This window comes from Vigna unguiculata, chromosome 3 (assembly GCF_004118075.2).
Source record: "Vigna unguiculata cultivar IT97K-499-35 chromosome 3, ASM411807v1, whole genome shotgun sequence".
In the NCBI taxonomy this organism is placed as follows: domain Eukaryota; kingdom Viridiplantae; phylum Streptophyta; class Magnoliopsida; order Fabales; family Fabaceae; genus Vigna; species Vigna unguiculata.
In genome coordinates, this window is record NC_040281.1 from 50,418,217 (window position 1) to 50,706,574 (window position 288,358).

At 30.2% G+C, this 288,358-nt stretch overlaps 25 protein-coding genes and 2 non-coding genes across 43 annotated transcripts in view; 13 read left to right on the plus strand and 14 right to left on the minus strand.

Annotated features, from left to right (window-relative positions):
• The first annotated feature begins 2,069 nt into the window (after positions 1-2,069).
• LOC114177051 (protein DETOXIFICATION 49-like) lies at positions 2,070-4,171 on the plus strand. Its single transcript, XM_028062279.1, has one exon. The coding sequence runs from the start codon at positions 2,324-2,326 to the stop codon at positions 3,959-3,961; it is 1,638 nt and encodes a 545-aa protein (XP_027918080.1). The 5' UTR covers positions 2,070-2,323; the 3' UTR covers positions 3,962-4,171.
• Positions 4,172-19,150: 14,979 nt separating this feature from the next.
• On the minus strand, positions 19,151-20,972 carry LOC114177249 (BAG family molecular chaperone regulator 1-like). The gene is made up of 5 exons (XM_028062523.1): positions 20,799-20,972; positions 20,348-20,586; positions 19,890-20,146; positions 19,633-19,779; positions 19,151-19,493 (listed from the first exon to the last, which is right to left on the minus strand). Exons 2-5 carry the CDS (start codon positions 20,550-20,552, stop codon positions 19,284-19,286), a joined length of 819 nt encoding a protein of 272 aa, XP_027918324.1. The 5' UTR covers positions 20,553-20,586; positions 20,799-20,972; the 3' UTR covers positions 19,151-19,283.
• Positions 20,973-22,964: 1,992 nt separating this feature from the next.
• LOC114178143 (lysophospholipid acyltransferase 1-like) lies at positions 22,965-27,080 on the minus strand. Its single transcript, XM_028063878.1, has 8 exons — positions 26,599-27,080; positions 26,460-26,515; positions 26,083-26,303; positions 25,323-25,731; positions 24,391-24,476; positions 23,961-24,024; positions 23,765-23,883; positions 22,965-23,627 (listed from the first exon to the last, which is right to left on the minus strand). Exons 1-8 carry the CDS (start codon positions 26,892-26,894, stop codon positions 23,487-23,489), a joined length of 1,392 nt encoding a protein of 463 aa, XP_027919679.1. The 5' UTR covers positions 26,895-27,080; the 3' UTR covers positions 22,965-23,486.
• A 12,209-nt stretch (positions 27,081-39,289) lies between these two features.
• Positions 39,290-42,160, minus strand: LOC114178902 (F-box protein PP2-A12-like). Its single transcript, XM_028065051.1, has 3 exons — positions 41,602-42,160; positions 41,337-41,455; positions 39,290-40,039 (listed from the first exon to the last, which is right to left on the minus strand). Exons 1-3 carry the CDS (start codon positions 41,902-41,904, stop codon positions 39,610-39,612), a joined length of 852 nt encoding a protein of 283 aa, XP_027920852.1. The 5' UTR covers positions 41,905-42,160; the 3' UTR covers positions 39,290-39,609.
• A 15,960-nt stretch (positions 42,161-58,120) lies between these two features.
• Positions 58,121-61,389, minus strand: LOC114178621 (scarecrow-like protein 28). 3 transcript variants are annotated; one of them, XM_028064630.1, is made up of 2 exons: positions 61,098-61,389; positions 58,121-60,903 (listed from the first exon to the last, which is right to left on the minus strand). In XM_028064630.1, the coding sequence occupies exon 2, from the start codon at positions 60,425-60,427 to the stop codon at positions 58,487-58,489; it is 1,941 nt and encodes a 646-aa protein (XP_027920431.1). In that variant the 5' UTR covers positions 60,428-60,903; positions 61,098-61,389; the 3' UTR covers positions 58,121-58,486. The 3 variants fall into 3 exon arrangements, with proteins under 3 accessions (XP_027920431.1, XP_027920430.1, XP_027920432.1); XM_028064629.1 differs by having other exon boundaries at positions 61,080-61,389; XM_028064631.1 differs by lacking the exon at positions 61,098-61,389 and adding an exon at positions 60,994-61,056.
• Positions 61,390-67,868: 6,479 nt separating this feature from the next.
• LOC114178876 (plant UBX domain-containing protein 8-like) lies at positions 67,869-72,400 on the minus strand. Its single transcript, XM_028065011.1, has 11 exons — positions 72,100-72,400; positions 71,035-71,105; positions 70,327-70,900; positions 70,162-70,245; positions 69,947-70,059; positions 69,606-69,813; positions 69,281-69,490; positions 69,066-69,197; positions 68,463-68,606; positions 68,320-68,376; positions 67,869-68,207 (listed from the first exon to the last, which is right to left on the minus strand). The coding sequence occupies exons 1-11, from the start codon at positions 72,181-72,183 to the stop codon at positions 68,100-68,102; spliced, it is 1,785 nt and encodes a 594-aa protein (XP_027920812.1). The 5' UTR covers positions 72,184-72,400; the 3' UTR covers positions 67,869-68,099.
• A 7,471-nt stretch (positions 72,401-79,871) lies between these two features.
• Positions 79,872-87,238, plus strand: LOC114179440 (phosphatidylinositol glycan anchor biosynthesis class U protein). Of its 2 annotated transcripts, XR_003603468.1 has the most exons (15): positions 79,872-80,137; positions 80,223-80,270; positions 80,362-80,422; positions 80,539-80,571; positions 80,810-80,934; positions 81,567-81,701; positions 82,587-82,663; positions 82,777-83,039; positions 83,745-83,801; positions 83,909-84,077; positions 84,655-84,712; positions 84,792-84,877; positions 84,960-85,016; positions 86,654-86,827; positions 86,909-87,238. XR_003603468.1 is itself a non-coding variant. In XM_028065783.1 (14 exons), exons 1-14 carry the CDS (start codon positions 79,993-79,995, stop codon positions 86,753-86,755), a joined length of 1,416 nt encoding a protein of 471 aa, XP_027921584.1. In that variant the 5' UTR covers positions 79,872-79,992; the 3' UTR covers positions 86,756-87,238. The 2 variants fall into 2 exon arrangements, 1 of the variants encoding a protein (XP_027921584.1); XM_028065783.1 differs by having other exon boundaries at positions 86,654-87,238.
• A 10,535-nt stretch (positions 87,239-97,773) lies between these two features.
• LOC114176825 (protein IQ-DOMAIN 14-like) lies at positions 97,774-100,768 on the plus strand. 3 transcript variants are annotated; one of them, XM_028062005.1, is made up of 5 exons: positions 97,774-97,788; positions 97,925-98,322; positions 99,367-99,558; positions 99,685-99,762; positions 99,840-100,768. In XM_028062005.1, the coding sequence occupies exons 2-5, from the start codon at positions 97,963-97,965 to the stop codon at positions 100,545-100,547; spliced, it is 1,338 nt and encodes a 445-aa protein (XP_027917806.1). In that variant the 5' UTR covers positions 97,774-97,788; positions 97,925-97,962; the 3' UTR covers positions 100,548-100,768. The 3 variants fall into 3 exon arrangements, with proteins under 3 accessions (XP_027917806.1, XP_027917805.1, XP_027917804.1); XM_028062004.1 differs by having other exon boundaries at positions 97,775-97,849; XM_028062003.1 differs by lacking the exon at positions 97,774-97,788 and having other exon boundaries at positions 97,795-98,322.
• Positions 100,769-101,231: 463 nt separating this feature from the next.
• Positions 101,232-101,305, plus strand: TRNAV-AAC. Its single transcript has one exon. It is a non-coding gene; the product is annotated as a tRNA-Val (tRNA).
• Positions 101,306-102,698: 1,393 nt separating this feature from the next.
• On the minus strand, positions 102,699-106,069 carry LOC114176356 (replication factor C subunit 2). The gene is made up of 7 exons (XM_028061383.1): positions 105,751-106,069; positions 105,553-105,659; positions 105,359-105,460; positions 104,548-104,743; positions 103,416-103,544; positions 103,149-103,343; positions 102,699-103,064 (listed from the first exon to the last, which is right to left on the minus strand). The coding sequence occupies exons 1-7, from the start codon at positions 105,901-105,903 to the stop codon at positions 102,954-102,956; spliced, it is 993 nt and encodes a 330-aa protein (XP_027917184.1). The 5' UTR covers positions 105,904-106,069; the 3' UTR covers positions 102,699-102,953.
• Positions 106,070-110,041: 3,972 nt separating this feature from the next.
• LOC114178391 (E3 ubiquitin-protein ligase At1g12760-like) lies at positions 110,042-114,659 on the plus strand. The gene is made up of 5 exons (XM_028064256.1): positions 110,042-110,810; positions 111,634-111,753; positions 111,934-112,066; positions 113,287-113,451; positions 113,819-114,659. The coding sequence occupies exons 1-5, from the start codon at positions 110,266-110,268 to the stop codon at positions 113,990-113,992; spliced, it is 1,137 nt and encodes a 378-aa protein (XP_027920057.1). The 5' UTR covers positions 110,042-110,265; the 3' UTR covers positions 113,993-114,659.
• Positions 114,660-119,520: 4,861 nt separating this feature from the next.
• LOC114176671 lies at positions 119,521-121,505 on the minus strand. 3 transcript variants are annotated; one of them, XM_028061780.1, is made up of 4 exons: positions 121,291-121,505; positions 120,970-121,019; positions 120,772-120,888; positions 119,521-120,683 (listed from the first exon to the last, which is right to left on the minus strand). In XM_028061780.1, exons 1-4 carry the CDS (start codon positions 121,346-121,348, stop codon positions 119,757-119,759), a joined length of 1,152 nt encoding a protein of 383 aa, XP_027917581.1. In that variant the 5' UTR covers positions 121,349-121,505; the 3' UTR covers positions 119,521-119,756. The 3 variants fall into 3 exon arrangements, with proteins under 3 accessions (XP_027917581.1, XP_027917583.1, XP_027917582.1); XM_028061782.1 differs by having other exon boundaries at positions 121,198-121,504; XM_028061781.1 differs by having other exon boundaries at positions 121,116-121,504.
• Positions 121,506-124,767: 3,262 nt separating this feature from the next.
• LOC114175515 (glucuronoxylan 4-O-methyltransferase 2) lies at positions 124,768-125,727 on the plus strand. Its single transcript, XM_028060271.1, has one exon. The coding sequence runs from the start codon at positions 124,768-124,770 to the stop codon at positions 125,725-125,727; it is 960 nt and encodes a 319-aa protein (XP_027916072.1).
• Positions 125,728-133,118: 7,391 nt separating this feature from the next.
• Positions 133,119-134,073, minus strand: LOC114177471 (zinc finger protein SHOOT GRAVITROPISM 5). The gene has a single exon (XM_028062840.1). It carries the CDS (start codon positions 134,002-134,004, stop codon positions 133,558-133,560), a length of 447 nt encoding a protein of 148 aa, XP_027918641.1. The 5' UTR covers positions 134,005-134,073; the 3' UTR covers positions 133,119-133,557.
• Positions 134,074-153,400: 19,327 nt separating this feature from the next.
• Positions 153,401-153,481, minus strand: TRNAL-AAG. The gene has a single exon. It is a non-coding gene; the product is annotated as a tRNA-Leu (tRNA).
• Positions 153,482-156,807: 3,326 nt separating this feature from the next.
• Positions 156,808-160,570, plus strand: LOC114177295 (deoxycytidylate deaminase). The gene is made up of 9 exons (XM_028062576.1): positions 156,808-157,120; positions 157,207-157,282; positions 157,397-157,436; positions 157,515-157,573; positions 157,657-157,694; positions 157,875-157,938; positions 158,340-158,393; positions 159,887-159,988; positions 160,184-160,570. The coding sequence occupies exons 1-9, from the start codon at positions 156,954-156,956 to the stop codon at positions 160,238-160,240; spliced, it is 657 nt and encodes a 218-aa protein (XP_027918377.1). The 5' UTR covers positions 156,808-156,953; the 3' UTR covers positions 160,241-160,570.
• A 1,370-nt stretch (positions 160,571-161,940) lies between these two features.
• On the minus strand, positions 161,941-167,471 carry LOC114179889 (ubiquitin-like modifier-activating enzyme 5). The gene is made up of 14 exons (XM_028066379.1): positions 167,138-167,471; positions 166,924-166,992; positions 166,700-166,813; positions 165,747-165,875; positions 165,390-165,458; positions 165,090-165,242; positions 164,955-164,991; positions 164,321-164,403; positions 163,964-164,038; positions 163,675-163,749; positions 163,380-163,466; positions 163,140-163,255; positions 162,900-162,946; positions 161,941-162,208 (listed from the first exon to the last, which is right to left on the minus strand). The coding sequence occupies exons 1-14, from the start codon at positions 167,225-167,227 to the stop codon at positions 162,072-162,074; spliced, it is 1,281 nt and encodes a 426-aa protein (XP_027922180.1). The 5' UTR covers positions 167,228-167,471; the 3' UTR covers positions 161,941-162,071.
• An 8,067-nt stretch (positions 167,472-175,538) lies between these two features.
• On the plus strand, positions 175,539-176,560 carry LOC114175888 (ATP synthase delta chain, chloroplastic). The gene has a single exon (XM_028060730.1). It carries the CDS (start codon positions 175,658-175,660, stop codon positions 176,399-176,401), a length of 744 nt encoding a protein of 247 aa, XP_027916531.1. The 5' UTR covers positions 175,539-175,657; the 3' UTR covers positions 176,402-176,560.
• Positions 176,561-177,070: 510 nt separating this feature from the next.
• On the minus strand, positions 177,071-189,863 carry LOC114175516. Its single transcript, XM_028060272.1, has 22 exons — positions 189,783-189,863; positions 189,518-189,627; positions 189,333-189,430; positions 189,085-189,246; positions 188,585-188,687; positions 187,974-188,502; positions 187,784-187,881; positions 187,462-187,707; positions 187,255-187,369; positions 186,960-187,167; positions 186,346-186,875; positions 186,225-186,290; positions 182,620-182,729; positions 182,435-182,532; positions 182,187-182,348; positions 179,553-179,667; positions 178,799-179,339; positions 178,552-178,649; positions 178,234-178,482; positions 178,035-178,149; positions 177,742-177,955; positions 177,071-177,643 (listed from the first exon to the last, which is right to left on the minus strand). Exons 1-22 carry the CDS (start codon positions 189,861-189,863, stop codon positions 177,090-177,092), a joined length of 4,602 nt encoding a protein of 1,533 aa, XP_027916073.1. The 3' UTR covers positions 177,071-177,089.
• Positions 189,864-195,112: 5,249 nt separating this feature from the next.
• On the plus strand, positions 195,113-200,599 carry LOC114179200 (probable inactive purple acid phosphatase 27). Of its 2 annotated transcripts, XM_028065449.1 has the most exons (13): positions 195,113-195,221; positions 195,910-196,126; positions 196,351-196,442; positions 196,583-196,652; positions 196,748-196,870; positions 197,058-197,150; positions 197,407-197,536; positions 198,257-198,338; positions 198,431-198,563; positions 198,875-199,080; positions 199,171-199,296; positions 199,610-199,919; positions 200,121-200,599. In XM_028065449.1, exons 2-13 carry the CDS (start codon positions 195,920-195,922, stop codon positions 200,424-200,426), a joined length of 1,878 nt encoding a protein of 625 aa, XP_027921250.1. In that variant the 5' UTR covers positions 195,113-195,221; positions 195,910-195,919; the 3' UTR covers positions 200,427-200,599. The 2 variants fall into 2 exon arrangements, with proteins under 2 accessions (XP_027921250.1, XP_027921249.1); XM_028065448.1 differs by lacking the exon at positions 195,113-195,221 and having other exon boundaries at positions 195,706-196,126.
• A 10,284-nt stretch (positions 200,600-210,883) lies between these two features.
• Positions 210,884-213,373, plus strand: LOC114177707 (exocyst complex component EXO70B1). Its single transcript, XM_028063183.1, has one exon. It carries the CDS (start codon positions 211,076-211,078, stop codon positions 213,065-213,067), a length of 1,992 nt encoding a protein of 663 aa, XP_027918984.1. The 5' UTR covers positions 210,884-211,075; the 3' UTR covers positions 213,068-213,373.
• A 1,533-nt stretch (positions 213,374-214,906) lies between these two features.
• Positions 214,907-217,782, minus strand: LOC114179358 (SNF1-related protein kinase regulatory subunit gamma-1). Its single transcript, XM_028065680.1, has 6 exons — positions 217,534-217,782; positions 217,079-217,251; positions 216,256-216,435; positions 215,856-216,131; positions 215,572-215,735; positions 214,907-215,479 (listed from the first exon to the last, which is right to left on the minus strand). Exons 1-6 carry the CDS (start codon positions 217,703-217,705, stop codon positions 215,182-215,184), a joined length of 1,263 nt encoding a protein of 420 aa, XP_027921481.1. The 5' UTR covers positions 217,706-217,782; the 3' UTR covers positions 214,907-215,181.
• A 7,152-nt stretch (positions 217,783-224,934) lies between these two features.
• LOC114178934 (SWI/SNF complex component SNF12 homolog) lies at positions 224,935-228,686 on the plus strand. Of its 7 annotated transcripts, XR_003603401.1 has the most exons (5): positions 224,937-225,088; positions 225,181-226,657; positions 227,765-227,896; positions 227,997-228,097; positions 228,186-228,686. XR_003603401.1 is itself a non-coding variant. In XM_028065085.1 (3 exons), the coding sequence occupies exons 2-3, from the start codon at positions 225,192-225,194 to the stop codon at positions 227,832-227,834; spliced, it is 1,536 nt and encodes a 511-aa protein (XP_027920886.1). In that variant the 5' UTR covers positions 224,937-225,088; positions 225,181-225,191; the 3' UTR covers positions 227,835-228,552. The 7 variants fall into 7 exon arrangements, 2 of the variants coding, with proteins under 2 accessions (XP_027920887.1, XP_027920886.1); XR_003603402.1 differs by lacking the exon at positions 227,997-228,097 and having other exon boundaries at positions 224,936-225,088; positions 228,186-228,552; XR_003603403.1 differs by lacking the exon at positions 227,997-228,097 and having other exon boundaries at positions 224,936-225,088; positions 228,464-228,552.
• A 3,318-nt stretch (positions 228,687-232,004) lies between these two features.
• LOC114179025 lies at positions 232,005-236,085 on the minus strand. Of its 2 annotated transcripts, XM_028065214.1 has the most exons (7): positions 235,832-236,085; positions 234,849-234,894; positions 234,176-234,287; positions 233,905-233,972; positions 232,523-232,626; positions 232,263-232,315; positions 232,005-232,164 (listed from the first exon to the last, which is right to left on the minus strand). In XM_028065214.1, exons 1-6 carry the CDS (start codon positions 235,934-235,936, stop codon positions 232,277-232,279), a joined length of 474 nt encoding a protein of 157 aa, XP_027921015.1. In that variant the 5' UTR covers positions 235,937-236,085; the 3' UTR covers positions 232,005-232,164; positions 232,263-232,276. The 2 variants fall into 2 exon arrangements, with proteins under 2 accessions (XP_027921015.1, XP_027921014.1); XM_028065213.1 differs by having other exon boundaries at positions 232,016-232,315.
• A 21,074-nt stretch (positions 236,086-257,159) lies between these two features.
• On the plus strand, positions 257,160-268,713 carry LOC114177392. Of its 2 annotated transcripts, XM_028062715.1 has the most exons (28): positions 257,160-257,344; positions 257,507-257,729; positions 257,859-257,950; positions 258,107-258,223; positions 258,436-258,582; positions 258,724-259,083; positions 259,183-259,337; positions 259,699-259,820; positions 259,904-259,995; positions 260,086-260,329; positions 260,836-260,893; positions 261,113-261,261; positions 261,368-261,438; positions 261,534-261,704; positions 264,391-264,462; positions 264,629-264,730; positions 264,804-264,893; positions 265,710-265,785; positions 265,860-265,953; positions 266,039-266,108; positions 266,205-266,384; positions 266,895-267,017; positions 267,120-267,203; positions 267,276-267,460; positions 267,558-267,696; positions 267,904-267,963; positions 268,111-268,215; positions 268,300-268,713. In XM_028062715.1, exons 1-28 carry the CDS (start codon positions 257,249-257,251, stop codon positions 268,411-268,413), a joined length of 3,591 nt encoding a protein of 1,196 aa, XP_027918516.1. In that variant the 5' UTR covers positions 257,160-257,248; the 3' UTR covers positions 268,414-268,713. The 2 variants fall into 2 exon arrangements, with proteins under 2 accessions (XP_027918516.1, XP_027918515.1); XM_028062714.1 differs by having other exon boundaries at positions 258,724-259,337.
• Positions 268,714-272,641: 3,928 nt separating this feature from the next.
• Positions 272,642-283,218, plus strand: LOC114177906 (conserved oligomeric Golgi complex subunit 2). The gene is made up of 12 exons (XM_028063502.1): positions 272,642-273,210; positions 273,904-274,110; positions 279,953-280,289; positions 280,573-280,734; positions 280,931-281,030; positions 281,122-281,337; positions 281,422-281,530; positions 281,832-282,032; positions 282,192-282,296; positions 282,429-282,554; positions 282,651-282,785; positions 282,950-283,218. The coding sequence occupies exons 1-12, from the start codon at positions 272,755-272,757 to the stop codon at positions 283,061-283,063; spliced, it is 2,268 nt and encodes a 755-aa protein (XP_027919303.1). The 5' UTR covers positions 272,642-272,754; the 3' UTR covers positions 283,064-283,218.
• An 874-nt stretch (positions 283,219-284,092) lies between these two features.
• The window catches only part of LOC114177152 (uridine kinase-like protein 1, chloroplastic), a 5,449-nt gene continuing 1,183 nt past the window's right edge, over positions 284,093-288,358 (minus strand). Inside the window, exons 5-14 of the mRNA XM_028062408.1 lie at positions 287,907-288,003; positions 287,128-287,207; positions 286,277-286,471; positions 286,078-286,161; positions 285,940-286,000; positions 285,708-285,768; positions 285,272-285,362; positions 285,102-285,174; positions 284,671-284,753; positions 284,093-284,591 (exon numbers count right to left, since the gene is read on the minus strand). Coding sequence (XP_027918209.1) covers positions 284,442-284,591; positions 284,671-284,753; positions 285,102-285,174; positions 285,272-285,362; positions 285,708-285,768; positions 285,940-286,000; positions 286,078-286,161; positions 286,277-286,471; positions 287,128-287,207; positions 287,907-288,003 — 975 coding nt within the window. The 3' untranslated portion in view covers positions 284,093-284,441. The remainder of the gene's footprint in view (positions 284,592-284,670; positions 284,754-285,101; positions 285,175-285,271; positions 285,363-285,707; positions 285,769-285,939; positions 286,001-286,077; positions 286,162-286,276; positions 286,472-287,127; positions 287,208-287,906; positions 288,004-288,358) is intronic.

Consider the following 288,358-nt stretch of genomic DNA (forward strand, 5'->3'; position numbering starts at 1 on the left):
GACGGATATGGATACAGGTACGGGACGAATATTTATCGAGTAGGTAGGATATGAGGGAACTATTATCCGTATCCTACCCGCCTGTTGACATCTATACTTGAGAGTATATATTTGAGATATTACATTAATTATAAAAGTCAATTTATATTATATAAATGATGTAAATTAGACGCAATTTTTAATGGTAAGAAATGCAACTTGTATGCAGTATACCTGAATTTGTAGACATTGTTTAAGAAGTTCCTACGTGCTTGGTCTTGAGTGCATGGTTCAAGCATGTCGCGGTGTAAACTCTGGGTAGTAAAGCAGATATTGCACTATATATTTTGAAACTAGTGTGCGTAATGAAATAAAAAGTATCTATAATAATAGTGTAAAAAGTGTTATAAAAGTAATATTTATGAATTTAGAATATATATAAAAGTGTCATGTCAGCGTAAAAATGAGTAATTATTAAACTTGTTTAATGCGGGCCTGAATGGACGTTAGGCGGAAAAGAACCTTAGGCCACTTCTAGCGTCAGAGAATCGTGGTTCCGTGTGAAACCCAATTTGGACTCAGTATCATCCTTTCCGCCGGATTTCTTTGATAATGTTACAAGACGCAGCTCAACAACTAAATCATACTTCATCTTAGCTTAAAATCAATGTTAAAAGAATTATCTTTTAAAAAGTATCTTAATAAACTGACATGTTTTCTATAAATAAAATTAAAATAAATAATTTGTATTTTTTAATAAAAATGAAATAATAAAATAGTCATCCTTAATTTAAATAAATAATTTGTCTAAATTTATTATAAAAAACTTTGTTAAATTATATTTTTTATATTTAAATTATTAATAATATTATCTGCGAGTTTGATTTTACGTATCATTACAACATATAAAATCGGGAGAGTAATCGAACAAAATGATAAAACTATGTAAATTTCTTTTTCTGTACCACATGTTTAATTACTTAGGTGAATGTATAAAATTCAAGAAAATCTAAACCTAATTAAAATTTAATACAATTAAAAAGTCATTGTTATATACATATATATTATCAATATTTTTACAATAACCTAGTTAAAACTTATTTTATTGGTATTATTAACTGCAAGATCACCCTAAATTTACCTTTTTGAATGAATTTTAATTAAGATTGATAAATAAGATTTTAATTCAAAAAAAAAAGTAAATCTAATTAAAAATATTCTTTTATGTTACACCCCTTAAAACTCTTATTATTAGAATTGTAAGGAAATTCTTTTCTGTTACATCTCTTAAAACTCTTATTATTAAAATGGTAAAGAATTCATAAAGTAATTAATTTTGTAAAGTTTAAATTCGATAAAATATTGACAGAAAAAATAATTTCATTTTAATAATTTATTATTTTTGTTGTAAAAAGTAAAGTTTACTAATTTTATGAATCTCTTAATTAGGATCTTAACCATGACCTCTATTTCAACTATATCCATTGTGAATGCAATCACTGCTGTGAAACATGTCTCCATTTCCATAAAAGGAATGCCGAAAGTAACTGAACCCACAATTTATACGGCTGGGATTTCGCCCAGGTGGGTTTAAATTCAATCCCTACTTATAAATGCCGACATGCAATTCAGTCACATGAGTATCGTTTTCTAAAACCTAAGCATTTAATTAAAAATCAAATGTAGCTACCATTTATTGAGCATGGGGTCTCTACCAAAAATAATACAATTTCTTGTTTCCATTGTCAGAAAACATTCTCCTGATATCTAGCTCAGTAATCTTCATGATCAATGTAACGCAACGGTTAATCAATAACATGAAGAACAAAAAAAGAAGAAAAAGTTACATTCACCCGTTTAAATCATTTTACTCATTTGTACTGGTCTGACCCATTATTCGGCAAAATTGATCGATTGAGTGTTTTATTTTTACATTTGGTGAGAGTTGAGTGCGGTTCGGCGGCCTCCGCGTCTCACCCCTCATTGTGTTAGCAGCAGGCCAAATAGTGATATACTCTCATCTCATATACGCTATTGGTCGGTCATAAAAGGTGGCTTGAAATTGAAAAACCAGAAAAGAAAAATATTTCAGAGAGTTTGAGTTGGTAAATAAATGTATATTCTGTAGCACTAGCATTAGTGTGTGTCGACCCTACGTGTGGCCGTGTGTCATACTCTTTCATTTCAATTTGAATGGAACATTCCAAAAATTCATTGCTCAAACCCTTCCTTATAAACCCCTCTGTTACACTCTTGCAAAGTGCAAAAGTTCGCCACCAGCGAAACCTCTATTGTAAACTCTCTTTCGTTGCTTTGTCTCTTGTGAGAAACCGTCAAAGAAACGATGCGCCAGTTATCACCCACCTCAACTTTCTGTGAAAGGAATGAGGGCCACCCAAACGTATCCAATCCCCAATTACAGGATGAGACCAACATGTGCACCACTTTGATCCCCAAATCCCCAACATGTCAACACCATCATCACCAAACACAAAATCCCAACAAAACCCATTTGTCCCTGGCCCTCATCGAAGCCAAGTGTATTTCCAACATATCATTCTCCATGATCCTAACCGGTCTATTACTCTACTCTCGCTCCATGATTTCCATGGTTTTCCTCGGCCACCTCGGAGAACTCGCTCTCGCAGGTGGCTCCTTAGCCATCGGATTCGCCAACATCACCGGCTACTCTGTTCTCTCTGGCCTCGCCATGGGGATGGAACCCATCTGCGGTCAGGCCTTCGGAGCCAAAAGGTTCAAACTCCTCGGCCTCACCATGCAGAGAACCGTGCTCCTTCTTCTCCTCACTTCACTTTTCATCTCATTCTTCTGGCTCAACATCAAGAAACTACTACTCCTATGTGGCCAGGAAGAAGACATAGCCAATGAGGCGCAATTCTATATATATTACTCTCTCCCGGATCTTATATTACAATCGCTGCTGCACCCTCTAAGAATCTATCTCCGGAGCCAATCAATAACCCTTCCTCTCACGTGCTGCGCCGCTCTCTCCATTATCCTCCACGTGCCCATCAACTACCTCTTTGTCTCCGTCCTCAACCTCGGAATCGGAGGCATCGCGTTAAGCGCTGTGGTCACGAACTTCAACCTCGTCGCGTCGTTGGTTATTTACGTTGTGGTATCAGGCACGCACAAGAAAACGTGGCCGGGTATTTCCCGGTCCTGCTTCAAGGGGTGGAAAAGGCTCTTGAATCTCGCGATTCCGAGTTGCGTTTCGGTTTGTCTGGAATGGTGGTGGTACGAGATAATGATTTTACTGTGCGGGTTGTTAGTGAACCCTCATGCAAGTGTGGCCTCCATGGGGGTTTTGATTCAAACCACGGCTTTGATATACATTTTTCCGTCGTCTCTAAGTTTTGGAGTGTCGACGCGTGTTGGAAACGAGTTGGGTGCGGGGAATCCTGCGAGGGCGAAAATTGCGGCGCTCGTGGGCCTCTGTTTCAGTTTCGTGTTGGGGTTCTCTGCTTTGGCGTTCGCGATTTCGGTGAGGAAGGTCTGGGCCACGATGTTCACGGGGGATGGAGAAATCCTTGCTTTGACGTCGATGGTGTTGCCCATCATTGGGCTTTGCGAGCTCGGAAACTGTCCCCAGACGACGGTTTGCGGCGTTCTGAGGGGGACGGCGAGGCCGAAATTGGGGGCGAACATAAACCTGGGTTGCTTCTACCTTGTGGGCATGCCCGTTGCGGTGTGGTTGGGGTTCTTTGCAGGGTTTGACTTCAAAGGGTTGTGGTTGGGGATGTTGGCGGCGCAGGGATCTTGTATGATAACAATGATGTTCGTGTTGGCGCGGACCAATTGGGAGGGTCAAGCTTTGAGAGCTAAGGAACTCACTTCATGTGATTCCAACGAGGAGAAAAAACTGGTGCAGGAGGAAGAAGAAGAAGAAGAAGAGAAAGAGGTTGAGGAAGGTTTTTTGGGATCATGTGCCACCAAAGAAGCCTCTGAGTTAGTTGTTTGATTGGTAATGAGTAACAACAACAACTCATCACAACATTATCGCAGGGATTAATGGTTTATTATATTCAAGATTCATGATATATAGATAGAAAGATCATTCTTCTATACAGTTGATTATTCTTTTGTTGGAAAAGCAAAATCAAGGACAGGATCTATGAATTGAATTTAAATGTATAATACTCTTTCTTCAAAATTGTTTCGATTAACAACACATTTTTGGTTTAGCTTTGAACAAGGGAAAAACCAAAAACATCGTCAAACTTACTCCATCTTTGTCCTTTCTATATACTCAATTTTGTTGCTTCTGGTTGAATTGATTTGGGTGCATGTATTTTCTACTTTCTGTGAACGCCTAACCAGCTCCATGTCACGATCTTATCACGTTTTCCATTCAAGCGTGAATAGCCATTTTATAATGCTTAAATTTGCAGGGAATGAATTCCCGTGTTTTATTTTATTCGCTTTCTGATCTATCCCTAACTAATACACCAAGATTTCATCAAAGAAATAAAAATACTGAAAGTGTGTTGCTATTTGAAACTGTTTTTTTCTTTTTCTTATTAGATACAATTATTTTTCAAGTGGTGAGATAAGTGAAAATAGGTTATACGATTTTAACTTACAAAACTATTTATTATTCTTTTTTTATCTTGACTATTTTTAGAGAATAGTTATCTTTCTACCTAAATATCATAAATTTGTTATTATCTTTTTTTCATTGAACATTAGTTATTTTGTTATAAAAAAGAATAAAGTCTAATAATTCACTTATATATTTAAAAGAATTATATTTTAACTCTTATTTTTTGGTTATTATCTTTTATTTTTTTATATGATTTAATATGAGTCATTAATTTTTAAAAACAATAAAACAGAAATCATAATATCATTATACGTATATTTATAATACATTTATCAACTTTCAACAGCTTCATACCTTTTAGTCCTATCATAACCTCTCCAAAGTTTATTGGAGAGATATCAATTTTCTTATCAACAACTTTTCACAGATATTGGATATAGATTATTACTTACATAAGATCGTCACTGATCTAACAAGAACTTGATAATGAAGCGACCAATATCTATCTTCTTCTTTTTTATTATTATTTTACTATATGTTTATACTTATTAACTTACTACGGCTCTTTTTTTCCTATTAAAGAAAATAAAACAAAATGAATAACCGTTTAACAATTTGATAAGCCAGACTTTCATGTATATTTCTATCATCTTGATCTTTAGTCAACCATGCATAAAATCTAATATTAAGTAATTCATGGACTAACTTACATAGTCTATCATATGGTATCCACCAATATGACATTCACACTTTTACACCTGACCTGAATATTATATTCAAGTATCCATAAAACTCTTAAACGTAAATAATAAACTCTAGGTTAGCAGCTACGCTTACCGAATCACGCCTATATTATAATCATCTGAGAATATATTTTAAAAATAGGTGATGCATGCTAATTTTCTTTAAAACTTTATTTTTGAGTTTTGTGCGCAATGTTTTCAAATAAATGTAATAAATGATAACAAAAAAAATACTTTCTTCTACTATGTCTTTTTTTTAATTAATTAATTTGTGATCTCTTATGTAAAGCGTAGTCAATTCACGAAAACTAATCTTCATGTAAGTCTAAGTTTCCAAAGGTTAGAAATCGAGCTCTAATCTCTTAGTTAAGTGATATGAGTTTCTCACCACTTCCGTCAGCTCAAGTTTGTACCGAAGGTCTATTTTATCTTAACCACAATTATTTTATTTTATTATTTTTATAAGTGTGTGCATGTAACACATTTAGTGTGTTTTCATCCCCAAAACAATTATCTACGATTAAAATACCTATGGAAAACAAAAGCAATTAAGAGATTTTGAAGTCGAAATAGAAAAAGTAATATATAATGCAAAATTTGACAATTTTTTTTTAATATTGTAGCACGTAGGTTATATATTCTTTATTTAGAGTAAGCTGAAGGATGTTGATAATAACCATTTTACATTGTTTAAAAACTTGTTGACGATATTTTATTTGTTTTGAAAACTATAGGAGCCTTCTGAAGGTTTTAAAATTGTAGCACCTCCATTTTACTTCTCTTAAAAATAAATAAAAAATTACTTTTGTTAGAAAACTCACGCATGTTGGTTTTGATTTTGATTCATTTTTATATCATTCTAGCTTGGACGTCATTGTTCTTACTAAATTATGTTATTTTTCAAATAATTATTTCCACTCATATGTTTAAATATATAGAAACACTTCATTTAACAATAATAAAACAATGTTTTGGAGTAATACTAAGTCATACGTAAAAGCCTGTAGAATCAAAGTTGGAATAAAACAAGCATTTACCTTCCCTGATCTGGTTGAGGTCTAATGTCGGGTTATTGGCAACAAAAATTGACCAGCCGCAATCTGACCAGTATTCTTATGTCGATTATTATTATTATTTATTATTTTTCGAACTAAAAGTCTCAAAATGTTAATTTGAAGGAAGAGAATTACTTATAATATTGCTAACTAGTACATGTGATGAACTCCACATGTATCAGATATAAGTTCTGTCATCTTTTTCATCTCAGTCAAATCCAATTTGTTCTCTTTCAATGTAAACTTGTGTTCTTTGAACAAGTATTTTTAACAGTCAAAAAAAGGAATACATTGCATTAATTACGTAACCTGGCATTAAAAAAAAAAAAAACTAACTAGGTCATTTCATAAAACAAACGCATTGTACTTGATTAATATTTGGTCGATGAGTAAATTTTGCAGCATAGCCTTGACGTACATTCTGCAGGAACACTAGCTTGGATTTTCTTTTTCACCAACAATACTGCATGTTGACCTTTTGAATCGTTAGTTGTTAGGATCGAAGCTTATCATAAAATTCACGTGCAATAATACTATATTCCAAGGAGATGAAAAGTAGATAAACATGTAAATAACCGATCTTTGAATGTGTCAGAAAGGAGTGTTCACACTTAGCGTCATCATAATCATGTAAGAAATCAAATAGCTGGGTCATGAAATTCCAAAGGACGAAATTATTGAAGGAAAAACCTGAGAAGAAAAAGAATATATATATATATATATATATATATATATATATATATATATATATATATATATATATGCACACAGCACACACGTGGGATTTTGGATTAACAAACCAAGATAAAATGAGCTTGAAATAGTAAATTAATCTAACATTTAATTGCTGTAGAATCTCGAATAATATGTATTTTGAAGTTAAGATAAATACAAAGAATTCAGATGTGGTCGAGCTCCAAAATATTAGAGGAGAAATTTATCTAAAAAACTCTCAAATATTTGGTATTGATTTTGGACATTGACCTTAGATGAAGTAGGAACATTATCAAAAGTGAAGAGGTTGTGTTTTTCTGCATCCCATTCCTAACCAATCTAAGAGCCGTACTCATGCCTCAACTTTCTAACTATTCAACTTTGGGTGTTGTTGAAGTTTTTCTCTTTCAATACGGTAGCTTCAGCTAAGAACATCTGTTTTTCGTTTTCCGTTGCCGCAAGACGTGTCGGATGGACGCAAGTTCCTTGTGGTAGTTGTTTGAAAATCTTTGCTCTGTTTTTCCAATCATATTTTTCAAATGTTTATGTGTAAATATTGGGGGCTTTGAAAAATATTGATAACTGAACTTTGCTGCAGGAAAATTCTAACTTCTTTGCCCTTGTCCTGGAATCGTTTTCAGATGAAAACGGTTGTCCATGTCCCCGATTTTGTTCACACACTATAGTTTAATCACTTCAAATTTATACTATCACAAGCTTCTTTCAAAACTATGTTTATTGTGCAGTGAGAAGAAAGAAGAAAGAAGAAAACAACTAAACTAACTCCTGTAATGTAATGCAGTGCGTTTGGCATAATTAAATTAAGTATGAAACCTTATATGAACAGTTTATAATTTATTATAAATGGATTAGTAATTTAGTATAAATAACCTTTTAATATATATATAGACAGAGATATATATTATATATACACATTTTTTAATAGAATAATAATATGGATTGTCGAACTCTTTTAACGAAATTATGACTGTAAAAAAAATATCAAATTAAAATTTAAAGTAATTAATTTATTTCTTACTATATTCGTAACGTAAATTTATTATTTAAATATGATTATATAATATTTAATTTTACTCTGTTAACTTGTAACACTCGGTTTAAGTTAAGTATACATAATTATATTAAAAGGTAAGACACAATAAGTAACTATACAGACATTCATATATAATGTTGAAAGAAAAAAGAATGTCACATAATTATTCTAAAATTCTAAGTATATATTTATATTTTTTTTATTTAAATTATATATGTAAATTAATAATATTAAAAGTGTTAATTGAATAATTAAAGTTAATATATATATATATATATATATATATGTAAATTTTAAAGTCTGTATTAATTCAAACTTTTTAAATAACGATTTTTTAATATAATATACTATACATATTAGCTTAAAAGTACATATATTATATTTATTAAATTAACAAAAAAAACTTACATGCCTGTTGCAGTAATATACTCTAAGTAAGATATATTCGGTGGCCGATTTTTGACCAATATTTTGAGAGTGTTTAATTTTTTGTTGAATTACTCTTTTGATTTATTTTTTCGTTCAAAAAATCAAGTTAGTCATCTAGTATTTTTTTTGTCAATTTGGTTTTTATTTTTTAAAAATTCATGTATTTTGATTTTTTTCGTTTTTAAAGTGGAGCAATAATTTTTCGTCAAAATTGATACTAGGATTATGTCAATTACACCAACAAAGCAAACCATCCTTATTCACAACTTCAATTTTGATGAAAAAACTTTGGTCCGATTCAAAAAATTTAATGAAAAAAATGAAAAAATTACATCATTTTTTAAAAAATCGAAACCAAATTGAGACTAAAAAAGATTGGAGGACCACATTGTTATTTTTGAACGAAAATAAGAACCAAAGAGTAATTCCAAAATTTTTATATAAACTAGTAAAAACATTGTATTTAATTTTTTTATGATAATAAAAATAATAAAATTATAATTAACTTTATTATAATTATAAATTTAAATATAAAAAGATTTTTATTTTCTTGTAATTAATTTTCGTTTATAACGATGAGTTTAAATAATAATCAAATAAAAAATGGTTAAATTAGACGGATAATCACTTAAAAAATAATATAAATTAAATAATTATTTTTATTTAAAAGGTAAAATTAAAAAATAAATGTGGGAAAAAAAAGACTTTTCCTCATCAATAAATATAAATATATAAAAATTTATTACAATATCAAATATATATTATACATTAAAATATTAATTTTAAAAAAAATGTATATGAAATTATATAAATATAAAAACAAAATGGAGGGGTCATGGCTAGAGATGGTGAATAAATTGGTTTTTTGGGTATTGTTCGAACTCGTCCCCATTTTGACAAAGACTCCCCGCATTGATTAGGTATGGATATGGGTATGGAAAATCCTCGACTTTTTTCAATTGGATATGGGGATGGGGAGATCTACATATCTCTGTCATAATACTTGTCCCTACCATATCTCTATTTTTATTTCTACTAATGATTTGGTTTGTCATGAAAGTCATTCGCATTTCCATTATATTTTTCATCTTATTATAACCTTTGTAATTATGTTAAAATGATATATGTCAATTAAAAAAAATATCTCTCACATTTTAATATTTATATTATTTTTTAATATTTTTATTTATATATTTTCCTTTCAAATGATAATATTTAATACTCTCAATTTAAATGTTTAATAACATAAATATTTCGTTTACTAGGTAATATAAAAAATATTCTTTACTTATTATTATTAATTTTTGTTTCATTTGAATAACTCTTTTGTTTCGCTAAAACAATTAATTTTTGTTATTTATCAACCATTGAGTATATATATTGATATTTGAAAAATTTTCTTATATCTCTTAGGTATTTTTCATATTATCATACCATTAATTATACATTTGTTTTTTCTTTGTGCGATTTCTTTCAATAGTCTCTAATTATTTATAAGACATACATTTGTTAATTTTTTAATATTTTTATTTGTTATTTTTTTATCATGTATAATACTATTTTGATATAATTTATCTATTTATTTTTTATTTTTTAACTCATTATCAATCATACTATATTTTTTTTCAGTATAATTGTATAAATAACTTTTATTTACTACAATATAAAAATCTGATGTAATTGACATGAATATTTTTTTATCACCCTTCAACATATATTGGAGTTCAAAATATATAAGATTTATGTTAAAATTTTATTATTATGTTTATTATTTATTTTTTGTGTCATTTTGATGAAATGATGTATTATAACTTTTATTAGTGTATAAAAAATAAATTCATTAGAATTTAAAAAATTGAATTAAACAAACATTTAAAATATATTTTAATTTAAATATTATTTTTCTTTTATATTTTTTTGAAAATATTTTTTAATTTTATCAATTAGGTTTCATTAATATTTGCAAATTTAATAATATTTTGGTTCTCATGAAATTTTATTTGGTATTCTAATCTAAAATGTAAACAATTATAATTTATTTCAAAGTATTTTATATAGAAGAAAAATTATCCTCCTAATATTGAATATTTGATTATATTATGTTTCCTTTACCGTAATTTGTTATTATTTTATAAAAATTAATTAAAATTAATATTGAAATAGTATGAAAATGAGTACGGGTATGGGTATAAGATTATACCCGTTACTTGTTAAGGATGGAGATGCGACAAAAGTTTGATACCCGTTGAGTTTGAGTATGAGAATGAATTTTTTCTACGAAAATAGACATGAGATAGTGAAACTCCTCCCCATCCCGTCCTCTTGTTATCCCTAATCATGGTCCTCTTTGTCCATACTAAGATATGTCGTTGGATATATCTATTTCTTATCATGTAAATTTGTGTGATATTAGCTTTTCGTAGTATTTTATATCCATACTTTATATCTTAAAAAAAATTTCAACTAATGAATTTTTCAAAGTTACATATGGAAACGCATATTATATTTATTAAATTTATTAAATATACTAAATTAAATGCATATCATAGTTAATATATATATATAAGGTATATTTTTATTTATTTATTAAATATGATAAATTATAATTTGTAGTAAAAGTATTAAATATACAAAATGAGAGAAAATTAGTAAGTATTAATTATTATTTGTATATGTAAATTTTAAATTTTGTAAACTAATTCAAATTGCATATAGAGGGAGAGAGGGTATAGAATGTTAACCAAAAAATATTTTTTTATTTTAATTTTATTTATTTAAATATTTTGATTGTCCCTTTGTTAGAGAAGAAAAAACTGGTCATCAAAAAGTAATTATTTAGAAACTTATTTTTGTCACTAATTAGTGCGAGAAATAATATTCCTTATTGATTAAGAGGGTAAATATTATGTTGATGGAAATACCGAACTTGCTCTTCTGACTTTATTTTGTTATAAAACGTGTCATTAATTTTGCTAGTTAAGAAATTTTAAATTTTGGGGGCAATGAATTTTTACTCTTAATAAATTTAGTTTTTAATAATAATAAAGTATATCTAGAGTGTGTTAAAACATGTTAATAACATTTCTCATACCCTACATCACCACACATTGTCCAGATACACTTGAGATGTGATTAAAATATATATATTTGCAATACATTATTCCTTAATTATCCAAAGTCAATATTTGTACAACGATAAATTAAGCAACCAAATGGATGGTGACAATTTTTCTTTATGAAATTTATTTGGATAAGTTTGACTATTCATTATTAATTTCATCAATATATAATATTCGTACAATACGGATATTTTTGTCATAACACTTGTTTCTAGCAATCAAATCATCCTAGTAACATTCCAAAATACATATATAATAAATAAAACATAGTAAATTGCATACTATTTTTTCAATGTCATATTTAGCCTGCTTCAAAAGTACACATCGAAATATATGAGATAAAATTGATATAATGTCAGCGAGGTGTTAAGAGAAATATTTTTTCAATATATTCTTTACCAAAATTCAACATGAGCATCAAAATATCATTTGTGTCATTGAAACATTTGAATGACTAAACTATAAAAAAAATAGAATTGTTACAACATCTATTTGGCTTGAGTGATTAACTATGATACAATTATGACATGAGTCACAAAAATTCAAGAGAGAAAGAAACGATATGACTTCTCGTTCAATTGAGTTATCATCCAAAACTTAAACAATGAATCTTCTCACTTAACTAATGTCAAATCTCACATGATTTTTATTCTAACTTAACTAAAACAACTAAAAAATTTAAAATAGTTTTATATATATATATATATATATATATATATATATATATATAATATAAAATCATACTTATTTCAATTCAATGACATTCAAAGCAAACAATCTCATAAAACAAAAGATCCGATAACAAAAAACATACATCACACAAAATCAAAAATATATCAAAATAACATTCATTAACTCAATTCAAATTAATGCAAACAATGTCTGCCAGTAATATACTTTTTTATTTTATCATCAAAATCGAATTATGATCTCACATTTTTCAATAAAACACAATTAAATCCACAAGTGTTTTTCATAGGTCTTCAAGGTTCTACTCACAGCATTATCTTCCAAACTTGTAAATCAATCTACTATCTCTTGCCTAAATTTCTCCCAATTTAAATTTGTAAATAAATTTGCTATCTCTTACCTTAATTTTGTGTTCTTAAAAAAATTGATACAAAAGTATAGAAAAGATTTGCATTACCACACGAAACCTCGTTCACAGAATAAATATATCAATACGAATCTAATCTAGCAAAAAATCATTCATCTTACTCGGTCATAGCATATCAACGAACAAATCTACAAATAAGACACTTAAGATTTAGGGAAAATATTACTTTTATATGTTATATAATATTATGTGTATAACTATTAAAATAATAAAAATATATGTTTTTCATTTAATTTATATTTTCGCCTTTAAACCTATAAAATTGTTCCTAAAAATACTTCATCTTTATGTTATAAATTTATATGGACCTCAGCTAGCCGTTTAATTTGAAACTGAAACACATCTTGTTGATATTGAGTTTATTTTAGGGGGAGGAGATTTAACACCATCAAGAGTACACTCATATAAAAAAATCAAAAGATCATTTCTAATCCAAAAAATAAATTTGTGAATAACGCAGAATAACATAAAAGTTGGTCAGTAATTACGGGAAAAGTATATAGTTGCTTAAAACTAGTACACAATGTTTCAAAGAGAAATCAGTATCCATGAGAGATTTTTAACATGAAAGAGAAGAGTACAAAATCTAAAACATATCTGTTGTATGAACAATTCAAATTTTGGGAATTCCATCAAAACAAAGTTGAACCTGATAGTTGTTCTGTCCCGTTGTCTTCTATTTCCTTAGCATCTATCTATGATAGGACCTTTTAATCATTCTCTTCCATTCATTCCTTTCTATCCAAATACAAGTATACACAACTTAGATTTTTTGTATATTCTCATCCTAAACATAACAAGTTTTTTTATTGTAAAAAGCATGTTTTTATCTACCGCCACTGTGAGAAAAGACAGCCATGTATATTATAAAATAGAGAAACAAGATTTATGGCCGTTACCAAAGTACAATTGTATATTTACGCGTTAATTTTGTCTATTATTGTCCAAGCAAATCATTTACATGTGTTTACAGCTCAGGATGAACTTGACGAGAGCAACTTTGGCCTTAATATTTTTTTTATATATATATAAAATTTTGAATGAAAATTACTTTAACTATCCGTCTACAAGTAATGCCGGCAAATTTGACAGAAATGAATTTGAGTATAATAGATTAAGCCAATAAGAAAAGGTTTATTGTTGCTCAAGTTATTGTAATCCACCCAATCAGGTTTCTGCTCATCTTCATTCTAGAAGCGGGGAATTCAATTTTAACCTTTTCTCAAAAACTTATTACCGGAAAAAAATTTAAGTTTTTTTAGATTTCTTTTACTTTTTATTTTCTAAAATGAGTTATTGTTGTGTAGTTTATGGTTAGTATTATCAGGATAGATATATTTGTAGTATGCAAAATTAGAATTCGTTCATGTTTAAAATATTGATATATTTCAGATTTAAATTTTAAAAATAAATAAAAATGGTCATTTTAATTCAATTATATTAATTTTTAATGTGTCAAACATGTTTCATATTAATATTTGACTTATTTATAACGTTTGCCATATTTTCACTATAACTAAAAAATGTGTTTTATATATAAAAAGTTGGTTTAATTATGTCTTTGTTGCCCATTTTCATAGCAAAATATCAATTTGGTCCCTTTATTTTTTCTTATCTTAATTTGGTCCTTGTTTTGGAAGATTTAATGCAATCAAATCCTTTCCGTTAATGGTACACTAACCGCGTTCAAGGGGATGTCACGTGTCAGTTTATGGATCTTTTGAATTTAAAAAATACAAAATTGTCACGTGTCACGTTGAGGTCATGTCATGTGGCAGTGATAGTGCCATGCGTGGCTATTATGTCAAGTATTATTTTCTCATTCTCAATTTGATCTCTATATTTTAATTTTTATCTCAATTTACTCCCAATTTTGTAAAAATGAAGCAATTTTGTCTCTCTCCAAATTGAAACTAAATTTAATTTCTATATAAATGTACACAAGTATTTCTATACAAAATTGATATTTCAAGTAACTATTTTTAGCAAAATTAAGTTTATTTAAATTTATATTTTACATTAAACTTTATTTAAAATTGTTTTAAAGGTCTTAATAGAAAATAATGCTAATAGAAAAAAAATCATAAATTATATTGATATTTTATTACATCTTACATTAATATTATTTTTTTTATTTGAATTTATATTTCAAATAATTGTATATTTTTAAAATGTGTAAAGTTCAATAATTTTTATCTAGTTTGAGTTGGTGTAAAAATAACAATTATAAAAATTTTAAAAATAATTTTAACTAGTTTACGTAATAATCGAAAATAAATAAATATAAAAATTAAAAACAAATTTAAGTAAATTTGAATGTGAAACACAAATTTAAACAAACTTAGTTATGTTAAAAATATATAATAAAAATATCAATTTGAATAAAAATATAAAATTCGATAAAAATATTTGTATAACATTTATATAAAAATTAATTTTTGTTTCAATTTGGAGATAGACGAAATTGCATATTTTTTACAAAAATTAGGACTAAATTGAGACAAAAATTAAAATACAGGGACCAAATCGAGAAGGAGGAAATGACACTTGGCTTAATAATGACACATGATTTGTCATTACCATATCACTCTGTAACTGTCACGTGGTATGATGTCAACGTGACATGTGAAAAATTTTTACTTTTTAAAAAAAAAATCAAAAAATCTAGAAATTGACACGTGCCACCCCTTTAATGTTGTTATAGTATCACTAACGGAAAGACTTTATTGCATTAAATTTCCTAAACATATGACCAAATTGAGAGAAGAAAAAATAGTGGAACCAAATCAATATTTTGCTACAAAAATAGAAAAAAATATAATTAAACCTAAATTTTTTAATATAATTAAAGTTAAAAAAGTTATATTTAATGAATTTTAAAATTTGAATACCAAAATGTATTAAATTTTTATTCGATATTTAGAGAATCAAAACATATATCGTATTACGATGAGATTCGATGGTAATAATAATAATAATTTGGTTTTCAATTATAGGGTATTAGTATTAGCCAATAAAATATTTATAGTATATTTACTTCATATTTTTGTACGCAACAGTCTAATGTTGAAGAAGAACAAAAGTAAATTAAATATTTTTTATTTAACATATAATGTAACATGTGAAAAATCTATTAACTTTTAATTATCACTTTTTTAAAAATATTTTTGATTTAAAAATTAAAAAAAGAAAGTCAATTTTTAATGAGCATTTTTAGAATTGGAAAATTAAAAACCATAAAAAAATGGTTTTATTTAATTCAGATGTTATTTTATCTTCAAATTGAACCGTTATGTAATTTGAACATGCTATAATGTGTATATTGGTTAAAGAAAAAGAAAAGGAAAAATGTCAAAATAATTACAAATAATAAATAGTGTAATTTGATTAAAGAATATTTGTTTTGGAGGAGATGCACACAAGACAATGAGTAAGAAACTATTGCAAATAGTAAGAATTACACATCTCCAAGATATTAGTAAAACATTAGTAAATACATAGGAAAGTATAGAAATATTGTATTATCTTATAGATCAATTTTGTAAATTCAAATTAGGTTTAAAGTTTATTCTTTTTAATACAACATTAAAGTTATTAAAATGTATATAATATATATTGTAAATTTTTACTTTGAATGATGTAAAGAAAACTTCCTTTTTGTGAGGAACATTTTTTTAAAAAAAAAAAAATGCATACTTTCAACTTCAAGGTTTGAATAGCAAGAAGGAGGTTTGAATAGCAAAGTTTAAGATCCAATGGAGAAATAAAAGTTTAATAACCCATTCATGCTCGTTATTGATGTGAGATGGATAAAAAAAAGGGTTTCGGTTATAATCCAGAAACAATTTGGATATATATTTTACAGAAACCTGAAATTAAAGTTGGAGATAAAATAGTCAGGAGATATAGAAATAAAGGTATTTTTCTAAAATTTTGTAAAGAGAGGATATGCCTTATTAATAAGACAGAAGACCCCTTGATATGGTCTTCAATCCACTGGGACTACCTTCATGAATGAATGTAGGATAAATAAAGTTAGAGTACAGTATATATTTATTGATGATTTTTTTTTATAAATTAAAAATAAAAATCTAAATAATAGTATGTAATGTGTTTCATACATTGTTTATAATTGATATTATATTTTAAAATATATGTCTATTTTTTTCTAATTAAGTCATTATTTTTTATTTTATACTACAAAAATCTCAAAAATGTAACTTTAAGGGGTGTTTATTTATATAAGTTAAAATGCAGATAGATATATAAACATGTAATTATCTTAATCAGTGTCGGTTTAAAAATGAAACGGATAAAACACTTGGTTTTTTTATTAAATTAATTATAAAATTATATTTAAAAAAATAATCTTAAAAAGTTTTGTTAATATTAATATGATTTTATTAAATTAATTATAAAATAATGTTTATGAAAAAATATAAAATATATTTTATTACTAATATATATTTATTAAATTAATTATAATTTTGTGTTTGAGAAAAAAATTAATTTAATTATTATCGGTGTACGTTATTTTCTATTAGTATTAAAAATAATATTTAATAAATTAAAACTACCTTCAATAAATTATAATTTTATTTAGAAAAGAAATTATTAATTATTATGTTCTTTTTAAAATCAATTTTGATTTATATTTCTTCTCTTATCTTTATGCCATTTTCTATATAACTCTTTTTTCTTTAATATTTTCCAGTGTTCTTGTTTTGAGAAGTTTTTTTTAATTTCATGCTATTTTGTATGTAGCAATCATTTTATCTTTAATTATTGTTAATATTTTTTTTTATAGTTGTATTACTTTTATTTTCATTTTACTTGTTGAATTTATATTAAGATTAAAAATATATTATTTTTGTCCGATTTTGTTTTTTTTTTAATTTATGAATTTCAAAAAAAAAATTATATATATTTTGAATGAAATCTTACATTTTTATTCTAAAAAAATTATTAACTAGTATTTAAAATAGATAATAAAAGTAAAATCTTTAATGAAATAAATAATCAATTCAAGTTGGAATTAAAAAACAGTGGAAAAAAATAAAATTAATTACAAAAATTTAATAATAATTTTATATAAAAAATACTTAAAAATAAATTTTAACTAAAAGATCTCAAATATTTTTTTAATTTGTTTTTATGTCTTGAAAACTCTTAAACCGTCCTGATATTAACTTTGTGTAAATACCATTACAAGTTTGTGCATTTCTTTTATTAACTATTTTATAAATAAAAATTATTAGGTTTTACTCTTAATTTAAATGACTTGAATTATAATTTAATAAAATAATCAATAAGAGATACCGTGTTAAAATTGTATTAAAGAATGTATTGTTTGTATTCCCCTGTAAAAAAATTTAATTAACAAAAGATAATGTGTTATATATTAGAAGTTATATTGATTTTATTCATCTGTATTGTGAAATTAAAAATATATGATAATGTAAAAACATTAAAAATAGAAAATCTCAGTTCTCCCTACATTACACAAGATGTTAATTCCTAACAAGATAAACATAATCAATTTTCATAATTTATCATAACTTCAAAAGCATTTAACCATTAAAAAATATATATTTTGCAAACATGTACCATATTCTCTTTAATACACGGGATCTCATAGTACATTCTTCATAAATTTAATCATTGATTAAAAATTATAAATTTTTAAAATATTAAATAAATTTCACATATTTAAAAGATCAAACATTGAAACTTGGAATTTGAGCAAATAAACAGATACAAAAAATTATTTTGTTTAATATTTCTTCAGTCCTAAATATAAGTAAATCTTAACCTAAAAACAAATGTCAAAAAAGTAATTTACTTTATTAAAATTTTAAAATAACATTACTAGTATATCAAATTTGTTTTATTATTAATGATTATTACAAAATATGATTTATTATAAAAAACATATATTATATTTTATTATAAAAAAATATATTTATAATATTTAATTTGAATAAATAAAAAACAAATCAATACTTCATTAAAACATCTTACAAAAATAAAATATAAAAATGAGAAGTAAACTATGTATCGAAGAAGAAAAAAACAAGAGAAAGGATATCAGGATAATAAAGACACAAGAACATGCATGAATTAGAAAGAAAGAACAAATAATATTTTTTTCCCGGATCAGTTAAGGTGATTGGCAAAAGAACAGAAAAAGAATATTTTGATTTTTGAATCCAGTAAGAATAATGATTTATTTCAAATTCATACCAATGGTTACTTATATGGTCCCTACCTACCTGTATCAGAAGGAAAAAAAAAAAAAATAGTCACAGCTAAGCACAAACATATAGTCAGAGCAAAAATATTTTGGAGGCATAGATTGTCCAACAGAGTCAGCAAGTTCCAAAGAGTAAAACAAAGTTCCTTTCTACCAAAAATTTATAACTATATGTTTTTTCATGATAAATAAATAATACATTCTTAATGTGACTCACTAATGTGAGTGAAACATTCTGGTCATAAATCTAAAAACCTTAATCAAAAGTTTCCCATTTTGTCGTCACCACAACAGAGTCAGAATGTTGCATTGGTTGCTGCTGCTTAGGATTTCCCTGTCTCTTCTTTTCAAACTCATCACCATATTGCACCTTCTTCATGTTTTCATCTCTTTTAAGGGTGATTGATTTTTGCCTTGTCATCCTCAGCATATCTAGAGTCTCAATGTGTTTCTGAACTCTCCCAACCTTCATATTTTTTTTCACAATGTTAGTAACAAATAATTTTTAATATCAATTGATATATATATATATATATATATATATATATATATATATATATATATATATATTTCAGCTGTTTTGAAGATGAAGGAAGAGTTAGTACCTGTTCTCTTCTCTGCAGTTTGAGTTCACCATCACCATAAATTTCATCCAATGCAATCAATGTTCTCATCAAATTTTCAGTCAAAGTCTCCACATCTAACTCTGTTATAATCCCACCTCTGGAAGCATCAGCCTCCAAAGCTGCAACCTGTCAAATTTCAATTAATCAAACACATTAATTAGTCCGAGAAACAGGTTTCAGTTCACACCACAGAAATTAATAGTGGAATTGCTCATATAATTTGTGAAACTTAGTACCTTCTTGCATAGTTTGTCAACCTCCAACTTTATTTCTGTCAAAGATTTTGAAGTTTTTTCCTTCTTTATAATTCTTAACTTCTCAAGTATCCTTCTTTCTCTGCTCTCAATGTCCACAAGAAGCACCAATTTTGACCCATCTTTTACTCTCTCAACATCAAGATATGACTTTGAATCTCTCTCCTTGTTCTTGTAAATCAACTTCTGATCCTGAACATGCAGTCCAGTAGGTTCTGTTAACATTTTCTTCAATTCTCCTGCACCCCTCAAAAACCACATTCAATAATCCATCAACTTGTACAATAATTTGTGAAAAAAAAAAATAGATAAAGCAAGGAGTACACGCAGTATAAAATTATACTAATTGATGATTCCCAATAGTACTAATTAATTGTCAATGAATGAAATTAAACTCTGAAACAAGAAAAAAAGAGGGAAATTTCTAAAAATGAATTTACCAAAGCTTGCATGAGAACTGATTTGAATTTGGTGATAGGATGATCCATATTTCACTCTGACTTTGATAGTGGATTTAGATGTGAAATTTTGATTCGCATCTGAGTTGCGTTTCTGGACCACCATGCCTCCTGGTCTTAATTCCCACTCAGACATGTCTGTGTTGCAATGACCAACAATGTCACCTCTTCTGCTGCTAGAAAACATGTTCTGTAACTTTGACCAAAACCAAGTTTTATGGCTGCAAAAAGAAGAGATTGACCTTGTGTTTTGTCTGAGGAAAAAACGGACATCTAAAAAAGAGGTTCCTCCCTTGGAAGGAAGGAAACCAAGGAGAGAAGAAAGAACTTGACTGTGGAAAATAAAATGGAAGGAAGAGTAGAAAAACAAAAGGAAAAGAAAGTTCAGAGAATTAAGATTAGAATAATTTAAAAGGAAGAGAAAGGTACAAACCTTGAGTTTGGTGAAGTTAGGGGAAACTACAAGTCGGTGGAAGCAAAAACAGAGAGAATGGAGATGAGAAAAGAAACCGACTGAGAAATACTATGATAATGGGATAAGTGAAAGAAAATATATAAAAAAAGAAAAGAAAATGAGAAGCAGCTGCAGAAAGTGTCAGAATCGTGAAGGGAGAATATAAGGAAAAACAATCAAATTTGGTAACGCGCTGGAAGAGAATTAATTAATGAAAATTTTGAACCATAAATTGTGTGTTGTTGCTTTTCTGTTTCACATATTCTACCTCAAATTATATCAATCTTCACTTACTTTTCACAAGTTAATGTCCAATCAAATATGATACATCAACTTAAAAGAAAATTAAGAACTTACCAAAAGCAAATTCATGAGAAATGAAGTATGTTCATTCTTACAATGTATATCTTAAAAATCATATTTATTTATGATCTTTTATTGGTTGAAAAAATGTCAATTTTCTTTTTCTTTTTTTATTTACACAAAAAAACAATACTTCCCAACTTATCTTTCGTGTTATAAAGTAAAATAAGAGGAAAGGTATATATATGGTGAGTTAATTCTATTGTTTGTATACAATTAACAGCATGTTATATATATATATATATATATATATATATATATATATATATATATATATATATATATATATATATATATATATATATATATATATATATATATATATATATATATATTTAGCTTCTCGTTTTCTGATTATCTTGTCTATATGTTGAAAAAGAGAACTGTAGAATGTTTCAACAAGAAATACTAATTTCTTCAGCATAATGTTAAGGTAAAAGCAACTGAACACAGGAAAAACTGAAAAGTACAGCGAAAAAATGAAAGCAGAGGGTTGGCTAATCTTAAAACAACTCAGTGCACAATGTTTAATACCGTGTAAGAGCATATCACCAAAGTCAGAGCAACAATTTAAGCCATGGTTTCAGTCAGAGCACACTGTTTAATACCCATGGTTTCTCACAATTTCACTACTGTCAGTTTGTTACTGCAATAAATGTCATATTTATTAATGATTTGTTACGAAATTTAAAATACTTAGTCATGACTTTTTAATTACGTATTCAGTTATATTATGTTGAAGAAGACGAAAAATATATATTTTATGTTAATTATATCAAATATTTTTATTTTATAAGTATATTAGAAAATTAGTTTTAACTTACTCAGAATGGGAACCGCTCCAATGGACTACACCCCTGAGATTTTTTCTTTTAATTAACAGATTGAAGTTGCAATGATTTCAAAAATTGGCTACCATTTGATAAATTTAAGACATTAAGTTAATTGCCAAAAAGAATTTACAGATCTTAAAATAAACACAAGGAGTTGAATCCCTCAGCTTACGAATTAAAAGATCAATTTGATATCAAAGGTAAAATTCTTCATTAAATAAATAATTAGCTTAAAAAATCACGTTATTTTACATAGAAGTTTAAAAGGCAATTTTTTTGAACACAAAACCTAAACAGCCAAATAAATAAAATAAAATAAAATAAAAAACCTACACTAACTTGTCAAAGAAAAGATAAAAGAGGAGGTTTGTCCTCACAAAGCAGGGGAAAGCGAAAGATGATCCCCCATGTTAGCTGAAGAGCATCTTTATATTGATGCTGTAAATATGGTGGCATGAAATCTATGTGCTGTTCAATGTATAAGTAACAGAAAATCCTTCAAGAGGAGACTGCAAATAACTGAACGGTAATAAAAGGAAAACATGCAAGTGGTCCACACAAGCGTTTGCTTCCTTGAACATGATGCTGTCTCTATCTATCCTATGACAGTATGAGATCTTCCGCAGGATTTGACTAATGGACATATCATTATATATATGCATATTATATGACAAGGTAAAAAAACAAGAAAGATGTCTTTGTTCATTTAAAAGCATGGTGTCATTTTAAGAGCATAAACTCTTGAGAAACCAGATGACAGGCCAGTCGCCAGGAATAGATTAAGATGAAAAATGGTTGAATTGATGGATTAAATAATCTCAATTTGTCTTCAAATAAATTTAATAATCTCGATTCTTCTTTAAACTTTTCGCTCTCCCTCTCTGTTCCTTTCTTCTAATAATACTAGCTCATATTATAATGTATCTCCATCCAGTCTCAAGGTAGGATATTTTAAGGTAAAGCACTAAGCCAGACATGAAATTCATAGACCTGTGTGATAGGCAGGTCATATACAAAAGTTGTACTTTCTGGGCGACAAAGCATGCATCACTCTGTACAAAATGACAACAAATGATGGGGTGGGTTGAAAACTAAATAGCACAGTTGGCTACCATACTTCAGAGTATCTGCATGTTTGTCTACAGTTAAGATTTGAAAAATATAGCCTCTAGCAGTAATTGTCACGAGATCTGAAAGTAGAGAGAAATCACAGAAATACAAATGTTCCTAAAATCTCGTCGGTAACTGCTTTTATAAAACCTGCCAACAGGATGTTTTCTTATCACAGAAATACAACTCAATGCTAAAGCCAGGAATATGAAAGAGCCCAGCCATTTTTTCAAGACCAAAGCAGCTGTTACAAGAGGTTGAAAACCAGGGGCAGAAAAGTTGTGGAAGCTGGAAACCCGTTGTCCCACATTATCCTAATCCAATTTCAAAAATTCCAACAAGAATAAACAGCATTGTCTACTCACTGTTCCTTCTCAGCTTTGGATCTAGCAGGCCTTCCAGGTTTGATTACTTTACCAAGAAGAATCGTAACAACAGGAACAATGGTCCCAACGTAATACACACTTCCATATGAGGCAAGAGTTTCATTCAGACTTAACACCTATTCAAATATAATTAAACAATAGAAACATGTAAAAACCTTGAAATCCATATTAGCATGTTTAAGGCTGAAAATAGAAGTTGTAAATGTGGGCGTTAGTGTTTTTGCGGGTTACGAGGGAGAGAAAGAGGACGAACCATGAAACCAACGCAGGAGTAATTTAGAACCAAAAGCGTATACGCAAAATTCATAATCACAAGGACATTCTTAGCCAGAGCCTTTGTCGGAGGCACAGCTTGCTGCCATCTATAAATGACTGTTTCAATAGAAACACAGCAACTCAAGTTAACTAACCGAATAAAAGATAACAAATGTGCAAAAATCAGCATATACCTCTGGAACCAGCAATCATCAATGCTGATTGAACAAAGAATATTATGTATCCAGGGTACAGGCCCTACAACGATAAAGTCAAATTGTTAGAAAAAAACTGTCACAAATCCTTACATAGAGCATAGGTAGACCATATTAAAACCAGCACACAAAGTTGTTTCACGCAGCAGTTTCTTTTTCGCTGTCCAAAATGGATCATATGTCCCAAATAACGTAGTAGAAAAAATTAATAGATATATTTGTACATCACCTCATCTATCTCATACTGCTTATTAATAAGTGTAATGATTATTTGTCTAAGAATTAGTTTTTCCTAAAAAACTATACATACATTTGCAAATATAGTAAGCCTGAAGCAATAATAATGCAAATATCAATGTACAGTACAATAGAAACAATTAATGTAAAATGCTGCTAAAATTTTACTCACATGCCAAACAGCACTAACGGTCTGGGTGGCAAGTAGCTGAAAGAAACCTGGTTTCTTCCCACTCTGAATAAGCCTCTCATAAACATCTACCAAAACCCAAACAATAGCAACATTAATATTTTATATTTCATTGTCAACCTTTACGAATGACATATAAATAGGTAATTTACATCAACTTTAATTTTGTATCTAGCAAAGCCTACAAGATGAACAAAAAAATGAAAATCAATTGGTCGAGGGTTGATAGCTTGATCATGCTATAATTTGCTGTGAACAAAAGCCATGTTCTAATTCACGAAGAGGGATTATTAATCTGACCCAAGTAATCCATGATACAAAGTTCCAACTAAGTCCCTCTTTTGATAAACATCTTAATAAATAAAGTTATACGAGAAGAATGTAATAAAGTTAAAATTAATTAAGCTTTCTTCATCAATCAAAATCATCTTATGTAACTCTCTATAAGTTCTTTCATTTAACATCTTCAAAACTGACTTTTAACTCAAGAAGAGATATTATTAATATGACCCAACTAATGCATGATACAAAGTTCACTTAAGGCCATGTTTTGATAAACACCTTAATAATTACTTGAAGGGAAACTATTTATGTTTCCTTCATAAATCAAAATCAACTTATGTACTTCAACTTTATAGAAGTTCTTTCATTCAACATCTTCAAAACTGATAATAAGCTCACAGGAAAAACATAATGCATTTTACCTTTTCTTTATTTTCTTATTGGAAAGTTTATCCAAATTCAGAAGTAAACACAAAATATAATATAGCCAAATTGTAACCAAAACTTAAAAATGATGCAGCTAGGACCATTAACTAAACTTTGTGCCTAAACCTGAACAGTGTCTATATCCTACTGAGATAACTAATCAAACCCCGCAATAAAAGCATTCAATCTCATGGCAAGAAACTCACAGTGACGAAGCCAGGTGCTGACTTGAATATTCCAAACAGTTGGTATTGTAACTGCACTCTTTGCAAACTCAACACCTATTATATCTACATTTTTGGCCCGGTCCCATCGTGGTTTTGGTGGGGACGAATCAGTCCAGCCACTGAAACCCAAGCCAGAGATAATTATAGAAGCTTCTGATATTGACCAAATGAAATAATACTTCCAGCGTGCAGTGAAGCCAGACATATACTGGTAACTTAATTTTTTCCAGAAACACCATTCATGGTAGGTAGGATCAGTAAACTTGGACAGAGGAAAATGCGGCACGAGGTTTAAATACATGGCCATACAAAACCCAGCTTGGAGGAGAGCCCGGATGGTTGCCCCATAAGGTGATGGCGATGGCCCTTTTGCTTCAGGGCTCCAAATCTGGGATTACAACAATAATAAATACTAGGGTTGAAATAACAAATAGGAGAACAGTAATTCATAACGTATCAGCATAGAAAATGAGAAACTGCCCCTGAATTTTTATTTAAATTTCAGGAGAATTGGGCATTCAATGCTAATGTACTATTTATTTTTACAGCAGGGTATGACCACTAATCCCTGATTACAGGCCTAGATATGAGATATCCTGAAAAAAAAAATTCCATACACACGGGTTTAGAAATCAAAGCCTGACTACATTAGGAGCAAGCAAGGTTATCCACTAACATAATACACCATGCCTCAGTTTAATCATCATTATCCAAAATCAAAATGAACAATAAAAAATACCCCTTTTTCTTCTGTCCAATCAAGATAATCCTTCATTTCGTAAACCGGACCAGCAAAGTGACTGCCACAGCAGAGACAATAACCAATGTACTCAAGAAGCGAAGGCAACTTCACCAAACGGTATTTCTTCTGAGCCTCGCGCAAGCCTTCCTCTTTCAACAAACCATCGTTGTAATTAACCGCGCAGGATATAACCTTGAGCGTCAAAACCATCAAGGCCCCTATTTCCAAACCAACCACACAATTAATGATCAAACCAACCAACCATCACCAGAAATAACGTTACTACCACAGTAATAATAACAGTCAGTTAAACCCCTCATTCCTGAATCCAAAAATTAAATAAACAAAATAAGAAATCATAAATTTGCGCTCACCAGTGGCATCGATGCCACCTTCCTTCCATGCATCGCCGCTCATGTAATAAACGTGGCTGCAGAAGAGACAGTCAGAAATGCGGTGCTAGGTCAAAGAGAGGAACAATTGAATCGCAATGAGAAAATAGATCGATCATACCAGCCAATGAGGTAACCAAATCCGAGGAAGAAAGTGAGGATGCCGCATCGGGGGCGAAAGAGGAGCATGGAGGCGTAGCCAAGGAACATAGGTACGAGGAAGTGAAGGTTGGAGGAGACGCCGAAGGAGAGGTAGGAGAGGACGACGCCAACGGCGGCGGAGTAAAGGTGCTTGGGTAGGCCGCGGGGTAGGAAGCGGCAGATAAAACTAAGGGGAACGGTAGCGGCAAAGCAAAGGAGGAAGCGGAGCACCGGTACGGAGACTCCGATGGAAGCGGCCATGGAATCCATGGCCATGGCTTTGAATGGAAATAGAAGAATAGTTGGTGGAAGTGATATTTGGCTTCTTGTTGTACTCCTCTTCTCTTCTATCTTCAACAAACACAATCTTGGAGATTGAACTTCTTAATCGATCAGAATATTCGTGAAATGACATGTGTACCCCTCACAACACAACACCTTCCAAGTACCACACGCTCTACACATGACGCCAGCCCCTTTGCGTGACCGCAATTTCGCACAGATCTTCGTTCTTCTATGTTCTTAGGAAACTCCGTCAATGTTTTTTTTTTTACTCACGTTTATGTTTTCCTCAGTAAAACAAAACAATAAATATAATTCAATTATTACTTTTTCTTGGTGAAACCAAACAACCTCGATTCAATTTATCCTGCTATAATATTTTATCCTCGTATTATACAATACGTATATACTGTGAGGTTATGAGCATCTACTGTATCAATCTGTTTACCTTCTTCATTCGTGAAAAACATTTAATAACATTTAATATCGTTTTAAAAATTTGCTCTTTTAAAACTTTATTTTATATATAAACGAATTTTCCATTTAATCTGTTATTTTAATAAATTTCCACTTTTCGTGTTAGATCTTTTTATTTTATTTTTCTTATAAATATATTTTGAAAAATATTATTAACATTGTTATTCAACGATAAATATTACATTTATATATTATTATGAATTAAACTTTATAACGATTATATTAATATTAATGAAAACACATGTATATACTTAATTTTATAATTTTGTTGTAAATAGGTTTTATTTATTGTATAAATAGTTTTATAATTAAAAAATTGTTAACTTAAGGAAAACAGTTAAATTAGAAAAATATAAAATTGATAATATAATTATTTTAATTTAAAAATATGTTTAATGATTTTGGAAAACAAAATCTAGACAGTAAAAAAGAAATCTCTTTTATTACAGGTATAAATATTAGTAATAATTTTTATTATGTTTATATGATTCTATAATTATTATATATATAACAGATTGGTGATAGATATTGTTTTGTTATAAGAAAACGCGCAAAATTATTTCCTTTGTATCCTCTACCAAATTGTAGGTATAGTACTAATAAATAATTATTTTACATTAAAGAAGTAAGAATAATTAATTGGTAACTGCCCATATTTAGAGAGTTTATTTATTATGTACTTGATAACTACTTTAATTATATCCGTGTTATTTGTTGTTGATAGTACCTATGACTAAGGAAAATTATTTGCATTCAGAAGTTCTTTCATTTATATTAATCTTCTTGACACCGGGGCAGTTTTCGTATATTATATTTAATTTTAGAGATAAATTTTATCTTTTTCATATTTGAATTTAATAAATATCAAAATTTTATTTTGTTTTCATTTCCATTAGAATAGTTACGTACTCGCAATCGTACCTGTACTATTTTCTTTTACGGTTTTAACATTAGTTAATTAATTTTTATGAAATAATACAAAATCATAAAAAATGAAATATAATATCAAATATTTAAAATTAAAATGATGTTTGTTTCTTAATATTAAATATTTATAAATAAATTATAATTGTATATATTTTACATTATAATTTTATGAATACAAACATTTATTAAATTTAAAAATATTAATAAATATATTTAATAAAATTTAAAAATATTTTTAAAAAAGTATAAAAAGAAAAAAAAATCAAATTAAAAAAATATTATAAATGTTTGTTTACTTCAACTTTTTAAATTCTAATGAAATCACTCTTTTACATACTAATAAAAGTTATAATGCACTCGATTAAAATTATACAAAGAAAAAAAAAACTAATAATAATATAATGTTAACATAGGTCTTTTATCTTTTGAACTTTAATATTTATAACAATATATAAAGAGAATTTTCTCTTTTGAACTTCAATATCTATAATCTATAAATATATATAAAGAGAATTTTCTCTTTTGTGTACACATTTCATAATGTCAATTATACCCTTTATAATATAATTATTTATTAAATATTTTAAAATTAATGGTTATTTTAAAATTAATACCAGTTCTACCTCTTTTATGTTTTTCTTTATTTCTTAAAACAATATATAAAGAGGATTCCCTTTTGTGTGTCCACATTTCATAAGATCAATTATACCCTTTACAATATAATTATTTATTAAATATTTAAAATTAATGGTTATTTTAAAAGTAATACCAATTCTACCTCTTTTGTGTTTTTTTTATTCATCAACAATTAATTTCTCTATTTATTTCCCTTTATTTTTAATAAATATAAATTTTTTTATATATTAACTTAATAACATTACACTATTATCACCTACCAACATACTATCATTCATAATTAAAAAATGCGTACACACAGACGCAATATATTGAATGATGATAAAAAAAATCAATGACAATAACATTAAATTATTATATATAGTAAACAAAATTTATTTATATAATTAGAGTGATAAAATTATGTGTAAGATAATGAGTTAAAAATAAAAATAATTACATAAAATATAAAAATAATATTCTACATGATAAAAAAAATATTTTAAAAAAATGATCAAATGTGTCTTAAAATCAATTTGAGAGACCATTAGATGAAATCGCACAAAGAAAAACAAATGTATAGTTAAAGATATGATAAAATAAAAAATACTTTAGATATTTAAGAAAAGTTTTCAAATATCAGCCTAGTCGATTTTTTTAATGAAAATTGTTTTAGCAAAAAAAAAATAATTCTTCAGATAAAACAAAAATTAATAATGATATAATAAAAAAGAAAATTATATAACCTAGGAAATGAAAAGTTTGTGTTATTAAACACTTAAATTAAAAGTATTAAACATTTTCATGTATAAAAAAATATACGATAAGTGAAAATATTAAAAAAAGAGTTAAAATGTTCAAATGTGAAATATAAAAAAATATTTAATTAACTTATTTGAACATAATTGCATGAAGATTGTGATAAGATCAAAACTATTTTGAAGATACAAATAAATTTTATTACAAACCAACAATTTAAAAAAATAAAAAATAAAAAGTGTGTATTCTTTCTTTTATTCATTATTAGTTGATTTTCCTTCCTAATTTTGACACAATAAGAAGGAAGTTCTGATACTCACTCTCTCATTTCATAAGAACCCACCTAGATACAAATGGAGAATTTTCGGTAACCTCTATTATAACATTTTGGTTGATTATTTAAATTTAAGTTAAATAAAGTATATACTTATGTTTAGTATGTCTATCCTCTCCACGTGTCAAATAAATTAAATGTCATTTTACGATCATATCAAATTTAATTATTAAATATAGAAAACTTGTACTATTATTAAGAGGGTGTAATCAAAACCTATCATTAACACGTTGGATTAGGTCAATAGATTTTTTTTTATATGTATATGTCAATAACGTATTCAAAAATCTTATCTTGACTGATCAACACGTGCCAGCCAGCTATACATTTTTGAATAAAATATAATTTTAGTACTGTATCAACTTTAAGATTACTATTAGGGATGGTAAAAATATTTGTGCCCGCAGATATCTGCGGATAAAATTCATGACGAATAGTTACTATCCGCGGATATTTATTATTTGTGGGTAGCGGGTAATGGGTATTTTAATACTCATAAATGGGTCGGGTACGTGTATCATACTATCCGTACCCGCGGGTACTTGTTACCCGGAAAAAATTAAAATTAAAATTTAATTTATATTTTATTAAGTTAAATTTAATTAAAATTAAAATTAACAGTATATTTTATTATGTCAAATTTAATTATAATTATAATTTTATTTTATTTATATTTTATTTTTATAATTTTATATTAAAAAATTTATAAAATATATTTTTTTTAAATATTTGTGGATATCAGGCATCCACGGGTACTCGCGAATTTTAAAATTATCCATAAATATTTTTTAAGCGGATACCCAACAGATAAATAGACGGATAGCGGACAAATTTTTTTTTTGCAAATCAGGTTACGAGTAGGCACTATCCATGCCCGACCCGACCTGACCCGTTGCCATCCTACCGCATATGGCTATGAAAGTAATATATGTATTTATTTGTACACAATCTAAAAGAATAAAATAAGACCATTAATGATATCAAGGGAGAAATAAAGGTAAAATTTTAAAAAGGTAAAATTAAAAAAGTTAATGATGTGAGTGGGCGGTGAAAGCATTGAATGCAATGTCAATTTGTTGAAAATAATTATCCATCTCTATATGATAGAAGGTCTTGTTTTGTTTTAGATAATTAGTTTTATTAATAAATTATATGTTCTTCAATAAAAACATTTTTTTTTATTAAACTCTTATCTTTCTTGTGGCAACTCCAAGATTATTTAGATGGGTGTCTTAAGTTCCAAATGATTTAACATCTCATAAAACTTATATACTCTTTTTAAAATTATTTACAATAGATTGATAATTTCAAAAAATTTAAAATATTTAAATAAATTAAATTTGACTTGATCTAATTTGAAATTATTTTATTTTTTAAATATTTTACTTAATAAGTTAATTCAAATTTACTATTTTTTGGATCAATTTCAATCACATTTTCGTATATATCCATCCCTTTTATATCCCATTCCAATAATTGTATCGAGTATCGTTTTATTTATTTGTTGTATTTTATTTTGGGGAATGGTTTATTGAAACACCTCAGGCAGAAGAAGATGGAACAGTAAATGGGCCGAAGCCCAAACCTGTCACTCATCTCGATTCAACAATACGGGCCAACATATTATGGTAATGGTACCATTATATTGTGCACTTCCGTGTTTTATCGTTTAATTGGGTTGGGATTTAGATATAGCTCTTTAGGTGTTTTTTTTGTGGTTGTTCTTATTCTCTACCTGAGATCAGAGTTTTGCTTGTAAAACTTAATTAAGGATCTTTAAGATTTATGATTCTCACTCGATAAAACATAATAGAGCACTAATGAGAGATCCTGTGAATATGCGTTCTTCAAATTTATAATCTTGTGTGCTCTTCAACCACCTTTTCCCAATCTATCTCTTTGCCTTTCTTTCTCTTCTCACACGTACTTGATGGGTTACAGTGAAAAGAACCTTATGGCCAGAGACAGAACCCCAATTCCTTTTATAAACCAACGTCCATCAAGTTGGTTTTTATTTTATCTTTATCTTTATTTTATTATCACTTCCCATAATAATAACCAATAAGTCTTTATATTTTATTAAATCACAATTGGGCCCATCATAATATTTCAAATGAGTCACTAATAGAATTAATTCGTCAATTAATTCTAACATTCTCCCACTTGACTCATATGATATCATAACATTATGTGATTTAATACATAAACATAATGCGCAATAAAAGACCTTGCATAAATTGGTTCCATCATTATTCATAATTAAAGATACAGACATAATAAGAGTCATGGCGGTCACACATCATTTGATCGACATGATCCCTTCCATGTACTACTATATCATCCCTTTCTCCTTAATATGATCTTAAAAACGAGAAGTCAATAATGGGTTCAAACATAATGTCATTTTACAAAGCAATAACATAATATAATTTGTTTTCTTCATCATAATTTGCATGCATAAACATAAAGAAGAAAACACAGATTTCAGAAATTTATACATTAGGGAGCTCAAAGTGTCACATAAACATTCAAAACATTAACATTCAACATTTAACATTCACTAGTAGACATAATGCCCATATTCTTTACATGACCAGCATACAATTTGGGCGGTAACCCTTTTGTTAAAGGGTCAGCAATCATAAGATCTGTGCTAATATGTTCTATTGACACTTTATGTTTCTGAACTTCTTCTTTAACGGCAAAGTATTTCAACTCCATATGTTTAGCACCTTTAGAATACTTGTCGTTTTTAGAAAAGAAGACTGCTGCGGAATTATCACAATAAATTTTCAGCGGCTTGGAAATACTGTCGACTACTCCAAGTCCTGAAATAAAGTTCCGCAACCAATTAGCCTGAACTGTGGCCTCAAAGCATGCCACAAATTCAGCTTCCATGGTGGATGCAGCAATGACAGACTGCTTCGCACTTTTCCATGAAATCGCTCCTCCGGCTAAAAGATACACATAACCAAATGTAGACTTTCTTGTATCCACACAGCCGGCAAAATCTGAATCTGTATAACCTATCACCTCAAGGTGATCAGTTTTTCTATAAGTAAGCATGTGATTCTTTGTTCCTTGTAGGTATCTTAAAACTTTCTTTGCAGCTTTCCAATGCTCCAGACCTGGATTACTTTGGTATCTACCAAGCATACCAACTGCAAAGCTAATATCTGGCCTCGTACAGGTTTGAGCATACATCAAACTCCCAACAACAGATGCATAAGGGATATTTTCCATCTGTTTCCGTTCCAAATCATTCTTTGGACATTGCATGAGACTAAACTTGTCTCCTTTCTGTATTGGAACAGGAGATGTTGAACATTTATCCATTCTGAATCTCTCTAAAACTTTATTAATATATGCATTCTGAGACAAACCTAACAATCCTTGTGATCTGTCACGGAATATTTCTATTCCTATCACATAGTATGCCTCACCCATATCTTTCATTTCAAAGTTATTAGAGAGAAACCTCTTAGTCTCACTTAATAGACCAAGATCATTAGTCGCAAGCAAGATATCATCAACATACAGAATCAGAAATATAAACTTACTCCCACTGACCTTCAGATATATACACCGATCAACGGTGTTTTCCTTAAATCCAAAGGACACAATAGTATCATTGAACTTAAGATACCATTGCCGAGAAGCTTGTTTAAGTCCATATATCGATCTCTTAAGTTTACACACCATGTGCTCCTTTCCTTCTTCAGCGAACCCCACCGGTTGGTCCATATAGACATCCTCTTCTAAATCCCCATTCAGAAAAGCAGTTTTAACATCCATTTGATGCAACTCAAGATCATAATGAGCTACTAATGCCATGATAATTCTAAAAGAATCTTTCTTAGAAACAGGCGAAAATGTTTCCTTATAGTCAATGCCATCTTTCTGAGTAAAACCTTTGGCAACAAGACGGGCCTTGTAACGTTCAATATTGCCTTGAGAGTCACGCTTAGTCTTAAAGACCCATTTACACCCAACTCTCTTGCATCCTTCTGGCAATTCCACAAGGTCCCATACGTCATTATGTGCCATTGATTTAAGCTCATCTTTCATGGCATCTAACCACTTATCAGAATTATCACCATTAATGGCTTCTGAAAAAGAAATTGGATCATTATCAATACTTAAGTCATTTTCTGACTCTTGTAGATAAACCACATAATCATTCGAAATAGCAGACTTTCTATCTCTGTGAGATCTTCTTAATACAGTGTAAGGCTTGGTTCGAAAAGAAAGGTGAGCATAATGCTTATGTATGTTTTGAATCAAACTTAACTGAAGTTCCCCATAATACGTGGTGGATTGATTCTGGATGTACGACTCATGTTTCTAATGTGATGCAGGGATTTCTTACAACCCGAACCATAAACCCAAATGAGAAGTTTGTCTTCATGGGCAATAAAGAGAAAGTTCCAGTGGAAGCGGTCGGGACTTATCGTCTAATCCTCGACACTGGATATCACTTAGACCTTATGGATACTTTTTATGTACCTAGTATCACTAGAAATTTAATTTCTTTGTCTAAGCTAGATATTGCTGGATATTCTTTTAAGTTTGGGAATGGTTGTTTCAGTTTGTTTAAGCGTACTTTTATGATTGGATCTGGTACACTTTATGATGGTTTATATAAATTGAATTTGGATAATTTATATGCTGAAACTCTTATGACTTTGCATCACAATGTTGGCACTAAACGTAGTTTAGTGGATGAACGATCTGCTTTCTTGTGGCATAAACGTTTGGGACATATTTCCAAAGAAAGAATGCAAAGATTAGTAAAGAATGAATTTCTTCCGGATTTAGATTTTACTGATCTGAATGTGTGTGGATTGTATTAAAGGCAAACAAACTAAACACACAAAGAAAGGAGCCACAAGAAGCACTCAGCTTCTTGAAATCATACACACCGATATATGTGGTCCGTTTGATGTAAATTCTTTCAATAAAGAGAAGTATTTCATCACCTTTATTGATGATTTTTCGCGTTATGGACATGTCTATCTACTGCATGAGAAATCTCAGTCAGTAAATGCCTTGGAAGTTTATATAAATGAAGTGGAAAGGCAATTAGACAGAAAGGTGAAAATCGTAAGGTCTGATAGAGGTGGTGAGTATTATGGAAGATATGATGAAAGTGGACAACACCCTGGTCCGTTCGCTAAGTTCCTTGAGAAACGTGATATTTGTGCTCAATACACAATGCCAGGCACACCACAACAAAATGGTGTATCAGAAAGGCGTAATCGAACCTTAATGGATATGGTTAGGAGTATGTTAAGTAATTCATGTTTACCCGTATCATTGTGGATGTATGCTTTAAAGACTGCCATATATTTGTTGAACAGGGTTCCTAGTAAAGCTGTTCAAAAGACTCCTTTTGAGTTATGGACGAATAGGAAACCCAGTTTGAGACACCTGCATGTTTGGGGTTGTCAGGCAGAAGTAAGGATATACAGTCCGCAAGAAAAGAAACTGGATGAAAGAACAATCAGTGGATTTTTCATTGGTTATCCAGAAAAATCAAAGGGGTACATGTTTTACTGTCCTACCCATGGTACTAGAATCGTTGAAACTGGAAATGCTCGGTTCATTGAAAATGGCGAAACCAGTGGGAGTGAAGCTTCACGAAATGTGGAGATTAAGGAAGTTAGAGTACAAGTTCCTATAACTAGTACTTCTTTATCAAGAGTTGTTCCACATGTTGTAGAAACTCACAACAATCAAGAAGAACAACAAATTAATGATCCCGAGGTTAACAATGAACCGATAATAGAACAACCACAAGAAATAGTATTAAGAACAACCACAAGAAAGTTTGATTCAAAACATACATAAGCATTATGCTCACCTTTCTTTTCGAACCAAGCCTTATGCTTTATGCAGTCCTTCTGGAAATGTCCAGACTTCCCGCAGAAATGATATTTGTCATTTTTCTTCTGGATTTTGGTTGAGGACTCGTCAATCTTCAGTGGTCCTTTACCCTTTCCATGTTTCTTAGCAACTTTCTTTCCAACAGCTCCTTGATTCTTCACATATTGAATAGAGTGGCTTCCTAAGTTCTTCAGTCGGGTCTCCTCCTGAACTAGCATACTGTGCAATTCATGCACATTCCACTTGTCTTTCATGGTGTTGTAGTTCATCTGGAACGGACCATACTCAGACGGTAATGAGTTCAGAATGAACTGCACGAGAAAACCTTCATCCACTACCATTCCTAAAGACTTAAGTCTTGCTGCGATATTTGTCATCTCGATCACATGCTCATGCATAGTACGCGAACCGTCAAACTTCATAGTGGTCAACGTACTCATCAGTGTCCCAGCGAGAGACTTATCAGCAGTTTGGGAGCGCTCTTCCACAAATTTCATAAATTCTTTTGCGTCATCAGTTTTGGGAAGAGCTGACTTTATATTACTTGCTATGCTCATTCTCATAAACATTAAGCTAAGTCTGTTTGATCTTACCCAGGCTTTATAATGGGTTTTCTCTTCATTGCTACTAGTATCCGTGATAGCAGCCGGCTTTTCAACTAGAAGAGCTAGATCAAGATCCAACACACCTAAGTGAAATTGGACTTGCTCACTCCAGTCAGGGAAATTCAACCCATTAAAGACTGGAACAGACGAAGCAAGCGCGTGTAAAGATACCGGAATAGAGACTGCAATTAACACATGCCTAACATTAATGCTTTGAGTCATAAAACTAAACGTAAAAACAGATTCAGATATAAACAATCATTCTATGCATACTAATGTTCTCCTTTGGGAGATCCACTAATACACAAACATAAGCATAATGATGCTAATCATATTATAACATTATTGATAATTAAAATATGCATCAACTAGAATCACCTACTACCTTTGGGTATATAAATAAAACTAGTGACGCATACAAAATTATCTACAATCATGTTCATTAATTATGAGAACAATTAATCAACCTTTGGGCGATCCTTAAATGTCTTATAATTAATGAATTTTAATTAACCCATAAATTTAATTATTCATAATTTAGCATCCATACTATGGGTAATTAAAATAAAAAAGATTAATAATTTGAAATTATATAAACATTAAAATTTTGGCCACTTTGGTGACTAACAAAATTTATCATACTTAATTTCAAATAAATAAATACACATTTAATTGCTATAAACTTTATATAGCATCCTTATTAATTTTAATTTAACAATATTAAACATAAATATTATTACAAATTAAAATAAAATTATTAATTATTTATATAAATAAAATAATTAATATTATTTATATAAATAAAATAATTAAAACGTAAACCAATAAAAAAAATTACTCATCTTAATTTAAGCACAATGCACGTTCAGCAGTTTTTAAACTTTCATTTAGGCACGTTCACAGGATGGCAGCACACGTTCACACATTAACAATATGCCATTCACTTTGCTTCATTTCAAACAGTAACGGTTTTTTTTATTTTCAATCAATGCCATATTACTTGCACAGGTAACAGTTCTTAACTTTCATTCATTCCTTTATTCCAATTAAAAACAAAACTCCATTACAGTAAAGCACGCGCACGCATAAATCCTAATTAATGGCATTTTAATGGCAGCAGCGGATGCACTTGATCCATAGCATCATCATTCATAAAATTAAATTAGGGCTTATAACATTAGAGAAAAACATAATAAGGGAGAAACATCACATAATAGGAGAATCATAAATCCTACAATCTTGCTCTGATACCACATGTAAAACTTAATTAAGGATCTTTAAGATTTATGATTCTCACCCGATAAAACATAATAGAGCACTAACCTTGATCCATGAGAGATCCTGTGAATATGCGTTCTTCAAATTTATAATCTTGTGTGCTCTTCAACCACCTTTTCCCAATCTATCTCTTTGCCTTTCTTTCTCTTCTCACACGTACTTGATGGGTTACAGTAAAAAGAACCTTATGGCCAGAGACAGAACCCCAATTCCTTTTATAAACCAACGTCCATCAAGTTGGTTTTTATTTTATCTTTATCTTTATTTTATTATCACTTCCCATAATAATAACCAATAAGTCTTTATATTTTATTAAATCACAATTGGGCCCATCATAATATTTCAAATGAGTCACTAATAGAATTAATTCGTCAATTAATTCTAACATTGCTTTCATAACTCCAAAAATAAATTTAAAGTTCTCATTGAAACTGAAGAGAAGTTTCAATTTTGTTTGGAAAGCAATACAAAAAATTCCTAAAAGTTTGTACCTACCTTTTGTCTATAGAGAACCATATTTAGATATGTATTATTTTAGATGTTTTTTTTATGTTGCCGAACTAAAGTTAAATTCCACCTTTAAGATATTTACGTCTAAAATCGATGTTAAATACCAAGGTGATTGCTCCAAAAACACTTAGAAATTGTGCCACAGAATCGTCCCACAGTAAAAGACATTATTTAATTGTTTTTTTTCAGATTCTCAAATTAAAAATAGATCATCACCTCAATTACTCGTGATTTAAAGGACATCATTTAAGTTAGCAATGAGTACCAAATTGAAGCTCCAATTTTAGCACCAACATGGATTCTTTTTAAACCTTAGTTAAATTGTTGTCAATTGATAGTCTCATTCACTTAATGCAAAAAAGTGTTTATGTTTAGAACTTAATTTAAACCCTTGAAATAAATTTCAGAAGAACATAACCGATCGTTAACTTTTGTTATAGCTCTCCTTACTTTCAATTGCTTACATTATATCTTCAATATTTTTATCACAATTAACTCGGTCAGCATTCTAATAACAATCCGTGATTGAATTAGATTCAATTATTTTCTATAGTGATTTTCAAATTTACTGTAGAATCAGTTATGGCACTGATACGAAATCAAAAGGGACAGTAATAGAATATCATTTTCACGCCACTGAATTATCGTGCAAGCTCTAGATCAACCAAGCAATATCGAAGATAAGTTAAAGCAAAGGAGACCAGTTTGAAATATGCTAAATCTATATTGAATTAATGTTTACAGACTTAATATGGGATGAGTTTTATTTTGCTACCCGAGTTTTCAAAAATAACCTTTTTTTCTTTTTCATCTTAAACTAAATTCTACTTTTTTAATAAGATCCGGTTGAATACCAAACAAGAGATTTTTCAGTTATATTTCCGTGAACATACGTTGAGGTTCTGGTAACAGAAAACCAAGCATGGCCTAAAACGTAGGGCGGGGAACAAGTAGAAAGGAATACCAAATTTCAAGTAAACTATAAACTATGATCAACGTTAGCCCATAGACTAAAAAAGTAGTCCACTTTTTTTCGTTTACTTCAAGCATGATCAACATTTCATTGACATCAAATGGTCACTTTTGTTCCATCTGCAAAAAAAATATAAAATATTCTGCACCATACAAGGTTGCGATAGAATGTTCGAGACAGACTTCCAGACTAAATAACCAGACATTTATCGGTATATACATCAACTCCTGGCTTCTACAAAAATTCTAAATTAAACCTTAAAGAACCATACTAAAAACTCGATTCTCTATTCCTCCTGACGCGGCCTACGCTCTAGTATACAATTATATATACTTATCGCCAAGGTTAAGAGCTATTTAAAAAAGCTTTAACCTTTCTGAATTCACTTGGATATATGAGCACAGAATCTAAACAGAGCCCTCCTTTTGTATGTGTACAATCAATTTGAGTCATAGAGAATTTAACTTTTGTTGATGCATTACCATTCTCGACAACAAAATCGCCTGCATGGTAAAAGGCCCATTTACCTGGTCCGTTCAGAAAACACTGGGATGTAACATATTGGCCATCTGAAGTCCATAGCTGGAAACGAACAGGCTTTACATCCCACCCATGAACATGCTCTGTGTTGCAAACTCGCCGGCCAAATCTTTTGGAGGCTCGTCCTAGATGTATTCTGTAGAATACGCTGTATCTCCCAGCAGGAAACGGGAACTCAACATCTCCATCCACTTCAAACCACCAGATTTGCTGGAGATATGCAACACTGTTGAATCTGTAAAATCAAGGAGATAATATTGGTTATTCCAAGGCTCTATTAAACCAAATCAACATTTAAACTTTACTGATTTTGCAAATAAACTACTTGACACAGAGATTGCAACTTGCATCATCAACCATAATAGCAATAGCAAAAGAAGCATATCCTTCACAACATCACAAGTCAGAGAACATCTTTCAGCCACCACCAATCAATACCAAAAGCTACAATACATACCAGTGCTAGAAGACTTCTGACATGAACATGGAAAATATATACACACAACCACCAAATTTTCTAGGTGATAAATTATAAAACATGACCACATTATTGATTCAGTAGTCATGAATTTAGATTGTGATCTGAACTATAACTGCAACCACAGTACCAAGTTCTAAGGTTTTAGTTTTCTGCAACAGAAAAGACTCGTAAGATTTACATGTCTGCAATATCCCACAACATTACAGTTTTTAGATTGCGGCAACAACAGTAATTAAAAATCTTATACAATCTTACACAATCCCAGTTAGCCCACCTTATTTTCTTGTTCACACAAAAAAAATAAATCTGGATTTAATGATCTCAATGACCACAAAAGTGTAAAGAGAAGAGTGTATATGTATATCACAGAATAAGAATGGCTTTTAGAAAAAAATAGAGTCACTTTGAATAGTGTGGGTGTATATACATATAAATCCATAACATAGGGGGAAACACAAATATATCATTCAACTGTAGTTATAAACTAAAAAGTTAGCAAAGTAAAGAATCACAATAAAGGATGAAGAATGGAACACGAATAACAACATAAATACGGATATTACTCATATCAGCACTTAGGTGTATGATATAACATACTGAGAATTGAATTGATTATAATTTTGGAAACTTTTATATATATTCCCGATTCCCAGGGTTCTCAAATTTAACACTAACGATTATTAGGGGTTTCCCCAAGAATTGCTATGTCACGAGTTCCGAGAATCTAGGGTTCGCCTGATTGAGCAGGTGAAATGAAGATTGTAAGGTGGAAATAATTCAGGATGATAATGACTATGAAGAAAACTAGCAATCCAGAGTGAAAATGGGTTGACATTTGATTTTCCCCCTTTCCACGATCCAGTAGGACCAAACAGACCCCAACCCAATTCTATTTTCCCTCTCCAATTCCCCGTTTTCTTCTCTATCTTCCCATCACCAGTTTTTCTCATTCAAACAGGACTGCATAATTTGGAAGGCCATATAAATCGATAATTAAAAAATAAAAAGGGAGAAGTATTCCAATGGGTATAACTAGGAGAAGAAAAGTGACCTAGATTCCTCAGTGGGGATATGGTTCCAGTATCTCCTATCATCAATCCCGGTTATGGACAATCCCTTGGCCGAAACGCACAAACACAGCTTACCCGTGCTCCGATCCAGCCACACTTTCTGCACAAAAACACAACTATCTGAACTCCACTTCCTCTCACATCAAACCACAAACCAATAGCAATAATAACAAAATCAACACGGATTACAATTATTAATTAATTAATTAATTAATTAATTAATTAATTAATCAATTGATCCATTACCTTGGTGCCGTCATCAAGAGAATTGAGTCTACAAAGCCTGGCGTAAATCCCCCTCTTCCCCAAATGAGAAGGGAAATCATCGAAGATGCGGCGGAGGAGGACGGGGTAATTGGACGGCAGCTTTGACTCCCAGACGAAATCCGCGGAGGAAGCACCGCGGAAGGCGCGATTGAGCGTAGCGAGCTTGCAAATCTCGGGAGGGTTCATGTAGGTCATGATCTCAGCCACGCAGCTCTCGGGCAACTCGCCCAAACCGCACTTCGGCGCCGATTCCGACGGCTGAGACGAAAATCGCAAACCCATCAATCAACGGTGAAGAGAAGAAGAAGGAGAATGGAAGTAATGGTACCGAGTGGGTTGGTCTTAGGGTGTTGTTGGTTTTCTCACGGAGATGTCTCCGAGTTGGTGTTGTAATTGCAATTGCAATCGCAATTGTAATTTGTAATTTGTAGATGACTCGGTTCTGTGGGTTTGTTTGTTTATGCGAGACAGCGTGATCTGACTAGGACTTGACGAGAATCACTTCACAGTTATCCACCTTCGCCTTCCTCTTCACCCCGCAAATCCCTAACAATTACCCTAATCCCACCAAAACTTCTTAATTTTCGGATAATAAGACTTTTTTATTTATTTATTTTTCATTTCATTTAAATCAACTTTAATGTTTTGAGGTTTTGTTTGGTCAATTTTGCAGTAATTAATTTGCAATTGTCAACCGCGTCAATACTATGTTATCCTTAATCACTACTTATTTATTGAAATTAAAATACTTTAATGTCTTCAAGTTTTAGGACCTTCTAGAAAAATAAATGGAAATCCAACTATCGCTTTAAATTTTTTGGCTACATTTGTTTTTCTTTTCCCATGTATAACAACAGAAATCAATAAAATTATTATATATCAGTGATAAGAAAGGTAAGAAAAAACTGAACCAATAAAATATTTCAAAATGTTAAATTCTCATGTTAAAGGATAATGTGAAAAATATTATTAACTGAATTAATTACTTTTTTAATTCTCAAGGATGCGTTTATTGTATTTAATAACAAATAGAGAAGTAGTTAATATAGAAATTAAAAAGAATGAGCGTGTAATACTTATTTTAACAAAAACAATATTATAAAATTTATATTAAAAATATTTTCCGTTAACTGACAACATATTTTGTTGGTACGATTCATATTTATCAAACTCAAATATTAAGAAAGAAAAAATATTTTTGAATTGATATATCGTAAATGTGAATTGTCTACCAACCTCAAGAGTGGCCGATATTAAATTTGAGAGTGTTTAATCGGATTCGGTATGATATTGGTATCATTTTTGTAAAGAAATTTTACTTTTTAATATAGAATGTGTGGATCGAGAGAAGTTATTTGGTTGGATTACGTGTCACCAGCGAAAATTTATATATATATATATATATATATATATATATATATATATATATATATATATATATATATATATATATATATATATATATATATATATTCATTTGTTTATTGATTTAGAGATAAAAAAAAGTGATTTTATGTTTTATGTGTTCTGTGTGTGGTGATGATGTTAAATATTTCTCTTATTTATTTTTTTATTGTTCTATCTATGACTATGGGAATGGTTGAAGAAAATTTTTGAGGATTTACAGTTGTCTTCTTTGGATTTTATTGTTTATTGATGTAGGATCGTCTTAGATTTGGGATGAAATTGGAAAAAAAATGAAAGACATCAATTGGGAGTTTTGCGAAACGGGAGAAAATCACGTTATTTGGAGAAGGTTCCAAGACAAGTGAGGAAGATTCGCCACTTTGAATGGAAGATTCAAATATAAGGATCGGTGGTTCGAAGGAGAACCTGGAGACTTGAGAGTAAAAGTCATTGTTTCATAACACTCAAATCTGATTATAAAGTGTTTCACAAGGACATATATACTATGGGCTAAAACACCAAAAGACCCAATAAAACTAAAGGTCCGATAAAGTCCAAACAAAAACATTACAAAAATTATAAAGAGTTCATATTCTACGATCCGAAGCTTGTTGGAGATCTCTTTGAAGGTCCTAGGCATGATTCCATCAATTGTTTTGAAATCCTTGTGATGGTCCTGAACCACACCTCCATCGTTTACGAAGTTCTCTTTGTAGTAATTTGTTTTAATTGATTAAAGTGATTGACATTACTACAATTATTTGGATGATTCGGAGATTTAAGGATCCAATTAGGTTTCTTTATGCTATTTTTCAAATTAAAGAGTTAGTGCATATGGCTGAAAATAAATTTAAGAAGCACATGAGAAATATTGATTTTTGGTGCTGAAAATTTTCAACATTCAAATTAGGAAATGTATGGTGGTTTTATTTATGGACATAATATAATGAGTTACATTTGCTAATTGCCTCAAGGTGAGTATTGATGGTGAAATTAGGGGTTGTTCTAGTTTGACTGCATGTGCTGATATGTTTAGAGGAAATCACAATAAATATGTGTGATACTTTTTAGTTTTGTGAGGAGTGCCAAATTGTATTTATGCTGATTTTATGGGGGACCATTTATGCTTTAGAGCATGCTTTGAGGGATTTCAGAGGTTTTGGATCAAGAGCGATTCTTGTTCAGTTTTCATGTTTTTTTTTTATCAACGAGTGGTTTCTTAGAGTCTTGGTGGGAGATGGTGTCAATCAATACTTGCATTTTTGTAAGTATATACAATTTAGAGTTTTTCATGTTCTTTGTGAAGGAAATAATTGTGATGATAAGTTAACTAATTTAGCTTTGATTCATAGAGAACAATATAAGTGATTCAATATTTTACCACCATGTTATTTAGATATTTTAATTTGGCATAATAGATATAATTTGTTTATCATGGATTTGGTGTGGTTTCCATGCTTTGTATTTTTTTTTTCATGTGTTGACAAATAATTGATGAACTTTGAGATCTCAACATATTTGAAATGTCAAAATTCATAATAATGTCAAACATGATCTTATTTGAAAATTTCTCTTCTTCTTTTTATTAACATATTAGAGGTGTTAAGTATTCACGAACGTACCATCTTATTATAGAATAGTTTTGTTTGATACAAGAACATTGTGAAATGAAAAAATTGAAAATTACCTAGAATTTGAGTATAGTTGGAAGTGTAATCTTAGATATTTCCTCAGTATGAGATGATTTTGTGTAATTTTGTTGGTAATGGTATATATTATATATATTTTATAAACTTAAAATAGTTTAACTTTCTTTAACACAAGTATATATATAATTTTTTTAATATATATAGTTAAATATGTTTTTAGTCAAAAAAATTTGGATACGAAATTAAAATTCGTCTCTAACTCAAACTTTGATACATTTTTATCCTCAAAGATTAAAGATCAATAAATATAGTTCTTCTAACCAATTACGTAAAAAAAATTGAGTTTAATTTTTTGAGTACCAAACTATATCAAAGTTTAAGAGAAAGAGACTTCTAATTTTGCATCCAAATTTAGAGATTAAAAACATATTTAACCTGTGTGTGTTTTTAAATTAATTATTTACTAATAAAGGGAGAGAATAACAAAACATTTTAGGTTGAGATAAAATAAAATAAATTCATTAAACACTAAAAGGAATTGGTACAATGGAACAAAGAACTTGATTGAGAAAAAGTATCAAATAAAATCTTCACTGAGATTGGGTTTCATGATCCAATTCAAAAGTAAAAACACCAAACAATACCCTTCTAATTCCTACTTTAGCATTCACACCTTATGTAACAAGTTTGAATGTCTTAGCGACAAGTCTAAGTGTCTTAGACCTTATTAAGAGTTCGCATTAATGATCAAAATTATGATGTTATGAATGACGAATGATGTACTCTATGTCTAGACGCACAATTAATTAGTTGCTTATTCTACTATAGGTTATAATATCATGTTGATCAATGAAATTCACTGCGAATTAATAATGCATTGCACCCAACACTGTGAATGAGGGAGTTAGGGAGTTAGCAACTTCTAGACATATTACTAAATATTATACTGATGTTGAAATTGAATGTCTCCATCTTTCAGAATGTCATTCTACCTTCAAATATAGAGATATCAAATTTCTTTTTCTCCAAGTATGTGTTTGGCCTATGTCAGACCCTCAATTCATAGACTTTCATAATTGGACTAAGCCTAAAATTAAGATTTGATTCGGTACTTGAATAAACTGTAAGAGATAATTCTTGATATAGATTTTTTAATCTTTGGAGACTCCCTATCTTTGAATTATTCTTCAATTATTATGACTTGTAATTTTAGTAACCAACATTGTGGATATCTAATACTCTTTATAATAATTGAATATTCAATATTCCATTCATTTTCTTTATAATCTTCCGAAATATCTGAGATTCCCTTTATTTGCATATTATAATCCCCACATTTATCTTTTTCACTTTTATTTAATAAAATCTAAAATATTAAATAAAATCCAAAAATAAAATAATAATAATAATAAAAATAAAAACATGATAAAGTCAATTTATATATATATATATATATATATATATATATATATATGTTGCGGGCAAAAGCAGACCTATGTTGTAATAGGGGATCAACGACTCCTCCAATGTTTTTTTATATATATTTTAAAAAAATATTTTTATATTATTATGTTATTTATATGAATTTAATTAAAAAAACATTTTAAAATTTAAAAATCAAGTTTTGCCTCTCTGTTGTAATTTTTTTTATTTCTTTATTCGATTTCTCTTTCTTTCGTACCTCCATCTCTCACTCTCTCCCCTTTTATGTCAATTTTCATCATCAATCTTTTATTATTTTCAAAAACAAATTGCACCATGATAATTAGAACTAAAATTTGTTGCAATATCTCTTTCAATATAGATAACCATAGTGCTTGTTAAAAGTTCACTCCATGTCTTATATAAAAAAGATAAAATTATGAATACCCCAGATTAAATCTAAAAATCAAGACTAAATATTTTAAGAAAATTAAGAACTTCTAAATGATTAGCTTTCTTTATCTTAAAATATATTTTTAATATTGTTCTTCCCCTACCTAACTTCAAAGTCTAAAATAACCCTATTTATAACAAAAAAAAAAGAGTTTGATAAATAATCAGAGCATGATTTTATAATCTTTAACAAATAGATATATGCCTAGAGCATAGAAAAGTCACATACAAAAGTAAAACATATTGTTTCAAAAAACAAAAGAACATACATGAACACTCTAACTAAAGGGAGTAAAACATGAACTTACTCAAAAGAAAAAATTATTTAGTCTAAAATTTTTATTGAAGATTTTAAGGTATTGAAAGAGCATACATGAGCACTCTAACTAAAGGCACATTTTGCTTTTTTTAATATATTATTGTTGATGATAAACTTTATGTTACACTTTCATCTATATATTATTGTCATATTTTTTGAATTATACTATCATGTGTGCTTGTTTTGAATAGAGAAAATGATGTCAGGAAATGAAAATTTTTTTAATTAGAAAAAATAATTTATATATAAAAGAATAAAATTTGGCCTCCCTAATTTTTTTTTCAAAGTTCCGCAACTGGTTACAGGTTGCACAATTGTCCCGAGACGGAGGTCAGGTGGGCCAAGTCGCAAAGTGTGATTTCTAGTAGGACAATCGTTGAGGGAGAGATTGTTGCAGGTGACATCAATTGTCTCGTGACAGAGGCCAATTGAGCAGTCACAATCGAATCTTAACACTGACTGTTACACTCTTAAGTAAAAAAAATTAAGAATTGTGTCATGACTAGTGACTATATCTTTTGGCATAGTGATAGTGGGGCTTGATCCTAATAATTGGTATTAAAATCAAGGTCACGAATTTAATTCTCGGTGAAAATTTTTAAAAAAGAGATTCTTGTGATTTACACAATTATTTTTTTATGGAAGTTAAATGGATAAAATTACAGTCTTCTTTTATATCGTGAGTATTACATTTTTTTACTATTTTTTTTTCAACTTTATCTAAAATTTGACTTCATGTTAATTCAAGAATATTTAAAATAATTTCCGTAACTTTATGGACAGAAAAGGTAAATTTATTATAATTTACAACAACATGTGTATTACAGTAATTGATTCTAATTATTTTTCATTATTCTCATTTATTTTTCATTTTTCCATTCATTTCACATTCCTCTTACATCCAAAATTCATTATATGTTTTACTTAAGTTCATTTACTATGTTTTCTTAAGAAAAAAACTATTGGCAGTATTTATCATATACATATATATATATAATTTATTTTTTCGGTCAAACATACCCTTAATTTCCTCTGCTTTATACATTTTTCATTCTGTCAAACACATCCATCATATCATATAGCTTTCTATATTTTATTCTGTTGAACTCCTGCTGTGCCCCTACTACAGTTTAACACAGTGATGAGTCATAATGTATGTGTATTAAAAAAATCTTGTTTTTAAACATCTTAAAAGCAAACACACTGATATATATAAAAACATTTCGAAAATAAACACATTTTTCTTTGGGTAGACGGGTGAGTAAGTCATGCAATATATTTTATATGCTAATAATAATACAATAATGGTGTCATTCTTGGGAGATCTCGTTCTCATTCCTTTTTATGTTATTTTAATTCTGAATTCCACCACCCCTTTTGTCATTTTCAAATTATTATCGTTCGAAAAATCTGAATATGCACCGTCCTCTTCCACATTTTCATTATATAACAACTCCAACAGCTCACAACTACAGCATATACTCATATCATCACGATAATATATTATAATATATCAAGAGAAAAAAACAATTTCCAATACCAACAAGGGTAAAAGTTATGGCTCCAGTGATGGCTACGGAAGCAAAACAGAACAAAAACATAAGTCATGTTCACAAGACCACAACCTACGTTGGATGGACTTGGTAGCTTACGTGCAGGTGTCGATAGACTCGGAAGCAAGCTTGTCCATTCATGAAAAGAGTGGCTAATAGTTAAAACTCTCTAAATATATGGTAGCAGTTTCAACTTACTATTTCGAAAAATACTTATTTAAATACATAATTCGGTAATTTACAAAAATTTAAACTTTTTACGTTAAAAATTGAACTTTAAACTATGTCAAACTTATAAACAAAGCTGGCTTGTAAGGACATACTTCTCTTATATGTCTAGAAAACTAAACATAGGTGGTTACCATAACTCTGATATCATGCTAAAGTAAATTTTGAACATGATTCAACATTATAAAATCAGTTTGTAAGATGAGATTTGCACTCATATACTATAAGATCGTTTTATCCTTAATCGATGTAGCACTTTTAATCACTTATTAAATTTGTTTTTGTTGAAATAATATACGATTTTATTTTCTATTTACATGGAAAAAACTCATCTATATAGAGATTGAGAATGATTAGAAATTTAATGTCAACATTTTGAATTCTTTTTGATAATTTCTTCTTCTATTCTTCATCATACATGGTCATACAAGTTGAGATTTAAGAATTTGATAAAAGTTCTCATCATAGAAAACGAAAATATTATTGATGTTGTTTTTGTTAAGAAATGGACTTTAAACATAATTCAATCTTACAAAATCAACTTGTAGAGATGAGGTTTGTATCCATTTGTATATTATTAACTTATAAATTGACCTTATCACCTGTCAACGTAAGACTTTCAATACATCTCTTCTTACCGAGACATATATATTTCGAGCATGAGACTAAACATTGATGAGTGATTTGATAACAGGTGGAACAATAACTCCAACAAACAACAAATCCCCTAATAGTGGTTAGCACAATAAACCTAAAAGCAACAAACCTCACTATGATAGAGTCTGACTCATGACTCTATACCATGTTAAGACTCTAGACTCTATACCATATTAAGAAGTAGAGAGAGATCTAAGACCCTAAGTCAGTGAGGACTAGTCAAATAATGTATTTGTACCCTTTCCACTACACACATGTCTATCATAGAGCAACTGTTAACAAATTTAAATCTATAAGATTAGAAAAGACAAAATAAATTTTTTCTTATACTTAGTAGTAACTTTCTTATATTTAGTAGTAACTTTAATAAAATCAGGGATGCATCTACGCATCCCATATACACATAGGTCTATTATCATTCAAAATTAAACTTTAAATTTAATCCAACTATTAAAAAATAATTTATAAAGTTAAATTTGTATACAATTATATATTATAAACTCACGTTATCACCGATCATGGTGAGACTTTCGTCGGAAGACTTTCCACTGCAGTTGCACGGTGAAACTGATTCGACGTCAATAGTAAACTTTGAAAAACAAAATATCTGAGTCTCTAAGATGAATGACAGGCCCTGATCTTATAATTCTCACCACCATAGCAGAAGAAAAACTGTGCGATGGGGAACTTGTGGTGACAAAAAAAGGGAAGATAAAAGATGACATAAGTATGTGTAACTTGTCCAGCTCAAAAATATTGACGCAGACATCAACGATGCATCTTAGAATTTTATGACTTTATGTTTGCAGAGTGCTGGGTAGGTCACTTTCGGTGGGTTGTCTTGTATTTCCTATAATATATTCTTGTCACCTATTTTTTTATTTTATTTTGCGGCATATATTTTTAAACCTTTTGTTGTTGTTGTATTGTTACATCTATCAATTAATTCTTTCAAATAAAAAATTATCACAATTCATCGTCAATTTAGTTTTTCTTTTTCTTATATTTTTGTTAGAATAAGATGCTTTTACTCAAGTAAAAACAAGGAAACATAAGTTTTTTTTAAGCACAACTTTAGTTGTTTAAATAAAAATTATATTGAAAATATTTTTAATCATGTGAAAGTTTATTATTTTAAGTAAAATTATTGTTCGTTCCACGAAAGTTTTGATTGTCAAGCAAAAGAAAACTAAGTTTTATTATATAATTGATGTGTTTTGGAATTAAGATATATGTGATTCGAGAGATATACTTATCAAGAGATATGATGCGTGTGATAGATATTAAACTTTTCAATAGACATTCTCTTTATTCATTGTTTTTCAACTTATTTCACTAGAGAAAATCCAATAAAAGGACTTATAAAATGCCAACCACCCGAGCAATAAACATATAAAGCAAAGCAAAAACATGTTTTGGGAGAATCTAGAAGCCTCTAAAAAATGACAATAATAATTTGATTATATCAAAATAGTTACATTGTAAGATATATCGTGTTAGTGATATGTATTAATCTCTCCCAACTTAATATTAAAATCTTTTAAAAATAATCCACCAATTAATTTATACTAATTACTACTTTTTTTATATTTGATATTATGAGTTTACTATGATTATATCTTGATACAAAAGAACAAATAATTCAATAAGTATTGGATTAAAAAGAAAGTGAAAAATATTTTTTTATCTTTTAATAACTATACTTAAATACTTAAGTCTAAGGAGGGAGGAGTTTCACTAGGGAGACCTGAGTCCAACTACATAAAGCATTTTTCAACCATAAATACTCATTTTTTGCCTTTTCTATACCGTCGCACTCGTATAAGCCGATTTTAACCATCGACTCTGATATTGTTGGGTTTAAGGAGGGAGGAGGTTCACTGGAAAGATAAACACCAATCAAACATGAGCTCAACCACACGAGGCATCAATATCACTTTCAACCCAAAATCTTATAAAATGATGGGTTTATGGATCTTCATCCTTATATAATATATAGTGTTCAACTTTCTAATTTCTAATCAATATGAGATTTAGACTCACACTTGAATTCCTAACAAAATATAAATATATTTACATATCTATCATATTTTATACATAGCGTTAAGAATATATAATTCGACCTAGGTGACTAAACGTTATTCATTATTTTATTTTAAATTTAAAAATTCAAATGTGTCACGTGAATGTTAATTGGAATTATAAAATAATTCAGAATCATTTAAAAATTATTAGACGTAAGGTAGATTTTAAAATAATCAACTTTCAATAGAAAAAATAATATTTTGTCTTTATAATAATTACTAGTTTTTATAAATATAGTATACCTGCATATGAAATTGTCTTAAGAATTTTTATAGAATACCAGGTTGACGTCTTTTCGAAATAATAAATAAATTTAAACGGTAAATAAGTCGTTCTAGAACTTCAAAGGAAAAATCCTTTTATCTTGAGTTGGAAAGGTAAATTAAACTTAAAATCCCAAAATTTAGTACTTAGTACATTAATCGTAAATTCTTCATTGCACGTTTCAAAGTAAAACTTATACCTTAATCATTAGTTTTCAATCAAAATATCTTGTATAACAGAAGAAAAGAAGAATTTACGACCATAAAAGCCAAGGGTCATCAACATAATAATTCCCACTCTTGATTCTCTTCACTTTATTAAGAAAGAAAAAAATATATTCTTTATTTGGAATGAACGGCGACAACAAAAAGACGTGAAAGGCAACAAATTATTAGCAGATACTAGAGTTGACACATGATGTTTGTCCGACCATTGGGAAATTATTAGCAGTTTGATTTAAAGAATATACAAGAGAATTACTAGTTATATTCTTTTCCATCATTTTCATAATTTGTCAAACCATAGTCGACCTTAACTCCTTCACAATATATTCAAAGATTTTTATTATTATAATTTTATTTTGTTGAAACCAAATGGCATATTGATTTATTAGAGGTGACGTAAGAAAATAAGTCATGTATAACTGAAATTTTAATTTGGTGTTTTTTCTTATAAAAGGAACATGTTATATCTCTTAGTAGGAGAAAATATTTTTTTTCTTCTTAAGTGTTTTAGTGTTTAAAAAGAAAAATTAAGAAAGAACAAATAACTTCTTTTTTTTTTTTTAAGATTTTTCTACTATTTCCCTTCTTTTATAACAAAAGAACAATGTTCTGCTTTTAATTCTGAGAATGGTAATAATATCTTATGAGAGTTGCAGTCAAGTCACAATTATATAATTATTTCCTAATAAATACACAATTTAAAAATAAACTTCAATTGTATCAAATTTAATGGTTTATCTTAGTGACTCACTTATTGTTGTAACAACAACAATAACAATAACAAAATAGTAGTATAAATAAATGTCATTGTACACACTTGAGAGAAAACATATCATAAAAAAAAAACTTACTCGTGAAGAAAGATGGTTGAAAATAATGAAAGTGTGAATTTAAGTTTTACATTGAATAGAAATGACAAAATAATGACAAAGTTAAATGTTATGTAAGAAAATAGACCATAAACTCAATGTCTTTATATTTTTGGTTAAAAATAATGTGAATCTTTTGTATGGGTTGGACTTAAGTCACGTTTATTCAATCCTTCATTACTGAATACACCTTTTAAAAATAAACCCATCAAAGTTAGATAGAAAATATTGCTATTAATTTTTTTTAGTAAAGTTATACTATTGTTTAGTAACAATTTTATTTTATTTTTACTTTTTATTTTAGTTGTCAGATTATTGATCACATCTCGTTGTTATTGATGGTAGATTATCTTAGTATGTTATGTCATTTTAGTTAGTTTGATCTTTTATATTAGAAAATAATTATATATATATATATATATATATATATATATATATATATATATAAAGGTTGAAAGTACATATTTAGGAAATTATGATAATGGAATGACATGTATTTAAGTGTGTCCATTAATTGTGATATTTTACATTCGAAAATAGTTATTGGTGTTATTAGATATAAAGTGTGGAAGTATGAAAGTACATGTTTAGGAACATTTTGGTAATGGAATGACATGGTATTAGGTGTGTCAATTAGTAACACATTTTTTTTCTATGAATTCACCTTATTACTGGTTCGCAATCTATTATTGTTATTCCACTGGACAATACTCTTCACCGTGAAAGTGTATAAAGAAATCAATTGTTAAAGTCATGACAACAAAATATAAGATAAATCGAAGATAAAAAAGCTTTTTAGAAAAGACAAATGTATAGATGGAATTCAAGAAAGACCAGTGACATCATAAATCAAAGGTAAAAATAAATTACAAACAATGTTATCACAAATTTGTGCTTAGTAATGACAAATGAAGTTTTATCCATCATTGTATAAAAGGCTTATGTGAAAGAGGTACAAGACACTTTTATCAAATTGTATAAGGTTAATTCACTTCACACCAAAGTATTCTTGAAGAAAAAACTCTATATACTCTTCAAATAAGTGAGTCAACATCACACCAACAATATGAGTATGTTATTTGTCTAACATTTCAATTACCAAAGTCAACATAGTTAATTGTGATATTTTACCTTAGAAAATAATTATGGTTGTTACTCGATATAAAGTGTGGAAGTGTGAAAGTACATGTTTAGGAATATTTTGGTAATGGAATGACCTGGTATTTAGGTGTGTCAATCAGTGACACATTCTCTTTTCTATAAATTCACCTAATTACTGGTTCACAATCTATTATTGTTGTTCCATTGGACAATACTCTTCATCGTGAAAGTGTATAAAGAAGTCTATTGTTAAAGTCATGCAATAAAATATAAGATATATGAGTTTAGTGAGAATAATTTTTCATCTTAAAAATCGAAGATAAAAAAGCCTTTTAGAAAAGACAAATGTATAGATGGAATGCAAGAAAGACTAGTAACATCACAAATCAAAGGTAAAAATAAATTAGAAACAACTGTTATCACAAATTTGTGCTTAGTAATGGCAAATGAAGTTTTGTTCATCATTGTATAAAAGGCTTCTGCGAAAGAGGTACAAGACACTCTTATCAAATTGTATGAGGTTAATTCACTTCACACAAAAGTAGTATTCTTGAAGAAAAAACTCTATATACTCTTCAAATAAGTGAGTCAACATATTGTCCAACTTTCAATTACCAAAGTCAACATAGTTAAAATTGAAAATTTTTTGGTTCTTAATTTCATAACTTACTTTTAAGACACACATTTGGTTATTTTTACTTTTTTTGCCTACAATTATTTTACCTTTATTCAATTGTTATTTGATATTTATTTTTTTATTCACAAAAATAATCTATACTTGAAAAATATTAAGAATTTTCCTAAAATATTAAAATAAAGTTAGTTAAACAAAGTTCAAGCATCACCTTAGAGAGACATTTCTAAACTCTAAACTCGTGCTTCCAAAATACTAGTAGATTGAATGGACTCGTTAGACTCTACATCTGTCATATTGACCCTCCTCTCCTCCTTCTATACAACAATAACTCAAGTGGATATCATATATATCTCATCCAGTACTGACATGGTTGACTTCACTAGTTCCTTAAGTATGTTCCTCTTTCATATCATATTGTTTGATATGTGAAACCACCTTCAACTCTCACCACCGAGTTATCATCTCACCACCAAAGTCTCCTTCAATACATTTGACCTCATCCTAGATTAGCATTTCTCCTCGGACGAAAATAACTAATGTGACAACCATAACACACTAAACTTTCACAATTAATCTTTCGTTCAAGGGATATTAGCTAAATTTTGTAATATGACTCTACAATAGATACACTACTTATAGTTCAAACTTCTTATTTTTTTTTCTAAGTAAACAAAAATATTCATTATTCCTAGTCTTCACATGCTATATAGATAATTGTACAAAAAATCTAAATATATAAAAATAAATTTTTGTACAATTAAGATTTGCAATTTTGTACTATTCAGATTTGCAATTTTGTACGAAATTTATTTCTATCATTATTTTCAACACATAACATCATACAATAATAAATATAATTTGTGATAGACAAAGAAAATCATTTGCCAATATAAAAACACATCTACTATAAACAAAATGTCACATGGTTACCACTCCAATGGCAAGGCTATAAACAAAATAGTTTTTTTTCTGGAAATTTAGAGTTTCCATCACTTCATATTTTTCTCATTCCTATCCTTAATTTACATCATTTACACACATACAACATTGTAATAAGCAACCCAATATGCCACGTTCATCATTATGACATGTTTTAACCGTAGGAAAAATTACACTTCAGTCATGTTCTCAAACCAACCACTCACCAATTGAACAGGTTTCAAATTATATATTTTAACTGAAAATTTCCTAAACCACACTATGATACTCATAAATCCACATTTCCACAATTTCACATAATTAAAAGTCTCAATCAACTTCACATCTAGAATCAAACTAAGATTAATTTCATATTTTTCTCCTATTTAGGTCAACATGCAATTACAGATTCATACTTCAATATATTTAAATTCAACAATATAACTTTAAAATTTGAAAATAATTTAGTTCTCCCTTACCTTATAGAATACATTTTTCATTTCCTATACGACTTCACAACTCAAGATTGTTATAGCTACATAACTTGAACTTATCTTAAGATGAAATCCGATTATATGGTAGAATCTTTCATACTAACCAATTCTATGACATTGGATCTTCAAATAAACGAGGAAGAAGGTCAATTTTTGAAGAAGAATGAAGAAGAATGCGAGAATCTGACTTATGAGAATTACAATGGTTTTCAGGAAGGGTTTTTGAAATAACCTCTTAAACCATTTAACTTTTTAGTATAAAAAAAATTATATACATAAAATTTTAAATAATTAATTAATTTTTTTAAGGTTCTTATAAACATAACATTCAATTAAAGCAAATTTGTATTAATTTCGTTTAAAAGTTATACTAAATCAATTTTAAATTTAATATGTTAAAGACTTAATATATTTTATATTTTTAATATAATGATATATATTTTTATTATGTGTTCAGGAAAATTCACTTTTTTATTTTATTTAAAAAATATTAAATAAGATATAATTTAATTTATTAAAATTATACATTAAATTTTTAAAATATAAATAAATTTTGAATGATTTGATTATGATAAAATCATATCAATCATTCCTGATATTCTTTTAAAATGGTATTCAAACTTCTCTTATTTTAAAATAGATTTTGCATCGCTTATGTCATAACCAATAAAACTTATATTTCATATTTTATTTATAGTCATGCTTATTTTTTTTAAATATTTATATTTATGTTGAAATTATATTTAAATGTAATGATAACTTAATAAATTTATGCATTCATTTAATAAATATTTAATTATTTTATATTAGTTTTCTAAAATATAATTTTTTTTACATTTTTACGAGACAAATTTTTTTATTTTTATTTATATTGAAATTATATTTAAATATAATAACAATTTAATAAATTTATTCATTCATTTAAAAAAATATTTTATAATAAATTTCTTAAAAAATATATTTTTATGAAACAATCTTTATTAAGGAGCAATATTACATTTTATAGAAATGGTTAATATATATAACACTTAAGTTTTTTATTTAGATAGAGGATGTTTAATTATTTTAAATTTTCTTTTTTTTTTCAAAATTTTTGTTTAAATTTTATTAAATATATTCCTTTTAAATAAGACAAGATATATAAATATCATTATATTTTATGAAACGTAGAAGATAAATGCTTTTAGAAACTATAAAAGTGTAATTATTTAGTTAAAAATTTAAGAGAATAAATATCTATTTAAAAGTGTTAACAAAAATACTGCAGTTTTATCTTTATTAAAGATGTTTTTTTTTCTTAAAAAAAGAATAAATATCTATTCTAAAATTGTAAAGAAAAATGTAAATTCCATTTAATAGAATTGTTATGTAATTTTTACTTTTCCATACAGACATTCTCTTTATTCATTATTTTTCAACTATTTCAGTAGATAAAATTCAATAAAAGGACATAGAAAATGCCACCCACCCGAGCAATAAGAGGAAGAAGCAAAGCAAAGCATGTTTTGGGAGAATTTAGAAGCTTCTAAAAAATGACAATAATAATTTGATTTGATAATAAATTCTGGTTACCTAACATTAGTTACAAATGTATAGACAACAATGGTAAAAGAGGGCGCCACGTTGACAACTCTAAATTTACTATTTTTATTGATATATTATTCAATAATTTAATTCATATTTGAATTAAATAACTTTATTTAATATTTTATTATTATTCAAAGTTGTTAACATAATATTTTTTTCACAATAAAAATAACTCATTTATTAGAAACCCATTTCATTTCGATGCATTCAAAGTCTTTTTTTAGAAAATGTAAAAAATCCTTAAACAGACCTAAACAATTGTATAGTTAAGATAGTTCGTAAACAAAGCTAGTTTACCCATCAAACTTGATTGGACCCAATCCAACATGAAAGAGTGTGGCCAAATCAAAGTTCTTTTTGTCCATTTCCACAAAAAAGAGAATGTAAATTCAATTTATGTCAAGTAAAACCTTGGATTATAAAATTTTAGAACAAACTAGTTCCTCCCTACTCAATTTCTGTACCAATTTAAACTCATCAATTGAATCATTCTCAGTATCAAGGGAAGACAAGGGAAGACAGAAGAAAAAAAAAAAATCCTTGCAGCCTGTTTCAAGGCAAAGTTCTTGCAGTGAGAAACAGAAGAAATAAAACATAGCAAATAGGAATCGGAATTGCATAGAGACCAGAGGGAAAAAATAACTGAATTAATTTCATTTCAATCTGAATGACTCGTGGAACTAAAGAATTTGGACTTACATAACAAAGAATGAAACAATGATCTGAAAATGACCCTATGCTCTGTAGACATGATCATGACTAAAAAGAAAAACAAATAACAGAAGGCAGTATTGCTCTGTATGTATTGATACAAATTGCACCAACTAAATTTTGGGCTACCAAATCTTATCTGCAACAAAGAATGAAAGAATAATAATGATGATAATAACGACGGTGATGAAGATTTCCCTACCTACAAAGAATACTTCTTTTACGTGTGTCTCTCTCTGTGTGTATAACTTGACTGTGAAGAAATGAATGAAGAAAGAAAATGAAATCAAGTAGGGTGAGAAAAAGAGGAGGAGGTACCCGCAACATCAACAGGAACCCAAGCTGAAACAGTGTACAGAGGTTGGTCAACCCAACTAAGAGTAACCCCTGTTGCTCCTTCAATCTCCACCTTCTTTACACTGTAACTCTCACAACAATACATCTTCAACAGCAACTCGCTCTGACTCAGTTCCCTCTCAGAAACCCCCAAACATCTCAACCCTCCTTGCTCCACCAGCATCCTCCTCCACTTCCCGAAACCCTCGTGCCTCTCCAACCTCTCCCTCCCCTCACACGCCACCATGTTTTTTATCTCCCTGCCGTACATCTCCTCTATCTTCACCCTCACTGCACTCTCCTGCGCCACCCCACTCTCCTCGATGCAGTCAAACAACGCTGAGTAATACTTCAACGACTTGCACACCCTTCCTTCCAACCTTGCCTCGTTGTGTTCTGCTTCTTGTTCACCCACAACAACCACGCTGGGATTGGTGCTGCGGATCAGCCCCAAGAAGTCCCTCAGAGCTCCCCCGCTTCCGTCGTAAAGCGTCTTGTGCAGCTGCAAAACGCAGTTCACGGCCACCGTTTCCTGCTCCTTCACGTGGAGCATCCACAGCCTCACGTCTTCGAGTCTGTCCACAACCGGGTGGAACTCGAAGGGGAGGTTCAGTGCCTCCGCGAACCCCGCCAGTCTGTCTCCGGTTTCGTTTAGCTCCTGCTTTGACTCTCCTATCCCCGTGATTCTCACGTGACTCGGAGGGTGTGTTCGCGACGCTAGGCTCTGGAACAAGCCTGGCCATTGAAGACCTTGCTTGATGTCGAAGTCTATTATGTGAACTCTGTCTTTCCCTTCAAACGCCCTCAGCAGCATCTCGTTTGATGTGAAATGGAGAAACTTGGGAATTGGGGTCACCTGGTTCAGAAGCCTCAGTGCAGTTCCGGTTTCGTCATCCTCCACCATGTCTCGGGAATTGGTGGTGATGTGAAAAACATGCGGCCAGAGCCTTGTGACTCTGATGGCCAAGGCTTCTGTGAAATAAGCGCATATGCGGCTTATGGGGGTTCCCCTTGGCGACGCCAGATCACCCAGTTTCGCGATGAACTGGTTTATAGCAGCGACGTTTCTTGATCCAATGGCATCCACGCAGCCAGTGAGCAAGCTAACGAGTTCCAACCCGTGATGATCATCTTCTTCCCCTGTCTCCACCTCGTGGTGATGGTAAGGATTTCCTGAACCGTTCCCCACTTCATGTTCTGACGCGTTCTCGTTTAGCCTCAGGCTTTGGCTCTCTGAAGAAGCGTTGGAGACCGACCCTTCGGTTGCATGGTCGTTGTGATGCTGGCGAGGACGGTGGCTACCCTCACCGAAGTTGGTGATCTTTGTTACACATGATTCCAGCCATGGGTTTAAGGGGAAAGGTGCAGAATGAGACACCACTTCAGAAGGAACAAAACAAACCGTCTCTTCCTCTGGGGAGAAAGCAAGTGAAGTGTTGTTAAGCCCTCCTAAAGTGTTACCCTCAACGCTTGGCTGAAACCAGAAGTTATCACCGGAATTGTCACACTCGGTGATACCCTTTTTCCTCTTGGCTACGTTGGTGAAGGACTCATCGTGCTCCGCGAGCCTTTTCAAACTCTTGTCCTTGATGGACTCTTCCACCAATGGTGTTGCTGCTGTGATGGCCAAAGGTGGGAGTCGAATGTTGTGCTTGAGAGAACATGTGCTGGTCTTGGCTTCTATGGGTTTCTCCACCGAAAGCCCCACTGGCCTGAGGGGCTGCGAGCGTGAAGAGCTGTCTTTGCGAGTGAAGGTAGAACATGGCAAATCCAACCTCTGCGTGCTCATGGAAGGTCGCGGAAAATGGCAGGCTTGAAACTGTGCTGGTGCTTCGCTCCTCAATCTGTGGCTCGGTGACAACAATGTCGAACTAGAACACCCAGCCAACATCGTCTATGGTTTTTGGAAGGCCTGTTGTTTCACTAACCCCAATGCTGCTGCTTCTCTTTCCCTTCCCTTTCTCTTTATCTAGTAATAACTTTGATCAACTATGCAAAAATATGTATTTATCTATTGTTTTCCTCTAAAATGCAGTGTGAGAATCTATGTGAGTGTGTGGAGATTTTGTAAAGAATTTGTTTAATGTGAAAAACAAAGGAATCCGATGAATTTAAGAAAGTGTGGTTTTATGTTTAGAAATCCCAAGTGTTCCTATATGAATTGAATCTGTAAAAAGAATAAGAAGTTATTGGTATATGCAGGAAAGAATGAAAGAATTGAAGAGTGTAAGGAAAAAGTGCTAGCTAGACATGAATGCAATCATCGGATTCCAGAATCGTTCAAAGAAGGGACATTAGGAAGTGTGGTTCAGAAAGAAGGGATGAGAAACAGAAACATACACCTTGGAATTGGCGGCAGAAGAAGTCCTGAGAAATAGTGAAAGGCATATTAGCAGTGGAAACGTTGAACAAGTCCATCATTGCAGCAGCGGGTGAAGCAAAAGCCAGAAACCCAACCTCTGAATGCACTTTAAACATGCATTTGCTTGAATGAAGTAGTAGAACAAGAGAAGACTAAACCCCCCCACCCCCCTCTCACTTACCCAAAAGATAACACAAACCTTTACCAGTGCTTTTATATATATCACAAACTACGTACGATCTCCCTCCACCACCATGTTGCGTTATACCCTTCTTCTTCTTCTTCTTCTTCTTCTACTTCTACTTCTTCTTCTTCTTCACCACTCCATCATAGTAGGTAGTTGTAGTTCCCCTCTTCTCTTCTCTTCTCTTCTGGGCCTACGAGTGCTTTCATCTACCAGCATGGGAGCAAAAGTAAGGAATATGATGATGACAACATGCTTCGGAAAGGGACGGAAACACTTTGTTCCTGCACCGTCCGATTCAGATCCAACGGTCCACAGCTGGGGAGTTACATTACCGTTGAGGCATGTCGGTGAAATATGACCGTTGCTAAGGGGGAGTTGGTGTACGGACACTTCATCCCACTCAGACTTTTCACGTGCCACGTTGCACGTATTGTCCCCTGATATCCGTTCACTTGACCGTTACCTTTACACCTTATAATTACACCACTTATTATTCCTTTTCTTAAATACTTTTTTATTTTCTTTTCTAATTAAATTATCTGGTTTTGTATTTTTTTTCCCATCTCTTCTTTCATGGTTTTCCATTAAATAAACAACTTTTCATATTTTTTAAGTACAGTTTGCAGAGCATATTTTATTTTCATGATGATGTCTGGTGAGACACGTGGCACACGAGTGGAGAAGGTCCCAGACTTGGATGCTCCTCCTGGTCTTGACCATTGATGATGACTTGACTGCTCTAGTTATTTTGGTGTTTAGAAAGTGAGAAGAATAATTTCCTTTATCCTATGCTAATCATGCTAACATTAATTTCAGTTTATGTTTAATGTATTTTTCACTTAAAAAACGGTATACTTCACCAAAATTTAATCTTAGTATAAAAATTGTCAAAAAGAAATTCATAACGACATATCTTATACTTTATCAGCATAACAAAGTTATTTTGCACAACTCAAACTTACACTCCAAAAATGAATTTTCTTTTAGAAAAAAGTGAATGTAAATAAGTTAATAGCCCGAGAGTGACATTACATTCTTCTTTTCTTTTTCTATAGATTTTAAACCATGCAGATTCATGTAAATTATATTATATATATATATATATATATATATATATATATATATATAGAGAGAGAGAGAGAGAGAGAGAAGATTTTACACATTTTTTATGTTACTTTTAGTAACGGTTACTTTAAATTAAAATAATTATATTTTCATTTTTATGTCATGAATAATGGTTCATTTAATTTTAATATTTTTAAGATTAAAATAGTTATTTTATTATTTGATCCTTTAAATGATTATTTATTTAAATTTAATTACTTATAATATAACATTTGTTTAAAAATATGGAAGAAAGAGAGAGATGTATTAAAAAAATACATGTAGCATAATTTATTATTATTTTCTATAAATATATTTCAAAATATCTCATTCAAAATAAATAAAAGAAAACATAAATACTAATTTAAGGTTAAACATTATTATTATGAATTTAAATGCTATATATATCCAAAGTGTTTAAAATTTGAATTTGAATAAAAGTAAACTATAATATAATATGTATTGATATTTGATAATTTTTTTATTTAATTAATTCGCGATTATTAAGTTAAGGCAATTTGTATAATAAAAAAGTATTAATTACTAATTAAATATAAATTAATACAAATTATAAAAACATACATAGTCAGCGTTTATTTAAGTAATTTAATACTTCGTCAAATACTATTAAGAGTATTAAATTTAATTAAATCCAGATGTTACAATAAATTTGAAATTTTGATCAATGGCCGCTGAAGTTGAAGTCCTCTCTACAACATATAAACATATAGATATTTAATTACTAATTTAAATACATATATATATATATATATATGTAAAATCATTATTTAATATACTATTCTCTAAAATATACATTTAAACATCTAATTATAAAATAAAAAATTTGACATAAGTATTGGTATAATATTCGTCGCTATTGCTATAGTATTTAATTTTTAAATACCTATAAAATAATTAATATTTAAATAAACTAAAATTATAATTAAATATATTTTTGTTTGAAAATTGTGAGAACCTAGATATAAAATAATAATAATAATAATAAATAAATAAATAAAAATTAAAAGTATATATTATTTTCATAATGATATATTTTTCCTGGTTGTTAATTTATATGTAATAAAAAAGTTAAAAAATTAAGAAGTTTCCTTTAAAAGCAGCTTCTGACATCTTTTTCATTTTCAATCCCGAGAAGCCAGGTTCTCTCATCTTCTTCCTACTCTCTCAAACAAAATTCGACCTCCTTCTTCCTTCTCTTGAGGATTCAAAGTCATGGGAGTGGGTAGTGTGAATGGTTCTACCATATAACTTGACTTCAGATTTTCAGATTTCGGATTTCATCTTAAGGTAAGTTCAAGATTCTATCATTTCTATAAAACAAGGTGTTCTTCTTATACATTAAGTTTTTCTTTGGATTGCATGTAATTTGTTTGTTTCTTATATGAAACTCCATCTTATTGTGATTCTAAAATCATGTCCTGATCATTGATCGGGCTTTTTTTGTTGTGTAGTTACAGCAATCTTAAGTGTTGGAGCTATGGGAAGAAAAGTGATGAGTGGATTATATAAGGTTAGAGGAGATAAATTCTTTTCAATTTTAAAGTCATATTGTTGAATTTAATTATTGGGGTATGAATGTTGTAGTTGCATTTTAACTTAAATATGAGAAAGTTAAGAAATTATTGTGAAAAGTATTCTAGTTCAAGATATGAAGTTCATTGAGACTTTTAATGTTGTGAAATAGTGGATTTTCTTAGTGTAATTGTGATTTTTGAAGTTTTCCCTTAAAATTTATGATTGGGAACATACATGAGTTGTATGAAAACATGGCTGAAGTATTAATTCCTGAAACTTGTAAGAATAGGGAAGGGAGAATCAAATTTAATATCATAAATGTCATAGTTATGAATGTGGTATATAGGATTGCTTATTAGAATTTTGTATGTGTAAATGTTGTAAATTGAAGATATGATATGAAATGATGAGAAAGTCCTCATCAATTTGTAGAAAAACTGTCTTATATGTGGCTTTGTTGTTGGGCGGTAACCCTGTGACATTTTTTCATACTAGGAGTGGTTTATATCTTGGTAAATGATTTTCTTTGCCAAATATATGAATAAATTATGTACAATAATATTTTGTTAAAAAAAGCTAAATTATAATAGAGTATTTATTATATAGTTCATTTTACAAACTCAACTATCTTTCTAGAATGTAGGATTACTTGTAAAAGTTAAATGTGTTATGGTTCTTAGTTATTTTCTGAGAAAATGCTAATTAGGATGAAGTCAAATATAGTGGATGAGACTTGTAATGTGGGACTATCATGTCTCTACTAGTATCAAACTCATGTAGAGGATAGGATGCTATAAGATGCGAGAATCAAAGGAGGCTTCACAGAGCAGACCATATGATACAAGAGAGGATCATAGAGAGCTCGTCAAGTTAACCCTTTCAGTATTGGATGAGATATATGAGATATGTGATGTTCCACTTGAATTATCCTTGTATAGAAGGAGCATATGAGGATCAGAGACATAGTCTCACGAGTTTATTCAATATACTAGCCTTCTGGAAGCAAGAGTCTAGAAATTTTTCTGTAGTTTGATGTTTGGACTTTAGATAACTGACCTTAATTTAAGATTTTGGTCAAAATTATGATATCTTTCCACTAGAACTTATTTTTGTTTCTCCTACTCTTACGATGATAATATATTATGTATATATGAGAGCAAGTTAGGAGAGCATATTTAGGAGAGCAGAGTTAGGATTGATGGGGATAGTAGCAATAGAGCAAAAACTAGCCACTAAATGAATAGTATAAAAATGAGTTAGAGGATATATGTTAGTCTCTTCAGAGATTGTATTTGTATCAAGCTTTTAGTTTCTATCTTGAAGTACACATGATATTTCACTTATTGAGTTTAAGAACAAAATTGTAACTCAATATAATTATAATTATTGATGTTATTATTGAGTTACGATCTTAATTACAATTGAGAATGATTAAACAATAGGATTGTTACATAAATAAACTATTTTAGTACATGATTATATTTCTTATGTTAATAATTATTTTTTTTACTAGTATAAACATGAAAGTATTTAATATGTGAATAAAAATTAATTAATAATTAATATAATAATTTACCATTTTATTTTTATTTTTAATATTTTTAAAAATTGTTATAAGCATTATTTTATTACTTAAATGAACATTTTTAAAAACATTATTAAATACAAAAAAATAACTTCGAAAGTTTAATTTTTTTATTTAATATAATTACTTGTTTATATAGAAAATTTTACCATTTCTAATATATTCGAATATATTGAACTTAAATTGTCTCATTTAAAATTGTTTAATTTTTCAATTGTTTTACATTTGATAAGACAAATTAAATTTATTAAAATTTAATTTTATTATTTAAACGAAGTATTGTAATTATTATTAAATATTAAAAAATAGTTAAATGTTAAAGTTAATTTAAATTTATTATTATTAATAAAATATATTTTTAGTAGATATTATTTTTTTGGTCAAATGATGAGATTTTTTAATTGGTATTAATAAAGTTTATTTACATTTATTGAGAATGTTTTTAGCTAATGTCAATTGTAACATTCTACTTAACATCATACTACTAATTTAATCATTACTTAAACACTGAGAGACAAGAAATTTTCTTCAACTCTCATCACTATAAATCATCTTAATTGAGTTTGATACTATTAAAGTCAAGAAAGTGTCCATAAAGAATTCATACACCACCTATCATCATATCACATTAAAGTAATACTCCCTCCCTAGGAACTATTATATACACTTCATTCACACAAAACTCATGTTATACATCTATTATTCCAAATTAATTTAAAACACACCAAAAAATAAAAATAACACTCTCAAACACCCATTCTCACCGAGTGAAAATATCACAAGAGCTTATTGGAACTAAAATTCAAGGTCGCACCTATCCGTGGTTGATTGGCACCCAGCGCTATAGTCCCTGAAGCTCTTTGTACTTCATTTTTTGAATAGCACCCAACACTATTTAGCTAAATGCCCGACACTCCAAACCCCTAAAACTATCTAGAATTCATTTTTAAAGTGGCTTCCAATGGTTTCGTGGTTCAGCCTAGTGTTATTGCAAAAATATAAAAGTTTTAATGTGTATAAAAATGGTCCATTAACTATATCTCAGTTATTTAAGGACTTCCTTATGTCATATAAACTTATTCTTTTTAGAAAAAAAAAAGCCTCAAATACATCAATGCACAAATTTGAACACACCAAACACGATCCACTCATTTTATCCATACTCAATAGTCATTTTACCCATACTCAATAGTCATGCCATCAAAGTTTAATTGCTCACCACTTTCACAATTTACCTCATCACCATCCTCACAAAATTAAAAGAGATCAAATAACTCGTACTAAGCTAAGAATAATTATAATTCATCATATTATTTAAAAAACACACTAAAAAAACATTAAAGTTTAATTCTCCACCTCTTTCACAACTCATCTCATCATCATCACAAAATGAAAATATAATTCATATTATTTAAAAAAAACACACACACTAGAATGAATATATATATATATATATATATATATATATATATATATATATATATATATAAATTTCAATTAAAGTATGATACATAAATTTTATTTCAACTTTTATATGTATTATGAATGTTAAGACCGAGATTTAATTTAATTTTAATTATATATTTTAAAATCCTAAAATAATTTCGTTGATGTCCGTTCATTGACCAGTAGGATTTTAAAACATTGATTGAAACTAATCGACTTTAGTTTTATATTCATTGTATATATTTGCACTAAATATTGGTTTGCTTAAAAAAAATTAGATTTTGAACAAATTTTGTATCTGTATTTTGATTTGATACATGTAAAATGAGATGAATCAAATCAAGCTACCTAATTTTCGTTGGTTTGGTTTATGATCAGCTAAGAAAATTATGGACGGAGTACAATCCACTCTGATTCGTTTGGATATATTGGTTAAAGGAAATGAATCTATATTGATACATATAAAATGAGATTAACCAAATCAAGCTACCTAATTATTCCTTAGTTTATAGTTCATGTTTAACTAAAGAATCTTATGAACAGAACATGTGTAGCTAAAATAAAATTATGAACAAAATACTACCAATTTTTACTGATCGAATATATATATATATATATATATATATATATATATAGATATATAGATATATTAGTTAAAAGAAATTATTTGAATTAAGCAGTACGAATCCCTTATCCATTTATTTATCAATGGAAAAATATTATAAATGTTATTAACAAAACCAAGCTACCTAATTCTTGATTGAATTAGTTTGTTCTAGATTTAGCCAAAAATAAAAGTAAAATGAATGCTTTCTATTTAGGTATTTTTCCCTTAGTTGAACCAAAACAAAATTATGGAGACACCTCTAAGAGCTGACCTTTAAAGAATAACCTATAATTAAAAGTCTATTAAGTATTAGGTGCTTTGTACAATAATTCATTATATCTCTTAAGTGATCTTATGGTACAAGTAAGCTTGACTTTTTTTTTTATATGTACTAAAAATATGAATAGAGCACAAGTAGCCTTTAAATTGGAGTTAGAATTCTTTGAAAAAGAAGGTGGGCACATAATGGAACATCTGCAATTTCATTAATCATGAATTATTTCAATCTTACCGCAAAACATACAAATAATGGAAATAAGGATTTAGTAATCACAAGTAAAACTGACAGTACTGTATTTCATGTAGATCTGTAAATTTATAAATTGCATCACCCGGACAGTACAAACCCAGATTAAACTAAAATGTCACATCCGTCTGTGAATTGTGGGGTTCATATTTTAGTTTTAATAAACTAAAAACTCAAATAGTTTGTTTTGTAGCAAATTCCAACAATGCATCAGATTAACTCCAAAAACAAAGCTTCTTGCTTGTTGGTTAGGCCAAGTTCAGCCAGGGTTGCAGCACTTTCTTCATCACTAAAAGCACGCCTAGGATATGGTCTCACCTGTCCCAACAATAACATCCAAGACAATCACATTAAAATTACAGTACACATCAACCATCTCCCAGAAAAATTAGTATCAATAATAATACTGAAAGGTAATGGTATTTCTTACCAGTCTGTAACTTCCCGGTTTCACCACCCTACCAATGTCTATGAAGTCGAACAGAGACTGAAAATTTCCGGAAGGAAAGCAAGATTAGAACAATTGTGCACAAAAAAAAAGGGGGAGAACGAAACTTCCTAACAGAACATCACCTGTAGCCTATTAGATCTTAGGAATCGGCGTCCACGACGGTTGCCATCTGGCATTTTTACCAGCAAATTAACAGCGTTATCATCATCTGATGATGGTTCTGGGGGCAGGGAAACTTCTTTGGCGGCTAATTGAGTTTCCAATTCCTGACAATTTATGCAAAATGCAATAGTAAGCAATTTGAAAATGTTTGTTTTCTTTTTACCTAAGACAGAATCAATTTATAGCAAGGAACTGCCCAAGGCTACACATCCAGGATACAGAACAAGTACATAATACGAAATACAGATTTTTTTCTGGGACCAAGTATGGACCGATTCTTAACTGAGATATTTATACCAGAATTTTTATTTTTGAATACTAGTTAAAGAGTCTCTAAGTTCTGTTAACATTCACTCCTTCAATTAAGTGGAGATAACCCATTCTATAGGCGATACAATATTGGAAAATATGCCTCAAAATCGATATTGTAACTCTAGCAAGTTAGCTATAAAGGCCATTTCTAGTGAGTGTGAAGACTAAAACCAGACTCCAATCAGCAACCGGGTAGGAGGATTGAAGCATGGGGCAAGAGAAAAAAGTGCTATCAGTTATAATTGCACTACCTGCTCTTCCTGCAATTTCCTGCGAGTTTCTTCTGCTCTCCGCCTTTCCTCTTCAAGAGCAGCCTCAGCTTCTTCTCTGGCCTTCAATTCTTTTTCTCTGTCTGCTCGTAATGATGCAAGATATTCATCATCCTGCATGAACAAACAGACAGCAAGAGCTACAATTAGACCATCAACAACCAACAACTCCAAACTATTTGAGAAACAAGACATACCTGTTGTTCCCTTATCAAACGCTGTGCTGCCAGTGTTGGAGAAGGTGGGCGATATGAGGGATATGAGGGACGAGGATTAGAACCCCTACCGTGCATAAACTCATGTGGTGCATAAGCATACTGGTATCCAGTACCTTCCGGGATTCCACCAAACATTGCAGCTTCAAGCATTACTGCTTCATCATGCTCCTCTGAAGATATGCCACCCCACTGCAATCTCATTGTAGTCAGACATTGGAAATTGAGAGGCAGGGACAAGTTGAAATGCCGTGGCAAGTAATAACATAGTAATTCTTTTTGAAAAGGAAAATTTTAAAGGCTATACCTCATCAGAGGGGAAGGAATTTCTGTTATGAGGAGGATTACTGGTCTCCTGTGGCTCTGTGCTTGGTAGTGTGCTAGCCTCCGCAAATTCAACATCTTTGACTGATCCTGTGGATCCTGAAGATATATGCCTAGATCTGTTCCTAACGAGTGGCTGCTCCTCTACATCTTCAGCTTCATCATGAAAGGACAAGCTTCCTGCCTGCAACCTAGAATGACCACAATTGCCCATTTCAAATTTGACAATCTAAGAGAATATACCTTGAAGGAAATACTTAGTTTATTGCAGCAGTGTGCAACAGCTACAGGTGCACAGCAAGCATAGTAGAAGAGATAACATACCTTCCATTAGATGCCACTTCCCCTAGTCCAGCCTCTGATGACTTAGATGGCCCGGCTGGTGGAGATTCAGAATCTCCTCCCTGTACACGCCATGCTTTTTCTTGCTCAGCTGTCTGAAAACTCATTTGTTAGAAGCAATCCAGGTTTGAAATTTCTAATGATAAAAAAAATTCAAAACTCTGTTATGATGTAGAAAATACAAATTAGAGGGATACCTTCAGAGACAATGAAACTGCATGGGCAAGCTCGGGATCCTCCAAATACGATTGCCTAGACTGTGATCCTGATTCAGTTGAGTCCTGCACCAAGAGAAGAATAAATACCAACACAGACATCATGTTTACCAAAGCATAAGAAAATCCATCAAGAAAAACACATACAGTTTGTCTGCCTAGTTTGTGACTTCTGTAATTTTCCTCAGCCTCCCGTTTAGAAGCCTCAATGGCTGCTCGAAGCATTTCTTCTTCTATCTCATTGTTATAATCTGGTAAATTCTCAGATTCAGGAGCACTAGGTCTAGCACTGCTATTGAGTGAGGTATCAGCCAAGATCTTATGGTTTTGCTCATCTCGATGTGCACTCTGGGCAGGTGGAGTGTCATCATCGTCATTGTCAATTATGACAGTCCCATGGATATCCGGACCATCGGCATCAACTGTTCCAGTGACATCTTCAATGGATGGATGACCAGATTGAGTAGAGGATTGGTTACCATCCTTAACCTCTATAGGAATCTCCCTCACCTCTCTAGGATGTGTAACAAAGGGTGCCTGGACAGTTGAATCAAGAGGAGTACCAAATATACCTCTCCCAATTGTAGGATCAAGAAGAGAAAACGGATTGAGATTTGCTGCTAAAGCTGGAAGTGATGGAATTCTCTGAACATCCGCATCGTGTTGATCATCTATATCCATGAAATCATCTTGAGGAAATGCAGCAGAGCTGTTGTGAGAGCTGGCCACGAAGGAATTAAAAAAATATCAAACTCCAAAAATAAAGAATTAAAATGCAACCATTAAACAGTAATACCAGTAAAATGGGTTATATTCTCAATGATCACTTGCTTACTAATGGAAAAGAGAGTATACCCAGTCGTTAAATTTCTGTCTCCTTCACTAAAATGTGCATTGACTGCTTCATTGAGATTACCTCCATGCTCCTGACATAAAATAATATTTAAACAATGAAGAGGATATATACAAAAATAACCACTTGAGCCCACTGAAAATATATTCAGTCTTTAGTTACATAAAGTAAAGATAACTTGTTCAGTCTTTAGTTACATAAAGTAAACATAACTTGTTAACTACAAATAAACCGGTCACTCGATCCTTTTATAGGATAACAATCAGATCATCTGTGTAGAGCAATGAAAAGAAAAAGCTCACAGAAGAGTAATTGATCACTTATGAAAAAATAAATTATTGCAATAAGAAGATTTCAATCTCATGTATAAGCATCTAATAGAAATAAAATCATCTGAGGTCAGACAAATGGCTAAAATAGATCAGTTCGGTCATTGGGGTCATTGGTCCTCATTGTTCGTTTACCAGAACTCGCTACTCTAAAGCAGATTTCTAACATTTTCATTAGTGATGAAACATGTCGTCCTAGTACTTAAGTTTTTTCTGCACACTGAACCCCACTTTTAACTTCATATAATGATAAAAAAAAACAAATGAAAATAACAAAAGAAAACATATTTCCTATATTTCTAGAATAATGCTTGCACCCTATTCACAAGAGGACTTATGTGTTCATTCACTAAAGTTCTAAAGTTACACCTCTATGCCGATATCCATGAACTGGATATAAGGAGGACTCCAAAAAGTATCAGACATTAGACAATCCATCTATATATTTGAGCTAGAGAGAAAAAAAAAACAAAAAACCGAATAACAGCAGATTTCACCTAAAAAACACATAGATATGCAAACGAGTCCCATTGACATAATTTGAAAGCAAAAAGTAATAAACATTGATAAACAATTAAAAAATAACTAAAGTGATCAAGCAATGCCCAAAACCCTAACTTTAATCAATTAAACAACTATTACAAATTATGTCAAAATTTGTGCTTTTGGATCCCAATCAAAACCTATTAAGCACTTTCACAATTGGAAGAAAAAAAAAACAGAGAGAGGAGAAAATACCTCGAGTTTTTGCAACGCTACTGCCTCAGGCAAGCCAGTGATGCTGACGAAAGTCTCAACCGCCTCTTGATTAGGCCGTGCCATTGCAATCGAAATTGTATGAAACAGAAGACAATCCAAAATTCAGAGCTTTTATTCCTTGTCTTGTTTTTGAATAAAAGAAAAAAGAAAAAGAAATTAGGTGCTGTGAGAGATAGAGAGAGAGAGAGTGAGAAGGGGTGGGTGGGCCTCTAGAGTGAGAGTTTCCTCTGGAGTGCGTAATAGGGTGAAAGTGTTTGGAATTGCTTTGCTTTCGCTATTTCTATCTCTTTGCAACTCTTCTCTTGTTCGACAAGTATGCTCTCAAAATGCCTCCACGCATCCAATTTATTACTTTGTAACTACGTTTCAATAAAATAAAATAAAAAAATCAAATATAGTTACCACATTTTTCAAGATTTTAATTTGCCTAATTATTATCAATTCAAACATTACTAAATTATTATCTTTGTACTAATTATTTTTTATTTGTTAAACCGTACTTTTTCATTATTTGATAACATGCAAATCTCTATATTAATCAATCAATGAATTAAATTCGATTTATAATAGAGCTTGATTTGTTTTTTGTTTGTTATCTATTTTTTTTCCTGTTTTTTATCTTTTGATTTTATTGTTTGAAATTTGTTTTTTATTTGTTTTCTGTTTCTTGTATTCAGTTGAGATAAATCTGTTTTATTTTTGTGTTTTATGTTTGGATATACTATTCTATTATTCTTTTATCTCAATCTTTGTTGTAGAGGCAAACCGTTATTATATTCTAATCTTCTGTTACTAAAGTTTAATCAATTATTTTGAAAACTATCCATTTTAGTATGTGTTTAAATTTATTTTTTTAATCATAAATCACTCTTTCAAACCATTCTTAAAACTACCTAATAATAAATCACTCTTTTAAATTACTATTTTATATACTTTTTTTAATTTATAAATTAACAAAAACTCATATTTTTAAATCATTTTTAAAACTGTAATTTATTTAATATATATATATATATATATATATATATATAGAGAGAGAGAGAGAGAGAGAGATTAAATTACAACAGATGCCTAAGACTTGCCTATAATATATATATGATCATTCAAGAAAAATGATATACTGGCACTATATTGTAATATAAATTATTAATATATTATTATATTATTATCATAAGTTATAAATTGAATGTATTTTATTTTACATGGTATTGAAATATAAAAGAAATATGATTAAAATATTAATATATTGGTTATTTGAAGATATGTCAATTTATCACCTAATTCTAGTATTTTTCTTGTGTTTCTAAATCATATATTTTTTAAATTTTTAATTATTCGGTTTTTAATCAACTATTTTATAATTTATTTATTAATTTATTTAAAAAATATTTCAATGTATCAAATAAAATGACTTATTCTATTTTCTATCATGGATTCTGTATGATTAAAACTAGTTTTGTAATCAATAGTTTAGGAAAGATATCTATGCAACGGATTCCTGTTATTTGTAATCGAAATCTATCTGTAAATCCTATTTAATATTTTACTAATTAGGTTAACTTGTATTCATCGTGTATTACATCTAAATATACCTATATATAAAAAAAATTTCTGATTGATGTCTATATTTTATTTCTAATTTTATCTTTTAAATAAATTTTTTTAAATTAAAATTATTATTTTTATCAATTTTACTCTTCAAATAATAATTTCTTTAATTTAATTGTTTTTATCAATTTGACATTTTATTTAATTTTATAATTTTTAAATAAACATTTTTCAACAAAATAAATTAAACTCTTTATAATTAAATTATAATAATAAAAATATTATTATTAATTTTATTATTTTTTACAAGAATGCACGCAAGTATTTTTAATATATATATATATATATATATATATATATATATATATATATATATAATTTATAGCTTTATTTTTATCTAATCATTAATTTTAAAATCAAAAGATGTACTTTTTAAGTTTAATAAATAAATAGATCTACTATTTTCGACCTACGGGGTTAAATTTTTCTTAGATATTACACAATTTAAATACTAGTTTTTAAATACTAGTTTGAAACATTATTTAACAAATAATTTTTAAAATTTAAAAATCACACATAAACTAAAACCATTTTCAATACTTAAAAATATTCATTTTTAACACTTAAAAATATTATTTTTATAACAGTATACAAATAAAACTAATCCATATTATATATATATATATATAGTTATTTTATCTTTAGTTATATTTTAAAATTAAAAAGATGAGTTATCCAAATATTGAGAACAATTACAGACACATTTCAAACGATAAAACATACTATAAAGCATACTCTAAAGCACTCGTATTTGAACAACGTAATATAATTTTAGTAGATTACCTTATTTTATTTTTGTAAAGAAAAACAAAAAATACCTCTTTCCTTACTTAATAATATATATATATATATATATATATATATATATTTATTTATTTGTTATTTTATCTTTAATTATATTTTAAAATTAAAAAGATGAGTTATACCTCTTTGGTTACTGTAATTTTTAAGTAATTTGTGATAACGTCATCACAATAATTAATTCTAACTAAAATGAATTTTTTATTTTTTCATAAATTTCAATTCTTCTTTTCTTTTGTGTTGGTTGCATATGAAAGTTTTCTTGACATTTAATTCCATGGAAGAATTTTATGTATAGATCAGTTGAGATTTAAATGTTAGGTTCTATGAACATTTTATAATTATGTTGTTTGAGGTGGTACAGTTGTGTGTTGGAGAACACTAAAATTCTAAGGTAAATTATGTTTGAAGAAATAAGTTTTTTTAAAAAAAAAAAAAACAGTTCTTAAAACTTGAAATATTGTGCAGAGATCAAATTGATGTGTTTAATTTAATATATATTTTTTGTTGTTATTGTAACACAATTATGTTCAAGGTTTAATAGAATATTTAATTACTAGATTTGTGTATAAATATTGTTCGTACAAGATCAAATATATCATGTAAAGATCTTAGTAGAAAATTCTTCAAATGTATCATAATCTCTAACTTTATGTTTAGGTAGAGAATAGGGATGTCAAAAAAATCCATACCTGCGGGTATCCGCTGATAAAACCTACAACGGGTAGGAAATGAATATTAAAAATAGATATCCGCGAGTACGGATATTTTTGATACCCGCATGTTAACGGGGCGGGTACGGGTATCATAGTATCCGTATTCGTGGATACCCGTACCCGTTAAACTTTAATTCAGAAAAATACCCGTTATATATATATATATATATATATGTATATGTATATATATATATATATATATATATATATATATTAGTAGAAAATATTATGAGTCTTTATTCAATAATGGTGGTCAGATTCTTACCCCACAACAGAATAAATTACTTCCAGATACTGTGGAGGCATTGATGTGTCTCCAATATCTGTTATGGACCAACATGGAACGTAATGAAATTAACACGTTTACTTAGATATTTTAATTAAGTGATTGTTAGAAATTTTTACTGAACTTCTTATGTAACTTCTTATGTTTTAAGGCTCTTCTAGATTAAAATTGGACAACATGAAACTTTATACAATGTTGCAAGAGGTGGAAATTGGTAAGTTAGTAATTTCTTTAATATTTTATTCAAAAATAAACTACAATATAAATTGGTAGTTGATTTTTTATTTGTTTGTTTTTCAAGAATCAATCGGAGAAAGGGGACTTGTTAATCCAAACACTAATTATGGTTAAATATTTATTTTTTTAAATATTATTGTAAATACCCGCGGGTACCCGTGGATACCCACGGATATGAAAAAATAGACGGGTACCCGCATAACGGATACCCGACGGATATGGGTACGGGTACGGGGCGAATATTTATCCAGCGGGTAGGGTACGGGGGAGCTACTACCCGTACCCTACCCGCCCCGTTGACATCCCTAGTAGAGATGTTTTAGGTCCACGTGTCCTTAGGATTGAAAGGAGTCTGTGTGTTAGGGTTGGCCGACCCAGTTTATTTAGGCTTGTTCTGCGTTGAAAATTCGGCTGAAAAGTCTGGTTCATCTGCATAAGTTTTGACCTGCAAACTAACCTTTTTTTTAAATTCTTATGATAAAATGTTTAATGTTCAACAAATTTGAAAACTTTAACAAGTTCACAAAGTTAAGCAAAGACTTTTGGGAGTTGAATGACAAAATGATAATTCAACATTTTCATCATATTCATATTTGTATTTTGACATACACGATGTATTCTTCAAATTTTTAGCACATTTAAACATACATAACACTTTTCCACTCATGCAAAAATTGGGAAAGTTCATGCAAAAGTCTCGAAGGAAAGTAATCAATATACATAAGTACAAGTTATTTTTTTAATACAGGTCGTAGGCCAGTCTGCACGGACTACGAGTTATGCGGATTAGACTTTTGGGGACCATTGAGCTTAATGTCTAAACTTGTCCCGCATTTTTTTTTGCGGGTCGACCCACCAGACCAAACCCACATTATCACCACTAATGCTTGCAAAAGACACTCAATGGCTTAAGTCAACTAAGTGCATCATATGATAGTAAATGTAATAATAAAACATAATTAATTGACCGTGTGTGTTATTTATATTGTGTTTATAGACTTTTACATAGATGGGTATGGTCTACATGATTAATCACTTTAATTAACTTAATATCATGCTAATGTGTTTTAATCATGATCTTAATTTAATTGGTTATCGCTTATGTTACGTCTTGGTCAACATGGTATCATGTTGTTCGAGCAAATGTGAGTCAACATTACCTCAGGTTGGATGACTAAAATTATATCTTCTTTGTAGAGCATAGATACAATTAGGAAATTGATGACCATTTTGTGAGTATCAGTGAGATTTGAGTGGTGGAAGGATAAATTTTAGTTTGTGAATTGATTTTAGAAAATTATGAAAAATTGTAAGTTTTGCACAATGTAAAACTCTGTTGTTTAATAATATTATATTATATTGATCGAAAAGTGTTATAACGTGTGACAAATGAATATGAATAACTTATCTCTTAATTTAGCTTAATTTATGTAAATTGTTATTTTCTTTATTGTAAGTGATACCATTTTTTTCTTTATTTAAACTATTTGAATATTTCTGTAGTTGTTGTTATTTCTTTTTCAATATTAGTTAGGATTTTTGAAGCCAATGTTGGGAAAAATATTTTTTAGTGAATATGAATTATATATATATATATATATATATATATATATATATATATGTGTGTGTATGTGTATGTGTGTGTGTTTGTCGGGGTTATTTTTTAATCATCACACCAATATTATTATTTGTGAATAGATTATTAAGATTTATTTTGTTGTCTAATGTTATTTGTTGGTATGAACTATGATTACTTTTATTTAATGTCAATTGAGAACTATGTAATGTTGTGCCTGTGTGTACGCATCTAAATATGCGTGATTATAATGTACTATTTTTAAGTTAATATATAAAATTAAATTATATTTATTAAAAATAAAGTGAAATATATCAGAAAATATGAAAGAATAATTGATAAATAGAGAAAAAGAGAAGAATCAGAGATAGACGATTGTGTAAAAAAACTTGTAAAAGTAACTGTCAATTCTCAATAATGTAATAAATAATTATATGTTAAAGAGTAAAATTGGTATTTTGAAATGTGGACACAAAACAATGAATCATCTTTATGTATTGTTATAGATACTGAGGGAACCTATTTAAGTTTTTGATACTAAAATGAGTAACAATATTCTAACCTTTATATTTTGGTGGATATGTTTTTACTAAGTTTAATTACTTAAATGGTCTCTACTTTGACAAAGGTGTTTCAATTTGGTCCTGCTTTTAAAAAAGTTTCAATTACACCACAATTTTTTTAAAAATGTCTCAATTAAGTCCACTTTAAGAAAAAAGTTACCAACATGTTAACAACACGCCACGTGTCATGTGTGGGTTTTTAATTTGTTTTAAAATTTTTTAATTATATATATATATATATATATATATATATATATATATTTACAAAAAAATTGTTGCCACGTGTTAGGGCAATGTCACGTGTAAGTGTCAGTGTCTTGATTTCAGTTTTGTGTCTATATATGTCTATTTGATATAATTTAATCTCTACTTATGTTTCTTTGATTCAATTTTATTGCAGTTTTTTTTAATAATCGAATTTTTTTTTAATCCAGGTTTTGTTAACAGATTAAAACTAATTAAGTATAAATATTTGAACAAAATTAAGTATTGTTTTTCATATTAAATTTTAGTGGTTAAAGAAATGATTAATCAAAATATGAGTTTATAATATACAATAATATAATATGTTAAAAATTCATTTTTAATAAAAAATATTAGTATAATATTCATACAAATAATATATTTGGTCTGTCTCTTTTAATTCAATTTTTTACAGTTTTTTTTATAATCGAAATTTGTTTTTTTATAAAATTAAAATTAATTAAGTATAAATATTTTTACAAAATTAAGTAGTGATTTTCAAATTAAAATTTAGTAGTAAAATAAATTATTAACAAAATATGAGTTAATAATATACAATAATGTAATATGTTAAAAAGTCATTTTTAATAAAAATTATTAGTATAATATTCATACATATAATATATTTGGTCTCAAATTTGAGAAAGATAATATTGTTCTATTTTGAAAAAAAAAATCAATAATAAACAAAACATGAGTTAATAATATGCAATAATATAATATGTTAATTTTTTTTTAGTAAAATATATTAGTATAATATTTATATAAATAATAAACTTGGTCTAAAGAGGAACAATATTACTATATTTTGAAGAAAAAAAAAATTGGATCAAAGAGACGATAGTAGGAGCCTAAATCTTAAATTGAATGGAAGAAAACATATATAAAGACTAAATTGAAAGCAATACAATGACATATGGTTAGGGATGTCAAAAAAATATGTATCCACGGATCAAATCCGCAACGAGTAAAAAATGAATATTGTAAATGGATACCAGCGGATAACGAGTACGATTATTTGTAATATCCGCATGTTAATAGAGTGTGTACGAGTATCATATTATTCGTACCCATGATACCTGTACCCGTTATATTTTAATTTTAATTAAAAAACATTAACACATTGAAGTTGAATGGGTTATTTTTTATCATTTGGTTTTAAAAAAATTCATTTTTTTTGTAAATTGTAATTCAACACTATTTAAATGTGTTATTTGCACTTTGTTTGAAATTTATAAATATTTTACATTGTATTTTTATTTGAATTTATGGTTAAAATATATTGTTAAATATTAAATTTTTCTTTTGTAAATCTTTGCGGATACCCGTGTATATTAAAACATTATGTGGATATCTGCATAACAAATATTCGTACGGATCTAGGTACAGGTACGAGATATGATATATATTTATCTCGGTAGAATATGAGAGAACTATTACCCATACCGTACCCACTTTTTTATATCCCTATACATGATAATGAAGTAACATCAAATCGTGTTATGTGTCACACAGATACCTTACATGTGATAATAATTAAAAAAAATAAAAAAAATACAAATTAACACATAAAATATCTTAATAATATATTTTTTTAAAGGATCATAATTGAAACATATTTCCAAAAATTCCAAAGACATTCAATTTTTTTTTAAAACTAAACCAAATTGATATACTCCTGTCAAAATATCATCCTAGAGTAATTAAGCCTAAATAAAAAAGCGTAACGACAGCGGTAAAAGTCGTTTTGGTTGAATACCTCCTCCGAAAAAGCCAGAGGCAAGGGGAAGAAGCAGTTGCAAAGTTCCGATCTGAAGACGCAGCACGTAAAGGTAGACGAAGATGACGAAGAAGAAGAAGGTTCCATGGTTCTGGACTTGGGTCATAGGTTCCGTCGTGTTCAGGCTTATTCTCCTTTACTTTCCCAAAAACCTCAACCTCTCTTCTCGCCCTGAAGTCTCCACCCCCCTCACCAGCATCCGCCGTCGTATGTTTTTCTTCTTCTTCTTCCTGAACTACCTTTAATTCCTATATCCATGCTTTCTTATCAACTTCAACTTCTCTTTTCGCAGTGGCTGAGGGTTACTGGTTGAAGCAGTCGTCAGTTTCACCCTATGCTGGTATTTCCATTTCCAGATTCGTTCATTGGATCAATTTATATTATTGTTTAGTGCTGTGTAAAAAATCTTAGACTCTTTTTCGTGTTTCCAGGATCAATGTACCATGGTTCCCCTTTGTTATTGACACTTCTCGGCCCGCTTACAGTTAAAAGGTACCTGTTCTCAATTGTGTCAGATTTTGTTCCGTTGCTTTATTTAAATGGACTGACTTACTAAGTTTGAAATTCCTATGTTGTAATGACTTCGACTTACCTTATTGATGCTTCAGAATTGAAGGACAGCCTGATCATCTTTTATGCGGGTAACTTTCTCCGCCTTTTACTGATGAGTATTAGTAGTATCTATTCAGTTGTTTATTTCTATTTTCAACAGCTCATGAATCATACTTGTTGTGACCTTCGGTGCTCAATAATTCGTATCTATAATTGTAATGCTGTTTGCCTTTGAATCTTGTATATGCAGTTCTTTACCCCTGTGTTCACTTATCTTTGCTGCAGTCTTTGTTAAACAGTAAATAATCAACTCATTTCCGGATATAGTTTGGTTTTTGTTATTGCAGATGTGGTTAGTGCAATGCTTATTTGTGCTGCTGGTGAAAAACTCCAGGTGGCATACAGTTCAAGCTTACAATTACTTGGCCTTCGTGATTTGTCAGAAAATTCAGGTTGTTAGCATGTGCTTCTAGTATGATCCTTCTGTTCAAATTTCATATGATTATGGTTGTATGTGCTTCTCCCATTTTTATTTGTTATTTTAAAGTGATATATAAAACTAGTGTATAAGTTTGAAGATCCTTTTCAGATAAAGATATATTGTGCAATCAAAGAGAGAAATTTTATTCTGTGCATGCTGCATTATAAGAAAATTGTAACATGGTACTTGATGAAGATTACTGGTACTATTAATTAGATATGCAAGGAGTGCCCCTTTTGACTCTTGGCTTGCTTTTCTTTCCTCTTTTGGGATATTATGTTGAATGTGAAAAAATAAAGGTAGGAAATGAAACACCTTGTTGATCATCACACGTCTGTGTGGTTTCTGTGAACAAACTGATGGTGAGGTCTGTGTCTGTCTAGTGTTTGTATCATAACAAACACTATGCTTCCCTTTCCAGGAAAAAGATAATGTGTTTTACTGAATGAGAATAAAACAGGGTATTTGCAACTATTGTTGTGAAGGGCAGGTGATGGTCATATTTTAAAATTTAATGTTAAAATTTTCCCTTCTGGTTGTGGATCTTTTTGAAACTATGCAAATTCTTTTCATCCCTTTTGATTGTATCTTTACTGTTTCCAGAGCGTCTTCCTTCAGGAGATTTTGCTGCTCTTGTATACTTATGGAATCCTTTCACAATAGTTGCATGCGTTGGTCTATCCACATCTGCAATTGAGAATTTGATGGTTGTGTTATCTCTTTATGGAGCATGTTCGCGTAAGTAGCTAATAACCTATGGTTATAATTTCTGAACTTTTAGATTCTACTGACTCACTCCTACCATGTTTAATTGGTATTTGTTAGTTGTTTTCTGGTTAAGATTTATTTGCTTTCTAATATTGAAACATGAATTTTGCTTGGCGTTGTTGTGTGATGAAAAGTACTCGTAGTTCTAGCTTCTTGGGGAAGTTCTTGTGGGAAGTACAGTGGGAAATCTCAATTTTTAGCTGAAAGGTTACTTTTATGCAAAAGGACTTTGATAAACGGTTTTCCATTTATTTTTATTATATTTCTGTTTTCCTGAAATGTTTCTTGGTCTTATTTTTGTGTTGAATAGAAAGGAATATATATGTGTGTGTGTGTGTGTATATATATTCTTATTTGAGCAATTAAACCAATAAAACATGGCTACTACTAAAGGCGGTTGAACTTGGGTACATATAATAGTTTAGTAATTACTAAGACTGAATGCCCCAAGCCAATTTGAGGAATAATTTTTCTTTAGGTAGCATTGCTTTTGTGTTTTCTATCAAATTTTATGTCTGGTATACCTTTTTCTGTAAGTTTGCTGACTATTGAGCCCTGACTATCAATTTTTATGTCCAATATTCGTCTTCTTTAACCTTTTTTTTTTTCATATTTTCTTTCAGATACAAGGGCAATATTTCGTTTGTTATTATTACCATTGAATTTACATGTCTTTGTCCATTTGATATCCACTTCTGTGTAGAGGTTCCCTATTGCTATATTCAGCTAGCTTATTAGATTTTGGAAGTAGTTGTGAGAACTGAGGAAGAAAGATCATTATCACCTTATATATGTGGTCTTGTGATCTTCATTTAATATTTTGTGTAATGTTGAAACTGTACTGATGTACAACAGGACTAGCTCCATTAGCAGCTTTCGGATGGGTCATGGCTACACACTTGTCTCTGTACCCTGCTATCCTTATTATCCCAGTATGACGTTGCTTGAACTCGTTGTATAACATTTTCAGCATAATCTGCAAATCTTTGTTCTCTGTAATTTGCATTTATTTATCTGTAGATACTAATATTATCCTCTTTTCCAGGTGATATTGTTATTGGGATATGGTCCTGATGCTCCTCCTAGGAAATTATTCTGCCAAAAGAATAGGCTTGAAGTTGGCAATTCCTCCTCAAGTGATAGTTATTCAGAAGAGAAAGCAAAGAATCAGCTAAAGGTTGCAAATGTATTCTCATGGAGGCCAGTTGTGTCTTTTCTATTATGGACTTTGCTTTGGTCATCCTACATCTTAGTCCTTTGTAGTATTTATGTCCAGCAGTATGGCGGTCTACAGGAGTTATTCAAGAGGTTTTGCTTAAATACTTTTACCATTATTCATTTCTGAAAACAATTTTGCAAGCAACGAAATAAATATGCATATTTGTTCATTATTATAGTAATTGCAAGAATTCGGGCTTAGTTGTTACCGGGTCAACTAAAGAGTCCATGAAAAATCCAAAATATCAAGTGAAAACACCATTATGATAACTCCAAAATAATTACAGAAGTACTGGGTTTGTAACTGCTGCCATTATGGACTTTTGGAGTCACCACATAAGCAACCTTGAAGCCTCGTAAGATTTAGAAAATTTTAGGTCCATATTACTGTTGTTTGTTCATGTCATACTGTATTACTGTTGGTGTGAAACTCTGAAGTAAAACCCTTTGGGAACTCAAATAACTCATTTCCCACTCAAATAATCAAATAATTGCTTTTTATTCTATTATAAAAGAAACTATGCACATTTTTCAACATCATTGTTTAAAAAGTAAATGAACTTAGTGTGGGGACAATTAATATGTTTACCATGTGTTGAGGGAGGTAGATTTTACTGTATTATCTCTGTTGAAGAACACTGTTTGTGATTATGAAATTTATATTATTTTTTTTTATTCTCTTTTGTTATTATCTTTATCAAGAACTGTTGAAAGTCAACTGTCACAATTTCTTTTTTCATGGGAATGACAAGTTTTTCTATATCTTGTAAATAAACTTCTAGGTTGTTTGTGCAGAACCTATGGCTTCATTCTTACAATACAAGATCTGTCTCCAAACATTGGTGTTTTGTGGTATGTGCTATAGGAAGGGAAACTACCACTTTTAGTGTAGACTTGAATATTTTATTCCTCTCATGAACTTTGGCACTTATTTTGTTCTGGTGGTATTTGCATTACAGGTACTTCTTTGCAGAAGTTTTTGATTTTTTCAGAAATTTCTTCCTGATAGTATTTCATGGGAATATTCTGTTGATGCTAGCACCATTAGCCTTGCGGCTTAATCACCGGCCATGCTTTCTAGCTTTTGTATACATTGCAATATCTTCTATGTTGAAATCTTATCCTTCAGTAAGTTGTTTTTTTTTTCACCAGTTCCTATTTTTACCAAATTAGCTCTTAGAATTTAAGCATGATGGTCCATCTGGGTGTTGCTGAAAATATTTTTATAATTTAGAATGAAAGAGACGCTGTATCCTGTTAAATGTTAAATGCATGATATTGTATGATTACATCGTCCAAAATAGAAATTATGCAAATAAGTATGTTCACACTTAGCACATTCACATATACACGCTTAGAAGGGAAAATATTATCAGTGCAGTTGTAAATATTGAGCAACGAACTTAAACATAGATGTCCAGCACTGATATTTGTGGTGAATTTTCATCATGCTGGTATCTGATTGATCTGTCATTCATCTATGCATCTATCTCCAATCTACTTTGAGAAGTCCATATGTATTGTGTTTTGTGTGAATTTGCATCAGGTTGCAATGTGATTGATCTATATACCATTTTGTCTTATCTAACTTGTCAGTACTCAGACATTAAATAAATCCATCACTGATGTGTTAATTTTTTGTGAATTTGTGTCATGTTTCAAACTGGATTAATCCCTGTAACCATTTTGTTTTCATTATGACTAGGTTGGTGATTCAGCTCTGTATTTGGGTTTACTTGGGTTATTTGCTTATGAACTCAAAGGTTATTTCTCTTTCTTTTTTAACCTTTTATAATACTGCGCATAATCTCCTTTTGAATAATCAACTTCCTTGATTTTCAGATATGCAGTTTTCTTTCTTCCTATTATCTGGTTATGTTGGGGTTTCACTTCTTAGCCCTGTGATGCACAATTTATGGATATGGAGGGTATGGAGTTGTGTTTACCTTCAATTTCAAATAGATTTTTGTGTCTATCTGCAGTTCCTCATCTTTGTAATAAAATGGGCAGGGTACTGGTAATGCAAATTTTTACTTTGCGACTGCAATTACTTATGCGTGCTTTCAGGTGCGTTATCTCTACTCATTCTGATATTCGGTTCTCCTCACCTAGTCATTGTTGCTGTATCTCTTTTCTTCACAACTTTTTCTAGCTATTAAGTTTATATACAAATGGAGATCTTCGTCAATTTACATCTACCAACCATTTTATCATGATCAGAATTGCATTTAATTTATTGACATTCTTTTTTAGACAATGTTTATCAAATAATGCTAGTTGAAGTTATTTGTATTTTCTTGTATATTTATCACATTGTGAGGCCAAAGATTGATGCTAACTCATCAACACATGCCCCAGCCTCTGTCTAGGACAAGGGTCCCGTAGTAAAATCTTGACCCTTTTCACTTTCCTCAATGTCCACACTTCAAAACCAACTTAGTTAGATTCTGGTGGTGTACTTCATTGCTATTGAAAATGAATGTCTTAAAAAATTGAGTCAATTGATTTGAGATCGGCAAGTTGTATCAAAATTATACCTATGAATTTAACCCGAGGACAACCTCAGCTCACTTTTAAAATAAATCCCTTTTTATACCTACCTTCCAAAGACCCTATAAGGGGTTAAGGTCAAGCTCAAAGTGAGTTTGAGCAATTACAACATTACAGTAAAATTTTAAGAAAAAGATTAAGAAATAATGAACTATTATTACTCTTTGCTTATCAAAATCTCATTAATTTGTATATTATAACTAAGAGCATATAATGCAAAATGATTTGAGTTAAATTTATAATAAATTTTCATTTCTTTTTTATTTGATGTGAAGCAAATTATTTTCTTTTTCTTTATTTATATTTGTATGCTACGTAATAACTAAAATAAAAAAGAATTGGTGTAAAATAAATATGGTTTGAAAAATACTAGAGTAATCTTTTTATTATTATATATTTTTATACTATTTCATGTTTTTTATAATTATGAAATTTTATATATATATATATATATATATATATATATATATATATATATATATATATTGTATAAGTATAACTTACAAAAATTGTAAATTTAGTTAGTAAGCAAATTAAGCTTTCTCAATTTAAATCAACCACTATTATCATTTATAAGTTGATTTTGTAGTGTATATTTCATTCTTTTTATTCAGTTATCAATTACTTTTTTGCAAAATTTAAAATATCTTAGTATTTTTTTTTTAAATATCTCAGAAGACAAAATAATAAAATTTACAAATATAACAGTAAAAGTTGGCGTGGACATCTTTAAAAGTTCAAATTATTGTTTTTTGCTTCCTTTGTAATGAATAATTTTGATCTTTATAAAATAAATTATCTCACCTTTTAAAATTGATATAATTTGTAATTTCAAATATTCTTTTTTATCATAAATATTATTTATTTTTGAAATTTTAAACAATCTTGGAATTTATATTAATTTTAAGCAAATTAATGTTTTTATTTGTGTATGAGACTCTTTCGAAACAAATAAAAATTGAAACTTTCATTCTTAAAGGAGTTTGTTTTTTTTTTTTTTTAAATATATGAACCCATGGATGGTTCTTGTTGTCCATAGGTCTTTTGTGAACACTTTGGCTCTTATATGAACTGTGCTATAATAAGTTTTCTAATAAAAAATTAAACTTTTTGTATGTTATCCTGTAAACTTATGCATGCTTCTTACTTCTCAGATCATTCTGGTGGTTGAGAGTGTCAGTGCCATGCTAAATCATGACAGAACGCTGACAAAGACAAAGCTATGTACTGCAGCTTTTCAAAACGTCAAATCTTGAGAACTTTGAAGTATGATTCTATGCATCCATGGTAATCATGAGCTTTTCACGTGAATTAGTTCTCGGTTCCAGGTACCATTTTGGTGCTGCCCCTTCAATTACTTATCAAATAGCTGCATTTATTTTGATGTAAGCATTTTTCACCCTGATTAGTATCTGGATGCAAGACTCTGCAATGTTGATGCTGAATGCCGGTTAAAAAGGAAAAAAAAGTTCATGGTTATGTGTTATGGTTCTTAGAGCTCTTTTGTTCTTGGTGTACCATTCAGTATGTTTCAATTGCTTTGTTCTTCAAATGCAACTAGAATGCGGCACATGTTTGTTTTATTTTGTTATAAACTCATGTTACTATAATGAATGCACTTGTTGGTCGGAATATCTGGAATATCTGGAGCGTGTCTATAGGAATGGACCATATGTAATGACACCAACATCTGGAGCATATCTCACATTATTATCGTCTATCTAGTGTGATTATTACAATTCTGCAACACCCCTTTATCGATGCTTTTCCTCCGTTTGAGTCCATTGTCATTGCTGACAATTGCTTGATTCATACGTTGTTTGGGCTGTTATACGCACACTCCACCTACTCTAATCACTTCACCCATCAACTTGCGCAGTGCATTTCACATGCTACTTTGACTCATTCCATGCCTTTCTTTTAACATTCTTACATGTGAAACAAATATAGATATGCATAAAGCAATTAGGCTTGTCGTATGCAAGAACAAACACCCGTAAAATGCGCCTTCTCCCTGCAACATGTAAGGCTTTTCACATGCACAATTTAAAGATAGGTGTTAGACAACAACGGTCAACGATGTTTCTGTCGTACTTACCTTTTGGTCTGCATCGAGTGAAAAACAAGAACTTCGATGTGAAGTGAAACCAAAGAATGTGCTTTCCGCCTTGGCATAAATGGAATTTAAATTACACGACATGCTTCCAAATGTGATGTAATGTTTGCCAGGCAAACCAGTGTGATGTCATTACAAAGAAGACAGCTCCATGTGACACCTTACAGATAGATGAGTTTACCTGGTTAGTGATAGATTGAACTCTAAAATACGAACCAAGAACTTTTTCTGATCAAGATATATTTAAAGGATTTTCTTTTAAAAGTATAGCATCTACTGTATGTCAGCATTACTTATTAAATTGAATGAAATAACAACACATGGTTTGTCAAGGAGTGCATTTCATGACCATGACCTTTCATGCCTTGTGCTTCTTTTTTCATTTTTCTTAAACCTTTTGGTATCTAAATATTACTCCTTTAAAGAATTAAAACTCCACAGTATTTCTTCTTTGTTATGTTTAAAGTATAAAGTGTTTCTTTTTTCACTTATTTTGAAAGAAAAAAAAAACAAGAATTTTGTCTTGGAAAAATTAACAGCTTAAAAACCCTTAGTTTGGGGTTTAGTTGGGAATCTTTCTTCTTAACGAGGAGTTTTGGTGCAACTCTTATCTATAAAGAGTTCACTATGTTTGTCTTCACTGAAAGGATATTTATGCGGATGAAAAAAGCAGAGATTTGAGAGATATGGTAGATGGTGCATAGAGGTTCTTCGGTAGAATGAGAAAATGAATGGATGAAAACAAGCATAAGCCTTGACAATGAAAGGATCAATTTTCAATAAATAAATAAATAAATAAATATATATATATATATATATATATATATATATATATATATATATATATATATATATATTTTATCATGAAAAACATCACTTAAGATATCAAATAATTTTTTTTCCATTGTGTCACTTTTTTGTCTTCTTCTGGTTTCCTCAAATCGACTGTTCTATTGTTTGTTACGGTAATATATATTTTTCTAAATATAACCAGATAAAACTAATTAAATATTTAACTTGTCCCATTTTCCATTGTCAACCACAACTTTGTAAATAAGTATGATAATATTATTGTAATAGTAATATGTACGACAAAACAAAAAGAAACGTTATTTAAGGTTGTTTTTTCTTCTTCCTTCAACGAAAAAAAAAAATCTGGAGATATTACACTGAATCTTTTATCGCAAGATTGGAGATCCTCATATTCTTAATAGCATCCCAATAATCATATATATATATATATATATATATATATATATATATATATATATATATATATATATATATATATATATATATATATAACAACCCTGTTTAGCAAGTTTGGTATAAGAAACTAATTTGGGTACATAAAAATAATAAATGTAAAAATATTGAAATTAAAAATTAAGATTTATATGAATGTTTGTTGTCCCTTCATCTTCCTTACTTCATATATTTATAATATAGTTATGGGTTGTAATGAGGTTTAAAGAAGTTGTTATTTTTTACTCTTTTATAAAGCTAAAAGACATCTGTATCATGTATCTTTCTATTATTATTCAGAGATAAAAAATTCTTAAACTGTCCCGTGAACATATGTCACATTGACCGAGCCACGTAAATTTTTGTGTGTCTTTTTTTTCTCTGTTTTTTTTTTTTCATCTTGTCATAACAATACGTTTGAATAATAAAAGATATTAGTGTCCTGGTAATCTAAGATAAATTTTAATTTCTTTTATCACATTAAATAAACTTTTATCTTAACATAAGAAACTTAAATTTTCAACTTCTCATGAAAATATCTTGTAGGGAAGATAGCTAAAATACATTTTGGAAAACTTATTTCCAGTTGTTATTACTTTCCCAGGATTTGTATTAATCTAAAACTTTTTATTGTAACAAATGCTCCTATAAATAAAATTGGTATGATTGTTATTCAAAAAAACATCAGAAGCTCAACTACGACACTCATCAATGAACAGTGAACGACAACTACTGACAGAACTGACCATTATAAATCTCTTTTATTATTTTATCTTGTACAATTCCCATTTAAAATACTATTTTTGTTAATAAGAAAAAATTATAAAAGATTTTCATTTTAAATGAAAGACGATGTTATTTTCTTGAAACTGCAAGCAATGTTCCCTTTATTTTGCTTGTGATTCAGTTGACTTTGAAGAAAATGAAACTTCTTTTAATAAGAAGTAAATCCAAAACTGTTTTAATAGTCCATATTATTTATAATATCGGTGGGTTATAACTATTTACTATTTCTGTTCATAATTTTATTTTTTTTAAATGTTATAATATTGATCAATAATATTTAAATATTTTAAATACTTAATTAATTTCTTTATCAAATTATAAATTATATATGTTAATACTTTAATTTTTAACTGTTATTTTTATAATAATATTTTAAAAATTAAATGAACATTTTAATTTTATTATTATAAAAAATAAATTAAATTAATTTATTCTCATTACAATACAATAAATATATAAAATAAATTATAAAAAAATATTAATCAACTTACTAGTCCACTAACTCATCATAATAAAGTGAGATTATATAATTTTTAACTTAATCCATGTGAATCAAATTTACTCACCCCAGACGCCGTAAATTTACTCCATGGGCGTGTTGGTTTTGCAGTACTTAAATGCGTATGGTACTTTTGTGTACCTATCTCAATCAAACAAATTATTTTATATAATTTTTTGGACATTGTGTATATAGTTAAAGGTGAAAAACTGATTAAGTGGTGTAGGGAGATGTAGTCCCCCACCCTTGCCCGTCTATATATGCCTAATGCCTACCAATAGTGATATGACCTAGATGTGTACCATAATTTTATTTTACTTTTATATTTTTATTAGTAAAAATATGTGTGTTTACTTTATTTTATAATTATAAAATAAATATAAATAATTTTTACAATTTATTATAGATTTTCAGTTTAATTTAAAAATAATTATTTAAAAAATATTAATTTTAAAAAACAGTCATTTAGTAAAATTGACAAACTAATCATTTTAATTTAGAAAAACAATAATTTAAAGAATAAGAATGGAAAACAACCAAAATAGAAAATCTTAAGTATAAATTATATTTTTTATATTAGAAGATTGATCGGTCATATATGTAAAGATAAAAAATATCATGAAGTAAATTATTTATATTTCTCAATGTGGAAATTAATAAATGTATAATGGAATTTAAATGGTGATTGGTGTGGGTTAATTATTTATAGATATTAAAGATTATGTAGTGAGAATTAGTGAATTAATATGGAAGTTAGATACTCTTATCTAATCTATTTTACAGAAACTTAGTATCTTATAATATAATGGTATAATGAGAGGATACAAGAATTCTAAAAAGAAAATCGATTCTTTTAAAACTTGAGCTCAAATTTAATCTTTTTTTTTTTTACAGGTTTCAGGTTTCACTAACTGAATATTAGAAATGATATATATAGTAATGACGTAGGTATTTAAGCAGCATGTAAGAAAGAAATCCGTGTTACAGATCTTGCAGTTTATTATTTAGAATATATAAAAGTAATTTTTGATTAGCATAAGTGAGATGTTAAGAAAGTTGAAGACACGTGAAGAAACAGCGTGGAATGGAGCATTGTTTTGTTGTTCAGAAGTGGTGAGGCTATTTCACCAATAACAGGAACTGGTTTATATATAATGTCAGTCACGTGATCTACCATACCACTCTCTTCTCTATCTTCCTGCCTACCTACCATCTACACTGCTACACTGCTTCCTTCATACACTACCAATCAATAACCTTATTCTCCTTTTTTCTGTGTCTATCATCTTTAACCACTAACCCTAACCCTAACCCTAACCCTAACCCTATCTTTTCTTTCCTTTTCTCTAAAACCAATATTATGATGCCTGTTTCTTAATATCAAACAAAATTTTATCATCAATCCATCCTCCCTCTACTGTTCCAACAACTGCACCAGCAACGACCATCTTCACCATTCTCTTGCTCCAATGACAATCAATACCAAATCATCTCTTTTGTTTCCTTCTAAATGGAAATATTACCAACCAAGCATGGGTAGTCAAGCAAGAAAGGAAGAAAAAAGAATGTTCCAGAATGAAAAATTTTATGTTTCTTTCGTTCAAATATATTGCAGGTAATTTCTCTTTTTTATGTTTAATTTTAATTTAATGTAATTTCGCTTTTTCTTCCTCTCTCTTTCCTATTAAACTAAACATTATAAAAGAATAATCCCATTTTTTTCTTCTTTTTCTTCTTTTTCTTCTTAATCAGACATAATTTCTTTTTGGTTTAATTAATCGTAAGGTACCCAGTTTGGTACTAGTGTGTCAAATTAATACCCGCTTTTAAAAAAGTGTCAATTGCATCCCAACTTTTGAAAATTGCTTCAATTAGGTCCCTTTCAGATTGACTAACGCCGTTAGTCAACGTGCCACGTGTCAATCTGTGGATTTTTTTATTTCTTTTTAAAAAAAATTTTAATTTTTTTTTTAATTTTAATTTTTTTTTAAAATTTTTAAAAAATAAAAAATAAAAATGCCACGTGTGACACGTGGCATTGTCAGTGCCACGTGGCATTGTAATGCCACGTGTCAGTGTCACTATTAGATGTCATTGTGTTGATTTCGATTTAGTCCCCACATATTTCTTTTTGTTTCAATTTAGTACCTAAGTAGGTGTATATGATTCAATTTTGTCCCAATTGTTTTTTAATAATTAAAATATTTTTGTAATCCATTTTTTATAAGATTAAAAATAATTAAGTATAAATATTTTTACAAAATTAAGTACTAATATTTATAATGTTTCTCTCAATCTCAGACCAAATTTATTATTTGTATAAATGTTATGCTATTTTTTTTTATTAAAAATGACTTAATAAAATGACTTTTACCACTAAATTTTAATATAAATATCAAATACTTAATTTTTTTAAAACTTTTATACTTAATTACTTTTAATTTTATTAAAAAAAATTTTAATTATTAAAAATTATTAGGTCAAAATTGAATCAAATACACATAAGTAGGTACTAAATTGAAACGAAAAAACATAAATGGGGACTAAATCGAAATCATCACAATGGCATCTAATAGTGACACTGACACATGACATTACAATGCCACGTGGCACTGACAATGTCACGTGTCACACACCAGGACTTGACACGTGGCATTTATAATTTTTTTTTAAATTAAAAAAATTTTTAAAAATAAAAAAAATTAAATATTTTTTTAAAAAAATCAAAAAAATCACAGATTGACACGTGGCACATTGACTAACGGCGTTAGTCAACTCTGTCTGAAAGGTACCTAATTGAAGCAATTTTCAAAAGTTGGGATACAATAGACACTTTTTTAAAAGCGGATACCAATTTGACACAATAGTACCAAACTGGGTACCTTACGACTAATTAAACCTTTCTTTTTTATGTTATAAAATTCACTTAAACTCATTTTCACGTTTCTGCGGTGCGTATATGAGATGGAAAAGATTTGGAACTACGGTTGTTGTCCCATTCGATGGTTGTGTCAGGGAACGAAACTAGCTTAGGGTGGGCCTGGCCTGGGTTCGTTAGGGTGAAAACACATACGTGCGATAGTCTGATAGTGTTTGTCTATATAAATTTTTTAAATTGATAGTATATTAATACCGATAATAATGTGATATTATTAAATTAATTTATAAAATAAATTTATTTTTATTAAAAATAAAGTAAAATTAATAGAGAAATTAATTGTTGATGAATAAAAATAAATAAACAGTTTTATAGAACATATGTAAAAATAATAATTAATTTTAAAAAATTTAATAAATAATTATATTATAAAGGATAGAATTGATATTATAAAATATAGATACATAAAGAATTTTCTTTATATATTAAATAACAGAATTGATATTATAAAATATGAACACAAGATAATTTTCTTTATATATTATTATAGATAAAAATTAAAATTAAAATAAAATAAACAATTATCTAAAATAGTAAATATAAATTAATTATTTTAATCTAAAAATAATTAGATCTAAATTAATTGTGATTTAAAGATTAAGTATATATATATATATATATATATATATATATATATATATAATATTTTTAATTTAAAATAATGATTATTTAGATTATACAATTGGAAAGGAAATATGTATATTCTTTTTTATTGTACATAAAATTAAAAAAAAAAAGATAAATTTAAATAAATAGTGGACAATTATAATTTTTTATTTATAATAGTGACTATTTTAATAAACAATAAATTTTTACTTTGTAAATTGGTATCTAAATTAATCACTAACTAACAATTTTTAATCACTAAAATTAGTTACTAATAGAATATTTTCTTGTAATACTTATTGATTTATTTCAATAAAATAACCTATATATTATTATGAACGATATATAACAACGTTCGAAATACATTAACAACTATATTTATTTTTTTCAAATTCTTATACTTTTGTTTTTTCTTAATTGTTTTACGTTGTTATGAGAATCTAACATTGGTCTAGATAATTGAAATGTAAACTTAGAAAAAGAAGTAGTATACTGAGTTGTAAAGACTTGTTAATTTGATTTCATTGCATGACTATTGTCGTAACATATATAATCTAAAACATATTTTTCAGTAAATAGTAAAATTTATTTTTTTATTACATAATAAGATATGACCAATGTGTATGAATACATGTAACTCGTTGTCAACATGCATGATTTTAAATTAAAAAATATATAATTTGTGGTGTTTCGTAAGAAGGAAGCAGAGGATAAATAATTTTAAGAAAATTGTGAACGCTTCTATACTGTTTACCATTAGTATGTACTTATCTTTCAATTTTTATCTTAATCTCTTTTCTACTTTTCTTGAATCAAATTCTTATTTTATTTTTATAACTATTTATGAAGTGACACGTAAATAAATTTTGTCTTCATTACACATTATTAGAAGGATCAAAGAATAACTACCAGACGAAATTCCTTTACGTGAGATCCACCACTTATATGACAAATAATAAATATTGATTTTTTATTATTAAAATTACAATTATAAGACCTGTATTTGTAGATATAAATTTTAACGAGTAAAATGAAAATTTTATAAACATATTGTAATAAATTCTTTTTTTTTTTTAATTTTGTAAGAATGTAATTTATTTAAAATTCTCTCTCCTTATACTCCTTTTAGGCTGAGTTTAAAAGTTTCATGCTCTTTAAATAAATGATATATCTAATAAAATAGTTATTGATCAATTAAGATGGTAAGATGGTCGAAACACGTTATTGGTCACAATAAACACATTATTAATGATAATAAGGGCTCATTTATCTTTCACTAATTCGATCTATTCTTATATTTTTCAACGACATTGATAAAAAATGTGATAGTGATATGAATAAGGAAAAATATTCATAAAGTAGATTTAAACATTTTCCGTAATTTAATTTGGACCTTTGTGATATTTTAAAAGTGGTTCAAATAAGGAGAGTTGATAAAGTTGCATATATTCAATTTATTATTGATGGCTTAAGGCTGGAGTAAGGAAGAGATATAGACAATTTTCTCTTCATTTGTACTTTCATCACTTAAGTAATCAAACATTAAGATGTGATGATGATACATGGTATTTCTTTATTAGACCATGTAACGAGTAGTCTTGTTCAATTGATAAATGGTTGCTTAAGAGTTAGTAAAAATGTGGTATATGATGTTTATGAAATTTGTCAAATCATACAATAAGTCTTTTTTACTTCAACGTTATGATTAAGTGATACAAGAGAAATAATGATTGCTCAAACGATGATAGGACACTTGAGTGAGTGAAATATCAAACCAATCTTCTTTCTTCTAAGAGTAACAAGCTCCATCATTATTAAGAAAGAAAAATTTTCTTTGAAAAGAAAAAGTTTGTTTAAGCAACATGAATTCGTTAAAACAATTTTTGGATGCATCTTATATAGGTGATAGTCTAATATACATAATGTTGTATATTGTATGTTTATATTTGTGTCATTATATGACCTAAAGTAGTTGAACATATTAATACCTATTGTTGTATCGTGATTTTTGTACGAGTGTGTAATGAGAAATATTTGGATGATATTGTGATTCTAACTAACACTCGTAGTATAAAGTACATGAACCTAATACAAAAATGAGATATCCATACTCTAGTGATGATCTACATCACATAGATTAAAACATTGTGTGGTAAGAAGTTGAAGGAGATTTGTATTTATTGTTGAAAAATACATAATAAAAAATATACCTTCTAACAAAAACACATAACAAAAAACAAATAAAAACACACAGTCAAATTTAACGTTTGACACATCAAATCCTATATCTAGAAGCGGCCACCAAAATTTTATTATAGCACTACATACTTATTTTCTTTCAAGGAAAAGTTTACAAACTCTCTCAACTCAACATTCAACTTTTACAAGAAAAAATTACCTTATCTATCAAGACACACAACTATAGTCATTTTCCACAAAAAGAAAAACAAATTTAAAAACGAGTGAGTTTCGTTTGTTTCATGATTTGAAAAGAAAAATGAGAACAAATTTGTATTAAGATGTTCGAAAAGGCAATCCACTGAAATGAGGAGAAAGAGAAAAAGCCACCTCATAATATGCAAGTTACTCTATTTTTTTTTTTAAGAGAATCGATTCTCATGTATGTCTCTTAAGCAAAATCAATCCTAATTTTTTCCAGAATCAATTCTCGTCTCAATTTTGCACAATTTTGTACAATTTTCACTATTATTCTTGTATCCATTTGATGTCATTTTCACGGTGTTGCTAGTGACATGATCAGGTGGTATCATCAGTGTCGTGGTATTCCTGCATTAGTGATCTTGTGACAGAAATGATGTGATGAAGAGGAACAACTCCTGAGAAAAAAGAGTTATAAAATAATAATAATAATAATTACATTTAAATTCAAATTTTATTTATCCTCAACAATAAAATCATAATCATTTCACTTTATTAATTAAAATATTTTTTAATCTACCAAATTAAACTATATAAATTTTCGCCTCAAATTCGTTCGTCACGATCTACTTTTCTTTAATCCAAACATTATTATATTATCACTTTCATTTTTATTGAAATTCACCTAAATTTATTCTCTGGTATGTGCGGGAGGTACTGCTATATAGTGGTCTCAGAGCACGTTTCATCCATCCTTGGTGGGATCGCGAGCTCCGGTTATGACGAAATTTTATTATTATCTTACTCTTCTTCTGCCATTTCACTCTGCATCTCCTCAAGATACGTCTTTTCCACTTTCCTTCTTTGCTTCTCCTCGATTTCCGAATCAAATCAAATTATCTCTCCACCACCATTCACCATCATCAATTATCAAATTTCCTCACACTTTTAATATATTTACTTTCCTGCATCTTTTATTGCTTTCATTCACTTCCCTGCTTCAACCTCAGTTTACTCATTTTTCTTCTCTTTCACCTTTAAAACTAGTATCAAAATTTTAAAGTAGAATGAAAAATACTTCATAGCTAAAACATTTCTAATTTTAGAGTTAGGTCATTTAGGCTCTTATTTCCTTTTTCTCTTTTACTTATTTTCATATATATCGAAACAAACACAGTAAACTGACATATAAATTATTTTATACCATACTTATGAGTGATAATAGCCCGGCAAATAATAGAATCAAACAAACACAAACCAAAATTTTCAAAGTGTGGAGTTAGAAGTCAAAAGAATCTTCATCAAAGTTAGAACGCGAGAAGAAATAAGAGTACGCCATGCAAAAAACAAGTATTGAAGAAGTTTATTTTAAGGTCACACACACATTTCACGCTTCATTAAAAATATAACACAATAGCTTAAATAGTCGCCACCACTCACTTTATTTTGTCTTTCACCCATTTTATTTGCAAAAACTGTTTTTTCTATTAAAATTTAGCACTTAATTAAAAAAAAAAAAAGTAGAAAATGTGTTTTAATTGAAGTTCTCATCTTATAAAGAATGGATATAAACCTGAGATTGGAATAATAAATGTAAATTATCCTAATACAATATAATTAACACATGAGACACAGAACATATAATGAACACGTATTTTAAGTCTGGAATGATTAAAAAAAGAGGGTAAAAGTTGGTTTGGCTTAAAGTCACGTCACAAAGGTGCACAAAAGTTTCTTCCTTTCACTCAAAAAACCCACACCTCCTCTTCCTTTGGTCACTAGTAAGCTCTGTTTTTTTCTTCTTCCTCTTTTCTTCCTCTCTCCCTCGTAACTGTTGCTATTTTTTTTTACGCAAGTTTTGTTCTTTCTCGAAACCCAAAACTTGTGATAAGCAATGGGCAAGGCGTCAAAGTGGTTTCGCGGGCTTCTGGGTCTCAAAAAAACAGAGCGTAGCACCTCACCTGCGAAGCCACCCAAAGAGAAACGCCGATGGAGCTTCGTTAAATCAAACACAGAAAAGGACAACAACACTGCTGCCACGTGTCCACCACAAGGAAACGACGGCAGCAAGCACGCCATGGCAGTGGCAGCAGCCACTGCTGCGGTGGCGGAAGCGGCGGTGGCTGCCGCCGAAGCTGCTGCCGTTGTTGTCAGACTAACAAGCAGCAGCGGCAGATGCACCGACGTGGGGCCCACAAGGATTCGCCAGCACTGGGCCGCCGTTAAGATCCAAGCCGCTTTTCGGGGCTGTCTGGTTCGTATCCTTCTCTATTATTATTCTCACCATTTTTAACAACATTATTTTTTTTGTTTCTCTGCCATCATTCTTTAATCTTCTGTTTTTTTTTCTTTTGTTGTTGTTGAGGTGATTCTTCGTAGTTAGTTCGTTGTGTTACCGAGCTGTTCTGTTTTGTCCTTTTGCTCCAAACTAGCTGCCTGAAATTTTTTATCTCCAAAATGCATTTGTGAAATCTTCTTTTCTTAGTAGTACCGGCATTATTGTAGTTCCTTTTCACAGTTAAATGGTTCACTGATTTTGGGAACCATCTTTAGTGGAGAATCTCAATCATTTCTTGTTTTGTAAAAGCTCAAAACTGAAATATTACTTGAAAAATTAAAGCCTTTGTTTCATACTTAATGGTATTAAATAATACTACTACTAATAACGATAATCATTTGGAAGGAATTAGTTAATAGTTAAAACATGTGATGGGTGATTCACATGGTTTGTTTCGGGTAGAAAGTATTTACAAATCTAGGGGTGATGGCTTCGCATTGTACCTAGGTTTGATGTATAAGGACACGAGTAGTGGCGCATTGCATGAGTTGGTGGTTTTTACCCTTTTTCAATGTTTGATTTCCCACTAGCGGCCAAATTGTGTCCACACGGTTCAGTTCTTCTGCCATGGCCCATAAAGATACTGTCTTTTTGGTGAAACAATGTCTTTGGCCTTTTGGTCTTTTGGTTATGTGGGGACAGACTTGTGTCTTCAGATTGAGGAGACGTAATACACTTGAATTTTATATGCTTTTATCATTTTTCCAAGACAAATTGCAACCCTGTTCTTCCTTCCTTCTTCTTCACCATAATTAATGCGAGCTTTTTGGTTAGTGACTATGGACATATAATAGTGTTAAAAATTATGAAAGAGATAAATTCTATATTAAAATAAAAAGTCGTTCATTTTTTGTTTCGTATGTGATTCAAATATTTGTCGTTGTTCACTGAAGTTTTCCATTGCCTGCTATAACTTGGAATGTAACCTTCTTGTGGTGATGTACTTGTTGCAATGTTTAGGCAAGGAGAGCACTGAGAGCATTAAAAGGGTTGGTGAAGCTGCAAGCATTAGTGAGAGGTCACATTGAGAGGAAGCGTACAGCACAATGGCTGAAAAGAGTGCAAGCACTCTTGCATACACAGGCACAAGTCTCTGCAGGCTTGGTTCTGCATGCCTCACCTTCAAGCTCAAAGTTTTCTACCCACCTCCATGTTAGTATTACTAAATTCCTATCCTTTTATTGGAGATTCAAAACCATTTTTATCTTTTATTGGTTTGCACCTCATTCTCTTGTTAATCTTGATATGATCATGTGGTTTTCAAATTACCATCTGCAGGGTCCAGAAACACCAGAAAAATTTGAGAGCCCTATCAGCTCTAAAAGCATGAAATATGAGCAATCACCTATATTCAAGGTACTTTAATTTCAGCCAGAATTTACCCTGAATTTATGAAGTTGTAAATTCTTATAGAAGCATCTGTGCCATTGCAGAGAAATGGCTCCAAATCCTGTGTTCAGATCAATGGCTATCAAGAGATATGTGGTAGCAGATTGGAGAATCAAGTAACTGATCAACCATGGAGCTCAGCAAGATCATTGATAAGAACATACAGTTCCAATGATGAAAGAAATGACAGGGTTCTTGAAGTTGATTCTGGAAAACCACACTTTACAAAGCGTAGAAACCTCTCTTACTCCACGGTTTCTGATCATTACAGCAAGAGTTTGAACAGCACAAAGGAGTCAACATCTCTTCAATCTGGTCAAAGTCCATGTGGTGAAGTTCAGTCATACAGTTGCAGCTCACAAAAAGTCAACGAGATAGAGGAGAGTCCGTTCTGCACTGCTGACAACAGTCCACAATTCTTATCAGCCACTTCCAAAGACGATGGCTTCAATAGAAGCCCTTTTACCCCCGCAAGGAGTGATGGGTCTAGAAGCTACATTCGTGGTTATGCTGACTACCCAAGTTACATGGCATGCACTGAGTCTTCGAAAGCAAAGGTGAGATCTTTGAGTGCCCCAAAACAAAGGCCAAATTCTGAGAGACCTGGTTCATCAAATAGATACTCTCTTAATGGATTTGACATGTCAAGATTGGCCACACAAAGGGCAATGCATGCAAGCTTCACCAACAAGGCATATCCCGGTTCTGGTCGTTTGGACAAGCTTGGTATGCCTGTCGGGTACAGATTCTGAGTTGTGTTAATGTTTAAGATTATGTGTCTTCTTTTTTATAGTCTTAGCATCTGATTTTGCTAACTTCTTCTACTTTAGGCTTCCATTGCAGTTTTAAGTGTTAGCATTAGAAATCTATTTCGAAATTTCAGTGCATGCTGCTGCTAAGTGTCAAGTCATTTTCTGACTTGGATGGACTGTTCAAAGGAATTATTATCTTAGCTTTTCAGTTTTACCTTGCACGCTTGATCTATTCATAGTGGTTTCTTTTACTAGAGATGGGGCTAACATTGTTAAATGAATCATTAAATTAATATGGAATCAAATGCACTCAATTTCGCTAAATTTGAATTGAGATGGTTTAATATGCAACTGAACAAAACACGTTTTAAATACAATCAAACTATTTTCTAAATCTTTGTTTTATTCTAAAATATACTAAAAAGTGTCATGAAATGCTTGGATTTGGGGGCTGAGTGTGAACTAATTTTTAGCATGTTAAGATTTTGGTTTGATAACAAATAATATTCAAGAAAGCTTCTATTGCAGTCTTAAAAGGATTTATAAATTAACTCAATTACTCTTAATATGACATTATATAATTCAATATTTGAAGTGCTCAGTATATTCACATAATTTTCATAAATAACACTACTAAGAAAATGCAATGAATAAATTCTAATATTAATAGTTGACGAACATGAGGGTGTCGTGGTGTAGTTGGTTATCACGTCAGTCTAACACACTGAAGGTCTCCGGTTCAAGTCCGGGCGACGCCAATGATAAAACTTTTTTTTTCATTCTTTTAGGTACTTTTTTGCGTTACTATTTTAGGAAGAAGATTTACCTATTTAATAAAAAAAAATACTGAGGACATGTAGATTGGTGTAGCACACACTCCAACGACGAAAAAATTGCAGCTAAAACAAGATTAATATTTTAGTTTATTCCTTTCATTTTACTATAAGAGTGTATTGTTATTGTGTAACAACAATGATATACGTTGTTCTTGTTTGCTGTGACTTGTTTCCGCATTGATGTCTTGTTATTTATGTTTAATTTGCATATTTATGTGTCGACTTCTCGCTTACGATGTTGGACAAGATAATGATGGTAATGTTTTCGATATGTTATTTGAATTGAGGAGTAGAAATTAGAGAATGAAAAAAAATGACAAGAAAAATGTGATTGTTTGGATTAAATGAAAAAAAAGAGTGAAAAATATGAAGAAATGAGAAAATTAGAATTTGACTTCTTTAAATTTATTTTATGTTAAAATTTTCTGCCTCCAAATTAGGTTAATTTTAATGTTTTAATGTTTTAAAATATTTTAATATATTTTAAGATATTAAAATTAGTGTAATTCACCCATTAAAGAAACAACACAATAAGAAAATTAGAGAATTCAAAGTTATTTTACAATTTTATTTTATTGTTAATATTATTGTAGTTATTATTATTATTAATTTATTCTCATTATTATTTTAATATTTTATTATGTTTATTACTGTTCTTATTAGTTTATTTTTATTATATTTACCCTGGACTCGATGTAATTGAAGTCTAGTTTACTTACTACTTATGTTTACTCACAATTGTAGGTGTACAAAAATCAACTCCAACGGATACAAACCAATACGATTGGTGCTTTTCTTTCCATGGGAACAAAAATACAAATATAAAACTACTATTTTTACTATGGACATTCCTTATTCAGCATTTTGTATGCAATGTGCTTTCCCTAAACTACCAACTGATGAGATAAACATGCTCTGTGAAAAATAAGAAAGGGAATGTTGGGTTGGATTGCGATATATGTGGATGTAGAAAAATCTTACCATTTGTTAAAATGGGATTTTGTTGTGGACACCCCTCATGATATTGGTCTTCCAGTTTCTTTTATATATTTGGTGGAGTATTGTATTTCTACATATAACTTTCAGGTCCTTTGGATTAGGGAGACTCCAGTGTCTCTTTCAGATGTGATGAACAAGCCATGTTGATGAAAGTGGGAGGGAAATTTATGTGTCAAACCTAAACATTTGTAGGTACTAGTTATTAGATCTAAGTATAGATGTGGCATAGCATAAAGCTTTGAATTAATCTAACAGTACAGATTTATTGACTGCAACAAACGCTGTTCCTTCTTTTTCCCTTCCCACAAACCCATTGTTAAAAGTAACTAACCCCCACATTCTTTTACCATTGATGTCATAAATAAGAACTCTATACAGATAAAACATGTTCAAAGGTAACACAGTTCATCCAAGCTAAAAACATTTTATCAATGTATCAATTGATACATCAATTGATACATTGATGTATCAATTGGCATCTGAACATAAGAAAATATGGGTACATCATTAGAACATTTTACACTATCGGAAATATGAAAACCGTGACAACTCAGTTGCACTCGAGACAAGCTCATACAGCTTTAGCCGTCTCTCGAACTAGGGAAAGCTTAGCCAATAAACCACACAATTGAAGATAAGATCCAACACCATCACAAATTCTCATATGAGCAAACCCAGTTTCCTGCAATTTGAAGACTGTGTCAGTCAGATACTTTATGCACGTGTGAGTGTGTGTGTGTGTATAAGCGAATAGATTAGTAGCTACCTTCATGAATTCCAATTTCAGATACTCAGCCATATCATAGCTTTTTATGATACGAAAAAGGGTCGTGATGATATCAGTGGGAGAATATCCTAAATCATATAGTTGCTTGAGGCCCGAACAAGCCTCATCAAAGTTCCCTTCAATCACATTACGCACCATATTCTTCACATGCAGTGGATGTGGCTGGTCACAAACCTGAAACCAACCATAGATTTCAACAAAACCAATGACAAACTGTGGAAAATACAAATCATAGTTGATTCTAACCTTAAAAACATTTGCTTGGTTAACAAATTGGAACCCACTGTATGTTGCTTGCAAGTTATTCAATGCCTGCCTCATATCACCATCGGCAGTGAAAATGATGGCTTCAAGTCCTTCAGGAACGTAGGGAACCTTCAACAAGAGCACGACTCAGTTATACATTTCATCAATACTATCGAAGCCAAAATAGATGGCAACCAGTATTATCAAATAGCAGCCATGGTGATGCACAATGTTATGGCATGGTACTGATCTCATGGTGGCTCATGGCAGCTATGACGAAACACTCTAACAGGTCTCATTAGTGAGACTAATAATAAATTTAGAAATAAAAGAAAACAATGAAATATAACAACAGTAGTTACTAAAACGTATATGTATTATTCTTGTCATTGCAACCCTGCTTAAGCTATATATTATGCGATGCCCGTCAACCATCAATAATTGTGGCAAATAACAACAGTTTTATAATCAAAATGGTGGAAGCGTAGTATATTAGGCCGCCTTATAAAAAAACTAAGAATGCATGCACATGTCCCTATAAGATTTAGTTGCCATAAATTTTTTGCAACCCTTTCACTACTATATCACATAACGACAGCAAAAGCAAGTGATCAAATATTTAAGATCATCGTTCTTAGTTAACAGTGTGCAGCAAATACATACAATAATCCTAATCAACAAAGCTTCCAAATTCTTTTCTTTTCACTTTCTTCCCAACTATGCATCAATAATCATTATACAATACAGGATGAAAATTTCCCAGAAAGGAAGGAATGCAAATCAATAGTTGAGAAACACTAAACAGGTCAAAGAATCAAAGTTAAAACGATGGATACATATACAAACAATCAAAAGACAAGATAGACTTGTGCAAAAAAAAAGCTTAACTTAGAAAAGAAAACAAGCAAAGAGAAACAAAACAGAAAAGAAATTTCTTCTAAATCAAGAACCCCGCTTTTGACACCAAAAAATAATTATAAAGAAACAGAAGATGACAGTGGTGATTGTATTATTATTCATAAACTGTGACATTTCCAATAATGACAGATAGTCAAACCTATGCTCCTGTCACAAGTAGGAATACTACAAGCATGTCTTATGATAGTTGAAGGCAGAATGAATTTTGAGGTACCTTCTCGGCTTGAACCACAATCATGAGTCGACCAAGTATCTCTTGATCAGACAATCGTGAAAACCGCACTATGGCACATCTACTCTGAATGGGCTCAATAATCTTAGCCGAGGTATTGCAAGCAAGAGCAAAACGAGTAGAGTTAGAATATATCTCCATCGTCCTCCTCAATGCTTGTTGTGCCCCTGTGGTCATACTGAATTGAAAAAATGAACAAAATTAGAGGGCAAACAGAATAAGAGCAGACAAATTTCTTCATTATCATGTTACAAATGCAAAAATGTCCACCGCCCTTTCCCATAACCAATTTCTATTAAAAAACCTAACTGATTATTATTAGTGTAATCTGTAATCTTCCCCCACATTTTCATTTTTTATAATCAAATTTGTGTATTAAAACAATAGATCTGTTGGTCTCTTGTCACACTTGACTCCAACAATCTCTCTTACTTGTACAATTGCTTACCAAAATGGGATATGTCTGTCGATACAAAGGTCCATAATTCAAAATTATTCGCCTACTTTATATTATACTCATATAAGTCAGTCCATATGATGATGAACCAATGGCTCCGATACCACTTATTGAACTGTTTCATGCATGGAAAATGGAGAGATTTGACACTAAAAAATTAAGACACCAACTCACAACTTTTCTTATCCATTTACAATCAATGCAGGACTCCAACAAACTCACACCTCCGTTCAAGCAATCCCGGGTAAGTTTCACAAGGGCGAACATAGTGTTGGTGTTGAAACATGCAAAAATTGGTATCAATTGGACTTAAATTAGACTATCATCAAAACTCACCTATCAGCTTCATCCAGTATTACAATCTTGTGCCTCCCAGGGGGGAGGGTCACTTTCTTCTGAGCAAACATCTTGATCTTGTTCCTCACAACATCAATTCCTCTGCAACAAGAAGGAAAAGGATAATTTGAAAAAGAAAAAAAGATAAAACGTGTTGCAATCAGGGAAGCGAAATGTGAAATCACTAAACAAACCTATCATCAGAAGCATTAAGTTCAAGAACACCTTCCTTGCAATTTGGCCCGATAAGCTCGTTAGCGAGGGCTAGTATGCTAGTGGTTTTTCCGGTCCCAGGAGGACCCTAAGATGAGACATAGAATGAAAGAGCGAGAAAGGGAAAGCGTCAATGTAAGAAGTCAGTTCAAGAAGCGTAATGAAAGAAAAAAACTCACTGATAAGATGAGATTGGGCATGTTGCCATCGCGAGCAATGACTTGCAATCTGGAGACAGCGTCCTCGTTGCCGACGATATCAGCGATCTTGCTGGGACGATACTTCTCTACCCATGGCATGTCATAGATGTTGCTTGAGGAAGACGATGACATGCTTCGCCACCAATAAACAAGGATTTCAGTTTACGGTTGCAAATGAGAAGAGAAAACCCTCAAAACCCTATATCCCAAACCCCTTCAAACTTTGAAGAAATGTGTCCCAGTTTTAGAGGGAAAATCCCATGCCAGGGATTGATTTGTGTGAGGGAAAATCCCAAAGGAATATTTTTTTTCTAAAAACATAGCTTACATGTTTATTTTTTTATATACTTATACAAAATTATAATTTACTTCTTTGCTTTAAAATTATTTGTTTTAGTATTTATGTATTCAGTTTTGCTTTCTTTTTGTCCATATATAATGTTTTCTATATTTAATTTTTCATCATAAAAACTTTATAAATTAAAATTTACAATAATAAAGATAATAATTATAATAGATTCCTTGCAAACGTAAGACTTAAAATACGGATCTAAAGAATTTTACAATATTATTTAATTAAAAAATGTTAAATATATTTTTAATTATGAATTTTAATATAAATTTTTTTTTAATATAATTTGATTTCTAAAATTTTAATGAATATATATAACTTTCATAACTCAAATGTGTTTGTCTAGTTCTGACTCAAATAACAATATAAATCTTCAATATTGTTTAATAAACCTAAAAGATTAAAGTTGTTGAATTATACAAATTATATCTATTTTGAATTAAACTATATGAAATTTTAGAATATAAATGAACTTCACCACAAAATTTAAAATCTAAAAATATATTTTTAAAAAAGATTTAAAAGTTGCTTTTTAAGGTTATATTTGAAATAGTTAATAGAATTATTATACATGATTGTTTTAGCGGTGCAAAATGAGTATCATCGATGATACGTTGCAATTGTAAAAGTGGTGTTGCAGAAGGAGAGTAACATAAAGAAAAAATATCGGTGATGTAAGTTGTGCACTATTTTATTTGATAGCAGAGTAACAGGTGTACTTTATCGACATAAAGATTTACATAAATACATAAAAATGAAATATGACACAATTTGGTTGAAATAGGAGCTTAATGATAAGGTTAAAAGAACAAAGATATTATTATGTCACTTTAAGCACAATATAAATGTAGAGTGACTGAGTAAAAAGTTGTTGACGAAGAGTGATAAAGACACTGTTTGCAATTTAGTGTGATGGATTCAAGAAAAAATATAATAAATAACAATAGAATATTAATGTAAAAGGAAAAGGAATAAAGTATGTTTTATTTAAGAATATATTATATAGGATGATGATCCTTTTAATACTAAATTTTGATAATTTTTTTATAATTTATAAATAAATTCAAAATATTAAAAATAAAATAAAAAATTACTTAAAAAATAACACCTAAAATTATAATAAAAAATTATCAAAATTTAATAATAAAAAGTCATTTTATTATTATATACCGTGTCCATTCCACTTGCAAACTACATTTTCATTACTGTGATAGAATTAATAACAAGGGAATTTTGAACATTTTATCTTTATTTTTTAGTGAAAATTTAATTTTTTCTTTATTTTTATTTTTATATTCAACTAAAATAATATTTTATTTTATTTTCATTTAAAAAAAAGTGTGTTCGTATCAACCTATGTATTGTTCTTTTACTATTATAAATATTAACAAAATAATATTTTTTACAAAAAACTATATTAAAAAGATATTACATCATCAAATATTTAATATAAGAAAATATATGATTTTCTTTAATATCAAATATGAAAATAAATTATAATTATAAAATATTAAATAACAATTTGATAAAATTAAAAGTAATGATATAAAATGATAAAAATAATGAAATGTATATATAAAATTGAGTTATTAAATTCAAATTAAATAAAAATAAACACATAACTGATGAACATGATAATGAGATGTACAAGAAGATTGAAATGAGACAAATATGCATGTATTTATTCTGGTCTTATACCCAAGTTAAAAAGTGAAGCATTACCTATTTCAAGTCACAAATTTTCCTTCAAAATTATTTTGGATGCAAATAATATCAACAGCTATGAAATCATTAGTCATCCATATCCATAAGTGCTCACTCAGTGATGTATGTGAGATGAGTGTATGATAAGTTGTTATTGTCTATGTTAAAATAGTACTATTTTATTAGGTCAGACTAATTGGATTTTATAAAATTACTTAATTGTGAATTAATGTATAGTTAAATTGGATAGTTAGAAAATTAGTGTCCATAATCCATACTTTAATTGTTTAATTTGAAATTAATTAATTTGCTGTTTAATTACTTTGATTCTGCAAAACAAATTAGCTAATTGAAAAATAATCTCCATATTAATAATTCTAATCCAAAATATATAATTTGTCCCATCAAAATTAATATATAATTTTATTAGTTATGAAAAGTGATATCCAAAATAATCACCAAAAAAGAGATTAAGTTAACATATAAATTAGTTTCTATTAATAATCATTACACAATAGAGTTTAATATCCAAGGTACACCTCATTCAAATTTATTCTCGATGTTAAGACCCGGTTTACATTCATGTAAGAAAACATATTATCCACTGATTATTAGCTTCCAGAATAACTAAACACTACTTTATTAATCTTTGTCGAATAATAATCTTTTGCTCAAATTCTTCATAATAGGTGTCATTAATCATCATGGCCATACTTTTCTGGATTAAACACTCCCAAGTTATTTTATGAGACAAATGTATAAGTTTGACTACTTGTATTTCTTTTTCATTGTTAGTAGTTTTATTTATTATGAATCAAAATAATGATTTTTTATAAAAAAAATGTTGTTAAAAGTTTTATGTTGGTTAAAAATAAGACGATTTTATACTATATATATGGATGCTAACTTTATTTTACAAGTCAGATTTATAGGATTAAGTTATGTTTAAAGTTCATTTCTTAACATAATATCAGAACTATGAGTTATCTTGATAAGATTTATTTGTCTGATCTATTGTATTACTTGCTATTAAAAATTTATTGTTTTTTGAACATTTGTTTTTATTCCACTGTTGTTACTTTGACTTAAAATTTACCTCTTAACAATAGTAATATTGATATTTAGATTCATGATTTTTTTTTTCATATTCTTTTATATTTTTAATCAAATATTTTCATCAATAATAAAAAATTAGTATTAATTACCACTTCCACTTAATAAGGGTTAACAATAGTAATGATTGATATTTAGATTAATGATATTTTTTTTTCATATTCTTTTATATTTTTAATAAAATATTTTCATCAATAATAAAAAATTAGTATTAATTACCACTTCCACTTAATAAGGGTTGTCAACATTTTCAAAATACTACAACAATAACGTTTAAGGATACATATTATATATATTGTTTGCTGTACAATGATAGTTTTATTTTCTTGACTTCAAACAATATCAACTTGAAGTCTTGAAGTTATTCTAAGACCATGTTATGAGTAAACAATATAAGAATTCATGCTTTTAAATATCAAATTTCATATGAAAGTGTACTGAATGACTCGAAACAAATATTACATATTAATTTATAACATCGAAGTATTCTTAATTTATCATATTTTAATAAGATTTACCATGAAATATTTTAAAATCTATAATGATTGTACATTAAATATAATTTATACCATTATGTTTAAATTATTTTTTTATGGATACAACACGGCATCAATCCAGTACATAGATAAAAGCAGAAACTATGAAAGATTTATAATAAGAAAAAAAGAATAAATGCGAAACTGGAAAGTAGTAACAAATATGAGTGTGAATACTTTATGATAACAAATTTTATAAAAAAGGAATGAAAGTGTAACTTTAGTCATAAAGAAAGATGACGAGTTTTATAGAAAAGTATGTGGATTTTATCAAGTATTTTCATGATAATTACATGGAAACAGAGAAGTTTATAAAACAAAACTGTCAAACTTACTCCTATAGAAAATAAAATCCTAAAAGAAATAAATTTCATAAAATAGATTTTTCTATTATTAAATATCTTTATTTATTTATTTTTCTTCTATTTTCACTCTTCTCTTCTACCAAACAACTGCCATATTTATCTATTAATTAAACAAAACGACGCCGACATTTGAGACTTGAGAAGTTTCAAGAAATTCCCTCGTAAAAAAAGAAATAAAAGCCGAATTTGTTATGTTTCAGCGGGTAAAAGACGAATGCGCGTGACGAAGATCAAAACGGCACCGTTGTGATATCTCCTCATTGAACTCAGAGAAAAATAATGATGATTTAATTTCCGATTTCAGATAATAGGTATTTCCATATTCACCCCCGTTGAATCGTTGATTTCTGGAATCCCTTGTTCTTCTGACACTGTCCCAGCAATCCCAGCAAGATTCAGATTCAGATGTCCTAAAGCGCCTCACATGGCCACCACAAGGTCACCTAACCATTCTTCCGAGGAAGGCGCCGATCCCACGCCGTTCCTCGGCGCTTCTTCCGACGACTCTAACTCCGGCCGCCGTCTCCTCCGCCGCCCCAGCCTACGCGAGGCGGCACGCTTCCTGAGGCAGGCGAGCGGCCGCCGATTGATGCGCGAGCCGTCGATGGTCGTGCGGGAGGCGGCGGCGGAGCAATTGGAAGAAAGACAGAGCGATTGGGCCTATTCGAAGCCCGTTGTAGTCTTGGATATTCTCTGGAACTTCGCGTTCGTCGCCGCGGCCGCCACCGTCTTGATTCTTAGTCGCGACGAGAATCCGAATATGCCCCTGAGGTTGTGGATAGTAGGCTACGCTATGCAGTGCGTTCTTCACGTCGCGTGTGTGTGCTTTGAGTACCGGAGGCGGCAGCGCCGCCGTGAACAGTCCAGCGCCGCCGTTGCTGTTGGCGGCAGCGGGGATTTGAGTTCGGCTTCGATGGAAGGCTCTGGACACTACGTGTCGTTGCCGCAGCTCGAGGACGATGGTATAAGGTAAATTTCTTATCAGTAACCAAGGTTGCGCTTTGAATTTATGAGTACTTTTCCCTTCTTTTTACATCTCATATGCATTTATTACTATAGCGCTGGACTATAATGAATTGAGTTTGCCAAATGAATTTAAGGAACCAGCATGCTTTTAAGTGTTTGCTATGATGTAACTGAAAGTCGTTTAACTAATTTAAATTTCAGAGATACGTGGTTTAATTGAAAACTCTGCCAAACCTTCACTTCATGCTTCAGAGAAACCGCGGGGAGATTTTGGGTTTCTCGATGCTTAGTTAAAAAAAGAATTTTGTCAGTTCAAAATATATCAAATGCTCTGATTTTCCAACTTTTGTAATACTCTGGGATCTCTAAAATCTCTCTCAAATTGCTTTGAGCGAGTGAAACGGATGATGTAACTTTGTAGGAATAGGTGATATAAAAGGCTCTCTCATCTAATAATTGGCTGAATTGTTAGATAGTAAAGTTATTTTCTATTCACTCTCTTAAAACAGGGGTGTAAATGTGTATGTTTTAAGTATAGACAAATTAGTAACACATGATTTTTTAGCACAGTAGTATGGTGGCTAAGTCTGGAAATCTTAATGATGGATGATTAGGGAAAAATTCTCTATTCGCCTGATATAATTTCCAACAAAGTTATATGTGGGTCAGTTTGTTGCATTTTTTTTTCCATTTTCTGTGCATATGTTTCATCTCTTCAAAATAATCAGAAGCTAAGGGTTGGAAAAGTAATACAATGTCCAATATTTATTTAGATCGGGAAATAGTACGATCAATTATTGATTCATTCATCATTTTACCCAAACAGTATGGCCAAGCATTTGGAATCAGCCAACACAATGTTTTCTTTCATTTGGTGGGTTGTTGGATTCTACTGGATATCAGCTGACAGTGAAGCTTTGGTCCAACATTCTCCTCTGCTTTACTGGTTTGTTTCTCTCTCTCTCTCTCTCTCTCTCTCTCTCTCTCTCTTGTCCTGTATCTGACTCGTGCTTGTGCAACTTGCTCATACTTCTGTAACTGTATTTATGTGTAATTTATTTTCCTTTTTGGAAAACCTACAGTTATTTTACTTGATTACCGTTGACAAATTCTACTTGCTTTGCAGGTTATGTATAGCCTTCCTGGGTTTTGATGTTTTCTTTGTCGTTTTCTGCATTGCACTAGCATGCATCATTGGTATAGCTGTTTGCTGTTGTCTACCATGTATCATTGCACTCCTGTATGCAGTTGCAGACCAGGTACATTATGGTGTCATTACTGGTTCTTGTATGAGTTAGTATGGATGTATGAATCTAGCGCCTCAAGTGTTCGTGTCCTTAAATTTCCCTCTACTTATCCACATTTATCTGCCGAGTCTTTAAAGAAAATTGGTGATATTTGTGGCTCCAAATGTTTGAGTTTTTGAATTTATTGAAGCTAAATGAAATGGAGGGATGCACTCAGAATAAATATAGACTTGCCATTTGGTAGAAAGAGACACATATGTTAGCTTGTAGGATCTATTTTTTGTGGATCAAACCGTGTTGGATGTGAAGGAAAAGCTGTCTTGTGCGGGCAAAATATGTGAAATTTTTAATTTTCATTATTGTTGCTAGTTGTGGTGCGACTTTAATAGGACTTGTAGTGTATAAGATTCTTAGCAGAAATTTGGAATGGAATATGATTGGGATGGATAAAGATTGATCTATTATACCTTGTATTCAGCGAGTCCCATGAATTGTTACAAAGGAAGTATTTTGTTTGTTCTACTGTTTAAGGTGAATAACCTAGGCTAACCCAGAGTATTTTTAGGTTGATAATGCTATTTGACTCAGTTGTGTCTCTTACCTGATCTTCTAGACACTAATTTTTGTCTCTTTTACTTACTACGTTTTGCCTTTCTGAATAAAATAAAACAGTCTTGTGAATACATATACGATGAAAGGAAATGTTTTTCTATCATAATAAATACACTGGGTAACCATTGAAGGAATCAATGTTTAGTACAAGTACGAGAAATATTGCGATAAACTCTGAAGCTTGTCACGCAAAAGTGACTTTTGATGAGGTGGAACTAATTTTTGATACTTGCATATGTATGATATGAAAGTTGGTTTTACCAACTGTGATGAGTAAATGGAGACTGTTAAATGAATGTCCCTGAGACTTTTTAGTGTTGAAGATGAAGTGAATTATAACATCATATACTCACAACAAAATGGCACGTCCTGTATATATATTTTTTTTAGATAACATTTTATCCTGTGATTTGTGTGCTTCATTCAGGTTGACATTGTTGGCCTTTTAGGATTTGTGAGGAGTGAAATTTGTCATATGATTACTTTCCTACAACTTGGTGCATTGTGAATATATTATTGATTCTTGAGTATTTAATTGTGATAATTGTTGTAATCTAGTAATTGTACTGTTCCTTGTCTAATCTCTTTTTTCTCATTTGTTCGGGATTACGAAAAAGCAGGAAGGGGCATCAAAAGAAGATATTGAGCAATTGTCAAAATTCAAGTTCCAGAGAACTGAAACTAATGAGAAACTTGATGGGAATACACAAGGAACTGCTGGAGGAATAATGACTGAATGCGATACTGATTCTCCCATTGAACATGTTCTTTCTGACGAGGATGCGGTATGCTGTTCTTTTTTGTTATTCGTTGGCTTGGCCTTTTTCTCCCTTTCCCTTGTATTCTTTTTGTTCTGTCTGTCTTTTTCAATATATTTCAAAGGGAAATCCATGTTTGTTCCAAAACAATGGCCTTGTTATAAGCCATAGCACAGTTGTTTTGTGAACACATTCCCAGATCGGAGAATCCGTTATGTATTTATTCCGCCTTCCATCTCTTCCGTTTTGGCCTTGCTTTTCAATCTAATTTTTCGACAAAGTGGTTCCAGAAAATGGGAGATAATTTTGATGAGATTAATAGTTTGCGTTAGAAAAACTGATTACACCCTCTGTTGTGCGGCTAATCTGAAAAATTTTGGTTTGCAAACTGTAGGAATGTTGCATCTGTCTTTCTGCTTATGATGATGGGGTTGAACTTAGGCAACTTCCTTGTGGCCACCATTTTCACTGTTCCTGTGTGGACAAATGGCTGCATATCAATGCTACTTGCCCCCTCTGCAAGTACAATATCTTGAAAAGTACCAGTCATGGTCAAGACGAAGTTTAGTCAGAAAAGTTCTAGCAGCCTGCTGGGGAAATTGCATATCTTTTGGTTCACAGTATATTAGGCACAACTTGTTTATATAATCCAATACAAGCCTTTATTGTAGTTGCTGCTGATGCATACTCTCGTAGTGATAGTTGTTTTGATTATTCTTCGTTTTGAGTGGCTTCTTTCTGGTTATGTATATCTGCTCATTGTATACCGTAAATAATCATCTCAAGGCAGTTTGGTTCATTTTTTAAATATTTTTTATCATCACTGTTCTTGAGAGTACACTGTCTTTTATAAACATAAGTATGTCTGGTGTACCATTTGATAACGGTCGGTTCAACCTACCACTTTCTTAGTCACTGATTTTCTGAATTCAAATTGAGGCTGTTGCAAGTGTTGGGTTATTTACCACGATCTCGATTGGTTGTTGATTCTATTGCTGAAGAACAAGACCAAAATAATGTGTGGCTACAAGCTGAATTGGAGGAAGAACTTTTGGTCTTTGAAAATTTGCAGCTCCTGTTTTTGCTGAATCACATGACAGTTCAGAAGTTCCAATTATGGTTTTGCTTTCATCTGATATTGGTGGCGTGGTTGTAGTTTTACACATTCCAAATGTAGTTCATAATGTCTCTTGGCACAAATATTATGGGAGAAATTCGAAGAGTTTAGGCTTTGACATCAGTTTTTATTACTGATAATGATGAGTGGTTATATGTCTATTACGAGTTTCTGAATATGTACATGTTTGGTTTATTTTATGTTTGTGAAGAAAATATTAAATGTAGTGTTCCGTAAGAAAACGAAATTTTAGTCAACCATAGGGCGAGTAGATTTATTATTTTATGATTTAAATAAAAAAGTTTTATGAATTCACTTTAGGTTAAGAAACAAATCACTTTAGGTTAAAAAAAAGGTTTCAAAAAGAATTTTACTAGTTTTAAGTAAATAGAGAAGCTTCAATAAGAAAAAATCTCAAAATAATATGTTTCTATTAAATTAATTATAAAATTATATTTAAAATAAATATTTTTAAAAAAGTATTTTATTATTAGTTTTATTAAATTTTTATAAGTTTATTTTTAAGAATAAAATTTAATTAAATTATTATCTATAAATTTTTTATTGGTAATAAAAATGATAATTAATGATTTAACATATTTTTTAATAAGTTATGATTTTGTTTAAGGTTTAGGGTTTGAGAATGATTAATTATTTTTGTTTTCTTATAATTCAGTTAAATTTTATTTTCTTTTTTTATTTTTATATGAATTTTCTTGTCTCTTAACTTTCTTCTCTTTTAATAGTTTTTTTCAGGGTTTTGATATATTATATTCTTTAAATTGTGTATATCAATTTTTTCATCTCATTTTTTTAGTATGTATTTTCTTTATATTTGTATTATTATTTTTATTCTATTTTGGATTTATATTAGAATTAGAAATGTATGTCTTTTGTCTAATTTTGTTTTTTTGGTACTTTCCAATTTTCGGATTGAGTTTTTCTTTCCATATTTTGATGAGGAAGTGAATTTTTCTACAAACTATTAATTAGATTATGGTTTAATCTTTTGGTGGATAGTAGATTAATTGGAGCATAATTCAAAGTTGAATTTTTTGTAGAAAGATAATTCAAGTTTATGGAAAAAAGATTTATTACCAGTAATAATTATTTTTATTAATGATTAATCTTAAAATAAATAAATCTGCAAGTTTGTGAAAAAGTTGAGACTTGAGAACGAAAAAGAGACTTAAAATTTTAAGATACTATAAGTCTACTATCAACAACTAGAATCAGGTTTTATCGTTTTAATTTATTCATTTTATATATTTATCTTTAGTAGTGTTTTATATATTATAATTTTTTATTCTATATAAAAATATCTAGATATGTCAAGTACAAATTTTGAATCAAGTTATTCAAAAATTTAAAAGAAGAGAAGAATTGAGGCTTTAATTGCATCACAAAAATGAAGTATGAATAAATTTGAACAATTTAAAATATATGAAGATATTTTTAATTTTTTAATTAGTGTTTAAAAAATTAAAGCCACTAGATTATACATTTTTTAAAGAAAAATGCTTAAACCTTGAAAAATCTTTAAAACATGATAATTTGTTAAATATTCATGGATTTAATTTATTTTCAAAATTAAATATCTTAAGAGGAATTTTAAGTTTGGAAAATGATAAATCAATTGACATTCTTAATTATATAAAATAATAAATACTTTTTCAAATGCATATATATCTTGTAGAATAATTTTAACAACAATTGTTCTTGTACCTTTCACAATATGACACATGAATTAGTTTTAACAATGATGTTCTTATACCTTTCACAATAAGTTATTCTCCATTCACAATACTTACTTTTAAAATATCTGATTTATTGAGCTATTTGAAAAATGCTCCATCATGAGTCATGGTTTGTATAACCACTATTTATAATCCAACATTTTGTAGATTTGTTAGCGGTAACATTGTCAGGTGGGTCACCAATTTATTAGGTCCACACTGATTTAATTAAGAAAAATAGAAGGAGATATTGTTTGATGGACTCTCGACTTATTATGCAATTTAAATATGCAACCCTTGCGTCAAGTTTGAGATGAGAGAAAAATAGAGTGAGATAGAGAGAAAGAAGTTGTGATTGTCTCTAGTGAGAAGCCATCAGAGAGAGTCAAGAAGAAGAAAAGAGCAACCAGTTTATTCTGTGTAAGTCTGTGCAGAGAAGCTACCTTGGAGAAATTTTTTTTATTTCTTTTCTCATATATTGGGGCTCACTCTATTGTTTATCTAAAATAACCATTGGGATTTGTTATCCATCTTGTCGGTGAAGAGAATAATGCTATGTTGATCCTTAGAATCTCCAAGAGAACTTGTGGTGTACCCATTGATTTTTATTAGTGGAAGTTTTGACTGGACAAGGTCCCGTAAGTTCTTCCTCCCAATTGAGATTTTTCTACGTCAAAAGTTTTGGTGTTTGTTGGTTCCTCCCTTTTCTATTTTATGCATTTTATTATTTTGCATATTATTTATTTAGAGAAGATTTGATCTGGTTTTGCTTCCGCGCTTGGTTACTGTTATTTTTTTGAGATCTTTCCAACAAACATATGATGTTGTAAGAAGTACTTCATCCTTTAATTCATCATCTACAATCACTACTAAAAAATAAATATTTCTTGTCAATTTTATTTTGATTTTTTTTGTAGAAAATACTTACAAATCTTTTAATGATATTTGCAACAAATTGCTATCAATGTTTTTGCAAAATATTTTGTACAAAACATTTTTCACATAAATTTTTGTAGGAAATACTTGCAAATTTTATAATTTTGTAAGAAATAATTATGAATGAATGAATTACCTACCAATTAGAACTTTTAGAAAAATGAAAAAAATTCTTTTCTTGCAAAATTTTATAACAAATTTGCAAGAAAAATTCCATGAAATATGAAAAATTAGTAATAAATCTTGATATCTTTTTGAGGATCTTGGTATTTGCATATCTTTTCTAACAAAAGAATACAGTAGACATTCATTTAAGTCCGCACTTATTTAAGTCTGCATTTCATCTAAATCCGCATTTGGAAAAGAAAAATTCTTGGATCAATAATATTGTGGCTTTATGTTAAAAAAAATCACGTAAAGTCATTTGATGACTATTTTCCATTGACCATTTTGTGAAATACGACAAAGGATGAAAAACGCACCCTTAGCTTGATTTAACTAACTCGATGATAAATAAGGTACTTGCTCATATCGACATCAAGGTTCATAATACCTTCTAATGACTTGAAGATAACATTATGTTAGTCAACTTCAACTTCGTCCAGACCAATTTCAACTTTACTATCATTGGAAAAAAACAGACCCATGTAAGACGACCTCATTCATGACTTGCTCGATCTCTTTTAATGACTTTCATTCTTTGAGTAATACTTGGTCTGGACTACGTTTTGAATTGCTCCAACAAAGCAATAATCTCCAAGCATTGACAATCATTTAGACTTAAGTATTGGTTGTCACATTTGGTGCCTATGCTCATCTTTTGCATTAAAGCAAATTATTTTTTCAGTTGCTTTTGTAGAAAATAAAGGGTTTATTATATAATCCATTCTTGAGAATATTTACTTAATATATTTTTTATTTAAATTAGTTTTTAGCAAATATTTATGCTTTTAAAAATATATTTTAATTTTATAAATTAGTTATTATTTTAGAATTAGCACATCAATATTGAGATGTTGTAAATATTTTATATTCTGTTAGATTTTGTTGTATATATAGAATATATGAATAAAATAACAAGTTCCGCGATATAACATATCTGTTATATTTATCATATATCTCATGTCTCTCACAATTTTATAACCCATAAAATTTTTAACATCCATAATATTCCATACTATAATTATGTGGCCCTCATATTTCATATTATAATTATATGACTCTTAAAATTCCATAAGTTTGCATCCTAATTAAGTTTGGATCATATATGTAGATGGTTTATATTTCTCCGACATTTGTCACTAGAATTTTCACATTTTGAATTTCCTTTTCCAACAATTTTATCTTGAAAGCAATACCCAACCATTTTTTTGAGCATCCCTTAATGGTCTCATACTATTTCATCTTTTATAGTTCAAACTCCAAGTTTAATCATTTCATACATTGAATCTTCTAGTTCCCTTCATATTTTTCTTCCAAATTTCTTTAGGTGACTTTAGGATCATGATCTTGATTAGGATCATTTGTGAAACACATGCAAACAAGCACGACTTTGCCTTTGCCTTCTTTGTCATTTCTTCCTTTTGCATTTTGAATTGGATCATGGTGGAATTTTCAAACAATCATTATCTTCCTCCATAACTTTCCATAAATCTAATTCCTCTAGACAAGTTTGCATTTTTCCTATTCATATATCATAGTTTTCACTATTAAAATGTGGAATAACGACTTGTGAGAAATTTTCTTTCATCCTAGAAGCCTAATAAATTGAACATATATAAAAAAATATGAGGTATGTTGTATGGAAAAACTTTTTATTTTATTTTATTAATGTATTCTATATATAGAGAACAAAATGTAATAAAATATTAAATATTTACAATATATCAATCATAATTTCCTAAATCTAAATAATAATTAAATATATTTTTATATTTATATTAAAATATTTATAAAGCTGAATTTTCGTAGAAGTAGTTGAAATAAAAATAGATATTATAAATTAAATCATACGCATTTTAAATTATATAATATAGGGAGATTTCTTTGTTCTCATGTTTTAATGTTTGACATAGCACGATCACACATTCCTGCATTTTCCACAAAAATCTTGGATGTGATGTCAAAGGTAATTGCATCTCCATTTTTTTAAGTTACTAGATCTTCGAGCTGGTAATCAAATCAGTCTTTACTCAGTTTCATAAGATTTGATTTGACCACCAGAATACTTTCCCACAAGCTAAAATAGTAGCCACCAAAATTCTTTGAAACAGATTAACTATTACAAAAGAAAATGGTTCGGCCACAAAAACCAAGCATGGATCACAATTTCACCTTCTAGTAAAATATAAACCGCCCAAACGATCAGGAATCAATCACAAACACAAATACCGAATTACATCTGAACCAATCATAGTGGGTTTTCTCTGTATGTGTCAAAAGTTTTATTGAATCTACAGAATACTCCATGAAAATTTACTGTTAAACCGAGTTCATGATACAAGTTAAGACAATGCAGTTCAACTATTACTGATTCTGACCCATCAATTGGCCTGAGAAGAAGCATTGGAGGTGTCAAAAGATTTCTTTCTCACCAAGAGGCAAGTGATTCTTGAAGGATTGGAATGAGTGTTATCAAGACAACACACTAAGAAATCAGGCCTATGAAGGCCAAGGCAAAACCTATCCTTTCCCAGCACCAATGCAGAGGCATCAAGCAGAACATGCCAGTAGTTCCTATGAGCCTCTGAGACCCAATGATTTGTCCCATTCACATCTGCTTCATAAGCAAACAACCCTTTCAGGCTAACCTTACACTTCCTCCTGAAATTTTGGCTCAGCTGTGACCCTCTTATCCTCAAATCCAACCAAGTTTTGGGTGCCAGAATCACCTTGGATTCCTTAAAAGAAGCAAATTCTCTGATATAGTCTTCCTCTTCCCTAAGAATTGTCATGTAGTAGTTTCCCCTGACAAAAGGGTAGCTCTCCCCCACCAACATCATTGCATCCTTGTAACTTGGAGTGAAGAGAACCAGGTACTCATGATCAGGCAACCCACAATGCTTCAAAACCTTGTTTTGGGCTTGGATTTCTGGGATTGAGATGAAACTCCCTGGAAAGGAGGATTTTTTGGTGAGAATATCCAGTAATCTTGATGCCTCCAACTGGGTCCTATCCATTTCAGGGAGATTACTACCAAACAAAGGTTCTCTAAAGGTCCCTCTTGGTGACTTTTTCCTGTCATCTGACATGCCTTCTGAAGGCTCCTCATTGATGATAAAGCTAGACAAGTCTATGCCATTCCCTTCTCCTTCTATTAGGCCAGCATATTCAGGGTACTTTGCCAACACATACTGTTCAACATATTCCATTTCTTTCTGTGTTATTGGACCTGACCATCTAATGTCAATATCACGGATCCTTGATATTGCTTCTGCTATTATATGAGGAGGAATCACCACATGTGGTTTCTGTTTTGGTACCAATGGTTAATTTTCCATGGAATATATATATATATGTCTGTACAAGAAACAAGTAAAGTGAGAATTTGCTACTTACTTTAATAACCATACTGTTTGACTTGGGATTCTCTGCTATTAATTTGTGTATAGGTCCTACAGAAACATTCTGAATGTCCTTGGCTTCATCTTCTTCTGCCATTTCCTGATAAGTTACCTGACATAAGGTGTGGGATTATTCAAGCTTCTGCAATTGAAATAAAATCAACAACAAATTAACAAGAAACAAAAACTTTACCCCAGATCCTCCATGCTCCTCCCTGTTTGTTCCCATGGCAATATTCACTCCTTAAAGAAGCAAAAGGGAGTAGTTAGTTTTTAATTTCTTCTCCTAGCAAACATAAACCCATAAACAGAAGTTTTGAAGTTAAACTAATTGAAAACCTGTTTAAGGGTAGTGACTAGTGAGTCCTAATATGAAGAAAAAAGCGTATTTGAAAGGAGGACCTGGTCCAGCCAAACTCACTGATATGACATTTCTTGTTGAAGATGTGAATCTAATGATCGAATATTAAAGAAGCTAAAAGAAAATGATTAAGCCGACAAGGACAATAGCAACCCTCTAGGATAGTAGGTGATGATGAACTGGTGGTGGCATCTTCTATTGCTGTAGGCATGGTTTGCAAAGTATTCTCCGTTATAATACTTTTTTATTAGGGTTTTCAGACTAGGCCTTAATTAAAATTTCAACCTTGCTTTGATTCTTAGCTCCATCAATTGAGGTAAAGAAGACGTTATGAGTGAGAGTTTTTTGGTGAGGCTTTCCAATGGCAACGGCATCACCACCATTTGTGTTTATTGGTAGAGCAACGTCACAATGGGAATTTTATATTTTGGATGGAAAATGACCTTTTGACAATAATGGGGGAATTTCATTTCATGTCATGTGTGATTCCAAGGGAACTGTGTGAATCAATCTTTCTGCTAAGCATTATATCAGAGTTACTGTTATAATTTTCCTTAATTACTGGGAAAATTTGTTAACTGTTAACTACTTGAAAGAGACTCTTTAGTAACTTTCTGATAGACATTAAGATGAAATCCCGGCAAAAAAACCTGAACGGAAAAGATTCTAGAGATTATGGTAAACAGTAAAACCATTATCACTTTTTCAACGGTTGTTCAAAATTGATTCTTGAGATGAAACTAACACCTTTGAAAATTGTGCTACTCTGTCTGCATGGTTTGCTAGGAACGAAAGAGCCATTTGACGAGTTGCAAGGAAAAAAAAAAAAACAAAAGAAAATCATATGAAAATGTGTTGTTTTGGGCAATAAGACAATTTTTGGCAATAATTTATAACCTAGTCTTGAAAGAGAAATCTCAAATTTCTGTTTGCATTTCACATTAAAATATTGCTTTCACATGAAATTCAAGATTTTTTATGCGAGTATATTATAATGGATTTGGAAACATGTAAGAAACTACTCAACGGGATTTAACTAATACATGTTTTTTGTGAACATGCCTTCAATAAACTTTAATCATTAACATATAAGCAAACACGTATTTAATTCATGACTAGTTTCAAAATAACATAGTCGAACTCAATAAAATAAGAGGGCTATAACAATGTAGTTTTGATTTTTTTTTTTTTAACTTTTTGTGAGTGAAACTAGGATTGAAATACGCTTTTTTTTTCTTAATTTCATTAAAACAACCATTATTTAATTTGATGAGTTTGATTAAATCATTTTATTTTTCCTCCTCCAGATAAAAATATCATTTTGATGATTATAATTTTTGTTCTCAACCTACCAAACAGATACTCAAGTAATAGCAGACATTTGTTGCTTCTCTCGAAACAATGTTTTAATATTAATAAAGTCATATATTTTCGATGAATGATGATATTTTGATATATTTATTTTGTATATAATTACTTTATTACTTGATAGAATAATTATATGACAATATAAATGTTTAAATTAGAAAGATACTTTTTAAATATTATATTATTATACTATTATCACAGGGTTATCAAGTAATTATATCTAAAAACAAAGAGTGTAAAAAATATCATTTTTCATCTTCAAACATGCTATTATTTTATGTAGGTTCAAATAATATTTTTGAATGGACTAGGTAGAGTTTTACATTTCAACCAACTTATATAATATGAACTATTAACTCGATGTGGGTTGGATTGAATTAGTATTTGTTCCCAAACTCTTTAATCTATCAATTTTTTTTATTTATTTTTTCTTAAACTACATTTAATATTTCTGTCATTCGTGATATCTCTTAAATACTTACTAGTTTTATAATTTTTTTCTCTTTTATTAATTGCGTCTTATTATAATTTAGAAAAACGTTATGGCAAGTAAAATTATTAAATACACTTTTATAAAAAATTTAGTAGGCAAACAAACCTAACCTAACCTAACTCAATTAAAAAAAGAGTAGAGTTAGGATTTTCGTTCCAACAAAAAAAAGTCTTCAACCCATCTTATTTCATAGGAATGAGTTGGGTTAACGTATTTAACACTTTTAAATTAGAAAAAATATATATTAGTTTTACTTGAACCATCATATTAAGTAATATCTTTATAAATTTAAATTATACACTCTTTTTATAATCACAAATATGCATTCTAAAATTCTACCTAACTTAATAATAGAACCAGGGTGGGAAACATACTAATATATAAGACTATAATCTGATAGTTATTTAGAATCTTCATCAAAGGAAAGCCAATAGAGTTATGATAGTGATATGAAAAAAAAAAAAAAACTTTTACAAGAGAGGTGTATAATATTGAATTGAAAATTGAAAGGGAAAATTATTAAAGTATTCCTGGTCTCGCGCTAAATGTTGCGCGCACAATCCACAAAGAACACTATTTTTCTTTTCCGGCAAAGTAATATGTTACTGTTAGGGGCAATTTCGTCTTCATCGAGTTTCTCGCTTCAGAATATACCAATGATAATCTTTCTAAATTATTAAGAAAACATAAAAATTTCAAACCCAATATATAAATATTTATGATCTTTATAAAGTCAGACAGAGGTGATTTGGCCGTTTATATATATAGATGCCAACTCCTATGTTTAATAAAAATATAACTAAAGACATAAACAAGAAACAAGTGAGTGAATTATTGTGTGTAAGTACATAATTCAATGAATCTGAAGGAAATGTTGAGGCTCCAGATGGGGCTCTTCTATTATCAACTTTTTACTTTTTTTTTTCTTTTTTTGATAAAGTTTGACAATATTTCTTTAGGATATATAGTTTATTTGGATTAAAGTGAAGGAAATAAAATATATAATTGAAATCTGAAGTAAAATTACACATTTTTTAAAATCTAAATAGTTTGCTTTGGATTAGTAGCTTCAAACATTTGTGTTGTATCCAGAAAGAATTTAAAGAAGGTTATAATTCATGTTGGAGGATAGAAATTACAAAATCTTGGTGCTATATTATATCAGTCTACAGTGCTATAGTTTTTGGTTTGGGATTTTCCACGAAGTTCACCTTGATTGTTCCAAAGTTCACATGCATTGAGTCTGTAAGTGAAAAATCTTAAACCAGGGAAGGGTAAATAATAATCAATCATTGCTCCACATCACAAACCTCAAATAATTTCATATGAAATGAGAAAAACTCCTTAGTCACAAGTGCTGAAATTTCAACAGAGACCCCTCACCAACCCGCTAGCCATCTTAAAGCTTACTCAAGATCACCAAACAAGCATCCAAAAAGAAAACATTACCACAAACCAAACATAAAGGACGCATGTCAGCACCCTAACAAATGATTGAAATGAACTTTCTTTCTAAATGAGACATGTAGCTAAATTTCTAGAGCTTAACGCTTAACCTGCAACCACAACAATTAGGTAGCTAGCAGCAGCTGGATGAAAAGAAAAAAGGACACTTATAGCAGAAGCAAAGTCATCCCTTCCTCCCTACTCAACAAGATGAAAAGGACCACCATAAGAACAGTTATCATCACCAAAATCTCGCAACGCTATGAGAAGGATGTAATGTAACAGCAGTTTTTTCAAAGGAGAAGCATCAGAAAAAAATTAAGATGCCCCCTGATGTACTTCATTTTCGTCCTCTCCTATCACCTCTAGTTCATTTTTCTCCCTCACTCACATCTCGAGCACAAGAAAATCACACTTGTTGTGTTCACAAATATTGGCAAGGAAGGAAAGGCATGAATCTCACCAAAAAGAAACTCATCCCCATCCTTGTTTTGATCCTTTCTATCATATCAATCCTCAGACTTCTGAGCCTCAATGTCAAGACTTCACCCTTTTCAACTGGGTTATCTGCTTTGTTTCCAGCTCCTCAGCACAATTGTTCTTCTTCACCTTTGTCCACCTGCAACAAAATCGCATCACACACTCCCAACACCACAACCACCCTGACAGAAAAAGAATTCAGAGTTCTTTCAGATCTCATTGCTCTTAAATCCCCATGCAACCTTCTTATATTTGGATTTCAACCCCAGTACCTCACCCTCTCAAACATGAATGCTGCTGGTAGCACCATCTTTCTCGATGATGACCCTGATAAAATAAGCAAGGCAAGAATAAACTCCAACAACACTCAAATATACAGATTTGAGTATAACATGCCAACAAAAGCAGGTTACAAACTGCTGAAGCACGCAAGGCAGAACCCAGCTGCGTGTGTACCAGATCCTAGATTCCTTCAAAAATCAAAATGCAAGCTTGCATTGGGAAACTTACCATTACAGGTGTATGAGAAGAAGTGGGATGTTATGGTGGTGGATGGACCCAGTGGGGATTCACCAGAATCACCAGGCAGAATGGGGTCCATTTACACTACTAGTGTACTAGCAAGAGCAGGGAATGCTTCAGATGTAATAGTACATGATGTAGATCGTATCATAGAGAAATGGTTTTCATGGGAGTTCTTGTGTGATGAGAATTTGTTGTATTCTAAAGGGAAGTTATGGCATTTCAGAATCAGAGGTCTCTCAAATTCCACAACATTCTGCCCTGTTCAGGCAGGGATATAGTATTCAATTTCATTTTATTTCTCTGTTACAAATATGAATATACTAAACTCACTAATCTATTAGCTTTTTTCACCCTAAACGTGCCACCGGAGAAACTCTGTTTCAATTTCAACTCCCTGACTATCTATCATAAACATATACAATTAGTGCCTCAAATGATGATAAATGTGAGGCAAATACAGGTTATATTGCTATAGGAATGAAAGCAAAAACAAAAAGCAAAAGAGACAAGGGAAGAGGGGTAATTGATGACGGAAAATTGAGAGTAATTTCACAGACCTAGTTTTAAAAGCTTAGGGTCAAAACGTAGTGTCAAACCCACAATTGGATCTGTTGTTTGAACTCGTTGATCTTGATTTTCTTGAGGAATTAGGTTTTCACTTCTATTCTCAAAGTAGTCGTGCGATTCCCAGCAAATAAAACTCGTGTGTTTAGCAATGAAGGAGACGTAATCATAATGGAATAGGCAAATTGGATCACCCTAATCCTATTCTGCTTGATTGTAGTTAGATCTAAACATTATTAATCAGTTGCTATTCAATATATCTACAATTAAAGATAAAGCTGAATAACTGGTAACTGTGTTGGCATTCTACCATCTCAGATTTGATAGACATAATAGAAGAAAACAGAAAACATCAAAGGAAGTAAAAACAGATATAAAAGTACAAACATACATTTCAAGAAGAAAACTACAATCCTTGATCATGAAAGACGTGCAATTAGATACCTAAAATTTAGGCAAAACTTCAGATCCATTGATCTTGCAACCAGAGCAATGATTCAGGTGACATAACATAAAAAATTAACAAAAAGACACACAGGAAAAGGACCATATGAAGTTACCCACCAAGGAGTGCAGAAACTCGTGTATTCATATTCCGATGATTAACAGATATATACCTACCCACTATCACAAACACAAACAAAAAAAGACAAAGGATCTCACCGCTTTATTAGTGGGAGTAAGTGGTAACCTTGGCACCATCGAGAGAATGACTTCCATTGTCAATTGAAAACACACTGAACATAAGTGCCGGTTCAGGAATCTTCCATTGTTACCCGATCGATATCTATATTCATACATACGTACAAGGGGAATCCCACAATTACACCAAATCATGTTTTCAAAGTGTTTTATAGTGTGTATATCAATGAAGGAGCTGATTTTGCAAAATGATAATAAACACTTGTGAATTAATCAATATTGGCATGGTTGAGAATGAACTGATTATGCACATCAGTGCAACCAAATAGTTCAAAAACAGTTTTTTTCTTTCTTTCTTTTTGAGTACGTTTCATTTAAGGAAAAGATAATAACACCCAGAATTATATTGGTTCAACATCTGAAGATACTTATATCCTGTTGCTTAATCATCTCCATTAAATCAATCCATTAATTTCAAATTTCTACAAACATCATACAAAAAAGAAAAATAAGAAATACAGCACATCATAAAATTTAACTCTACAAGATCACTTACAATCTCTCGTGTGAAACTCTCTTAACAACCCTATTCAAGAACAATAAAACTTAAAGGAAAAAGAAAATTATGCAGCAAGATTACCTGGATAAATTTCAGCTGAAACCAGTAAGAAAAGAAATACCGATTGATCTATGATCTTGATTCCATGATTATTATAGAAAAACTCCAATAAGATGTTTCTTAGAATGCAAAACTAAAAATATTTTGAAAGATTTCGTAGATGTTAAACTTTTAGTTAATTTATATTTATAAAGAATATGAAACATAACGTTGTAGGTATTACAGTTTTAACCTATTAAAGTTACATTTTAACCGGTTACAATAGCGAGAACTCGTCCTTTAAAATGTAAGTGATTTTAATAAACTACGATAAAGATTTAAACCGCAATATATGGATTGGGCTCATGTTCATTGGTATTGTATCTTCCCAGTGAAATCTCCTTCTCTGTAAACCTAACAAGTGGTATCAGAACCGATGGTTAAAACCAGTTCAGACGAGTGTCGTATGATCCTTGTATCAAAAGTCTTCTTGACAAGAATTCTAGGTAAGCGTGTCCCGTTAAAAACGACAATACAAAAAAAGGCAAAAAAAAGTACTCGTGGTTGAGAATGCTTCTATTGCAGGAAGAGTGTACCAATGTGGTTGAAGGGACTGACCCTTGAGAGGGAGATGGTTAAGAATCTAAGTATGAGTCTAAATCTCACATTGGCTATAAATGAGAAAGTAGAGCACTATATAAGAATAAAGACTCATAAACCTATTGTGTTAAGATTTTGGGGTGAGAGTGATGTCAATGCCTTATGTGGTTGGACTCAAGTCTCATTGGTGTTGTATCTCCTCCGTGAAACCCTCTCTATAGACCCATCAATATCTTGTAGAACTTTCACTCTCTGAAGTTTTTCCATGTGAGCTTAAATTATACTTTCGATGAGAGTTTTTTTCTTTAAATTTGAGATTGAGACCTAAGACGGTTTAAATTACCCTTCATCCTTTCACCCTTTGAGACACATTTTAAGAACAAAACCATGAGAAAACCATACTCCAAAGCAGACAATATCTCAGATGCATGGTGATTAACCCTAACAATGTCACTCAGCGGACTTGGACTTGAAATCGTTAGGCTGATATCTAAGGACAATACATCAAATGCAAGGTGATTGACCCTAAACCCAATAGTTGACTACTTTTGTACTTAATTTGTGATTGACAATAGATGATCCAGTTTAGCTTTGCGCAAAAATAGTCTACAGCTCTATTAAATTCTTCCTTCTAGAGTTGGTTGTTTTATTAAAATAGTTAAAGGGAAGATAAAACTTGAAAATAAGATAACTAAACAATGTAACAAATACGTAGTGAAATTTAATGTAGTGCAAGATATAAAATATAATCAAACTAAATAAGAAACTCGTCAAACATTTAACCTAAAAGAAAGTAAACCTTATTTTCAAAAGCCTTCAAATTTAAAATTTGTATAAAGAATCTTCTCTAAGGTCTAGACCAAAATTCTTCCTTCTCTTTCTAAGTGAATGAAGAAGTGGTGGTAAAAACACAAACCAATAAAAATCAAGATGAGGAAGCAAAGTAAATTAAGGAGTGGTATTAAATTCTTTAATAAAGAAAAAAACATAAATAAAAAATAACCAATTTTCAACTATTGAGATTTTTGTTAATTAAAAAGTCAATATGTCATTTTTAGTAAATCAAAATCAAGGTAGTTAATTAAGCAATGTGAAAAAAATATTTTAGTTTGCTTCCGAGTTCATTTTAGCCAATTCAAATAGCTTTTAGTCAACTAAAATCACTAAAGCCTCCATTTTAAATTATTAAAATTTGCAACATGATCAAAGCAAGAAAATGAACTTAGATCATAAACTTTAAAACACATCCAATTAAAACTATAATTAAATATGTTTTTAGTTTATAAACTTGACATGAAATTAGAATTCCTCATTGTCCCAAACTTTGATACATGTTAGTCCACAAATTTTAAAAATAAATAGATATACTTTTTTTTAACCTAATTGCGTTAAATTTTGTTAACGTGTTAAACACGTTTCAAGATTACGTTTAAGTTGCTTACACCATTTTAACATGTTTAAGCTCAAATGTCAACCTGAAATATTGTTTAATATGTCAAAAAAAAAATCAATAATGTTGGGTTAAAATGACTATATTCATTTATCTTGAAAGTTTAGAAACAAAAATATATCAAAATTTGAGACAAAGACGAATTCTAATTTCGCATCCAAGTACAGGGAATAAAAACATATTTCACCTTTAAATTAAAACACAAGTCAAAACACAAAAAAAGTAGAATATGTCATTATCAAAGTTTGATATAATATCTCAAACAAAATCAAAATAATACTCAAAAAAAAAAAAAAAACACAAGTATACAAAGAGAGATTGATGACCTTTACTATTTTCTCTAGACTTGAATAAGCCTTGAATAACCAAGAGAGATTGATGAGCCTCGAATAACCATCGTCAAAATATCACATTCATTTTCAAAATACCTATTTTTATGTTTAATTAAAAGTGATCAAATAAGTATTAAATTATTATAAAGGTTACATATACAATCGAAGAGGAAGATTATTGAATCCTTAATTAATTTAACATTGATCTTATATATATATATATATATATATATATATATATATATATATGTAAAGAAAAATAAAATCTATGATTAGTAGACGCCAAGGACAGATTCGCCCCCATGTAAGGTAATAGTTAGGGTGACATTATTTATCTAATAAAAATTAACGATTCTTAATAATCATGTTACATGGGTGAAAATATTTACAATCTTTATGAATGAGTAATTAGTATGATATATTTGTTCTAATAAACTTTTTGATTCATCTAATCAATATAATCAAATTATGGCTGCTCAACTTAAAATCTCAGCCACCCAACATTGGAATTGGACATTCTGGGCAGAAGAAGGAATTGTGAAACTCAGATGATATACATAGTATGTACCTGATATCTGATAACCGACGGGGAAAACTATACTCTATATATATATATATAATTAAATTTTAGGTATGATTAATAGGGCAAAGTGAAGGCGATGCTTTTAGTTGTTTATCATGTTCTTCTGCCCCATGATCCTATTCTGTATGATGAATTGTATAAGAAAAATGAAGTCACGACAACATGTGTACGTGGGCGTAACAAGAACTTGAGTTGATCTCTTTCCTGATGAATTTGGTAATCAAGCATCTGTAGAGCAGATACTCGCAAAGTCCAATAATGGAATATTAAAGGGTGCTCCACAATAATCTCACATGGTGTGACTCTACAAGCGTTTTAGTTTAGCAGGATCAGAACTTTCCTATACTTTCCAAAACTAGCTTCCTTTTTTACCTGATTGGTTAAATGATTGATTCAACAATCTTCCTCATTCCATTCCATTTTTTTCCTTTTCTTCTTCCTGCCTAGATAGACATGGAAAACGGTTCCCTCATTTTTGGAAATATTTCTCCTTTATGTCAGGAACAACTTTATATCAACTTTGCTCAACCTCAATCTTCACATGACAACATCAACATTCACTATTTTCTTTTTTTATTTTTATATTATTATCATTTTCCTCTCCTCTTCAAAGTAATTGACAAGCTTGGATTGTAGCTACATATTTTTCTCAACTTCCTAGCTAGTAGTTAAAGTAGTTCTGAATAATTAAACCAAATTATTAGTTGATTGAACTCAAATGTCATATATACTTATATTCATTATTAACCTGGTTTCCTTTATTTGCACCTCAATCCACACCAAAACGGGGGTGGATGAATCTCACAGTCTACGAAAAATTCACTAATCATAAGTACGGGTTGTTGTGTACTGTGCACTGCATATCCCTGCAATGCCGATGTAGATTTGGTTGTCCCAGATATTAACAATGAAATAATAAAAGGAGATATCTTGTGTGTATGATGGTTCATGCATGTGTAACCATCGTGTATATGCACACATAATTTTCCCCAATCCAAGCAAAACAGTATCGCTTGACAATTATATGCGGACAACCTGAAAAGACAAATGTTAAGGTTTTGTCATGATGACTAGTTTGATGGATCGGAAAACATGTCCTACATCTTTACCGTGCTATCGACTTTCTGAACGAAATTGATTGATTGTTCTAGCATTTCTATGATTGTAACCAAATAAAATATATAAGACAATGCAACTGTGATTCAGCTGGACATATGTCGGAGTACGGTTTGATCATCATTCATCACCGAGCTCATCAATGTTTTATCTAAGTTTGGATTCAAAAATTAAGCATTATTGTTTTTCTGTGGTTCGTATTGTAGTTTTTGCCCCCGTTCCGAATTTCAAAAACAACCTAGAAGGACCCAACTTTTCCTCGTGGACGAGGAGACTATAATTATTTTGTTTCAGAAACCCTTTTGATTATATATATCCCATCATTCTCCGATCATTTTGAATTTTCAAAGGAAAAATATACTCATAATTGAGGCTGTTGCGCAACTATCTGCAAACAAAACAAACATCTCATTTTGATGAAAATAGTTTACGGGTGATACTGATCCTAAAATATGGAATTAAACAATGCTGATTTCAGTACCCTAGAGCAAAAAAGAAGCCATTTTGTTTGTTAAATCAAACATCCATAAAGAGGCAGAACAATTAAGGTTGGGACATAATATCAAAATATAGGATGTATGTTTAATATTTTTATTATTTTGAAAAAAAAATGACCTGAAAATAGCATTGTTGTTTTAGAAAAGGGACACGGAGGCAGTAACTTACTTTTGAAGCTTGTCGTGCAATAGTTGGTAACAAAGACCCCTAGTAGTTAGTAAGGCAATTCATGAACCCATAATATCTAGATTATTACTGAATAAAATAAAATCATATGGGAATAAATGGAAGACTAGATACAAATTTGACTTATCAGGATTGCGACTTCATGCCTTCCCTAACGTTTCTCAAACGTACTTTTCGCAAAGTCTATGATTTGCGCCCACTGGATACTTTTTCAGTTCATAATAGAATCAAAGTGGCTACTGTATTATTGTGTGACACCCTTGACCCTTTTCACTGTACGTATCTGAGTGTTATATTATTCAGATCAGAGGTTGCTTCACAATTGCAGACTACGATAATTCACTCTCTTGCTTTATTACTTGTTGCAAAGTTCAACTTGAGAATTGGATTTCAGGATTGTAGATAATGATATGTATATTTATAGAAAATCTCATAAGATAAAAAATTGTAGTGTTTCTTTCCTTACTTTCCCTAATCTAAAAACCTTTTTTTTTTTCGTACAGAGAAAAAAGGGGTTGCCGACATATCAAGCTAATTCCAGTCTTGCAACATCTTCGAAAAGGAGGACTACTGTTCACTGTTCTGATTGATGCTTTTAGTCAGTAATCCGATCCAAAATAGACAGGGATAGTGGGTGTTCGGTCTGTGATGTGCAAAAGTTAAGAAGTTGAATACAAGTGGATACAGCTATCTAGTCTTTGTGATTGGTGCTATACTATGCTTTTTGTTCCGATTCATTTGTTCTATCGTCATCCATCTTCCCAACTTGGCTCTTGTCTCACCAAGTTTATATCACCACTCCGTTATTCGCGATCAGTTTCAGCTAGCACTCTATATTTTTATACAATAATTAATTAAGCATATCCAAACTCAGATATTAACATATATAGAATGTAGTTAATTTTGCCTTAAAGGGCAATGGCAATAGCAATACAATAGTAACGCACTGTACTATAGCGCAGGTGAATAAGATAGAATGGACAGCAATGTAATGATTTAGAGGGAAGATCGCCCTTCTTAGACAACATTACTTTTGTGCATTCAATTAGGAGCAGAAACACAGAAGTTGCGGTAATAACTGGGTTTCAATCCTCGAGATATGTAATAAGAGCAATAATTATATAACAGACGTTTATGAAAAGTTGAAAACTACAGGTTCGGCACTGGTTACCACCACGCTGGTTCATTTCTGGACTGTGATTTATCCTTTTAACTGAAAAGGGTAAAAGAAACAGATTTGCAGAAATAATTTAAGGAAACAGGATTGGGTGCTCAGTCTTCAATCTCCGTCCTCTCACGGGACCTCACTCGCGTACGTAAGTATTAATTGTGCTGTCTGCTCTAATTGGAAATAAAAACATGGAATCAAATTAACGATTTACAGAGGACACACACGCATGTAGTTAAGTGTTATTGTGAGGAAGGGAAAAACGGTTAATTCATCAAGGGAAGTGTTATTGTGGTTGGTTTGTTAGAGAAACAGAAAACGGAAACAGAGGCAAAAGAAAGCGATGATGGAAGGGAGTGGTGTTTGTGGGATCAAGCGGGCCTGAACCTTTGCCTACAGGAATGGCAAGTGATCTCCATGCACGTCGAATCCACCTGTCTCGTCGCGCGTTCCTTGATCCTCTCAGCTCGCTCTACCTCCTCCCTTGCACGCTCCCACATTTGCCGCGCACGTGCGAACTCCGACTGCGCCATCTCCATCTCGCGCCGCGTCAGCTCCCGCATACGCTCCGCGTAAGCTTTCTCCAACGCCGCCAGCCGGATTTGCTCCGCTGCCTGCCACTTCAGCGCCTCCACGCCGTCGCACATCAGCATCGCCGCCGGCGGACGCACGCTGATCGACAGCTGCAGGTCCAGCGACGGGGCGCCGCCGCAGTCTGTGGTGGAGGAGGAGGACACCGCCGACCGCAGGCGGAGGAGAGAGGAATCGGAGCGTGACGGTGGGAGAAGGTCGAGTTCTCTGTTAACTTCGTCTTCCATTGGAGAAGGAACCAGTTACGGTTAGAAGAGAAGGAGGAAGGAAACTGTTTTTGATCGTGTAGTGACGAAAGAACGAGTTAGGACTGAATTCCCGTAGCGGGAGCTATATATAAACAACTTCACCACTTTAAATTACCACTTCACCCTTCCCAATATTCAGAATTCTCAATCTTTCTATTTTAGTACTAACCAAAACTGATATCATACAGTAATTACATATTCATTTTAGAATAATACTTCCTAACTTTTTTGGTCGTTTTATTATATTTTTTTATAGGATATAATTATCATCCACATATTAAGACTATTTCAATCATAAATCTATGTAAATATTTAACACTTAAATTTAATATATTAATTAAGTTAAAAATTTTCACACTAATCAATTAGCACGGTAATAAAATATCAGAGCGTGCAACAAGATAACAGAAAGAATATCTATTTTTTTTATCTTCTATACTAATTGGATTATATTCGAAATTTCAGTTGAAGCATATAGAAGTAGCAGTGTTTAAATTTTGAAGCTCATAATTATTTGTTTTATTACTGTATTTGAAAAGGAAATAAATAATTGATTTTATAAAAAAGGAGGAGAGAAGAAAATGAGGCAGTAATTTAGGTGATTTATTTGACGCTGTTTTTGTACATTGATGGGAAGAATAAGAAATGAGGAGGAGAAAAGAGTAATTGAGGAAGAGGGTGGGGACGGAGGTTTTGAAGGGTGGGAAAATCCGTTATAAGATTGAGGAAAGGGAGGGAAAATAACGGATGACGTTATTGGGATGAGAGGGACCCAGGGTTTGATTTGAGAATTGAGATGGTGAAAAGTTTCTTTGGGGTATCTTTTTTATTTTATTAATATCAATATTCTAATTTTAATTAATATTGACTTTTTTCTTTTACAGGAGAGGAGATGAGCATGGCGTATATGAATGTGGGTGTGTAATAATTACAGTCGCACGTGCGCGCCCGTGGACAAAACTCATGCCCTAATACAATACTATCAATTTAATGTTGCATTTTAAAAGTGGAGAGATAAATACGAGAATAATATAGTAAATAAATAAAATTTGAATTCAAGAAAAAGTGATGAAATTTTTTTAAGTTTTTTGTCTTTCTTTTATCTTGTGCTACATATTCTATTTTGGTTAACATTTCATGAAAACTTTTTATAAAGCATGTTATATTATTTAATAACTTATTAATTTAATTAAATGTTAAAAATAATAAATAATTATAACAAAATAAACATATTTTTATATTTTAAAAATATATGAAAAATAAATTTATGAGATAATATTAATTTTTACTATTTCATACTTATTATTAAGATAATAAAATAAGTTAAAGGTTGTACAAGTAAGAATACTTTAAGGGTAGTCCTTGAGATATCCTCTAATTGTTTAAATTATAATACTAAGTCGTGTTCTTTTGAGACGAAGGATTAGAAAAAGAGATTGGAATGATTAGAGCGTGAAATTGATTTTGTTATTTTTAAGGTATTAGAATGTAACTTTAGAGTGAATTAGAGAGTAAAATTAGTGAAAATTTGTGATTGAATGAGTGATGTGACATATTAAAAAAATTAATAGATAAAAAAATGAGATTACCAAAATATTTCTAATGTTGAAAGTAATATAAAATGCTATATAAATGATTTAGAATAATTTATTTAATTTTTATTGACTATGTTAAATAATAAAAAATATTTTTATAAAAAAATGAATAATAAAATTTATTTGGTATGAAACTAAATTTTATATTTACCAAATTAATGTTTATGGGAAATAATTTATTTACGTCTTATATTTTCTTGGTTTTAATAGTACTTTTTGAAGTATAAAATTTTTGGTTTATTTGATATGAACATATTTTTAATATAGGTAACAGTTTTTAATAAATTTGTTTTCTTTTTTCAAATTTTATACAATTATATATTCTTAACTTTTAAATTTTTAGAATTTTTAGATGTTTATTAATAATTTTTTTTTAATTTTATTAACAAATAAAAACTAAAATTATATATATATATATATATATATATATATATATATATTTATTTCTTACAAAACTAAAATTGGTAAATATCAAGAATCTAAATTATCTAAAAATTTTAAAATAAAAAAAAATTTGACATGTAAAAAATATATATCAAAATTTAAAGACTACAATAAATTAAAATCATTTTTTTAACTACTTCATTAAATAATTAACAAAATATTTGAAAACAAAATTTTATTGGATAATTTATTAACAAAATAGTTTAAGATTAAAAGATAAATTTACGTACAAATTAAAAATTAAACATACAAATAGTTTTTCATACATTAAACACGATTAAAATAAATTATAAAATTAATTTAAATATAAATTTTTTTTATTTTGTTTTCCTAATAAGGAGAAAACAATAGAACTTTATGAACACGTGAAAAAAGAAAAAAGATGACGAAGGTAGAAGAGGGAAAAAATAAATATAATGAGGATAAAGTGATAATTTCTTATCCATCACCCTTTAATCTCTACAACCCGAGTGGGATGGAATTTTTTAACAATTCATCTATTTCACGTCTGTCATTCTCTTGTATCACCCAAAAAGAACAAGGTGCTCACCCTCTATGCCTTGCTCTCCATTCCTCTTGACCAGTGCATCTACTCAAAAGAAGAGAGCCTAAATACTTTTCGATTTGGATTATATATGTTTTGATTCCTTAACTTTAACTAAAAATTAAAAATAGTTCTTTTCGAAATTTTCATCCAATTTAATCTTTCATTTTTATAAATGTGTGGATTTAGTTCTTTCAAATAATTTTTTTTGAATTATTAGGCTTAGTTATATTTTAGATTCCTGATAAATTTTGAAATTTTTAGTTAATTTTTATTTTATTTTTATGATCTATTGAGTTCTTAAAATTTTAAAACTTTTCAATTGAGTATTGCTCTTAAATTGTTCTGTTACCGATATGACGTAACAGTTATCTTGCTGCTCAAATATTGTTATATAATACATTGTAAACCATATATGATATTTTTGAAGGATTTGTTATTGTATTTACCTATAATTATATTGTTTTATAATTTTATATAATATTTATAAAGTTATATTTTTGTAAAATTATATATTTTATAAAATTATAAAATCATATATTTATAAAATTGTATTTTTATAAAATCATATTTTTATTTATAAAAATATAATTATAAAATATAAAAATATATTTTTATATTTTTATATTTTTATATAAAGTATATATAATTTAAATATTTATATTTTATATATTTTATATTTTATACATTTTCATAAAATTATAATTTATATTTTTATATAATTTTATAAAAATATAATTTTTATAAAATATTTAAAAAATATATAATTTTATAATTTTATAAATTATAAAAATATGAAAATATATAAATATAAAATTAAAAATGATAATTATAAATCGTAAAATTGCAAAATTTTAAAATTTTAAAATCATTAAATTATAAAATTATGAAATTATAATTTTTTTAAATCTTAAAATTATATTTTTTTATTTTTTATTTTTTATTTTTTATTTTTTTATTTTTAATATCATATTTTTTTAGTTTTTAGTTTTATATTTTATAAATTTTTATTTTTATTAGATCTAAGAATAACTTTAGGTAAATATAGCATAAAATTCTTGAAAGAGATCTTGTCATTATGGTAATTTGCAACTATGTATTATATATTATGTGACAACATTTAAACAAGGTGGGATACACTTATAAGTAACATCAAAACTTAAGAACACAACTCAAAAGTTTTAAACATTCCAAGACACAATAGATCACACAAAATTTAATAGAAACTAACTGAAAATTTCCAAGTTTCTCAGGATTCCAAAACATAATTAATCCAATTTATTAATTAAATTGCAATTTGAGAATTAATCCATGAAAAATCGGCACACATTTCCATTAAATAATTAAAATTTTTTTTTTTTCTGCAACGATTTATTAACAGGTGTTATGAAGTATGGAGTGAGAGTAACTCATTACAAATATTAGTCATTTAGATAAAAATCAGATTCTAAACTTTTTATTTTCATAGTAAATAAAAATAAAACATTGTTAAGCATTAAATAATTATCTATTACATACAAGAAAAGGCAATAAAAATGACTTTCAAATTTTATATCGAGACTTTTTATATTTAATAGTGACATGTGACACTGTCACATCACATTGTCTCTACACGTGGTACAATGTCAGATTGACACGTCGCAATTTTAATTTTTTTTAAAATATAAAAATAAATTAAAAAATAAATCGTCAACATATTACTAACAGAAAGGACCTGATTGCAACGAATTTTTCAAAATAGGAACTCAATTGAGTTAAATAAAAATGGAAGAACCTACTTGAAATTTCGTTACAAAAATAGGACCTTTGAAATTATTTAATCTAATATACTCCTTTTTATTTTTATCGTGTTTTCGGATATATTCGCACCATATATTTATATTTTAATATTAATTAATTAATTTTTATTAAAAAACACAAAAACATATTATTAAATATTCAATACTAAAATAACATATTTAATATCAAATATTTATAAATAAATAATAATTATAAATGAGTATCAAACAAAAATAGAATAAAAGTGAACAAATTATAATAAAATATTGCACAATTAAACTTAAATAAATTTTCATAAAAAATGTTATTAAAATAAAGTTGATAAAATTAAAAAATATTTTAAAAATTATAAAAAGAAAACAAATCTTCAAGTTTGAAATATTTCAAAGGTCTCTTTTACTCCATTTCATTAAATTGTAATGAAATCTCCTTTTCTTATACACTTATAAAAAATTACACTACTTCAATGAAATTACACATAAAAAAATATTAATCTAATAATAGTTTGAATTTAAAAATATATTTTTGATCTTTTAAATTTTATTACATGACATTAGATTATTATATTATAATAAATAAAAGGTCTTTATATAATTGTGGCAGTAAAATTATATTTATGACAAAGAGTTAGAAAATAAAATCATTAAAATAATATGCTACATGATAAAAAGATTGAATAAAATTAAAAAATAATATAAAATTATTAAATGTGTGTCCTATAAATGATTTGATACATTATTGAAAGAAATTATACAAAAAAAATGTATAATTAATATCAAGTACTTTGAAGATTTAAGAAAAATTTTCAAATATAAAACTAACTGAACCGTTGAACTTGAGAGAGAATGAAAATTTTTTGAACGAAACAAAAATACTATAAATAAAACACAAATTAAGAATCAAAGATAATATATATTTTTATAATCACATAGTAAATGAAGTGTTTACACGAATTGAGAATCAAACAATCTCACATACAAAAAATAAACAATGAATAACAATACTAAAAAGGAGTATAAATAATCAAATGTGAAATCTAAAAACTATGTGACTGAAATTGAAATGGACATTGTCATTTGAATATAACCACACAACAAAAAATTTAATCAAGATTGTGATAAAAAATAAATACCTTGAATATGTGGATGAATATTTTGGATATAATAGAACAAGTTCAACAATTATACGAGAGGAAAAAGTATGCAACGAAAGAAAAAATATTATTACAAACTAAATACTACAACAGAATAATACAAACACATATATTATTATTTTACCTAATAAATTATTAATATTTTAGTAATTTAAATGGAAATGTGATGAAAATAAGAATGGATATAAGAATCGGGATGAGTATATACACACCTACCCATCATCTCATACTCAATAAAAAAAATAGGATATTAACTACACATATAGCTAATGTTTTCCCTAATGAGTTATATGGGCTATAGAATTAAAGTTTATGATGATAACAATTATTTTAATTTATAATTTATATAAAAATATATTTTAATTATGATATAGTACTTAATTGCTTATCTTTTTAAATTTTTAAAAACTATTTTATATATAGAGATAAAAGATAAAAGAATAATAGTTTGAGATGACGATGTGTATATCACTCCTACATAACAATTAACTTAAGATGATTGAATACATATTTGGTTTGTGATGTATGTTTATCTAAGTTAAAAATTAATATTAATATTTAGTCAGATTTTGCGAAAAATGTGAATCCATTTTATTAACAAATTATTGTAAAAATTCAATTACAAACAAATTTTACTTGATGGATTTTACCAAAAATGGTAAAAGTCCAAATAAATGGTTAAAAATTTAGAAATATTATTAGCATATGTGTGTCTGACGGAGAAAATTTATTTACACATTCTATACATCTATTATAAGATTAAATTATGGATTTGGTCTTCATTTTGTAGTAAAATATCAACTTGGTCTCTATTTTGAGCAATTTGATGTAATCAAGTCTTTTCTCTTAGTGGTGTAGTAATAGCGTTGAAGGAGTGTTACATGTCAGTTCCTGAATTTTTTAAACTTTTTATTTTTTTGAAATTTTTATTTTTTTACTTTTATTTTTTAAATTTAAAAAAAAAAACTACCACGTATTAAGCTGACTTCGTGTCACATGACAGTGACAGTGTGATGTGGTAGTAATAGTGCCACATGTCACTATTATGTCATGTGTCACTTCCTCATTCTCAATTTGGTCCCTGTATTTTTATTTTTGTTTCAGTTTAGTTCCAATTTTTGTAAAAATTGAGCAATTTTATCCCTCTTCAAATTAAAATCAAATTTATATTTTATATAATTGTATACAAATATTTCTATCAAAATTGATATTTCTAGTAAATATTTTTAACAAGATTAAGTTTATTTAAATTAAATTTTACATTGAACTTTGTTTAAAATTGTTTGAAAGTTGTTAATAGAAAATAATGCTAATAGAAAAAAAAAATTCATAAATTATATTGATATTTTATTACATCATACTTTAATATTATATTTTTATTTGAATATATATTTCAAATAATTGTATATTTTTAAATAGTGTAAAATTCAATAATTTCTATACAAATGTTTGAGTTGGTGTAAAAATAACAACTATATATATTTTAAAAATAATTTTAACTAGTTTATGTAACAATCCAAAACAAATAAATTTAAAATTTAAAAATAATTTTAAGTAAAGTTGATTGTGAAACACAAATTTAAATAAACTTAATTTTGTTAACAATATATAATAAAAATATCAGTTTGAATAAAAATATCAAATTTAATAAAATTATTTATATAACATTTATGTAAAAATTAATTTTTGTTTCAATTTGGTGAGGAACGAAATTGCACAATTTTTACAAAAATTTGAACTAAATTGAGACAAAAATAAAAATATATAAACCAAATTGAGAATGAGAAAATGACACCTGACATAATGGTGACACATGGCACTGTCACTGCCACATAACATTGTCACTGCCACGTGGCACGGCGTAAGCTTAACATGTGGCAAAATTTTAATTTTAAAAAAAAATTCAGGGACTGACACGTGACACCCCTTTAATGTTGTTATTGCACCAGATGGTGTAAATAATATTTATGACAATGACATTAAATTATTATATTATATTGAATGAAGCATGTTTATAAATTGGTGGTAAAATTACATTTATTGAGAATAAATTCAAACAAAAAATAATTTTATAAAAAATCATTAAAATAACATTCTACATGACAAAAATGAACAACAAATAAAAAGATTAATTTGATACACCTTTGAATAAAATTGAAAAAAAAAATATATAATTAAGGGTATAATAAGGTAGAAAATACCTTCAGAAGTAAGAAGATTTTCCAAAGACCAAAATAGTTAAACCAAGAAAATGAAAATTATTTTAGTAAAACAAAATTTTTTCAACTAAAAGAAAAATTAAGTATCAAAGAGAACAAAGAAGATAAAATTTTACATTACCTAGTAAATTAATTGTGTGTTTGGATGTGGCAATTTAAGAGAGTAATTCATTTATTTGAAAATTTTGAAATTCTTTTAAGGAAAATGACATGTTTGAACCAGAAAATTAAAAGAAAAATGAAATTAAAAAAAATCAGCAAGGTATTTCAAATAAAAAAAAATAGTATAATTTGAAATTCACTCAAAAAAGAAGACAATTAAAATTCTCCAAGTTGTGGAATTGCTCATTGGTTAAGACATAAAAAGTTCACGGGCCCAAAAAGTCGAGTCGGGTCAGATAGAAGGTCAAGACAACTCGATTCATTTTTTTATCAACATATATATATATATATATATATATATATATATATATATATATATATATATTTATAGTGAAGCACTTGGGGTGCTCCAACCCATACACATAAAATATGTGCAAAATCTAATGGTAAAGTCTCACATTATAATGCTCACATTGCATCATACAGATGAGACTATGATTGTCCTTATCAAAAAACCCTTATATATAATTTGTATAGGCTGAATAAGTATTAAGTGTTTTAAAGAATATCACTCACTTTCCAACACCTTGTCCTAATTTTATATGTTATCATATGCTCCTTAACCATCTGCAGTTGATAAGTTGTCATGGCTGCACCAAAACAGTAGTTGCCTTATTAAGTACAAGCATTAAATTTTACAAGACCCCCACATCACCATTGGCAAACATAACCTAGATGATGATTGATCCATTGCTCTTCTCCTCCCAACTTGTTCAAAATTTTGTAATGGTTTGTTTATTGCCTTTAGTCTTAGTTTGCCTCTTCGTTCTTTGGTTGTTATTGGACTTCCTTCATCTTCCCTTGGTTTTTCTCCACATATTCTAGTCTTGGTCACTTTATCCACTTGTATCCCTACAACCTTTTTAGGATAACATATATTCTAGTACATTTCTAATGTAATTACATGTTCTCTCCAATATTGCTTAGTGGGCTATTTCTAAAAAATTATATATTACTACAATATGTCCCTACTTTCAATAGCCCATATGTATCAACTTATCTCATTTGTAGATTCTTTTTTTTTGTGCCAAAGGATGAGACAAGCCACCCTAGGACTTAGGTCGAGACGAGTAAGTTCGCCTCACGTTGAGCCATGTCGGCCCAGATTGTAGGTCAACTGAGTTGGTCTCAACCGAAGGTTGAGTTAAGACGACCCTAGCTGAAGGTTCAGATGAAATGGCTATGAGCTAGTTGGCCCTGGCTAAAGGTCGAGCTAGGTCGGTTCGGGCCGAAGGTCGAGTTGAGTTGGCCTAGACATAGGGTTTAAAGCAATATATCATAGTTAAAGGTTGAGTCGAGTCAACTCAAGCCGAATTGTTTCAAATCGACTACGGTCAAATCGATTCAAATTGGGTCGATGTCGAATTGATTCAAATAAGTCCAATTCAAATCAATTGAGGTTGAATTGGCTTGAGTCGACTTGAACCAAAAGTCAAGATGAGTCGTATCGAATTGAAGGTCGAGCTAAGTTAAGTTAGGCTCAAAGGTAGAGTTGAGTTTGCTATAAAATAGAAATTAAATTATTTTATCCAAACAAAAAAAAATGAAATCTAAGATATTTCAATTACTTAATCCAAACTAATTATATAAAAAATGAAGAGAAATCAATTGCAAAAAATAAAGTTACCAGGTATTTCAATTTCTTTGAAATGTTGAAATCCTTCGTCTAAACATAAAGTAAGGGTTTACGCAATTAAACACTTAAAATTATATGTGAGATATAAAGTTTATTTGAACATTGAAATTGACAACACATCTTTTGAACAAAATAACATAAAAGAAAAGAAAATGTTTAGTCAAAATTTTAATATATATATATATATATATATATATATAATGTTATCTAATAAATTATAGGTACTTTTTAGTAATTTGAACAAAAGCGAAATAAGAATGGAAATTAGTATTGGAATGGATATGAGATCAAGTACATAGTGGATATGAAAATCCTCGTTTTTTTCCTAATTCAATTGAAATAAGTTGACTATTACTTATACTTAAACTCAATCAATGCATAAATTTATATCAAAATAAGATGGAGTCCAACAAAAACAAATTCATTTGTCATTTCTTATTAATAATGGTATCTAAATAAATATAATTTTAATGAGTATTACGATTTACAAACTAGCGTCAAAAATATACTTAACAGTAAGAAATTAAAAGAAAAAAAAATTACTATAATTCCTGGAAGATCGTCATTAGATAAAATTATACGGAGTAGGCACTGTTATGCATTTCAATAAAATAAAATTATCAATTTCTTAAATAATGTTCAAATTTACCTTAAAATATATTTGCAAGTAAAATTGATTAAAAGTTAAAACACTGACTTGAAAGCAGTACTTTAACCTCTAAATTTTTGCTATAAACATTTTAGCTCCAAGTTTAATGTGTATTAAAATGATTTTATGCGTGTTCTTACATCTTTTAAAGAGCAAAAAAATATATTTTTTATTGATGAATAGATTGTGCAATATTTAGTGTGTGTTTATAAATAAGTTTTTTTTTATAATTTCCAATTTAACTAAAACTCAGACTAATTATCTCAATAAAAAATTTATGAATTACATGTTTAGTAATAGTAGTAATAACAAGAATTGATAATTATTAAATCTTGATCTCATGATTGTAGAAAATTATATTTAAATAATGTCAGGTGGGTCACCAATTTATTGGATCACACTGATTTAATTAAGAAAAATAAAATGAGATATTTTTTGATGGGCTCTGACTCATTATGCATTTTAAATATACAACCCTTACATCAAGTTTGTTAAGAGAGAAAGAGAAAATAGGGTAACCATATTAAATATACAACCATTTTAAATATACACTCATTATCCATTTTACATCAATTTATTGGTTTTAAATATACAACCATTTTTTGATGTCAAATTTTTGTACATATAAATTTGATAATTCCATATTAAATTAATAAATACACTGCATGGATAACCATACCAAATTCATATCAAAATTTACACTTCACAAAATAGATAAATTATAATATGAAAAAAATCTAAATAAATATATAAGGATAATTTCTTCTTTTTTTTCTTTGTTTTATTGTTTTCTTTTTTAAAAAAATTATGTTTTTTCTTTCAATTTTTACCTCTTTCAAAATCAAATCATATATATTTCTTTTATCTTGAAAATCTTTTAATTTCTTTATTCGATAGTGTTTTACCTCGTTATTGAGTTTGTCAGTTGAGAAAACGTATTATCTCAACAAATTTAATTTATTTAACTTACGACTAAAGTTTGGTATTTCTTGATTAGATTGCACGTTGTCTTTAAAATTTTGTAGAATTTTCAACTCTTTATATAAATTACTTTGGGAGTGTAAGTATCTTCTAGAATAAGTTAAATTATTTTAAGTTGTAATTGATCTATTGATTCGAGTATAATTGTACTTGTTGGTTGAATTAATGATTTAATTGTAAAAAGTTAAAGTTAAATGTATTTGAAAAACTATATTGATTTTGAATTATATAACAGTTTGGAATTGTCAAATTGAATACTATTAATTATGTCGAGTAAATTATGTATTTTTTAAGTCTAAATTTATATTTTAAAACTTATTAAGACCATTGAATTTTGGGATGGTGATGAGATGATTTTCATTTTTCTACAATATATGATACTTTTTACATATCATGCTTCGGTGAATAGGTATCACTCAAACAACAATTAAGTAAGTCCTTCAATCTTGAGTAAATACTATTGTTGCTTGAACAATCAATAGAACGCCTGAGAGATAACTCTCTTAGTTCAAGCTAGGGGACATAAATTTGAACAAGAGAGATAACAACAATCCTTTATTCTCTAGTAATTCATCGCTCAAGCAATAAAGTTTTGTCGGTTTAGGTAAGCCTCCAATTTATTTTATTAAGTTATACAATTGTAAGTATGGTATTAACACTAAGTGACAAGACTTATCACTCAAGCGACATGTCATAGTTTGAATGCGGATAAACATAGGAGCAAGTTTTGATTTAATTTATATTATTTATTAATTGTTGGAAAGACACTAAATCAGTATAAGTTTACGCTTAAGAGATACCACACAACTTGAGCAAGGAGCAGTGGCGGACCTTGCTCAATATTTGTGGGGGTGCCAAAATATACTTAAAATTTATATATTTAATTATGGGTCCGTAAAATTGTTGAACTCAATAATAATTGAATCAATATTAAAATTTTTAGTTATATTTTGTTTTTAATGTAAATAATCATATCGTCAGCAAAAAAAATTCATCTTCCATTTTATTTTGCAATCTTATTTTGATAATTTTCATTGTAGATTGTAGAAAATTATCTTTCTGATATAGTTGTAGAAACAAGAAGAGTTAAAATAAGACGAGACTGATTAAAAAATCAATCAAGTAGATGTAATTGACTTCCTAGTTTTGTCAAAGATTGATTTTTTCTATTTTCTTCCTCACGGTAGCTTCCATTTTATCACTTTTAAATAATTAATTTATTATTTTATTTTTTTTATCAATATACTTATGTTTTAAAAAAAATATACTAAAAGATAATTTATCATAATCTAAATAAAAATTGCGATACATAATTAATAAAAGAAAAATATATGATAATCAAGACACAATTAAAAACTAGTTATTACAAAACACTTAGTGCATAACATTTTCTTTTATATTTATAAAAATGAATATACCAAATGCTCGTGAGATAAAAAATAATATTAATTATTAAACTAATATTTCACTATCAATTGAGAAGAAAAATTATATTTTTCTTCAATAATAGAAGAAAGCATACAAAAATGAGAGCACAAAATAATGAATTTGTGTTCAACTTTCTTTTTTTCTTCATAAACAAAAGAAAATAAAACAAGTAAAAGTCCAAAGTGGGTACAATATGTGAGAAACTCAAAAAATAGTGAGAGAGAAAATAAAAAATATCTTAATAAATTTATTTATTTTTTATTAAATTTAATTTTATACTTTATTATTTATTAGCATTAAATATTATATTTTATAAAATAAATAAAAAGATACCTATTTTAATTCTTATCAATTTCCAATATATATTTTTATTATTTAAAAAATTCTAAAAAATCAAATTTCTTATACATAATTTAAAAAATAAAAAACAAAATAATTTTCATATAACATAAATAAAAAAATTTGAAAAAAAGTTGGGGGGGGCCACGACTCCCCCTGTCCCTTCATAGGTCCGTCATTGGCAAGGAGACACATGCAACATTTTTTAATATGTTAGACTATAAGTCAATTAAGAGACCTATCAATGATACTTTTAAAACCTATTTGTTTAGTCCAATTATTCAATGTAATAATGTAATATTATGATTGATTTGTGATATTTTATTGATTTGGATAATTATTATGTTAAAGATTCCACATTGATGAGAGATAAAATCAAATTACAATGTATAAATGGAGACAAATGCTCTTTTATTGAGCTGATTCATTGAGAATTAGGCTTAAGTTTCGCTTTTAATATGATATGTGAGTCATGGAGACTTTATCTTAGTTTGAAATTTTGTTCTATCATTTCACCCTCTATTATTCTTTAATCAATATTTATATTATCTATGAAATATATATTTTTCTTATATGATATTTAGAATTGATAAATGGAATAGGTGTATTTACTTAATTTTTTATCACGAATTCGATGATAATTTATTTGTTTAATAGTTATCGAGAGAAGTAAAATAAAAAATTTCCCTATATCCTTATTATTTTTTTCAAGACTCAGTCCTACATCCAACTAGTGCATCCAGAACCCTACGCTAGGGTAGACATCTCCAAACATATATTTGTGAATTTAGCTCTCGACTCATTCATAGTGGTTGGTTAGGAAAGTTCCTTCCAAAGTGATGATTCCAAAATTTTGATTCTAACATTACTCATAAAATTCACGTTGACAACATATTTTTAGATAAAATAATTTGTCGTAAAAGAAATTTTTGACTGGGTTTATTATGTACCTTGAAGTTATCCTAACTCTTTAATCCGAAAAAAAAAGACACTTGGTGACGTTTTGAGTTATAATTATTTCTTTGTTGTAGCTTAAAATTATAGGATTTTTCACCTATATTTGACTTGTTTGAGTATGTTATTAAAATAAATAATCACTTCTGAAATCAATGATACGAGTTTCGAATAGGGATTTATTAGAATGATACAACATTAATAAAACAAGACTTCAATCTACATGAAATATGAATATAATTTTGATATGAGTTTTCTTTTTATATAATGATAAAGTTTTCCTTTAATACTCACTCCATATTTTGATAGTAGTTGTGTGATGTTTAAATTAATACACATTTTGGGGTTGATGTAAAAGTGTAGCTTTATGGTAGGGTTGGGGTGTCTGGGAAGGGGAGCAAAAAGGGAAATGTATATAAGCATTGAGCAAGCCACGCCCACGCTTTGGGCAGATTGGCACGTGGGAGAGTGGGAAATGAGGTATTGTAGGGAGGGGCTAACACACATCATTCATCATTGTGCTTTCCTCACCCTCACATACTACCCTTCATCTTAGAGGTAGGGGCCCTTCAATTTTGTTTATTAATTTTTCATCTTCTAAGCATCACGTGGGTGGGAAACATCAAATCTGTGTGGTCTATGTACCATGGGATGATGAGGAAGACAAAAAAGTCTTATAACTTAATTCACAAAACTACACATCAAACATCTTCAACAATTTAATGCACAACAACAGTGTGAGGTAGAACAATTATGTGTACTGCTTTCTGTTGCTTATATAATTTGCAGCTTTTTTTTTCTTTAAATGAATGGTTCATCAAATTCTCCTTTCATGTCCATTTGAAGAAACAAAGTCCAGCCAATTTTTTTTTTTATAATCTAATAAAAATTGGATTATCTAAGAATAAATGCGTTTAAATTTTATTATTGTAAGATCTGAACTTTTATAGGAATTAAATGTTAAAATGAATAAAAGATAAAAGGTTTATAAATAGATTGTAACCTTTATGAGTTTGTATACATGGTAGATCAAGATAATTGATTGGATTCTTGTCTAATTTGCTTTTATATTAATTAAGTCTTTTGAGAGAGGATCACTCAGTGAGTCTTAGTCGTTTCACATTCGTACTTTCCTCTCGAGCTAAGACTTTCGATACAGTGATACAATTGTTGGGTCTTTCGAGAGAGGATCACTTGGGAGATACAACATTAATGAGCATGAGCTCAACCCCCACATTGCACCACTCTTAACCCAAAACCTTCAGATATAGTCACTACAAGAAAAATCTTAAATAATAACCAATTTTAGTGATAAAAAATAATATTGTGACAAATTTAAATACCAATTTATAAACTAAAAATTATTGGTAACTAAAATAGTTTCTAAATTGATTACTAAATTGGTCAGTATAATAAATTGGTCTCTAAATTTATCACTAACATTAACTATTGAGGTATTGGTTAGTGTGTGTAGTTATTTCTTACTAGTATAATCAATACAAGAAAATTCTTAAATATTAACTAATTTTAGTGACTAAAAATTATTGGTAACTAAAATAGTTTCTAAATTGATTTCTAAATTGGTCAGTATAGTAAATTGGTCTCTAAATTTATCACTAACATTAACTATTGAGGTATTGGTTAGTGTGTGTAGTTATTTCTTACTAGTATAATCAATACAAGAAAATTCTTAAATATTAACTAATTTTAGTGACAAAAATAATATAGTGATCAATTTATATACTAATTTATAAACTAAAAATTATAGTAATTAAAATTTTAAATTGGTCACAATAATGAAGTGTATCTAAATTGATCACTAACTTTTTTTATATCAAAGTAATTGATATGTAAATTAATCTCTAATAGTGACTAATTATTTTTTTTCACTAAAATTAGTCATTATTTAAGAATTTTAAAGTAATGAGTTATTTAGGTTTGAAATGGTACTTAATAATTGGATAATTTGTTGTGCGGAGAGAAAAAAAAATATATAATGATTTCTTGTTCAGTTTTAACATTTAAGTGAAAATTGTTAGCAACACACTTTCTATTGTTAGCAATTTTGTTTAAAAATCACGTATTTTGATAGGTTTCACATTTTATTTTCTATTTTTCTCACTTAATTTATAGTTTTAAATAATTTTAAATAATAAAAAAAATGTGTTGAAAAGAATGTATAAAATAAACACTCTTCTTAAATATTGATGAGTGATGTATAAAAAAAAAACATAAATATTTTATTTTGTAAGTAAAAATTTTAAAGTTAAATTATGTTCAAATTCGAATTATACAAAAGTATATCTTAAATTAATACTAATTACCAGTGAGAATATGGTGTTCAAAATTATTCGGAACATAACCAGTTTGGTTCCAAAATCTCAAAATGGTACCCACTTTTAAGTTTGTCTCAATTTTATACCCAAATTCGTAATGTGCATCAATGTAGTACAATCCGTTAAGTTTTCACAAACGTCGTTAAGTACCTTGCCACATGTCAGCCTCTATTTTTTTTTTAATTATTTTTTAAATTTAAAAAAAAATTGCCACATGTCAAATCCTTGATGTGACACATGGCATTGTCAGTGACACGTGGCAAGGTACCACTACATGACAAGGTACCTTGTGAATGTCATTGCCTTGATTTCAACTGAGTCCCCATATATGTCTATTTGTTTCAATTTAGTACCCATATTTGTTTATTTGTTTCAATTTAGTCCTCGCTCTATTTGTTTCAATTTCGTCCAAATATTCTTTTACAAAATAGAGAAATATTGTGTCTCTCTTAAGACCAAATTTATTATTTATATAAATGTTATATTTATATTTGTTATTAAAAATGACTTATAAAATTAAGTATTGAAATTTATATTAAAGTTAATAGTAAAATACTTAATATAAATTTAGTAAAATACTCAAGTTAAATTTAGTAATATCTGTTATTTATGAATTTTACCATTAACTTTAATATAAATTTCAATACTTAATTTTATAAGTCATTTTTAGTAACAAATATCAATATAACATTTATATAAATAATAAATTTTGTCTTAAAAGAGATACAATATTTTTGTATTTTAAAAAAATATATATTTGAACAAAATTCAAACAAATAGAGCAGGGGCTAAATTGAAACAAATAAACATATATGGGTACTAAATTGAAACAAATAGACACATGTGGAGATTAAATTGAAATCAAGACAATGACACTTGGTAGGTACCTTGCCATGTGGCGATATCTTGCCACGTGTCACTGACAATGCCACGTGTCACATCAAGGATGTGACACATGGTAATTTTTTTAATTAAAAAACCAGAGGTTGACACGTGGCAAGGTACTTAACGGCGTTTGCGAAAACTTAACGGAGTGTACTACAATGATGCACATTACAAATTTGGGTACTAAATTGAGACAAACTTAAAAGTGGGTACCATTTTGAAATTTTGTAACCAAACTGGGTATGTTTCGAGTAATTAAGCCTTTAAACTATTACAAATTACCAATTATCATATTAGCAAGCAAATGGTAAGTTCAAAAGAGTTGAACTTGAGAGGTGTGTAAAAAAACTTGAATTCGCAAATAAGTTTTGTGAAATTTAGTCATAAACATTAAGGTGGTGTTAAAGGTTATCGCAAGTTTATTAAAAAAGTTATATATGATATTTAGAGATGTCAATTTAGTCAATGGTCCATTAGGTCAGTCCTTGCACACTCATTGTTAAGTCCCATTTAAGGGGTCCCCAAATAAGAGGGTCAAAAAAATGTCTCATCTTCATAAGTCCCCTCTCAAGTGGGTTAGGGTCAGGGTCAAGGTGAGTTTGACCCACTAAAATATTTTAACCAATTATTAAAAACGATATTTTGAGCTTGAGTCAAAGACGGAGTCAATCCATCTTAGGCCGATGTCTGAGACAAGATTTTTATATCTAAAAAACTTATTTTATATCTCAATTTTTCTTTTTTACTAATGGGAAAAGTATTTTTATATCTCAAAAATAAATATTGTTTTTGTAACATCCCATTTTAGTAGCTTAAAACTAAGAAAATAAAATATTTCATCATAGTATTACAAAAAGGTAATCTAGGGTATAAAATATACATTACAAAAGATATAACTATAAAAATATATCATTTATACATTCAAACTAAACCAACAAATTTTATACAAAAAACTAACCACTACTAGACCTTCCACCATTACAACTTATGACTCCTCATCCTCCAGAGGTACCTTTAAACCTGCAACTTCATCTACTCCCACCGAATAGGTGATCATTGCAAAAGAAAGAGACAAACAACGCAAGAAAACACAAAGCACACAAAAGAGTAAGCTAATGATAATAAAGGAAAATTCTAGAATAATTAAATCATGTTAAGTGCACACAACCATAAGTATAATGGATATACAAGGATATATGCACACAAAGTCGTTGACGCTAAACTCAATTATTTGGATACATGCATTTGATATTAGACTCACTAGTGGTGTGCATCTATGGTGATTTCTAAACTTTGGAGAGCCCAGCCTTAAGGGATTATCACCCAACCACACACAAGGTAAATCCCCTTTGCGCCTAGGACCAAACAAGTCTAGTAGCAAAGACCTCTTACTACTCTCACCACATAAGCTATTATACTCTACTTGAGTGTGAATAATTATTAGAGTACAAAATACCTTCATACTCTACGGTATTAGATATTCAATTAGGCAAATATAAGACAAGAAATCCTAAAGAGAAGTCAACGAAGTTTAAAAAATTGGTTTATAAAAAAATAATATATTTTAAAATAATGAACTCATTTATAACAATTTTATTTATACTCAAATGTTTAATATTAAATTAATTGAGTCTCAATATTTTTAAACTACTATCGACTCTAATTTTTTTTTTTTTATATAATTTACGGTTTTCATTTCTCAAAAATAAAAAGTATATTATTTTTCAAGAGTATAAAATTGTTTTTTCTTTCTTTTATTACAGGAGTACGAATGTGTTTAACAGAAGGTCTATGAAATACCTCAATTAACATCCGCAAACAGTTTTGGTTTTAGACACCTTCACTAATTTTTTTTAAATCCTTAACACGAATACTATTTATGTTTGTTAAAATCAACATGATGAAAGAAAATAAAAATATCAAATTCTTTAGGAATGAAAAAAATGCATTTTCTAGAATGACTAAAAAAAAATTTGATTAATTTTAAGACCATCAAAGATAATGTTAAACGAATGATTAAAAGAACTATATATAAATAAAAAATAAAAGAAAAATGAAAAAAACGAAATATATAATTAAAAAATAAAAGAAAAATGAAAAAAACGAAATATATAATTAAAAAATAAAAGAAAAATGAAAAAAACGAAATATATAATTAAAAAATAAAAGAAAAATGAAAAAAACGAAATATATAATTAAAAAATAAAAGAAAAATGAAAAAAACGAAATATATAATTAAAAAATAAAAGAAAAATGAAAAAAACAACAAATTGTTGAGAGTGGGATTTGAACCCACGCCCTTTCGGACCAGAACCTTAATCTGGCGCCTTAGACCAACTCGGCCATCTCAACTTGATGATATATTTACTTAATATAATATTATCAAGCTTCTGAACATAATTTAAAACATAACTTAATGATTAATTTGATGCGTCTAAATAATTATATTTTATTGGATACTAAATTTAAAAGATATTATACTAGCAATTCATACTCTACATACAAAAACTTTAATCACCTCGATATAATGTTACACAGAACTTGATTTTTATTGATTAAATCATAAACTTTTGATTATATACAACCTTAGTTTTTTGTGTAGAATTTTGTCAAATGAATCTACACGTATACGATCAAAGGGTTGCTACATACGTGTACAGCTATATTATACATAAAAAAATAAAAAAGATAATTAAATAATAAGGGTAACCAAAATCAGATATGGTAAGATGTTAGGAAATAATAAAGAGAATTTTTACATGGACAGTAAATGTTTGATATTGATGATGAAGTGTTATTTGTTAGGAAGCAGAGAAGGGAATAGGAAAGTTTGATAGAAAGAAACAAAAAGAAGAGTGATGATGATAATGGGAAGTGTGTTTTCTTGTGAAAAGTTGAAACCAAAAATAAGAGGAGAGTGTTATGTTATGTTATGGTACAACTGGCAGAGGGGTGGTTGAAGAAAAAAGGGGTCCCAAAGAAGAATATGTTAGAGAAGGCTTAGTTGGAGGCCATGATAAATGAATGATTGTGCTAAAGTGGCTTCCATCACTCCCTCAAATGGTGCTTATGGGGTTTAGCCTCAAAAGTTGATAATGGAGTTAGATGAAGAGAAGAAGAAGCCACATCCAACTTTCAAACCTCTCTAACTTTTTCACATGCATCATCATTCATCTATAACTTTCCCAAATTAATATTTCCTTCTCCTATTGCCTCTATCATTAAACACTTTCTACTTTTCACACTTCAAAACTTCATTCAATTATATCTTCCCATCATTCTCCATACTCTATAGTCTATGCTCACATGTTCAATTGCTTTTCGGACATTGCATCATTTGCATCTCTTCGATGCATTTCATCAGATCGTTTACTTTCTAAAAATTTCTAAAACTGGATGGTCCGTTAACGGTCCGATATCGGATGAAACATAATATCCAAGAAAGTTCGCTAGGATAGACTCTAACCTGACTCTGATACCATGTTAAAAGTAGAGTTTAAGCCTAACTCAACCCCCATAAAATCAGCTTGTAAAATAAGGATTGCACCCACTTATATATTGTGAATTGGTCTTATCTCTAGTCAATGCGAGACTTCCAACAAATAATTACATCTTTCTTGATCATCAAACCTACCAACCCTTAGTTCTAACTTTTTTAAACTATTAATAATTACACCCTTCTTAATAATCAAACCAATCAACCTTAGTTCGATTTTAGAAAAAAAAAAAAACTTCAAATAATAGTAAATTTAATGATAATATTATAAAGACCAAGATCACTCTATCCTTTATAAACTTTGTTACTAAATTTATTTAAATCTTAAAAAATAACACTAATAGATTTGATGATGATATTAGGATGATCGAGACTTGTATTGCTTGATTCTTAACTTTGTCACTAAATTGATACCACATTGATACCAGATTCCAAAAAAATATCTTTGAGATGCTAAGAAAAGTAGTGTTAAAAGACACTTAGTAAATGTTGTAAAGACTTAAAAGGACATTATTACTAGGTATAATAAGTCATTTATTTATCTTATTGTAGTTTTTAAATATCTGTGTATTGATGTTATGTGTTTTCTTTTTCAAATTTACGTTTTTCTTTTATAAATTTATAAAAGGACAAAACACACGTTGTGGGATACCTCCCATCATTGTTTTTGTTAATAGGTGAATGAATTGTGTTTCTTGTAACTATACATGAATCTTTCAGAAAAATAGAGTAGAGTGAGCCACAATAAATTAAGTGGGCATGTCTCTATTCTAGCGTCTTGGTCGGTGAAATTAAATTCGATGATAATTTTCTTTTTCGCACCTTAAAGAAATTTAAAACCCACATTTTAAGTTTTATTTTTAAAACTCAACGTCTTACTTAAGTTCTTAATAATCGCTTCATAGTATATTAATTTACCTGAATGAAAATTTCGTATAAGCTATTGTAATTAAATTTTAAAAAAATATTAAAATTGATATGTTAGAAATGCTCTAATAGAACGAGGTATTAACTTATTCGTAAAAATAAAATCCTAAATAAAAAGGGTGAACGATTCATCATGCAGATAAATCTTGATGTATTTTTATTGATTGATGATGCGTGATAATAGTTGATAAGAAAAGTAAAAAAAAAAAAAAAAAAATTTTATTGGAAAAACTTATTCCTGATAATATTTACCTTGACAGGGAAAGTTCATGAAAAATGGAAGGGTTGCTTCAAAAGTGTGGTCAAAAGGAGTCCAATAATAAAAGAATCACCAATTTTGGTGGAACAAGTCATAATTCTAAAAAAGATAATTTAATTTTTACCGAATATTTTAAAAAAGTATGTGTTTTTTTTAAAGATAATAATGAAAGATGTTTAAAAAAATATAATGAGTTTCACTGTACAAGAAAAAAAAAGTTAATATGTTTTTGTTCTTAAGTTTTTAGTAAAAATGATAATTAGTCTTTTTTCAAAATTTTGATTCAATTTATTTTTTCAATTTTAGAATTGTGTGGATTAAGTCATTTCAATCAAATTTTATTAAGTTGATTGAATGTTTCAAATGCATTTCATGATAATATTTGAATTGTTTATACTATTTAACACAATTTTGTTTCAATGTTAGCTAAGAAATGATCATGAAACACACATGAAACGTCAAATAAAACAAATTTAATTAAAATAAATAAATCCACATAGTTATAACATTGAGTAACTAAATTGAATTAAAATTTCGAAGATAAACTAATTTTAATTTTCATTAAAAATTAGTTAAGGGACAAAAACATATTTAAAAAATAGAAGGCTCTGACCGACTAACAATGCTTAAAAACATAATTTTCAATAACTTTCACGATTTTAACAATTTGATTTTGACTAACATGTTTAAAAATTGATAAGTGAATATTCTATTTATATTAAGACATACTTTGAGCTTGAAGTTAATGATAACTATTTAAATAATTTTAAAATTTAATTATATTTTACTTTTAAATAAGAACATTTCTATCATATTAATTAAATACTTATAAATATTTTGTTTTTTAATCAAAACAATAATTTTCTTTTTCTACTCCCTCTTTCCACTCTTAAGAAAAAGAAGAAGATATAATAATACTAAGTCAATTTAAATTCATTTTTTCTATCCTATAAAGTTTAACTAAATTAGTGTGAAACACATTCCCTAAGAAAATTTCCCGCGCTCTTTCCCGCTTCCAAGTTCCAAGTCTTGTGTTGATTTATTTATTCTGTAGTTCATACAATTTTTATTTTTCACATCTTCACCCAAAACTGCATCTTCTCTCAAATCCAATTCGCTTTGGTTTTCATATTTCTGAATCTATGAACTATCGCGAGGTTACTTTAGTTTTCACGGCAACTGTGATCGGTGCTATGACATCTGCAGTTGCTTTCCGCTTCTTCTGCCGCTCTCAAGCGCGCGTGAAATCGTCCCAAAACGGCACCGTTTCCTCTCCTCAGGACCCTTTCGACCCTTCCAAAAGGAAAGGGTAAGTTTGAGTTATCTGTGACCAAAAATGGATGGATTGAATGTTTTTTTTTTGTCTTTATTTATTTAATTTTTATAATTTTACAGATATTTATCCTGGGATGATTATTTTATGGCAATTGCATTTTTGTCAGCTGAGAGGTCCAAAGACCCTAACAGGCAGGTCATGTTTATTTCAATTTTTGTAAATACACTTGAATTTGGATTTTGGGATTTTGGATTTGCTTGAATTGGTTTAAATCATAACCTTGTGTATTTGGGGTTGTTAATGTTGCAGGTTGGTGCTTGTTTGGTGAGTCAAGATGGTATAATTCTTGGTAAGTTGATTAGGTTCTTATATCCAATCGCTTTCTTATGTGAAACATGGATTTTTACTTTGATTCTTCTTCTGTCAGGAATTGGTTATAATGGGTTTCCAAGGGGTTGTTCTGATGACAAGCTACCCTGGGCAAAGGTTGGTATTCTAAGAGAACTATTTGTGTTGTTTTTATTTCAGTATTGTTTAAACATTCTCAGTCAGAAATCTCCGTGTTTCAGAAATCCAGGTCTGGGAATCCTTTGGAGACTAAGTACCCGTAAGTGTGCTGCGTTGATTTATGCACTCTCGCTGAAATTTTAATGGTAGTTTTGTTTTGATGAGATGGATTTTATTATGCATTGAATCTTCTGTGTGGCTTGATAATGTTCTTGTTTAAGTAATTGGGTTATTTTATTAAACGTGATCGTGTTAATTATGCTTTTTGTGTCTGCTTTAGTTATGTTTGTCATGCAGAGGTAAATGCTATTCTTAACACAAATCATGCTTCTGCTGCGGGACAAGTGAGTTTCGCTGCACTCTCTAGTTAACATATCATTTCAATGTCTTAAAGGGAATATTCACTTGTGCTTCATTTATAATTTTCCTTTGGAAACTTGACTATGTATGACACTGAGTATGTCACTACCCTTACCAGTTATCATATAAAAGAAATTTTTTAATGATTATTTGTAAGTTGTGACAAATGCTAACAAAACAGAAAGTCTTCATTAATGTATTTTTATTGTGGTTTCCAATTCATTCAGAATGTAAATTTCAGCGAAAACTTTCTTTTTTAAATATCTTAACTAATATATACTCAGGATTGCTTACAGAACCCATGAGTTGTAAACAAACTATTTATTTAATCACCTGATACAAAGAGGTTCCGCTTATCACTTCTTCTCTTGTCTAATCGTTGCAGCGGCTATATGTGACCATGTTTCCCTGCAATGAATGTGCTAAGATCATAATCCAGGTTGGTAACCTTGTGCTGCTTGGCCTATAATATGTTTTGATGAACTGTCTTCTTTTTTTCTTTCAAATCATTAAGCATTTACGAGAGTAGTGCATTACCTTTCTTGTTCTTATAAGAAAATATGTCGGAGTTCTTATATCGATTAAAAATGTAATTAAATTAAGGATAATGATATTTTAACAATTAAATTTTATTAAAAATTATTTTCCTTGAATTAAAATATAGAAGTGCTATACATTTTCATGGTTTTGCGGAGTTGAGTTTAATGCTAACTCAAATTCTAGGATAGGATATCTGTAACATGTTTGAGCTAACTTAAACTTGCTTGCTAGCTGAAAAGTCTTTTTTATTTTCAAAACTTTATTAAAAGTGTTGGGTGGGTAAACACAATATTTTACTAGGTTGTAGTGTTTTTTTAAAACACTTATTGTTTTTTATAATTATTATTACTTTTATTTTTTTAAATTATCATTCAGTCTTCCTTTTATTATTTTTACATAAGGTAAGGTTTTTTACATTTAAATTTTTCTCTTCCACTCATAAAGTAAGGTTTATTTATTCTTTTTTTACTTAAGATTTTTTCCTCTATCGCATAAGATATTGATAATAATTAATTTTGTAATTTCTTTTATACTATTTATTTTGACCATTATACTATATACACTATATGTTTTATTATATTGATACTAGACTTCAAAATATTAATATTATTGATAAATGATGACTTTTTATATTCCTCTGTTTTTAACTATTACATTAATTGAAATAATGAAAATATGATATCTACTAAAAGGTATGATATTTTTTTATTTTGAATTTGATTATAAATAAGATTACAAAAAATTCTAAATTAATTAAAGACTAAAATTATAAAAACTCCGAAATACATTTTTATCAATGAAATTAAAAGTTATATACAACATCGTACTGGCATGCTTATTTTTGTCATTTTATATTTATCAAACACTTACACTTACGTTTTAATAAGCTAGTTAAAACATTACCAACTTTCAACAACTAGTCAGTTTTTCTTTTACCTTCAAAAGCTTTAAATTAGTTTTGCCAAATATAATTATAACATTAAAGTTTATCCTAGTGATTACAAACCTTGTTAGATCACTTACTATCATTTCAATATTAGCATTGGTGTGATAATGTGTATCGAAGATATTATATTGATCTACTAAGTAAGAGATAACTCTGATGTTACAAGTAGTTTGTGTGAGATAAGTTAATCACAAGTCAAAATTCTAAAATAAATCGCCTCATTTATGTGTGTTGAATCAGGTGTCATTTACAACTGCTACATTCTGTCATTATGTTAGGCTTCCCTGAGGGGTAAAACTTAGTTTGTATAATGTGAATAACAACTGCTTTTTGGCGTTAAGTTGATGAAAATTACAATAATTTATGATCGGTAACAGTACACTTGTCGAACATATCTTTATCTTACTACCCAATCTTTAAATTATCTGTTAAATTATTTCTTGCAGTCAGGAGTTTCTGAAGTAATTTATTTTGTGGAGAAGAGATTAGAAAATTCAGCTATGGCATATATAGCCTCTCACAAACTACTTTCATTAGCTGGTGTAAAGGTAACATTTTCGTACACTTTTGTTGTAAATAAATTATCGTTGCAGTTCAATAGGCTTGAGGGTACCCACTGATTCTGATTCAGTATAATTAGCTTCTGTAGCTGTTAGTTCCTTATATTTGTTTTTAATATCTCTAGGCATTCTGAAGAAGATATGGATTATAATATTGGTGTGAAGAATTTCCTTATCATGCAGGTCAGGAAACATCAACCACTGATGAATGGAATTCATCTGAAGTTTGAGGAGAACTAGATTTTGAAGTTTGACTTTAATTTTTACTTTGAAATATGATACAACACCTCTCTTACACATTTCAAGAGAAAGGAACGGAAAGAAGAGTTGGAAGGCTCTGACCAAATCAGCAGAAATCACTCCTCCACTTTACTGTAGATTGTAAAGAGTCGGAACGTGAGCTTGTTTAACATGCATAAAAGTCAGTTTCTTAGTTGTAGAAGTAGTTGTTATTTAGGTCTTGTGTGTAGGATATTGTAAAATGTACTCAAAGGATGTGAAGGTTGTTTTTTAGTATGTCTATGTACCTTGTGCGGGAAATACAAAACGTTGATGATATCCGTGTTTTTAGATAATTATATTTTAATTATTTTTTTTTATCTTTAATCTATTACTCCAATCATTTTTACATTAACACATCACATTATTAAAAAGAATTAAAATATATAATTAAAAGGTGATTAAAGTAATAGGTTAAAAATAGATAAAAAAAATGAGTCAAAATATGATTATTCGTGTTTTTATTATTTTTGGTGACTCTTTCCTTTTAATTCTATTTCTAAAAAAGGTGTTTATCAATTGTATCATTCAAAATAAGCAATGAGGAAAATTAGAACATCTACTAGAATTAGGGGTTTGAAGGTGAGTTAATTTGGCACAATTAGGTTGATTTATTATGATTTAAGTTAAAAATAAGTGAGTTCAAATTGATTTACTTTATGTTTAATTAGAAATTTTACATTTCAATTCAATTCATCGTAGATTTAACCCATTTAAAAATAAAAATATTTTTTTATCATTTTCAAATATTTAAATTTGCAAGTTGAAGATAATTTTGTTTTTTTATATATATTAAAATTTGGAGGATCTCAAATTTATAAAGAAATGCATATAAATATAATCAAATTAGGTTCAAAGATAAAAAATAGATTTTTAAAAATTAAATGAATTGCGGATTAAGCGAGTCTAATCTAACTTGAACTCATAACTTGTGGATTAAGTAAACTCAACCAGTTTTCATTCAGAATAAAAAACAAAATCTCTTAACCTGACCCAACTTAAATATGTGATGAATTAAATTGATTCACGGATCCTAATTCATTTCGACATGTCTTAATAGATAATAGCCATATGCATATATTCTGTAATAATCTCAACATGACTTGTGTAAGTATAATACAAATTAACCGATCCATATGCCCAAGGGTCTTGCCTTAATCCGGAATAAGGCCATCGAGGACCCACCCAATATTCATATTTCCCCCACGATGATATTCAAATTTGGCTCTCTTAAACATCATTCCAATGCAGATATTGCGGCAAGCCAGAACAATACAAGATGAAAGGAGAAAAGAGCGATTCACGCTTGTGATAAAAATGAATTCCGAATAGCAAATTCGTCGTAGAGCTATACCGGTGAAGTTCATAAAAAACTCAAATCTAGAAAGTCAAATCTTCGTATTTGTTAAGAATAATATCTTTGTATGTTAACAAAGCTTCCGCAAGTCCTTATTTTTATACCATGTTAGAAAATCAGATGATTTTTAACTCAATAAGCTGATTAGGGATGGAAAGTGTAATGAACTAAGCAACTCATACGCTTCGATATATTTAAGAATCACTTTCCGAAACTAAAACAAATTTTGAAGCCGTTAGTTTTGATTAAAAAACATTTTTATATTTTTAATAAACAACACATGTTTAATTAAAAGTGCAGAATAGATTGTCAAAAAAGTCAATAATTTAAAATTAGTTTTTCTCAATTTTCAAACACAGTGATGCTAAGTTAAACTGGCTTAATTGAACAATTAAATTCAGAAGTTTTTTACTTTAAAAAAGACAAATATTGACACTATGCAGAATTAATGGCTTCAAGTTGCCTACGAAGATCTTCAAGGTCGTCGTTGTCAGCCACTGGCGCGTCAGAAATTGCCTTGTGAAACTCGTCTGCACTAGGAAGTTCATGCGTGAGACCTTCCGGCAGAACATCTGAAATTGAGAAAAGGTATATAAATATTAATTGAAAATGAGCACCGAAAACAAAAACAGATCTTGAACCCTTCATCAGATCGAAATGTAAACGCATTCCCTACTAACATTGAGAATAGCAATTTACCCTTTCGACGAACCAAAATGTCATAAGGGATAAAAAATTTTGCTTTAGCAGTAATGGTGCACCAGAGAAAGCAACATTTTATGTGAAAACATTTACAGGAAGGAGCTGAATTTCACCCGTGTTCCCACAAACTAGGAAACCAACCAATGCATCTTTGGCCCAGTTTCAGTGAGCTCTAAAAAATAAAAATGAGTTGCACAAATTAAGTGAATCATCCTTTCCCAAGATTTCAATCTATGTACTTCAACATTATCTTAAAAGTTTCTTCATTTAACATCTGAAAATGTTAAGATGCATAATATAAATTTTAGAGAATTTTTATTCATTCTTACTTTATTTCATTGTTACTATAAAAACACTTACAGAATTATATAAGCTGATCACATACACAAGAAATGGGGCCATGCAAATTTTAGTGCCAACATTTTTTACTTCCTGAATTATCTAGCAGTGATAACAACCACATAGAAAATCATGCAGCACTTTAATTCACATGTAAGGAAGGATAAATTCTGAGCTAATGATTATGAATTTAAACTTTCAAAAAATATAAATTAATATTACCTGAACTTCTGGTATCCGGACCGTCCAGCTCAACATCATTAACAACACTGGAAATTAATGCAAAAGAACATCACTAAATGTAAAGGCTAAAATTTCGATAGAGGGAATAACGTTTGATACTATGGGGTACTTTGCATAAATGATAGCGATATCAGGGATTAAATCTATGCCAACTGATAACTGTGTTTCGTATCTTCTCTTAAACACACACAAATGAACAAGAACAGAGTCATTAAACACCTTATATTCCATTCATTATCGTCGTGAAGTGGCACTTCCTCAATTGATAGTACTTCAGCTTCCATTTTTGCTTTGGCTGCAGCATCTCTTGCTGGTTTTGCAAGCATGTATTCTTCCTGCATAATATGTATAGCAGTTTCGTATTTAGAAGGAGCGATGAATTTATTGACGAGATCAAATAGGACATGATTGGAAACACTTCCATGCAATGATTTTCAAAATTTCAAAACATAAACTGACCTGTCTTTTCAGGCAAGCAACATTTGAACATTGAGGGTTTGGCCTCATTTGCATAGTTGGAAAAAAATCCTTAAGAGAATTATATCCCTAAAGATAAACAAACCACTGTGAGCATACCAGCATACAGTTAATGTATTTAACAAAAACAGAGACTGTCTTTCATTGAAGTAGCCTCACCAGATTCCTCTGAAGAACAAACTTAGTTTGTTACTTTGTTAATTTGTTTTTCAGAATAAAGGAACCATTTGTAACAACTCAGGAAGAAGAATAAAGAAAACATCAATCCAGCCCTTACCAAATATGGAGAGACTTGTCCAAAGCCTAACAATAATTTTAGTGTGTTTTGGACTAGAAGGCCAGCAACAACCCCCTAGGAAATCAAATAAGATTTTGTAATGTTAGATAACAATAAACTAAAAGTGTGCTGCACATTCTAAACAATGAACACAAATAAATAAGCCCCTAAATCAGTTGAAAATGTCATGTCTATTGAAAATTTAAAAAGACATAACATCACAGTATTTGAATTTAAAACTACGAAGAAGAGAAGCCGCCAATGTAAGATATAGAGAATCATAGTTTACCATAGTGGTGGGTAATGATGCGGCACAGACCCCTTCGCGCTTGAGTGTGCGTTCATCTACCCCAGATGCAACAACCTAAAAGGAAAACGTAAATGTATGCTTCACATGTTGTACATACTGCATAAAAAACTCACATTTACTGCAAGGTGGATGAAGTTACACACATCAATAGATTATCTACAAAGTCATTCATCCAAAGTTTTTTATATCTAGTGATTAAATAGCTCAAGTGGTCTATGTCATATGGATGAGCTTCAGAAATCATGCATAGCACCAGAAGTAATTAAGTTTAATTCCTTGAGGCCACTCATCATCAATTATGATTCATACACAAACTCGTAGAAGAATGGGCCATACCAGAGGAGGTGCACAAGCAAAACAGGCAGTTTCACCAGGAATAAGTAGTTGAATATGGCCAGAAACAGCATCCTCAGAAACACCTGTTCAAATTTGTATATTTCATGAGTTTCCACACACCAAAAAAGATCCATACTTTATACATACGGACATGCAAAATAAAAATAAAAATATTGCATATATAATGCATTAGATGCTGGCATGTCATATAACATATGCCAGTAAATAGTCAGTAGCCACATATACATACGAAGGTATGTACACTTATTTAGCACCATAAAATACTTCACACATACAGACATGCAAAATCAAAATAAAAATATTGCATATAGAATGCATTAGATGCTGGCATGTCATATAACATATGCCAGTAAGTAGTCAGTAGCCACATATACATACGAAGGTATGTATCCTTTTTTAGCACCATAAAATATTGGCAAAGGAAAATTATGTTTTGCAATATTTATCAAAACCATGTTTATTTCTATCTGAGTATCACCGATTCTTTTCACATGACTACTCCACAATATTGACAAAGGTGGAGTCAATCCAGAGCAATTTAGTTTCCTTCCATAAACAAGTACAAGAATTTTATCCCTAACAAGAGAGGAGATTTGCAGATCCTTATGCTTACCTGACTCCATCCATGTTTGACTCAATTCATTACAGGCCTGCAGTGCTTCCAGAAACCAGTCAGACATGAGAATTCCCAAGGAAAACCAAACAAAAGAAAAGTAATTTGTTTTAATTGAAATTGTTTTTTATATACCTGGTTAACAGCCATTCTTGCTTCGTAATTATCCACACAACTTAAAACCAGATCCACGCCGCTCCCTTCTTTATTTGGGCGAAATGATTTTTTTTTCAAACTTGACATAAAGGTTTCAAAACCTGTGACGGTTGTGATATTCAGTGTATAGCTCTAAATCAAAAGGAAAAGGGAAAAATGTCAGCAGGGAAAGAGTATTAACATATTACCAATCATCAAAATGTTTATAAAGATTCATATTAACAGTTACATAGATACGTGAAAAGATCCCTGAGTCTATGAACACTACATAATATTTACCTCTAGTACAACATCAGGGTTTATGTCTGAAAGAGTCTGTACAGCTGCATCAGTCTTAGTCAAACCAACCTGGAAAGATAAAAATATTATATCACACAATTTATGGTACGGATACAGGGAACTTCTAGAAACTTCATGATGGCAAATATAATTCAATTTACAGCTTTTTCAGTGCAAAATTCTACAGTTAGCTATTAGCATTAAACTTCACATTTGCATTTTGTCAGCCATGTGAATTAATGTTAAAAATCACTCATGTTATTAGCCCTTTCAATTTCACGGCATAATGTGTAGAAATGATAAACATTCAAAAATAAATAATTGCAAAACAAGAAAAATGAAGAATTGGATACTCACCTGATCTGGACGAAAGAACAACCTATTCATGTTTGCAAGCTCCACTTTGTCATAATCATACAACAAAAGTCGACCTATGCCGCATCTAGTCAGCATCTCAGCTGCAACACTTCCTACACCACCAATCCCCTGTGTTTGTGCAAGAATAACCCAAAATCAACTTTTTCACTCAAAATACAAGAAAAAAATTAAGAGGATCTTTTCGATAGAGTTAAAAATAGTCAGGATCACCTATTGGTTTATCCTCTAAAAAATTATTCAACCATTGTCTATGTTCATGGCCAAAAGGCTTATCCTCTAATAAAAGAATTCAACAAGGCCGCAGAAACACTTTGCATAAATCAATTTTCTCAGTGAGTATGATCTGAATTAAAGGAGTTTATGTCCAATTATAGCTAGCTAGAATGTCTAATTAAATGTCACGCATAACAATCCTTTATGTACAAATAGAACATGGAATAACTTCAGAACATACTCAAACAAGAATGCCAAAGATAGAGATAACTCTAATTACATATTTCAATAGAAAAATTCAGATTAAGTTATCCTCCCTATCAACAATATATTCACCATGAATTGTCATATTGAAAAAATATTGTAGCAATGGATAAAAAAAAAAATACTCCAACAAGCTTATTATCTTTGCTGAGAACTTAGACGGTATATATTCCTAACTTCATTTTATCAAAACAAATGACCATAAATAAACAATAAGAATGTCATTCTAAGTAGTCTCCCAAAATAAAGGTGATTCTAAGAGGAATTAACGATAAGACCTCCTTAATTAAATCCAAGTCTAGGGGGAAGAGTAATGTTTCATGCTCTTGTAATTCAACCCGCACTTTGGTCTTTTAAATTTACAAATTCATGCCATTAGCAAAAAAAATAAAAACACTCGTGTCACAAATTTTATACTACAGCAACTAAGAGTGATAAAGGAGATTAATACAGACAACTATGGCAACGGAGAAATCGCGTATTCTTTCATAGTTCTCCACAATACCCATTCTCTGAAGTGCCATAAGCCGACTATAAGGATTGCTATCTACAACCTCAGCACTCATATCCTGGCAACAATGTAATAAGAAGAAAAACCATTCAATTAAACTTAACATTATAAATTCATCAAATAAAAAAAAATACAGTGATGTACCAGACCAATAGGCAATTCAATTACCTCAACTTTGGAGCGATGAACAGGTGCAGCCGCTGCAAGCTTGCCAAGGTCCTCAACACGCAATTGAATCTTTAACAAAATAAAAGCAAAAATACCACACACTCTCGTTATGTTTATAATTGGATCTAATAACGTACATTAACACTCGTGAGGAGTCTTCAGCTTAATCGATGGAATCGGAATATAAATTCGGATTTGAAAAGAAGAAAAAAACCTTGCGGAGCAAAGCATGATGAGATGGATCGGGAAGCGATTGGCTCAGAAATTGAAGATCGGCGTTCAACTGTTTGAGTTCGACCTCCATCTCGCTCCCGAATCAACAGCGTTTTTCAAACGCCTTTATTCAGTTTTGTGCGGATCGCGCGTTTCTGTGGATAGTTGGAAATTTGGAATTTGCAGAAACGCTGAATTTGAAGTTTTAGAGCAATGTGTTGGTGCTGTAGTCAGAGAAAGGTGGTTTGGCTCCCTGTTATTGTGTGTAAGCCTATCACTCTACTAGGGTCACCAGCATAGGTTACTTCAAGTCTCCCTGACCTGCCGTTACTTGCTTTGGTTAGTGTATTAATGTTTAATTAGCGGATTGCTACTCAATTTCGTTAATAAATTTTAATTCGGTATCTGCTTTTAAATAAATTTTAATTTCGTTTTGAAAATGTATCAATTAGATCTATTTTAAAAAAAAATTATTAATATCGTTATAACATATTATGTGTCAATTTTTTTCATTTTTTTTTAATTTAAAAAAAAATTGCCTAATATCATATACTTGGTGTGTCATATGACAAGAGTGTCTATTTAAAGTGTTATTGTCTTAATTTTAATTTAGTCTTCACATATATTTATTTGTTTCAATTTAGTCATAACATAAATTTATTTATTTCAATTTAGTCCCCACGTATGTTTATTTATTTCAATTTAGTCCCCACTCTATTTTTTTCAAAATTTTTTTTCAGATAAGTATTGTATCTCTCTTAAAACAAAATTTATTATTTATATAAATGTTATATTGATATTTGTTATTAAAAAATGACTTACAAAATTAATTACTCATCTTTATATTAAAGTTTAGTGGTAAATGTCATGAATAACAAAACATGATTAACAATTAAGCAAAAATGTAATATGTTATGACGTCATTTTTAATAAAAATTATGAGTATTATTGAAATTGTTATACTCATATTTTGTTATTTATGACTTTCACTACTAAATTTTAATATAAATATGAGTAATTAATTTTGTAAGTCATTTTTTGTAGCAAATATCAATATAAAAATTATATAAATAATAAATTTGGTTTTAAGGGATAGATAATATTTCTCTATTTGTAAAAAAATATTCAGACAAAATTAAAACAAAGTAGAGACTAAATCGAAACAAATATACATATGTGAGAATTAAATTGAAATTAAGATAATGATACTTCAAGGACATTGACATGTGACCGTACTTTGTCACGTTGTTTCACACCAGGATGTGACACATGACAATTTTTTTAAAAATTAAAAATTAGATGAAACATTAGAGAACCAAATTTGTAATTAGAATTTAAAACGGATTAAAAATGGATTTAAGCCTAATATAAATTATTTTAAAAAATTAGTGCAAATTTAAATAATATTATTCTTAATTTTTCGTATATTTTATAATGGATAAGAATATTTGAAAAAAGTAGAGTGTTTTCGTATGTATCATTTCAATACGAATATTACATATTAATTACTCTTAATTATATGCATTAATATTGTGAGATTTTAAAAAAATTATAAAAACTATCCTTTTAAAATAGAAAAAAAAAATAATACATATGCTACTGGATTATGAATATTTCAATTCCTAAATGATTATTTTTTATACTCAAACTTAAATTAAAAGGAATCCAATTAAGGAAGGAACCTAAGTTAAAGTACTATAATTTTTTTAATTATGAAAATTTTCTCTTTAAATTACCATTTTTATTTATATCAATAGTTAATATTATATAATCTAAAATTATTATATGTTCACTTTGTCTATGAATATCTAAGAAAGGACCATTTTTATAAGTTTGAATTTTATTTTATTTTTTGTATAAAAATATCAGAGTCGAAGAAGATCTTCAAATGATAAACGGTTATGTGAAGATTTCACAGTTTTTCAATATCTATTTAGATTATTTTGTTTTGTTTGCCTCTTTATTTTATTTTTACTCATTCAATAATAAAAGCTATATGTTTTTAATCATAAAACGAAAACGTTTCATATTAACATAAAATAATAAAATAACAGGGAAAAACAACTTAAAAAAATTAACGGAACAAAATAGCATCTAGTCAACCAATTAAAAAATAATAATGATAAAATTAAAAACAATTTTTTTAAGTACTCAACAAATAAAATATATTTAATAGATACACAATAAAAAAATAACCAAATTTATTCTGATCTCTGAAGACATTTTCTTAACATAATTAATTAATAGAGTTTATCTTTAATACAAGCATTTTAAAGAATTTTTTTCTAATATTTTTTTAACCTATCTCTTTCATCGTTAACTTTTTAATTGAAATTAGCAGATAAAAGTAAAAAAAAAAATAATAATGTATAATAATTCACTCACTTGGGAGAATTAAGATAATTGCAAAACTAATTTATGGGTAAAATTCCTTTAATTAATTATTCTTATGTAGAAAACATAATTATATGATTTAAATAAGACTTATAAATAGTTTCACTTTGACTAATTATATTTAAGTGAAACTCCTTAAAAATTTGTTTAAATTTGATTTAGGGGAAACGTAAAAGTTGTTTAGGATCACGTAACAGATTTTTCGTGTGGACAAAAACTAAGAGGATAAATTGGTTTAGTTAAAAAAATTAATACTTTAAAATCTTTTCAAAAGAAAAAAAAATTAATGTTTAATTAAATTTTTTTTCTTTAATATAACTACGGATTAAAGAAAGTAGGTAAAAAAAAAATTGACACAGAATATTTATATCAATACGAATAAGAAAGACATAGATTCATATGTTAACTCAATCACTCAGATAAATTACACCTACAATTCTAGATAGAAAGTTTAGATTTAGATCACACATCTTTCAAGCCACAAGATTAAAAACTACAAAAGGTAAACATATTCTCTAAATCACACAAATGATGGAAATACCTCTTTTAATTCACATAATAGATAAAAAAAAAATCATATTCTTTGAATCCACAAGGAATGAACAATTTTCCATGCAACAATAACACTCAATCTCTAAATAACTTACTTAGTAAAAATTATCACTCTAGAATTTTCAAAACCCATTTTTCAAACACTCACATAGTTTTTTTACTAACACAACACTAAACTTCTGATTCACAAAAAAAAAAAAAACTAGTTTAACTTAATATATATAAACTTTTGAAAATTAGGTCAAGTAACTGAAATGTCAAGTTGCAAATGCTAGTAATAATCGATAATTGATTATTCCATATTTTTTTTTTTAAAAACCTTCTCTCACGAACATACATTTTCCCATAGTGATTTTGTGCGAACGTTGTGACTTACTAAACTACGTCCTCCATACACATTTTCACTATTATGAACATATTACAAAGGTTTAGTCAACTTTATAATATAAATTACAAATATTTCAATATTTGTTTAAAGTTTATTGTTTTTATCATTATCAAAACCTTACAACTAATTTCATCTTCTTATTTTGCCAACAAAATTAATTTGTTTTCATGGTATTTAATTGATATGTAAGATTTTTATTTATGTTATGTAATTAATTATAAAAGTACTCTTGAATATAGTTAATAAGAATAAAGATAAACTAAAATTGAAAGATGAGTAATTAATAAGATGAAATTAGTATTAACAAATTATTTAATATTTAAAACTGAATGCAGGTAAGTAACTTCTAGAAATTATGTTCAAATTTTTTATTATATGTGAATTTTAAAAAGCTAAAAGTTTAATAAAAAAAATCCAATTTGTAGAATACATTTAAACATATAAAATAAATGAAAATGTATAATTATAAGTAATACATTTTCAATTTAGTTAACGCAGTTATGTATAATTTATAAACGTATCAGTTGAGTTTGAATTCACCCATTTATTTGTATAACGGTATAGCGAGTAAACATTTAAATTGTTAAGAATTTTTAATGTATAAACGGTTTGTTTAATGCATTTATGGTTTATGTCAACACCTATTTTTGTCCGGATTATAATGTATTTTACTTTTTTTCCTCATAATTTTATTTTACTTTTATTATTTTTTTTTTCTTTTCATCTTATTTTACTTTACTTTACTTTTATTATTATTATTCTATTCTATTTTTTATTTTATTTTATATTTTATTTTGTTTTGTTTTGTTTTATTATTATTATTCTATTCTATTTTTATTTAATTTAATTTTGTTTTATTTTATTTTATATTATTATTATTATTATTTTCTTTGATTTAATCTTATTTTATTTATTTTTATTTTATTTACAATTTTCTTTATATTCCTTTTTTATTTTTTATTATTTAAGAAAAAATAAAATAGATTAAAAAAATAATAAGAGAGAGAAGATTGCATAGATCAATGGAAAGATGGTGTCTATGGTGGATAGGAGATAGGGTAGCCATGTTGCAGGAAGCAACCCCTTTCCACTTCTCACATGGCTAAAGAAATATAGGCATCAGGAATTCATGATGAACCACACAGAGGAGAATCAAATTGAAAAAACAAACACAGGGAAACATTACTACAAAAGAGGAAAAGTAACATCTTTGAGAGGGTAAAGAGAGATTGAAGAGATCGGCAAGAGTCGTCCTCACAATGTCAACAACACATAACCCCAACCCAATACCACCGTGAATCATCAACGCCATTCCACCTACACAAATACAAACACCACCCGAATTTGCATACACCACAAACAACACAATACAACACTCCAAATTCATCATCACAACCCAGCACAATTCGGAGTAAAGCACAAGTCGAAAGGGGATAGTGATGGCGGCTCTGATCACAGTTGGGGCGCGGCAGTAAGGCTCGAAGGCGTAGCTTCCAAACCCGGTGTGGCTCGTGCGGGAAGAGGCTCAAGAACCTTGGAGCACCTCGGAGGCCGGCGTCGCTTCTGGTATGGTTTAGCGCCGTCGCCGGCGGCTTTGATAGACCGGGGAGTTGGTGTCTCGCGTGAAGGGAAGTGGTGCCGTCATGTGGTCGCGCGGGGGGAAGAAGGAAGAAAAGAGGCGATTCGGGAGGCTTGTTCTAGCCGGCGACACCTTCGACGGCGACCGGCGGCGGCGGCGGCGTCTTTTGCCGGTGGTGGGACGTGCAGTGACGGCGGTTGCTGTTGGAGTCGTGGTGGTGGTCTGCGGTGATGAGGAAGGAGCTGTTTGTGTTTGTGAAGGAGAGCTCACTTCATTAGGGTTTGAAAAATTGGATTTGTTTTATTCTGCGCACCCCTTTTTCTTTTATCTTTGCACCCCTGTTTTAATTTTATGCTACGAGTACTCCCTGATATTTACTAACGTCACACCCCTTTCCACACTTGTTTCGTGTTTTACTCTGTGCACCCCTTTTTCCTTTATCTCGCACCCCTGTTTTAATTTTTTGCTGCGAGTACCCCCTGATATTTACTAACCTCGCACCCCTGCCACACTTGTTTCACATTTTACTCTACGCACCCCTTTTTTCCTTTATCTCGCACCCCTGTTTTAATTTTATGCTGCGAGTACCCCCTGATATTTACTAACCTCGCACCCCTGCCACACTTGTTTCACATTTTACTCTACGCACCCCCTTTTTCCTTTATCTCGCACCCCTGTTTTAAATTTTGCTGCGAGTACCCCTGATATTTACTAACCTCGCACCCATGCCACACTTGTTTCATGCTTTACCCTGCGCACCCCCTTTTTCCTTTATCTCGCACCCCTGTTTTAATTTTGTCTGCGAGTACCCCTAATATTTACTAACCTTGCACCCCCTGTCACCCTTGTTTCATGTTTTACTTCGTGCACCACCATAATTAATAACCTTGCAACCCTGTTTATGTTTATCTTGTTTTGGGCCTGTGTTTTATGTTTACTTCATGCACCTCACACATTACTCATGCACCCTATTATTATTATTAATTTTTTTTTCTTTCTTTCACTTTTGTCCTTTTGTTATTAAATTTTCTTTTATCCTTTTTTGTCATTTATCTATTTTTTTTTCCTCAAACAAAAAGAGTAAACAAAAATGTTTTAAATTATAAAAATTATAAAAAAAAAATAGAAAAATAGAAAAAACGGAAAATGTTCTTTTTTTGCTTTATTGTGTCTGTCCGGTTGCCTGCACCGTGTGACACTCATTTTCAAAAATACCAAAAATAGTTTTTTTTTTTTTTCTCTTTTAATGTTTGCTCGACCGCTCGCGTCGTATGACACATATTTTCAAGTAATTCAAAAAATACCAAAAAAAATACAAAATTTTTTAAAATACAAAAATATCAACATTTTCAGCAAAAAGTCTTTTTTAAGAACTACGTGATCCTTGATTCTCTAACGTGAGATACCTAGGAGCAAGGCCAGTCCTTGTCAGGTTCACCTTTAACAAAAATCAAATCTTTTTTTCTCAATTATTTTTTTAAATATCTTTTAAAGAACTACGTAACCCTGATTTCTCATTTTTAATGAGAATACGTAGGACCGAGGTCAATCCTTGTCGGGCCCAAAAAATTAAAAAAATATTTTTTTGTTTCTTTTTAATATTTTTGTCTTATTATTTTTGGGGAAAATTAATATTTTGAAAATCACATTAACTTTGCATTTTTAATTAAAGGTACCGCCCTCGGGCGGGCGCGGTAGGGTGCTAACACCTTCCCTGCGCGTAACCGACTCCCGAATCCAAAATATGGTTTTTCGCAGACTTGCTTTATTTTTATGGTTTTTCCATAGTTTTCCAAAAATAACTGTGGTGGCGACTCCCAATCTCTTTTTAAAACCCGTTTTCTTTGTCGGTTTGCCTTTCCGTCGCGATTTCGGTTACGACACTTTATGATTAACAAATATGTTTAATTTTGTTTTAAGTCTTCAAGTAGAGTTTTTGATTAAATTTTATTGTTTATTTAAGTACTAAAAATTCATATTTTTAATTAAATATTATATATATATATATATATATATATATATATATATATATATATATATATATATATAATGTCATAGTTAAAAACATTACATGGATTAATACAATTAAGAAAAGTGAGGTTTGGTAGGAAAAATCGGCAACAAAAACATAGAACGAGTGGATTAATAGAAATATGAATTGACAATTTTATTTAACCTAATTTTTTCTACAACTTTGGCTTATTTTCTATACTTCTTTTAAAGGATCCGGAGCATCTATATCATGGTATATGTTATAATTTGAACTCATTTTAATATGTTTTGTTGAAATTTTCACATCAATTAAAGATAAGACAATTTTATAATATATATAAATGGGTGCAAATCTTATCTTAGTTGATTTTATAGAATTGAATTAGACTTAAAGTTCACTCCCTAACATAATATTAGATTCCTAATTAAAACATATCCTAACAAGATTTGTGTTTCTTGAACATTTAATTCTAATCATTAATGTGTAGTGTCATATCGATTAAAGATAAAATAATTTTATAATATATAAGTGAATGTATATTTTATCTTATAAACTGATTTTGTGAAAGTGAAGTAAGTTTGAGATGTGATTCCTAACATATTTATTTAGTGGACGTAATATTTGAAATAATACATTAGACGGAATATTACGTAATTTTAACTTGGTAATGTAAAAATGAAATCTAGAAGATGCATGTAACAAAATCCCAAGAGAACAATGGATTGCATGCACCGGTCGAATGAAGGTAAATGAAACGCTTATTTATGTATCGATCGAATTTGTAAATTAAGGTTAAAGATGTGACAGTGTACAATTCAAAGCATGTACCTTACAAATCCACTGAAATAAAACTGGAGAATAAATTTCACGGATTTAGAATTAAGATCAAACCATGCATTGAATATACGATAAACAGATTAAAGACAACTCATTAATATGTTATGGTAATTTAAATCGAAGTGGTTTAGGTTGCGATAATGAAAAAGAGTTGATCATTAAGTTGTTTCGAATAATACATCAATGTTAGTGTTTATATTTTCTTCTGTAAATGAATTATTTATCTAGTTTTTATTTATGAAAATTTAAAAAATGTTCATTTTTATACGTAGAGTTATCCCAATACACAGATTATAGGCAGACATCAATGTTACTTTTTGATTTTTGATTTTTGGAAAAGAGTTTGTTACTGATAAATGAACTATTAACCATCCTAACGTTGTTGAAATGTTAGATTGAGAAAATGATGAACAATGTGATGCTGGAAATGTGAAAGGGAGATTAGCTGAAATGACACTTAATCAAAAACAAGATACGGTGATAAACTTCATCCAGTGGTGGCCTTCGTCTTAATTTTTCTGGTCCGAACATTATTTTCTAAAAAAAATAAAAAAATCCAAATCAGAAACGAGAAAGGTCCTTCTTCCACACATAGGCGTCCACGTGTCCAAAGTTGATTATCTTATCCCTGAGATAAGAGGCCACAGTGATCCTCTCAATCCTCCAAGAGCCCCTTCACTTGCTCCACACCATCACAAAACAAAAAACAAAACCAAAAGAAAAAGAGAGATATCACAATTCACAACACAATCACGCACATTCCTCACTCACCGCAAAAATGGCGTCCTTGCAGCATCCCACCGCTTCCCTTCAATCCAAACACGTTCTAATCCCCGGAAAGTCCCTTTCCCAGAAACCCGCGCTCACCGTCTCCTTTCCCCGTTCCACTTTCTCCGCCCTCAAGCTCAAGCTCGCCGCCGCCACCCGCCGCTCCAACGGCGCCGCGGGCGCCAGAATGTCGGCCACGGTGGCTTCCAGCTACGCCCAGGCCCTGGCTGACGTGGCGAGCGGCAACAGCACGCTGGACGCCACCGCCGCCGACATCGAGAAAATCAGCGAGCTGTTCTCGGACTCGACGGTGTCGGACTTCTTCGCGGATCCCACGCTGGACGTGGAGAAGAAGCGGCAGCTGGTGGACGATATCGCCGAGTCCTCGGCGTTCCAACCGCACACCAGAAACTTCCTCTACATCCTGGTGGACGCGCAGAGGATCGATCTCATTAACGAGATAGCGAAGGAGTTCGAATTGGTGTATAACAAGTTGACCGACACGGAGCTGGCGGTGGTGACTTCGGTTGTGAAGTTGGAGTCCCAGCACCTGGCGCAAATCGCGAAGCAGGTTCAGAAGCTGACTGGGGCCAAAAACGTGAGGATCAAGACCCTCCTTGACCCTAGTTTGGTGGCCGGTTTCACTGTGAGATACGGCAATTCTGGCTCCAAATTGATTGACATGAGCGTCAGGAAGCAGCTTGAGGACATTGCTGCTCAGCTTGAGTTGAGTGATATCACACTCGCCGTATAACCCTCTCTACCTTCTCTATCGTCATATCTTTTTCTATTCCATTTCGTTTCCTATTATTTTTGGGCTAAGTATAATGTGTATGTAATCTATGAGATATGATGAACGATTTCTCACACTCTCTGCAATCTTATAATACTTACCTCGCCTTTATTTCTTGAATTATTTTCACGTTAGTTTATCTGGGAACTCCACTTCTTGATGACAATTCAATCACATCGTTAGACCTTATCCAATAAACCCCGTGAAGAGACTGTTTCAGCGGGAGGAACCATAATTCAAATGCTACAATTCATTTACTTCCTTTGATCCGTGGGTTGAAAGAAAAAATACAATCTTAAATGTATTTGAGGATTTGTTCATCGCAAATATGTACAATTCTATTTAGTTACAACATATTTCAAGGTTCAGCATGTTTGACGAGGAACAAAATCGATTACTTCAATTCCCTACAGATTGTTGTATCAGGAATCATCTCTTACTTATCTCCACATCTTTCTTACTTTTTAAATTTTTTTATGTATACGCATAATAAAAACGGCTTTAGAATTAAGAGGGACAAACACATAAAACAACCACTTTTCTACTTAGTTTTACAATTGAACACAACTTTTATTGCAGAGATAAGAAAACAATGGATGAAAACACCCCTCCAAATACTGGCAGGGTAAATACAGCAGCAACATAAATCTCATCTCACTTGTGTCATGTTAACTGCAATGGGACTCCTAACATGGTGCTTTTTATCAGTCCACGTCAACCATCCGAATACAAAATCAGTGGTGCTTTCAGTTTTCTTCTTCAAAGTCAATGCCACTCTGAACTCCTTCTTTTCACCCGTTTTTTTAAACCTCAGTTTCCTAGGCTCGACTGAAACTTCAACATGTGGTGGCGCTTTGATGCGCACTCTATACGTGCTTCCGGACCCAACATTAGTGACAGTTCGAGAGACATTCACAGAATGTCCAGGGCCAAACTCAGAAATTGTGATTGCTGGATAATTGAAATCTGCTAAACTGAACGACTCTGGACAAGTATAAGGCTTGTGGTTGAACATCTTAAGCTGGGAACTGTTGTAGCCACGACCACACAAATAGTTCAAATAATCAGTAATATTCAGGTCATATACAAGTCCAGGGTCCACAGCACTGTTAGGTTTAATGTGCCCTGCACCATAGTCAAATGGAGTTGCCTCGTTCAATGACGAGTCCTGGATAGGTTTTCTAGAGTTATCTGTTGAAGTTGCTGCAAAATGCATGAAATGTTATGATTAGGGTGTGCAAGAATATGAATGTAAAATTCTACATGCGTGTAAAATGTAAGGCCTGTGTATATAGTTTTACCTGAGGTCATGATTGCTGACTTTATAGCAGCTGGGCTCCAATCAGGATGAAGGGCTTTGAGCAGCCCAGCAAGGCCAGCAACATGAGGACATGACATTGAAGTACCACTAAATAAAAAGTAAGGAGTTATTCGTGTGTCAGATTCTAGACCTGTAGCAGATACGGCTTCGGTATAAGCAGCTATGATGTTGAATCCTGGTGCAGTGATATCAGGCTGAAACAGAAACCAAAAATTACACTCATACGATCACTTTACATTTGGTGATACGATCATCAAAATCAAACAATTGAACCTTGAGGATTGCCGGATCAATATGATTGGGGCCCCTTGCTGAAAATGAAGCCACATTCGGAGCTGGCTTCACACCCAACTCTGTTTTCACTCTGGAAATATAAGCTGTAGGAGACCTGATAATGTAAAATGTTAATTAAGAAAAGTTCCAATCCAGAAATCAAAGCTCATAAAAACTGAGGCGTGAGGAAGGAAGTTACTTGGTGCTGCTGATGTAATTGTAAATGTAATTGCCATCATCAAAGCCAACATTAGCAGCAGGAAGCAAGTAGGGTTGGGGTAAAACTTCATTCCCTGCATTCCTTTCATTAAGCAAAAGCAACCCAACGGCGCCTACCCTGATAGCTTCCACATTAGTCGCTAATTTATCTCCAAAACAGACCAATATTTTCCCCTTCACCTTCTCAGGATCAAGAGTTCCATCCTGGCAATTAAGTCTGCAACAAGGACTGAATTACAGAAGAACATCCCCAATGCTAAGGTAATTTAGAAGGTCAAGTTTGTATGAGTGTTCTTACGCTTCAGAAATAGATGCATTGAAATATTTGGCCTCTACAGAACTAATCAATGGGTACGCATCATCAGATGATAATCCATGCTCTGAAAGGCTACCTCCCTGACAATAACAGAAAGACAAGAGGGTAGATTTCTGACTGTACTTGATATTGATATTGAAAATGTTCGGCTTGAAAATGAAAAAAAGGCAAAAGCTCAAGATACATGTTTTCCTATGAGAAGAAAGACAAGGTTTTAGAAAAATTATACCTTGATGATTTTGTTGTCACCAAGTGTAACATAACTAGCGAAGTCTCTATCTACTGTGCTTGCAGCAACTGTGAGCATCCATGGTCCAATGTTGGATACAGATTCAGGAAAAGGTCCTGAATTTCCTGCAGAAGCCACTACTACTATGCCATTGGCAACTGCATGGAAGGATCCTATGGCAATAACGTCTTCGAAATAATCTTGTGCCTCCGTTCCCAAAGACACCGAAAGCACATCAACCCCGTCACCTATGGCTGCCTCAAAAGCAGCCATAACGTCTGCATCAAAACATCCACCACTGAACGCGAGACTTGGCCAACACACCTTATATGCTGCAACTCGTGCTTTTGGTGATCCACCACTTGCTGTTCCATTTCCAATGCCAAAAACACTAGCTCCAGGAACAAAGCTACCACCAGCTGTTGACAAAGTATGTGAACCATGGCCTTCGTTGTCACGTGCACTAAGCAATGACTCATTCAGTTTTGTATTAAACTTTGCCTCGTAGCCTTTGTAAAAATATCTTGCTCCAATAAGCTTCCTGCATATGGTAAAAAAATGTCACATTGATGAAAATACCAGACATAGTTAAGCAAATGAATATCCTCACGATGCAATAGCGATGCCTTGCCACCAAATACCAGTTCATGAATAATACTTAACGAACACATATTAACACGGAAAAACTCATCACCACAAGGGATGTTCATGAAGTATTTGTTCGGAGAAATTAGCTAGAGTAAAAAGAATGAACCTGTTGCATTGGAATTTATCTTGAGCTTTTTTATGTGTTTGACATATTCCACGCCACCGTTTTGGGATGGGCCCTAACCCTTCGTCACTGAAGCTCTTGGATTCGGGCCAAACACCTGTATCACAAAAGTTTTGACATTGGTACGAGAATTTATTAAAATAAGCTAGTAATAGAAGCAAGAACGTTAAGAGCTTCATGAAATGTATTATATTGCTTGAGTACCAAGAGCAAAACAGATTACTTTAGTTTAACTGTTAACTTATCATAAAACAGGTATTACATATCAGAACACCAAAAAATGTAATGAGCAGAGGGAAAATAAACACCACGCAAACAAAGTCAAAAAGAATAAATATTAGGATAAGTGTGTGAATAACGTCAAAATTTTCAAATTCGATACATAATTATCTAAATTCATATTATTTTATGTTTGTTTAAATGAATTTAATCCATTTAACCGAAATTGAACCAAACATAGTTGAATATATATTCTTTTTAAACTTTTGAATATCCAAAATTAAGATAAGTCTAAGTTGGTTCGGAAATTAAGTCACACTCAAATAAGACGAGACTAGGCTAGGTTGGGCCTAGTTCATGTAAGGTTCAATTAAATTGGATCAAAGTCATGTAAAGTTGGATTGAAAAAGAACCAAAACAAATTGGATCAATCACACTAAGTCACGCTAAGCTAGACTAAACTCACATTAGATTAGGTCAAGTCAGATCAAATATAGGCTACGCTGGAATGGAACCAAAGTTAGGTCGAGTTGGAGTCAATCTTAGTTAACTTGAGCACAAGTCAAGTTAATTTGGGATAAAACTATATCAAGTTGGCCAAGATGGATCTAACTAAATTAAGCAGGGTCGTGTCATGTTGGTTAGGATCTAGGTCAATTTGAGTTGGTTTGAACTTATGTTAGGATAAATTAGGGTTGACCCATGTTAGGTCAAATTGAGGCCGGTCCATGTCAGGCTAAGTCAAGTCAAACCCTAGTTGAGCCAAGTCGACAAAGTCGAGGAAGAGCTGAAGTAGGTCAAATTGAGTTGAGTTGGGTCAAGTAAGCTTGGGCCTATGTAAAGTTGAGTAATCTCAAGTCCATTCAAAATCAAATTGACGGGCTCACTTTAGGCCAAATAAAAAACAAGCCCAATTTAAGCCAATTCAGCCTGAGTCCATGATAAGTCGGGTTGGGACATATCCACATTAAGTTTAGTTTAGCTTAAACTAAGTCGGGTTAATTTGGTAAGACCTAGGTTGAGTTGAAATAGGCGAGGCCCAAGTTAAATTAAGGCGGACAAGGCTTAGATAAGGTTGAGTTAGCTTGGATCCATATAGATAAGGCTAAGTTGAGTTAGATAGGGCTAAAGTCAAGTTAAGTTAACTTGAGTTCAAGTTTGATTTAGTTACTCCATACTTAGTTTGAGTCAACTAAGTCCACATCTAATTGAGTTGGAAGGGGTTTAAGTTGGGCCATGGTAACCTGGGCTAGGTAAGTCAAGTCAAGTTAACTTTAAACACGTCAAGTTGAGATAGGACAAATCCGCACAAGGCTGAATTAGGTTGAAATCAAGTTGGGCCAAGTTAGGCAAAGTTGACGAGACCCGAGTTAATTTGACATAAGTCAAGGCCAAGTTCAACTTAATCTAGTGTGGTCTAGGTCAAGTTAGTCCAGATACTAGCTTTAAATCATTATATATTAACAAATTTAAAATAACCACAAAATAATAGATTTTTAAAATAAAAAAATTTAAACTATAACATTTGAATTTAACTTGAATCCAGCTGTATTAAGTAAATTTTCTATTTAAGATTATTTTTATGTTTTTCCTTCAAATTTATTTAAAATACTTAAAATATATCTAAAAGGTTAAAATTTAAAAAAATCTATAAAATGCATAGTACATGAAAAATTAATCTAAAAATAGAGATACCAAATATTTCAATAGTAAAATAAAATTTTCTTTTGAAATTAAAGTTAATTTTTAAAATCTGTATTTTAATAAAATATAATATATTCAATATTATCATATTATTTATCTTAAAGTAATTGATAATATGTGTCCGTCTAATTTTTCAATAGAGAGACAAAATATTTCAGCAGTAAAATAATTTTTTCTTTGAAATTAAAGTTAATTTTTAAAATCTGTATTTTGATAAAATATAATATATTCAATATGATCGTATTATTTATCTCAAGGTAATTGATAATAAGGGACAGTCTAAATTTTAATAACCAAATCACTTACTTCATGACTAATTGGCTTATTCTTAATTTTAATATTTCATTGTATTATACATTAATTGTTTAAATTAATTAAGTAACAAATACACTTTTTAAAGAGTCATTATTCTTGTCTGATCTGTCCAGCAAATATGAATATAAATATTAGTGCAAAAATGATTACAAAAGATGTTAATGATTTTTTATGATAAAGTTAAATTAAAACTAAGAGTTAGTAATATTATCAAAGTATTATATGATCAACCTGCAAACAGCATTCATAGAAAAAAAATTCTGAAATCATCAACCTGTATTAATTAAACAAAATTATTTACATGGAAAGGCTAAAAAGGAAACTGTATAAGGCAATCGAAAGCAAAAAAATAAATTATTGGTTCATTTCATCACTTACCTGTGTCAAGGTTTCCAATGATCACATCTTCACCCAATGTCTTTCGCCATGCTGATGCCTCAGGGAATTCACCATTTCTCTCTAACCCAAGAAAATTCCATGAATGTGTTGTGTGCAATTTTCGTTCTTTGTTTAAGAAAACTGATATCACACTGGGATGCTCTACATGCATCAATCACAAACAACAGTTACAACATTAAAATAACAGTTTCTCAAATAATACATTTTGCAGAATAAAATGCTCATACTTGCAACATTCGCTGCTTCATCTTCCTCAAGTACTGCAGCAAACCCATTAATATATCTATTATAAGAATAAAAGATTGATTCTTTCGCCTTTTCAATGCTGTGAAAAACAAGAACAAGAAACATGTAGTTAATCTATATTGCTTTTTTCAACAAGTATTTCATAAAGTTGGGATAAAATCTATACCTTCCCACGTAAGATCCAAGAAAATCGTAGTGAGAGTTTGTGACAGTTTCAAGATCAACCAAAGAAGGATTTGGACCAAAAGAATGTGATCCTAAGTATACAATATACGACTGAAAAGAAAAAAGCAAAACATATATTAATTACTTCAAATATGAAAATTATGAAACTTTAAAAGTATCATAAGCTGTGTGAGTGGGGTTTTGAGACAGGGTTTACCTGTTTGATTGCTTGAGTTGGTTCAGCCAACACAACCCCAAAAATAAGAGATAATAACACATGAGAAATGGTTAGTGACATTGTTTTGTGTTATGAAGGTGTTTGTTGAAATGTGTTTATGATTTCTATTTCTTATATAGCTGTTGTTATTATGTCACAGTATCTGAAACCAAATCATGTGGATTCAAAGTCCACCCGATTATGCTCCAAATTGATTCTAAGGCAAATATTCTATTAAATAAAGGAATTGAATGGATAATAACACTTTTCTATGAAACATAAATTAAAATGTTATGAACATTATTCTGTATCTGCATAATAGTAGATACAAAAAAAAAAACGTAATTACTTAAATAAAAAAATTTGAAATACGGTATATTTGAATTATTAGTATAGTTTTTCTTTTTCGAAGTTGTAGATGTTTTGTTGAGATGAAGTAATTCAAATTGCATTTATTTAGTTTATAGAGTAATTCAATTTCACCCTGTTGCAACATTTTAAGATATATTTATTTAAGTTAAAATTTTAATATTAAAAGTTACCAGATATAAACATTAGTTAACTTTTAATATTAAACAACTAAATCAGATTTATAATATTTGCCCGTAATTAATAATTAAAAATAATTGTAATATTACATGTTATTTACATTACAAGAAATTTTTTGAAGAATAATCAAATTTAGTGACAAAAATTAATTAGTTATTATAGTGACCAATTTAAATATCAATTTATAAGCTAAAAATTATTAATAACTAAAATAGTTTCAAAAAATTATAATTGATAAACTAAACTAGTTTCTATAAATTGGTTCATAAATTGTTCTTTAATTAAAAAATGATCTCTAACCATATTTTTAATCACTAAAATTATATATAATTTAAGAATTTTTTTTTGTAGTTAATGATTTCAAAATAATATTAAACGCCCTTTATTATTTTCTATGTAAATTTATAAATATTATTTTATATATCAACACTATATTTAAGTCAACTTCAAATGTAAGAAATGAAGACAAAATATACTAACAATAATTTATTGTTTACCAATATTTCTATTCATATAATCTTTACTAATATTAGTAACTTTTAGTTTAAAAAAATATAATTGGTTCTTAAATTAATAACTAAAATAGTTTTAAATTGGTCTCTAATTAGAAAATGTATTTCTAAACATATTTTTAATAACTAAAGTTGGTCATTATTTAAAAGTTTCTTTTTGTAATTAATAATTTAAAAATAATATTAAACACCTTTTTAATTATTCTCCATGTAAATTTGAAATATGAACAATATATTTAAGTCAACTTCAAATGTAAGAAATGAAGACAAAATATACTAACAATAATTTATTATTTACCAATATTTCTATCTATATAATCTTTATCCTTCTCTTTGTTTAATAATAGTAAAAAATACGCAAATTACTTCAATACATCTTTATAACTTAAAATTAAGTTATACTATATATGTACTGTTTTACTATTTTGATAAAAAAAAGGGGTTTTGTAAATTGAATATAGTAAATATTATTGTCTTTCTATATTAAAGAATAATACTGAACATATAATGATTAGTGAAAGCGCAACAACATTTTTATGAAATACAATAACTATAATTAAAATATTATATAAGTATTTTTCAAATAAAATTATATTAGGTGTTACTATAAACTTTGACATCTCAACAATGCGAACATCCTAAAGTCCATCAATCATTATTACATCAAAATTTATTAAAAAGTAAAATAAAATAAAAGAATATAAAAGCATGGGGATTACACCAAACCATGACAAAAATTACACTTCACAAAATATAGATATACTATACTTATTATGAAAAAAAAAAAAACATATATCGAAGTAAAACATTAAACCACTTCTATTATTCTTTATGAATCAAAACTAAATTAGTTAAATTATTAAGACAATGATTTTTTTTTCACGAAAAACAAGAGTAACTTTGAATTGCATATATACTTACAAAAATGCAAGTATCCATGTCATATTTCTCTAAAGACTTCAAAGGATTACTCGTTGATCAAAATAACCATGAAAGACTAAAAAAGTATCATTCTCCAACCAAAATTTTTGAAAGTATTTCCTTCAAACATGTTTTAAAGTATAAATGACCCCTATAAACTCAATATAAATAAAATTATGCACTCCTAACAAAATGAAAAAACTACCCATATAAAAGTAAGTTATCACGGCTCATCAATTGTTTATTTGGAAGTTATAAAAGTAAAAGGTTTTGTTGACAGACGAAAAGAGTTAAAATAATGTATACAGAAGAAAACTAATTATAAAAATTAAACTCATTAATAAAAAAACAAAAAATTGGATCATGAATCATTCCATCAACATGTCTACATAAACTGAATCTAAGTTTCATAATGATATAAAATACATGGATCAATAAAAAACTGAAATTTTTTTACATTTATATCTGTTTGGCTATGATAATTTTCTATTAAAAGTAATAAATAAAATTAATAGTTTAAAAACGCTATTATTAATTACAATAATATTTGGCGTCTGAAAGTTGTTTAAATTTAACATTTATATAGGTAAATTTTACAGTTAGCAAGTCAAAATGAATATTTACATTAACAATCTTATACATAATAAAACCTATCAATATATATGACAAACTCACAAACAAACAACTCAACCATTGACCTATCAATATATAAACTAGAAACAATTATACAATTTTTCAAAGAAAAGTATGTACTAATTAATAAAGTTTCAAAAAAAAAAGAAATATATCTATATATATGTTTAACCCTCAAAAAAAATATTTAATTCAGACTCTATAGTTATATAATTCACATTTTAATGTTAGAAGAAAATTATATAATTTTTTCAATATTAAAAATACAAATATTAATCACTCCTAGAATGTATCACTAGCTCCATCACTAACACAATCGATTTATATTATCCCTTTGAACAAAACACATTTATGTAGTATTAATATAATTCTATGTTAAAATAATGGTTGGGCCCAACATAGAGCCGAAAGATCTATCGATTATGACCTCATTCTATGGAGGAGAGATTCTACCAGAGTCATGTCTCTCTTATTCATGTGTGTTTTATTATATTATAATTTTATAATTATAATACATAGCCAAATACTACAAAAGACTTCTCAATTTTCTTACCGCTAAAAATTGATGAAAAATTAGTTTATAAAGAATATATATTGAGAACTAAATTTTGATACTTAGTCGATCGAAAACAAACAAATTGTGAGAACCCTTGTATCAAAATGGCTACTATAAACACTGCAAAGGATGTTTACGCCTCGTTTTAAATCTAACATTGATGTTGAAAGAATTCATTAGATCTTCCTGAAACATGTAGCCTTAAACAACTGATGAACATTAACAATGGCTGATACATTCTTCTCTTCTAAGATTCCAGAGAGCTTCGATTGTTCAACAGAACCCTTATTGCAAAGATAAAATACAAACACAGAAACCTCAGAAATTATTCAAGTTAACTACAATTGGACTCCTAACGCGGTTCTTGTGATTAGTCCACGTCAACAACCCATATACGAAATCAGTAGTGTTCTCAGTTTTCGACTTCAAGGTCAATGAAACTCGAAACTCTTTTTTCTCACCCTTTCCCTTGAACTTCAGTTTCGCAGGCTCAACAGAAACTGCAACATTTGGTGGCGCCTCAATGCGAACTCTATACACGCTTGGGGACCCAACATTTGTAACTGTTCGCGAAACATTAACAGATTGTCCATATTCAATCCGAGGAATCGTGATTGTTGGGTAATTGAAATCTGCTAAATTGAAGGACTTGGGACAAGTGTAAGGCTTGTGGTAGAACAACTTAAGCTGGGAACTTTTGTAGCCACGACCACACAAATAGTTTAAATAATCAGTAGTAGTTAGGTCATATATAAGTCCAGGGTATGCAGCACGATTCGGTCGAATGTGACCTGCACCAAAGTCATATGGTGTTGACTCCTTCCATGATGAATCTCGGATACGCCTTCCAGTGTTATCTTTCGTAGTTGCTGCAAAATGCATGAAATTCTATAATGAATGTGTGAAAAATTAAGCGAAATTAAAATTGCAATGCATGCATATATATAATTTACCTGAGGTAATGATTGCTGACTTAATAGCGGCTGGGCTCCAATTAGGATGGAGGGCTTTGAGCAACCCAACAACACCAGCAACATGAGGACATGACATTGAAGTGCCAGACAATACAATGTAAGGAGTTAATGTTTGGTCAGATTCTGTGGGATCTAAGGCTTCAGTATTAGCAGCAATGATACTGACTCCTGGTGCAGTGATATCAGGCTGAAACACAAAACAAAAGTTGCAGTCATACAATTATTTCATATTTAAATACTAAAGGGTGAGTTCATCATCAAGGAAAAACCGAACCTTGAGGATTGCTGGGTCGAGGAGATTGGGACCCCTTGATGAAAATGCAGCCATAACTGGAGCTGGCTTCGTACCCAGTTCTGTTTTCGCTCTAGAGATATAAGCCACGGGAAACCTGATGATGAAATAAAATGCTATCTATGTAAAAGGTCCTAACCATGAAACCAGAACCAGCATAAAAGCTTGAAGTACGAGAAAGAGAATTACTTGGTACGGTTGATGTAACTATAAATGTATTTGCCGGTCTCAAAGCCAACATGTGTAGCAGGAAGCACATGGGGGTCGGATATAATATTATCACCGTTGCCCTCATCATTAACCAGAATCATTCCAACAGCTCCTAAACTAGCAGCTACAACACCCTTCTCTACTCTACCATTTACACCGCGAAGACACACCAAAATCTTCCCCTTCACCTTCCTAGCGTCAAGAGTGCCATTAATGCAATTAGGCCTGCAAGAATGAAAAATGTTACAAGAGAGAACAAGAACAACCCAAACATGAAGTCGGTATCATGAGTAATTTTTACGCGTTAACAGAAGATGCCGATGTAGTTTGTGCTTGAACAGCGCTAATCAATGGGTACTTCTTGTTAGATGGTAAGCCAGACCTTGAAAGACTAGTTCCCTAGCAATAACAAAACAAAAAGGAGTCTTGAAAACAAAAAAGAACAAAGACAAAAAACAAGGTTGTATTGTATGTGTAAACAACATACGTACCTTGAAGATTTTCCTGTTACCAAGTACGACATTACTAGCGAAGTCTCTGTCGATTGTGCTTGCTCCAACTGTGAGAGTCCAGGGTTCATTGTTGGATACGGATCCAGGAACAGGTCCTGAATTTCCTCCAGAAGCTATCAATGTTATGCCGTGGGAAACTGCATGGAAGGAGCCTACAGATATAGCACTTTCAGAAAACTCAGATGGATTTTCTGAACCCACAGACATGGTAATCACGTTGACACCATCACTTATGGCAGCCTCAAAAGCAGCAAAAATGTCTGCATCAAAACACCCCGGAGGCCAACAAGCCTTGTAGGCTGCAACTCGAGCTTTTGGTGATCCACCACTTGCAGTTCCATTGCCAAACCCAAAAACATTAGCACCAGGAACAACGTTACCACCAGCTGTTGATAAAGTATGTGAACCATGACCTTCGTAATCGCGTGCACTAAGCATCGACGCGTTCAGTTTTTCACCGATACTTGCCTCATACCCTTTGTAGAAATATCTTGCTCCAATAAGCTTCCTGCATTTACAGTAAAAACGTTAAATCAGTTCAAATATTAAACACGATTAAAACTATGATCTTAGGTATAAAATGAATGAACCTGTTGCATTTAAAATTATCTTCCGTTTCACAGATTCCACGCCACCTTTTTGGGATGGGTCCAAACCCTTCATCACTAAAACTCTTGGATTCGGGCCAAGCACCTGACACACGTCACAGCATCAACAAAAAGAGGGTTCATACTTGGCAACGAAGATTGATTAAAGATTCATAAAAATGTCAAAGCATTTGAAGAGTAACTTATCTCGATCCTTGCTTTTCCTTAATTTAACTGTTAAAGAGTTACTATTTAAAATAATTAAAATAAAAAGTAACTAACTTAAAATTCATAATTATCTTGTAGTGTAAAAGCTTTTACAAAACAAACTCCTGAAAACTGTAGTGTACTTGTTTAAGGCATATTTTTTGCACTATTGTATTTATCATGACAGTTACATTCAAGATTAATTTATTTGAAATATTCAATTATATATTTTCTTTGATTTTAATAATTTATAAATGTAATGATAAAAATAAATTATTTGATTAATTGTCATTTACCTGTATCTATATTTCCAATAATGACATCTTCACCCTTAGTCTTCCGCCATATTGACTGAGGTGGAAACCCACCATTTCTTTCTAACCCAAGGAAGTTCCATGAATGTGTTGTGTGCAATTTTCGTTTTTTGTTTAAGAAAACTGATATCACACTGGGATGCTCTACATGCATCAATCACAAACAACAGTTACAACATTAAAATAACAGTTTCTCAAATAATACATTTTGCAGAATAAAATGCACTTACTTGCAACATTCGCTGCTTCATCTTCCTCAAGTACTGCAGCAAACCCATTAATATATCTATTATAAGAATAAAAGATTGATTCTTTCGCCTTTTCAATACTGTGAAAAACAAGAACAAGAAACATGTAGTTAATCTATATTGCTTTTTTCATCAAGTATTTCATAAAGTTGGGATAAAATCTATACCTTCCCACGTAAGATCCAAGAAAATCATAGTGAGAGTTTGTGACAGATTCAAGATCAACCGACAAAGGCTTTGGACCGAAAGAATGTGATCCTAAGTATACAATATACGACTGAAAAAAACAAAAACATGAATAACAAAAAGTTACAAATGCTATTGTAAAATAAAACTGTGTTAATTAGGTAACACTTTCTTTTTCCATCACAAGAACCTTAAAATCACTTCGCAATGCTAAAAACTAGAAAATTGTTGAACAATAGAGCTTACCTGTTTGAGTGCTTGGATATGATCTTGCAGCAGAATACAGAGAACAAGTGAAAATAAGACATGAGAAATGGGTCGTGCCATTAGTGAGTTGTTTTGTTTTCCACAATAAATCTAAGAGATATGCAAGTTTTTATATTTTTTCTTGCTTATATCACTATTATTATTTAAAACTTATAAAATCAAGTCAACCTTCTTTCCTGATTGAGTATTCCAAATTGAGCCAACTATGCCCATAAATCATTTAATATTTCTTAATACAAGGATTGTGTTTAGTAATAAACTTAATGAATAATCAATTACTTTAAAATAAAATGAATATAGTAAATTTTACTTTTGGTAAGAAATGATCATATCAATATGGCAAATATATTAATAATAACAAATATAAAACACAATGATAATGCTTCAATACATTAGTAAAATAATTAAGATTAATTATTCTATATCTAATTAGTAATTAATAATAATATATAGTAGTAAAATACAATGATAGAATGAATGAATTGGTGATTACCCGACAATGCATCTAATTGATATTAGTTTTTATTTCATGGAATGTTTTAAATAATTAATTATCATTTACTTATGTTCCATATCCTTTTTTAATCCTTATATTTATTTTATATATTTTATTTTTTAAAATAAAACAATACCTATTTTTTATATGAGACCATGATTATGATTAGGGATGACAGCGGGTCGGGTCGGGTCGGGTACGGATAGTGCCTACCCGCAACCCGACCCGCAAAAAAAAAAATTCACTCGTTACTCGTCCATTTATCTGCTGGGTATCTGCTTAAAAAATACCCGCAGATATTTTTAAAATTCGCGGGTACCCGTGGATACTCGATACCCGCAAATATTTAAAAAAATATGTTTTATAAATTTTTTAATATAAAATTATAAAAATAAAATATAAATTAAATTAAATTATAATTATAATTATAATTATAATTATAATTAAATTTGACATAATAAAATATACTATTACTTCTAATTTTAATTAAATTTAACTTAATAAAATATAAATTAAATTTTAATTTTAATTTTTGCGGGTAACGGGTATCCGCGAGTACGGATAGTATGATACCCGTACCCGACCCGTTTATAAGCGGGTATTAAAATACCTGATACCCGCTACCCGCTACCCGCGGATAATAAATACCCGCGGGTAGTAACTCACGGATTTTATCCGCAGATATCCGCGGACACGGATATTTTTGTCATCCCTAATTATGATAAACATAGAGAGAAGTGTTTATTTATTTTTTTACCTTACTTTTATATATATATATATATATATATATATATATATATATATATATATATATATATATTGTTTTGTGAGAAATGTTTGCTAAGTTTTAGGTGGTAATAAATTGACTTTATTATAAATTGATTAAAATAAATTAATGTTATTTTACGTTAACTAGTCATTAAATCAAATGAAATATTTATTTTGTTTAGTTTCTTAAATAGTCAAACTGATATAATGGAATATTTACATATTACTGTTACAAACACCGTTTATCATATAAACTATTTTAGCTTTTAGGAATTCCAAAACAAATCATTCCAAATATTTTTAATTTTTATTTACGCCAAATAGATTTCATGTAATTATAAACACAAGTGCAAAAAAGTTTTGATCGTGAATATTTTGGACATTGAGTTTTAATTGTTGATCTGAAGTCTATACAAGTAAGGTAAAAAAGGTGATCTTTTAGTCTCGGTTATGAATCGAAGCATAAAGTTTAACATTATGTTTTGGTTCAAAAACAACTAAACCAAGTCCTCTTTTTGATTTAAAATTTAATTTAATTTTAAGGACGTTATACTTCGGTTCTAGCAACAGCCCTAATACGTTAAAAAGTAAATAAAATTTTAGATCATAAAGGATATCAGGCCTTAGTTAAGACCAAAATCGAGGCCTAATGTCCTTAAAAATTAAATGAAATTTTAACAAAAAGAGTGTATTAGACATCTATTATTATCAAAATTGAGGCCTAATAACCCCTTTGTGCTTTAGTTTTGGTCTTAACCGAGGCATAAAGTATGAGTTTCTTTTTAAATACATTACTTGTGTTTGTTTCTTCATACATACCGCACAAAATATACCAAAAAACCAGCCTAGAAATAGAACATTATATTTATCAAACTAGAATAAGTCAGAATATTTAATGGACTATCATCATTACAAAAAGATGTTATCCTTACAACAAATAAATATACAAATTACTATTGTTCATTTGTATAATGTATTGTGCACATGTTATCCTTAAATACTTAATGGACTTATCAGGAATTGGAGTAGGAGTCTTGAGTTTCTACACACAAGACAATAATTTCAATTAATATATAAAAAGACAAATTTACGAATAAATATTTGATTGAATGCAATTATCATTGTTTCCTAACTACTTGTAATACGAGCATGAACAATCTCAAACCAAACAAAATAAATCAATTTATTTAACCCCTTAGTTAATCACATATCTAACATACAACAAATAAACAATATACTAGAAATTTATAGGCCCATAGTAAAATTAAGAACCTGGAAGCGTGAAATTGAGTAACAATGGAGGAGATGCCACATAGTCTCACCACAATGCAACAATATTGGTTTTTTTGTATTTAGGGGTTCTTTTAAATTCAAATTTGTAAAAATGGGTCCGTATTTTTTTTTTTTGCAAAATAGGGTCAAGTCGTGATGGAGGAGGACGACATTACAGGTGAAGTCGTCCTCCACCGTGCCGGTTTCCTTTTTTTTATTCCAAAAAGCGAAACCGTGCTCTAGGAAGCCGGTTTTCATTCACTTTAAAAGTGCAGTCGTCCTTGGGCATGACGACTTCACTTTTTGTTTTTGTTTTTTACGTTCAACTTTATGTATATTTTTTAAAATATATTATTTAGTTTTTTTAAAATATTTGTCTACAGTAAAAATGTAAAAAAATAGTTTTAAAAAATTCTAAAATACTTAATCTTTAAATCTTAATACAAAATTAAAAAGATAAAATGATACAAATTAAAAAATATTAAAAGATCCTTCAATAATTATATTTGAATATTTAATTTGTTTAGGTTTATTTTATTTATGTTTTAGTTAGTCTACTAACTATCAAATAAAAAGTATCATTTAATAAAATACTAAATTTGTAAAATCAAACGGAGAAGCAGAGGGCGTTTTGACCAAATCAGAAGAAACTGGCGGAAAAATCGCCATTAGATGAAAGGAGGATGTCACATTGTTTCTCTATTGTAAACAAATATTTTTTAAAAAAAACTAAATAATATATATATATATATATATATATATATATATATATATATATAAAGCTAAACGTAAAAAAAAAATTGAAGTCGTCATGTCTAAGGACGACTTTACTTTTAAAGTGAATGGAAACCGGCTCCTAGAATACGATTTCGCTTTTTGAAAAAAAAAAGAAACCGGTATGGTAGACGACGACTTCACCTGTAATGTCGTCCTCCACCATGACGACTTGATCCTATTTTGCAAAAAAAAAATTAACGGACCCATTTTTACAAATTTGAATTTAAAAGAACTCCTAAATACAAAAAAGCCAACAATATCTTAACACAAAGGTATAAAAAACGCAACCATCAAAAAACAATAAACCACAAAAATGGTAGGGAAAAAGCAAAAAAAAAAAATTGAAGCAAAAAGTGCAAAACAAAACACAAAACGAAAAAAAAACCTTACCAGCACCGGCGACGACGCCAAACAATGGCGGTTTTAACGTCCCGCTGACACAAGACATGGTAGGTTGGTAACGTTTGACAACATAAGGACGATGGCAAACAAGATTAAAAGATTAAATTATTTTTTAAAATATTAAAATATATCATTTTTTAAATTACACATATAGATATATGTCATTGAACTCACTTAAAGAAGAATTTCCTGACGGTTAAGATTACCTTTGAATTGTCAATGAAAAATTATTTTGAATAAATATGTAATATTCTTAGACTTGAGATTATCATAGAAATTAACAAATTATTTTATTATACTTTGATATCTCACATCTAATACTTCGTGATGTTAATTGAATAATTATTGGATATGACTAAGGGCCTGCTCGTTTCACATGATTTGCGAGCGCAAATGGATTCTATACGAAGATTTGCAAGATTCATTTGTGTTCGTTTTAAAGGATTTACAATGATATGGAAGTATGTATTTTGGAATGATTATCTCTCCTAAAAGAGAAGTTTGGAGGATGGTAGTTCAACTTTAATTTTTACATATATAATTATTATTATTATATATTAAATAAATAATAATATATGAATAATTATATTATTTAAATAATGATATATAATAATTATATTATTTAATTAATAATATAATTATTATTATTATAAATACTGATAATAATAAATAATAATAAATAAATATTATAGTATATTAATTTTATCTATCATATCAATTTATTCATTTCCAAATTTTTACAAATTTCACTCTTAAATCCATTCACTTTACTTCCAAATCTATTAAAAGAAATAACTAAAATTCATCCACTTAAATTCACACAAATTCACTCAGATTCATTCACTCACTCTCTCTCAAATTCACTCTTTCAAGTGAACACACCCTAAATTCTTATGGGATTAATGATTAATTAAGAAAGAATCTATCAACTTTTGATGATGAGTTTGAGCTCTATATAAATACAAATCTTGACAAAAATATTATAAATAAAAGAAGATAGGAGTTTCTTAAGTAATTCATCATGTGTTAACACTTATTAAAATTTGACTGCTATAACATATTTTAGAGTTAACATAAAAGTAAAAAAGAAATATAATATTATATCTAGCGGTTAGAAAGTAAAAGATACTTAATAATATTAGACGATTAAAGAGTGTTGTTTTGATTTTTGTTGATAGGAAAAATATATTACTGATTAAATATTTAAAAGGATAACATTTTTTAAGTAGAATATTATTCTATCTTTTGCTATAAAAAAATACAATTAATAAAAAATTGAAAATTTATAAATTGATTGGATAAGACTAGGTCGACTAAGCTTGTTAACAAATAAATATTTTATTAACTATAATTTAATAAAGAAATCTGATTTGTTACCAAAAAATCAACAAGTTCGAGAGAGAATTTGCAAAGGATATATCAATAAAGCAGTACATGGATAAGTGGTTTTTATTTTTATGAGATAAAAATTAAAAACCAAAAAAAGGAATAAAATTGTTGTGATATAAATAAAGGTGGGCGCAACACTGCCTAAAAAATATACTACGTTTCTTCTCTCTCGGTAAAGTGTTCCTTTTTCGATGCCACAGAGTTTTTTGTTTCAAGTGTTGACGAAAAATAAAAATCAGTTTTGGTGTAGATATACGCGTAAGTCTTCATACGTTTGAAGGAAAATTTGTCAGAATCATAGTTATCAAATTAAGGTATTTTTTCTTAATTTTATTTTGTCTTTTTAATATCAGTATGCATAAATTTAACCAAAATACATCCAATTTTGTCTGCATGTTATGTTATGAATGCTATTTATAACCTTCACAATTATTGGTTCTCCTTCGGTATTCAGGCTAAGTATCGTGTGTGTTGACTAACAGGGCTTGTGGGGGCAACACAATCCAATTAAAGTATCCGTTATTATAGAGGAAAAATATGTGGAAAATTTAAGTGTGAGTGTAATTTTGAAGTTAAATGGAAAAGAGAAAATAAAAACTATGTATTATCGAAAATTTGAAAGTGATGAATTATAGTCTCATTTCAAAACATCATAAAATATTTACAATTTAACGCATGTTTTGAGCATTACAATACAATGTCCGTGACAGAGATTAACCAGAATAATTTGATTAAGAAAAAACAAACATGTTACTGGTGTAATTTGTTGACTTAAAAGGGTTGTTCTTGGAAGAAAATCAATGTTGAGTTCACATCATCTCTTTGGGTCTTCCCTATATGCTGCAATAATGAGACCATCAAGTTCTTACTCTTTCTACTGCAAAGCATGTTAGAGTTGAGTAAAACAAACACAAAATACAAGAAAGTCAAGGTGGAATGATTCTGGTATCCAAACAGCATATAACTTATTTATTCGACCTCTTCCTGAATTTTCCAATACAGATAATAGCACATGAAGATGAGGGTAGAAGGGTTCCTTAACATGAGGAATCTGGTAGTTGTGGTGGCGTGGTTGGTGAACTTCAACATCGTTTTTTGTTTTGCTCATATTCATGGCTTCGGGGACCAACCACTCTCCAAGATTGCCATCAATAAAGCTGTTGTGTCTCTCCACTCTGCCGCTTCCATCACTGCCACACCGTCGCTTCTCGGTACAAAGGTAACAACATTTTCCTTAAACTTGGCTAATTTCTAAGATAAGAATAAACATTCACAACTATATTATTATAAGATTCCAAGTTCGAGGTCGTGTTTGACTGAGATATTGTTACACAGTTTAGTCTCATATTTTTGCAAATAAGAGCACTGTCATAGTTAGTTAGTACTTATTACCAGTGGACCTAAGTTTACTCATTTGTACTATGATGATGTGTATGATTTCAGGGTGAGGATACCCAATGGGTGAGAGTAGATATTGATTACCCTAACCCATCTGCAGATGATTGGGTTGGAGTTTTCTCTCCTGCGAAGCTCAAGTAATAATTACACATCTTCTCTTGATATTGCATACTGTTCCTCAATAACTGAAATTTTCAAATTTAGTTATGTCAAAACCCTGTGCTTATATATTGTTTGTTAGAAGAACTAAAAGAGAGTCTTATTTTTGTAATGGCAGTTCATCAACATGTCCACCTGTGAGTGATCCAAGAGAAGAGATTCCGTACATATGCTCGGCCCCAGTTAAGGTATGTGTCATAGATCTATCATAGATCTCTGATTGGGTTGGATTTATTTTCAAAAAGTGATGCATTTCTCATGTTTGTTTGAAATTTTGTACCAGTTCCAGTTTTTGAATTACTCCAACTCACACTATACCAAGACAGGAAAAGGTTCTTTGAAGTTCCAGTTGATCAATCAACGTGCAGATTTCTCCTTTGCTCTATTTTCAGGAGGACTATTAAATGTGCTTACTGGCCCTTTCAGCTGTTCTTATATCTGTTATCTCCCTCCCATTCTTACTAAATCATGCTCATGCTAATTGATTCTGCAACTATGCTACACTTATCGCTCAATACCAAACCACCTATCTTTATGCACAGTATGTATATGATTTTATGACTGACTTGGAATCATCTGATTGAACAATGCAGCCTAAGCTTGTGGCAGTTTCCAATTTCATATCATTTGTCAATCCTAAGGTGCCTCTATATCCACGACTTGCTCAGGGGAAGTCTTGGGATGAAGTAAGTTTATCCTCCATATGATTTCTCCTATTATGGTTTTTCTTCAGTCTTACAATTCCTATATATGAAATGAAGCACAAAACTAGCAAGTATCCTAAGGCAACATGTATAGATTTAATAGATTTAGAGCACAAACATCCTATGATGAATGATATTATGGAAATAGGAATTCATGCTATTTTCTTTTCTTTAGCACTCTGGAAACACTATTACGACTACGAAGTGATTTCTGAATTATTCGGTCTGTCTTATGCAGATGACAGTTACCTGGACTAGTGGATATCACATAAATGAAGCTATACCGTTTGTTGAGTGGGGTCCTAAGGGTAAAACACAAGTGCAATCTCCAGCCGGAACATTGACATTTGGTCGTAACAGCATGTGTGGTATGGTTTATTTGGTCGTATTGCCATCGCACAACACTTTTTTTACTGCATACTATGGTCTGTTCCAGTTAATGTTTTTCAGAAACCTAAGTGCAAAATGATTTTTTGCTTAGTATTCTGTAAATTGTCTTAACCCTTGCTAGGAGTCATCATGAGCATTAATCTATAATCTAGTCTTTTACTTTGAACCTTGAACCTTGACCGTGCAAAACATGGGTTTTGAAACTGAATAAACTGAAACCTGATGGTTTATTCTCTATTGCCCCTTCTATAATGTTCCTCATAAGGTATCATGAAAACACACTAAGGAGAACAAGCTTCTATTCCTGAAAATTATTCTAGAGTAGCATCATGTGAAATGGAGGGTGAGACGGTAAGAAACAAAGAACTGAAAATCTAAGTTTAAATAGAAGAAGTATTTTTCGGTAAGCTTATGTCCGTAACCACTAATGATTTTCCTGTTTCAATAGCCATCAAATCTCACTTTTCATGATTTCTGTACAATTTGCTACATTTCATCACATCACCAAAAGCTTACTACCAAAAGAGTTGTAATTCTCCTGCAACTGGAAGCAATTAAATGTTGGAATATTAATTTTGTCTTAGTTATATGTTGGAAACTCATATCCAGATTGCTGCATTTTATTCTTTTGAAAATGGATCTTCTTAGGCTTTTTGTATAGCTTCATAATGTGGTTCTTTGGCTATTCTCACTTGCAGGTTCACCTGCACGAACTGTTGGGTGGCGTGACCCTGGTTTCATACATACAAGTTTTCTAAAAAGTCTTTGGCCAAACTTAGTGTATGCATTCAGATATCCATTTCTTCTTATAACACAATGAGGAACTAGAAATGTTTGTTCTGTAACTTTTAAAAATTTATATATCGCTTCAGGTATACCTATCGATTAGGGCATCTACTGTCTAATGGTGCTTACATCTGGAGCAAGCAATATTCATTTAAGTCATCACCTTATCCTGGACAGGACTCACTGCAACGTGTTATCATATTTGGTGACATGGGAAAGGTAACGTTAATCTTCAAAATAAAATGTAGATAAAGAAGAATACTCTAAAACTGTCTGAGAGGAAGAACCAAGTCTTCTCTAACCAAGTGTAATCTTTAGGCATATTATGAAATATTTGCCTATGATGGATTTATCAAGAAAAATAACTCAACCTTCTTATCATCTTTTCTTATTTGATCATTGTTAGAGATCTGATATCAACCATAAGTGGGTTATTACAGACCTCACTTTACAAACAGATTTTATATAGAATTGAGTCAATTTTAAATGATTACGACAAAAGCATTGGATTTTCTTCCATTTTGTTTCAGGCCGAGCGCGATGGTTCAAATGAGTATAATGCCTATCAACCTGGTTCGCTTAACACCACTGACCAGCTCATCAAGGATTTAGAAAATATTGACATTGTTTTCCACATAGGAGATATAACTTATGCAAATGGATACATCTCGCAGTGGGACCAATTCACTGCTCAAGTGGAACCAATTGCATCAAGAGTACCTTACATGATTGCCAGGTTTTGTCCTATTTTCCACAACTTTATTTGCAAGTAAATTAGATTTGTGTGACTCATATATTGAACTAGAATTGTCTGATAATCCTGCAGTGGTAATCACGAACGTGATTGGCCCAACACAGGATCCTTTTATAACAGTACAGATTCAGGCGGCGAGTGTGGAGTTTTGGCCCAGAACATGTATTTTGTTCCAGCAGAGAACAGAGCAAACTTTTGGTACACTCAGTTCCATGAAAAAAAAAATCAATTTTTTGCGAAAATCTCTTCTTTTATCTGTGTTTGTACTATACTGATTATAAAGCTATTTTGATTGCATTATAAGCTAATTGAAACGCACCAATGTGAACTTTTATGGATAATTATAAGAATGATGTTGAAGAATGATTCATGACATAAGAATGTTATACTTCTGATATTCTAAAGTGAACAACCGAGTTATATACAAAAGAATGTAGTCTGTGATTCTAAGGATGAACTGTAATTATTTTTCGTGTTTGATATATAAAAAAATGATATTCTGAATATCTAGGTACGCGACGGATTATGGCATGTTTCACTTCTGCATAGCTGACAGTGAACATGATTGGAGAGAAGGAACAGAACAATACAAATTCATTGAACATTGCCTTGCAACAGTAGATAGACAGAAACAACCCTGGTTGATTTTTGTGGCTCATCGTGTGCTTGGATATTCTTCTGCTTCTGGGTATGCCAAGGACGGCTCATTTGAAGAGCCCATGGGAAGGGAAAGTTTACAGAGACTGTGGCAGAAATATAAAGTAGATATTGCATTTTATGGTCATGTACATAACTACGAAAGGACATGCCCCATATATCAGGTAAAGACAATAGCCTAATATGTCATGACTTTATTTAAATCCAAACTAACTTGCGCATGCACAGTTGAAAAGTTAATGATTTGTTACTTTCATTGTATGCTTTTCATGGTTTGCATTTTTAACTTCATCAAATTATTGAACTGCTGTTACTACTGTTACGATAATAATGCCAATGTTTTTATGAACAAAACCCATATGCAGAATCAGTGTGTGAATGATGAAAGGTCTCATTATTCTGGTGTTGTGAATGGAACAATTCATGTTGTTACTGGAGGTGCAGGAAGCCACTTGTCAAAATTCAGTGAAGTAACCCCTAAGTGGAGTCTTTACAGAGACTATGATTTTGGGTTTGTAAAGTTGACAGCATTCAATCATTCATCTCTCCTCTTTGAATACAAGAAAAGCAGTGATGGAAAGGTCTACGATTCTTTCACCGTTTCAAGGGATTACAAAGATGTCTTAGCCTGTGTGCGTGATGGCTGCGAAGCAACCACTTCAGCAACTTGAACTGCTTTACACACATGAAGCTTTTAATAGCTTTTCTTTCTTTAAAAATTAAGTGACAACATTTTCTAATGTCTTTTCTTTCCACCTTATGAAATGTCAAAGGGAAACTTCTCTATGAATATGTGAAGTGAAGTGCAATGGATGCACAAGCAATAGCTTGGTCAGAAGGAACATCTTCATTGTCATAGAGAAAAATTGTGAGAGAAAAATAGTGTTAAAGAGAGTTTCTAAAAAGTAAAAAAAAAATAAAAAATAGTATCAAGTCATTGAAAGTTATATATATAATCCTTGTATTTATATTGTTATTATTGTTAGAAGTTTTAAGAGGTCTATAGATCTTTGTTTTTCTCAACATAGTAAATATTTAGTAAAACAGTGGAAACCTCAATTTTTTTTTATTGAAAGCTAAATTAACTTATTTAATTAGAAATATTAGATATGATTTTATTAAACAAGTTTATTTTGAAAAACTCTGCTATAAACTAGTTAAACTGAATCATAAACGATTAAAATCACTGATTAAATACCTTTTATGCATATTTATATGATTTCTATTTGAAATATAATTTAATTATATGGAAAAGAATATAGTTTATGCAATTATAATTTTTAGGTTTCACTTCGTTTAAACGTTTATCATTTTCGTCTGAAGATGTATTTATAAGATAACAAATAAAGTAATATTAAAGGAAGAATTTCGTAAAAAGAAAATATAATAAATAAACGATGGTGGATGAGAACTTCTACTAAAACACTCAAAGTAAATAGAAAATAATAATTAGTTAGAAGATTTGGTATTATTTCAACATAACAACAAAACTTTATCGCAATAAATTTGAGTCGGCTACTTATTTAATCACGTCGTTACGCTCATTTGACACGGTTCAAAGTCAACATTTTAAATTAGAAAAGATATTTACCAAATGTTTTTATTTTATTAAACCAAACTTTCAAGTTTACTTTCAGTGTTGGCCTTATTATTTTAATTTTTGAAAGGCATTTTACTTAAAAGATTTTCTGGTATAACTTTTTTTTTTAATTATTTACTTTTTTTAATCAATTCCTTTCAACAAAACTTTATATGTTTTCTTCTATTTCTTTATAAAGACATCCCAAATTCATAACTCCTATATTAGAATAAGCTCAGAGACAATAAATTTAAATTTGGTAATCTTAAATACAACATTTGCTCTCAAAAGTAAAAAGTCATTTTTTTTACATTAAAAACAGTTTTTAGTCAATTAGATATTATATAGGTTGATGTATAAATATAATATCATGAGATATTATAAAAAAAAATTACCAAAGAAAAAATATGGGATTTAAAAAAAATTATATAATAAAACTCATAAAAATTTAAATTAAAAACTCACTTTAAGGCTAACGAAGAAAGATGTTTTAAACACAAATCTTTCTTTTTTTCACTATTTTTCTTATACACATCTTTTTTCCTCAATTAGAAAAAATTATCTAAAACGTAATTTAGAAGTGTCAGTCATATTTTGGATTTTTTTTTCATTATTAAAATATATTGCATGGGGTCAATAATTTTACAATATATTATCACAGGCCTCATGCTACAAATTTTCTTATAACCTGTTACAAAACACACATCGACCAGAAATCAGGCCAATTCATAATATATAAGTGGATGCAATTATCATCTTACAATAATTTTTAGAGTTGAATTAGGCTTAAGCCAACTTCTAACATGGTATCAGAGTCAAATTAGAGTCTTACCTAGCGAATTTTATTAGACATAGTTCCACGCGATATCGTTAGATATTTTCGAATACATGTACCCACCACCATCGATTTAATGAGTTTTGAGTTTTTAAGATATTTTGGAGAGAAAGAATTCACATTCATTCATCTTTTAAAATGAAAAGGTTAATTTTTTTTTCTCGTAACGAAAAATTATAATTGGTTCATATTTATAACTTAATTTTGTTTAGTACTCTTACATTCAAAATTTAATCTTTCATTTTTAACGATGTTAAATTTTATTTCAACTGATAATCGAAGTTTCAGTTTTCTTACACGTAAAACGATATCTGTGCTATAGGTTATAAATGTGAATACTATACCACTCTAAGTCATAATATTATTTTGACTAGGATTTCGTACGCTTCTTAAAGAAAAGGAAGTTGTAATATTTTTTATTAAATTGGAAGAAGAAAACAAGTCAAATAACACGCTAAGTGGTATTTAATTTAAAATAAATAAAACAATACATAAAATCTAACTAAATAAATTTTCAGCCAAAACATTTATCTTTTAAACAATACTAATATTTCTATTTCTATTTTATTTTCTATTACTTTCATCCTTTATTAAGTAAGTCTATTTTTTCACTAAAAATTACCACAAAAAGCAATATTTATCGAAATGCACGCAACGAAGTAAAACGGGAATGAATACAATAATAAGAATTAAAAACTAAAATAATAAATTAATCTAAGCCTGGAAATGAATATGCTGTGCGGTGCGGATAAAATTTCAAATAGATGCTTCATTTTTCATTATTTTTTTAAAACATAATAAATATGTTATAATAAACATGAATGAATTATTTAACATCATGAAATATATATTAATTTAAAAGGTTTCCACACTTAAGGTTTTATTTTTTAATTTTAAATAAAAATGAATTGAAGAGAAAAGTAAAAATATCATTATTAATAATGAAAAAATAGTATATTAAATAAAAATAAATAAATAAAATATAATTTATAAAATGAAAGAAAAATTAAAGACATAAACATTTTTGTTGATATTGTGAGCCAAAACTATTTGGATTGATTAGAAAAAATAATATAAAAAACTCAAGAAAGTTATTCTACCAGAAATTGAAAAATAAAATAAGATGTGAACATAAGATTGAAATAGACCCTTGACCAACAAGTTGGTTGATTAATAAAATGAGATCAAATAACTTTCGATCAATCAATCAAAGGTCAACTCCTAGTTAAATATTAATTATATTATACTTAAAATTAAAAGCTTCAGATCCATTTTGCTTTGCATGTTTCAATGAATTCAGTGATTAATCTGTTTGACCGGATCAACTCGGTCCTCAAAATATCACGCACTTTCTCAAATGTGCTTTCACACTTCAATTTTCAGGATCTGAAACTTTCTAAATTTGAATTCATTCCAATACCAAATACTCGATTTTTATTTTAAAGCATTGCAAAAAGTATTGATTAAGTAATGATAATAAATCTTTATTAAAAATTATAGTATAAAGAATTAAAAATTTGGTGAATCTATTTTGAGGATATTTTCAACGACTTTTTAATTTGACTTGTAGTTTTTCACAGATATGGGTTAACAGTTTACACATATTTTTTATATATGTGTTGAAATTAAAACCAAAAACAGAAAAGCGAAACAACTGTTGACATTTGTCCAAGGAATTTTAATACGAAATTGGAAAGAATAAATATTAATCATTATATATTGATATAAATAATTAAAATTAATATATATATTGACATATCTTCATCAAAAATTTGGAAGGAATTAAAATAATATACTTAAAATTCATATATTTAATCATTGTCTACTAATATAACAAAAAAATATATAATTTAATATTGATATTCTTTGTATGTTTCTTATAAAGATGATAATTTTGAAGTTATATTTGATATGGAACCCATTTTAAATAAGATTTCTAATTTTATCTCTTTCACTCATTGGATATTCTCATATTTGATAACATTTTCCTGGGATATGGAATAAGTTTTAAAGGATTAATATAAAACTTTTTACATGTAATTTTTTTAATATTAAGAAAGGATTCTTCTAATTCAACCATTGGATCCTTAGTATCATGCTTGCTTAAAAAATATGCACGAAGAAGGAAGTAAATATGTGTTGTTTTTATCTTCACGAATATTTTTCCTTTCATTATTAAAAATGAATATATTATTTTATTATTTATCGATGTACCTATTTAAAAAATAAATAAGACTATAGAATAATTTATCAAAATTTAATCGAAAATTGAAAAATGTAATTTCTATGATAATCAAGTCACATTTAAAAAATAGTTATGAAAAAAATACACAATACACGATACATAACTTTTCCTTTTATATTCATAAAAAAAAATCATGAGACGAAAAAAATATTAAATATCAAACTAATATTTTAAGATACAAAGTTACCTTTTGTATCTTTAAAAATGGAAGAGAACTGATGAGAGTAGAAAAAATAAATTTGTCTAGCTTTCTATTTAAAAAAAAACAAAAGAAGATAAGAGTAAAAGATTAATACAATAAAACAATAAAAGACAATAAAAAAATCTCAATAAATTTTATTTTTCTCTATTATATTTAATTGTTTATTAACGTTAAGTATTATATTTTATAAATAAAAATATATCTAAAACATTTATTTTTAAAAATTTTAAAAATAAATATATATTTTAAAAAATTAAAAATTTTGGGAGACCATGACTGACCGTAGAGACCTATTAAGATTAAATAACACTTATGTGAGAATGAAGAATGTGATTAAATTTTACAATTATACATAAATGGTTTAAAGTAATTGTGATTTTATTAAGATTAAAGAACACTTGTGTGAGAATGAAGGATGTGATTAAATTTTACAATTATACATAAATGGTTTAAAGTAATTGTGATTTTAAAGTTCAGTTCTGAAAAAATAATAATAATAATCAAAGATTCCACTAAAATAATTCGTAACTATACTTCGCATATAAACTAGGTTAGGGGAATAAGTGATTTTGGAATGTAAAAATGAGTTTTAATATGGTAATAATTAGTTTATAATTTATGAGTTGTTGAACGATTGAAATTTTGCAAATTGTATCATTGTTACTTGCATTTAATTGAAAGTTAAATTGTTTGAGTGAGTTTGATTGTAATGGTGTTCCTGGATTGTTAGCAATAATGTAAAGTTGATTTCGTAATTGTTGTATGTTCAAAATGTTAAAATAGGCAATGATACTTTAAGTAGAGTTATAAATGGGATGCATATTTGAGTTTTATTTTTATCTATGTGAAATTATTTATGAATGTTAATTTACTTATTTAAAGCAAGGTCCAGTCCACTATTTTTTTTTCTTCGTATATTAATTATATGGAATAAATAGAAATATATAAATTTGGTTTAATTATTCGAATAGTATTCATTTTGGTAGAGGTGTGTCAATCAAGTACCTACTTTTAAAAAAGTGTCAATTGCATCCCACATTTTAAAAAAGTAAGTGCTTCAATTATGTCCCTTTCAGACAGAGTTGAGTTGACTAACGTTATTAACAACCTGTCATATGTGGTTTTTTTTTATTAAAAAAATAAATAAATTTCTTTAAAAAAATATATAAAAAAAATGTCACGTGTCATGTCCCTGTGTGTGTCATATGGCATTGTGACATTGCAATGCCACGTGTCAGTGTCACTATCAGATGTTATTATGTTGATTTCGATTTAGTCTCCATATATGTCTTTTTGTTTCAATTTAATACCTACTTATGTGTATCTGATTCAATTTTGACCTAATTTTTTTAATAATTAAAATCCATTTTTTATAAAATTAAAAGTAATTAAGTATAAAATTGTTATAAAAAAATAAGTATTTGATATTTATATTAAAATTTATTGGTAAAAGTCATTTTATTAAGTCATTTTCAATAAATAAAAAATTAGTATAACATTCATACAAATATAAATTTTGGTTAAAAATTAGTAAGAGACAATATTGTTATATTTTGGAAAAAAAATAAGAATTAACAAAACATGAATACTTAATAAAAAATTAATTAATATAGTAATATGTTAAAAAATCGTTTTTAATAAACAATATTAGTATAACATATATACAAATAATAAATTTGGTCTGAAATTGAGAGAAACAATATAAATTTTAGTACTTAATTTTGTAAAAATATTTATACTTAATTAGTTTTAATTTTATAAAAAGTGGATTACAAAAATATTTTAATTATTAAAAAAAAATCGGACAAAATTGAATCATATATACATAAGTAGGTACTAAATTGAAACAAAAAGGCATATATGGTGACTAAATCGAAATCAACACAAATGGTATATGATAGTGACACTGACACGTGGCAATGACAATGCCACGTGTCACACAGGAACCTGACATGTGGCATTTTTATTTTTTTTCAAAAAATAAAAAAAAATATTTTTTTTTTAAAAACTAAAAAAAATCACAGACTGACACGTGACACGTCGTTAACTGTGTTAGTTAACTCCGTCTGAATGAGACCTAATTGAAACACTTTTTTAAAAGGTGAGATGCAAACATTTTTTTAGAAGTGGATACCAGATTGACACACCTCTACCAAAGTAAGTATTATCCGAGTAATTAAACCTAAAATTTATTTGTATTAATATTTTATTGATTCATTTAATTTGTTATGTACTTAAATATCAAATTTTTTTATCTAAGTTTATATTTTAAAGAGTTGTTATTAAATAATTTTTTTTTATTATTTTTAATATATATATATATATATATATATATATATATATATATATATATATATATATATATATATATATTTGTAGATTATCCATGAATACTTGTGTATTAAAAAATCCATGAATAGTTATTCACAATATCCAATAACAAGATAGATAATAGGACAACTTTTTTTAGACGAAATGAATAGTTGATAAACACTATCCACAATTGACCCATCCAGTGTCATTGTATTCGCAAATGTAGTATTCAATTTAGTAAAACTAGTTAAATTAATGTTGCAAAATAAGTTGAGATTTGACGCTCCTATGCATGTTTAGGTGTATGAGGTGAGTTGTTAGTCATGAAATTGTTAATAAAGTTAATTATTTAAAATATTATCGATAACCTAAATCAAGTAGATAAAAATGTTTAGCGGTGAAAACTTAATAAAAATTCTTACATGAGTAGTGTAAAATTCTATCATAATTGACACAAGGTATCAAATTAAGATAGAAAGTGTTAAGTATTTTTTTAGTTTCTAAATGTTGACGTAAAACTAGAATTCATTTTTCTCTTAAATTTTGATAAGTTCTGGTACTAAAACTTAAAAAATTAATGGATATAATATTTTTAATTTAATTATGTTACTTGTTATTTACTTGTCTAATGTGTTTTATGTTAATATTTGAGTTTTTTAGACGGTTTGACACATTTTTGTTTTAATGTCCGTTGAAAAATATTTTTGACACATCAAAACAATTTAACTTAATTAGGTTAAAAAGACTTTATTCATTTAATTTTAAGATTTGAGGATCAAAATATTTAAAAAATTTGGACAAAGAAGAATTTCAATTTCATATAAAAATTCAATGACTAAAAACACAATTAAGTCAGATCAAAATTATAATTTTAATCTTCAAATGAACCTTCATACTAATTTAGGTATTAATATCAACTTTATACAAAGCTGTTAAATTTTAAAATTTGTGTTAGTAACTCTTATGTATTTCATAAAACAAATAAGACCTTAAATTTTATACAGTAATTTTCAAAATCTTGATTGGTTTTTTTTATTTGCTTACTTATATTTTATTTTATAATTGTAGTGATTATAATACATAAATAAATTTACCTGTCGAAGACAATAAAATTAATTATTTAGGTAACAATTAATTTAGAAGTCACATATAAAGTATTTTTAATAAACTACAAAATGGAAATTATTTATGTTGATAATATATATTAAAAGTAAGTATTTAATATATATATATATATATATATATATATATATAAAATTATAAAATGACATATAATAATTAGCGTTCGTCATTCGTTAATGATTTAAAAAATGTTAGTCAAAACCATCACATTGAACAAAATTGATGAATATTATGACCAAATTGAAAAAAAAAAATACAACCAAATTGAAAAAATTGAACAAAAATTATGATCAAAACAATATTGAAGTCAAATTATATTATAATTTGGCAAAAGTATATAATGATGTAGGTAAAATAAGAAAAAAACTTATATACAATTTGTTAATGTTTTGTTTTTCTAATTGAAGTAATTAATACATGACATAATTGAACGAGACACGTCAAAACAATTAAATATATTAACTTAAAACATTATTTATTATCATAAATATATTTTTTAATGTTAATAATTGTTTTCGAGAATTTAATTTTAATAGTTAAATTATTAGTATTACTTAAATTAAATCAATTACATAAAGTTCTTTCTTAATAGAGTTAGCAAACACATGTTCTTCCATCTATCTAGGGTATTTTACTCTAATATTTACATACAAGATTAATTTGATGTAGAAATTATTTATGTTGTGAGTTATTCTAACATAAACACTTAAAGAATTCGATATCTTTTTCACTTGAATTTCAATTAGGATTTCGTGTATGTCCAACTAATATACTCCGTTTTGTTTGTTTGTGGATTTTAATAACGATGAAAGGAAAACAAAAACACAATGAATGAAGTATGAATTAAGATGGCGAATCAAGAAATGATGTATATGGAGGTGACAATAAATAGATACATGGATTGCAATGAAATGTAAATAATGCAAAATAAACTGCATATATTAAATTATCAAGAAAAGTAAAGAAACTTGTAAAATAAATAAATAAAATCGGTGATCCAAATCCAATACCAGATTAATTATTTTTCATGTATGGGACATTCTCACAATGTATTATTGTTCCCACGATTTGTTGTCACCCAAAAATATAAAATTAACCTATTTATATATTCTATCACTCCCTTAACCGTTAAGATACATGTCAAGTCATTTTATAACTGTCCTAAAAAATTCTCATAACAGTTTTAGAGTCCACACATCTTGAATGGTGAAGATATATTATACATGTCATTGTAGTGGTTGTTGTCTTATCCTTTTTTTCAATTTGTTTCGATTCTCTATTTTGATTATCCTTTATGAATCAATGTTAGTTATATTGTTTCCGCTATTCTCTTTCAATAATCTAATAAGGTTTAAATAGTCAACTTCTAACTAGATATATATTCGTCTTATGACATCCATCTCTTATTTAGAGCAGGAGATGTCATGAATCCCTCAAATTTTTCAAGTTTTTAAAATTTATATATTGAGATTATTTTTTAAATTTAAAATTATATTTACTACATATTAAGAATTGGTGAAAATTAAATTATATATCTTTTATTTTTTTCATAAAACATAATATTTAATGTTAATAAATAAATATAATAAAAAATAAAATTATTTATTAAAATATTCTTTTTCTTTTTATTATTATGATGTGACTTTCTCACATATTATAGTCATCTTTCATTTTTACTTGTTTTTTTTGTTTGTGAAGAAAAAAAAATTAAACACAAACTCATTATTTAATTTTAATTTAATAGTTAGCATTATTTTTTTTTATCTAAATCTTTATACATTATTTTTCATAAATATAAAAAAAATATATTATGTATTTTTTTATAACCATCTTTTAACCATAGCTTTATTATCGTATTTTTAATTTAAGTCTCTTTTTCTCGTTAACTGGAAAAAACCAGGTTTTAGTAATATTAATTTAGTTTGGCTAGATCAATAATATTTTAAAATTTAAATCAAATTAATACGAACGAATGGGTTTTAATAAATAATTTTTAGTCTTGATTTAAGCTGGAACGAATTAAACCCATTGATACTACTTAATACCGGGTGATTTTCCAAATCTCTTTTGTTCAAGTCCCAAAAAATACCCTTTGAATGAAAACGATTTAAATTAATGGCAAATTACTGGGACTTTGAAGAAGAATGGTCTGCCTCAAATTAATCATATCAGGAGAAATATCCTGGTTCAAACATTTTTTTCTTAAACTCCTATTTATTTAAAGGACAGAAAGTAAGATAAAAAATACATTTAAATTAAAAAAAAAGGAAAAAGGATTATTGTTCAACGTTCATATTTTAGTTGTTTTAACTAAATTAATATATCATTTTCCGTGATATATTGTTAACAATGTTTTCCTCTAACAGTCATCCTTAGATTACTGTTAAACCTTTCAATATAGTTGTTTTAGATTCGTACATGTGTTTTCTCACTTTAATCAAATGAGTATTGTTAAAATAAGTTTTGACAAATGTTTAAACTCAAACAGTTTACAATTATAACTGTGATAGATATAATTAATTATTGAAATTTGGAGAAGGGTTGAAAAAGAGGATTTTGGATGTAGAAGAGAGGCATGGTGATTGGTGAGCTTATTAAAAAAAGAGAAAGGGGTTGTTTGTTTACCCAAATATGAACCAAGATCGTAAAAACCCCACAAAGTCCACAGCGTGATTAGCAAGGTCCTCACTCTCTAACTCCAACTATGCCGGCTAAAACTGCTTTTTTCTTCCCTTATTTTCTGTCTCCCCAAACACTCCGCAACAACACAAAAAATAAAAAATAAAAAATGGAAAATAAAAAATAGAAATAAATAAAATTCTGACATATCCGAGAATAATGCTCACCAGCATATCTTCCTTTCCCTTTTCCTTTCCCCTTTCCCTTCTCACTCCAACAATTCTCTGACTCCAAACTCTTCACTCCAACCCTTCTCCGCTCACACACACACACACACACACAAGAAAAAAGAAACTCAACAAATAAATATAGAAAAACCCTAAAACCGTTTTGGTGGAGGAAAACATGGCCACCACCACCACAAGTCTTGGCGGCGGCGCCGGCGGAGATGACCGCGTCCTAGCCACGGCTCAGCAGATCGTGAAGAGTCTCAGAGCCGCCAAAGAGGATCGCGAAGACATGCTTCTGATCTTTTCCACCTTCGATAACCGACTCTCCGGCATCTCCGACCTAATAAACGGCGACGATTCCAAATCCTCCGAAGAGGAGGAACTCGACCGCTTCGAAGCCGCGGAGAAAGTGATTCTCGCTGACGCATCTCTCTCCGAGGAGCCTTCTCGTCAATCCACTTCTCTCTTCAACCCTCCGAACAATCCCGCGGAGTACTTTTCCGCGGTTGACGAGATCATCCACTGGATGGAGCAGTTTTCGATCGCGCCACCGTCCTCCGCCGTCGGACGCACAGGGCCCGCCATCGTGGACCGGGCGGAGAACGCGATTCAGCTTGCGATGTCGCGACTGGAGGACGAGATGCGGCACGTGCTGATTTGCAACACGATCCCGCTCGACGCCATGAGCCGCTACGGTTCGATCAGGAGGGTTTCGCTCTCGTTCGGTTCGCACGACAGCGCCATCGACGATACCCTAGAGAGCTTCGGTGAGGTCGGCTCGAGTCGCTTCCACGAGCGAGGCGCGAGCCTTGGCGACGATTTGTTCGTCGATTTGGTTCGTCCCGAAGCGGTTCAGGATCTCAGGGAAATTATCGATCGCATGGTTAGGTCTGGTTATGAAAGAGAGTGTCTTCAGGTTTATAGCAGTGTCCGTCGCGACGCTCTGGATGAGTGTTTAGTCATTCTGGGTGTTGAGCGGTTGAGTATTGAAGAGGTTCAGAGGGTTGAGTGGAGAAGTTTGGATGAGAAGATGAAGAATTGGGTTCAGGCTGTGAAGGTTGCTGTTGGGGTTTTGTTGAGTGGTGAGAAGAGGCTGTGTGATAGTTTGTTCGGGGATTTGGATGATTTGAAGGAGATTTGTTTCAATGAGACTGCTAAGGGGTGTGTTATGCAGTTGCTGAATTTTGGCGAGGCTATTTCGATTTGTAAGCGCTCGCCGGAAAAGCTGTTTCGGATTTTGGACATGTATGAGGCTCTGAGGGATGCCATGCCTGATTTGCAGGCCATGGTTTCGGATGAGTTTGTGATTGGTGAGGCCAATGGAGTGCTGAGTGGACTTGGTGAGGCTGCCAAAGGAACTTTTGCTGAGTTTGAGAATTGCATTAGGAATGAAACTTCCAAGAAGCCAGTCATAACTGGGGATGTTCACCCGCTGCCTCGATATGTCATGAATTACCTCAAGTTGCTTGTGGATTATGGTGACCCCATGGATTCGCTTTTGGAGATTAGCGAGGAGGATCTCCATCGGTTTAAAAATGATCTTGGTGGTGATGGTTCGCAGTTGGAGGCCATGACGCCCTTGGGGCAGCGGATTCTGTTGCTCATGTCCGAGCTTGAGTATAATCTTGAGGAGAAGTCGAGGCTTTATGAAGATAGTGCTATGCAGCAGGTGTTTTTGATGAACAATCTGTATTACCTAGTGCGGAAAGTGAAGGACTCGGATCTTGGGAAGGTCTTGGGGGATAATTGGATTCGGAAACGACGTGGTCAGATAAGGCAGTATGCTACAGGGTATCTCAGAGCCTCTTGGAGCAGGGCCTTGTCTTGTTTGAAGGATGAAGGGATTGGAGGGAGCTCTAATAATGCGTCGAAGATGGCTTTGAAGGAGAGATTCAAAAGCTTCAATGCCTGCTTTGAAGAAATTTATAGGATCCAGACTGCTTGGAAGGTACCGGATGATCAGCTTCGAGAGGAGCTGCGGATATCTATATCGGAGAAGGTGATTCCTGCATATCGCTCTTTTGTGGGTAGGTTTAGGAGTCAGTTAGAGGGAAGGCATGCGGGGAAATACATCAAGTATACACCAGAGGATCTAGAGACCTATCTATTAGATTTATTTGAAGGATCCCCTGCTGTATTGCATCACATAAGGAGGAAAAGTACATAGTACATTATAAGATCTTTTAGCAGGTGAACTCATTTTATGAGGATTACTTGAAAATGGTTTCCTGTGTCATGTGTATTTCTATTTGGATGGGTCTTTGTTTTACAGGTCTTAATGTTAGAATGGGATTTTGTGAAATTCAAGTCTTCTCCTGGGCCCATCCCTCAACAACCAAAAAAGATTTTTTTTTTTCATGCGAATTCTGTAATATCTTTTGTATATAGTGTCTCATACAGGTTATCTATGTTGTTTATACTTGTTCAAACAGTACACTCATTAGCTATCATAAATTCAGACCATTTGTATTTACGTATCTGCAGTTTGCATAATTGCGGCTTTTTTTATAATCAAAGGACATTGATTTTTTTTTACCAGGTAGTTTGGTATGATGTTTAGCTGATGGTAATCGATTTGAGGAAATATAATAAGGTAGTTGTAGTAACTGGATCTACTCAAGATTAATAGGGGCTCATGGGAAGCTTGCATAATGTTGTCAATGATCCAAGAAGATTGATAGTTGGAATTTATGCATTAGCAATTATTTGAATGATATTCTCAGTTCATTTTAATCTCACTATCTTTCAACACCTGACAGCACTTTAAGATGCTGCGATTTTACCCCTTTCTAAGCAATACTTGGGACGGGCTTAATTCAAATCTTAATTCGTAGCTCCAGCCATGCCGATATGCTACTTTGCCGTTACCTTTTGCAGAAAAAGGTATATCATATTTACTTGGAAATCTTGTCATGTTTGCTTGCGGTTTTACCAGCTAGAGATTGTTGTATGCTCTTTGCATCTGCATTTTCATTCAGGAAAATAAAAATGAAAGGCTTCTGTGCCTACCATATTCTTTGATGGATGAATTATGCATAAAATTGATATAACATGTTTTCTGTGAGGAAAGAAATGGTTCCGTTTCTGTCTTGTTGGACTCATGATCTGGGTAAGAAACTCTGCACGGTGAGAACTGAGGAGGCATGATATGGTGATGGCGTATCTACCTGTCCGCATCTTAGCTAAGCCACTAGTCACATTTAGCAGCAACAGAGTTGTGTCTTAATTTGTTTAACGTATCACGGGGAAACGTTAACGCTACGTTTATTTAGTTTTTTCATCATTTTCCGCGCGTCATTGATGCAGTATCATTCGGACCAAGTCTATATTGATAAGTGATGAAAGGAGTAGGATTTGACTAATTTAGTATATGATTTTGTCATCATGTATTTATGGCTAAAGAATCATTAAATCTATAAATTATAAACTTCTTTAAAATATATTAGTAATATGAAGTATCATACTTATTTTTTTTGTTCTTATTTAGTATGTAGAAATTTTTCTTTAGATTAAAAGGTGCGTTTTAAAAAAAATGGCAACTAAACGCCTATGATTCTAACAGTATTCGTGTATCCTTGTTTTCTAATTAACAGTTTATAATTTTATTTTCTCTTTTTGTTGTGGTACCATTCACTCAAGAGTCTGGGTTGAAAAGGATTGGAAGGGGAGGGACAATTTCAATGCAACTTTTCCACAATATAGTTAGCTATCTTCTCGTGCGTCAAACTTTTCTCTGTTTTTGTCAACTTTTTACGTCAAACACGACGGATGCAAAACAAGAAGTCCCAACTATTGGATTTGTTGGTAAGAGCATCACAAGCCACAGAAGCTCCAAATCAACCTCAAGATGAATGAGTTGGTTCACTGTGATTGGTTACAAACCATTCGTTTACTTAGTCACCAGTTATTTATTACGGTTCTTTATGCCCAATGACCTCGTTTTGGTTATCTATATAAGCACAATGCCAACTTTTTAAGCCCAGAGGTGAAGAGAAAGACAACACAATTTTAAAGTAAAAAAGAAGAAAAAAACTTATGGTTACTTACACTCACCCCAGAATTTACAATACACACAATCTCACTCTAATACTCACTTAATAAAACGGATACAAGTAACTTGCAAAAACTGCCTACAACTTATACAAAGACCCAAGTACACGTCTTGAGCCCTTAAGAGAGCCACATAGGTCTTTTTCACTTTTACTAAAATAATTTATTTCCAAAAAATAAAAGAAAACCTCGGTGCAGTAGGTTATTTCTCCATTGACACCTTGCCTATTATTAAACTCTGGTATTTGCAGGCAGAGGAAGAACACCATCAAAGAAATCACCAAAATAGCCACGGGGTTCGTGTACTAGTCTTGAGATGATGTCTCTTAGTGTGATTAGTCCTTGCAGATCCCCATCATTGTCCACCACATACACCCTATGAATCTTCTCTTGATCCAGCAGTTGAATCAACTCTTTGATTGTACAGTCCTCTCTGCATGTAACATATTCACTTACCATTGGGAACGCGTTTTTGTTCTTCTCCAAGTAACTTCTAACCGCTGTCAGGAAATCCTTTACTGTAATAGCTCTGTTATAATAGTGTGTAAGTAATGGTACAAAAACTCAGTTTAACAAACTCTTTCTGTCAGATTCAATTCATAACATAACACACATACATACCTATAATCATGGTATATTTCCGGAGCATTTAGCAAGAATTGAACATCTCGCAAGCTTATATTACCAACTGCCTTTCCGCTATCTCTCTCAATTACAGGCACCGCTCCAACCCTCTTTTTTCTCATTACTTTAAATGCTTGAAGGACTGGTTCATCCTCATAAACCTGAAAAAAGAAATAGCCCATTGTGAAGTTCATCAAAATCAACACGCTTGCTATTTTATGTGCTAACGTAATCCAGTTCAATCAATTGATGATGACCTTCAACTTAAGATAGGATCACACCTTTATGATCTGATCTGGTGTAACCAGGGGAAGACCAACTTCAGATATTTTCTTGGTTCCCCAACTTTCAAACCACTGAAGTCCAGCGCATTCTGCCAGCATATGAATCACGGCAGATTGTGAAATAATCTTATCGATTGTACCAGAGCCTAAATCCAACACAGGGACACTCTTCATCTTGTACTTCGAAAGCAGCAAGAGCATGGTTAGAAATGAGTTTGATCTCTCCAAAGCAAGAAATGGGGCCCAGCGGAATGTCCCTGCAATGTCACGAACCTGTTTGCTAAAATGTTAGCTAGTGAAATAAACAAGATTAATCAAATTGAGTATGTAGCTAGAATAAGAAGCACTTGAAAGAAATGATTTTTGTTTGATATTGTAAAGGCAGAAGATATATTACCGTGGTATTCTTATAAAGTTCAGATGAAGTAAGATCCAAAAAAAAGTTTCCTGCAGTTGTTGCAGCAGATCCAAGGCCTAAGGCTTCAAGTTCTAGAGCAAAACTCAGTCCATTAGCTGCAGCTGCAATAGCCTTTGCACTGGTTGGAGTAGAAGGACTCATTGGAGATGCAGGTTCAGACTGTCAAGAGTACAGTGACATAGGCTTAGTGTGAAAATGAGACATCAAAGAAAATAGTGATTTCAGTCTAGCATTATGTGAAAATAATTACTCTGTTATGTCAAAATTGCACTAACTTAAGTCTAGCATTACTACAGTTATATTCTCTTGATTGAAAAATTACATCTACTTTTCTTAGTTTATGTATTATTTTTTGACACCGTGATATTTCAATATTTACACATATCTTCCCTATTTTTTCGGCATAAACCATACACATGGTGACCTTCAAAATTCAATATATAGAGGTATAAGGAAGGTGGTTTTTCAATGAAAGAAAGGCATAAATGTAATCATCCATAGCCTCAAAGGAGGTCAGTTTGATTACCCCTTTTTACTCATTTCACCTTTCAAATGTTCCATTATTTTTTTTTAAAAACACCATTAGGCATAATAACAATCAAATCATCATTCAACAAAAAGAAAAAACACCACTTATCACACACTAAACTGTCCATTTGTACCAGACCCAATAGTAATAATACTAGATTCAATTTGATATACTTTGAATTGAATAAAGCATAAAATACAAAAATGACAGTAACTTCCAGATTAATATGTGTGCATCAATTAATTGAATTGGTATGTAATATGTCCAACAAACCTGATGCAAGATCCATACAACAATCCCAGCAAACTCGACAATTCCGATGTATCTGTCAATCCAACTAGCATCTTCAGGAGCATCAACATCCACCACAGGTGCACTGAAAACGTTGTGTCGTGCCAGTTTCATAACAGCTTCGGCCAACGTGGCGTCTGATTTGATCTCAATCTCTGATCACAAAATAAAATTTACACGTTGAGAACTACACCAAAAGACACAAAGAAACAAAAAATAGCAGATACCATAACATGAACAAGATGAAAAAATAAGCCTCACTCAAATGATCAGATAGTTTACACTTCACAATCTAAAATATATTTATCTTGGGTGTCAAGTCAATTTTCATCTGGGTGGAATCAAAATCACTTCTTTCTTCGTTTTTCAATCACCCTTCACGTTCTTTTGATGATGAAAGACGAATATGTTCATAAAAGTGACGTAGAGATAGGTACCTTGGTTTGAAGGAGCCAAAGGAAACGCAGAGACAGGGATGCTTTCAAAACAAGCGTTGAGCTTCTCGGTAGGACTTAGTTGTGCCTCTTGAACGTCCCAAAGATCCTCAACTCGCATACCCAATTTCGCTTCTGGGCTCCGAGGACTCTCTCCCATTGTTGCCATTGCCATTTCTCTTTTTCTTTCTCTCTCTTTCTTTCTCTACTGCACTGACAAGCTTATAACATCTCTATTCTCTAACACATTCCCATAATAATTAACTGAAAAATAGGATCAAAAAATCTACCACGGAGTCACAGACTACTTCCCTACACCTTATACCTTCACCGTTAGATTTTAATACTTAACGATGAGCGTGGACTCTGGTAAGATCGTACGGACACGATTGTGTTACACATTGTGCGCGATGCATTGTAGTGGTCAACGTGATGGTTATCTTGCCCTCACTGTTCGCTATGCTTATCCAAATTTGCATTATTTATTGAAACACATCCTTGTCCGGTTTTTACTGTGGGCCACGAAAGCGTTTGCCGCGCTAATGTGCGCTGGGAGGGTTTTGCGCGCCCACAGAATTGAGTGTTGTTGAAAATGCGTGCTGCTGATTAATTATTTGTGATCAGAACCTACCACAATGTTGAGGACAAAACATTTGTTGATTGTAAATGACATTAATCATTGATTGGGTTTTGTGTTTTACTTCTTTTGCCTCCTTTGCATTAATGTGTGAGTCAGTTTTCGCTTTTGAAGGGTAAAAGTTGCACTTAATTTAAATTTAATTTTTGTCTTAAAATATTTATTAATTTTATTAAACTATTATTGTTAATATTATTATTTTTATATGAAAAAATATAAATTTATTGAAAAAATATTTTTATTTTTATTTAATAACCTAGAAAGATAACTTAGAGTAACAGTATTATGATATTTGATTATTTTATAATTAAAAATTAGTCTATAAATAAAATTTTATATTTAATCGAGTTTAATTTTATAAGAATGAGTATCTCTTAAAGATCGGTGACAAAAAGAAGAAAATGAACATCTTCTTAACAATAAGGAGTTTTGATTATTACGATGACTTATGATGATGCATGAAAAAATGTCGAAGAGTTAAAAAAATGCTTAGATTCAAAAGATACATTGAAGACTTAAAAATTTAATGTTGTTTATGTCTTGTAATTTGTGTATGTTATTTTAAATAGTTAAATTAATATATTAAGAGTAAAAAGGCAAAACTCATGCAACATACAGTTGAGATAATATTTTATGTTTACAAAAGGCACTGTGATAATAGATTACCACTTATGATAATCTATTATGATAAGTATTTTCTTAATTTTTCAAAAATTGTTATGAAATAATAGATTATCACTTATGATAATAGATCATTGTCATGTCACATGATGATGAAAGTTTAATGTCACATGTCAGAGTATCAGTACTTCGATATATTATTTTGTATTTAATTTAGTTTTTACATTTGAGATTTTAACTCAATTTTTTTTTCTAAATTCAACAATATTGTCTTTTTCCCAAATAAAACTAAATTAATAATTAAAATTAATTACAACTTTTATTTATATATATATATATATATATATTAAATTAAGTTTTTATAATTTATACATCAAGTTAATTAACCTAAAAATCATCATTGTATCGGTTGTTCTTAATTATTAACATATGTTAGCAAATTTATCAGGTCCTACCATTGTTTAAAAATTTTACTGTACGTGTGAATAATTTGAAAATATCACCTTAAAGAACAAAATATGACTTCAATATCCAACGATGATCCTTTTCAACACCAAAATCTCTAAATGTGTGTTTTTATGTGGGTGATGATTTGAGGGAAAGGAAGATGATTAGTTTTGGTTGATTAGAAGGTGATATTCATATTGTTCTTTTTTATGGATTTGGGGATGATAGTAGAGTGGATTTGAGAGTAATTTTTGTGAAAGTTTGTGAAATATTTGATTGATGTGATTAAAACAATTAAATTTAGTAGATAAAAATGTAAAATAACTTAATTGTCTTTGGTATTAAAAAAGTATAATAAAATGATATTTAAATAAGTTATAATTAATTTTTCATATATTAATATCATAAATAAAAATATTATAAATATTTATTAATTGAAAACAGAGTTGGAATCCATGGCTTGATAGAGTTGAAATTGCACCAAAAAAAGTGAATGGAATGGAATATATTCCACAAAAAACAAAACCGGTTAAAATGAAGGCTTGAAAGAGTTGGAATCGAATCCAACAAAAAGTTAATAAGTTCTATTGAAGTACTATGAAAAGAGATGTGGTTACCCACAAAAATAGATTTGAACACCCTCAATAACAAAGACAATATTGTAAAATTAGCTCAATCACTCTCCAATCTCTGTATGTCAGAGGGATAAAATAAAACCACAAATCTCTCAAATTACCGTTAATTGTGTTTCCCTTTCAAATCTAATGAAAGAAACACAAATATTCTTTATGTTCATCACCGTAACAACATGGTCTAAAAATACATTCTGTAGTACAAATAATAAATAATGTATATAATTCATATATAATTTGGTGGGTAATGAAGTATAAAACGCTAATTGGGCGTTTGTTTCCTCTTGTCTACTGTGTACGTGGACAAATGTACAAATGAATAAATTGTTTGTTTTAATAGTTTTTAGTAAAAATGAATGAATTAATTTACTATTCATGTAACGATTTGCAACCTTGCAGAACACAGAGATATGCCCTTTTCTACTATTCATGCAAATGATCACCAATTTGCCATCTACTTTCAATACTCAATATGAAAAATACCACACATGGCAAACCTTTCCGTACTTCTTCAAATAAAATCCAAGAAATGTATTTAATAATAATTTAATAACAATAAATTGTACTTTTGTAATTTTAAATAATAATTTCAATTTCATTTAATATAATTTCCATTAATTATATTTAAATTTATATCACCATTATCCTTAATAGTAAAATAATAATTATATTATTTTATTAATTAAAATATTTTTTAAATCTATCATACACATCACATTATACACAATTTTTCATATAAAATCACACCATATTTCCCCTACTCCAAACAACACCATAATTCACTTTTTATCTTCTAAAATTCATCCACTCCTTCTCTCTCAAATCATCTCTCCAATCCAAACATTTTTTTTTTATTTCTATAACTATATCATCCATATAAATTATAGTTTAAGTACAAATTCTTAACTATTTAGTGGATATAACATATATTACCTATTTACTTTAACACACTCTCGATTACAATAATTCACTACTCTTAACACATTAATTGTCTACACGTGTTGTATAATATTAAATAAGCATTTTTAAACATAACTTCATGGATCACAATTCATAGTATTTTTTTAAAATTAAATAGTGGTCATATTTCACATATATGAAAAAAAAAACTTAAATATAATTTTTTTACTAGTACCTACAATCACATTTATTATCATTAAGTATTCTCTCTAAACAACATATGGATTATTTTTATGATTTCATTTTGTAAACGTGCATAGACATAAATAACATTTATGTAATATTATTAATCAATAAACACTAGACCTACTTTCACACATTTGGTATTATTACCTAAATATGTCGTAAAAAATCAATCAACCATGATTAATGAGTATTGGTGAACATGGAGCATTTGATCGATTATGTAGCTCACATAGTCGATTATGATCAAACAACCACATAATTTATTATCATAGGTTAAAAATAATGTCTTATCTAACTAAAGGACAACAATGAAGTATACAATCATTAACAACATCACAAAAAAAAAAGAAAAAAAACTAAATACAAGTATCATTGGCTTACCTCACATTTAAGTGAAGGTAGTTTATTAATTCTAAAAAAGACATCAGTATTGTGTTTCTTTCTCCTTACTCTTTCGTCGTCGTGACTCCATAAGCAAATAATTAAAAAATAACTAATTTGATAAAGGAAAAACACATATTGATTGAAAAAAAAAACATGGTTTATTCAAAGACAATTCTTATATAAAAAAAATTAAATACCTGTTTTTTATGATAGCAACATGTAGAAATCATAATAATATTTTTGTTTTTAGACTTGAAGTTATATGAAGAACATTACACAAAAATAAATATTGTTAGAAAATAATTAAAAAGAGAAACGTACAATATCCATATAACCCCTCTTATATTGTTCCCTTTTGCAACGTCATGGAGCAAACGAAGGTCAAATAAATTGAATTTAGTTAATTTATTTATATTAAATTCAAAGAAATTTGTTCATTAAATACACAAGTCATCACATATTATAATAAGTAGAAACGGGTTTTATACTGTATAATGATAATATAATTTTTATTTTTTGACTTATTTTTTATTTTATGACGTAATTTTTTTAAGTAAATTATTAATTAATGTACTATTAATTTTTTTAAAATTAATAATTTACACTAAATGAAGTTAGGACAAAAAGAATTAAAATAAAGAAAAAATAGAAATTATAGTATTATTTTTGTTGTTGTTGTGTGAAAGAATGAGTTGAACTATGATGTCCAAGAGATTAGTGATGTGAGAGGATACTGTGCGGTGGATATGATGTGTGATATTATAATATGCAGTAGGAAAAGATATATCCTGATTTGAATTCAATGAATGGGACAGTGACATGATGATGATATCATGACATCGTAGTTTTTGATTTTTATAGTGAAAAAGACCACATCATTCCTTTCCTTTGACTGTTTTTTCGCTTTTTAAATTACTTAAGATCATCTCTTTAGATTTTATTGGTAGTTAGGATAGGTACGCCTGAGAGACTCTTTTTATCATCCAAATTATTTATTTTTAAAGAAAATTTACATATCAGGACATTCAAGAAACAGAATAAGGGTATCTTTGGTTCTAAGGAGGTAATCCGATTTACTTCAAAGAAATTGTAAGAATATGTGAGGATGGATTTAGAAAAGAGGAGATGAAACTCATCTCTTCTTAATAGAAAATATTTAAAAAAAAAACATATAATCACATACTATTTTATTAATTAATTTATAATTTTTAATTAATGGTATGTTTATTATTATAAACTCATTTATATATTTGAATTATAAAATATATTAAATATTTTAATATTTATGTTATAAACTAATATATATATATATATATATATATATGTGTGTAATTTAACATTTTTTATTTATTAATATTAACAATGATTATAATACAAATAATAATTTTAATAAATAATAAAAATAATAATAATTAACCGTAATAATAATATAAATTTTATTAATAATAATCACATGAATTGAAACACATAAAAATTAATTAAAGAACTAATGAATAATAATAATTATTATTATTATTATTAATATTAAATCATGTGCATAATTAAAGATAATAATGACGACAGTAATAATATTAAAATTAATAATAATATTAATAATGATAATAATAATTACTACAATAATAATAATTACATTTAATTTTATATTAATTTTAATTTTAAGGATAAAATTTTAATCTAATAATTTTATTTATTAAAATATATTGTTTTACTTATCACATCCATCAAAACATCCACAAACTCTTAAATTTTATTTTCAAATTTATTTACTTTACCTTTTTATCCCTTCAAATAAATAATTTCATTTTTCTTTCTCTATCTCCTCGAATTCATGTTCTCTCTCTTTTACAAAATCATATACTCACTCCTCTCAAATTCATCCTTACAAGTAAATATTTTTTTTTATCATATTTTATTAAGAGTCTTTAACTTTTTTCTTTCTGAAACAAAATTTGTATAACTTCAATTCTTTTTAGTGAAGTTTTACATTAAAAAAGTTTTGTATATATTTATCAATTTATATTTTTAATTTGTATTGAAGACTTAAATTTTATAATGATAAGTTGTGTGTTTTATATTTTAAAATTAACGGTTAGATTTTATTTTAGATGAGAAATTTTTAAACAAATTAGTTTACACTAAATTGAATTTTTTTTATTGAAAAATGAAATCACAACAAAGATCAATTATGATAAATATTTAAATTAAAGTAATTTCGAAGATTAGTGGAACTTTGGTGGCGAAGGGGTTTTGAAGTTGAAGATAGAAGATGGATTGGAGGTTAGTAAAGCGAGAGATGAATGGAGAAAAAATGGAGGGAGGGAAGGGAGTTTAAGAGAGAATGGAGATAAAGACTCCTCTTCGCAGGAGAGGAGAGGAAAGAATAAAAATAATTAAAATTTAGATAATAATTTTAATGAGAGCTAAAATTGAGTTATTAGATTTTGTTCGGGGTGCAGGAAAAAGAAAGGAAAGTACCTATTTGAAAAGTTATTATAAACACATAACGAGAGGATATCGAATATATATATACTTATCATGCATTTATACTTCAATTTACACTATGTATGTATATGTAGTTCTATCTAATATTTTATTGATATTTATTAATGATATATTTAATTTATAAAATTATAGTAAATTATAAAGAAATAAGTAAATAATGATCAATTTTAATGTCAAAAAATAATTTGTCAATATAGTAATCAATTTGTTGTATCAATTTATAAGTGTTTCTATTATAAATTGATTTTTAAATTGATCACTAACATTAACTACTATTGATTTGACTATCAAAATAATTGGTTTTTAACATATTTATTGTTACTAAAATTTATTATTATTTAAGAGTTTTTTTAGTGATATTTTTATGATGACAATAATTTATATTTTTTATGTTGAAGACTTTATACATATAGTTTTAATTTGGATTCACACAAACAATCATATACTTATTGTGTTTCTAAGAATTATTATACTTTTCAATATTCATATATTATGTATCTATCCTTGATCGTATCATATTATTTTTAAAATTAACGTATCATTATATTGGACATCCTATTTACACATCATAAATACTAATAAAAAAGATATTTTATTTAAATCGGTGAAAACAATAAAATTTCTCTTTTTTCTGTAACAATAAACATAAACTAATTATCATTATTATTGTTATTATAAATATTAAATTAAATATAAATAATTACACAATTTTATTATAAATATTTTTTATTTATTTTGTAAGTAATATTTTAATTTTAAAAAATGTCAAGTTTAAAAATAATGGTAAAATGAAAAAATATTAAAATTTAAATAAACGGTTATTTAAGAGATGATATTTATAAAATATTTATTTTAATTTAAAAAATTAATTAAAAAATAAATATGCACACAAAAAGAAAGGTAGAGATATTTTACTAAATCTGTTATAGAACCAGAGTAGAAGAAAATGTGGGCTTTGTAATGGAGCCCAGCCCAACCCACCGGAATGGAGTGTCGGGATGAGGCAGGCCCAGTTGGTAGGAAGTTGGAAAAGTGAGAGGAACCGAACGTTGTGCGTTTAGAGAAGAGTACTGGAAACAAATTTGAGAAATGGAATGGCGCAATGACCAGTGCTTACGTTATGACACAGTAATGGAGAAAGAAGCAATCGCCAGCAAACACTGAAATCTCCTATCTCTAAGGATAAACAGTAAGAACATTTTTCTGTCCTATTTTCCATCTTAATTAGGGTTTTCTCGTTCTTCCTTCTTCTAGATCTAATACTTCTTACAACCTATTTAGAATTTAGAACAATGAACAACAATAATCCAGCAAAAAATGCTGCAACGCCGTCGTTTTTCACCAACCCCGCTGCACCCTCAATCCCCATGAACCACCCAGCACCCCACCTTCTCTCACAGACGCAGCCTCAACCGCAAACTGGTGCCTCTCACTTCCATGGCCACTTTCAGCTCTCGCAACCGCAAAGCCACGTCCTGGCGCAGCCACACCCTGTTCCTCACCCACAGGTGCACAACAATTCCAACACCAATGCCAACGTTGCAACACCTGCGCCTCCCAAGCGTGCAAATCACAAACCCCCTTCACGCCCTCCCGGTTCCTCCAACACCAACCAATCCTCTGCCTTCAAGACCATGGAACTTACCGTGGCGCCTCCTCGGAAAAAGAGAAGCTTTCCCGAGAAGCTCATTCCCGACAAGGTGGCCAAGCTTGTGCCCGAGTCTGCTATTTATGCTAAGTTGCTTGAACTTGAGACCCACATAGATTCTGTTTTGGTTAGGAAGAAAATTGATGTGCAGGAGAATTTGAGAAACCCTCGCTGTGTTAGGAGAACGCTTAGGATTTATGTGTATAATACATTTTCGAAACAGGTGAAAGTGGAACCTGGGAAGATTGATGTGGAGGAGCTTTCTTGGGTTCTCAGGATAACCGGAAGGGTGTTGGAAGATGGTAAGGATTCTGTGGCAGATGGAGTTTTGTCTAAAGAAAATCGAAGATTCTCGGCTTTCTTCAAGAAGATAACCGTTTACTTGGATCAGGGTTTCTATCCGGATAACCACGTTGTTGTGTGGGATAGTGCCCGTTCGACTGCGCAGCGCGATGGTTTTGAGGTGAAGAGGAAAGGAGATAAGGAATTCACCGCGGTTGTTAGAATGTCAATGAATTATTCGCCTGACAGGTTTGTGGTATCGGCTCAGCTGGCTAGAGTGTTAGGGGTTGAGTTTGACTCCCGCTCTAGGATCATTGCTGCTCTATGGCACTATGTGAAGGCTAAGAAGCTGCAGAGTCCGAATGACCCTTCGTTCTTCATGTGTGATGCTTCTCTCCAAAGGGTGTTTGGGGAGGAGAAGATGAAATTTTCTGTGGCTTCGCAGAAGATATCACAGCATTTGTCACCTCCGCAGCCCATACACCTGGAGCATAAAATCAAGCTTTCGGGAAATTGTCCAGCCGGAGCTACGTGTTACGATGTGCAGGTTGATGTGCCTCTTCCACTAGAGAAGGATATGTCTTCATTCTTGGCAAGCACTGAGAAGCACAAAGAGATTGATGCTTTTGATAAACTGATCTCAGATTCCATAAAGAAGATCCATGAACATCATAGGAGACGAGCATTCTTTCTCGGCTTTAGTCAGTCCCCAGCGGAGTTTATTAATGCTTTGATAGCTTCTCAAAGCAAGGATCTGAAGCTTGTTGCTGGAGATGTGAGCCAGGGTGTTGAGAATGAACGACGTTCTGACTTCTACAATCAACCATGGTAAGCATTATTCTACTCTCCTATTTCTTTTTGTTGAGAGTTGAAGATGGTGAAACAACCTTTTAAAACAGGCAGGTTAAGTGAGAAAGTGTGTCTGGCTGATCCTAATTTTAGAGAGTAACCATTACTAGTGCAAGGCTCCTCTAAATGAGCAAATAAGGGTGTATAGATAGGACCTTGATTTGATTTGAAGTACTTTCAAAAGTAGATACTGTTTTAAGTACAAACTTATTTCAGATGTGCCTTTTCCATTTTATAGTACTATTTTATTACTTCTACAGAGTTTTGTTTGTGCTGTCAAATGAGGCCTACATCATGCACTGCAAAGATAATAAATGTTTTATGTCTGATTTGGGAGAATAAAGGCAGAACCAGTAAGGGTTTAATCTTGATGAAGTGTATATGACTCGAGTTGTAATGAAAATGGTCTGAATATGTCACTTTATTGCTTGGACATTTTATAGTGGGATTGAGATTACCTTTTATTGTTTACAAAAAGGGAGCAATGAAATAAGCTATAACCTTATAGTTCATATATTAGCCCCACTATAGTCACCTTCTTAGCTGGCCAAAATAGGGATTTTATTTTCTTAAGTTTAGCTCCATCCACTGCACACCAAATTGAGAGCGAATAAAAACTAGACTGGATAAATAGAATGGGATGGATGAGGTCCTATCCCCTTCCACACTGATCTATTTTTATTTTTACAAAACAAACTTTCTCATCCACTTCATCATTTTCCTTCTATCCAATTATGGCCTAGGATTCATTTGTGTGTATTTTTTAATGATAATTAGACAAGTTTTTTGATAAAAAAAATGAAAAAAAAGGTTAACTCTGTTTATTCTCAAAAGTTGGAAAAATTAACCTCCAGGACAAAAATTATACAAGCACATTTTTTCGAAGTTTATCTAAATGTACAAGTGAGAAACCCTGCCGCTCCTTTGGGTGTTGATAATGACCAAGTAACATGAAGAGTAAAATTGGAAGATATGACGATTGTATCTTTTATTCATTTTTTTAAGTCATGTCGACCTTCAAATATATTACAAGAATTTAAGGAATGTTTCTAATTGGTTTGGATTCTTTTATTTTTAAATTTCCAGGGTTGAGGATGCTGTTGTTCGCTACCTGACGCGGAAAAATGCTCGAAGTGATGCTCCTGGAAACATCTGAGAAATTGTGAAATAGCTTATTTTTTGGGGTGGAGGTGATTAGTTTTCTGCCACCACCTTTAGGTATTGACCCAACACTGCTAAACTTTCTATTCCATGCTTCATTTATGTTTTGGAGTAGAGCACTAGCAAAGTATATTGACTCAAGAATTGTGATCCCTAGCTCATTTTGGGAGTCCCAGAGCAGTTTCGGTATCTATTGGTTCTCATATGCTCCTCTCACCCATTCTAGTTTGGGACAAGATCAATGAGCTAACAACTAATGTATGTAGCTCCAATGTCTTCACAATGGTATATATATTTAAGTGTTATGGATTAGATATCTATCTACCTTGTACCCTTTTTTTTTCAGGCATGCAGTTCGGAATGCAAGGCCACATTTTGCTGTATTTACCTAAAATATAGATTTATCAATTTGTTGTTTGAAGCATATAAGTTCATGGCTCTATCTGATAGTTTGAAGTAATTCATGGCTTGGAGATGGACGAGTTAACAATTATTCGAATGTTTCATATTGCCATGATTGTTGAGATGTCTGTTGGGAAAAATGCTTCTGTAGAATTATCAATTTGTGGATCAACAGGAAGAAAGTATAAATGAATGCGTTTTGTTCTCTCGGTGCATTTCCAGGAACAGTTTGAAGAGTAAAATCTGAATGCTCTTTGTGCCTGTATCGTCGAGCCCACTGAGAATAAACAGAGGAGTTGAGAATTGTTCAAGAGAGGAGACTATCTTTCTATGTTAATGTTATTTAACCCAATATATGTAGGACAAAAATAATAGTTTATATAATTTGTTATTGTAATCGTAGTTAACTTAATATAAAATGTTCCTAAAGTGCCCTTTATTAAAATTGATATCAAGAATAAAAAGGATCATGAAACGTAGAATCTCTTTTGAAGATGATGTCATTGAATAAGGTGAAAGTAGTTGTTAACTGTTGTTTATATTTTGGTTCACTATTAATGAATTTTCTTCCTAAATTTGTGAACACATCCTAAATTACGTGGGTGTGAAAAGAACTCGATAAGCGAGAGAATCGGAAGAAGGACTTGTTTTCAACTTCTTTTTTTAAGAATGAGATCTTAATTTACTTTTTATGAATTTCAGCTCACATCATTTTTAGGATTTTAATGTAAGTTTTCTTTAATGTGAGAGTTTTTCAAGACTCTATTTTAATAATATTTTTCTCTAAACTTAGACAAAAACTAATTTTAAGATAAAAACTAATTTTTATTTACGAACCATGATCTATTTAAGATTAAACTCTAATCTTAAATTTTATATCATGTTAGTACTCTCTAATAGGAGAGTTTTATAAGATTCAAGTCTTAAATTTATAATTTAGAATATGACCCATATAATAGAGATATCTTTAAATAGTTGTTATTAAAAATATATTATTTTGTCCTATAACATATCTAAAAATGAAAAAAGTCAACACTTCCACAACTAAAAGTGTGATTAGTTTCTTGGAGATCCAAATAGACATTCGAGTGGAATTTCGGTCATGTTAAAATGTTCGGCTGAGTCAAAACAACAATAAATATATCTTTACGTTGAAAAAAAAAAAACACTTGAAAACAATAATTACTATGTTGAGATTTCAACAACGGTAACAAATACTACTATATCCCTTTCTATCATTTCGATATGCAATAAATCCAGCCAAAATATTGGGATTCCTAAAGAAATCTGATATGCTTAATCCATTTTCTGATGCATGTAGTCTATTTGATTTTGATATGTATCATCTCTCTTTTGATAAAAACTATTATATTAGCACCCTCAACTACTTAACATTTATAGGTTAAAAACAAGTGAGAAACAATAAAGGAAGAATTTTGGACTCAAGAATATTATATTTAGACCTAGTTTGCATAAGATGAGTGTTAACTACTATAGCTTTCATAGGAACAGAAACAAACTTAGAAGATGATGGATAAAAAATGATAGATGGTGTAGTAAGAGACTCGGGTGTGTGTGATAGAAGTTATGGTAATTTAGATAGAGAATTTTGTGGTGATGTAATAGTGGGTTCAAATTGAAATAAGAATGAAACTCTTTGATAAAATTAGGTGAATTAAGAAAATTATTGGCATAAGAAAACTTAGCTTCATTAAACAAAACCTATTTTGAAAGACATTCACAGCTCTTGTGTAATGAAAAATAGGTAAGTTCTTCCTGCATCATGTCATTTTCTTCCTGCACCCTACTAATTCCGGAATTTATTTTCCGGAATATAATAAATAATTCTGGAATTTTCTTTCCAAAAGCCAATCAAATCCTTCTTTTATGGAAAGTATGAAGCATTTTTCTAGGGTGGCCGTGGAAATTTGACGAGGAAAGTATCTTTGCTTAAAAAATACCCTAAGAACAAACATTCCTCATATTTAAAATAGAACTTGCTTGAATGATAAGGTCTCAATAAAAGAAAGTAAGTACAAGCAATTTAAGAAAATGAAAATCTATATCTTTATTAAAAACAATAGTATAATGAATAAAAAGTTTTGGAGAGGTTGTTGGCATGATTCAAGGTAATAGAAAATTGTAAGAGAAAGGGAGCATGATTCAATAAGTAAAACCCAAATTAATAATGTGTATATACTTTCATTCAAGAATCCCACATATATTGATTATGTATATGAAGACAAAGACAAATGAGTTAATGATTAAGACCATGGTTGGTTGAAAAACTAGTAAAAGGTCAATATTATTCACACAAATCAGATTGAACACTTTTAATTTTAAAATTAAGATGCCTTTCAATTGTTCACTTGAAAGTTTGACAAATAGGAAATGTTATAGTTTTAAGCTTTATAAGAAAACTCCAAGGGAAACTTGAAAAGGTATTAACAAAGGACGCATAATATTTATATTTTGCACGAGAGGGAGGTAATGTGAGAATAGTTAAAATCAATTCCAGATGAGAATAGAGAAATTCAGGCACAAGAGAAATCAAATTGAGAAAAATAAAAGTCAATTTTATTGGATTGATAAATTTTATTTAATCGTGACAATTTTGATTACATGATTGTTTATTAATCCAAAAGCTGGCCTTCCTAGATCAAGGTAATCGAAATAAATATTTAATCGTAAAAACATAAAATTTTATGATTTTATATGAATTAAATCTTACGCATAATTGTAACGTAGCAGAATAATTAAGATTGTCGTAAAAAATATAAAATTATATAAATTAGTAGAATAATTAAGATTGTTACACAAAAAACATAAAAGTGTACAGATCTTGCATAACATAATAGGTAAAATTGAAATAATAAGCTTGAGAATATTAATAAAAAAGCATGAAGAATAACTAAATAGCTACTGGCTCTAATAGAGAAATTGCACACAAAATATAACTAAGTACACACTTTAAAAAATATAACAAACTAAATAATGTTACAATATATAAGTTATGTGTTTAAAAAACGATTCCTCATTAAAATTTAATATAATTTATCTAAAACTTAACCTTTAATTTGCATTCCTTTACAAACTAAGAAAATTATAAAAAATCAATTTTAAATAATTATACAAAAATTAAAACTTATTCGTATCATTACTTTTTATATTTTTTATATTACACAAATTATAAGATTAACAAATAACTTTCTAAAGAATATTCAAATATTTGATATTTCATTTACATTCTAATAAATAATATGATTTAAATTTGCTACAATAATTACATATACCACAATATGTTACATAAACAAATTATAAAGCATATTGTCATGTAGATTAATATTAACACAATTATACAAAAGATTTAATAATAAAATATTAATATTTTAATTACCATTATAATTAAAGTTTTGTTTGAATATTTATTCAGCAACAGGAGAAAGAAAAGGTTTATTTTAACTCGTTAAATCTAATCTAATTCTCCTCTGAAAATGTGATTAGGATAGTGATCATCTCATATATCCATCGAACGGAACCGTGAAATCCCTGTATGAATCTATTTCCAACATTGTCGGCCGCAGCTAAACCCTTTGAAAGGGCTAATGCATTGAAAATGTATAAGCCAAATAGATGTTGGAATTGACTACATGATGATTATTTAAAAAATCTGAATGCAATGGTTAACAATACAAGACATTCCACATGCTATAGGTCACCGTTGTCTAACTTAACAAGAGTTCAAATGCAAAAGACAAGGATGCAACCGCCAGATCGTAAACAAAACTTGAAAACCACCATTGATTGTCCAATTGTGTAGTTGACCTCTACAAATCATGCCCCAAAAAACATACTTAACGCTGATAGTCACGAAACGGTAGTAGCTCCAAAACGATAATATTCATCTGTAACTGTAATTTGCACTGGGTATGTATACACATATATATTAGTTCCAGATCCTAAGTTACATTAAACACTAACTACTCTTACATTGGATGCTTAATGAACAGGGTATTCCTACCACCACGCTATGCTTTAACCAGTTGCATCTTTTAGACGAGTGATAAGCTCCTCCTGCAGATTTTATTTCGTGTATTAGGATAAGGAGAGAAGGTAAGCAAGCACGTTGACAACAATCAATCATGGACACTAATATACCAGTTGACAGATATTACATTGTGATTGTGACATATGGAGTAAACAAAATACTATCAAGCAAATTAGTGAGTGATATCTTCCAAACGCATGTATGTCAAAACTGTAGGAAGACTGGAAACTTGCCTTCTTTCCCTTGGTTGAAAGACCTTTAGCTTTCAAAAGAGCACGAAGTCTCTCTACCGTCAGGTTGTGCAAGTCCCTAGTGGCTGTTTGACTGTTTGATCCCTCTGTATGATTAAAACCCATAACAATAAGACAAAATTGAAATACAGATGACAAAAAGATCCAGCCTGCTAAGTAAGTCTCTTTCAAAATAAGGAACCATTGCTATGGATTGAACATATGACTTCAGCTGAAATCCTTTCCTCACAAGTTCAAAATCATCAGAGAACAGCTCAGGAGGCAACTCAACTTATCTTGTTTACCATTATTCTTTATTAGTCTCTCTGTCAGTGGAGGATATATTCATGGTGAAAGCATGCATACAGAAGAGGATAGGTAGTCCTGCTAGAGCATTGAACCTCCAACACACTCACCAAATCAAAGTCGTGAAAAATCATGTCATTCAAAAGCAAGCTATAAGTTCATCGACCTCTTATAGGTTTAGTATGCAAAGCAAATTCTCTTGCCTCTCAGGAGACTACACTAGTGACATTCGCAAGAATCAATAAAACATTAAAACCTCACTTTGAAATTCTACAGCAAAAACAAGCATCATTATATGCAAAACATGTATTAAAGGAAATCACTACATAGAAACACTAACATGTATGTATATCTGAAAGGTTAAGATCAAAGCATAAATCAGCAAGCAGATATCTGACTTCTATACTCTTCAAAAACAAGGTTAAGGAACTGACGTCTTTCCCAAGAAAAAAAATTGAATTTGAATTTACAAGGACATATACAGCACCAATGACCAACCATGGTTCTGTTTTAGGTTTGTCCTAAACTACTGCCAATTAAACTTCCTTTTAAGAATCCAGCTTAATACACTATACCAGACAGTCAAAATACTCCTAGAGTTAGAGACGCAATGTGCACTTTGAGGACATGGAACTTACAAGTTCCCATATGATCATATACATTGTGGAACACACTCACATTCCCGTGTTCTATTGCACTTTTTAAATAACACTAAGAAATACATACCTTATACCTTATAGAACTCAGTACAAATTACCAAACATGAAGGTGATGTCTATCCAGTCCATATTTACTAAAAAAATTAGAGAAAAATGTTTACCGATGTATTTAAAATGGGGTTGACGTGCACGTCTGAACATGTATCAGAGAGACATGTCTTCCTAAAGTATAATTAAGAAATGAGTAATGTTGGACCTACACGAGAATTTTGATTTTAAACTAGTAATATCAAGAAAAAGATAACATTTTTGTCCTGAGCAAACTCGTTATATGGAGGTAAGTAATTTATGACAAAAATCTTCAAATATATTTCAGATTTCACCCAATGCTAACTTATAATAACTACCACATGAACCCACCTTGTCGGGAATTTATTTGATTATTTGTTTTCTTGGCTGAAGATCTTTCCAAAACCTTTTCGGCATTCCTGACAAAAAGGTTTGATTAGATAGTATTCAATAAAAAAAAAGACCAAGATAAAAATATAGGCACCAGAGAATGAGAGATAGATGCCATAACTTTTTTCACAAGTTACCAAACTGTAAGAGAAAGAAAATTGATTGGGAATTTGTAGATTGATCATAATGTACACTTGAAATATCACTCTTCCACAAAAGGTGGGAATAATACCTCTTTCTGGAACCATCAGATCCATCCTTTGAGCTGGAATCGCCCCTTTGTTTCTTGAGGGTGAGTGATCTAATCAGTATGTTTTGTTGGTTTGTCTTAATATGTTGACCTTCTGCATAACCAAGGGAATAAAAAACGTCTATTTAACAATAATTATCTATTTAAAAAGCTAAAAGGACATAGCTACTATCTATAGGAAGAGTATATATTATGGCATTGTGACCAAGAGGATGGTCAGAAATTTTTTAAACTTAACTTTACGTGTAAGAATTCTCTAAATTAAGACTACCAAAACAAAGATAAGTGGCAAACAAAACACTAAACGAGAAGAGGCCAAACTACATAATGAACTCATATGTTCACATATATACTATTTCATGATAAAGTTGCGATCAAAGGACATGCCTCTAACATTAAATTATGTGTAAACAAACAGTATCTGAATCTGGTAGAGTAAAATGTCCCATGCGGATGAAAAATAACTGATCTTACAACTGGTAATGACAAGGAAACTTGTGGCTTAGAGTTGTTTATAAGGAAGAGAAAGTTTATAACCCAATGAAACATTTCTGTTTGTTTCTCTAAGGTTACTGCTTTGGCAGCAGACTAAGATACAAAAAATTGAAGCCGTAACAATATTTGTTACAAGTTGAAACAAGGTAAAGAACAGGACCTGGTGGCGATGTATCATGATCGCAGATATAGGCCCGCATGCCCCCCTGCACGATCAGAATATCAAATTCAAACATAATGTCTCTCATATAACAAATAACAATTAAAAGCAGGAAGTCTCCTATATTCCAACAATTGGAGGGATGTAATTTTCCATGAGAAAAAGAAAAAGAAAAATCACCATGACATTTACAACTCAACATAAAGAAACCTGCATCAACGAAGGTAGGGTCACAGAATCACTTGCTAATAACTATAATGTCACATGACCCTGTTTAGATAAATTTCTCCAAAAAAACCCATCGGTGAAGAGAAAGTGAATTGATTTCTCTCACGGGCCAAAATCAACTTATGAACTCTCTTCTCTAACTTCTCAAAAAACTAATGTGCATAAGTTGCTCTATGAAAAAAACTATATGCATTTTCTCCTTCTCATTGTCTTCTCCTACAAGCTTCTACGAAGAAGTTTATTTAATACATTGCCTACTACTCAACAAAGAAGGCAGCATAGTGCAAATGCATAATCATCATCCACGAAAACAAAATCCTTTAAACCATACAATATGAAACTTCTATTTTATTTGCGGTAAACTAGTAATGACAGTTGATAGGCGAAATATAAAACACACCTTTTAACACCAGCAAGCTTGGATTAAAACTCCATAACAACCCCTTAAAACAAACCTAAGTCCAATAAATCTCTCCTCCTATAACTTTTGCCTCACTAAACACCTTGAAATTCCATAAACTAGAGAACAGGAAAAAAAAAAGTTAACATAATACAATAAACATTATTTCACACAAAAACCTAAATAACAAATCGCTTAGTTTCACCAGCGCTTCTACAAAAGCAGGGAGAACGTTCTGAAAGCACACGGATCGAAATCATCGCAGTGAATGTAGGTAGGTCCGAAATCTGAATCGAAGAAAAAAAACACAAAAAAACACAAAAGAATGAGAAGAGAAAAAGGGGAATTGAAGTACCGGATTGGACGAAACGATGGTGGAAGAAAAGTGGCCTCGAGAGGGGAGATTGGCGAGGAAGGAGGAGGCGCCGGAAGAAGAAGGATTGGGTGCATCCATTACCATGGAATGGAAGTGAGGTTTCGCAATCGCAGTGAAAAGGAGAGGACTTGGCCTCTCTCGTGTGCTCTTCTCAGTGTCACACTTACACACTAGAAAACTGAAGCCACGACACCAAACACACCGTAACTTTCTCTCCCTCTGCGCTTTATATACATGTGGACCAACACAGCCAAGGCCTTCTAATATTAATTCTTAACCTTAATATTAAGAATGTGCAAGCATAATCATATTTTAACTCCTTTTTTTATTTACTTTTAATTCATTATTTTTATCATTTTTAGATTATTTTTTTTTATTTTTTTAGTGATGTGATATGATGATTTAAAAGTGACAGGAATGATGAGTTAAAATATCATTATCCTATAGTCTAATTATGGTTACCATTTTTTTTGAAATGTTATTTCATTTAACCTCCAATTTGAATAGTTCTCAATAGGGATGGTAAAACGGGTCAGTCCAGCTCCTTTCAACTTGTCTGACGTTTTGGTTTGTAAAGTGCGGGTTGGATTAGCCCGTCCCGTAGTTCAAAATCTGGTTTACTTTCATAATTTGTCTCATCTTGCGGGTTGGCCTGCAAGCCCATAGGCGGGCTCGCATTTGTGATGAGAAAAAATAAAACTTGTTGTGATGAGCGAAATAAAAACTTGTTCATTTTTCCATAATAATTGATATTTATCGAAATAATTCCAATTGGTTTAATTAACCAAAGACAAGAAACAATAGCAACGAAAATTATAACTAAAGTATAATAGCAACATGTTACCTTATAAGACAGACACAAATTTGTTAACCTAAAAATGCATAAAAGTATAATCCAAATTCGAGAACTAAAATTATTATCTTATTACATAATAATAATAATTATAATAATAACAATGACGACAACAACAACAACAACAACAAAAATAATAATAATAATAATAATAATAATAATAATAAAAACTTACAAAAACAATGTGATGAATAGTGTGAGAATTAAAAAAAATATATTTAATTTTATAAATAGGCTAGCGGGCCAGCCTGCCCCGCCCCACCTTTAGCATGTGCGGGCTACGGGCCTATGCGTGTCAGCGAGTTCAACATCCCAACCCGTTCCGTCTTTTTTTTTACGGGTCAGCCCGTCCCGAATTGTAATCCCTAGTTCTTAGTTCTTTTTCATTCATATATTATAAATAATATTAAAGACATGTTAAGTATGCGTTTGTAATTTTTATTTTTATTTTCAATTATTTTTTTCTTTTGCAAATTTTGTTGTTGTTACTATTGTTCGGTCTTGTGGTAATACACATGTAGGGATGAAAAAAAATACCAGCACTTGCAGATATCAGCGGATAAAATTTGCGGCAAATAGTTAGTACCTGCGGATATTTGTTACCCGCGGATATATCATATTACCCGTATCTGCAAGTATTCACTACCCACAAAAAATTAAAAAAAATAATTTATATTTTATTAAATAAATTTTAATTAAAAATATATTTTATTAGGCTAAATACAATTAAAATTAAAATTTATTTTAATTTAACTTATGTTGTATATATAGTTATAATTTTATTTAAAAAATTATAAAATATACATCTTTTTAAAATATTCATGAGTATGTGGGTATCCACGAGAACCCGCGAATTTTAAAAAATTTGCGCATATTTTTGAACGAATACCTAACAGGTAAATGAGCAGGTAACGAATAGATTTCTTTTTGCGAGTCGGGTTGAGGGTAAGCATCCGTACCGACCTCATTGTCATCTCTACACATGACAATGTTATGTTATGTTTGCTTCCAGAAATTTACTATTTAAGAGGATAAATGAACCTTATTTGCTTTACATCCTTACATGGATTAAGAGACGAGGAGAGAAACACAACTCAACAATATACATTCACCTAAATATCCTTCAATTTTTTTTTTAAATTCCAACTTAACAAATATGCTTTTAATTATTATTATTATTATTATTATTATTAAAACTAATAATAATAATAATATTAAAACTAATAATAACATTAAAACTAACAATAATAATTATATTTTATTTTATATTAATTTTAATCATGGGCAAAACTGTAATCCAACAACTTTATCTATTAAAATATTATTTTATATCTATTACATCTATCAAAACTTTCACAAATTTTATATTCAAATCTCTTTACTTTCCCTTCTCCATCATTTAAAACAAACAACCTCACTTTCTCCTTTACATCTCCTCAAATTAATCCAGTCACTCTCTCTCAAATTCATCTTTAGAAGTAAACACACCTTTTATGTTCACCGGAAAGGATTTACTGTTCCAAGATTATGCTTTTTTTTCTTTTTTCCATCTCTCCTCATGTGAGATTATTTAAGATTGATTCAGAATAAAGGATGTTTGTAACATCCACTCATTTCTATTTTTAAAGTTACGCGTACGATAATTATTAATGTCCTAAATTTCTAAAATATTTTGCCAACGAAAATTTCATATGTAAATATATTGTATTTTTACTATTTTTTTATTAAAATGGTTATTTTATTCTAATTTATTCATTTAATTTTTTTAATAAAATAAATCTAACTCATCTAAATATAATTTTAGATTATTTTCAATATCTAGGACAATTTGGTAATCTAATATTGTTTTCTTTTAATTAAATTTATTTTTTAATCTATCACATCAATCAAATCACTAACTCACTTTAAAAAAACTTTACTTTTAAATACACTTGCTTCCACCTCTAAATCTCTTAAAAAAAAAACACAAACTTCACCTTCTTATCCACTCAAATACATCATTTCCCTTTCCCAAAATCAATCTTCACAAGTGAGCATACCCTTAAGGTGTGTTCTTTTGTAGGAAATTACTATTCAAAGGTGATAAGAAGCGCTAATTTGAAAGATTTTTATTGTTCCTTTTTACTGAATGGAAAGCAAGACAGAGTGTTAATTTGAGATATCTCTATCCATATGGCATCACCTTCCCATATGAGATTTGAGTTGAGAGTAATTATAACCATTTTACCAATATACCCTCATTATTTTACTACAAAATACAACAACACTCTTTGAAAAAATTAAAATAATTATTTTTCAAATCAAATATATTATAATTTTTTAATTAATAAATATTATTAATATTTTTTATCCATTATAAAAAAATTCAAAATTAATTACAACTTATCTAAATATCATTTTATATAACTTTTAACATCAAGGATAATTTGATAATTTTACCTTTTATTTATTAAATTTTTTTTTATTAGTCACATCAGTCAAATCTTTCATAAATTTTCACAAAATTTACTCTCATGCACAACAAAAAATTTTACAAAAAAATTTAAAAAGAAAAAGAAAACTACTAAACACATGATATGTCTTTAGCACCATTCGTAAGTATTATTACTAGGGATGTTAATGGAGCGGGTAGGGTATGGGTACCGTTGGATAATATTCGCCTTGTACCTGTACCCATATCCGTCGGATATTCGTTATGCGGGTACTCGTCTATTTTTTTCATATTCACGGGTATCCACATGTACCCACGATTATTTACAAAATTATTTAAAAAATAAATATTTAATCATAAATTCAAATAAAATAAAATAAAATACATCACTATCATAAATTTTAAATAAAGTTCAAACAAACTCAAGTTCATACAAGTCCAAATAATCATAAAAATAAATATAAAAATAACATCCAACGCAATGAAAATTCTTTAATTAATGCTTTGATCAACAAACCCACTTTCTCCGATTGATTCCTGAGAAAAAATTAGGTCAGAATGTTTTTTACTAATATATATATATATGGGTATTTTTGTGAATTAAAGTTTAGCAGGTACAGGTATTCACGGGTGCGGATACTATGATACTCGTACCCGCGGATAGCGGGTATCCCTTTTTAATATTCATTTTCTACTCATTGCAGGTTTTATCCGCAGATACCCACAGGTACAGATATTTTTTACATCCCTAATTATGACTTTAATTGAGTTAATTTAAAAAAAAATGAAGATTTTTCAACCAAATGAGAGGAATTAAACCAATTAATAATGTTAATGTTTGTGTTTGTGGACTCTTCGTGTGACAGAAGGGATCCCGTCATGCGGCAACTCTATTCTGTGTATTATGGAACATGTATTTTTGCAATAAAATAATAATCCAATTATATATTCTTTATGCAAATACGATGTGTTAAGTAATTTTGGAACACACATCAATAATACACTTATTATGTCGTCAATTTTTGAATATAATTTATTTAATGTGATATAAAAGAAAAAATCTTTATGCTTCCAAAACTATAGAACTCTATTGAGATTAAAATATTTTTTGTGTGAATGTTTTGTTTAGCTTTTATGTGAATGAAACCTACAAGTTAGTGTGATGAAAACTACCAAGGAACATGTTTATAAAAAATATTCCACTAATATAAATGTAAATTAGTTTTATTGTTGACTTGTTATGATATTGAAAAATAAGTATTAATAGAAAATTGAAATTAGAAGGGAAGTTTGCTAGATAAAGTTGATAATAGCAAATATTCATCTATACTCAAAATTTATATATTTAATTATTTTAACCAATATAATGAAAAGGAATACATAATTTATTATAATAATAATTATAAAAATAAATCACATATAGAGAATTGTCTTTTGTTCCTTAAGACTTTTAAACTCATTGATAATCATAATTAAAATTTTCTCATATTTCTTTTCTTAATGTAAATAATTATATCATCGACAAGAGCATTAAGAGATGACTCTTCTAATTGAATAATTATTGAATTATTAATATCCTAATTCAAGATATTCGAATAAGTTGAATATGTCTCATTTTCATACTAGTTTATCTTTTATCACTCTAAAAATAATATAATTCTATTTTTTTTATTTTTCATAAATACACTTTTTTTAAAAAAAATATTAAGACTATAAAACAATTTATAATAATAAAAAAAATTGAAAAACATATGTACATAAATATTAATCAAAGCACAATTCTCAAAATCAATTATCTAAAAACATATAATACAATATTTTTTTTATATTCATACAAAATAAATATAAAAATACCAATAAGATATAAAATAATGTTAATTATTAAATTAATATTTCGTGAGACAAGATATTTCTTTTCAAAAATAAAAAAAAAATGATGAAAGTTAGAGACAAAAACAATATAAAAAAAAAAAAAACTTAATAGACGAGACAAAATAAAAAATAATTTAATAATTCATTTTATTATATTTAATTTTTATTTATTTATTAACATTAAATATTATATTTTATAAAAATTAAAAATATATTTAATTTAATTCTCATTAATTTTCGATATACTACGAATAATTTGAAATTTAAAGAGAACGTAATTTAAGTTACATTGATATTCATACTTTCATCGCAAATTCACGTTCAATGACTTTGGGTCCTAGCATCCAGGGACAACGTAACTTCTAACTATTAACTTTATTCACATATGTGTAACTTAAAGTTACTACATTAAAATTTATATTTAATTGTTGAACTTATTGAATTATTCACATATGAATTGTTCAAATCATAGATTAATTTAAACGAATTATTCGATTTAGTTTATGATGGATAAATTTAAATAAAAATATATTATAGTTTTAAATTAATAAATAAATATATCAAGTCTTCGGCAAAATATCACATGTGCGTTTTTAATAACTGTGATTTTACGTAAATTACTATTAAATTTTCACAAAAAAAGTTATCATATACCAAAATAAAGTTAAAGTTTTAAAATATATTTACAAATTTATAAATATATATTTTTAATTAAATCGAATATTCATAATTCTTTTTAATTAAATCAATATTACTATTCATTGTCATTAATTTTATTTATTCAATATTATCTCTTTATTCAAATCAGATAAATATATAATAATATATAAAGATGATTCTCTCTTTTGTGTCTACAATTCAAAATTCCAATTTTACCTTTTAAAATATAATTATTTATTAAATTTTTGAAAATTGACCGTTAATTTTACAATTTTTTTATAAAATGGTCTATTTTTGCTTCTTCTCTTTTTCCATATTTATCAACCGTTATTCTCTCATCTTTTCTGATATATTTCATTTTATTTTTAATAAATATAATTTTATTTTATATATTAACTTAATAACATTACAATATCATCACCTACCAATATAATATCATGCATATGTAAAAAATACGTACACACAGGCGCTATCATGCTTGTGTTTGCGCTAGTAGTATGTTTAAATTTTCTTTAATAGTTTTCAAGCATTAAGATGATTTTATTTTTGTTCTCGCCTTTATCTAGTATGGAAACACTTTCACCCTTTCAACCACCACTACCTCTTTCTTTTACAACCATTAACCTTATGGTAATGACATGAGATGTTTATCACCATTCCTCTATTGTAGGAACTTAGATGTAAGTTTGAGTTTGAATTTTATATTTAATAAAAGAAAATCTGAGCAACATATAAATTTCTTTTATAAATTTATTATCTAAAATTTTAAGATAATAACTTTTAATTTTTACTTTGGTGATCAAATATAAAATTAAAATATAAAAGTATTATGTCAACATGTGAAACTTATTTATGCAATAATGAAATGGTAATTTAGAAAAAAAAGAAGAAGAATGAATTGACCTTTTGAAAACTTTGATTATTTTTAAATTTTTAAAACTCCTTTTGATTAGATTGGACTAACAATAAAACCAAATTAGAATGTAAACAATGTTGAATTGTACACTTTGAGTCAATTAAAAAAAATAGTTGATTAATTTGTTCATATAATGTAAGTAAGATTAAAATATAGAAACAATCAATTGAAATACTGACATTTTTGAAAAGTTACAAATTTAAAGACAAGGTCAAAGAACAAATGTTTAAAACATATTAAAATTGATTTCAATCAACACAATTAATAGAGATAGAGTCCCAAATAATGTCAAATCACTCAATAACTATTAAAAGACTATTAAACACAAGTTTCTTGAAATTTTATATTAAGAACCAAGTAGAGAAAGAATGACACCAACACAAGTACACAAAATTTTATATTGGCTCACTCAAAACTGAGCAACATCTACTTTATCATACCAACATGAGCCTAATCATGTACTATATCAAAAGTTTTACAAAATTCCTCAAAGATTACACTTTTGAATAAAGCAAAACACAAAGATTCTTAAATCCCACAAGAATCTTATCCCCTACACGGTAAGATCCCACTTACACACCTGAAATCACACCAGGAACCACAGAAGCACAAGAACAACCAAACCTAAATGGTGGCTCTCCCTAGCCAACCAAAACATGTGTTCTTCTAGCTTTAACACAAGCAAAAATGCTTTAAGATTCAGAAAATCTTCAATCATCAGTTGCACACTGTGTAATCCATAAGAGAGAGAGTTTTTCAAATTTGTATCATTGTTTTCGCGCTAAAAACCAACTTATATAACTTGGTCATAAGTGAATTCAACAGGTTGATTTGTTACAATCTACCGATTTCACTTTACTTAACTGAAATCAATCGATTGAATAACAATTTAACTGATTGAATACATTTATACCATAACTATATGCAACAAGCCATATAACCTGTTAAAATCCTTTTAAACATATTAAAAAGGAACACACAAGACAAAATACATTTATCCTATGTCGTATAGTCTACGAATACAATACAATTTTCAAGCTTTGAGATCTTAATGATAACTCCATATTCAAGAAACCATAAGCTTGGTCAAGAATAAATTTTCATCAATTCTTCATCAACCACCCACACATAATCTTATGCATTTGCTTCATCAAATTCATGCACCAATACCACTTGTGCTAACAATTTCCAATAAATGCACTTCGTATATTTCTTTTAAGATACAAATTCTTCAACGAAACATCTATTAAGAAACCTACATTTTTTAAACTAGATTTTGCATTATGTAACATTAATATATTTAATAAAAATATTATAGTAATTAATCCAAGTTCATTAATTTTGTTCACTTAATAATTTTTATTTTAAATGTTTTTTTTGTTAATTATGAGTTTATCAACTCAAATTCTAACAAATTGGTATTCGAAACACAAATTTAAGTCACATTGACTTGCAAATAGTTTTTTTTTTCATTTTTTACAAACTTGTATTATAATTATTTACTACTTATATTAACGTAATAAACAATATTTTTTTCTAACAAGTTATCACTTGTCAGATGATTTGAACACGTAGAAAAACAAACAAATTAAGCACAATTGAGTTTATGCATATGACTTTTTTGTTTCAATGTTTTGGATGGCTAATGTTTTATACTTCGAATATTGTTAAGTAACAATACTTCTTTCTAACTTTTAATTTATTGATAAACAGTAAAGTAATAGAGATTAAGTGATTATTCTAACTGCTTGGAAAATTTCATGCTATTACTTATAATATTGACATTTAGTCTCATGTTTGTTTAGACATAACCAAGCCCGAATAGAGTGAGTAGTTTTACTTTTATTGCTCAATAGTTTAGTATTGGCCCCATTTTTTTAACTAACAAATTGTCATGTATATATCATTTTTCTTTTTGTAAGAATTGCATATTTATAGTAACTTTGTTTGTTCTTGGGATCTCTACTACTGTGCTTGAATTTACTGAAGTATTGTTTATGCGAATGGAAAGACAGGTGCAAAACATATTTGGTTCATGTGATTTGCACTAAATTGTGAGTGCTAATTTGCGAATGACCTCCGTATTTTGACACTCTCTCAACTAAAGAGATATGCAAGGAAGGAGATGTCATATCGTTAAATTTACATGATTGTCCATGTGATTTAAACCATTACAAATAACTTTTATTTACTTTTTTTCACTATGCAGGAAAAAGCTTAGCATGTGATGGTATGCAATTTCATATGTAGAGAAAGATTTATGACTACTATAATATTATAGTAATAATAATAATATTAACAACAATATAATAACAATAAAAATAATATAATTATAAATAAATTAAAAATTTATAATTTTAAATAACAATTTCAACTTCATTTTAACATTATTTCTCTTATCAAAAATTAAATTTATATTACATTTATCATGAAGGATAAAATTGTAATCATACAATTTCATCTATTAAAAATAAAAATTAAATAAAAATTATTAATCACATAATACACAAACTTTGCACTCACATCCACTTAAATCACACCTACAAATCATATTCAACTTAATCTAAACAACTTCATATTCACCTACAAATCAACTCAAATCAACACAAATCTATTTCTCCAATTCTACACCTCAATCCTCTTCGACATCCTTTATTTGATGTTAGTTTGAATCACTCTGTAAAATAAGTATTCTATATTTTAATCACATGACTATATGTTAACTTTTTTAATTAAGCTTCAACTAAATTTGCTTTTTGATTTGTTTAGAGTTATTTTTACACCCCTTCGTCCCCTTCGCACAAGAACTGCGGCCAAAACTTGTCCATTTAGTTTGTAACTTAATTTAAATTGTTTTCTAAACAATAACATTAACCTCTTCATTTATGCAGTGTTCTTCTCGACACCTATTCGCATAGTTACATAGTTACGACCAAGACTTAAAATTTCACCTTCAAAAGGAGCAATAATTTTCCATTTCCAGTGATATTTCAAATTATCTACTTTGCATTTTTTTAGAAATAACTTCCATTTGGTTCTAAAATTCGATGGTGGGTGGTGTATTTGTTGTGGTGGAATTACACAGTTGTCCATGTTTGTACATGGAAACTCTAAGCACCACCATTACCTCAATGTTGTCTGCAATACTCTATAATTTCATGTTTTTTTATTTATCATTATAAAAAAACTTATTTTATTAAATTAGAAAATTTAATTTAAAAATTATAAATACAAGTAGATTATGTGAAACCCATTTTTCTTTTTTTACAATTTTTTTAAGTGCTCAGTAAAAAGAAAGGGGTAAAAATAATAGTATTTTTCCCAAAACCTTTTCAGTTACTCATTACCCTTTTCTCTCCGTCTCCTTAACCCCAAACAACTCACTCTTTATCTTTTACTGAAACAGAAGCTGAGTTAGGGCCATTGGAGAATCCCCCATACAGTTGAGTGGACATCTCCCTTTTCTATGTACGTCGAAAACTTCAAACTTGCGTCTTGTATCTTTTATTTCCAGTTTGGGGTCTTGTATAAAGCATCATTTTCATCTCCATGTGCTCTTAAGTTTTAGTTCTTTGGGTTGTTTTAGGTGTGATGCTCATCTCCACCTAGGGCTTTCTTCTCCGCAAGTTCGATTTTAGTTTTGAGGATAGGAAAGCTAGGTTTTGTTCATATTTGAAATAAATTGTTTGTCTTGGTCTTTGTGTTATGTGTGGATGTGATTCTGGTTTTGCATGCGTGAGCAAGAGGAAATCTTCTTTCTCGCTCAGGCAAAACGCTATCGCCTAAGCGAGAATAGCAAAAATTCGCTCTCACTTTCTGTTCGAGTTGTCGCCTAAGCGATACATTCTAGCTTGAACGAAGATTATCTCATCTAAGCGCGAAGAGTTTGGCTTAAGTGAGAACTTGTAGATATTTCATTTGCTCCTTGTTTGAATTCTCGCCCAGGCGAGATGTTATAGCTTGAGCAAAAGAATCCTGACGCTTGAGCAAAAAGTCTCTAGCTAAAAGCATGATGTACGTGACTATGCATGTATTTTGGGGTATTTTAAAACTATACTTGATATGATTAGCATGAGATGAAAATTATTCTGAGATATCATATGGAGTATGTGAGGGTTTCAAGGAAAAATTCCCTTGGTGATATAGTAGTTGTTAGGAATCCAAGTGTGATTCTAAGTCCCACATTGGTTAAAAATGAGAAAGTGGAGCACTATATAAGAATAAAGACCCATAAGCCCCTATTGCCTTAAGGTTTTGGGTTGAGAGTGGTGTCAGTGTCTTATGTGGTTGGGCTCAAGTCTCATTGGTGTGTTGTATCTCCCCAGTGAAACCCCCTCAGAAGAACGGCAGTACAGAAAATGAGTACTCGTGGTTGGGGATGCTTCCGCTGGATGGGGAGTGTACCAATGTGGTTGAATGGACTCACCCTTGAGAGGAAGATTGTTAGAAATCCAATTGTGATTCTATGTCCCACATTGGTTAGAAATGAGAAAGTGGAGCACTATATAAGAATAAAGACCCATAAACTCATTGCCTTAAGGTTTTGGGTTAAGAGTGGTGTCAGTGTCTTATGTGGTTGGGCTCAAGTCTCATTGGTGTGTTGTATCTCCCCAGTGAAACCTCCTTTGTAATCCTAACAAGTGGTATCAGAGCCTGGTTGAAACTGGCTCAGATGAGTGCAATATGGTCCTTGTATCGAAAGTCTTCCTAACAAGGGTTTTAGGTAAGCGTGTCCCGTTAAGAAGAACGACGGTACAAAAAAGGAGTACTCGTGGTTGGGGATGCTTCCGCTGGAGGGGGAGTGTATCAATGTGGTTGAAGGGACTCACCATTGAGGGGGAGATTGTTAGGAATCAAAGTGTGATTCTAAGTCCCACATTGGCTAGAAATGAGAAAGTGGAACACTATATAAGAATAAAGACTCATAAACCCATTGCCTTAAGGTTTTGGGTTGAGAGTGGTGTCAATGCCTTATGTGGTTGGGCTCAGGTCTCATTGGTGTGTTGTATCTCCCTAGTGAAACCCCCTCTGTAAACCTAACAGTGGTGATAGAGATGGCAAAGAATCCCCGATTTTTTCAATTGGGTATGGGGTTGGGGATGGGGATGAATATATCCCCGCCATAACACCCGTGCCCGCCATATCTTCATCCCAGTTTAAATTATTAAAATATTCACAATTAATTAAGTAACCCTATATATATATATATATTATTTTTTATTTCTTCTAAATATTTGGTTTGTCATGAAACTCATTCGCATCTCCAATATATATTATTTTTTATTTCTTCTAAATATTTGGTTTGTCATGAAACTCATTCGCATCTCCAATATATTTTTTATCTTATCATAATCTTTATGTAATTATGTTAAAATGATGTATGTTAATTAAAAAAAATTTATGTCTAACATTTGAATATTTCTATTATTTTTTAATATTTTTATTTATTGTATATTTTTCTTTCACATGAGAATGTTTAATACTCTTAATTTAAGTGTTTAATAGCATAAACATTTCATTTACTTGGTAATATAAAAAAAATCTTTACTTATTATTATTAATTTTTATTTCATTTCAAGAACTCTTTTATTTTGCTAAAACAATTTTTGTTATTTCTCAACCATTGAGTATATATGTTGACATTTGAAAAGTTTTCTTAGATCTCTAAGATATTTTCATCATGTAGAATACTATTTCGATAATTTTTATCTAATTATTTTTTATTTTCTAACTCATTACAATCATACTTTAATTTTTTCACTATAATTTTATAAATAATTTTTATTTACTACAATATAAAAATTTAATGTAATTGTCATGAATATTTTTTTATCACCATCCAACATATATTGGAGTTTAAAAGATACAAGATCTATGATAAAATTTTATTATGTTTATTATTTGTTCTTTGCGTCATTTTTTTATCAACCATTGAGTATATATGTTGATATTTGAAAAGTTTTCTTAGATCTTTAAGATATTTTTCATCTTATCATACCCTTAATTATATATTTGTTTTCTTTTGTGTGATTCCTTCCAATAGTCTCCAAATTGTTTATAAAACACATATTTGTTAATTTTTTAATATTTTTTTTGTTTATTTTCATCATGTAGAATATTATTTCGATAAATTTTATCTAATTATTTTTTATTTTCGAACTCATTACAATCATACTTTAAGTTTTTCACTATAATTGTATAAATAATTTTTATTTACTACAATATAAAAATTTAATGTAATTGTCATGAATATTTTTTATCACCATCCAACATATATTGGAGTTTAAAAGATACAAGATCTATGATAAAATTTTATTATGTTTATTATTTGTTCTTTGCGTCATTTTTTTATCAACCATCGAGTATATATGTTGATATTTAAAAAGTTTTCTTAGATCTCTAAGATATTTTTCATCTTATCATACCCTTAATTATATATTTGTTTCCTTTTGTGTGATTCCTTCCAATAGTCTCCAAATTGTTTATAAGACACACATTTGATAATTTTTTAATTTTTTAATATTTTTATTTTTTGTTTATTTTCATCATGTAGAATACTATTTCGATAAATTTTATCTAATTATTTTTTATCTTTTAACTCATTACAATATTACTTTAATTTTTTCACTATAATTATATAAATAATTTTTATTTACTACAATATAAAAATTTAATGTAATTGCCATGAATATTTTTTACCACCATTCAACATATATTGTGGTTCAAAAGATACAAGATCTATGTTAAAATTTTATTATTATGTTTATTATTTGTTCTTTGCGTCATTTTGATCAAGTGATGTATTACAACTTTTATTAGTGTATAAAATATAGATTCATGATAATTTAAAAAATTGAAGTAAACAAACATTTAAAATATATTTTAATTTAAATATTTTTTTCCTTTTATATTTTTTAAAAAATATTTTTTCCTTTTATAGTTTTTAAAAAAAATATTTTTAAAGTTTATCAACTAGGTTTCATTAATGTTTGCAAATTTAATAAATGTTTTGGTTCTCATTAAATTTTATTTGGTATTCTAATCTAAAATGTAAACAATTATAATTTATTTCAAAGTATTTGATATCAAAGAAACAACCATACTCCTAATATTGAATATTTGATAATATTATGTTTCCTTTACCGTAATTTTTATTATTTTATAAAAATTAGTTAAAATTAATATTAAAGTAATAAGAAAACGGGTACGCGTATGGATACGAGATTATACCCGTTACCCGGTGGGGATGGAGATGAGACAAAAGTTTGATACCCGTTGGGTTTGGGTTTGGGTATGAGGATGGGGATGAATTTTTTTTACGGGGATGGGTATGGGATAGTGAAACTCGTCCCCGCCCCGCCCCGTTGCCATCCATATGTGGTGAGAGTAGTGGAAGGTCTTAGTCTCTGACAGGATAATGACTTTAGATGATCATGGACTAACCTTGTGTGTGGTTGTGTGAAACCCATTGACAATGACTTTGTAGAGCAGTAGAAACTACCATAAGTGCAAGTTTCCAATGAATCTGAATTCATTTCATTATTTGGATAATCGAGTTAGAGGGTCTTTTATTGTTTGCTATCACATGTTGCTTATGCTTAATGACTTGCTTATATTTACCTGCTAAAAATTATTTTCACTAGCTTATCCTTCTTTCTTTATGTGTTTGGTTCCTTGTTGTGTTTTTCTTTTTACAATGATCACCAATGTTGGTATGAGCAGATGTGGAGACCCTGTTGATCATCAGAAGGATGGAAGTGATGCTGCTATCTAAATTAAATTTAGATTTCTCTCTTTTGAAGAACTTTTTTACGTCTTTCCTTGCTCAGTTGAGTAAATATTTTGTTAACTGTTTTATGATTTAAGACGTGTTTATGATATTACTTTATGCCTATGATACTTCTGATTCAATATATTTTAAATAACTATAATGGTTAATTCTAATATACTTTCTGCCTACAATATATGATATTTTATTTATTAAAATTTATCTATTAAATGGGATGTCATAAATTATAAATTATAAACATAAATAATAAATTATATAATATTTGAATTACGATGATTAAAATTGTTATAACATAATTCGAATAATAATATTTCAATTTATCTATTTATATTAAATTCATTTTAAAATTCAAAGCCATGACTATTTTAATTGTAGTAATTTACACATAGAAAACGTATATGACATAATAAATAACAATTGTTATCACGATTTACTTAAAACTATCATATGAAAATATGTATTGTCGCAAATATAATGCAACAATACACAAAATATAACCGTCACAATTTATAGATATAATGCAACAACACACAAAATATAAAATATAACTCTTACAATTCATACAGCTTTCTATAATGATTGTCTTAAATACTCATATGTGTTATGAAATAAAGTGAATAATAGAGAGAATAATAGATAATAGAGAAGAAACAATAGAGAATAGAGATTAGGGAGCAACTCATTTGTGTATTATTATTGATAGGAAGAGTCCTATTTATAGATACAATATGTAATCCATAAAGGAAACAAATCAACTTAGTTAATACAAATATTTACCATAAAGAGTAAAGAATCATATGAGTAAATGTATCAAATTAGTGGACAATCATTAATTCATAACACTCCCCTTTGAGTGTCCATTGATAAAAGAATGTGCCTCGTTAAAACCTTACTAGGAAAAACCCTTTGGGATAAAAAAAACCTAGTGAAGGAAAAAGAGTACAACATTCTGTATTATGTAATACAATATTGTTTATCACATATTCTATTTCTCCCCCTCATGTAAACTTACATCATTAAGGTGACGGAGTCCGAACTTGTGAATCATTTGCTCAAAAGTTCTCCTTGGCAAAAACTTCATAAATGACCTGCCATATTTTCACATGAATGAATTTTTGGATATCTATATCATCCTTTCAATTGAACAATACACTATTGTCTTCATATATGGTTGTTGATTCCATCTTTCTCGGGGATAGTCACAAGTTTCTTGCACATGTTGAATTATAAACCTTAACCAAACATATTCACAACTTTCCTCGTAATTTTGTATGATTAGACGATGTTGCTACTATGGTTTGTTTCATATACCTTCATGAAACCATTGTGCTACCACATGTGAACAAACATCTTGTTTGTGATCAACCATTGTGACATTGTAAGAATATGTAAAATAGCATGCATATCCATAACCCATTGGTATGAATCTGAATCATTTGGATGGAATAAGCTCATATTTGTAGTACCCTTAAAGTAACGAAGTATATGTTTTACTCCAAACCATTCTCTTATTGTAATTGAAGAACTATATCTTGCTTAACAAATTTACAACAAATGCAATATTAGATCGAGTATAATTAGCAAGATACATTAGTGTTTCTATGACACTAAGATATGGTGCTTCTAAACCAAGAAGATCTTCATCATTTTCTTGAGGTCTAAGAAGAGTCTTTATCAACATCTAACGACCTCACAACTATTGGAGTGCATAATGGACATGACTTGTCCATTTAGAACATTTTAAGCACCTTAATTATATAAGCTTATTGATGTATAAAAACACCTTTATTTAAATACTCAATTTCTAATTTCAAATAAGACTTTGTCCTTCAAAGATCATTCATCTCAAATTATTTCTTTGAGTAATCAATTGCCTTTGTGAACTCATTAGAAATTCCAACGACGTTTATGTCATCTACATAAACAATAATTATGGCAAATTCATTATTTGGATCTTTTCATATAAATACAAGACCAAATAGGATCATTTTTATATCCTTCTTTTAATAAGTACTCAATAAGACGGTTATGCCACACACATCTTGATTTCTTTAATCAATAAAAGAGCATGTTCAATTTTATTGAATAACCCTCTTTAGAATTTGTCTTGTTGGGCAAATAAAATCCTTCAGGGATTTTCATATAAATATGATTCTCAAAAGAATCGTACGAATAGGTTGTAACATCATCCATTAGATGTAAATGCAAACCTTGTTGTGCAACTAGGATAATCGAATATTGCAATGTTGTTGCATCCAATACTAGTGAATATGTTTTTTCACAAATCAATACAAAGTTTTGTGAACAACCTTGAGCAACCAATTGTGCTTTGTATCTAACAATTTCATGATTCTTAATTTGATTTTTGTGCAAAAATCCATATGTACCAAACGGGTTTCATAACTTCAGCTGTGCGAACTATATGTTCAAAAACCTTTTGTTTAACAAACAAATATACTTATGCTTCTTTGCATATTTTCATTTTGGCCAATCTTTTCTTTGCCGATAATCTTCAATGATCATTGCTTATTGATCCTCATTGTCATTCATAACATTCATCGCTATGTTATAAGTAAAAGTTTTGTCAATGTTAACTTTATTTTGGTTCCATATTATATGATTCATGACATAATTTATTGAGATCTCATCATTTTCAACCATTTTAGGTACCTGAGGTTCTTCTTGAACCGAACCATTAATTATGTCAAATGAATCTTTTGGGATTTCAACCTTTTCGATTAGGTTATTTTGCATATTAGCCCCCTTTCTCATTCAAGAGTTTTTATCTTTGGAACCAATAGGTCTACCACGCTTCAAACGTGTTCACATGAGTTTTTCAACCCTTTTTTTTTTCGCATCATAATAACTGATCATGTCAATCAAGGCGATCATTTTGATTTGTAAACTTCTGGTTTACCATGACATGCATTTAAATTGTACTAATAAACTTGTAGTACAAACTATAAGAGAATGTTGATAATTTCTCCAATACACTTTCTTTTTCAACTAAATCATAGAGATATAAAGATATTTCATATCTTTTTCATTGTTTGTCTCAATATAATATCCATTTAGACAAATATCATTGAAACTTAATAAGTTTCTATTCAACTTCTTGGTAGAAGTATAATAGCTCTTCTAGAGTCTTCAAATATATTTGTAGTACTATAAATAATACTAACATCGACGTCTCACATTATCAAACAAGAGAAAAATTTATTACTCTTGAGAATTATATAAGCTGTTGCACAATCAATAAGACACATATCTTTTAGTACTAGTGCAAAACATTCATTTTTCATATAAACGTAAATATCAATATGAGATTTTTTTCAACACTCTCATAATCAATTAGGTAATCAATGCTTTCATTTGCTTTAGCAAAGAAAATAACAATATCAAGATGAGTAGCATCCATATGGCCATAATCAGAATCACCATCTTCATAAGCAAAGTGTGTTTCTATGTTCTTATCATTATTTGTAAGATGCTCTGATGTACAATAAGTACAACTCAAATGGCCTTTATCATCGTAATGATAATATATACCTTCATCTTTTTGTCAATATTTTCACATTTTCCTTTTCCTTTTTTTTCACATTATCGTGCCACTTCTGGTGACAAAATGTGTCTTCGAAATTTTCTTTATAACCATGTCCAAAATCAAGATCATGATCGATCATGAAAATATAAATCAAATGTTACTGCATTCACTTCTGGAAATGAAGCATAACCAATTTGGACATGTTTCATGATTTTTTATCAAAAGCTCATTGCTTTGTTCAGCCATACAAAGGCATGAAATAAATTCATAATATTGATTGCTGCATTCACTTATGGGAATGGAGCAGATTAGGCGGATCTTATGATTTTTCATCAAAAGCTTTATTGCTTTGTCCAGCCAGCCATACATAGGCATGGAATAAATTCACAATATTTGTGAAATATCTTCTCACAATATTTTTGTTATGAACAAATTAGTTGCTTAGATGCTTTATTTCTTTATTTAATGGTATCCCAATATCCATTGCATCTAAATATATTTCAATATTTAAAATCCAATATAAGGAATTCTTCCTTGTAATATCAAGGGTCACAAATCCAAATTTTGCAACATTTCGTGTGTTTAAAACTAGCACATAAAATAATAATAATAATAATAATAATAATAGTAATAATAATAATAATCACCGTCAAAATAAAAATAAAAATAATAAGACGGAGATGAAAATTGATAAAGTTAAATAATTCTTATCACAAGAGGAAGAATATAAGGTAAAATTATAATTTGAGAAAGGATTAGAAAGAGTTTGTATTGAGACGCGCAGAACATTGTCGTTATAGAGAAAAAGCTTCCACTAGTCCTCAATTGGTTGGAGCATGGTGCTGATAACGATAACGTGTTATGAAATAAAGTGAATAATAGAGAGAATAATAGATAATAGAGAAGAAACAATAGAGAATAGAGAACAGGGAGCAAACTCATTTGTGTATTATTATTGATAGGAAGAGTCTTATTTATAGATACAATATGTAATCCATAAAGGAAACAAATCAACTGTTAATACAAATATTTACCATAAAGAGTAAAGAATCATATGAGTAAATGTATCAAATCAATAGACAATCATTAATTCATAACAATATGTATATAAGTAACAAAAATATCACTGATTAATTCTAATGCAATAATTATTATGTAAACTTATACTTTATTATTACTATTATTTGCTCAAATAAATAAGTTATTATTAATATATAATGAGGAAAAGAGGTAATTATATTTCTTAATAAATTATAGCTATCAATATAATTAATATTTTGAATTAATAACATAAGAATTTAAATAAAAAATATAAGGAAAATCAAGATATTAGGCTTAGAAGGTTTTTCGATAACAAGATATTAGACTATTCGAAATTAAATTAAAATTTTGAAAATGACAGCAAAGTAACTTATTTAATAAACTCCCTCTGTAAAATTATAGTAAAGTAACTTATTTGATGAACTCTCTTTATGTGTGCGCGCGTGTGTAAAAAATTAAACTATCAAAGTAAAATATCATTGCTCCATAAATTTTATGGCTTGACACCAAATTCCAATATGGGTTTAACTAAGTTGAGAGTTTATTTTTCTTTACCGATGATAAATTCATAAGAAAAAAAAATCAGAGTAAATAAAAACTTATTTATTTTTTAAAATTTAATCAGTTACTAGTAATCTCTAAATTATGATCTCCTGTATGGTATGATCATAAAATTGAAATAAATTAGAGAAAAGACAAAAATAATTTATTAAATCAAGATTCAACCAGACTAAAATACAAAACATATACAAATAAGAATTAGATAAAATTACATAGTTTTTTAAAATCCGTTAGACAGTAACAAAGCAAAAATTAATTAAAAGAAACGATAAATTAGACAGAGCAAAAAAATTATAATTTAACTTTAATTAATTATATAATAACACCAAGATTCTCACTGTCGTTGTTATGAATGGTTGGTTACAGCATTCCGCAATTGTGTGAGGGTGTGAAACCAGAAAACATGCAATGTCTGCCTAAAGCTTCACAAACTTTAGCCACCATTTGAGATAATGATATAGTAACCATTTCAATGTTACTGTATATATCTTTTCCAGTACTAGATAAATGACAGAGATATTTTTCAAAGATAACCAAAATTGTCAACTAAACATGATTCTGTATCCACTCTATCAATACACTTTTACACTTTTACAGTATCAAATGGATTCCATACAATATAAGGGATAGAGATTAAAGTGTTTTCATTTTATTAATTATTTTTAAAAGTCAATAGATGCAGTCAACGTTTCAACCATTTTCAATATATAAGATATTTTATCCACTATCACCATAGCATATTGTAATTGTATGATGATTGTTAAATACTTTAATAATTTTTTGTTGTACCCGTAAATAGAATTAGAATATATAATATTGTTTAAAACTTATTTTATAATATTAATTCAAAACGCATGAAATATCTATTTATCATATTATTATTGTTTGAAAAATATTTGATAATTATATGAGAAGGTTGTAAGATTGGAAAACGTTAAATTAATGTGCACAGGACGCACAATTTTGGTTGGTGTGAATTGATTTGTTTCAGATGAAAAAATAATTAATTATTTGTTAAAAATGATTACGCAGCTTCTCAAACAAATGAAGAAAAAGTAAACAGTGCATGTACACAACTGTGCATTGATTTTGCTTCACCGGTGAGATAAAGTATGGTGTTAAGATTCGACGCAATGAATACAAAACAGAATTAGACTCGGAGCGAAGGGACTCATAATTCACTTCAGAAAAAAATAACTCAGCTGCCAAACAAGTCGTATGAGAACATATTGTATTAAGAAAATGGATAGAAACAACTATTATAATGTATTTTTTTAATTGAAATTATTAAAGTCTTATAATTTATTTTATTTAATAAATGTTTCTTAAAAACATGGTTACTGCCATCCCTTGTACGCATTTAGTCAAAATATTAAGAAATTTTGAAGAACAAAAGAAAAATATTAATTTGATGGAAAACACGACAAGTAATAAATTACAAATTTTTATGATATTTTTATTTGTAAAAAAGACGTATTATGATGATGGACACCTACACGTATCTGGCTAAAGTGCGCAACCACCAAAGACGAAAAACTAACTTACGCACATGGTATGGTATGGCATGTAGGAGCAATTAAAAAGACGAATAATAAAGAAAAAAAAAAAAAAAGAAGAAAGATTTAACTCATAAAAAAAAGAAAAAACGTAAAATCACTAAAATCATCGATATCCCCTCTTCTTGAAAAAAGAGGAGAAAGAAGGGAGCAGAAGAGAGAAGAAAGGAAGCATGGTTTCGACGAGACGGAGTGGATCTCTCTCTGCCAACAACTCCAAACGATCTTCCTCATCGGAAAATAAACCTCCTTCGCCGAAGCGTCAGAAGGTTCTCCTTTCTTTTCTTGTTCTTTTTCTCTTTCCCTTCTTATATTTGATTCACTTTATTCCGGACAACTCCGGTTTCCGGTTTCGGAGATTTCCGGCATCGAAGCCGTTACTCAGCATCTATCTGCAATTGAGCCTTTGCGATTTGCTCTAATCTTTTTAGGTAGACAATGGTGGTTCGTCGGAGAAACCTGTGCCGAAACCTGTGCCGACACCTGCCGAGAATTCAAAGGATTTACGTAGTTTGGAACCCGTGCCTGATCCTGGGGAATGTGGCTCTGCTGACGTTCAGATCGCCGGAGGGGGTTCCGCCGATGGAGTGAGTTCCGGCAAGGTTGATGCTACGCCAGCTGTGCCTGTCACGGCACCGATTGCTGATGCCGCATGTTAGTATTCTGAGTTGTTTTAGTTTTTTTGCTTTTCTTGTTTTAGTTTTTGTTAGTTTCTTAATTGTTGCTTGTGTTGTGAATTGAGTAAGTAAATTCTTACATTTTTTGCGTCTTTTTACTGTAAAGGTCCTTCCTTCTCTTCATGGAGTGTATATCAGAAACAGATTCCGAATATCGAGGGAGGACCGTGGTGCAGGTTCTTGTCTCAGTCTGCACAGGTAAATTCGTGTTCAAACGAGTGAAGTGAATCAGAAAAGTTTCGAATGCTATAGTCACTGTTCATGTTTTTGGTTGTTGACTCCACGTGAAGCACGCACGGGGCATTTTTGTTTAGTTCTTAACTTTTTAACTTGGAATTTGTGCTACTGCTGCAGAATCCTAATGTTGCTGTTTGCATACCCAACTTCACCATTGGTTCTAATAGAAGTTGCAACTTTGCACTGAAGGATCAGACTATAAGTGGAAATTTGTGTAAGATCAAGCACACGCAGGTACGTTTGAAGACTATAAGTTTAATCCATGAAGCTATGGACTGTGTGTATACATGTTAGGCTCTCTTTTATGCTCAAAAGTATGCACATGTTAGTGGATCACTTATTGAGCTTTGATTGCTTTTTCTGCTTTTATTATTTTTATTTATTTAAAGTGAATATGGTAGGATATGTAAGCACAGTTGATTGCTGTTGTTTCTAAATATGATCAGCGTGATGGAAGTGCTGTAGCTGTGTTAGAAAGTACGGGTAGCAAAGGATCTGTGTTAGTAAATGGGACGCATGTCAAGAAGAATACCAGCTGTGTGCTTAACTCGGGTGATGAAGTGGTTTTTGGTGTTCTTGGAAATCATTCTTATGTATCCTCTTCATTTGCTGAGTGAATGAGAAGTATCAGTTATAGAGTTATCGATCATTATTTGTTTCTTTTTTCTCTATATGTTTTATTTTTTTAACTTACATTTATAAGGGTGATTTTTCTTAATTAATCTTCAACATAGATTTTCCAGCAACTTAATACTGAGGTTGCAATCAGGGGTGCGGAAGTTCCAAGTGGTGTTGGGAAATATCTGCAGCTTGAAAGGAAAAGTGGAGATCCTTCAGCTGTGGCCGGGGCCTCTATTTTGGCTTCTCTTTCCATCAAACAGGACCTTACAAGATGGAAATCTCCAACTCATACCTCTAGTAAACCTCACCTGGGTACTGATGTCTCTAGTCATCCTATTCATGATAGTACAGAAATTGAACTTGATGCCTCAGAGTCAACTCCAAATCATACTGATAAAGCAGAAGATGCTCAAACAAATGAGAAGAATTCAACGATGGATTGCAATCCGGATGCTGGTGCAGAGGCAGGCAATGTAAAACTCTCTGGGGTTAATGATTTCCTAAGGCCTTTCTTCAGGATCTTAGCTCGACCTAGTTGTAAACTGAAATTGAGCAAAAGTATCTGTAAACAGGTTTTGGAAGAAAAAAATGGGACGCTGGACATGCAGGCTGCATCAACTTTGGGTACATCTGTACGCTGTGCGGTGTTTAAAGAAGATGTTCATGCCGTTATATTGGATGGAAAAGAAATAGATGTTTCTTTTGACAACTTCCCTTACTATTTAAGGTATACTTCTTCTGTTTGGTATCTATAGTTATGTTGCATAAGAATTTCTAAAGATAAGTTTCTTGTGCCAACCTTTTTCTAAATATTTGAATTTATCCCATGTGTTCAGGCATATTTATTATTTGCTTTCATTTTTCATGTTTATGTTTTCTAATAATATCTATATATTTAGTATGCCAAGGACATAACTTTTGACATGTAATTTAAATTTATTTGCTAAGTTACATTTGATTTTTGTTTAGAATTTTAGATGTTATTGAGTCTTTCAAGTGTTGGTGCTTGAAATTATTTTTGTTGCTCTTCTATTTGATGGATTGTTAATTTGTACTTCATTTATGTTTGCATTCATGCCTTTTTGTAGTGAGAGCACAAAAAATGTCTTGGTGGCTGCTTGCTTTATGCACCTAAGGCATAAAGAACATGAAAAGTTTACTACAGATCTTACAACCATAAACCCTCGTATTCTGCTGTCAGGACCTGCAGGTGTGTAAATATTATATATTACTTTTCTCCATCTTTTTCTGTAAGTATTTCTTCCCTTAATAGCAAAATTTTGCTGGTTACAGGGTCAGAAATATATCAAGAGATGTTGGCAAAGGCACTTGCAAAATACTTTGGAGCTAAGCTGCTCATATTTGATAGTCATTTGCTTTTGGGTGTAAGATAAGGCTTCCTTTTTGGGCCGGGTTTTTGAATATTTTTTTGCTGAAAACTCTGACAAGAAACTCCATTTGCTGTGTTATCGTAGGGTTTATCTTCCAAGGAAGCTGAGCTACTCAAAGATGGATTAAATACTGAAAAATCTTTCAGCAGCACTAAGCAAAGTCCTACAGCAACAAAAATGACTGGGAGCGCGGATCCACCTGCTACTGAAACAGAGGCACCTAGCTCTTCAAATGCACCATCACTGGGCTTTGACTCTCAACCTAAGTTGGAAACTGATAACATGCCATCCACCTCTGGGACAGCCAAAAGTTGCTTGTTCAAATTAGGTGTGTACTCTTCTACATTTCTTCTGCTTTGCGTTGGTTTTATATGGAGCACAGCTTTTGGTGCAGCATTCATATGTTGGACATGCACACACACATAACATGTATACTCAATCAAAAAGTTAGTTTTTTTAATTATTTCTTTTCTTTTTAACCTTCATCATGGTTGGGACGTGGCCATTTAGAATTTATTAAATAAATGAATAGTGCACAGCGGTTCAGTCAGTTTTTTAACTCTTAAGCAAATTTTAATAATAAAAAAGGAAATAAGATGCGTGCTTTTGTCATATACATTAATCCATTTGTTCTAACCTTTTCATTGTTCTGACCTTTTCATTTCATTTTATTACATACATATATATGAATTAATCAAGATATTATCAATATTGAAACTTATATGTATTTATGATGTTATGAGTTTAAATTATAAATGCACTGTCATATGTCAGTGCACGCGCTTTGTACTGTCATCCTAAACTATTTGTATTTTCTATATATTGTAAATACAGGTGATAGGGTGAAATTTAGCTGTTCATCTTCTTGTGGTGTATATCAAACATCCTCAAGGTATGGATTTTTAGAAAACTTAGCTGAACTTATTTGCTTCATTGGTGTTTAGTACTTTATTTTGCATTTCAGTGAACTATTGAGCCCAAGCTACCATGAATACTTGTACTGGCCAAAGTAGTGTAATGAAAAGACCTTTATATGTCCAATCAAAGTGTAACTGATGTCCTAATTTTTATATATTATCATTATAATTTTTATTGGTGATTTCACATATAGGGGACCATCTAATGGAGGTCGGGGGAAGGTAGTCTTACTATTTGATGATAATCCCTTGTCTAAAATTGGTGTGAGATTTGATAAACCCATACCTGATGGAGTTGATCTTGGTGGTGCTTGTGAGGGAGGTCAAGGTTTTTTCTGCAATGGTAATGCGCTACTCGATACAACTTTTATATCTTTAGAAATTTTATATTATTGTATTTTGATCCATATATTAAATAAAGTTGTATCTTGCTAACTTTATATTTCCAGTCACTGATCTTCGCTTGGAAAGTAGCGCTGTAGAAGAATTGGACAAATTACTTATTCATTCTTTGTTTGAGGTTGCCATTTACCCTGCCTTGTAGTATAAGAATGTTCTTTAATAATTTTGGCTTCAATCTTGCAATTACTGATATATATTCAATTTTCTTTTCAGGTTGTTTTTAGTGAGAGTAGAAATGCACCATTCATTTTGTTCATGAAAGATGCTGAGAAGTCTATTGTAGGAAATGGAGATTCATATGCATTTAAAAGCAAGCTTGAAAATCTTCCAAACAATGTGGTCGTAATAGGTTCTCACACTCAAAATGACAGTCGTAAGGAGAAGGTATTATATTTTTGGTTAAACTAATTTGTACACAATAGGAACCTATATCGCAATTTACATTCAGGTCTCTTCTTTTAATGTTTGTAAATATCTCTGTACCAACTTTTGAATTGAGTCCTTGCCTTTTTTGGATAAACTTGTCTATTATTCACCTTATCCTTTGAAGGAGTTAGTTGAAAATAGCTCTATGTGAGTTAGTGTATAAGTTGATTTTAGCTTACGTGAGAAGTTCAATTATACCTTCATATTTTCTTCTACAAGTGTCTTTGAAGATGTTTATCCAAATAGAATCATACCCCATTTTTTTGGATGTTAGGGACCCAAAAATTTTAAATATTGTTAGATTTTATTTATAATATCATAAAGTAGCAATCAGTGCTTTAGGGATAGGGAGTTCATAGAAAGTGGACTTAATCAAAATTTTGATATAAGAGAAAACAAAGAAAAGATTAGCAAAAAGAGGTTCGTATAGAATAAGAGATTCATTAGGTCAATAAGATGAATCAACATACTAGTAACAAATATTAGCAGTGTGTCCATATCTTAGACAAATCTGACATGGGATGTTAGCAAACTGGCCACCGTGGCCACAACCACCACGACCAAGAAAACCTTGGTTAGAAAAAAGATGAGTGACTGAAATTTCCACATGAATAACTGCAATGATCTTGAAGAGTGAGGATTTGCATATGATTGAGAGTAGTTTACCGAAGGAGGGAAAGTTTTCTTCTGAAACCTGTTGGATTCATGGGCAAGAAGAAGAGCTTCAACTTTTGTTATTGGAGGTATTTCAAACTTACTTTCAACTACATAAACAGCTGGAGCATATTCTTGCAGAAGACCTTCAAAAGAATAGCATCAACATATTCATCATATTTGATGTGACATCCAATTCCAACAAGTTCACCCGCAATGGACTTGATCTGTCCCAATAACTCACACATAGTTTTGTTTTCAAGAGAGGTGGCATGTAGATCAGTGCGAAGCTGTCTACCAAATAGCTTGGTTTGGGCAAAAAAGTGATCATAAATTTGTTCCTACACTTGATGAGTGGACAGCTCCAAGGACACGAGGCAAGATTGACTTTTAAAGCGTCAATTGAAGCAAAGTAAGCTAGATTTGATTTTGCACTTCTCATTCTTTATAGGCTGGATTTATTATTCCAAAAGCTTGGACATCATAGGAAAGGAAGTGCAGAGGAATCACCGAGTTTACAACAAATTTGTGAAGTCTGTGTTCAACTTGTTTCCAGTGGAGATAATTGGAATCATCGAGTTTTTCATCTATTAGAATTGGGAAAATATTGGAAAGTGAATGGGAAGGAGCTTGAATTTACCTTTGTGGAACAATTTCTAGCTCACGATACCATATCAGAATTTTGATATGGGAGAAAATAGAGATAAAATTAACAGAAAGAGAACTGATAACAGATAACTAGCTAACATCCAGTTGAATAACTGAATTTGTACATTTATATCTCTAATATGCACCCATTTATATAATATAATTTAGCCATATTTCTAGATAATGTAGGATCTCCGATACTCCTCTTCTCATGCTAAGGACTGAACATTTCAAGCATAAGACTAAATATGTGTGGATGGTTTGATAATGAGTGACATGATAGACCCAATGTAGCGTTGGTAGAATAGACTCTGACACTATCTTATAAAGTGAATTTTAAGTCTAACTCAACTTTATAAAATAGACTTGTAAAGTGAGGTTTATACCTACTTATATACTATAACTTGGCCATACCTTTAGTTGATGCATAGGATCTTCTATAGGAATAAGTGCAAGTCATTGAGGCTCTAGGTATGTGTACAAGTTTGAAAATATAGGGACTTGCATGATGTAACCTCTTTTTAAAATGAAAAGTCTACAGTAGTCAGTTCTAAATAGGGGTTTAGAGCAGCTGACCAGAAAAATGGCAGAGGAGGCAGGCTGGAAGACCACTATTATGAAGTTATCTGATGCACATTTCATAATCGATCCTTGCTCACTGAAAATAAAATAAAATGTTCAAAATTAGAGATGTGTAATTAGTGATCTAAAGTTGGAATTTTACGCTTGCACATCATATCAACAAAGGTGATGGGCATGATGGAAAATGGCCGTTGAGCAAGTCCTAGAGATGAAAGGAAATAACTATATAGGGACAGAACAGATCAAGGCTGTACTTGTTGGCTTGAAATAGTATTTGATGCAGTGGAAAGTGGCTACGGGCACAAGAGATGACTTGAAACTAAGGAACAGAACAAGACTGCAGAAGTCAGCAGTAGGTGGAAAACTGTCGTCACATATTTGAAAATAATTGGAGAATCTTGAAGAATTCTAAAAAAGGGTGGGGGTGGTAACCAGCGAGGTGTTTTTTGGCTCCAGCCATGAAGCATTAGAAGAGTTGAAGGTCAATAGTTTAGTACAATGTACCCTGGAATCCTTTTGTGATGTGATTTGGTTTATGGCATTGTTGAAAGAATAAATTAATCAGTCTCTAAAAGACCTTTTTGTTGTAGTTGTTGGCTTTCTATTTCTCTTTGCTTTGTATTAGTTGTGAATGACTCGTGTGAAATAAAATGCAATCTGGATTGTTTATGTATTTGATTTATTGAATTTACTTACTTCACCGGTTTAGATTTCTTCATAAGTGATTATTTAATTGATATATAACTTTTTTCTCCTGCAGTCACATCCTGGTGGTTTGCTATTTACAAAATTTGGTAGCAATCAGACTGCCCTTCTTGACTTGGCTTTCCCTGTAATGACTAATATCCTTTTAACTTCTATTACTTATGTTTGGAAGAGGGGAACAGGAATTGCTGACCTATGTTTGTACTTTTGTGTATTACTTTGTACCTGCGACCTAATAATACTATCTTTGAGCTTTCTGAGGAAATAATTGTTATGCCTCTTCAATTTTTTAGGATAGTTTTGGACGATTGCATGACAGAGGGAAGGAGGTTCCAAAACCAAATAGAACTTTGACTAAGCTCTTCCCAAATAAAATTATAATTCACATGCCTCAGGTATATACAGTGGTATGTTTGTCATGTATTTTGTTCTCCTTATACATTATTAATAATATATTCCCTGATATAGGATGAGGCTCTTCTAGCATCTTGGAAGCAGCAACTGGATCGAGACGTTGAAACTCTCAAAATCAAAGGGAATTTACATCACTTGCGTGCAGTGAGTGCCTTGTGTGTTGCTTGTGAATTTAATTTATTCAGCATAATTGAAGGTCTTTCATATCATCACTTCTGCATTTTTTGTTTAAAAAATAGAGTTGGAGGCAATGATCCTTCATCCTATTATTTCATTGTGGTACTAAACAATTCAAAGTATGATTTATATATGAATGGATGGGATACCAGTTGAACATCCAATAAGAGTAATTTGCCCATGGAAGTTTGTTTCCCTTGCATGTATGACAATCACCACTTTTTAAGGTTTGGAAGACGAGTCCTTGTATAAGTTGTGAAAGGATGCTTGGCGGGTCTGGAATTTTATTTTGTCTGAGGGTTTTACCTTGTCTCTATCTACTCTCTAGCTTGGCCTAGTTTGGCCTTTTAAAGTTTTAATTCGTGGTTGGTATTTCACTGAGTTTTCTTTTTTGTATAAATTTTATAAACTAGGAAGTTAGTTGGAATCTACTACGGCCTTTACTTGATTCTGTAATTTCTTACTTGTATGTGTGTGTATATATATGTGTATATATAGTAAAGTTTAGACATCTGATTAATTTGGTCTGTTTTAGTGGAAGTTTTCCAATAACTGCTATAATTTCCTAAGGTTCATTTTTTATGAATTCAGGTTTAGTAGAAAGTCAAGTACATTCATTAAATTATTTTGTTTGAATAAGGGTGCATAATAGTGTTACTTGACACAGATGTTGAAACGGAGTCATAAATTCGTACTACTTTCAATGTTAATTCTTATTGTTCAGAGTTGCTGTTCTGATGTTTTAAATTTTCAGTAATCACAGCTAACTCATTTTATTTATAGGTTTTGGGACGATGTGGAATGGAATGTGAAGGACTTGAGACGTTGTGCATTAAGGATCAGACACTTACAAATGAAAGTATGTTCTAAGCATTCGGTGCTTTTGGATTTTTCTATAGGCTCTCTCCTATATCATTGTTTGCCACATTGCAGATGCAGAGAAGATAATTGGTTGGGCTTTAAGTCACCACCTCATGCAGAATTCAGAAGCTAAGCCTGATTCGAAGCTTGTATTGTCATGTGAGAGGTAATTGCTAGTTGACACTGATTGTGATTTGATATATTATATTTGGTTAATTGTATTTTACAATTGTGATATTGTATTACTCCAGCATTCAGTATGGAATTGGGATCTTGCAGTCCGTCCAGAATGAGTCGAAGAGCCTGAAGAAATCTCTTAAGGTGATTGTTTGGGCTTGCTTGTGATGTAGACGTCATACAAGTTATTCTGTTGGTAGAGTTCATAAACACTATTCTAAAATCAAGTTGATTGTTCAGGATGTTGTAACAGAAAATGAATTTGAAAAGAGGCTTCTGGCTGACGTTATTCCTCCTAGTGACATTGATGTTACATTTGATGATATTGGAGCGCTTGAAAAGGTCAAGGATACATTGAAAGAGTTGGTGATGCTTCCTTTACAGCGACCTGAGCTTTTTTGCAAGGGGCAATTAACCAAGGTTCACTTCCTTTATAGATTGAGATTTATTTTATTGTTTAAAGATTTATACTTCTTCTCTTTACTTTGGTTGACATCTATGTTGATTTGATTGGTTGATTGATTTTGTGATGTTTTATTTTTCATTAATCTTTTAGTGTCCTTCCTCTGTCCCCACTCTAAAAGTGAGTGAGGAAAACGAAGGAAGTGGAATCAGTTGCCGTGTATTAATTATGTTTGATTGGCATATTTGACATCTAGGTTGTCAAATTAATATCTGATATTGACCTCTGCATTCTGCAGGATATGCAACTTATTTCTTGATTGAAAAATTCAATTAATTGTGAAAAGCTAAAAGCAACTGTGATAGTTTTTTTTTGAGAAAAGTTGGAGTTTTCTTTTCCATAATCAATAAATATTTCTTTTTGGCATTACGACAATTAAATAAAACATATAATTTTGATGATCATCTAACTGACTATCAAAATATTATCCATTCTGCTATCTCAGCTCTGAATTACCTTTTGTGCAGCCATGCAAAGGTATCCTATTGTTTGGTCCTCCTGGAACGGGTAAAACAATGCTCGCAAAAGCAATTGCTACTGAAGCTGGTGCAAACTTCATTAACATTTCTATGTCAAGTATTACATCTAAGGTTAAATTTGTACCCACCTTTATTGTATTTTGATCTCACCTTTATCAGTTTGTTGGGCATATCATCTCACGTTCTTGCTCTTTTTTTTTTTTTTTGCTTCAGTGGTTTGGTGAGGGTGAGAAATATGTGAAAGCTGTTTTCTCTTTGGCGAGTAAAATTTCTCCTAGTGTTATATTTGTTGATGAGGTAAGTCTTTTAACTAAAGTGTCTTACTTTGTATTGATTCATCGGATGTAGCTTTTAATAGCCTTGTTTCAGGTTGACAGCATGTTGGGTCGGAGGGAAAACCCAGGGGAGCATGAGGCCATGCGAAAGATGAAAAATGAATTCATGGTAAATTGGGATGGCTTACGTACGAAGGAAACAGAGAGAGTTCTTGTGCTGGCAGCCACTAACAGGCCTTTTGACCTAGATGAAGCTGTTATAAGGAGAATGCCAAGAAGGTAAATAACTTATTTAGTTGTGTTTCGACTCCCCTTTCCATTGTTTTGTTAACTTGAGAGGAGACCTAGCATAATATGTTTTTTGTTTTAAATGCAGATTGATGGTAAATTTACCAGATGCTCCTAATAGAGCAAAAATATTGAAAGTCATACTGGCCAAAGAGGAATTGTCTCCTGATGTTGATTTGGATGCAGTTGCTACTATGACAGATGGATATTCCGGAAGTGATCTTAAGGTAGCTGGTGTTATTTTTCTAGTTACCTTATTCTTTAGAAATTAATCGATAAGTAAGTACCTAAACATCGGGGAAAAGAACCAAATACTTGATATACATCGATCATCATCCCATACTTGTTGGACTTAGACACTCAACTATACCCAAATTCCTGTCACTAATGTTTCAACTTTTAGTCGATATTTAATTCTTGCTCTTGTACTGCAGAATCTATGTGTTACGGCAGCACATCGGCCTATTAAAGAGATATTAGAAAAAGAAAAAAAGGTACGAGTCTTCTATATGCTGGTGTTGTGCTTGGTATCTATGGGTTGAATGCACGAATCATTCCGTAAAGTCTACATGCTATTTATATATGGTACATAAAATTATGACCTTAGTGATTTCTTGATGATCTTGGATTTTGAATGACAGGACCGCGTTACTGCACTAGCAGAAGGCCAACCAGCTCCAGCGTTATGTAGCAGTGGGGACGTCAGATCATTAAACATGGAGGACTTCAAATATGCTCATCAACAGGTATGAAATGAAATTCCATTTATGCAAAACCCTCTCCCGAACTGAGTTATCCCACCTTTTGGTAATACATTACTTTGTACGCAGGTTTGTGCAAGTGTTTCTTCTGAATCAGTAAACATGACTGAGCTTTTACAATGGAATGAACTATATGGAGAAGGGGGTTCAAGAGTAAAGAAAGCACTCAGCTATTTCATGTGAATTTTTCTTGGCCCCCACACCCGGTGCTGCCTCCATCTCATGAAGCCTGCATTTATTGTTTGCCGATTTTAATGGCTTCCCAGGGGTTTGCTGTTGAGCCATTTCGTTTGTAAAATGAAATATAGAATTTTATTAAAGAAGTAATTTTAGTACATTTGGGATGATGAGTTTTGGAAGTAGGGAAGAGCCTTCCAGAATTTTGGTCTGTTCCGCTACTTTTGTTGTGTTCCTCATCCCAAAGGAACATGTTTTTATTTTTATTTTTTCAAGTTATAAAAGTTCTACTAGATGAAATAGCCAGGGTGTCTTGTGCATAGTAAGTATTTAGATCCGCTCTCTATCTATCTGTTTTATTACTTTTATGTACATAGCAGACGTGTTAGTGCCCTCTCTAATTCATTCCTTCGGGATGCTTAGCCATTGAAGAATTTTATTTGGATTCTGCAATCATCAAATGTTTACAGCGTACGACTTTTAATAGAATGCTCTAGGAAATCAGTCATTTCAGACCAATTATTACATTAATTTTTATTTATTTATTTTAATTTCAAGCCGAATCAATCCAGTTATTAGTACCAAATCGAAACAATCAATCAAATGAATACAAATGTAACTTTTGGATCAAACCAATTTATAAACTAAATTTTTGCGTCCATTTTTTTTATTTCTTATGATTTTTTATGTGGTTAAATGTTTAACTCATATCTGATAAAGCAATTAATGATGTCAAAAGTCTAATAGTTGAAAAAAAAGTATTTTAAATAAAAAATTAGTACTAAACTAATTTTACTTATCTTTAATATACAATTTAAAGTTTATATAAAATAAATGATAGAAAGAGACAAGAATGTGAAAAATATTTATTTTGTAGCGCATGATTGTTAGGTAATGTATTCAGTTTGGTTTTAATAGATTTAGTTAAGTTCATTTTGATCGATTGTTATTAAATTTTAGTCAAATCAATTCAGTCACAAAGCGTAATTATTAGTATTTTGTTATTTGGTGAAGTTGAACTCAGAATCATTCCTTTCCAAATTCTTCAAACAAACCTTTTGTGCTAAGGTTTCCTATATGCTTAATATTCTTTATAGTTATGTTAACACAATTTTCTTTTGTGACATAAAAGAATAGTTTGAGGGTCATAAAATCTTTGTTCAAGTTAAGGTTCTGAGAAAACATGCACCTCCTTTTCGACATAGAAAAGATTACTCATCCAAATTTTTGTAATTGGGTGACACTAAACCAGGGAATCCATTATCATATAATAGCCTAGGCATTTGAGATTTTACCAAATTGATGAATGAGATGAACATGTGGTTGTTGATTTCCATGGTTAATAAGGCAAAGAATGAGAATAGAGTAGCTATAGCTAAATAGACCATGCATATGCAAATACAACTAAAAGTTTGAGAATATTTAGGTTGATTAGAATTAACAAAAATAACGTGAAAAAGAAATAGTTTAAAAGACAACTGATGATGAGTTTATGGTTTGTTTATTGGCATAAGTGACTTGGAGAGAGGTCTTAACAAGATTTAAGGCTGAAAATGAAGTTGTTGGAGAAATTGGTGAAGGTATTGCATCCATTACATTAGGATAAGTCAATAGTAGCTAAATGGAGGACACATCAAATTAGGCAATGTGATGTTGGAAAGAATTGTGAAATGCTAACAGTGGCACATAAAACATGGTTGGCACAACAAGACAAATTCATCAAAGTATGACTTTGAAAATTTAAATGTGAATTTGAAGGAAGTACTAGAAGAAAGTCTTACGAAAAGTAACTTCACAAGAGAAATTGAAGACATATTGTTATCAACGCCATAGATGGATTTGTATAATCCATGTTAATCTCAACCCATCCTTTTTGGTGGAACTAGTGCATCTTGAGTCACAAAAGGAAAAAATCCATATGGTGGATTTGATACATAAATAATTTGAAAAACTGACGAGATTATATAAAATAGTTAACACCTTAGGGGTGAGAGAAATTATCATAAGTGGCATAGCACAAATGTGATGCGATAAAGAGATAGGTTTTGACAACTAAAAAACTACATGATTTTTATTAGGTCTATAGAGGAGATTTCACCTCAAGAACCCAGGCTCTGATACCACTTATTAGATCTATAGAGGGGGTTTCATTGGAGAGAAACAACACCAATGAGACCTGAGTCCAACCACATAAGACATTAACATCACTCTCAACCAAAAACCTTAAGACGATGAGTTTATGTATCTTTATTATTATATAGTATTTTACTTTCTCATTTTTACTCAATGTAGGACTTAGACTCACACTTTAATTTTCAACAATTTTATGAATAAACAAGTTAACATTATAAGGTATAACTCAATTGAACAATATCGTAGACTAATATATGAGAAATGATAGTATGGACATACTTATAAGATGAACAAGTCTTCAATGTTATGGGTTTCTATGCAATAATCAATTACATATAATGTGACTATTCAAGATGTCAATACATCTTAAGATTAAATCCTCCATTAGAGTTTTTGGACTGAAATTGATTTTTATTAAATTAACTTCCATCAATTTGTAGTGTAATCTTATGTATGTTCTAGTAATTACCATGTAACTTTAATAAGATAACTAGGTCTGTTTTTAGTTAAGGTAATGAAAACTTATGCATACCTTTTATTTTTATGGTAAAAGTTGTTGTATGTTTTATTATGTATTAGTTGTTGGTGCTTAACCGTGTGATTTTTTATTAAATTACAATCTCGATATTTTTAGGTAATAAATAATGATATCATTATCAAAAGGTAAAAGATAAATAAAAGGCAAGGAAAAATATGTAAATAAATTCCATATAAGTCAATAATGTTCATCCTCCAAAAGTTCCCAATATGAAGCATATTTTAAACTATAGTTGTTACTTTAGTAGGAGAGATAAATTGATGAAATATACAACTGAATTTTTATGAAGACAAATTGTCCACTTGAAAATAATTGACTTCTCTTTTTTTTTTCTTCATCGAGCTTAATTTTTCATCATTATCTAACTTTCCAAGAGTTGAATGAGTTTGTTTCCTAAGTTTATATAACTTTCCAACCTAATTTTATGAATATTATTAATTAGTTTATTAAAAAAATTAGTATATAGATGGTTGATAATAGTCATACTAAATGGATTAATTTAACTAGTTTTATTTGGTTTTAATGTTATTACTATGTAGAATAATATTAGTTATTACATTTAGTTAAAAGTGACGCTTCATCAACAAATAATATGTATATGTTTAATTTTTATAGCTACGTAATGGAATTTTTTTGTAACATGCATAATTATGCATATGATATATAATAAATCATGCACATTATAATTATTTTTTCCCTTTTAACATATGCTAGTTATTATATATAATTCCTAATTGATTGGACATGACTCCTAACTAATGGTTTCACATATTTGATTCAATTATTGTAATTATTGATTATGTAAGTTATTTAATAAAAATAAGAATTTATTGATTTACACATTCAATATTTAAGATTTTTTTAAAATTCTTAATAGAATCAATAATTAAATTATTATTATTATTTTTATTTTCAAAATAAATAATACTTTTTTACTCTTTTTTTTTTTCTGATATGAAGAATTTAAATTTTCACCTTATTTTTTTTTCTTTCTCATTTCCTTACCTTTCACTTAATTCAAATAATAGCCTAATTTAAATAATGAGATAAATAATTTTTAGTAATATTTGTTTATTTTTATTGTTTTTTTTTGTAAAATTGTGGATTTTATGTAAGAAATATATATATATATATATATATATATATATATATATATATATATTATAATGGGTTAGATGTGTTTTTGGTCTCTCAACTTGTAGTAAAAATTGTAATTAGTTGTTTTTAAAAATTTTAAACCAATTTAATCTCTCATTTTTTTAAATGTATGAACTTAATCCTTTAAATCAAAATTTTCTAAGTTATTAAATTCATATTTTTTTAAAGTTGAAGGATTATGTTGAACCAAAAAATCAAAGGAGGACTAATATCTATTTTCTTAAAGACCAAAAACATATTTAACTGTTATATAATATTTCCTAACTTATCAATTAATTAATTATACATAAAAAAAACTTATAAGAAAAGTACATTACTATAAAATAATAAATAAAATTTAGTAATAAAAATATATCATATAATAGATGGTAATAATAATATAAAAATGTATAAATGGAAAATTGCGAAGGAGTTGCGATTAGAGAGAGAAGAGGGACACTCTGGTAGGCATAGTTGCGGTTTGCTGATACCAAATTTCAGCCAATCACAGAACAACAACCAAACGTAAGGGAATCATAATGGCGGATCCGATCCCGGCACCACCAAGATCCGCCACGGACCTCTTTTCCGATCCCCTGGACACCCATCCACTGTGGTTCAAACCGGCGTCATTCCTCTCCCCAGACTTTGATTCCGAATCCTACATTTCAGAGCTTCGCACTTTCGTCCCCTTCGACACGCTCCGCTCCGAGCTCAACAACTACCTCTCTTCCCTCAACCACGAACTAATTGACCTTATTAACCGTGACTACGCTGATTTTGTCAATCTCAGCACCAAGCTAGTGGACGTCGACGCAGTTGTGGTCCGAATGCGGGCTCCGCTGGTCGAGCTCCGGGAGAAGATCGAGCAGTTCAGAGGAAACGTTGAGGTTTCGCTGGTTTCCATTAAGAACCGCTTGAACCAAAGATCGGAGACGGCCTCCGCTAGAGAGACCTTAGAACTTCTCCTCGACACGTTTCACGTCGTCTCTAAGGTAGCATCGTAATTTTGACTCTGAGTGTTGGTTAGATGTGGTAGAATGGTATTAACTATTTAGGATCTTTGGTGCAAGATCTCCTGAAGGCATTTATTCCGCTCTTGATGAAAGTTTTTCAGGATGAACCTAGTGTGATCTCACTCTTAGTTTTCTTGCGATGTATTTATTGGATATGAAAAAGAGTATGCTCAGTCAGGTGGTGTTTGATTGACCTATTGGATCACTAGTTATCTGAGTATTATCTGATCATATGTAGATGTTTAGTTCTAAACTGTATACGCCTGAGATGTCTAGTGTTTGACGAGAGAGATGTGTGTTGCAGGTTCTACAATAACTTATGATATTGAGTAAGCTGCAAATCCCATCTTACAAGTTGGATTTGTAGGATTCTCTTAAGATAAAAATCCTAACTGTAAATATTTGGTTGAGTAGGATGATCATTATGCCATTCTTTGTTAACCCCTGTAGTGTGAGCAAGGGTCTCTAGTGTTAATTTCATTGTTATGTTTGGATTGGTTGTTAATTACCATTATGGGGCTTCTAGAGCAGGGTACACTAATCATACGCACGTTGCATTTGATACGTGGTGTTTGTTTTGATTGGGTCCTGTACTGTTTTTGAAATGTTGGGATTGAGACAAAAGGCATTTGATATTGTATAATTTGTATGTGGTAAATTTCTTGATTGCAGGTCGAGAAGCTAATAAAAGAGCTGCCTAGTGTACCCACGGATTGGTCAAATGGAGATGTAAATTTGTCAGAGAGGAATTACTTGAGCAATGGAGTTTCTGTGCAACAGGTTGAGAATGAGACGAGTATCAGAGAGACTCAAAGCATGCTGTTGGAAAGAATTGCCAGTGAGATGAACAGGCTAAAGTTCTATGTCACACATGCAAAGGTTTGTTTTAAATTTTTTTCCACTTTTATTGATTGTTATGTGTATTTGTGGGTTGATACTTGTAATGGCAATTGGAATCATTTGTAGTAAAATTTAGTTGGGAATGGAGTTGAACTTCGATGCAGAAGCTTGGTAAGAAGCCAGCAATATACCATTTTTGTGTGTGCTGGTTGTTATTTCTCATTGTTACATATTACCTATTGCCATTCTAGAATTTGATGCATTATTGAAAATAATGCAAAATCCGTTTTTTGAGCATTTGTCTCGAGGTTTACATGATAGTGTGTGCTTAAGTTGTGTGTAGACAAGGTAGTTTAAGCTTGTAAAGCAAGGTTATTGAATCAAGATTCAAATTTTGAATCACCTAGCGAATTTTTGAATCATGAATCGTAACTTGAGCTGAAGTCATACAAAACAAAATTATTAGTTGCATCTAAGCTTGTGAATTCCTTATTTAGGAAAATTAAAATGAAATAATTAAAAAGTTTATGGAGTACATGTTAGGCAATAAATCTGCTGGACAATTATCTGCTGTTATATAATATGGCATATTTGTAATAATTGCATATATTTAGGATTCCTAATTTAGGTTGAAAAAATCAGGAATTAGAATCAATTATCATTAATAGGGTGATATGTTATGTATTATTTAATGAGGTGAATAGAGGAGTAAAGGGCATCGAAAACAGAGAGCCCATTTCGTGACATGGTATCACGAGTCTCTTGACAGAACCGTGAGTGTTCCCATCTTGCTATCGATCCCGTTCGTGACTTGCTAATCACGAGTCTCTTGACAGAACCGTGAGTGTTCCCATCTTGCTATCGATCCCGTTCGTGACTTGCTAATCGGTTCCTGGATATTTTCGATCACGTTCGTGAGCTTTGATCTTGTTCCTGTTCCTGCGCTTGCTTCTTGGTTCGTGGGTATTTTCGATCACGTTCTTGCTCCATTGTTTTCTCGGCACGCAACTCTTTTTTTCTCTGTTTTCATGGCTACGGAGAATCTTTGTGTTCGCTTTAACGGCAAGAACTATGCTGCTTGGGAGTTTCAATTCCGAATGTTCGTGCGAGGGAAAGGCATGTGGGGTCATGTCGATGGGTCCTCCCCTAAACCCACGACCACGGCTGAGTTGGCTCCTTGGGAGACAAAGGATGCCCAGGTTATTTCTTGGCTTTTGGGGTCAATCGAACCTCTAATGGTTAATAACCTACGTTCATTTTCAACTGCCGCAGACATGTGGAATTATCTCAAACGCATTTTTAATCAAGATCATTCTGCCAAACGGTTTCAGTTGGAATTGGACATAGCCAATTATAGTCAGGCTAATTCCTCTATTCAGGAATATTATTCTGGTTTCCTCAACTTATGGGTTGAACACTCTGCTATACTACATGCTGCTGTTCCGGAAACTTCTTTGGCAGCGGTTCAAGAAGTTTACGAGGTCACTAAACGGGACCAATTTCTCATGAAGCTTCGCCCAGAATTTGAAGTTGTCCGTGCTGCTCTCTTAAATCGGAACCCCCTCCCTTCTTTGGAAGTATGTGTTGGTGAACTTCTTCGCGAAGAACAACGTCTTCTTACTCAGGCAGCTTTGTCCCGTGATTCTGTTGTTTCGGAAGCTATTACTGTTGCCTATACTGCCCAAGATAAAAGCAAAGGTCGTGATACACGACAAGTTAAATGTTATTCGTGCAAACAGTTTGGTCATATTGCTCGCCATTGCACTCAAAAGTTTTGCAACTATTGTAAGCAACGTGGTCATATCATCACAGACTGTCCCACTCGCCCACCCCGGCGCCAGGTACAAGCTTTTCATGCAGCTAGTTCCATGACTGAGACACCTTCTGTCCCAGTCCCTGAGGCTTTAACGCCAGAGAAGGTTCAACAAATGGTGCTTTCAGCATTATCTGCATTAGGCATCCAGGGTAAGTCTCACAATATATCTTCACCATGGTTTGTTGATTCTGGCGCCTCCAATCATATGGCTGGTACCTCTGAACATTTAACCAATGTTCGTACTTATAATGGTACTCAAAATATCCAGATTGCTGATGGTAATACTCTTTCCATCACTGCTGTTGGTGATATTACACCTTCCTTTCGAAATGTATTTGTGTCTCCTGGACTTGTTTCTAATTTAATTTCGGTTGGACAATTGGTGGATAACAATTGCACTATTAATTTCTCTCGGGCTGGTTGTGTTGTGCAGGATCAGGTGTCGGGGAAGGTGATCGCGAAGGGGCCTAAAGTGGGCAGATTATTTCCACTCCAATTTACTTTACCTAGCCTTTTGTCTTTTCATTGTATTGGAGTCTCAAATAAGTATGCCGAGTGGCACAAAAAGTTAGGTCACCCAAATCCAGTTGTTTTGTCTCATCTACTGAAAAATGGTTTCTTGAGCAATAAAAGTATCATTCCTGATTCATCTTTTCACTGTTCTGTATGCAAACTGGCTAAAAGCAAAACCCTCCCGTTTCGGTCTAATGCTCATCATGCTGACAAATGTTTCGACATTATTCACAGTGATGTTTGGGGAATATCGCCTATCTTATCACATGCCAAGTATAAGTATTTTGTGACATTTATTGACGATTATAGCCGCTTTACTTGGATATATTTTCTCCGTTCTAAAAATGAAGTTTTCTCCATGTTCAAGACATTCTTGGCCTACATTGAGAATCAATTTCACACTTGCATTAAGATTTTGCGCACTGATTCTGGTGGGGAATATATTTCTGCTGCGTTTCAAGAGTACTTACAACAAAAAGGCATTATTTCGCAACGTTCTTGTCCATATACACCACAACAAAATGGCGTCGCGGAGCGAAAGAATAGGCACTTGCTTGATGTCACACGAGCATTACTTCTTCAGGCGTCGGTTCCTTCTCATTTTTGGGTTGAGGCCTTGACCACTGCTGTCTACTTGATCAATCGCCTTCCCTCCCAAGTTCTTGGCCTCGATTCTCCTTTCTTTCGTCTTTATTCCACACAGCCAAGTTATGATGGTCTTCACCCTTTTGGTTGTGTATGCTTTGTTCACCTTCCACCTTCGGAACGGCACAAACTTGGGGCCCAATCTGTCAAATGCGCATTTATGGGTTATGGTACGACTCAGAAGGGTTTCGTGTGTTATGATGTTGCTGCCCGGCGTTTACGTATCTCTCGGAATGTGGTTTTCTTTGATCATCAAGATTTTTTTCCATTTGTTTCTCCCGATGCTCCTGGTTTTGCTAGTCTCCCGACCTTTCCTGCGGTTTCTCATGCTCCAGAACGGTTTAAACCAGGTTATGTTTATACTAGACGCAAGCCTGCCTCGCCCCTTCCTGACTCTGACCCGTCACCTGATCATACGCCAATAGCACCTCGTCGATCAAGTCGTATTCCTCGTCCACCAAATAGGTATGGTCACTCTCCTACTTCTCTTACTGCCACTTTATCTAGCATTCCTATTCCTACCTGCTATTCACAGGCTGTAACGGATGTGTGTTGGGTCAAAGCTATGCAAGAGGAGTTGCAGGCCCTTCAGGAGAATTACACTTGGGATCTTGTTCCGTGTCCCCCTAGTGTCAAACCCATTGGTTGTAAATGGGTATACTCTGTGAAACTTAATTCTGACGGTTCTCTTAATCGTTACAAGGCTCGTTTGGTTGCTTTGGGTAACAAACAAGAATATGGCGTGGATTACGATGAGACATTTGCACCTGTGGCTAAAATGACTACTATCCGCACGGTGCTCTCCATTGCTGCCTCCAAAGGCTGGTCTCTCCATCAAATGGATGTGAAAAATGCTTTTCTTCATGGTGACCTAACTGAAGATATTTATATGACCCCTCCCCAAGGTTTGTTTTCTTCTTCTACCGGTGTATGCAAGCTCAAACGATCTTTATATGGTTTGAGACAAGCACCGCGGGCATGGTTTGAAAAATTTCGGACTACTCTCCTTGGTTTTTCTTTTACTCAAAGTCAATATGATTCTTCTTTATTTATTCAAACCACTGCAACTGGTATTGTTCTTCTCCTTATTTATGTGGATGATATGGTCATTACTGGTTCCGATCATGAGTCAATACAATGCCTTAAACAACAACTTCAAGCTTCTTTTCATATGAAAGATCTTGGAAATCTTCACTATTTTTTGGGTCTTGAGGTTCATTCTGGTCCGACAGGTCTATTTCTTCATCAACAAAAGTATACTGATGATTTGATCTCTTTGGCTGGTCTCCAAACTGCTGTTCCTGTGGATACTCCTCTTGAAGTTAATGTCAAATATCTACGTGACGAGGGTGACATTCTACCTAATCCATTGTTGTATCGTCAGTTAGTGGGAAGTCTTAATTATTTGACTATTACACGTCCTGACATCTCCTTTGCAGTTCAGCAGGTTAGCCAATTTATGCACAGTCCTCGCCATCTTCACCTCGCTGCTGTTCGCCGTATCATTCGTTACTTGAAAGGTACTTCTCATCGGGGATTGTTCTTCCCTACTGGGACGTCTCTTACTTTGGTGGGTTATAGTGATGCTGATTGGGCAGGTTGTCCAGATACTCGCAAATCTGTCACGGGTTGGTGCATGTTTCTTGGTTCTGCACTTGTTTCTTGGAAGAGCAAAAAGCAAGCCCGAGTCTCCAAGTCGTCCACTGAGTCTGAATATCGTGCTATGTCTCTAGCCTGCTCTGAAATTATTTGGCTTCGTGGTCTTTTAACCGAGCTTGGCTTCCCTCAAAACTCAGCTACACCTCTCTATGCTGATAATACTAGTGCCATTCAAATTGCAGCCAATCCCGTCTTCCATGAACGCACTAAACATATTGAAGTGGATTGTCATTCCATTCGTGAGGCTTTTGATACTCGTATTGTCTCTCTTCCCCACATTTCCTCGCAACTTCAGCTTGCCGATATATTTACCAAGGCTGTTCCTCGTCCTCGACACCAGTTTCTTATTAACAAATTGATGCTCCTTGACCACCCACATCAATTTGCGGGGGGATGTTAGGCAATAAATCTGCTGGACAATTATCTGCTGTTATATAATATGGCATATTTGTAATAATTGCATATATTTAGGATTCCTAATTTAGGTTGAAAAAATCAGGAATTAGAATCAATTATCATTAATAGGGTGATATGTTATGTATTATTTAATGAGGTGAATAGAGGAGTAAAGGGCATCGAAAACAGAGAGCCCATTTCGTGACAGTACATGCGTTGAGTGAGGTGGAATAATCAAATGGGATAGTTGAGTGTGAGTGACAAATAAAGGTGGAATCAAATGGGATAATATTTCAAGTGTTCTTTCAAATTCCTTTTCATTTTAAAAATTTAAACTCAGTTTATTTTATTTTTCATAAGAATTGGAGAAAAAGTAAAAGCCTACAAGTGGCTAAATTGTATCGGTGATATGAGTTACATAGATTCATTCATACATGATACAAAGTCAATTACAATTTATCTTTAGATACAAATCGGTAAATAGCCAAAATGTATTGAATCATAAGATTAGAAGCATGAATTGTCTGATAACTAGTAAAGTGATATTTTGAAAACAAAATTTGGTTTAAAAATCACATTAATGGGTATTGCATTAGTTAATAGCTCCGCGTTTATCCAATATGTGTAGTAGATAGAAAGAAAAATTGATGGTTTTATTCATTTTATAACAATAGATAGACATGTGCCCTTGAAGTTTTGTAGACGTTTTATGGATTGTTATTTATTTAATCATTTTAGTTTTCTGTCTTTTACTAGTGTTCTGAGTTTTGTGATTCATTGTAAAATAGACCTTATGTTTGAGGCTTCGATACATTCTGTGCTCATCTCTTTTTCTCTATTATGCCAGTACAGAACCTTCCTTTTATTGAGAATATGGAGAAGAGGATTCAAAATGCAAGCCTCACAGTAGATGCAAGCTTGGGACATTGCTTTGTAAATGGTTTGGAGAACAGGGATGCAACTGCAATTTACAATTGCTTACGTGCATATGCTGCTATAGATAACACCAAGAATGCAGAAGAAATCTTTCGAATTACTATTGTGGCTCCATTGATACAGAAGATAATTCCACACGGATCATCAACTGTGGTGGCTGGATCATCTGGAGATGGTCTTGAAAATGATTATCAACTAATTAAGGAATGCATTGATAAAGACTGTAAATTTTTATTGAACATTTCTTCAGCTGGTATGTTGTTTGACTTTTTTCTTGCTACTTTACTTTCCAAGAACAAGTTAGACCTTTTTGGTCATTACATTTCTTCAGTTATCCTTATGAGCCTTGTGCTATCATAACTGGAATAATTTTTTTGACCCTGTCGATCCTTGCGGAGGCATTCATTTGTCCTTCTTCATCTTGAAAACTTAAACTATTTAATCATCTACATGTATTGTTAGCTAGATCATCCGTGTGTGGTCATGCTGTGGTTTTGCTTATGTTTTACATATCTGAAGCCTTGTCTCTGGTGCAGAAAATTCAGGTTTGCATGTATTCGATTTCTTAGCCAATTCAATCCTTAAGGAGGTTCTCTCTGCGATTCAGAAGGGAAAACCAGGTGCATTTTCTCCAGGAAGACCGACAGAGTTCTTGAAAAATTACAAATCAAGCTTAGATTTCTTGGCTTATCTAGAAGGTAGTTGTCATATCTTCCTCATATTTTTTATACCTTGAGAAACGAAAAATTAACAAAGAAAACATGCACTTCAAGTTTTAATGAACTTTGTTGATTTAATATTTGATCTATAGTGGACATTTGCTAAATTGTATTATTCATACATGGCTTTAAAAGTATACATTCACTAAGATTATAACATTTAATTTTATGCAAGGCTACTGTCCATCAAGATCTGCTGTTGCCAAATTTCGATCTCAAGCAATATATACTGAATTCATGAAGCAATGGAATATTGGAGTATATTTCTCTTTGAGGTGCCTATTATGCTGCTTTAAAATGTTCATAACTTCAGAATACATGTTTTGATCTCTAACATGGAAATCGTATCTGAAAAAATTGCCACAGGTTTCAGGAAATAGCAGGGTCTCTAGATTCTATGCTTACAACATCCAGTCTTGTCCCTGTTCAAAATTCAGATGCTGGTGAAAAAAATTACCAAGGTTTAACATTAAAGCAAAGTGTTACTCTGTTGGATAGTTTGAGATCATGCTGGAGAGAAGATGTTCTTGTCCTTTCTTGTTCTGACAGATTCCTTCGGTTATCTTTGCAGCTTCTTTCTAGGTCAGTTAAATCTGGGATGTTAGGAATTTTTGTTGTTTTTTGGGTGCTGACAGAGCAAAAACCAACTTCTCTTTGAGCATACAGGTACTCAAGTTGGCTCTCATCTGGACTGACTGCACGGAAAAACCACAACACAAGCACCGGTCCTGGGTGTGAATGGGCTGTTTCAGCTGTCATAGATGACTTCATTCTTGTATGTATCGTGCCTTCACCTTATTTTTGTGTCAAGCCGTTGTGCATTAATTTAACCTGCATTCTGTATGCACAGTAAAACCGGGGTTCATTGCTTCAAATATTCTATACCCATACATACGCAAAATTTTGCTCAAGCCTTGTACCAGGCTTTTTCTGAAGTTCCATACAAGGAATTGGTAAAAAAATTGAAATGACTATAACATTATGGATACATGGATTGTTTCCATATACGCAATATGCTATGTGAAGATATTGGTTGTACTTTGCCTGAAATATAACAGATGCTAAACCATTTGTAGGTTATTCATGATATAAGATATTTGGAGGAGCAGGTTCGTGGTGATTACCTACAGCACGTGCTTCAGCTTTTGTCTTCATGCTCCCCTGATGTTCTGGAATCAATAAGGCAGAGCATTTTACTAGGTGGTCAATCATTAAAATCTATAGAACCTTTAGTCATCAAAGCAGTGGTGGAGTCACTAGTGGAAAAGTCAGTTGAGGTAGGTTGATAATCGATGTTTATTCTTTGAAGTGGTTTCATTATTCAGATATGAGGGTGTATATTACTTTATAATATTTGCGATCTTCTATATCTTTTTCTTTTCTTCCCTTCATTTTTAATTTATTCATTTCTTTCTCTTGTTCAAATATTTATTAAGGACTTGAGACAAATGAAGGGTATAACAGCAACCTATAGGATGACTAATAAACCTCTACCTGTGAGGCATTCACCATATGTTTCAGGGGTATTGCGTCCCCTTAAGGTATGGTTAAGTATTATTTTCCCATCTCGTGAGAGTAATTTGTCAGAAATATTTTTTAATTTTCGATGGGAGTGCATGTATTACACCTGAAAGCATTAATATATATTGATGGCATGCCCCTATACATCCCAGGCTTTTTTGGATGGGGAGAGAGCTACAAGATATTTGGCTAGTGACAGTAGGAGCGAAATACTCCATTCTGCTGCGACGGAGATTACTGACCGTTATTATGAATTAGCTGCCGACCTTGTTAGTGTGGTAAGTGCCCAAATCCAAATTTTCACTGTTGGAAATTTTGGATCTGTTGGATTCTATGTTAAAAATTGTTTCTTAAACAACTGTTATCATGAGTAGGCAAGAAAAACAGAGTCTTCGCTCCAGAAAATTAGGCAGAGTGCGCAAAGACGAGCTGGAGCAAGTTCAGATATCTCAGATAATAATGTGTCTGACACTGATAAAATCTGCATGCAGTTGTTTCTTGATATCCAGGTTGGTGGCATGATACTTGTTATACATTATCTTTACCAGTGTGATCTTCTCATTCTTGGATATACAACTCATAACTCTCATCGATTGTTAATGAGCTTTTTGGTGTCCAGCTAATTCTTGATTGATTTCATTTACGTAACTTTCCTCTTGCAAATTATCACCAGGAGTATGCCCGTAACCTCTCTGCACTTGGGGTTGAAGCGGTCAATATTGCATCCTACCGTTCATTGTGGCAATGTGTGGCTCCTGCAGATAGGCAAAACACAATTAATCTCTAAGACTTTGCTCCAGTGGAGTTAATGCGGCTTGTAGATTGTTTTCTTTTTGGGTCAAGAGTTTCTTTTTTGTAATTTTACTTATGAAATCCAGATACAAATTAATCACAGGTTATCACGATTCTTAATATGGAAGAAAAAAGTTTACTGCTCGTAAATGTTATGTTACATGTTTCTTTGTTGCATCATTCTTTTTAATAGATTTTGTGCAAAACTTATGGCAACGGTTTTGCCTGGCAGATTGAATATGCTTCATTTGCTTGTGGAGAAATTGTGGGAATGTAGTGATTAGGGAGAAGAAATAGGTTGATAAATAGAAAATGGGGTGTATGTGAAAAAGGGAAAATTGTAGGATACAATTTTCGCAGAAACAAATAGTAATAATGTTTCTTACAAAAAATAGTTCATTTTCAGTTCTAATGTAGGAAAAAAGTAGTTTATTGTTTCGTTCATAAATCGATTTCCATTTTGATAATCGGTGGTTTGAAAAGATGTAGAAAGCATTTGATGGATCGTTGCATTTTTTTTTGGTATTTGTCTTTTTTTTTTTTATTGAAGTGATCAGTCTTGGTTTATTATATTTCTCATTTGTTTTCATATTTTCATATGAGCATTTCCTTTCTAATAAACATACTTAAATGTCTGCATTTCTGTTTAGTCCGAGATGTAACATACACCGTGCCAGAATAAATTGACTGTCTCCATAATTTTAATAGGTTCATCGTATACAAATAATATATATACCCATTCCTCGTGTCAGATCAAGCAAACTGTGAGGACATCGGAACCAATTTAGATAGAAATCTGTAGTAACAATTAAAAAATGGCAAGCTTTCAGACAGTATAGAACCAAGTGGTAAATTCGTGGTATTTTAAGTGAGTAAAGTTCTTTTTCAGGCAGCAGAAGATTTCATTGTATCTCCTTTCTTCATCCTTTGTGGTTAGAACGCAACGACAAAAGACTTAATTTTTTATTTTTTACGTCTGAGACACTCTAATTTCAATACTTTACACCCGCTACTTAAAACCAAGTTTACTTGAATTTGGTGATTATTCATATGATTATATTATGTGTTTACTTATCAAATCAACATTATACACAATTATTTGTACAAATGTCTAAAAAAATCAAAGCCGTGGGTTGATACTCACTTGAAAACAAAATTACAAAAAGTACATGAGACTCGAGAATCCAGAACCAGTTATTGTTAGCTGCTGTGAACAGAGGATAACGGAAGCGAAGCTCACCTCAAACATGAAGCTTTGCCCGGACCCTAATCTGGTTCCAGATGGTCAATTAAGTCAAACTTCTTCTCTTACGGTGTAGCTGCGACCTCTGTCCTGTTTTCTGCCGTCGTAATTTTTTTAATTTGCTTTCATACTACGAATCGTCCGTACCAAAGTAACGGTCTCCAAATTCGCCCAACCCTGGTATGACCTGGAACTGGTCATTTAATCCTTTTTCGATCTCCGATGTGACAATTTTGAGATGCGGAAAACGTTTACAAACACAATGTATGCCCTCAGGAGCCTGAAATGATTTTTTGAAATTCAGTGTACCGGTATTCATCAAACAAAGGGTATTAGTGCGGCTGAATTTACTAACTTACAGAAATGAGGTTAAGGAATATTATCTGGGACTCTGGAACTCCCTTCTTTATCAGAAGCTCGATTGCTTCGCTTGCAGTGTTACCTACATTATCATTCAACTGCTTATTGCCACCATACACAAGTCCCGGTGTCATCCATAAATAAACAGAAAAATAAAAAAAAATGTGAATGAAGAATTCGGTTGGCTGAAGCTTCGTAAATTAATGGTCTATTGTGAAACTAAAATTGTGTTCTGCGATCTGATAGAAGATGCTAATCTTCTACGATCTTTTTGCCGTATGTACCGGACTAATTGGTTGTACAACAACAATAAGAGCTTAACCAATCTTATAGCGAAAATTTGTAATAAATGAATAATTTTCAGCATTTAGAAGTTTTATGTACAAACGAAGAAGAACGAAGAGATGCATGCAAAATGATAACAACGCACCTGTACCGAGTACTGGGTCCATGAGTAGAACATGTCTCTCCGAAATATCTTTAGGAAGCTTCTCATAAATAAGCTAATGAAGTGCAAAACATTGCAACAATTAGGATGTGCAGATTCTATCATCTTAAACAGAGATCTAACATATTAGAGTCAGATAGGAAAGTTAATACCTGGGTTTCATCACCATCGCGGTGAATGAGAATTTTTCCGATCTTTATTCCATTACAGCAAGCACGAAAGGCATTTTCCATACTTTCGCCACTGAAACATTTTAAAGGAAATCTATGTTCATAGAGTTGCACAATTACTGAAATTTATTTTTTAAATAAATGACTGAACTATTAACAAAATATAGAAACTGTCAAATTCCCATGAATTATCTTTTATCGGATCACATTATGTTGAATTTTAAATTAAAATTTAGCATAGGACAATGGTATCTTAGAAAAGAAAATTCTAACGAGCTTGTTTTCCAACTTTACTATAAGATTAAGAACATTTTAATATAACCAGTTTTAGAAATGAACAATATGGACAATATAACCAGTATCTTAGAAAGAAGAACTACTATAGTAACAGAAAATCTTTTTTAACAGGGAAAGATACCTTCGAATAATGGATACTCCGCACAATTTCTTACAAAAATCAACTCCAGTATAAATTGAGCCTGAAAGAAATAACAATAACAATTTTGGAGTGTGTGTGTTTACGATCAACATGGAAATGTTGAGGTGAGGACGGTGGCAATGCTATGCAGTTTACAGCATTATTCAAACAAAGTTTTGTTATTTAATAACACGTTCTATCATGAATAATGATATTACTTCTTTAGACAGACCTGTAGGTGTGATTACTTGTTTCTCTGTAAACGGCAAGTAACCAAGACCATGTTCCACTACCTGTGAAATCGGTGATATTAAGATTAGTTGTTAAGAGCAGCTGTAAATCCTGTATAAAGCTCATTGTCATTGCCTACCAAACGAATTAGCCGATCTGAATAAAAAATGAAATCATGCTTTGATATGTCCTTATCACGAATAAGAGTGTGCATGCCTCTAGTCTGTAAGAAAACTTCAAAATTAGAAATAAATTAGCATAAGACAATTCCTTGGGGGAAATAAGCAAAAAGAAAACTAAAAAGTTTAGAGAGGAGGAAGAAGCAAGATCAAAATTACCTGGAAAGTAGACTGTATAACATTCAAATTTGGATATATTTTGCAGAGGTTATGTTGGCCAAGCTTAGTGCGGATATGTTGAACAATCAAGTCAATTGCTACACCATTCTCTCCCCCGCGAGGTATTATGATGTCGGCATATTTTTTGGATGGAAGAATAAAATCTTCATAGGCAGGCTTAACAAACTTTGCATACTGAAAATGCAACAACAAATATTTCCAACATCAGCCACCAAGTTCCATGTATCGGTCTCAGAAATTAGAGTTAAAACAAACAGAACCAAATTCAGAGTACAAGATCAAACAAAGTCTTTCATGCAGGCTACAATGGTAGCAAGCACCAATGAAATTCAATCTTTTAAGTTCAAACTTCAAACTTACTTCCCTCCAACCACGTTATTACCATTAACACATTGTTTCGAGCCCTTTTTCATGCTTAAGTACAGATATAGGACCCCAGAACAGACTATCAAAATATTATTTTGCCTTTTAGACAAAAAAGAAAAATTATTTTAAAAAGAAAGACAACGTCAAGTAGCATTCGTTGGTCACTTACTGTATCATATCCGACTTTGACTCAAGCCTGTCCTTTACAATTAATGGGACTGAATCATTGTATAGGACAACGATTTATTCCCACATAATTTAGGTTTCAGAATAGGCATTGGTAGCATTATTTATTCATTATCGATTACCAAAATAACCCCTTCTTTATCACCTCAGCAATTTTAAGATATCGGTTAAATAAACTATTGAGATTTGATAAATGGTAATCCTAATACCCGAAGTTCCTTACGTCTGTCAATCGGGTGAAGTTAATATATGTAAACAATAAAGATAATAGGTCTTGCCTGTTCCAAGACTGATTGTACATCTCTACCCCTTTCGACTGTATCACGTTTTATTCTGCGGGCAAGCCTCACATCTGGATCTGCATGACATGCAATGCAATATCAGTATGACGAGAATACCATATAAAAGCAATCACATTTTCAACAGAAAAAAAAATGCCAAGAACTATGGATGGACAAGCAGAACATGGAGCAAACTCTCCTCACAGTGGTAAATCTTCTGATTTTCAATGCTTAATCATAGTTATTTATCGTGCTCTTAGAAAACGAACGAAGCAAGCTTATTGGTTTGTCTAATACAACTCCCTTATTATACACATGAAAACAGATAACCCCAACAGGATGCATAGATCCAGAGAGAGATTCATGGTGTTGAAGAAATTATAATAAGAAATTTATATTACCTCAAATTATCCAAAAGCTTGTCTAGAATGCTTTTTGTTGAGTAAAAGCGATGGAAGAACTTGAAAGGCATGACCACTATACGTATAGTCCGTAGTTTATGACCAGGTTTGATCAATTCAAGCAATGATGAGATTTTGTATAATCCAAGTTATTACATGGGATCTCAGACTGAACAAAGCTTAGTATATGGATACATGCTAGATCGAGGTAAGTACTAAATACAGGATGTACCAATTTCCCCCTTGTCTCTAAACATCCGTTTTTTCTTTCCTTGTGACGAACAAAATTTGTATATTTTAAACCTAACTCATCATGTAAGAGCAATAGATGGGAAAAAAACTTAAAACGATAAATAAAATGTAAGAGCAATAGACCTGCATCGACAAATATCTTCATATTCATCATGTTGCGGACACGTTGTTCATGAAAAACCAATATACCCTCCATAATGATTACATCAGATCCATTGACCTGCCAACCAATAATAAAATTAATAATAACAGCCAGCCCAAATTTTCATTCTGCTCGAATGCAACACCTCCAATCATAATTATCAGAAACCATCTATTAGCTCAGGTTCAATAGTGAAGATAGGGTATTAAACTTAAAAATCATTCAGCAATTTTACGAATTCAAAAATTACACCCTTTCTTCTTCTGAATAAAACAAATACAATTTCGGGTATGCTTAGCTTAGATAGATACACAGGCAAGTCTAAGTAGGAATGATTTCGACCGTTGGCTCTCTAGGAGCACTGTAACTGCAGATGGTCTCGTTACTGGCATAAAAGAAAAGATTCAATAATTAACATTTAACACCTCATTTT

Bases quoted from the DNA above. Each gene is read 5' to 3' on its own strand.
- LOC114177051 (XM_028062279.1), top strand. From the start codon at position 2,324: ATGCGCCAGTTATCACCCACCTCAACTTTCTGTGAAAGGAATGAGGGC.
- LOC114177249 (XM_028062523.1), bottom strand. From the start codon at position 20,552: ATGTTTTCTAGCAGCAGAAGAGGTGACATTGTTGGTCATTGCAACACA. The intron at 20,147-20,347 runs GTAAATTCATTT...TGAGGGGTGCAG, and splicing joins CAGTTCTCATGCAAGCTTTG to GAGAATTGAAGAAAATGTTA. The intron at 19,780-19,889 runs GTACTAAGTTTC...GAAATTTGACAG, and splicing joins TTGACAAACTATGCAAGAAG to GTTGCAGCTTTGGAGGCTGA.
- LOC114178143 (XM_028063878.1), bottom strand. From the start codon at position 26,894: ATGGCCATGGATTCCATGGCCGCTTCCATCGGAGTCTCCGTACCGGTG. The intron at 26,516-26,598 runs GTATGATCGATC...TCTCTTCTGCAG, and splicing joins TTTGGTTACCTCATTGGCTG to CCACGTTTATTACATGAGCG. The intron at 23,884-23,960 runs GTATATGCTGAT...CTATTGAAACAG, and splicing joins GATGATTGCTGGTTCCAGAG to TCATTTATAGATGGCAGCAA.
- LOC114178902 (XM_028065051.1), bottom strand. From the start codon at position 41,904: ATGGGTTTGCGATTTTCGTCTCAGCCGTCGGAATCGGCGCCGAAGTGC. The intron at 41,456-41,601 runs GTAATGGATCAA...GTTTTTGTGCAG, and splicing joins CTCTTGATGACGGCACCAAG to AAAGTGTGGCTGGATCGGAG. The intron at 40,040-41,336 runs GTCACTTTTCTT...TTGATTTTACAG, and splicing joins ATCCCCACTGAGGAATCTAG to ATTCAACAGTGTTGCATATC.
- LOC114178621 (XM_028064630.1), bottom strand. From the start codon at position 60,427: ATGTTGGCTGGGTGTTCTAGTTCGACATTGTTGTCACCGAGCCACAGA.
- LOC114178876 (XM_028065011.1), bottom strand. From the start codon at position 72,183: ATGGCACGGCCTAATCAAGAGGCGGTTGAGACTTTCGTCAGCATCACT. The intron at 70,901-71,034 runs GTATACTCTCTT...CTTCGTGGCCAG, and splicing joins GACAGAAATTTAACGACTGG to CTCTCACAACAGCTCTGCTG. The intron at 70,060-70,161 runs GTATCCCTCTAA...ATGAGTTTTCAG, and splicing joins CAGTTTCATTGTCTCTGAAG to ACAGCTGAGCAAGAAAAAGC.
- LOC114179440 (XM_028065783.1), top strand. From the start codon at position 79,993: ATGACGAAGAAGAAGAAGGTTCCATGGTTCTGGACTTGGGTCATAGGT. The intron at 80,271-80,361 runs GTATTTCCATTT...TCGTGTTTCCAG, and splicing joins GTCAGTTTCACCCTATGCTG to GATCAATGTACCATGGTTCC. The intron at 84,878-84,959 runs GTATGGAGTTGT...TAAAATGGGCAG, and splicing joins ACAATTTATGGATATGGAGG to GGTACTGGTAATGCAAATTT.
- LOC114176825 (XM_028062005.1), top strand. From the start codon at position 97,963: ATGGGCAAGGCGTCAAAGTGGTTTCGCGGGCTTCTGGGTCTCAAAAAA. The intron at 99,559-99,684 runs GTTAGTATTACT...TACCATCTGCAG, and splicing joins AGTTTTCTACCCACCTCCAT to GGTCCAGAAACACCAGAAAA. The intron at 99,763-99,839 runs GTACTTTAATTT...GTGCCATTGCAG, and splicing joins AGCAATCACCTATATTCAAG to AGAAATGGCTCCAAATCCTG.
- LOC114176356 (XM_028061383.1), bottom strand. From the start codon at position 105,903: ATGTCATCGTCTTCCTCAAGCAACATCTATGACATGCCATGGGTAGAG. The intron at 103,545-104,547 runs GTACCTCAAAAT...CTCTTGTTGAAG, and splicing joins TTGTGGTTCAAGCCGAGAAG to GTTCCCTACGTTCCTGAAGG. The intron at 103,065-103,148 runs GTAGCTACTAAT...TTCAAATTGCAG, and splicing joins TGAAATTGGAATTCATGAAG to GAAACTGGGTTTGCTCATAT.
- LOC114178391 (XM_028064256.1), top strand. From the start codon at position 110,266: ATGGCCACCACAAGGTCACCTAACCATTCTTCCGAGGAAGGCGCCGAT. The intron at 112,067-113,286 runs GTACATTATGGT...ACGAAAAAGCAG, and splicing joins TGTATGCAGTTGCAGACCAG to GAAGGGGCATCAAAAGAAGA. The intron at 113,452-113,818 runs GTATGCTGTTCT...TGCAAACTGTAG, and splicing joins TTCTTTCTGACGAGGATGCG to GAATGTTGCATCTGTCTTTC.
- LOC114176671 (XM_028061780.1), bottom strand. From the start codon at position 121,348: ATGCCTACAGCAATAGAAGATGCCACCACCAGTTCATCATCACCTACT. The intron at 121,020-121,290 runs GTTGCTATTGTC...TGCTTCTTTAAG, and splicing joins ATCACCTACTATCCTAGAGG to GAGTGAATATTGCCATGGGA. The intron at 120,889-120,969 runs GTAAAGTTTTTG...ACCTTATGTCAG, and splicing joins AGGAGCATGGAGGATCTGGG to GTAACTTATCAGGAAATGGC.
- LOC114175515 (XM_028060271.1), top strand. From the start codon at position 124,768: ATGCCCCCTGATGTACTTCATTTTCGTCCTCTCCTATCACCTCTAGTT.
- LOC114177471 (XM_028062840.1), bottom strand. From the start codon at position 134,004: ATGGAAGACGAAGTTAACAGAGAACTCGACCTTCTCCCACCGTCACGC.
- LOC114177295 (XM_028062576.1), top strand. From the start codon at position 156,954: ATGAACTATCGCGAGGTTACTTTAGTTTTCACGGCAACTGTGATCGGT. The intron at 157,574-157,656 runs GTTGGTATTCTA...TCCGTGTTTCAG, and splicing joins ACAAGCTACCCTGGGCAAAG to AAATCCAGGTCTGGGAATCC. The intron at 159,989-160,183 runs GTAACATTTTCG...CTTATCATGCAG, and splicing joins TTTCATTAGCTGGTGTAAAG to GTCAGGAAACATCAACCACT.
- LOC114179889 (XM_028066379.1), bottom strand. From the start codon at position 167,227: ATGGAGGTCGAACTCAAACAGTTGAACGCCGATCTTCAATTTCTGAGC. The intron at 165,876-166,699 runs GTCTGTATTAAT...GCACAAACACAG, and splicing joins ATTTCTCCGTTGCCATAGTT to GGGATTGGTGGTGTAGGAAG. The intron at 165,243-165,389 runs GTAAATATTATG...CTTTTGATTTAG, and splicing joins ACCCTGATGTTGTACTAGAG to AGCTATACACTGAATATCAC.
- LOC114175888 (XM_028060730.1), top strand. From the start codon at position 175,658: ATGGCGTCCTTGCAGCATCCCACCGCTTCCCTTCAATCCAAACACGTT.
- LOC114175516 (XM_028060272.1), bottom strand. From the start codon at position 189,863: ATGGCACGACCCATTTCTCATGTCTTATTTTCACTTGTTCTCTGTATT. The intron at 189,628-189,782 runs GTAAGCTCTATT...TGTTTTTTTCAG, and splicing joins ATATCCAAGCACTCAAACAG to TCGTATATTGTATACTTAGG. The intron at 187,168-187,254 runs GTTCGGTTTTTC...TTTGTGTTTCAG, and splicing joins TCGACCCAGCAATCCTCAAG to CCTGATATCACTGCACCAGG.
- LOC114179200 (XM_028065449.1), top strand. From the start codon at position 195,920: ATGAAGATGAGGGTAGAAGGGTTCCTTAACATGAGGAATCTGGTAGTT. The intron at 196,127-196,350 runs GTAACAACATTT...GTATGATTTCAG, and splicing joins CGTCGCTTCTCGGTACAAAG to GGTGAGGATACCCAATGGGT. The intron at 197,151-197,406 runs GTAAGTTTATCC...TGTCTTATGCAG, and splicing joins AGGGGAAGTCTTGGGATGAA to ATGACAGTTACCTGGACTAG.
- LOC114177707 (XM_028063183.1), top strand. From the start codon at position 211,076: ATGGCCACCACCACCACAAGTCTTGGCGGCGGCGCCGGCGGAGATGAC.
- LOC114179358 (XM_028065680.1), bottom strand. From the start codon at position 217,705: ATGGCAATGGCAACAATGGGAGAGAGTCCTCGGAGCCCAGAAGCGAAA. The intron at 215,736-215,855 runs GTGTGATCCTAT...TTCTTTTTTCAG, and splicing joins CACCAGATCAGATCATAAAG to GTTTATGAGGATGAACCAGT. The intron at 215,480-215,571 runs GTATGTATGTGT...CTATTATAACAG, and splicing joins GAAATATACCATGATTATAG to AGCTATTACAGTAAAGGATT.
- LOC114178934 (XM_028065086.1), top strand. From the start codon at position 225,192: ATGAACAACAATAATCCAGCAAAAAATGCTGCAACGCCGTCGTTTTTC. The intron at 226,658-227,764 runs GTAAGCATTATT...TTAAATTTCCAG, and splicing joins GACTTCTACAATCAACCATG to GGTTGAGGATGCTGTTGTTC.
- LOC114179025 (XM_028065214.1), bottom strand. From the start codon at position 235,936: ATGGTAATGGATGCACCCAATCCTTCTTCTTCCGGCGCCTCCTCCTTC. The intron at 234,288-234,848 runs GTCCTGTTCTTT...TTGGTTATGCAG, and splicing joins TCATGATACATCGCCACCAG to AAGGTCAACATATTAAGACA. The intron at 232,627-233,904 runs GTGGGTTCATGT...TTAATCATACAG, and splicing joins TCAAATAAATTCCCGACAAG to AGGGATCAAACAGTCAAACA.
- LOC114177392 (XM_028062714.1), top strand. From the start codon at position 257,249: ATGGTTTCGACGAGACGGAGTGGATCTCTCTCTGCCAACAACTCCAAA. The intron at 260,894-261,112 runs GTATGGATTTTT...TTTCACATATAG, and splicing joins GTATATCAAACATCCTCAAG to GGGACCATCTAATGGAGGTC. The intron at 268,216-268,299 runs GTATGAAATGAA...CTTTGTACGCAG, and splicing joins TCAAATATGCTCATCAACAG to GTTTGTGCAAGTGTTTCTTC.
- LOC114177906 (XM_028063502.1), top strand. From the start codon at position 272,755: ATGGCGGATCCGATCCCGGCACCACCAAGATCCGCCACGGACCTCTTT. The intron at 281,338-281,421 runs GTCAGTTAAATC...TTGAGCATACAG, and splicing joins TCTTTGCAGCTTCTTTCTAG to GTACTCAAGTTGGCTCTCAT. The intron at 281,531-281,831 runs GTATGTATCGTG...AACCATTTGTAG, and splicing joins TCATAGATGACTTCATTCTT to GTTATTCATGATATAAGATA.